The sequence below is a fragment of the Coregonus lavaretus genome (genome assembly GCF_964263955.1).
Source record: "Coregonus lavaretus genome assembly, chromosome: 5".
Lineage (NCBI taxonomy): Eukaryota > Metazoa > Chordata > Actinopteri > Salmoniformes > Salmonidae > Coregonus > Coregonus lavaretus.
In genome coordinates, this window is record NC_139992.1 from 61,909,096 (window position 1) to 62,164,731 (window position 255,636).

Genomic DNA, 255,636 nt, shown 5'->3' on the forward strand with positions numbered 1-255,636 from the left:
CTAAGTATGGTCCCCAATCAGAGACAACAAGCGACAGCTGCCTCTGATTGGGAACCACACCGGCCAACATAGATCTAGACCTACTAGATCCTAATAACATAGAACAAGCACAACAAGGAATATACACACCCTGACTCAACATATAAGCGTCCCCTGAGTCAGGGCGTGACAGTACCCCACCCCCAAAGGTGCGGACTCCGACCGCACAACATAAACATAACAGAGTAGGGGCCGGGTGGGCAGGGCAGGGCGTGACGACCTCTCACTCTTCGCCTCCCTGTTGCGCCCCTGGTCTGGTCTAGACCTCGGCGCGTTGCTTCCCCTCTCCTTCCTCCCACGATATGCCAGGCCCTGTCTGGACCCTGGTGTGGGAGACCCCGAACCTGGAGAGGGGCTGACGTCATGGTCTGGACTGGAGCCGCTGACCGGAGCTGGACTAGGCACCGGTGGAGCGGACTGCTCTGGCTCCGGAGTGGAGCCGCTGACCGGAGCTGGATCAGGCACCGGTGGAGCGGACTGCTCTGGCTCCGAAGTGGAGCCGTTGACCGGAGCTGGATCAGGCACCGGTGGAGCGGACTGCTCTGGCTCCGGAGTGGAACAACTGACCGGTGCCGGACCAGGCACCGGTGGAACGGGCACGGGCCATGCCGGACTGGACAAATGCACCACTGGTCTGGTGCGAGGAGCAGGCACGGGCCAGACCGGACTGGCGACGCGCACCACTGGTTTGGTGCGAGGAGCAGGAACAGGCTGGGCCGGGCTGGCGACGCGCACCACTGGCTTGGTGCGAGGAGCAGGAACAGGCCGGGCCGGGCTGGCGACGCGCACCACTGGCTTGGTGCGAGGAGCAGGTACAGGCCGGGCCGGGCTGGCGACGCGCACCACTGGCTTGGTGCGAGGAGCAGGAATAGGCCGGGCCGGGCTGGTGACGCGCACCACTGGCTTGGTGCGAGGAGCAGGAACAGGCCGGGCCGGGCTGGCGACGCGCACCACTGGCTTGGTGCGAGGAGCCGGAACAGGCCGGGCCGGGCTGGCGACGCGCACCACTGGCTTGGTGCGAGGAGCAGGAACAGGCCGGGCCGGGCTGGCGACGCGCACCACTGGCTTGGTGTGAGGAGCAGGAACAGGCCGGGTCGGGCTGGCGACGCGCACCACTGGCTTGGCTTTATTAACCCCCACTCCCTCTGCTGCCTAACCAGCTCCTCTCGCCGTGCCTCAACACTTTCCTTCTCCCTTTTAACCTCCTGTAGCGCCTCCCTCTGACCGAATAACTCCTGCTCCCTCTGAACCAATAGCCCCCATAACATGGTGGCCTCCTCTCCTAACCTGCAGACTAGCCCTTCCACGGCCTCCTGCTGCCTCGTTATCCACCCCGTGTGCCCCCCAAAAAAATGTTCTTGGGGTTGCCTCTCGGGTCTCCGTCGTCAACACGGTTGGCGCCGTTTCTCCTCTCCCACCTGGGCATCACCCTTCATCGCCTCCCGATAACGGACGGCCTCCTCCTCAGTAATTCTCCCCCAACCGAGGAGGACATCTACTAAAGTTACCTCCAGTTGAATCCTCGGCATTTGCTCCTTCTGGGCACGCTGCTTGGTCCTTGTTTGGTGGGATCTTCTGTCACATTCGTTCATAGACGGGTCACACCAAGGCGCAGCGTGATATGCATACATGTTTATTTGAACCGAATAAACACAACGACAAAACAACAAACTAAATGAAACGTGAAGTCCAAGGTTGAACACACAACATACCTTTCACGGAACAAGATCCCACAACCCACTAGTGCCAATAGGCTGCCTAAGTATGGTCCCCAATCAGAGACAACAAGCGACAGCTGCCTCTGATTGGGAACCACACCGGCCAACATAGATCTAGACCTATTAGATCCTAATAACATAGAACAAACACAACAAGGAATATACACACCCTGACTCAACATATAAGCGTCCCCTGAGTCAGGGCGTGACAATAATATATATATATATATTGTGTGTGAATATTACTAACAGATTAAACTACTTTTGGCCAAGGGATCCGTGGAATGACTTTAAAGTGTGTCATAAAATACAACAAAATGTCATATTATTAATCTACAATTGATGGTCTTAACACAGTTGAAGTCGGAAGTTTACAAACACCTTAGCCAAATACATTTAAACTCAGTTTTTCACAATTCCTGACATTTAATCCTAGTGAAAATTCCCCGTCTTAGGTCAGTTAGGATCACCACTTTATATTAAGAATGTGAAATGTTAGAATAATAGTAGAGAGAATAATTTATTTCAGCTTTTATTTCTTTCATCACATTCCCAGTGGGTCAGAAGTTTACATGCACTCAATTAGTATTTGGTAGCATTGCCTTTAAATTGTTTAACTTGGGTCAAACGTTTTGTGTAGCCTTCCACAAGCTTCCCACAATAAGTTGGGTGAATGTTGGCCCATTCCTCCTGACAGAGCTGGTGTAACTGAGTCAGGTTTGTAGGCCTCCTTGCTCGTACATGCTTTTTCAGTTCTGCCCACAAATGTTCTATAGGATTGAGGTCAGGGCTTTGTGTTGGCCACTCCAATACCTTGACTTTGTTGTCCTTAAGCCATTTTGCCACAACTTTGGAAGTATGCTTGGGGTCATTGTCCATTTGGAAGACCCATTTGCGACCAAGCTTTAACTTCCTGACTGATGTCTTGAGATGTTGCTTCAATATATCCACATCATTTTCCTTCCTCATGATGCCATTTTTTTTGTGAAGTGAACCAGTCCCTCCTGCAGCAAAGCACCCCCACAGCATGATGCTGCCACCCCCGTGCTTCATGGTTGGGATGGTGTTCTTCGGCTTGGAAGCGTCCCCCTTTTTCCTCCAAACATAACGATGGTCATTATGGCCAAACAGTTCTATTTTTGTTTCATCATACCAGAGGACATTTCTCCAAAAAGTATGATCTTTGTCCCCATGTGCAGTTGCAAACCGTGGTCTGGCTTTTTTTATGGTGGTTTTGGAGCAGTGGCTTCTTCCTTGCTGAGCGGCCTTTCAGGTTATGTCGATATAGGACTTGTTTTACTGTGGATATACAGTAGATACTTTTGTACCTGTTTCCTCCAGCATCTTCACAAGGTCCTTTCCTGTTGTTCTGGGATTGATTTGCACTTTTCGCACCAAAGTACGTTCATCTCTAGGAGACAGAACGCATCTCCTTCCTGAGCGGTATGACGGCAGCGTGGTCCCATGGCGTTTATACTTGCGTACTATTGTTTGTACAGATGAACGTGGTACCTTCAGGCGTTTGGAAATTGCTCCCAATGATGAACCAGACTTGTGGAGGTCTACAAATTTTTTTCTGAGGTCTTGGCTGATTTCTTTTGATGTTCCCATGATGTCAAGCAAAGAGGCACTGAGTTTGAAGGTAAGCCTTGATATACATCCACAGGTACACCTCCAATTGACTCAAATGATGTCAGTTAGTCTATCAGAAGCTTCTAAAGCCATGACATCATTTTCTGGAATTTTCCAAGCTGTTTAAAGGCACAGTCAACTTAGTGTAAGTAAACTTCTGACCCACTGGAATTGTGATACAGTGAATTATAAGTGAAATAATCTGTCTGTAAACAATTGTTGGAAAAATTAGTGGTTGAAAAACGAGTAACCGTAACCGTGGAAACTGCCTGTGTAACCGGTGCGAGTGTGAGAAGATGTACTCAGGAACTTTGTGTCAGCGATGGGCCATTTGCGTCGGGTTAATCACTATAATCAACATGAAGAAAAATGCAGTGCATCCCTATTATAAGAATCACATTTGTATCTAAGGATTTGATTTTTTGAACCAATTGATTTACAATACATTGTAAGTCTAGGAATATACCTGTCCGAAGGGTTTTGACCACTGTAACATCAGTGATTCTCAAAAATGTAATGGGCTGTAGGCTACATTTCAATCTATAACGCTGATGTTCAATGGGTTAGGATGGTTAATCTCATTCAAAACCTCTTCATATGTAATGGTCTGTTTCTTCCACTAGATGGCAATATATGACACAATAAAAAAGCTCTCAAGTGAAACAGTACTCTCTCCACTGCTACTTCCTTCACTGTTACAGATGAATTACATGTGTATTCACATCAATACCTATGATGATTATTTGAAAGACATATCATATTGAATACTGATGCGCTTTGAAAGTCTTATTTCCCCATTGAAATAGTATCTCACTCAGTGGTGTAAAGTACTTATGTAAAAATACTTTAATGTACTACTTAAGTAGTTTCTTGGGGTATCTGTACTTTACTATTTATATTTTTGACAAATTTTACTTTTACTTCACTACATTCCCAAAGAAAATAATGTACACACATTTTCCCTGACACCCAAAAGTTCTTGTTATATTTTTTATGCTTAGCAGGACAGGAAAACGGTCCAATTCACACACTTATCAAGAGAACATCCCTGGTCATCCCTACTGATCCCTGGTCATCCCTACTGCCTTTGATCTGGCAGACTCACTAAACACACATGCTTCGTTTGTAAATTATGTCTGAGTGTTGGAGTGTGCCCCTGGCTATCCGTAAAAAAAAAAAAAAAGATATGGTGCCATCTGGCTTGCTTAATATAAGGAATTTGACATTTTTACTTTTGATACTTAAGTATATTTTAGCAATTACATTTACTTTTGATACTTATGTATATTTAAAACCAACTCCTTTGACTTTTACTCAAGTAGTATTCTACTGGGTGACTTTCACTTTTCCTTGAGTCGTTTTCTATTATGGTATCTTTACTTTGACTCAACTATGACAATTGGGTACTTTTTCCACCACTGATCTTACTTTTGTTATCCATTAAAGACTTAGAAAACCTTCAAATCTACACTTCTCGATCCATGTGCCTACACGCACATTTGATGCCAAGCACCATCTCTTCTGCCTTTTGGGAAAATTCTTCTTACTAATGTCTCTACCTCACCACAGTACCTTATAACACAGTACAGATCATTTTAACATATAAGACTCAGCCTTGCCACAAAAATGTTCATGTACAAATCTACAAATATAACTGCAGGTAAATGAGCACGCCGCTTGTAACGCCAAGGTAGTGGGTTCGATCCCCGGGACCACCCATACACAAAAAAAAATAAAAAATAATGCACGCATGACTGTAAGTCGCTTTGGATAAAAGCGTCTGCTAAATGGCATATTATTATTATTACTATTATTATTAATGGCCATGTACTATTATAATCTCCACCCGGCACAGCCAGAAAAGGACTGGCCACCCCTCAGAGCCTGGTTCCTCTCTTGGTTTCTTCCTAGGTTCCTGCCTTTCTAGGGAGTTTTCCCTAGCCACCGTGATTCTACATCTGCATTGCTTGCTGTTTGGGGTTTTAGGCTGGGTTTCTGTATAAGCACTTTGTGACATCTGCTGATGTAAAAAGGGCTTTATAAATACATTTGATTGATTGATTGACTGATTGAGCTATATTTGATTGACATAACCATGTAATGTAGAAAGCAACTAAAGGTAGCCATCATGATTTGTTAAATTGTCAGAGGGAATGTTATCATCAACATGTGTTCATAAAAATGCTTTCAAATGTGCGCAAATGAATCTTTTAATGAGGAAATGTGCCTTCCAGATCACATTCATTTGGTGTTTCATTTAGCCGTGGAGAGGAAATTACATTTTTGCTGAGGGAAAATGGCTCCCTGGAATGGGATTTCATACTGTGGGGATGTTTTTCCAAATGTACCATCTTCACATGGACCTGATCAATGACAGTGATTGAATTATTCAGTCTCCATCTCTCTAACTATCTTTGCTTCTAAGTCCTTTGCTTTCCCTTCTTTCTCTCTCACTTTCTTTCTCTTTGTTCTCTCCTTTGAGGTGGGCAGAGCTGCACTCGATGCGTGTTGTTCTCAAGAGTTTTTATATAACCTTGCTTTTATCTTATCAGTTTTAAAGGTTCAATCTATGGTGCAACTAGCAGATCGGCTTTCCTCAAAATGTCCTGAGATCTAGATAGACGTATAACCTGGCATCAGCGCTTGACTTGGACTGAAATAAGTGCCGGTACTCATTTTGGGTGCCGGTACTGTTTAAATTTAGGTGCAGGAGCTCCACAATTCTTTTGAGCTAATATTCTATAAAAGGAACAGGAGCTCAAGCAGTAGAACATTTGAGATGCCAGTACTCAGCTCCGGTGAGCTCCTGCCCAAGTCAAGCATTGCCTAGCATCCTGTTATAACCGTATCTCTTTGCATCCCTTCGGATGCTCCTATGAGAAACATACTACTCTCTACATGACTTTCATTTTCAAATAATACTGGACAATGCTTGACCTTCTCTCTCTTGCATCTTGAAGGCCAGGTTGTTTCTTTACCTACTCAATGCTGGATGTCCCTACTATCCATTTGAAATTATTTGTGGTGTTTCAATCTTCCAATTTAGCCTTGGATGTGAAGCACAAATGACTCAGGAAGGTTTTGTGGTGAGACGCGGCAATGTCTCATAAGTGAGGACAGAACACACCATTCAACCCCTCAAGGCAAGATTTTGTCTTAACAAATCTCTTTTGCAGAGGCAACTACTCTGAAGGACAATTTAGGAGGGTGAGGGTACAGCAGAGAGTTGGAGAGTTATATTGTCTCACAAGAGTGACTTTATGTAAAGTGCTGGCTGTTAATCACAAAATGTCAGAGATGATGTCAAAAAAGGAGAGAGACATTGAGGTGAGCACTACTTCCCGCGGCTATGGAGGTGTGGACATGTACCTGGTGATCCACAGGAGAGGGTGACCACATCCTGTTAGCTCCAGGTTGCAGGAAGGGGTGGGCAACTCCTGTCCAGTGTCCAGAGACCTTTTCAGTTGAAGACCAAGACTAGTTGATTGTTAAAACCAGGTGTGTTCGTGCTGGGCTGGAACAAAAGCCTGCACACACTGTAGCACTATAATGTAGGAACAGGGTTGCCTACCCTGCCTGCAATTAGTTCTTAGCCAATAACCATGCATAATCCTAGAAGGTCCAATGAACAGAGCATAATCAGTCACCTACAACAAGCAATTCCTTTACATCATGATACCAACACACAGCACATTCACAATATAAAGACAGGAAATTGGCAAATCTCTATCAATCTCCGACCACATCATTTGGCTCTTTTTTTTTACCACTATTACAAAAGAATGACCTTCTCTTTGTTGAACTTGCTGAGCTGTGTCTTACCCCCACAAAAGCCGATAGTGCCTCAGATCTTCAGTTTGACTTTGACAGTGGGCCATCAGTGACAAGGACACAGGACCATTATCCCTGGTTTCCGCAGCGCTCGGACAATTTAGCTATTCAAATAGAGATTAACTGGTAATATACCATTAATCTTTTTTCATAGACACACACACACCCACATGCACCCCCCCCCCCCCCCCCCCCCCCCCCCCCCACACACACACACACACACACACACACACCAGTGCCAGCTTGATGTCTCGGAGTGGCCGGAAGGAATAAAGAGACAGCCTTTCTCCCGAATCAAGAAGGTCAAAATGCAAATATCAGCTCTTTCGAGCCTCTCTCCCTCCACCCCCATCACCCCACCCTCCTCACGGATAGAAAAGACAGGGTTGACGTTTTTAATTATTGTGTCATGATCAAAGAATCCTCGCCAGGACTGAGCTGTGTTGAGCCTGAGCTCTCAAATAAATGATATCTAGGTTATTTCTTCCTTTCTGCCACTTTCCCTTCCCTCCAAGTCAACATGAAGAGTTTATTACAAAACGCTACATATCCATTTTCAGAAATGGTGGTAAATTAGCGAATGGTGTGTTTTTTCACTATCGAATCATGGCATGAGGTTGTTCAATGATAGACATGTACTTGTTTAAAATCTATCACTTGATGGTTTCATTTCAGAGACAAATAATCATGTTTCCTTTGCAAAATGCCATATATCCTCCTCATGCTCAGAGAAATAAGAAGTAGTGTTTTACACAGTCAAATGAAACAAATAACTACATTTTGAATAAAGAACTGTACAAATGATACATTTGTGACATCTATAAATATATACACTACCAGTCAAAAGTTTGGACACACCTACTCATTCAAGGGTTTTTCTTTATTTTTACAATTGTTTACATTGTAGAATAATAGTGAAGACATCAAAACTATGAAATAACACACATGGAATCATGTAGTAAACAAAAAAGTGTTAAACAAACCAAAATATATTTTATATTTGAGATTCTTCAAATAGCCACCCTTTGCCTTGATGACAGCTTTGCACACTCTTGGCATTCTCTCAACCAGCTTGATGAGGTAGTCACCAGGAATACATTACAATTAACAGGTGTGCCTTGTTAAAAGTTAATTTGTGGAATTTCTTTCCATCTTAATGCATTTGAGCCAATCAGTTGGGGGGTGGGGGGGTGGGGGGGTGAGTCAACACGGAAGGTCAGTCAACACGGAACATTTCAAGAACTTTGAAAGTTTCTTTGAGTGCAGTCGCAAAAACCATCAAGCGAATGAGTAGGTGTGTCCAAACTTTTCACTGGTACTGTATATATTTTAAATAATTACAGTAATATAAGATCAAGTCCATATTATGGCAAGAACAGCTCAAATAAGCAAAGACAAACGACAGTCCATCCTTACTCCATCGGGTTCTTGGTCACCTCCCTGACCAAGGCCCTTCTCCCCCGATTGCTAAGTTTGGCCGGGCGGCCAGCTCTAGGAAGAGTCTTGGTGGTTCCAAACTTCTTCCATTTAAGAATGATGGAGGCCACTGTGTTCTTGGGGACCTTCAATGCCCCAGATCTGTGCTTTGACACAATCCTATCTCGGAGCTCTACAGACAATTCCTTCGACCTCATGACTTGGGTGTGTGCCTTTCCGAATCATGTCCAATCAATTGAATTTACCACAGGTGGACTCCAATCAAGTAGTAGAAACATCTCAAGGATGATCAATGGAAACATGATGCACCTGAGCTCAATTTCGAGTCTCATAGCAAAGGGTTTGAATACTTACGTAAATAGGGTATTTCTGTTTTAATTTTTTTATACATTTGCAAAAAGTTCTAAAAACCTGTTTTCGCTTTGTCATTATAGGTATTGTGTGGAAAAAAATATATTTTAGTATAAGGCTGTAACGTAACAAAATGTGGAAAATGTGAAGGGGTCTGAATAGTTTCCGAATGCACCGTATATCACTGCATTCGTAAAAGTCTAACTATTAGGAACCTTTATTGGATCAAATAAGCCCCACGTAGCAAATTAGCAATTAAATGTTTTGTTGACCAAATTCGACACTCTCATTTAGCTCCATACAAAAAAATTCCTCACTTCGCCTCCCGAGTGGTATTGCAGTGCTTGAGGCGTCACTACAGCCCCGGGTTTGATCCCAGGCTGTGTCACAGCCGGCCGTGACCAGGAGACCCATGAGGCGGCGCACAATTGGCACAGCGTCGTCCGGGTTAAGGGAGGTTTTGGCCGGCCGGGATTTCCTTGTCCCATCGCGCTCTAGCGACTCCTTGTGGCGGGTCGGGCGCCTGCAAGCTGACTCAGTCACCAGTTGTACAGTGTTTCCTCCGACACATTGGTGCGGCTGGCTTTTGGGTTAAACAAGCAGTGTGTCAAGAATCAGTGCGGCTTTGCAGGGTCGTGCTTCGGGGGATGCATGGCTCTCGACTTTCGCCTCTCCCGAGTCCGTACGGGAGTTGCAGCGATGGGACAAGACTGTAACTACCAATTGGATATCACAAAATTATGGAGAAGAAGGGGTAAAAAGTACACACAAAAAAGATATGTAAAAAAATAACAATAATAAATAAAGAAATCCTCACTTCGTGCGCTTACTTTCAAAGACATATTTCTGGTTGGAGTAAAACCTCTCACTTCGCCTCTTCTTCTCTGATTATATTGACAAGATATTCGAGTGACTGCTCTAACAATGGAAATACATGTCCTCAACGATGGAAGGCAGGCGAGATCAGGTGTGACCATTCTAGCCAATGTGAGGGCAGATACACGTGTGAACAACATGCACAACTAAGCTGTTTTTCTCAAAGTTGTCGAGATGCCACGTGCATCCACTTATATCAGTAGACTTGTAACTACCTAAACATTACGAAACTTTTATTAGATCAAATAAGCCTCACACTGGGCGAAAAGGGTCAATATCAGGGAATATCTTTATCTATATACAGTATTTCCGGATATCTGACATTTTATTAGATATAAGGAGTAGACATGCTCGATAGGGTGAGTTCATAAAGTAATTGACACTTTTTGCATTTCCGTCTTCTGTAACCTTTTTCAACATCTATCCAACAAATAACATGATATAATATCATCTTGAGGAGTTCAGAAATGTAACGAAGTGTGAATTGAATTGTCATTGGGGTACACTATAATAATGGTGTCCCAGTTTATATAACCAGCTGTCCCAGTTTACCAAACGCAAACTGGTTTTGGCTCAGTGTACACAAATGGGTGTGTAACGCCTCCTGTGAATATGATGTCAACATGTGTCCTCTTTGTGTGATTAGGAAACATCTCAACGATTTCAGAAATGTATCATGTGTTGGGCTAATATGTTGGATAGATGTCGAAAGAGGTTACAGAAGACAGAAATGCAAAAATTGGCCCACTTTTTCTGAATTCACCCTACCTATGTGAGGATGCTGTTCATTGACTATAGCTCAGAGTTCAACACCATAGTGCCCTCCAAGCTCATCACCAAGCTCGGGACCCTGGGACTGAATACCCCCCCCTGCAACTCGATCCTGGACTTCCTGACATGCCGACCCCAGGTGGTAAGAGTAGGCAACAACACCTCCGCCCCGCTGACCCCCAACACTGGGGCCCCCCAGGGGTGTGTGCTTTGCTCCCTCCTGTACTCCTTGTTCACTTACGACTGTGGCCACGCACGACTCCAACTCCATCATCATGTTTGCTGACGACACGACGGTAGGGCTTGGCAGTATAACGTATGTTTACAATATGCTGGTATTGATCCATGGACCAGTTTGAGTTTTTACTTTACCTTCTATAACAGTATTTCAATGTTTGATCTGTTAAATTTGATACGCTACTCCGCCATATGTAGTGTCCATTTTTATTGTTTACTCTGCTTCTTGAGTCATCTCTCTCCTCTCCCTCTCTCCATGCCACTTTCCACACAGACCAAGCCCCGCCCCCTGTCACTCAAGGAGCGCAGTTGTTGTTGCTCAACCAGGAGAAGACTTGCATTCAGTCTGCATGGTCATTGTACTGAGTCAGAGCAAACTTTGCTAGCTAATAGACAGGTTGGTTGTTTAGCAACTAAGCAGAGGTGTGCACAACTATGGGGAAAAACAGACAGGGTTGGCTTAGATGGTTGACAACATGTAAGCTATATTTCATCTCCAATGTTTATTGAAAACATAAATAAATATGTACAGTGAGCTCTTGTCGGTTGGTTAGCTAGCTAACAAATGTTATTTGCCATATTAGCATTGACATGAAATCAGTCAAAACACCTAAAAACAGGACATGGTATCAATAACAAGATGACACAAGATGAAACGAGCACTTACGATTTCCCACATGGCAGTTTCTTGTCATTCTTGCTAGCAATCTGGCCATCCAGAATCACAACAACACGCTGACGTCTGCCCCATGGAAGCACGCACATCGTTTTCGTGACATTGTCAGCTAGCCCATCTATACAGCTTGATACCAGTGATGGTGTAGGCCTAAATCAGCATGTTGATTCTGCATCAGTATCTTTAAAATCAAAGAGGAATAGGCGAAGCATGAATATGTTAGCTACATGAAGTAGCTAAGAGAAAACATTTAATGTAGCCAAAGATTATAGGGTCCTCTAGGAAACACTGACAAACACTTTGGTTCCTACCCTGTCACAATAACTCCTGCCTGTAGGGTGTCCACCCACACTGCCCAGGGTGGGTGAAAATGCACTTTGGTGATGAAATTTCACTTCATTATGTTATAAAATCCAAATATGATTTGTCATGTTCTGAATCGTTCAGTGGGGTCTTTCTCTAACATACCATTAACATTTTATCTAAAAAGTCAGATTTCGTAACCTAATAGGCCTACATCCAATAATAAGCATTGAGCTCTGTTGATAGATCAGTGCGCTTTCTCGCAGCGACTTTTGAGGATTTTACATGTTGTTTGTGGTGGTCGTCTGCAAAGTCGTTTCCGCTGGTCGCAAAAGCCATATTAACATGACAGGAGCAGAATTAAATGTAAAAGGCTTTGAAAATAGAATCTTGCCATATGCTCAGTGCTCTGTTGACATTTCACAGAGATACACTTGTTTTTGTGAGAAATATTTAAAAAAGAACAGGAATTTCACATTAACAGAAAAGCGTATACTAAAATATGTCCAGTAGTATATGCTCAAAATCGGTATATGTCTCAAAATCGATATTTATCTTACCTCTATATTGTTTTATGTCCTCTGGATTCAAGAAGAAAGATGCCACGAGTTCAGCCCTAATTCTCGCACAGCATCCAGCCTAGCTGACGCAATGCTATTTTCCAGATTTTTTACCACTTTTTTTCTCTGACCTCCATTGATTTAGTCGCCCTAATTTTGGCCATCCTACAAGGGTAAAACTAAAATGACCTTTGGACAGATTATGATAGTTTTGACCATTGGTTTTCTTAGAAGAGTATCTAAACAATTCATATATTATTTTGCCCATTGGTCAAAATATGCATTTTTGATTGGACACCATACTCCCTGGCTTTTTCATTCATTGTCATGTCAAACAACACTGCCTACTATGATATTCTAACTATAGAATAATAATATTTACATGATTCCAACAGTTCACCCAAGTGTTTTGATCTAACTCGCAAGTCAAATGGCAATTGCAATATTTGACAAAAAATAAGGCCTTGATTCTTTGCTCATATCATGCAGTGTGGTAATGATCTCAAATGGGTGCAGGAAATGCAAACATTTATGAAAATGCTTGAAGTTTGATTGAAAAGTATAAAACAATCAGACAGGAGAAAGCCCCATTGAAATCACTTATAATTTGTGTTGCCACTCTAGGGTCATGCACTACTCATAAATCAAATGTCTAACTTTTATTATTCAAAAACATCGGCGTCTTAAATTAGAAAAATATTGTCATATGACATGTTGGCCATATCGCCCAGCCCTACACGACGGTGGTCAGCCTGATCATCAACGGTGATGAGTCAGCCTACAAGGAGGAGGTCCGAGACCTAGCAGTTTGGTGCCAGGACAACAACCTCTTCAGGTAACAGGGGCAGGTGCACACCCCCATGCACATCGACGGGGCCGCAGTGGAGAGGGTCAAGAGCTTTAAGTTCCTCGGTGTCCACATCACTGAGGACTTATCATGGTCCTCTCACACCAGCACTGCCTCTCCCTCACGAGTCTGAAACGTTTTGACATGGCCCCTCAGATCCTTAGGAACTTTTACAGCTGCTCCATTGAGAGCATCCTGACTGGTTGTATCACCGTCTGGTATGGCAACTGCACAGCCCTCGACCGGAAGGCCCTACAGAGGGTGGTGCGGACGGCCCAGAGCATCACTAGGGGTGAGCTCCCAGCCATCCAGGAAGTACATGCCAGGCGGTGTCTGAAGACATGGCCTATTCTCCATGCTCCCGTCCGGCAGAAGGTACCGGTGCATCAAGGCTCAGACCAACAGACTCCTAAACAGCTTTAATCTATCCCCTGGCCATAAGACTGTTAAATGGCTATATACTACTGCTCCCCCTCACAACTACTGTACGCTGCTACTAAAATGATTATTGATTAGATGTATTATTACCACTATGCTGCTGTTCATTGATTATTGATTTCCATTACCATTAGTATCTGTCAATTTTATCCTGCTACTGTTCACTATTAGTCCTGTTCACATGTATATATTACCACGAGTATATTACCATAAGTATTTATATATTCCTGCTACCAGTCACTTTTCAGTCCTGTTTACATGTATATCCGCCTATCACGTCTACACTGTGTCACGACTTCCTCCGAAGCTGCCTCCTCTCCTTGTTCGGGCAGGCTTCGGCGTTCATCGTCACCGGCCTTCTAGCCACTGCTGCTTCTTATCTCATCATTACATTTGTTTTGTCTTGTTTAATACACACACCTGGTTCATATCCCCTCATCAGTACCTGTATAAGTGTTCCCTCTGCCCCCTTGTCTTTGTGTGTGATTGTTTATTGTGGAGGTCAGATTAGCTTGGTGGAGCTCCTTGTATTTTGTATCGCCAGGATATTTCACCCTTGTTTTCTCCAGTGCGCCTGATTTCCGCACTAGAGTGTTTGACACATTTCTGCGTACCACTGTGTTTTCGGATATAAAACTTTTATTCTGTGATTTACTCTCCTGCGCCTGACTTCAAAATCACTCACCACACACTGACAATCTTGCACAAGCACATACTCACACTAACCCCCTCAGACTTACACACACCCACCACTTATGCTGCTGCCATATTGTTTACTTGTATTATTATTATTTATACTGCTTCCAGTCACTTTCTCCTAATCCCCCGCCTACATGTGCATATCTACCTGAACCTACTCCAGTATCCCTGCACATTGTACATTTGGTATTGGCACTGACCCTATGCAGTATATAGCGTCCTCTCTTATTTGTTGTGTTTTCTTTATTACATACAGTAATATACACTGCTCAAAAAAATAAAGGGAACACTGAAATAACACATCCTAGATCTGAATGAATGAAATAATCTTATTAAATACTTTTTTCTTTACATAGTTGAATGTGCTGACAACAAAATCACACAAAAATTATTAATTTGGATCTGGATTTGGAGTCACACTCAAAATTAAAGTGGAAAACCATACTACAGGCTGATCCAACTTTTATGTAATGTCCTTAAAACAAGTCAAAATGAGGCTCAGTAGTGTGTGTGGCCTCCACGTGCCTGTATGACCTCCCTACAACGCCTGGGCATGCTCCTGATGAGGTGGCGGATGGTCTCCTGAGGGATCTCCTCCCAGACCTGGACTAAAGCATCCGCCAACTCCTGGACAGTCTGTGGTGCAACGTGGCGTTGGTGGATGGAGCGAGACATGATGTCCCAGATGTGCTCAATTGGATTCAGGTCTGGGGAACGGGCGGGCCAGTCCATAGCATCAATGCCTTCCTCCTGCAGGAACTGCTGACACACTCCAACCACATGAGGTCTAGCATTGTCTTGCATTAGGAGGAACCCAGGGCCAACCGCACCAGCATATGGTCTCACAAGGGGTCTGAGGATCTCATCTCGGTACCTAATGGCAGTCAGGCTACCTCTGGCGAGCACATGGAGGGCTGTGCGGCCCCCCAAAGAAATGCCACCCCACACCATGACTGACCCACCGCCAAACCGGTCATGCTGGAGGATGTTGCAGGCAGCAGAACGTTCTCCACGGCGTCTCCAGACTCTGTCACGTCTGTCACATGTGCTCAGTGTGAACCTGCTTTCATCTGTGAAGGGTGCCAGTGGCGAATTTGCCAATCTTGGTGTTCTCTGGCAAATGCCAAACGTCCTGCACGGTGTTGGGCTGTAAGCACAACCCCCACCTGTGGACGTCGGGCCCTCATACCACCCTCATGGAGTCTGTTTCTGACCGTTTGAGCAGACACATGCACATTTGTGGCCTGCTTGAGGTCATTTTGCAGGGCTCTGGCAGTGCTCCTCCTGCTCCTCCTTGCACAAAGGCGGAGGTAGCGGTCCTGCTGCTGGGTTGTTGCCCTCCTACGGCCTCCTCCACGTCTCCTGATGTACTGGCCTGTCTCCTGGTAGCGCCTCCATGCTCTGGACACTACGCAGACAGACACAGCAAACCTTCTTGCCACAGCTCGCATTGATGTGCCATCCTGGATGAGCTGCACTACCTGAGCCACTTGTGTGGGTTGTAGACTCCGTCTCATGCTACCACTAGAGTGAAAGCACCGCCAGCATTCAAAAGTGACCAAAACATCAGCCAGGAAGCATAGGAACTGAGAAGTGGTCTGTGGTCACCACCTGCAGAACCACTCCTTTATTGGGGGTGTCTTGCTAATTGCCTATAATTTCCACCTGTTGTCTATTCCATTTGCACAACAGCATGTGAAATGTATTGTCAATCAGTGTTGCTTCCTAAGTGGACAGTTTGATTTCACAGTGTGATTGACTTGGAGTTACATTGTGTTGTTTAAGTGTTCCCTATATTTTTTTGAGCAGTGTACTTGGATGGCTCACAACTTCATCTAGCTAAATCAAGACCAGACCGAGGTACTTATTGTTGGAGCCAAAGCACAGAGAGAGAATCTGGCCGCACATTTTAATTCACGGACAATAAAGATAAAACACCAGGTAAAAAACCTAGGTGTAATTTTTGGATTCTGAACTAAATTTCGAATCACACATTAGGAATGTGACCAAAATAGCTTTTTACCACCTGAGGAACATCGCCAAGGTGTGTCCGTTTCTCTCTCAGGCTGATACAGAGAGACTTGTCCATGCTTTTATTACAAGCAGGCTTGACTACTGTTATGCTCTCCTGTCTGGTCTACCCAAGAAAGCCATTGCTCAACTGCAAAACATATATATATACAGTTGAAGCATACACCTTCGCCAAATACATTCAACCTCAGGAGGCTGAAGAAATTTGGCTTGGCACCTAAAACCCTCCCAAACGTTTACAGATGCACAATTGAGAGCATCCTGTCAGGCTGTATCACCGCCTGGTACGGCAACTGCACCACCCGCAACCGCAGGGCTGTCCTGAGGGTGGTGTGGTCTGCCGAACACATTACCGGGGGGCAAACTACCCGCCCTCCAAGACACCTACAGCACCCGATGTCACAGGAAGGCCAAAAAGATCATCAAGGACATCAACCACCCGAGCCACTGCCTGTTCACCCCGCTATCATCCAGAAGGCGAGGTCAGTATAGGTGCATCAAAGCTGGGACCGAGAGAATGAAAAACAGCTTCTATCTCAAGGCCATCAGACTGTTAAATAGCCGTCACTAGCACATTAGAGGCTGCTGCTGCCTATTGAAATCACTGGCCACTTTAAGAAATGGAACACAAGCCACTTTAATAATGTTTACATATCTTGCACTACTCATCTCATATGTATATACTGTATTCTATTCTATAATATTCTACTGTATCTTAGTCCATGCCGCTCTGTCATTGCTTGTCCATACATGTATATATTCTTAAATTCCATTCCTTACTAGATTTGTATGTATTGGGTATATGTTGTGAAATTGTTAGATATTACTTGTTAGATATTACTGCACTGTCGAAGCTAGAAGCACAAGCATTTCGCTACACCCGCAATAACATCTGCTAAACACGTGTATGTGACAAATAAAATTTGATTTGAACTCAGTTTTTCACAATTCCTGACATTTACTCCTAGTAAAAATTCCCTGTCTTAGGTCAGTTAGGATCACCACTTTATTTTAAAACTGTGAAATGTCAGAATAATAGTAGAGAAAATGATTTATTTCAGCTTTTAATTATTTCATCACATTCCCAGTGGGTCAGATGTTTACATACACTCAATTAGTATTTGCTAGCATTGCCTTTAAATTGTTTAACTTGGGTCAAACATTTCGGGTAGCCTTCCACAAGCTTCCCAAAATAAGTTGGGTGATTTTTGGCCCATTCCTCCTGACAGACCTGGTGTAACTGAGTCAGGTTGTAGGCCTCCTTGCTTGCACACACTTTTTCAGTTCTGTCCACAAATGTTCTATAGGATTGAGGTCAGGGTTTTGTGATGGCCACTCCAATACCTTGACTTTGTTGTCCTTAAGCCATTTTGCCACAACTTTGGAAGTATGCTTGGGGTCATTGTCCATTTGGAAGACCCATTTGCGACCAAGCTTTAACTTCCTGACTGATGTCTTGAGATGTTGCTTCAATATATCCACATAATTTTCCTTCCTCATGATGCCATGTATTTTGTGAAGTGCACCAGTCCCTCCTGCAGCAAAGCACCCCCACAGCATGATGCTGCCACCCCTGTGCTTCATGGTTGGGATGATGTTCTTTGGCTTGCAAGTTACCCCCTTTTTCCTCCAAACATAACGATGGTCATTATGGCCAAACAGTTCTATTTTTTTCTATTTCTGTTTCATCAGACCAGAGGACATTTCTCCAAAAAGTATGATCTTTGTCCACATGTGCAGTTGCAAACCGTAGTCTGGCTTTTTTGTGGCGGATTTGGAGTAGTGGCTTCTTCCTTGCTGAGCGGCCTTCAGGTTATGTCGATATAGGACTCGTTTTACTGTGGATATAGATACTTTTGTACCTGTTTCTTCCAGCATCTTCACAAGGTCCTTTGCTGTTGTTCTGGGATTGATTTGCACTTTTCGCACCAAAGTACGTTCATCTCTAGGAGACCTTCCTGAGCGGTATGACGCTACGTGGTCCCATGGTGTTTATACTTGCGTACTATTGTTTGTACAGATGAACGTGGTACCTTCAGGATGAACCAGACTTGTGGAGGTCTACAATTCTTTTTCTGAGGTCTTGGCTGATTTATTTTGATTTTCCCATGATGTCAAGCAAAGAGGCACTGAGTTTGAAGGTAGGCCTTGATATACATCCACAGGTGCACACCTTGCCAAAACTATAGTTTGTTAACAAGAAATGTGTGGAGTGGTTGAAAAACAAGTTTTAATGACTCCAACCTAAGTGAATGTAAACTTCAGACTTCAACTGTATATACAAGGCACACCTGTTAATTGAAATGCATTCCAGGTGACTACCTCATGAAGCTGGTTGAGATAATGCCACGAGTGTGCAAAGCTGTCATCAAGGCAAAGGGTGGCTATTTGAAGAATCTCAAATATAAAATATATTTTGATTTGTTTAACACTGTTTTGGTTACTACATGATTCCATATGTGTTATTTCATAGTTTAGACCAGACAAGTGTGACCAACTTTAATTGTGATGTGGAAGAGGTCTGGTAATGAGTTACGAAAGAGTTATGATATGACCCACAACTACATGATTTGATGTGTAAAATTTACCCTGAGGATTCAAACCTGTGCACCATTGACCTCAGTGAGACGAAGAAGGTAAGTTACAGGCCTATACCGGCCAGTGGGGGAAATGGGGCTGGTACAGGCTTTATATTAGCATACATTTATTTTGGCATATTCACTAACACTGGTATGGCAAAAGCACACTTTTGAGAACAGCCATAATGATGACACTGCTCTGTCATTGTAATGCTCTGTCATTGCATCTATTAAGATACCTAAATATGAGCTCTTGCATAGCATGACATGAATGCACTATAGATATGCTTTGGATATATTTCATCAACCTTTAATATGCGGTTGGGACCTGTTATAACACGTTCATAAAATACTTAATGAATGCATTATTTAACATTTGATCTCATTAAACATTTGATCTCAAATCCAAAATGCTGGAGTATAGAGCCAAATTTAAATTTAAATACATAATGCATAATGCTTCTAATACACCAGACGTATGTCCTTGAACTGATCATTTTTAAATCGCACACAGAAGAAGTTAGGATAGCTTAGTTGCTAATGGCAGCATGCAGTACCCCGGTCGGCCTTCAACTTTAGTTACACATTGAGAAGGGGCAGCACTGAAATAACCTGCAAAGTCACTTCCTGGAGTAGTTCAAACTGCACATGTTATGTCTCCATGAGACGCCATCTTAAAGGCCTTTGCAGACTGTACATTGGATTCAGTCTTTTACGATTATCACGTCACATTGTGCAATGTTACCAAATAAAAATCTTAATATCAACCTGGTCAGATTGTATGATTTGCTTCAGTTCTGTCGTCACATTCTGCGATTGGCTTGTGAGGCTACGTCAGCTGCAGTGGTGTATCTGATATGCGTTTATTTGATCTGCACATGTGCCAGCACCAGCAACGCAATCCTCACTCAATGCTTATGTGCTAGTGAAGTGTGTTTGGAAAAACTGATAGTAGCTATGCATTTTAGAAATTGTTTTCACAAACTTTATATGTCCGAACTCAGAATCGAATAGACTTCGGCAGAACTTCGCCAAAATAACATGGTATAATGTTTATTCTGATTGGCGATTTTGTGCATTTATCAAAATTCCATCAGGTAGCCTGATTTCAGATGTGTCATGTAGTCTAAACAAGATTATTAGGAGAATCGTTCTTCTTGCACAGCATGTAAACATTTAAAATCAAACTAATATATTAATCGGACTATTCACAAGAATAATATTATTGTGTGAATACTCAGTGTCGGCCGTGTTCCTATTGATCAGGTCACCGGGATCGGCTTGTAAGACCAGCTACACTACACGATAAAGGCCAAAAAAATCGGATACTTCCAGAACTTTCGGCAGACCTAGACCCTGTCACACTGAATGAGCCAAGACATCCGACAATTGTTTACAACCTAAGAATTTGCCCACAACGTGGACATTTTGTCTGGGATGGCAAAATTGTGGCATAAGACGGCTAAAATCGAACAGTCTGAAAAGGCCTTAACCGACTTAATTTGGCGTCAATACGCTATTGAGTCTTCACATAGGAATCGTGTCATGTGATCGATAGCTTTGTCCATTAATATATACAGTACAGTCATTGACACCCACACACTCAGGCAAAATGCATGCAGCAAAAGGATACCCAGAGCTAAACCATTACCCTTCTTACACCAATTACTGCTATATTTCCTTCAATCTCTTGCTGATGGAATTATGCAGAAGAAATGGAGGCTCTATGATGTTGAGAATACAATTATACAGTTCAGGAGGGGTTTGGGGACATTAACAACTTTCCAACAAAAAAAAACCCAGCCTTGATGACAAAGAAGTCAACTACAATGTTACCAATCCAAGCATAGGTTTTGGGTCAAGGATTATTGTACCCAAATCACACTCCTAGCCACTGCTCCTTTGAGAGTAAAAAAATTAATCAGCTCCTAGTCCTAAATAATGGAGGACAGGAAGGGTTTCCTTTAGGTTACTCATGTACACTCAGCCTTGGCTCATCACTAGGTATGTTTTGATCACATCCATCCCTAGAGTTATGACCCAAGGGGTCAGCTGAACCAAGGCTCAGTAACAATTTGATAGTTGTGTTTTATATGATCATGAAAATCATATCCCACACAAGTATTGATGCTGATTTTGATCAACAGTGAAGCATATCAATGTTTTTTTTACCCTGTTGATTTTATTACAGGACAACATTGACTTCAAGTTATTTTAGGAGGAATCGAATGCAACTCAGGAACACACCTTTAGCACCTCCACCGTCCACTGCAGGGGCTTCAAGGACGAGCACACACACAGTCAGAGACAGACAGACATACACACCTACTCGTCACAGCGTCACCTTTCGATGGCCTTGCCTTACCTCCAGGGCTATTTGGAGAGAAAACATGAAAGTGGAAGGAAAGCCCATGTCCACTAATCCTGTCTCACCTTGAGACTGACAGACTACAGAGTAACATCCATCAATACTGTCTCTCTTTTCAATGTTCTCTTTGAAAATATAGCTCTTCTGTTTTAGATCTGGTGTGGTTTCTTCTCAGTGTGGGATGGTGGAGAAAGATAAGGGTTAGATGGGAGGCTGCTTGCTGATAAGGAGTCTGTGTGTTTCATGTGCTCAATACTTTCTGCACAACAACAGTATACAACCACACACACATCGTAAAGAATGACACAATCTCTGCGAAAGAAAGTAAACTATGGTATCCTTTATTTTTTTTGTTCATTTGAATATATCTATCAGTTTTTTCTACATACGAGTCCCTTAAAAGTATGTCGTCATGCTTTAGGTGCAGCTTCAGAGTGGGAGCACATGCAAGATGGTGGTCCGGGTAGAGGTTGCACAGTGGACGTGGGGTGAGAGGAGGATGGAGGAGTTCTCTGACCACCCGAGTGGACCACACAGGGACCACTGAACAGTCACCAAATAATCACAACGTGGTCAGGGCGGCCGACCGACTGACCAAACAACCGACTGGGGACTATAGACCACTGGGACCACTAGGTTATAGGGAAGCAGTTCAGTTTCTTGGAAATAGTTTCGACCTGTCCATTTTGGGGGACGGTTTGTGTCATGACATCATTGATTGACATCTTTAGTGCAGTCAAAAAAATAAGGAACATACTATAGAGAAGCAGGCAGTCTTTAAAGAAAGTTGCAGACAGTCAGTTTTTAAAGAGATTACGACAAGGGGGTAAACAGAGGGGGAGGGGAGCCTTTCTTTCTGCTCCCGTTCCTGGTTGGGCCTCATTAAAAGGGGCGTTGGGGGTTATATTGCTTGTGACCTGGATCCAGTTCTCTTGGCTGAGGCCTGCATCGTGGCATGGTTCCCCCTCTGTCGGGCGGGGGGACGGGGACGGACGGACGTACATTTGTATCACAAGGACACAGCAACACAGGACATTTGACTTTTGCTCAACAATGACTAGCAAATCTCTGGCCGTTGCAGTGAAAGAACAGGACTAGCATTTTTTAAGAGTTCTAAATAAAGGACAAAAACAAATCAAATACTTCCCAGCAGTTTCATGGGGGGCAAGAGGGAGGGAGAACAAGAACTAGACAGTGAAGGAAGAAGAGTTACACAGGCATCACATTTTTAACCAGTATTAATCCTATACCCATCATTTCCACAGCAATATAACATCAGAGAGGTTCACAATATTTACACCTTGGTAATCAACAGCTACAGAAATACTGAAAGAGCCCATAAGATTCCATTACAAAGCTGGAATACAACAGAACACAAACCCATCGTTTTTTTCAAATCAAATAAATTGGTAAAATAAAAGTACAAAAACTAAAACATTGTCATATTTTACCCAGCAATTTGTGTGTGCGAAACACAGGTGCCGGAAAAAAAAAATTCCCCCTTTTTTTTGTTGCTCAAAAGAAAATAGTGGGTAAACACAAGGACATAATCTTTGGTGCAGATTCCACAGCAATCTCTAATGTCCTGTTGCAATGACGTTTATCGAGCAGTGTCACGCCCACACACATATACGCACACACCTCACTCTAGACATACACACGACACACACACACTGCTGGGACTCAAACCAAACACCTTCCCCTTCTGTTTTGAACCAAATATATTGGATATAAAAATACACCAAGTAAAGAATATCTCATAATTTCAATTCCTTTGCAGCGCGTCTGTTCACATTGTGGTTTGTCACTGGCCATCAAGTGCAACGCACAACGTTCAATAATAAACAAATGTACAATGCTGATATTAAAGGTATATGACCAGTCTATAAGAGAGAACACACAGGTAATACAGTAGCAAGTTGTCATTACTGACATCCAGAGTTTATCATGTTGTAGAAATAGTTGAAATAGAAAAGATTAGCACACGGCAGACAGTGGAGAAGAGGGCTTGTAGAAGACCCAGGTATATGGACCAATAGGACTTGGAGCGAGCATACACAGATTGGTCATTTGGTAGAGTGGGTGGGTGGTACCAAACTTTGTAAAAACTCTCATGCGTTTCTTTGTGTGCACTTGGAAGTTTACTCACACAATGAGCAATCAGCATTCGTGTTGCCTTTAAAGGCCCAGTGCAGTTTTTCCTGTGTTTTATATCATTTTGTACAACAGCTGATTAAACGAACACTGTAAAAGTGTGAAGAATGTTGATCAGTATTATTTCCTGATAGTTGCTGGTTGAAAATACAATCTACACAGGACCTTCTAATCAGCAGGTTTGCATGGGCGGGAGTTTCGGCTTTCCATGGTGACATCACCATGCTGTAAATTGGCTAATAGACCAATAACAAAGAGAGTTCCAAACCTCTCTGCCAATAACAGCTAGTTTTCCCCTGCCTACTCCCAGACAGTCCTACAAAATTCTTGCTTGAGAAATAGTTTTTTGCTAAAAAGCCATTTTTGCCCATTTGAATGGAAATCTATTACAGTAAGGTATTTAATTGTTACCCAGAAATGATTTGATATTGATATAAAAACAGCTGCATTGGGCCTTTAAAAGGTCTTGAAATGATGACATAAGCTCTTCGAGATGTATGCATTTCCCAGCTCTCTATGAATGACATGACATATGGACTACTTTACACCTTCATAACAACCCCAGATTGACATAAAATGTGTTATGTCACCATACTTGTATTATGTAGCATGACCATGACATATCAAACTGAGGTTGTTGATATAAGCATTTATAAATGCCCAGGGCACGGATGCATAATGTCCATGAGGCTCATGCTTATGAAGGTGTAATGTTCCTGTCATTATTCAGTTGCAGTGCAATCATTCATCTCTCAAACACAAAAAGTCCAAAGTTGCAATACTAACAACGAAGCCCCCCCCCCCCAAAAAAAAAACACATAAAGAGAGAAAAATTATTTGAATCTGCCTGTGCAGAAATAAGATGCTGGCATTCAAAATTCACTCGAGGAGATCCTGGTGGTTCCCTACCAAATCAGCTCTGCAGACCTCGGAGACAGTTCCCATGCAAAGCCATGGCTTGAGTCAATAAGAAAAAACGTGCAGCGCCTCCCCAATCCCCTCAACCCCTCAGGCCAAAGGACTCGAGGGGAATCATCGACAGCCTCCACCAGGGCCCCTGTTCAAGTATGGAATAGGAATGGGAATGGATTCAATGACCAACAATGTCAACAAATGAATAAATAAGCGTAAAATGCCCACAAGAGAATATTTAAAATGAATGATGATTCAATGACTAACCACCATTTTGTATTTGTATTTAGCATCATGTCATATGTGCTTTTAATACAGGGGCAAGAATGTAATAAAATAAGAAATTAAAAGGTAAAATCTCACAATACCTAAAGAAATATACCATGAAGTCATATGGCATTTGGGTTTCCTAGTGTAATTACATTTAACTGAATAACAGAAATGAAATCTGGCAAATCATTGTACATTCTAGTTACAGAAGTACTTATATAGTAACTACATGGTAAATGGACATGTAAAGTCTTGCAAATAAAACAACAATGACTAAAAAGGATTCCAGTTTAAAATGGCAATACTTGATGATTAGATGGGCAGATTGAACATGAGTACCATACATTTGTATTTCCATCAGGACATAAAAGGTATTTGAATTTTAGTTGGTTTAAAAAAGAAAGTTTTATAGACAGATAGACAGAAACAGCAAGTGATGACGTCACAGCGATGAGGAATGAGAGCAGAGTGATTGGGACGGAGGGAGGTGGCCAGAACCACGTGCATTATTTCTCACACACACTCAGACAGACATACACACACACACATGCATGTACGCACACACACGCATGTACGCACACACACAGACGTGAAGTCTCAGTGGCTGGTAGTTTTGAAGAGCCTCTCTCAGGTCTAGAGAGGGGGTTGGGGTGCGGTGGGTTGGGTGAAGAGGTTCCCCCTAATCGCCCGATCAGGAGTTGAGGGAGAACTGGTCCTGCTCGATGGGCTTCTTCACCCAGGCCCCCAGGCCCGACTTGTGGAAGACCTTGATCAGCGTCTGCTTGGCGTTGTGGTACTCTACCGCCGCCTCCTTGGCGTCGTGGTACGAGCTGGGCTTGGACACCTTGATCCTCAGTGTGGAGGACAACTGGGGTGGAGAGGGGAGCAAACAGATTTTGAGGTAAGCAGAAGACTACTTTGAATATAATATTGAGGAGCAACTTGTACAGTGCATAAACGTACAAGCACTTGATCTGTGCTTCAGCTGGTCTTAATGTGCTGTGCTGCCCACACCCTCTGTGATAGTCATAAACACTTATTCAACGCCGTGACAAGGAGAGCCATTGTGGTGAGTGTGTGTTTGTTGAACCATTCCGTACCTTGGAGTGCAGGCGAATAAAGCGGCAGTAGAGGGCGTGCTTGCAGAGACGCGAGGCGCGCCCCATGTCGTCTTTGCCCGTGGTGGCGTTGATGACCTCCAGCGCCTGGTCGCCCACCGCCCAGTTCACGCTGAAGTTGGGCGCCTTGCCCGGCTGCCTCGCCTCCGCGTTGCTGATGCCTGGAATCACAGATAGAACTGTAGAGTGAGCATACAAGTCTGAGCCACTGGGATTCAAATCAGGGACATGACGAGCCTAGACATTAACTCTGAAAGTTACCTCCCCTTTCTAAAAGCAAGCACGCAAGTCTAACCAACAGTGAATCGAACACAGGACCGCAAATGTGACTTATGCTCGCTTTATCCCTCTGAGAGCAAGCCAAGGCATTCGCTCTGAAAGAAAACATGACTCTTCAGGTTTTGGTGAAGGCTTCTCATCGTGGTTAACTCATGCCTTTGCTCCACAAGCGAGGGCCTGAAGGGTCAAAGTCATGTCTTTGTATAGTTTTTGTCCTAGCAGCATCTGTCAGAGATGGTGTTAAAAAAACACCATCAAAACATGATGCTGCAATGTCCACCTAGTGTGTTTGGGATAAAGCCTCTATTACAGTCCATGTGCTCCTCCAAGTGGGGGCCTAGAGAGAAGATAGATTGGAGGCATAAATCCTTCTTTCAGTGGAGGGTGTTAAACGCCTCGGTTCCTTTCTCTTCTGCAGTGCACTGGGCTGCCTGGCTGGGGGATTATGATTTAAAGGGCTAAATGCTGAGCGTCCACAGCGCAAAGCTCCTTCACGGCAAAACTCCCTAAAGCGGAAAAAGTTAATAACCCTCCCATTATCTCTTTACCTGCAGTTTAGGGAGCCATCGGAGGGGACAGAGAGGAGGAGGAAGAGAAGAGAGGGTAAGGTAGGCGAGGAGGAAGTTGAGCGCACCAGTTGGGACAGCTATTGCATTGTGTGAGATCTGGAGGGAGATCAGGGCCATGTTCATTAGGACACACGTTTCAAAGCGCTGCGCAATGGAAAATAAAGGACAACATGCTGTTACTAGGTAACCCTCACCCTGCCTTAGCCCCTACCCTGACAATAGGTGGTTTGTGGGGCGGAAGGGGGAATGCACATTATTTTAGCTGTATGTGCTATAGAACGCATATCAGGTTCCAAATGTCACAAAACAACTTTACAAAGGGATATTTAATGAACTATCACACAGAAAAAGCCTGGAGTCTAATAAACATTTGAGAGTATCTAAACAGATCTGACCTTATAACAAATGGTTGCATGGATTCCACCAATTTGGCACAAAGGGCATCAAGTTATCCAAATTCACACAGGAAGGGTAAGTAAATGTCACCTCAGATGACAAGTTCAGTGTTTCAATGAGACTACGGTAGGAGACCCATCTATGTGATTACCCATGGTCCTGCTGGGTATTTACCGTAGACATTTATACATGATTGGTGTTTACCCTTGTGCCTACTGTGGGTTTGCCCATGGAGTCACAGTGTCCGGTTTCATTGGTGTTCACAGAGAAAGTGTGAGGAAACAGACAGAGGCCAACTAGCCTCCTCCTAGCCACCTAAAGCACAATGTTTAAAGTATTGGAGTGTTTGAATGTGCATGCGGTGGTACTTGAGTTAGTCTAGTGTGTGTTCCTTGGCATGAGAGTCTATGCCCATGTCATGGTCATTAGGCACCAAACGGGTGAAAACGGGGAGGGCTGAAACAGGAAGAGACTATCTCGACTCATTTTAGTTTTCTGTTGCAAATGTTTTAAAACATTTTCAGTTGTGTCCCCCAAATGAACACCGCCCTGAGTGCTAGAGTATTGGGGGGCAAAGAAGTAAAGGAGTCGAGGTTTAAAGGTGAGGGTACTGACCGCTCAGTAGAGGCCTGTTGAGGCTAAACTGTTGGGGCAAGTCCTCAATGTCAGCAATGCGCTGGTACATGGCTCGGGAGAGGTGGTCGGCGTGGTACAGGCTACCCAGGATGATGCTGGAGAAGTAGATGGGCTCTGTGAAGTAGCTCATCAGAGAGCCCTGGATGCCCAGCACGTTCCATCTGCAACAGAGGGACACACACACATAAGTACGTACAAGTGGACACGCACAAAGACACGAAAACGTACTCACACACAAATGCGCATCCACACACACAAACACTCACGCACAAACACATAGGAATGGCTGCTCTGACTCGGAACTATCCAATTCCATTTATTTCACCCTACATTCTATGTTGTTACATTAGCCGTGCCATCTTTCCCATACATTTCCTTCCACACGCTCTATGAAGCATTTATACCAATTGCCTTGGAGAGCGACAACTTCAAAAATGACACACACAGGCAGACCATTACCAGATGGCAGAAACAAGACCCTGACAAACAGCTTTGATAACTGCCACTCCTGTCTCCTCCTGACCCGAGGCTGTGTGTGTGAGAGTGTGTGAAATTAAGCCACCGACTGGAATCGCAGTCAGACATGAGTCTAGGAGACCACTAGTTTTCCAGTAGCCCCCAGCAGAGACGTCTTCCATATGCAACAGGGGGTTGATAGTTGGACTGTATCATTACTGTTGTTCAGTCCATCCTCCCACCCACCTTATTTGATTTATGTGATTTTGCCCATTATGATAGCAGCTAAACTCAGTGGCCATGGAGGCTCTGGGGCGCAAAATCAAAAAACATAGTCAGACAAAACACATACCATTGCTCTTTGCCAAACACATGCATGCACACATGACTGCACATGCATGCACACACACAAAAAAGACACACACCCCACTCCCCCACCAACACACAGAAGCACGCACCACACACACACACCTGCTTGAGTGTTCTAAAGGAGAGTGGTGATCAAGCTCAAGTGATTGGGGCTTTTGAGGGCCTTCACAATCAGTTACTTTATCAAAGAAAAAGCAACTCTGGAGAGTAACACTTCTAATGAGGCCGTTTAACCAGCCAGGAACAGGAGGGAAGGAGCCATCAACTAGACCTCCATCTTGTGCCTTAGCACCGCTGGGCAGGCCATGTAATCCATGGAGAATGGTGTAAAAAACACAGTGAAATTGCAGGGAAAGAAAATGGAGGGCTAGGTCAAACAACGCTAGTGCATTTAGCTAAATAGCCATCGCTGAGTCATTAATCATTCATACAGGAAGAGAAGGCAGGAGGTGCATTTCTTTTCCCTCAACATTTTGTTGCAATGGTTATGTTAGGAGAGGACCTGTTGTGTAGAGAACACATGGAGGGTAGTCTGTTCTGTGCTGTAAAGTAGTCACACTTTCTATGCCTTGGTCTAATCAGGCTATGAGCTAGGTTAGCAGCTAGTGCACCTGTATACTGTAATTTGTTTTCTTTTGACTTTTAGAGTTACATAGTATAATAGCAAGACCATTAATGCTTGCTCAAAAACATTAGGTGTGTGACACTCCTGTTGGCATTGAAATTGGAGGGAGAGTTACGGAGTAGATCGCATCGTACATTAACGGGGAGGGATAGATAGCTTTGCCTTGACTGTGGACAGTGAGCAGGGCCGTGGGCTGACTGCGAAAACACCTGGGTTGGACCCCATCAATTCAGCTGCCCCTGACATTGCCTGAATCAAATAAGACTGGGCCTGAACGAAGTGGGATATACAGGATAACTACTAGAAACTAAGTGCTATCCCCTATAAAACAACTAACTGCTCTAGAAAACCAGGCCACTACGCAACTTTGCAATCCTCTATTAATAATTTGTACAATATGATTTTTTTGCTTATTTATTGGAAGCAATTTCTGCACTGTATCATAGGCCAATCTAAACAAAACTAGCTGAAAACATACCAAATTACTGCAATTACAGAAGTACAGCAAGAACTAGTTTGACCAAACTGCTATTAGTCATGCATTAATCTATTCCTATCAATGATTTATATGTACACTAGATGACTGACAGAGCCACCGTGCCTCCATCTTGGCACTTCCCCACCGTTGTAAAAAAATATTTTGGAAGCTGTAAAAATGCATTTATTAATGTCTACATTTGTTTTTGCCACGTTTATTATATTACAGACACCTTAATGCATACTTTCAAATTATATTATGTGAGCTAAACATAACAATAAAAAATTAAGAAATATATAAAAACATTTTCCTTAAAGTATAATTTTTTCAAAGTACTAATGTTACTGTCTCCACTACAACAATAATGTACTTAAATACATGTAATAATTGAAATACGGTAGAATTCCATTCACTCCTATGGAGGACTGCTTCTTGGTTTGTCTAGAAGAGATACAGCTTTTGACAAAACTGACTTTTCGTAGCAGGTTTAAAAGAACTTATGCAGAAGGTTAGGAGAATTAAAGTATCAGGTAAGGATAATTAGGTTAACATTAGGAAAAGGGTTAGGGTTAGCTAAAATACAAAAATAACAAAAATTTGACAAAAGCTTTATGCCCTCTAGACATGACCCAGCTTCTTCTGGGGAGTGCCAATATGGCCGACCGGTGGCTTCAAAGCCTCTCATTGGCCAATCCATAGCATCAGCAATCCAGGGTTTACAGTTGAAGTCGGAAGTTTACATACTCCTTAGCCAAATATATTTAAACTCAGTTTTTCACAATTCCTGACATTTAATCCAAGTAAAAATGCCCTTTCTTAGGTCAGTTAGGAGCACCACTTTATTTTAAGAATGTGAAATGTCAGAATAATATCAGAGAGAATTATTTATTTCAGCATTTATTTCTTTAATCACATTCCCAGTGGGTCAGAAGTTTACATGCACTCAATTAGTATTTGGTAGCATTGCCTTTAAATTGTTTAACTTGGGTCAAACGTCTCGGGTAGCCTTCCACAAGCTTCCCACAATAAGTTAGGTGAATGTTGGCCCATTCCTCCTGACAGAGCTGGTGTAACTGAGTCAGGTTTGTAGGCCTCCTTGCTCGCACATACTTTTTTAGTTCTGCCCACAAATCTTCTATAGGATTGAGGTCAGGGCTTTGTGATGGCCACTACAATACCTTGACTTTGTTGTCCTTAAGCCATTTTGCCACAACTTTGTTAGTATGCTTGGGGTCATTGTCCATTTGGAAGACCCATTTGCGACCAAGCTTTAACTTCCTGACTGATGTCTTGAGGTGTTGCTTCAATATATCCACATAATTTTCCTTCCTCATGATGCTCTATTTTGTGAAGTGCACCAGTCCCTCCTGCAGCAAAGCACCGCCACAGCATGATGCTGCCACCCCCGTGCTTCACGGTTGGGATGGTGTTCTTCGGCTTGCAAGCAACTCCCTTTTTCCTCCAAACATAACGATGGTCATTATGGCCAAACAGTTCTATTTTTGTTTCATCAGACCAGAGGACATTTCTCCAAAAAGTAAGATCTTTGTCCCCATGTGCAGTTGCAAACCGTAGTCTGGCTTTTTTATGGCGGTTTTGGAGCAGGGGCTTCTTCCTTGCTGAGCGGCCTTTCAGGTTATGTCGATATAGGACTTGTTTTACTGTGGATATAGATACTTTTGTACCTGTTTCCTCCAGCATCTTCACAAGGTCCTTTGCTGTTGTTCTGGGATTGATTTGCACTTTTCGCACCAAAGTACGTTCATCTCTAGGAGACAGAAAGTGTCTCCTTCCTGAGCGGTATGACGGTTGCGTGGTCCCATGGTGTTTATACTTGCGTACTATTGTTTGTACAGATGAACGTGGTCCCTTCAGGCATTTGGAAATTGCTCCCAAGGATGAACCAGACTTGTGGAGGTCTACCATTTTTTTCTGAGGTCTTGGCTGATTTTTTTTGATTTTCCAATGATGTCAAGGAGAGGCACTGAGTTTGAAGGTAGGCCTTGAAATACATCCACAGGTACACCTCCAATTGACTCAAATTATGTCAATTAGCGTATCAGAAGCTTCTAAAGCCATGACATCATTTTCTGGAATTTTCCAAGCTGTTTAAAGGCACAGTGAACTTAGTGTATGTAAACTTCTGACCCATTGGAATTGTGATACAGTGAATTATAAGTGAAATAATCTGTCTGTAAACAATTGTTGGAAAAATTACTTGTGTCATGCACAAAGTAGATGTCCTAACCGACATGCCAAAACTATAGTTTGTTAACAAGACATTTGTGGAGTGGTTGAAAAACGAGTTTTAATGACTCCAACCTAAGTGTATGTAAACTTCCGACTTCAACTGTATATACAGTGGGGGAAAAAAGTATTTAGTCAGCCACCAATTGTGCAAGTTCTCCCACTGAAAAAGATGAGAGAGGCCTGTAATTTTAATCATAGGTACACGTCAACTATGACAGACAAAATGATAAAAAAAATCCAGAAGATCACAATGTAGGATTTTTAATGAATTTATTTGCAAATTATGGTGGAAACTAAGTATTTGGTCAATAACAAAAGTTTCTCAATACTTTGTTGGCAATGACACAGGTCAAACGTTTTCTGTAAGTCTTCACAAGGTTTTCACACACTGTTGCTGGTATTTTGGCCCATTCCTCCATGCAGATCTCCTCTAGAGCAGTGATGTTTTGGGGCTGTCGCTGGGCAACACAGACTTTCAACTCCCTCCAAAGATTTTCTATGGGGTTGAGATCTGGAGACTGGCTAGGCCACTCCAGGACCTTGAAATGCTTCTTACGAAGCCACTCCTTCGTTGCCCGGGCGGTGTGTTTGGGATCATTGTCATGCTGAAAGACCCAGCCACGTTTCATCTTCAATGCCCTTACATTTACATTACATTTTAGTCATTTAGCAGACGCTCTTATCCAGAGCGACTTACAGTTAGTGATTACATATTTTTTTTTAATACTGTCCCCCCCGTGGGAAACGAACCCACAACCCTGGCGTTGCAAACGCCATGCTCTATCAACTGAGCTACATCCCTGCCGGCCATTCCCTCCCCTACCCTGGACAACGCTGGGCCAATTGTGTGCTGCCCATGAGTCTCCCGGTCGCGGCCGGCTGTGACAGAGCCTGGATTCGAACCAGGATCTCTAGTGGCACAGTGAGCACTGCGATGCAGTGCCTTAGACCACTGCGTCACTCAGGAGACATCCCTTGCTGATGGAAGGAGGTTTTCACTCAAAATCTCACGATACATGGCCCCATTCATTCTTTCCTTTACACGGATCAGTGGTCCTGGTCCCTTTGCAGAAAAACAGCCCCAAAGCATGATGTTTCCACCCCCATGCTTCACAGTAGGTATGGTGTTCTTTGGATGCAACTCAGCATTCTTTGTCCTCCAAACACGACGAGTTGAGTTTTTACCAAAAAGTTATATTTTGGTTTCATCTGACCATATGACATTCTCCCAATCCTCTTCTGTATCATCCAAATGCACTCTAGCAAACTTCAGACGGGCCTGGACATGTGCTGGCTTAAGCAGGGGGACACGTCTGGCACTGCAGGATTTGACCCTGGCGGCGTAGTGTGTTACTGATGGTAGGCTTTGTTACTTTGGTCCCAGATCTCTGCAGGTCATTCACTAGTTCCCCCCGTGTTGTTCTGGGATTTTTGCTCACCGTTCTTGTGATCATTTTGACCCCACGGGGTGAAATCTTGCGTGGAGCCCCAGATCGAGGGAGATTATCAGTGGTCTTGTATGTCTTCCATTTCCTAATAATTGCTCCCACAGTTGATTTCTTCAAACCAAGCTGCTTACCTATTGCAGATTCAGTCTTCCCAGCCTGGTGCAGGTCTACAATTTTGTTTCTGGTGTCCTTTGACAGCTCTTTGGTCTTGGCCATAGTGGAGTTTGGAGTGTGACTGTTTGAGGTTGTGGACAGGTGTCTTTTATACTGATAACAAGTTCAAACAGGTGCCATTAATACAGGTAACGAGTGGAGGACAGAGGAGCCTCTTAAAGAAGAAGTTACAGGTCTGTGAGAGCCAGAAATCGTGCTTGTTTGTAGGTGACCAAATACTTATTTTCCACCATAATTTGCAAATAAATTCATTAAAAATCCTACAATGTGATTTTCTGGAGAGAAATAAATCTCAATTTGTCTGTCATAGTTGACGTGTACCTATGATGAAAATTACAGGCCTCTCTCATCTTTTTAAGTGGGAGAACTTGCACAATTGGTGGCTGACTAAATACTTTTTTCCCCCACTGTACATCATTGATTCATATGCATTAAAGAGGCAATGCAGAGTCTGCTATATGGGTGGAAGTGGGCTTATAGATACTCTACATCAATGCATGATGTGTGTGTATGTGCGTGTGTGTGTTCTTGTGTGTGTGTGTAGGTGAAGTTCTGTAGGGGTAGCGGGTAGATGTCACAGCACACTTAAGGAAAACTGTGTGTGTGTGTTTCATAAGTCTTGACACCTCTTTATCTTTCTATTTCCACGCCATCACCACAGCACACATTGGCAGACACCATGGGTGAATCCGCACCCTGCACTAATAGCAACTTAACGGACACCTTAACACAGATACCAGTAGTTTAACTCTGGTTCGTACCAAAATATAGCTGTATCAACCACAACAACAGCTTACTGACTGTAAGGATTGCACTTCCAAGTGCAAATAAGAATTAGAGTCAAATTCATATAAACTCTCTTTAATGTCCAATTCAATTCTTTAATTGAAACACACTGAACCAAACCACTGTTACATGGTGTCTCACAATCTTGCTGGCTTTGGAGGAGGATATGTGGTGAAAGGGATACCAAAAGGGCCACAAGGCCAGGTTACCTTGCGATCTTGTCACTGCAGGACATGGTGAGCAGCCTCTCTCCCTGCAGCACCCCATCCCATGTCTGGATGGTGTTGCTGGTCCTCACAGGGATGGTCCCTTCCCCAGACTCTATCTTGGTCCTCAGCTGGCCCCGCGCCTTCCGGTTGGGGTGTCGGTCTCCTTGGTCTGTGGGAGGGGGACAAGGACAAGACAGATGGATGAATGGATTAACCCTAAACCAGTTTCTGTATTTTCTTTAAAATGTATCACATAAATCAACATTTTCATGGATGCGGTCAATAAGCCATTGATGTTCAGTACCAGCAATATATAAGTAATCCTGGCCGCCTGTACACTCTTAACACAGTAGATTTTATTTTATTTGACCATTTCAAATGCATAAAATATTACACCAGGCAAATATTACACCCAAAATTGTTGAGAATACATACACAAAAAAGTCAAGATACTTGTTTCCATTGTGGTCCTCTAGGGCATGTGACACCAAATCATCTCGACAGTGCAAAGGATACAAAAGACAATAACTTTAAATACAACTTCATCATATTAATCACAGCATTTCTACAAGTTGGAATGTAATTCGAAAGGCTAACAAGCCTAATCAATCCACTGACTAATTGTACAAGGGTATTTCCTTTTTTGTTTTTGTGTATGCTGGGAAACAATGTGACAGAATCATTTATTTGTGACATATAAAGAGGGTGAGTAATCAGAGAGAGAGAAGTAAAGAAAGAGAGAGAGAGAGAGCGAGAGAGAGATGGACAAAGACCCACTAATTAATAGACTTGTTGAAATGTGTTTGTAATGCGCATTTGGACATCCGAAGTGAAATTCTAATTAAATGAAACCAAGCATAAGAGGAAAACATACAGGAATTAATTGAATAAAATAAACAAGCTCCGATATGGAATTCTCAACGAGCATAAGATTAAATTAAAAACGTGTCAGCCAGCTAAGTGAGGGGAATGGAGACTGACCTGACCAGGGGTTGATTGAGTCTGGCTGTCACAGGGGACAAGGTCACTAAAGATGGCATGTCACCAAAACTAATGGGATGGCCCTATATGTACATGTTCACTTAAGCCATTGGCATTATAAGCTTACAGTCATATGGAATCAATGACAATCATTATAAGCCTTGCATTTAAGGGATAGTTCAGCAAATTGCATTTGGTTAAGAACAAGAAGCGTATGGTCGGAAATGCTGTTCCGTTTTTATATGAGGGTGTATCACACATTTATCAATGAGTAAAAGATAATTAGGCTTCACATAAACTTAAGGCAGAACGCATTCACATCCCCATTCACATCTAAAAGCATTGTGCAGGCACTGGATAGCCAGACATATGCTCCTGATGAAGAAGGCTGGAATCATGCCATCATTGTACATTGTGGCACAGAAGGGTCAGCAAGAGGTTTGGTAACATCTACTACTGTCACAGGTAAGGGGGAATTGCCTCGTACCTTCCATGCCGGCCTCATGCGGCGAGAAGATGCGTGCATCTCCGCAGGGCGAGGTGCTGATGTAGAGGTGGAACTGGACGTTATCCTTTAGCCGGTAGCCACGCTTGTCACAGCGCATGAATATGGACTTCTGCTGCTCCTCCTTGTTGTTGCTAGGTGACAGAGGGCGAAAAGGGGAGGACAGTGTAAAGTGTTGGCAGTGGCTCCAAATGTCACAGAAAATAAAAACTAAAAGAATCAGCTGAAGCAAGAACAAAAAAGGAATGCCATGCTGCAATTGAAGCAACATTGTGTAGCAATTGCGGCATATAGCAAAGTAATGCTTTGAGAAAAAGTTGCAACAGTGAACTTGATTTTACGACTAAATACAAATCAAACTTTTACTAGGACTTTGTGTGTTTGTGTTTTAAATGGCCTCTGCCATTTCCTCCGCCCATTAACCTCTCACCTGAGGAAGTGCTCCAGCTGGGCGTAGAGGTACCGGATGAGCGAGCGGCGGGCGATAATCTCTGCGTGGCAGTCGTTGAGTGCCAGGCCGCGGTCGCTCATGTACTCGCCGTTGATGCACTTGGTGCCCGTGGAGACGCAGATCACTTGGGCCTCTTTCACGTCTGTGCCTGCGGGCGGGGAACAGAGAGGTTCAAAATTCACCTTTACATTCACTAAAAGCCATTTGTGTTTATTGTTTATACTTTTCTATCATTATTCCATTTAATTTACATTTTATTGTATTTTTGACATATGTGCATGTGTGTATTCGGGAAATTAAATGTTTATAAATAGTATGAGGAACATTAGGCTTACAAAGCCAATGACAAACAGCAGCATTGTGCACTATCAATCATGGACATGGACCCCTCAAAAGGAAGATTTTGATGTGCACCCTGATTGACAGGTGGTGCTAAGAAGATTAATTTCCTCCCATCTACACACATCAGCCTCCTGTGGACAGTATGGCTGGGGTTTTATGGTCTGTACGAATCAAGTGGTGTACTGTTTGTCAGCAGCAATGCTCCGAGGGCGGAGAACGCCACGTTTTCCCATTAGGCGGAGTAACAAAGCGTACCAGTTGTCATGACGACCCCCGCCAGGACTTTCCGTCGCGCGTGGGGGGAGGTGAAGTTGTCCGTCAGCTCGCTGAACTTGTCCACCACCAGGCGAGAGACGGCGTCAGCGAGAACCTGGGACCGCACACCGCCACACACACAGTAGAGATGAGACACGCAACACAACAAGCACAGGCTTCAGGTAGAGGCTGCCTGTTTGGGATTTGTTTATCCTTCCCAAATCCTTAACCATCAAAGCCCTAACTTAAACCTAAGATCAGCATCTAGGGGCAACTTCATCATATTGCACCACAGGCACACATGCCAGAGTCAGCCATGTGGACTTACTAAGCATAGCTGACATTATAGACCCTCAAGCACTAGTCACCTGTCCGTGTATTCACATACACTATATACACAAAAGTATGTGGACATCCCTTAATTAGTGGATTTGCCTTTGATGATAGGTGTGGAAGAACTTGACTGGTCTGCACAGAGCCCTGACCTAAACCCCATCGAACACCTTTCGGATGAATTGGAACGCCGACTGCGAGCCAGGCCTAATCGCCCAACATCAGTGCCCGACCTCACAAATGCTTGTGGCTGAATGGAAGCAAGTCCCCGCAGCAATGTTCTAACATCTAGTGGAAAGCCTTCCCAGAAGAGTGGAGGCTGTTATAGCAGGAAAGGGAGGACCAACTCCATATTAATGCCCATGATTTTGGAATGAGATGTTCGACGAGCAGGTGCCCACATACTTTTTGTCAAGGAGTGTGTCTACCTAAAGAGAACATAAGTTCAAAAGCATGCAATAAAACTGGGTTGAGACTGAAGTACGCCTAGTTGTTTTTAGCATGCATTTCCCTTCGCCACTGACAAAAACACTACGGTGAAGAATATTAAGAATAGAAATGTGAGTTGTGCTCATTTGAGCCAAATACTTATACAGTCGGCATATATAGAACCGAATCTCAGCAGAAACCTCGAATGGACTTAATACATCTCTTTTCCTTGACAGCGGCCGTTCCTTTTGCTTGCTTTTATCCATTTACTAATACAGAGGAAAATGATTACAGCCAAGGAGAGGCGACGGCTGAATGGGCACAAATTAAAGAGATTGGTCCAAATATTACTTCCCGGGTACTTCAGAGTCACCCAGTTGGAGTGGGATAATTTGACTTCTGGGAATTGGTTGCAGGCAGCACAAAAACGTGTGGACGTCTGTGTTATCTTTTGGGGAACAAAACAGCCAGCCAAAAACAGTGAGGCAATTCCATTCTGGCAATAAAAAAACAGAGTATTCTATCACTCATGTTTCCCTGATTTTCTAATTAGCCCTGTCCATATGGAGCGACCGCTTCAGCTGGGTTGAAGGTATATTTAATAAATATTAACCGACAGAGAATGAATAGACCAATTAGCGGGTGCAGTATCGTTGACATGAGCTGCCGGGTTGAAGGAAGCAGACCGATGACAAGTGGAGGGAGAGTAAAGAAAGAAAGTGGGAAATGTTCCTAGGGGGAAAAGACAATTGAAGCCGTTGACAGTGTACCCCACAAGCTGCTTACCTGTCCAGAAGGCACTATCTCTGCACACACTGGCACGACTTTGACAGTCACTTCTGTGATGAAAAATCCCAAACCAATCCCCATCCTCACCCCCAATTCTTATAAAATTGATCCAGCGCTAGAATATTGACAGTCTTTGGAAAGGGAGAACTTCTTTGAGCACCTTTAAGGCTGGATTTACACTCCACCAAGCATTCCAAGTAGCAAAACTCAGTGTGGAGCCCTCCGTGTGAAAGTCACAAAGCGGTTACGACGCACGGCTAGTGGAGTGCAAATCCAACCTAAGGGAGGGAGTAGAGCAAGATGCAGTCTGCAGTCTACAACACCCCAATAAACCGTTACTGAACCCTAGCCCTAACCATGGACTCAAGCCCTAGACCCAGCTCTCTCTCACAACAATGTGTGTAGCACTGCATCATCATATTACATTTGAAGCAAAATCACATTCGATATCGAAAGTGTTTCTCTATACAAGAGTGTTAAAAACACCATCTTCAGAAATAGTGCTATGGGATTAAGCCTAACTCTGGGAACACCTGACAGTGCTTCAACTTGAATAGGTCTCACATCTAGGTAGGAAAGAGCCTGGATAGTCAATAGTGGTTGTTTCAACACAACTAAAAAAGGAGATGCTAATTAAGATAGAGGCATGCTATTGCCTGGTGTTATCTCAGCTGCCGATTAGGGGAGCCCAATTAGGAGATGTGTAAAGATGTACACACAATCCTTTCAGTACTGAAGCGCTGCACATTTTCATCTCCTGTCTCATCTTCTATTATCCGTCGGCCTGATCATTTCATCTTAATTTTCAATTAATGTCAAATCCAGCGATGATTGGCAGGAGCACTAAACGTTCCAGTAGGGACTTTCATAAAGAAAATACTTCAAGATATGAGGTAGTAAAGGCATGTGACTGATACTGGACTTCTTTAGATTAGCTCAAAGGCATTGTGATTAAAAGGCTTTCAGATGTTGTCATTTGTAATATCTAAAAAGGATATCTAACTGAAATCAACAAGAGAGGGATATTGTTAATTCCAGTAGTGAAAATACCTCTGTGTCCTCAGAGCTTTAAAACTACATAAGCCTATTGAACGTTTTTTTCCAGTTTAAAGTGTGACATAAGAAGTATACTCAAACTCTCAAAATCTCAGCAGATCGCTTTCTTTGACCAAAACATATCCGGATATTCCTAAATGTGTAATGCACTCCCATATAAAAAATCCTAAATCACAACTGTTTGAGAAAGCCTTGCATAAGTATGAACATAAAATAAAAATGTATGCACTCACTAACTGTAAGTCACTCTGGATAAGAGCGTCTGCTAAATGACTAAAATGTTAAAAAAAAGTAAAAATGTGTTTTGGCTTCTGGGGAAGCTCTGTTTTGGACTCTAGGGTGTTAGGTTAGTATTCTGACTCGACATGGTTGAGGGCATAAGTGCAGTGATGCCTTTGTTCAGCACCTGAAAACATTACATGTAGAGTATAAAACACTCTTTCACATAAAAAATTGTTCACCCTGGTTCTTTCACAGTCAGTGACTGCAGATACAATTTTGGTTCTATGTCCTGTTCTAAAAGTGTCTTGACTGGGGGCAGAGTTGGCTTGTTCAGAGGGACTTTGGGCTCTTACCTGGGGTAGGTGGAGCTGCAGTCCCTCTCTGGGGATGGGCTGTCGGGAGGGTGTCTGGTCCAGCTGCATGTTGAAGAGGGCTGAGAGAGCTGCCTGGGCGGCCCGGGCCTTGGCCAGCTTCTTGTTTCGTCCTGAGCCCTCAAACTGCTGCGAGTCCACCGACACCTGCATGACAAAGTTCTTGGCGTGGCTCTCACCGCTCTCAGACACAAAGTCGTACTTGAGGCCCGGCCTCAGCTCGTTGAGGATCATGACAGGATTCTTGCCGCTCGAAGGCGAGGTGAAGGAGGAGGGAGGGGGCAACGGGGCCTGGGCAAGGTTAGCACCTGGCGTGGAGGGCATGGGATACTCTCCCAGCGAGTTTAAGGAGCCGCTGCCATTGGATCCCAGGTAAAAGGAGTCCTCGGGCGGTGCGGGCGTCTCAAACCCGTTGAAGAGCATGTCTGGGAAGTCGGCCTGATCGGATGTGAAGTCCGTGTTGACTGTCAGTGTCCGGCCCATAGCCAGGTGCGCCTCTGAGGCGTTGGGGAACTGGACAAAGGAGCGCAGGGCCTTCTCTGCCGCATTCAGCTTGGCCTTCTTCTTGGTCGGACCTGAGCCCTCGAACAGCTGCCCATTGACCTCAACGGTCATGACAAATACGGGAGCATGGACCGGACCTGTTTGAGACAGCAGCTTATACTGCAGCCCTGGCTTGATTTCATTCAGCTGCATAAGGGCATTCTTTGGTAGAACTGGGCCTGGCGTTTTCTTACGCTTCTTGGCCCGGAACTTGGAGTGCGTGTGGCCATTGTTGCCCTCCTCTAGGGGGCGCTTCCTGCTGCCCCCACCACTTCCGTTGGGGAGCTGCTCGCCTACAGCTGCCCCCTCTTTGGAGGAGACGTTGTCCAGGTTACGGTTTTCCTTAACGTCAGTGCTGCTCGAACCTGCGGTGCCCAGAAAGAGTAACTTACAATGCCTTCGTTGCAGGATCTTGTAAATGCAAAATTTATAGATTCCTATATCACTCTTTGGAACAGAACTGGTGATGTGTGTCATTTTTATTTGTTAGGGAGGCTTAAATGATGATACATTTAGCCCAAAGGATCAAACATACATCTAAAAGGAAAATCCATTTAGAAATTACATTTGAGCAAAATAGCCAAAAGCATGTGTCATAAATATAAATTGTCAAAATGATAGGACTGTACATTCTTGGATTTTCAAGGGAAGTTGGATTCTATAACATGGCAAGGGGGATTTCATCTATACAATACATGCAATTATTACATCAATGGGGAAATCAGTGATGGGGAAATATTGTACAAATCAGGCCAGCATAACAACAAAAATATTGAGTTCCTCCCTCCACATAAGAGAGAACTATTTGCATTTGCTTGCCTTTGTCAGGGAGGTTTTTGTTAATATATGTAAGTTTAGGGAGGGGTCAGGGGGAAAGATGTGGAAGAGTTTACTTTACGGGCAGATGTGATGACCTGTTCTTTACCCCACAAGTATCATTACTCCAATCTGCTTTAATGATAGGTTGCCGCTATATCCTAGAGTGCTGAGCTAGTGTTATAGCTCTCATAATAGTGGAATTGCAGCTCTAGAATATTGTAAGGAACACACATCACCAGGTCCTGTTGGCAAAGTGGATGGAATGTTGGCAAAATTTTCATTTATAACATCCTCCAGCAAAGGCTTGATAGGTTACTCCTTTCGGTACTCAGGGGAGAAAACCGGCAGTGCAAATGAAAGGGTTTAGTGGGAGGATGGAGGGTGCAGGGAAGAGTGTGAGGAGGAGTTTGGGTATCATAAGATGCAGGCAGAAAGGAAAGAAAAAGAGGAAAAAACAGCAAGAAAAAAGGACACATTCCGCAAGACCAACAAAGTCTGACAAGGATGGCAGGGTCCAACCTGAGATTTGGTGCCAGAATCAGAACGGTTTTAGATCCACTCATGTCATCTTTATACAACCTAATTTATATGATATCCGTTACTTGCTTCTTGGTAACAGAGCTCTACTTAAGAAAATAAAACCAAAATATATAAAACTTTGCATTTTCAAACTAGATGAACTACTTAAGAGGCTAAGGGTCTCTGAAATTGTGAGATCAGAGCTCTTCGGAGGCTCTGTTGGGGTTTCCATCGACTTCTAAATAACACAGAATCCTTAGCTTCTGACAGGCGGTGATGTTCGTCAAGTTTCTGCATACTAAAATGGCAAGACAAAACATAGAAATCCTGCTCTCACGTGTTTCCCAATTCTCTTATATAACCAGATTAATATATATCCTCCTTATAATGTGCACTTGTGTGCCACTCAAAATATAACATGTACATGATTTAATTTACTTTGGATGTATTCGCCTCATATGTGCGTTAATGTATATATTAGTGTAACATGGATGTCTTGAAGTGGGGAGTATCATTGGCACATTGAGTACAGAATAATGGACTCTGGGGTAACCATGCACAAGCCAGGCAAGGAGGAGTCTTAACAAGGGTGTGTGAGGGATGGTTGGGGAAATAAGTACAAAGGAGAACGACCAAAGGCATGAATACTGTAAAATGAAGAAGTGGCTTTTGCCATTTTATAAAAAGAAGGGAATCTGATAGGAGCGGGTTGTGAAAATGATTACACAAAATATAGCATGGAGAGGAGACATTCTCATCTATTTTGATGGCTGGATTAATTTAGGAGAATTGTTCAAAGAATTGTTCATAGTGAGATTGGTAGTGCTTAAATGAGTGGTCATGGGATTACATGAAATTGCTGACTTGATGAGTCAATTAATATTTAATTACTTTCATTGCAGTATAGCTACAGAAGACAAATGTCTTGTTGATTTCAGTGGAGTACTTTCATATTCTTTTTAGGCTTATGCCTCTCTCAATGTACAGTATCTTGAATGTCAGTGAGCATATCAGTGGGTATGTTTTTCAAACTGGCATGCAGATGGTATGAATGTGAGCAAAGAGTGAGCATACAAAAATAGATGAATAACTCCTCCTGGTGTTCAAGTAAATTACACATTTCCATTGCTCAGAGCAATATTTGTGTACAGTAGCTATCTTCCCTAAGAGTTGGATTGATATTGAACTTCGTTGCATACCTTCTTATGAGGGGAAAATCTAAATACAGAAACGGGCCGATTGTAATGAAGGATCTATGGTTACATTGTCAGAGGCCTTCAGTGTGAAACCGGTGAGTGACTACAATGGTAACCATCCATTTAATCCTGGGATAGGGCAGGCAGCCATTTTCTTCTGTCTGTTCAGAGTAGTGGGGCTGTAGGGGCAGACACTCATTCATAGGCATGGCTGCTGGAGCTCAGGGCTCAGATTCCTCCCAAAATGTCCAATTCAATTTGAATGTGTGAGGGAGGTTGAGGTTTTTTTAAGGGTGTGCATAGAGCAATATAATTTGAATCTAATGATATTTATTAAAGTTTTTGTGGTGGGAAGATTGAGTTCTGCAGTGAAGTTTCTGTATACAGTGGGGAAAAAAAGTATTTAGTCAGCCACCAATTGTGCAAGTTCTCCCACTTAAAAAGATGAGAGAGGCCTGTAATTTTCATCATAGGTACACGTCAAACATGACAGACAAAATGAGGAAAAAAAATACAGAAAATCACATTGTAGGATTTTTTATGAATTTATTTGCAAATTATGGTGGAAAATAAGTATTTGGTCAATAACAAAAGTTTCTCAATACTTTGTTATATACCCTTTGTTGGCAATGACACAGGTCAAACGTTTTCTGTAAGTCTTCACAAGGTTTTCACACACTGTTGCTGGTATTTTGGCCCATTCCTCCATGCAGATCTCCTCTAGAGCAGTGATGTTTTGGGGCTGTCGCTGGGCAACACAGACTTTCAACTCCCTCCAAAGATGTTCTATGGGGTTGAGATCTGGAGACTGGCTAGGCCACTCCAGGACCTTGAAATGCTTCTTACAAAGCCACTCCTTCGTTGCCCGGGCGGTGTGTTTGGGATCATTGTCATGCTGAAAGACCCAGCCACGTTTCATCTTCAATGCCCTTGCTGATGGAAGGAGGTTTTCACTCAAAATCTCACGATACATGGCCCCATTCATTCTTTCCTTTACACGGATCAGTGGTCCTGGTCCCTTTGCAGAAAAACTGCCCCAAAGCATGATGTTTCCACCCTCATGCTTCACAGTAGGTATGGTGTTCTTTGGATGCAACTCAGCATTCTTTGTCCTCCAAACACGACGAGTTGAGTTTTTACCAAAAAGTTCTATTTTGGTTTCATCTGACCATATGACATTCTCCCAATCCTCTTCTGGATCATCCAAATGCACTATAGCAAACTTCAGACGGGCCTGGACATGCACTGGCTTAAGCACGTCTCGTACTGCAGGATTTGAGTCCCTGGCTGCGTAGTGTGTTACTGATGGTAGGCTTTGTTACTTTGGTCCCAGCTCTCTGCAGGTCATTCACTAGGTCCCCCCGTGTGGTTCTGGGATTTTTGCTCACCGTTCTTGTGATCATTTTGACCCCACGGGTTGAGATCTTGCGTGGAGCCCCAGATCGAGGGAGATTATCAGTGGTCTTGTATGTCTTCCATTTCCTAATAATTGCTCCCACAGTTGATTTCTTCAAACCAAGCTGCTTACCTATTGCAGATTCAGTCTTCCCAGCCTGGTGCAGGTCTACAATTTTGTTTCTGGTGTCCTTTGACAGCTCTTTGGTCTTGGCCATAGTGGAGTTTGGAGTGTGACTGTTTGAGGTTGTGGACAGGTGTCTTTTATACTGAGAACAAGTTCAAACCGGTGCCATTAATACAGGTAACGAGTGGAGGACAGAGGAACCTCTTAAAGAAGAAGTTACAGGTCTGTGAGAGCCAGAAATCTTGCTTGTTTGTACGTGACCAAATACTTATTTTCCACCATAATTTGCAAATAAATTCATAAAAAATCCTACAATGTAATTTTCTGGATTTTCTTTTCTCAATTTGTCTGTCATAGTTGACATGTACATATGATGAAAATTACAGGCCTCTCTCATCTTTTTAAGTGGGAGAACTTGCACAATTGGTGGCTGACTAAATACTTTTTTTCCCCACTGTATGTGCTGTGTGTGTGTCCTTTGTGTGAGTGTGTGTGTGTGTGTGTGTGTGTGTGTGTGTGTGTGCGTGTGTGTGTCTAGGCAGGGGATCAGGTAAGGGAACAAACGGACAGACAATTTGACAAAGAGAGAGACAGACAGACTCACTCATGTTCTCCTCTTCATCCACGTCCATGGTGAAGAGCTTCTGCTGGGCCCGGGGCTGCCGAGCTCCGGCTCCACCTGAGAACAACATGAGAGGAAAGGACGGTCAGTCAAACTCAACCTAGAAGTCTCCACCAAAACTAACACATGGGCCCATGTGCACACACAAACAAATAGAACTAGAATAGAGGGGACTAAATGTCGGGGAAATGTCAGGGTCTCTTCCCTACAGGCAGGGGCTGCTGAAAGTGTATAAACATCTAAATGTTCATATGTATACACACACACCCATACCCGGTGTGGTGAAAGGAAAATGACACAGCCAGGTTAAGCCTACGGTGAGTGTATAAATATTCAGAGGTGGAAACTGAACTGGGCGAGAGAGGAGAGAGAGGGGGCCCGGTGCTGACAGGCCATAATAGTCGGGAGCAGTCTATTGTGACTTTAATATCCATCCGATTAGACCTCATTTCCAGCTGCCTGCCGGGAGATATACAGCTATTGACATGGACAGGCCTTTTAGTCGGGCATGACACACACAGCCATTTATCCTCCAGCAGAAAATGCACTACAGTACACAGACAGTTGTACAGTACAGCAAAGCCAATGGATTTCTAGGTGAGCAGAATTGGGTTCATGCACTTGGTATTTGTGTGAGATGGTTATCTGCAGGTGAATGCAGCTTCTGGCCATCAGTCATCAAGGAAAGACCTGGAATCTATACAGAGATCTTTACTGAGATCATACTGAAATCTTTATGTCATTGATCAATAATATGAAGTAGAACTGGAGGGTGGCCTGTGAGCACTAAATATCTCAAGAGGAACATGATCAACTATTAGCAGCCATTATTTATTACTCTGGGAACATAAAAAAACGAAGAAAAACTATGTTTTCAGAACCTGTAAAAATTCATTGACGTAGCATTTGATATAAGGTTGTTACCAAATGTGCAGATTTATTTTAATATTCTACAAAGAAGTACAAATTCATTCTACTAAATATATTACCAAAATATTACCACAAAGTTTACATCAGTAAAATTCGGAAACAACCTTCAAATTCCAGTCTTAAATGATGTAGCGTTGATCATGTTCGTCATGAACATGGCCCAGATATGAACACCCAAGGGAGTGGGTAGTTTGTCTCTGGCCTAGAAAACAATGCTCTTTGCTAATAATCACATTCTCTTATGGGAATACATTTTTCTGTAACCTAATTTGTTTTCCCCAGTACAACATGTTTTCCCCAGTCCAATATGCTAGTTGTCATTCTTGAGGCAACTTTGTAACCTACGGGAGGAATTCTGTTGCCTATGTGTACCACACATTTATAACAGTTGTCCTTCCATGGAACCACTTGGACTAGAACTTCAACAACTAGAAAATATCATAGAACATTTGATATTATCCATTTAGCCAACTGAGTCAATGAGAATTTCTCTTTTAAAATACGGAGTGGCTGCGTATCTGACTTCTTCGGGATCGTTAGTCCGGCGGACTTCTGCGCTTGTGCGGTTGACGTTCTGCCCATGTGTATATTCTCTACTTTACGTTTAGAGAACAAGCTACTGAGGCGAATGGTGCTTGTTTAATAAAGTTAGATCAAAGCTAAATCAATGTCTGCAAGATCACATAATGATAGTATTACACATTACAGAACCGAATATAATAGCATAGTATAACGTTACTGTAAGACAAAAACACCACCGCATTTTTCTCTCATTTGGCCAAAACTCAACATCGCGCGTAACTAGGCAAAATACACAGGTAGTCTATGCTACAGTTTGTTAACGCCTGCTCTAAAATTCACTCACTGTACATCATTCAAAACAACACTGTAGGATACATTGAAACAACACTGTATAGCAAGAATATCACAATGCATATCCCCATGAAACTGATTGAGATCAAATGGTTGGTCTGCAGATGCTGCATGGATGTTTCACCGGAAAACTTGAAGGATTATCATTCACGATTGAATGAGGTGTGTTTTTGTCCTACAGTTATACTATGCTATTATATTCGGTGATCTTGCAGACATTGATTCAGCTTTGATCTAACTTTATTAAACAAGCACCAATTGCCTGACTAACCAGTTCTCTAAGCGTAAAGTATAAAATATACAAATAGGCAGAATGTCATCAGCACACGCACAGAAGCATGCACAGCAACAGGCCTTTAAAATAACTTCCTAGTAGTCAAGAGGTGAGTGGAACAGGAAACACTCATACAAGCCAGTCTAACAGCACAGCCACTCTGAAACTACAGACAAGAAAAGCTGAGAGACAAGAAAAGTGAAGCAGGAGTGCCGAAATCATGACGAACCCGAGGAGAGAGAGCGAGCTATGATGACGTATGATAGGGAGAAGATTGTGCTGATTCCAGCTTTCTGCCTTGGTCCCATGCACCATTCCTCACAGCCGACACTTTCTTAAGCTAAACTAAATGGCCTAATTAATCTTGGCTTATGGTGGGTGACAGCAAATATGCTAGCACAATTATGCCCCTATTAAAGATTCATATTCCACCCCATAATTGAAAATGAAAAGGGGGGGCGGGTGTGAGAGGAGGTTGGGAAGGGGTTAGTTGGGTGGGGGGGGATAATTTGTCTCAGGTAGCCAAGCCAAACTCCAGCCAGGTGTCCTTCCTTAGTCCAATGATCCCCCTTCCTCCCCGCACCTCCCCACCATGTATTCTATTCCAACCGAAGGCTTGAGCGCTAAATGCCTGTTTGGAGATTACAGGTTGTGAGATTCGCCAATTTAGGCTGGCTCGTGCGCCCGTCGCTTTTGATTTCTTGGCTCATGAAATCGGTAAGCAGCCATGAGATCGGATCCTGTGCAATCTACGGCCAGTGCATCTACAGCGTTCATAAAAACCTGTCTGGAAGAATGGGAGGATGAAATCCAGTTGTGAGTTAGGGCTGTGTGATCACCAAGGCAGAACCAGAAGCTTGTCTGGACAGTGGTCATTTAGACTAACTAACTAATAAGTCGCCTGTAGATGATCTGAGGGAAACGTCTGTTAGGACGTTAGTGGCACCTCTTTATGCCTCAGTAGCCAGCTGAAGGTTGCCAGGTCAGGATACCAGGGTGCTAACTGGTCAGCTCAGCCCTGGATAGAGCCAGTGTTGTGTTTGGCCTCTGTGTTTACCCACAGTCAATTCACAGAGGCTGCATTTACCCAGCTGCTTTTTTCGCTCCACACAGGTCAGTGGCTATAAAAGTCATTGAAATAGAGACGAGCATCCTGACCAGGTCTCAACTCCCATACCAGATTTAAAAAGTGACTGCCTTTAAAAACAAATCCCTTTGAAAACGGCCTATGTGGCATCAATATAAGTCAGAAACAGTTATTCTAGTGTCAAAATTGACTACAAAGTGTAAATAGGATATATTTGGTCATAAAGTCAGTCTTGTCTAAAACTGAGTTTGGAACATCCGTATGTCACAACGGGTAAATGATGGTTGGGTTTTAATTTTATGATGTCCAATTGCCCACTAACAATGGGTGAACAGCTGCGGTGATTGCGCTCTATCCAATAGCATAGACAGTGAGACAGACCTGCCCAGCAGCTCCGACTTTGTTTACATAAGACAACACGTCACACATTTTTTTACTTGAGAAATACTGCAACAAACACCTTAGTTAGATGTAAAATTGTGTGTCTCATTAGGGACAAACATCACTGACCAAATGCAGAATCAGTCAGGAAACACACCTCCAAGACTGAAATCTTGTTTTTCTAATTAGCAACAGAAATACACACATGACAATCGGTGTGTTCAGTGGCTCTTTAAAGAGAGATTCCTTCCAAAGTTCTACAATTCAATGGGATGTTCTTTAGCATTCAAATTAGTGTCAGCGATCATCCTGTCATATCAGTTTTCCACTCTGGCTATGGAAAATAAGGAAGGAGAGTCACTGACACAATAATTGACGACAACTATAACTATTGCCATAACAATTTTGGTAAAGAACAATGTTAACTTCAGTGAAATACCCCTCAGTCTCAATGGTAAAGATGCGCAGCTGACCAAGTAGATAATTATGCAGTCAGGTTCGAGTTCTTGCATTGCACTGTGCTCCTCTCTGTTTTAATCCTCATGCACAAACAATACTCAATCCCACAAGTTGTGAAAGTGGCTGGTTTCAGAAGTATTTCAGAGTGGATGGTTGGGCCAAGGGATGGAGAGAAAAGATGAGAAAGAAGATGAGAAAACTCAAATTCAATCTCGACAGCGTGAGGGACTGAGGGAAATAAGGTGTTTTGATTTGTCTTTCATCCCTGGCTTTCTCTACGGTGGAGTGATAGCACGCCGCTTCCGTGGAGGGAGCCCCGGCCGCCGGAACAGAAGAGAGGGTAAGGGGGGATGGAGAAGAGGATTGGGAGGGAGGGAAGAGAAATAGAAAATGCAATCCTATTCCCGGAAAAAGAGAATGATTATCTCTCCTAAAACAGCGAGCACAGGACTGGCCTGCCGTTGATAGACAGTGGGAGGCAAACAGTCCAGCCAAATGCTGATGGAGGTTGAGTGATGGGGGAATGAGAGGAGGAGTAACTTACAAGGAAGAGAGCATGAAGGCTGAGGTGCATGAAAATAAGTTAATTTCTGTCCGGTAAAACCAACTACCTTCATACCTTAAGGCAACAGGCAAAGAGGTCCAACAAGTCTGCAATTCACATCTACCATCCATAATGGAAAAAGCTCATGTATATATTTCTATGGTCATATTTCCAGGAGCAAAAAAGGTCTGCAACCTGTAACCACAAAGCAGAAAATTCTTTACAGCCTTACAGGAGCATTGGCAGTGGCATGCGTGTAAATGGTCCAATGAAAGGGTGATGTTTTTTGATTGATCCACTGACAAGGTGATGGCTTGTGATTGGTCTACTGACAATTTGATTGTTTGTTATTGGTCCTATGACAGGAAAGCTCAGGTCAGGGGCTCTCTCAGTGAAGCACCACATTGTAATTCACCCTAAATGGCCTGCTCTTTATTTTTGATTGAGCAACGAGGCACATAGCACTTAGCTAACGCCACCTTTTACCCGGATTCCATCACATCTCCCTCTAACTGTAATTTCCTGTAGGCTAAACCAAAACAACCTTTCTGAAGAAAAAACCCCCAGAAGAAACTAGCAGCATTCTGACAAATGTCTCCAAAAAGAAGCCATGCTTCAAGATCCTGCCCTGCCAAGGCTTTCTGTTGGAGGGGAGAGTTCTCTGAGGGCGGCAGGTGGCCTAGCGGTTAAGAGCATTGGGCCAGTAACTGAAAGGTTGCTTGTTCGAATCCCCGAGCCAACCAGGTGAAAAATCTGTTGATGTGCCCTAGAGCAAGGCACTTAACCCTAATTGCTCCTGTAAGTCGCTCTGTATAATAGCATCTGCTAAATTACTAAAATGTAAGTGTAACTTTCATGTTCGCTGCCTTTCAAAGCTGTTCCCAGGTGGCTCCACAGCACAGAAGGAATCCTCTACGACACACAGACAGAATTGCTGGCAGCTCTGTGTCTATCAAACACAGAAACAAATGCACAAATGCAAACAAACATGCACACAAATGAAAATATCTACTGCATACCTGACCAGGCTAACGGAACAGACTATTTCCGGACCATCGACAGACACACCAATACTGCTCCACACAAACGTACCACTACCACATGTGTAAACCACTGGAATACACTAGAGCACTATTCAATCCAAATCTCTATCCGTGAGTTTCCGGAATAAGGAACAACTTTCTTCCCACAATAAATACATCCAAATGTGTATTCTTACAGCAAAATAAAACATCTCAGGATAGAGGATTGGATTTTTAGAGCACCGCTCTAAAAAATGATTTCAGTATACAGTGAAGTGCTAAGAGCAGGAGAAGAGAGGGAGGGGGGTCTGCTTAGAAAATATGGAGGTGGAGAGGATGAGACCGTCTTTTATTGTGTTCTAGACTTTAATATTAGACAGTGGGCTGTACATCACCCGGGTGCTGATGTGGAGGACTTGGTGGATAGATGGGGGGAGAGCTAGAGAGAGACAGCAAGAGAGAGAGAGAGAGCGAGAGAGAGACAGAAAAGAGTATCAATATGAATTTTATATTTGATGGTTTTATGTGAGATTGCCTTTCAGAGGGCCGCTGGAGTAGCGGGTCAGGAGAGAGCAGGTTATAATGGGAGCGAAATATGGTGCAGGTACACACACGCACACACACACTCTCTCTCAAAACACTGTGCTTTCTCTTATTAACACCACACGCTCCCTCTCCCTCTCAGTTTCATAATGTTTTCTCATGTTCTAATTCTAACACACTCACACCCTCTCTCTCCCTCCCTCCTCTTGCCTTCAGGTGTAGCCATAAATCAGCCGAGCACGGGGATATGAAATCCCCCAGCCTGGCAGGCAGGGCCAGTAAATGGCTGCTCGCTACCTCCCCGAGTCCATCAAGGCAAGGACGAGTGACCGACCGCCCAGCACCTGCTGACACGCCGGGGACGATGACAGCCGCCACCCCCCTCCGCTTCCCTCCTGCCCCCTCACCTGTACCCAACCCTCACCTCCCCCTCATAACATCTCCTCACTTTTTATAGACAAGATTTTTCGCCCTCCCCCTTTCAGTCCCTCCCTATCCCCGTCCACCCCCGCACCCATATACTCATTATTTGGCTGTCAGGCCAGCGGACCATTTAAGCGGTGAAATATGAGGATAGGTAGTGCTGAGCTGCTGGCAGAATCCCTTGTAGCTAGCTGGGGGCTGAGCTGAGTGTTGATGCTCCGTCACCCTGGATGCTTCTGCAGCACAACTACAGCTTTCTTCCTGTGCACAGACTAGAGCTTATCCACTGGATTCAAAATATACAGCAGATGGTTCCCTACTGTAAAAAGCTCTCCAAGCTTGACAAAGCAGTGAAATGTTAGGGACATGTAAACAGACAACTTGACAAAGCAGTGAGAGACTAGGGACTGATGGGCCTTGATAGTGTTGCTCTGACACAGCCTTGGGAGGATGGGAAGTACACTTAATCTAGGAGTTAAGGTCCCCTCCCCTGGAGGTCACAGGCCAACAAGAGCCATTGGGAGTCATGATTGAATGAGCCAGCCTGGTAGAGTCAGTGAGGGGGAAAGGGGGAAAAAATGGAGTAAAAAGAGAGAGAGAGAGAATATGAAACAATCTGAGGAAGAGACGGTGAGAAAGAGAATAAAAAATAATATGAGGGCGAGAAAGAGAGAAAGGGGAAATAGAGAAAATGGTGAGAGCAGAGAGAGCAGAAGACAAGGGAGGCTGACAGAGCAAGAGGAAGAAATGAGAGTGAAAATGAGAAGAGAGAGAGAAAAAAGAAATAAAGCAGACTATGATGAATCGCTATAGGAAAGAGGGAATAGGGTAACGGGGTGGTCTGTCACCAACGCTCTCAGAGGGCCTAACACAGACAGATAGGTGCAGTGGTCAGTGCATCCATACCATTTCAATCCGATCCATACCATAACTCTCCAGCTCCTCTCCCCTAAATTATATTTGCGGTTTGAGCCTATCCCTTGCTCCTAATATCACCTTTATGGGTGGGGTATATTTGCTCTCCGCCCCAAATGGCACCATATTCCCTATATAGTGTACTACTTTTGACTAGGAACTTTAGGGCTCTGGTTAAAACTAGCACACTATATAGTGAATATGGTGCCATTTGGGACGTAGCCCTGATGTTTGGATGATAGTTACTACAACAGATGCAGGAGACACACATTGAGGGCTTCTAAAAAATAGTTATCTTTTCATATCATTATGGTTCAACGGTTGAACTGGACATTTAAGGGAATTTCGCAATTGAATTTACATTTTACAATTACACTTCGGGATTGACTGGGAAGGAAATTAATTTCACCCCAATTGTAAGGCTGCGTGCACATCCCAAACTGTCTACTCAGTCCTCACTATGGCACCTGGAGCACGTTAGAGCTGGAGTGGAGAGACCCTACAGTCTGGGTCAAAAGCTTGTTATGAGGAGTACTTGAAATTCAGTGTTCCTTTCTAAAACCACAGATAGAGAGAGACACAGACTGACAGAGAGAGTTAATATCCTAAAATGAACGAACCATTCAAATAAATTAATGAAACTGTTCCACACTTCTAAAATGCATCCTTACAAAAAGGGGCTTAGGTGGTGGGCGTGGCAGGAGTGCGCAGTCGGCCCTTAGGCGTGGCTGAATTTCAGCGAACATTTTAGAGGCATTTCTGCATTTTTAAGCCAATTTCCTGCAATTCGACAAATTTCTTTATGGAGCTGAGAGAAATGTTTGCAGTTTTAAAGCTAATTTCCAGCAATTCTACACATTTTGCCATGCAGTTGAGAGAAAATGTTGCAGTTTTAAAGTTATTTTCCTGCAATTCTATGCATTTTGGCATGGCTAATGCTGTGTTATTTTGCTCAAAATCTATACTCCTGGGAATTTTCAATTCTCCTGGAGAGTCAAGCTTTTATTTTGGTGATTGTCAGTTATCAAAGATTATATTATTTAAAAATATCCATGATCTTTTCTACATACGTTATATCTGTTTTTAGTTGTTTAAGTTTACACTGAAAGCCAGTGTCCCCCACCCCCAGGATAATTTTTATGTAGAAGGACTGTTCTGTAGAAGCTCAATTCTGGTGACTTTTTAAAAGGATATTCTACTCCAAAATGAATGAATATAGAATTATGCTGACTCCATCTAAAATATAATTTCCACCTCCAGAAATTAGCCCAATAACATATTGGTACAATTATTTGTTACAATTATTTTAACATATTGGACCATGCATATAGCCTATGCATGGTCCATATTATCAGGTATGAAATTAGCAATAAGCATTATCACCTGTAGCCCAACTGATTCAGCATAGTGGCTATAAATAAATAGGATGAAGCATGGGGTTGCCTATCTATATTTATGCTATTGAGCTAATCATTAGCTAGATCCCAAATGTGATCTTTTAACTATACTGAACCAAAATATAAACGCAACATGCATCAATTTCAACGATTTTACTGAGTTACAGTTCATATAAGGAAATCAGTCAATTGAAATAAATAAATTAGGCCCTAATCTATGGATTTCACATGACTGGGCAGGGGCGCAGCAATGGGTTGGCCTGGGAGGGCCACCCACTTCGGAGCTAGTTCCAACCACTTCGGAGCCAGGCCCAGCCAAACAGAATGAGTTTTTCCCCCAAAAAGGGCCCAGCGCCACAGCTAAATGACTGCAGCGGAAACACTGTTGAAACAGTTTTTTCATCCCGAAAATGTATTTCCATATTTTATTTTACTGTTTGGACATTTAGGCGGCACTGTTTGGACACTTAGGCGGCCCGCCCAACGATTTAAATGGCAGAAGAAAACCTGTTCTTCAAGTAATCACTGATTTGTATGTGATATTGGATAGGTACAGTGGGGGAAAAAAGTATTTAGTCAGCCACCAATTGTGCAAGTTCTCCCACTTAAAAAGATGAGAGAGGCCTGTAATTTTCATCATAGGTACACGTCAACTATGACAGACAAAATGAGAAAAGAAATCCAGAAAATCACATTGTAGGATTTTTTATGAATTTATTTGCAAATTATGGTGGAAAATAAGTATTTGGTCACCTACAAACAAGCAAGATTTCTGGCTCTCACAGACCTGTAACTTCCTCTTTAAGAGGCTCCTCTGTCCTCCACTCGTTACCTGTATTAATGGCACCTGTTTGAACTTGTTATCAGTCTAAAAGACACCTGTCCACAACCTCAAACAGTCACACTCCAAACTCCACTATGGCCAAGACCAAAGAGCTGTCAAAGGACACCAGAAACAAAATTGTAGACCTGCACCAGGCTGGGAAGACTGAATCTGCAATAGGTAAGCAGCTTGGTTTGAAGAAATCAACTGTGGGAGCAATTATTAGGAAATGGAAGACATACAAGACCACTGATAATCTCCCTCGATCTGGGGCTCCACGCAAGATCTCACCCCGTGGGGTCAAAATGATCACAAGAACGGTGAGCAAAAATCCTAGAACCACACAGGGGGACCTAGTGAATGACCTGCAGAGAGCTGGGACCAAAGTAACAAAGCCTACCATCAGTAACACACTACGCCGCCAGGGACTCAAATCCTGCAGTGCCAGACGTGTCCCCCTGCTTAAGCCAGCACATGTCCAGGCCCATCTGAAGTTTGCTAGAGTGCATTTGGATGATCCAGAAGAGGATTGGGAGAATGTCATATGGTCAGATGAAACCAAAATAGAACGTTTTGGTAAAAACTCAACTCGTCGTGTTTGGAGGACAAAGAATGCTGAGTTGCATCCAAAGAACACCATACCTACTGTGAAGCATGGGGGTGGAAACATCATGCTTTGGGGCTGTTATTCTGCAAAGGGACCAGGACGACTGATTCGTGTAAAGGAAAGAATGAATGGGGCCATGTATCGTGAGATTTTGAGTGAAAACCTCCTTCCATCAGCAAGGGCATTGAAGATGAAACGTGGCTGGGTCTTTCAGCATGACAATGATCCCAAACACACCGCCCGGGCAACGAAGGAGTGGCTTCGTAAGAAGCATTTCAAGATCCTGGAGTGGCCTAGCCAGTCTCCAGATCTCAACCCCATAGAACATCTTTGGAGGGAGTTGAAAGTCTGTGTTGCCCAGCGACAGCCCCAAAACATCACTGCTCTAGAGGAGATCTGCATGGAGGAATGGGCCAAAATACCAGCAACAGTGTGTGAAAACCTTGTGAAGACATACAGAAAACGTTTGACCTGTGTCATTTCCAACAAAGGGTATATAACAAAGTATTGAGAAACTTTTGTTATTGACCAAATACTTATTTTCCACCATAATTTGCAAATAAATTCGTTAAAAATCCTACAATGTGATTTTCTGGATTTTTTTTCCTCATTCTGTCTATCATAGTTGACGTGCACCTATGATGAAAATTACAGGCCTCTCTCATCTTTTTAAGTGGGAGAACTTGCACAATTGGTGGCTGACTAAATACTTTTTCCCCCACTGTATTAGGCAACGGCAATGTTTCTAGATTCTCTATAATTTATTTTCACCAATCAAACCATGGCAGATCTGTGATTACTTTGAGAAGGAAGGGAATTTTAAAACAAGAAGTGAACCAGAAAGGGCTTTTGTAATGTCCGAGCCCATCTTTGCTGTCCAGTTTCTCTCTCGGTCCAGTTTCCTGGTGGCGTTACCCAGGTAATGCACCATAATGGGGTACACATGTGGGGCCACCAGCGGCTTAATGGACTGGGGTCCTCGCGGACAGGGAGGCCTTTCTTTTTGCCTGATTGAAACTGATGGGCCGGGGTATGGGAGGAGAGGAGCGTAGCCGCCTAACATCGCCCCTGCCATGCCCCCTTCACACACACCGTACCTCCACGCAAATCTCTATCTCAGACTCCATTATTTCATTTGGTTTCTTTAATGACCAATAACTGGTTGGAATTAGCTTGCCAACACCAATTTCACTTCAGTATGAGCAGACTTCTCCATGTGTTTAGGAGGCCCTGTTACAAGCTGCAGGTGCCAGCTGGACATTTGGAACTGACTAAGTGTCCCATAGAGACAGAGCAGAAATGAATACCCTTCCTCATTCTCAGTGACGTAAGGATTTAAAAGCGAGGGTGAAAATTCAACACTGTAACTACATTTAGTTTCGCAACATTCTCATATGCAAGACAAGACAATAAGAGATTAACATAATTCAAACACATGATGCTCCCATGCAGAAGTAATAGTTGACGGCACAAAATAACAGTATTGCAAGATACCCCATATGATGCTTAGTAATCTGGCAAAACCAATATGGTTAAAATGTTGTCCGGTACCTCACTCAAGGGGGAGTAATGTAATATCCGTCACTTCCCCACATTGGTGGACTTTGTTTATCCCTAAAAGATTACACACCTGGGCTCTACGACACAGGCCAACAGAGCTAATATAGGCGATTCAATAAAAAAAATACTATTACTCTCCCTCTCTTTCTCCCTCCTCCCTCTCTCTTCAAGGGCGCTGGGTGGTTGCCGCCGTCCCTTTCGCCTTTTCAGAGGAACCTGTAAAATCTGTATGACAGCTATGATTTATGATATACGCACTGTGTGCCTGTGGGGGCAGGTGTGTGTGTGTGGCTAAGGTCTGATAGTTCTCCTTAGTTCTCCACGGACCATAGCCAGAGGTATCAGAGGTCACTGTTCAGTGACCCCAGTCACACACAGGAGAGAGAGAGAGGGTGTGTGTGCGCCTGTGTGCATGTGTGTGCCTAGGAGTGTGAGTTGGGCTGCGTGACATGATGCTAGAATAAAAACACCAGAAACTGGTCACAAAAAAGTTTACAACAAAGATGAACTAAGGCATGCGCTGACAGCTGGTTAGAGGCAACGGGTCAGCTGCTGTGTGCATATGAGAGTGTGCATGAGAGTGTGTATGAATGTGTGTATGGCCTCATTCTCTCACATCGTATTTTGAAGTGCTGCGGGCTGAGCTGCTGGTATCAGCATAGCCCTGCCTCTCTCTCTCCAACTATCTATTTCCATTGCTCTCCCTCTTTGCCTCTCTCCCCCTCTCTCTTCCCATTTTCCTCGCCTCAATGCCCCTGCTGCTCGCAATGTGCACTGTACTTCATATTCAAGGCCGGGTCAGGCACTCCAACAGCCTCACGTGTGTGTGTGTAAATCATGTGGATGGGAATCCTTGCATTTGAGTGTGTACACATGCACTTTCTATTTGTGCAGATGTACATGTGTGTGGAACGGAGAGTGTGTGTGTGAGAGAGGGGGTAGAGAAGTTGAATTTCACACCTCCTGCCTCCGTTATCACCAGGTTATGAGTTAATGTTGACGGACAGTTGGGAGCAGAGAGGGTCTGACTCTGAAAGGTCAGACAGATAAGGCTTGTCTTGACAGTAGAGAGGGAACAGGAGAGAGGGAACAGTAGAGTCTGCAGTACGGTAAGGACAGGTGTGGGAGTGATGGGTGCAGGGTTAGCGAGGGAGGGAGAGGGAGAAAAATGAATCGGAGGGAACAGAGAGAGACAGACAAAGAGTTGAGATGGAACAAGTGAGGGGGAAAGAGAGATGGGAGCAAGGTAGAGAGGGGAGAGGGAGGGAGGAAAGGAAGACAACCAGACAAGTTAAGAGTAGAGTTTCAGCTTCCCCTTGTACTTAAGCGCTGCATATATGAATGAATGCAACACATTAGCCATAGCTTCATTAGCCCTGGCAGCCATACATTGCTTGTAAAATGAGTAATTGTACCATCCACACACATTAGCGACCATGCTAGCTAGGGCTGGGAATTGCCAGGGACCTCAAAATACGTATATTTATTGCGATTCTCGTGATTCTATATGTACAGTTGAAGTCAGAAGTTTACATACACCTTCGCCAAATACATTTAAACTCAGTTTTTCAAAATTCCTGACATTTAAACTTAGTTAGATATTACTTGTTAGATATTACTGCACTGTCGAAGCTAGAAGCACAAGCATTTCGCTACACCCGCAATAACATCTGCTAAACACGTGTATGTGACAAATACAATTTGATTTGATTTGAACTCAGTTTTTCACAATTCCTGACATTTACTCCTAGTAAAAATTCCCTGTCTTAGGTCAGTTAGGAGCACCACTTTATTTTAAGAATGTGAAATGTCAGAATAATCGTAGAGAGAATTATTTATTTAAGCTTTTAATTATTTCATCACATTCCCAGTGGGTCAGATGTTTACATACACTCAATTAGTATTTGCTAGCATTGCCTTTAAATTGTTTAACTTGGGTCAAACATTTCGGGTAGCCTTCCACAAGCTTCCCAAAATAAGTTGGGTGATTTTTGGCCCATTCCTCCTGACAGACCTGGTGTAACTGAGTCAGGTTGTAGGCCTCCTTGCTTGCACACACTTTTTCAGTTCTGTCTACAAATGTTCTATAGGATTGAGGTCAGGGTTTTGTGATGGCCACTCCAATACCTTGACTTTGTTGTCCTTAAGCCATTTTGCCACAACTTTGGAAGTATGCTTGGGGTCATTGTCCATTTGGAAGACCCATTTGCGACCAAGCTTTAACTTCCTGACTGATGTCTTGAGATGTTGCTTCAATATATCCACATAATTTTCCTTCCTCATGATGCCATCTATTTTGTGAAGTGCACCAGTCCCTCCTGCAGCAAAGCACCCCCACAGCATGATGCTGCCACCCCTGTGCTTCATGGTTGGGATGATGTTCTTTGGCTTGCAAGATACCCCATTTTTCCTCCAAACATAACGATGGTCATTATGGCCAAACAGTTCTATTTCTGTTTCATCAGACAAGAGGACATTTCTCCAAAAAGTACGATCTTTGTCCCCATGTGCAGTTGCAAACTGTAGTCTGGCTTTTTTATGGCGGTTTTGGAGCAGTGGCTTCTTCCTTGCTGAGCGGCCTTTCAGGTTATGTCGATATAGGACTCGTTTTACTGTGGATATAGATACTTTTGTACCTGTTTCCTCCAGCATCTTCACAAGGTTCTTTGCTGTTGTTCTGGGATTGATTTGCACTTTTCGCACCAAAATATGTTCATCTCTAGGAGAGAGAACGCGTTTTGCTTCCTGAGCGGTATGACAGCTGCGTGGTCCCATGGTGTTTATACTTGCGTACTATTGTTTGTACAGATGAATGTGGTACTTTCAGGCATTTGGAAATTGCTCCCAAGGATTAACCAGACTTGTGGAGGTCTTGGCTGATTTGTTGGAAAAATTACTTGTGTCATGCACAAAGTAGATGACCTAACCGACTTGCTAAAACTATAGTTTGTTAACAAGAAATTTGTGGAGTGGTTGAAAAACAAGTTTTAATGACTCCAACCTAAGTGTATGTAAACCTCCGACTTCAACTGTATAGCGATTCAATACTGTGATTTTATTGCGATTCCATGGTCCAAACATATTGCTCACCATATGTCTGCTGCAGAGGGACAAGAGAGTGCCATGAGACATAAAAGTGCTGAAAACAAATTGGCTACCTATTTAAAAAGAAGATGGAGAACAATCTATGAAGGAAAAATATGCAGGTACAGCCAACTAGCGCAAAAATAATATTGCGATATTGTTAAAACAATACGATATACAGTCAAAAATAATATCCTGATATGTAACTGTATAGATTTTTTCCCCCATCACTAATGCTAGCCCACGTCCGTGGGAAATGAGGCATACTGTAGGTAGCGGCGTTGAGACCTCAGGGCCGTCCAACCCTCCTCAGAGTCACAGAAACAGCGTCCTCCCTGGCTGAACACACGTTAGCACCGTTCCGCCAAAACGGCTTCCCCCTCAATCACTCGCTGACAGCCATTAGTCGAATGCTAATCGAGACTAATTACACACTGTTCACTCCTAGACGGCGTGACCCAGCTAATTTCTTATTATGACAGAGTGTTTGCATTGTGTGGGTCCCAGCGATGAGATTACGCTAACAAGAGAAGACAGTCGTCGACTTGGTGTCTTAATCAAGTGCTTTGGCGTTCGGTTTTGAGTAATAAATGTAACAACGTCTCTTTTCTGACTGTTGTTGTTGGATGCTGTTTGATGTTGTCTGCCAAGGCTAGAGCAGACTTTTCCTGCGGCAGCCAATTTGTTGCCGCTTTGTGGGGTGAATGTATTGAGGTAGTGGCTGTCATTTGTGATTTCCAGACAGAAAACGGCACACTTTCCTGAATGCTTTTTTAATTCGCTGTCATTGAGAGCAGTGCCTTGGAAATCTGCAACCCTGTTAATCTAAAATGGAAGCCCTTTAAATCTATAATGCGTTTGCGTCCTTCAATTTGAAGACTCTACTCAGATCTTTTAAAAAAATCTTAATACCCTTTCTAAAGCATTGGAGGTCTCTGATAGCTAACCTCTTTATAATTTGCTGTTGGAGTGGGTGAGGTGCTGTATAAGAACTCTTACAGAAAAAGGCTGAATAGTTTCTGACTAACAGAACTGAATGAAACAGCCTGTCCTCCTAAGCAATGGATCCACAGAGTGGAGACACGGCATATCTCCCTCCCACTCCATCTCCAAAAACTCATTTTGGAGATTCTGCAGGCTCTGCACAAAACACTTGGTCCCATTTTCCATATTTCATACACGGACCATTGGAGAGGCACTGCCTTATGAATGTCCTCCTCGCCACAATGTATTGTGGGGGCAATACATTAAAGCTTCCTCTGTTGGAAAATTAGCTGTTGTGTACAGTGTTCCTAGACTCAATTGAAAGTAGCCATGCGACTATGTGGTTTGCAATGGATGATGCCATAGTATATGGTCAATGACATTGGAGCACACCGATTAGCCAAAAATATGAGCAAAAGGCACTGTTGATTGTGAACTTTGAACACTGTTGACTTGTGAACTTTGCTTATGTTTGGGAAATGTGAACGAAGCTCCCAGAAGAGTGCAAACACCCGACTGTTGCCTGAACTCCATTGCTGTAAAACTCTGCTAGGCTAACTGGCTCGGTAGCTGGTCTGACAGAGTTAGCATTAGCCACTAACTGACAGGCTAGCTGGTCTGACAGACAGAAAGACTGGGAACAGCCCGGCCACGCCATCAGTTAGTGTTAGCGTAGCGTAGCTGCTGATCACCAGGGAGGCTAACACAATGGCCTAACACACTCTGTGGACTCATCATGGCTTCCACTCACTGAGGGAATTATTGCCAGCTGTGATGGGGTTAGCAGAATAGCATTACCTAAATGACACCCTTAAGCCTTCTCCTCTCCAGGTTAGTGCAATGTGGCGCTGTCATTTCCGGAGCGATAACGAGGAAGAGATGAGATGGACACCGGCGACGCTGACAGACAAAAGTCTGTCTTAAGTTTTGGTTGTTTACGACTAGCACGGCTAAAACGCAACTTCAGCAGTGGCAGGTTTACTCGGATGAAGGGGCTCGGGTTTGACGATTCGCGGGGGGTGGGAGATATATCAAAGCAAATAGCTGACACATCACTAATACCGCCACTGAGAGGGAGCATCTAAAAAATTACTACTTCCCCGGCCTGTTGGGCTAATCCCTAGAGCAGGGGAGAAACTCAGGGAGGAGAAGCTTAGAGTCCCAGAGGAGCCAAGTCAGTCTACTTCACTTACAGACACAGAGATGTCTCTCACACACACAGAGGTCTAGCTTACGCCCAGAGACAGAGGAGACTGCCTTATTCACAAAGAGAGGGTTCTGTATCACTCACAGAGAGATAGGCCGTCTCACCCACAGAGAGAGAGCTCAGTCTCACACACAAAGACAGCTCTGTCTCATTCACACAGAAATAGGTATTTCTTACTCACAGAGAGATAGGTCTGTCTAATTACAGAGAGGTCTGTCTCACTCACAGCGATAGAAGCCGGTCTAACTCACAGAGACGGGTACGTCTTTCTCACAGAAAAGCCTCTCACTAACAGAGAGAGATGTCTGTCTCACTCAAAGATAAGTAGGTTTCACTCAGAGAGTGTTGGGATTAGTTACTTGAAATGAAAAAAAATCTCGAAATCGCACCGTTTGTTCGACTGTCGGAGGGAGCAAGGTGAGGCGCGCCCGCTCTAACAAAGATAGTAAGTAGCCTAACTCAGGTTTGATCACTAGTTTCTTCTTTAATCTGTGGCACTGCTTTCCTGTGCTAGTCTACAAGTGGTGTGCTATATATGGGCTGCTTAATTAGCCATATACAGTGCATTCAGAAAGTATTCATACCCCTTGACTTATTCCACATTTTGTTGTCTTACAGCCTGAATTCAAAATGGATTAGATTTTTTTTAAATCTCACCCATCTACACACAATACCCCATAATGACAACGTGAAAACATGTTTTTAGGAATTTTAGCAAATTTATTGAAAATGAAATACAGAAATATCTCATTTAGATAAGTATTCACTCTGAGTCAATAATTTGTAGAAGCACCTTTGGCAGCGATTACAGCTGTGAGTCTTTCTGGGTAAGTCTCTAACATGCTGACCACATGTAAATGTACACATACATGTTATTCAATAATTTTATCCAAACTCTTTGCGTGCGTCAACGAGCGTCTGTGTAGCCAGGCTCTAAAATATAATTTGGTTATATTTTTCACGCACTGCAATCCCGCCTCTCCCATCTCCTCATTGGTTTTTAGGAGCATATACCCATGTGGGTGACTGAAAGATGAACTGAGGTCCACACTACCATATAACTTCCGAAGAAGAAGAAGAAGAAGAAGAAGAAGAAGAAGAAGAAGAAGAAGAAGAAGAAGAAGAAGAAGAAGAAGAAGAAGAAGAAGAAGAAGAAGAAGAAGAAGAAGAAGAAGAAGAAGAAGAAGAAGAAGAAGAAGAAGAAGAAGAAGAAGAAGAAGAAGAAGAAGAAGAAGAAGAAGAAGAAGAAGAAGAAGAAGAAGAAGAAGAAGAAGAAGAAGAAATTACTAGAAACTAACTAGGTTTACCCTTTTATCTGTGGATTAATTGTTGGAGTAGAGAACACAAAATTGTGTGACTCAAAATGGGTCAAAATTCTACAAAGATCCAGAAAAAAAGGACTAATGTTTATATCCCAGGACAAATTAGCTAGGAACAGCAAGCTAGCTAGCTAAATGTCCATGAATGTTTCATGTGTTTTGACCTGTCCCCAAAGTAATATAGTTGGTTCAGAGTTTGTTTTGATATTTCAACCTTCGTGTCCTGATCACGTCTGGTGTGGATGGACAAAATCAACATGCACGCGGACGCACGCATGTGCCTGGTCTAGTCAGCATGTAAGAGCTTTGCACACCTGGATTGTGCAACATTAGCCCATTATTATTTTCTGTCATATTGGTGGTTGATCATTGCTAGACAATAATTTTCAGGTCTTGCCATAGATTTTCAAGTAGATTTAAGTCAAAACTGTAACTCTGCAACATTCACTGTCTTCTTGGTAACCAACTCCAGTGTAGATTTGGTCTTGCGTTTTAGGGTATTGTCCTTCTGAAAGGTGAATTCATCTCCCAGTGTCTGGTGGAAAGCAGACTGAACCAGGTTTTCCTCTAGGATTTTGCCTGTGCTTAGCTCCATTCCGTTTATTTCTTTATCCTGAAAAACTCCCCAGTCCTTAACAATTACAATCATACCCATAACATGATGCAGCCACCACTATGCTTGAAAATAGGGAGTGTGGAACTCAGTAATGTGTTGTATTGGATTTGCCCCAAACATAATGCCTTGTATTCAGGACATGAAGTTAATTTCTTTGCCACATTTTTTGCAGTTTTACTTTATTGCCTTATTGCAAACAGGATGCATATTTTGGAATACTTTTATTGTGTACAGGCTTCCTTCTTTTCACTCTGTCAATCTTGTCCCTGACATCCTTGGAGAGCTCTTTGGTCTTGGCCATGGTGGAGAGTTTGGAATCTGATTGATTGATTGCTTCTGTGGACAGGTGTCTTTTATACAGCTAACAAACTGAGATTAGGAGCACTCCCTTTAAGAGTGTGCTCCTAATCTCAGCTCGTTACCTGTATAAAAGACACCTGGGAGCCAGAAATCTTTCTGATTGAGAGGGGGTCAAATACTTATTTCCCTCATTAAAATGCAAATCAATTTATAACATTTTGACATGCGTTTTTCTGGATTTTTTGTTGTTGTTATTTTGTCTCTCACTGTTCAAATAAATCTACCATTAAAATTATAGACTGATCATGTCTTTGTCAGTGGGCAAACGTACAAAATAGGCAGGGGATCAAATACTTTTCCCCCTCACTGTAGGTTAGTATTGTGGAGTAACTACAATGTTGTTGATCCATCCTCAGTTTTCTCCTATCATGGCCATTCAACTCTGTAACTGTTTTAAAGTCACCTTAGGCCTCATGGTGAAATTCATGAGTGGTTTCCTTCCTCTCTGGCAACTGAGTTAGGAAGGACGCCTGTATCTTTGTAGTGACTGGGTGTATTGATACACAATCTAAAGTGTAATTAATAACGTCACCATGCTCAGTGGGATATTCGATGTCTGCTTTTTAAAAATGTGTATTTTTATTTTTACCCATCTACCAATAGGTGCCCTTCTTTGCGAGGCATTGGAAAATCTCCCTGGTCTTTGTGGTTGAATCTGTGTTTGAAATTTACTGCTCAACTGAGGGACCTGACAGATAATTGTATGTGTGGGGTACAGAGATCAGGTCAAATATATAATATAATATTCAAATATCATGATAAACACTATTATTGTACACAGAGTCCATGCAACTTATTATGTGACTTGTTAAGCACATGTTTACTCCTGAACTTATTTAGGCTTGCAATAAGAAAGGGGTTGAATACTTATTGGCTCAATACATTCCAGCTTTTTATTTTTTATGAATTTGTAAAAACATAATTCCACTATGACATTATGAGGTATTGTGTGTAGGCCAGTAACAAAAAATATAAATGTAATCCATTTTAAATTCAGGCTGTAACACAACAAAATTTGGAAATAGTCAGGGGGTGTGAATACTTTCTGAAGGCACTGTATACCGTAAGCCAAACATCTGTACAGATTTCCTATATTTTCATTCAAAATCTTTCTCTCGAGCCACCAGTTCTGGTTATAGACCGTACGTACACAGACCCATAGAGATGTATAGAGGGCACACTTGACACTAGATGGGAAAGCCCTCTATGGGCTTTGCTTTCACAGAAGTGATCAATGGCAAAGATCAGAGGTGCGCCCTCTATACATTTCTATGGACAGCATATGACATTTCTCCAAACAGCCTTTCTCCGCTCGCTCGAGAACTAAATGTGGAAACAAGTCGAGATCAGATCATGGAAACACGCACCCGGTAGAGATATGATTCTGAAAGTAATGCACGCTTTGTTTGACAAAATAACTGTAATAATATTACCCAATTTGAAAAAGTAACGCGTTACTTTACTCCGTTACTCATAAAAGTAATCGGATTACGTAACGGGTTACTTTTGTAACGCGTTATCCCCAACACTGCTAACCGATAAGTCCCTCTCACTCAAAATTCACAGAGAAGTCAGTCTCACTCATAGAGATGTCTGAGAACCAGTTATCACACACTTAACAGCAACAAGCACTGTAAACAATGAAGCCTAAACCTTAAATATCTCTTTCACACAGTCACACTCACAACACTGAGACATTCACAGAGAAGCAAACCACACACACTGCCAAAAGAAAAAGAAAAGCAATACTCCGTCCTACACTGACTTGGGTTCAATTTCTACATCTCGAGCTCAATATTTACAGCATACTCCCTCAGACAGACACTTGTCATTGTTTAATGAACAGGTTGCGTATTTCAACTGCATTACTTCCCTATATTAAATCATTGTAGTGTAACCACTGCTAGACCAAGAGAAACTACTACAGAATCGTTCAAAGTAATTTAAAAGGTAATCGTGCAATACACACTGACAAACGTACACACACGCGCGCATCACACAAACTACAAATAGAAGTTGGATACCTTGGCGCTCGCTGCGTTTCTTGCGCCTCCTCTTGAACCTCCTGCGGATGAGGCAGTAGTAGGAGCCCAGGCTCTGGGGCCCAGTGCTGAACAGGGCCATACTGTCCTGTCCTCCACTGGCTAACACACTCCTCTCCTGTACCGTTCTGTCCTCCACTGGCTACCACACTGCTCTCCTGTCCTGTCCTGGAAACACTCACTACTGGCCCTCAAGATTCTAGCCATGTGGTGGAACACTGACTACCCTCACCCTCCCTCTCTCGGTCTCTCTTTTTTTCTTTCTTGGTTTCTGTCTCCCTCCACCTAGTTGGAGGGGAGCAGATAGCGAGCGTGTGGAGGGAAGTGGATATTCTCAAAGGAGAGGACTGGTGCTGTTTCTCAGAGAGTTGTAGAATATCTCATAGAGTTGGTCCTATATTTCTCTCTCTTTCTTTTCCACGCTCTCTCTCCAGGCAGAAGAGGCAGCTTGCCCCCGCCAGCTCAGTGCTTCTATAGCGTCTCACTGACACGTCACACTGTCCCTCAACCTATCACAGGCTGCCTCTGGCTCATCGCCTGGCCTCTACCTGTTCACACACACACACTCATACATCAGCCAAAACACATGCGCACTAACACACATACTGTATGTGCATAGACACACACACACACACACACACACACACACACACACACACACTAACTAACACACCATATACTAAGCCGAATAGACTTGCATGCACACCAGCATGCACACACATGGACAACATGCATGCTTATAATGTAGGCTACACACACAGTCACACACTCAAATAAACACAGTCACACTACTGTAAACACACTCATAAACTACTGTAACTACAAGTGCTCACATTTCTCAAAACACACACTCATGCTGTAAAACAGCTGAGCCCAAGGTACTTGTTCTGCAATAATAACACACCTTTGAGGTGAAATATCTCATACGTCACGAGATGTGTGTATAATATCTTAATAGGCTCTGGCATAACTAAATAAGACAAGGAACAAAAAAGCTGAAGTATTCAGTGTGAAGTCACAATACTGCAGCACAGTACTCTACCTCCCTCTAGTGGGCATATACCATCACTACTCTGTTATTACTTCACTAAATGCAATCACAACTTTGCTAAATATTAGCAGTGTATAACAGTCGCACAAACAGCACATTTAGACATAGAATACAGGAGGCCTTACTATAATGACCATGTATGACACTGTCCTTGAATATGGTTGTACATGAATAATATTTTACCCTTCTATCTAAAGCCTTACTTTTACCCTTCTGTCTAAGCCAGGGGTGTCAAACTCATTCCATGGAGGGCCTAGAGTCTGCTGGACCTAGACCACCAGTTGAGGGGAGTTCCTTACTAATCAGTGACCTTAATTCATCAATGAAGTACAAGGGAGGAGCAAAAACCCGCAGATACTCGGCCCTCCGTGGAATGAGTTTGACACAAGTGGCCTAAACCATACTAACCAGAATCCACAAAGAAAACCACAAGATGACATGTGCCTTTATCTTGGTGCACACTGTCCCTCAGTGGAAGACATTGGTATTGCAGGTTCACCCTCACAGTGTAGCATGGGACACCAGAGGCTTTATGGTGCAATATAAAGAATATGAGAAAACCCCAGGCAAATAACCAGAGCATCTGCAGGAGAAATGGAAGGGGAGCGAAAGCCAGTTTTCAACAAACTTGCACTCATCTATTTACTGATTTTCCATCAGTAGTCATGAGTAGGGCTCAGATCAATGACCATGTGACCTGACTAATAAAAACTGTTGGCCCTAGATATGACAGAAACACAGCCAGTGAGGGAGGCTGACAGAGTGGAACAGTGGTTATATGGGTGAGAGAGAGAGTGAGAGAGGGGGGGAGAGAGAGGGGGCGAGAGAGAGGGGGAAGAGATAGAAAGAGAGAGGGGGGGGGAGAGATAATTAGTTACACACCTGTTTTCCCTTTGTTGTCCGTTGTGTAGTGCTTGCGCTCTCTGTGGGTCTTCTCCAGTGGCCTGGGAGAGAAAGGAGAGCACAGGTCAGCTTACACCTACAGTAGCATACACTGGTACCTGCTGACAGGCACAACACACATAGGAAAAAAAGGAGGGAAGCACTACTAGGATACAATGGTAGAACTTTGTAAAATGAAGGTGCTCTTTGGTAAAGGGGTTATTGGTCAGTCTTTGTATACATCTTTCATTACATGAAGAGTGCCTTGGTCTTTCGTTTCTTTTTGACAACACACATCCTGTAGGCTCACACACAGGCTCACAGGCTCACACACACACACACACATACAGGTATTTGAGGACGTCTCACAAAACAGATAAATTCATTCCAGGCCCCAGAGCCCATACGTTTCCGTCCCAGTCATCCATCACATATCATCACTTCTTCCACCCATCTTTCCTTCCTTCCTTCCTCCCTCCCCTCGCTCGGTCCCTCCCTCCCCTCGCTCGGTTCCTTTCCTCCCTTCCTCCCTCCCTCCCTCCCTCCCTCCCTTCCTCCCTCCCTCCCTCCCTCCCTCCTGCTCCAGAAGCTATAGGCCAGACAGTAGTTGACAGCCGGCAGGTTGAGGAAGACACACACAACACACCTCGTCACGTAGAGCTTACAGGTTTAGAGAAGCGGGGGAGACAGTAGCATGTGAGAAATCACTTTACCCCAAAGGAAAAGCGGGCAGAAAATAACAACAGTTAAAATCTGTAGTGAAAGTCCACTAGAGTGTATAAAATACGTAAAAATTCTGTGCAGAAAAACAGCTTGGACCAGCCAAAGCCATAAAGCTTTAAACTATCTGATTACGAGAGTGGGGAAAAGAGAGAGAGTATCAGAGGGAGGAGAGGAAGAGAGGAAAGAGAGTAGGGGGGAGGAGAGAGGGAGATCGAGATAGAGGAGAGAAAAAGAGAGATTGATAGAGAAATGAGCAGTGAGTAGGGATGAGGAGGTCCATATCTTTGACCAGAGGGGTCCTTTGAGGACACCACAGCCGTCTCCATCACTGCCCGCTTCAAATTCCCATTGCTGTGGTGGTACTGTGGCTTAGACCAACAGACGTGTTTAGACAGCTCTTCTATAAGACAAGCATGTGCCAGTCGGCGAGAGAGAGAGAGAGAGAGAGAGAGAGAGAGACAGACAGACAGACAGACAGAGAGAGAGAGACAGAGAGAGAGACAGAGAGAGAGAGACAGAGACAGAGACAGAGACAGAGAGACTAGCCGACAGCATTTCCGTCACACTACTGACAGTATATAGGTCAAGTACAACCACAGCTGGCCAAGTCTGACCGCGAACGGTCTTGAGAGCCAAGAGGAGAAGGAAGTGGTCTTGGTTGAGAAACAGTAAGGCATCTCAGACTGAATAAAGCATGAACTTCAGATGGCTCTCCCTGTGGTTGCATAATAATTATACAAAAATACAGCTTCTTTTTACAGGCTAACACTAGTCAAAGGCCAAACAACTGTCGTCACAATTTATATTTCCTAAACTCGTACAGTATATCTGTTTACATACAGTTAACTGAAAAAACATGATTTAAATAAAAATGGCCATTGTGGTAGTGGAACCAATTCCTAAAGTCAGAGTAATTTCCCCAAAACCTTTGAACATGTGTTTGGACCAAATTAAAGGCCACAAATAGGATACAAACAAGACTGCAGTCTAAGTGTGAGTTCCCGGAAATTATAGTACAAACTTTGTGTATGTAGTCGCATGGCCCTGTTTACAAGTGTCAATGTTAGGAGGGCAAAACTCATCTGGAACTTTTAGAGCTTTTAGCCATGCTATGGGGCACTTTTCCCAGTTGGACCAATTGCGTCAGGTCCAGCCAAAGGGAGCGATATTGAGTTGGCCTTCAACATAATTTGTTCCAAATGATGCATGAACTGAAATCTGACCAAGTGGAAGAATAGCTTCATCTTCAATATATGGGCTATGGAAAGGATGGGCAATATCAAGGAACTCACAGTAAGAATCAGAATAATAAATCAATGAACCCATAGCCTAATACACCAGTAGGGCGTAGCAATGGTCTTCATTACCCAAAACTAAGGTTACGTTTAATTAATCATGAGTGATGGATATTTCACTGTACTGTAAATACAGTATTTATTCCCCCTTTATGGTTAAACCTTAGATCTAAACTTGTGTGAATAAAAAAATGTCAGTTTCCAGTTTCATCTGAATAGAGCGTGGGATGAAAATGACGGCCAGTCAGATAGATAGTCTAGGAAGACTATGTCATGCTCCAAATGAGTAGCCTAGCCTACTTAGTGACCAGTCATCCAGCCATACAGCTTCCAGCAGGGTCAGTGTGGTCAGAGAGAGAAAGAGAGAGAGGGAGGGGGAGGGAGAGAGATACTTTACAGAGAGAGAGCATCTGTACAGAGAGAGAGTGCTACAGAGAGAGGTTGAAGGAGAGTGAGAGAGAGAGGTGTGTGAGTCTGGGTCAGGATCATTAGCATCATCATTTAGGACAGGCCACTGAGGCCAGGGAATGGGGCGGCACCACCTCCGTGCCACAGGGCTCAGGTCAGGGCACTCACCCACTGAGGGGGCAGGGGAATAAGAGACGTGGTGGTGGCGGGTACATTATAATTGGGCAAGACCCAAATAAGCCATGCAAAAAGATACTACCAACCCCACACAGAACGAGTGACAGGGAGAGGGGGATAGATGAGAGGGGGAGGCTAGAGACCAAACTTTGAGAATGCTATTGTTTTAGAGTTAGTACATGCAAATGTGTGTTTGAGAAAGAGACAGAGAGACAGAGAGAGAGAGAGAGAGAGAGAGAGAGAGAGAGAGAGAGAGAGAGAGAGAGAGAGAGAGAGAGAGAGAGAGAGAGAGAGAGAGAGAGAGAGAGAGAGAGAGAGAGAGAGAGAGAAAGAGACTGCGTGACTGTGTAAGCAGTAGAGTTTAATCTCCCAGCCCAGTCAGTCCTCACTCAGCAGACAATTAGGCCACAGGCGCCACATCAGAGCAGACATGCATGAGGAGGGTCCTGACAAGGTGGCTGGGCTTTTGCCGGTTCGAAAAAGGTCTAGGAGAACTTGGCCAAGCACTTTACAATAACTATTTTAATACTTTTTTATATTCCTCTGTGTGTTCTCGCCTGTCATCCCTCGCTCACATATAGGTGATAAAGAGCTTTTATCAGTCTGTCTGAGGTGGTTCTCCCTCCTTCCTAACATAGTGCTGAAAAATAGTTAATTTGAAACATTTAATATCCTCGGAGAGGATGAAGAAAATGTGATTGACTGTGTGTGTGTGTGTGTGTGTGTGTGTGTGTGTGTGTGGTTTGGTTTGGTTTTACTATCCTTGTGGGAACAAGAAGACTTGACAAGGATAGTAAAACTAGGAACATTTCGCTGATCCCCACAAGGAAAAAGCCTTTTTTAGGCTTAGGGGTTAGGTTTAGGGTTACAATTAGGGTTAGGGTTAGGTTTAGGAATTAGGATTAGGGTTTTGGGGTTAAAGGTTTAGGGAAAATAGGATTTTGAATGGATAGTAAAATAAACATGTGTGTGTCTGTAAGTAACCCATCTTCTGTGGATGTATGTCCTATTCTGATGTGTAAATGTATACCTGTCCAGAAGGGGGCAGCATTGCCCTTATATTAAGCACACTGGCCTGGAGTCCATGTACCTCTGTAAAGCATATAACTGTGTGTGTGTGCGTGCGTGTGGGTGCCATAATATGCGCGTGAGTGCCTGTGTACTTCCTGCATATTTTTCCATCTTGTCCCTAAACCACTGAAATCTAGTTAAAGTAGACTCACACAGAACCATGGACGCAGAATTGCTCTCTCACTACATCTCCAGCAGCACCGGAACATCGGATATTAAAAGTTATCTGGAGGCTCTTGTCAAATTTCTTCCGTAGCGTTTGCTCCCTGTACCCGCGGGCCATGGGCTAGTGCTCGACGTTAGTGCTGCCCAATGCAGTGTGAATGCAGAGCTTTAAATATTTAACACTGCAGAGAGGTGAGGGGGAACGAGTACACAGTGTCGTTCAGTAGCATTCAGAGAGAGGGAGAAGGAGTTCTCAGTGTAAACACACACACACACACACACACACACACACACACACACACACACACACACACACACACGCAGGTGCCTGGCACGTGCACACCCACACAGGAGCATGCAGGCGCACACATACACACACACCTCATTTGAACTCCTTTAAAATCCTGGGCAAATTCAGCATATAGCAATATCCTCCATCAGCAACTCAGAACTAAAGGCAAAGAGCAGCAGTCCTAATTACCTGTAGACTGGGGTGAGAGCGGGACAATGATTGAATGATGTTTTATTCAAGTCTATATGGGTTATCTAAAATTGTTTATCTGCCAGGGACCATGCACAACAAATACATTGCACCAGATGTAGCTACAAATTTACATCTGCAGTCCCCATCTGTCATTGGCTAGGAAAACAGTGCTATGCTACTATTGTATACAAACGACTGGGTGCGGACTGCAGAGTGATGCCAATGATGTACTGTATATACGTATATACACTGAATTGAATATTCAAGGTTATGAATGTACATGAATATGTATGTCTATGAATGACGGTAGCACGTTGTCCTGTGGTCAGCGCTTACTCCTGTTAATTAGGGATGGGCAAGGTTTTTCGAATATTCAATTATCTGAACGAATGTTAGTATTTGATTACTTGGGAGAGTGTTCCTTTTTTAGGAGAAAAAAATAGGCCTATTATTTTTTAAGGCTTTGTCTAAAATTAAATACAATTATCTATGTGACATTTCTACATAGCCTACAAGGTTAGACCAGTGCACCCCATAAAAAAGACACACGTTTCACAAATGTAGCTTGTTGTTATTGTCGGTCTTTCAAAGCGGTGCAACAGTCAGAGGCTCCATGTGTAGCAAGTGAGGTCGGAGTTTCCTAATTAATGCAAAATGTAATTAAGTTGGCTAAATGAGAAGGAGTAGGCTGTTGTTTCATATGAATGGAGTTGTTGTAGACATTGGACAGGGAGTGCAGCAAAATAGCCTCAATTAGCCTTGCTACTTTAGTTAGCTAGCTATCTTGATGCAGTGAAGACAGGTAACTTGAACAATTACTGAATGCCTATGGCAGCAACAAGTTTGTCTAACTAGCGCGAGTCAGTTTGGCTACTTCCTCTCTCTCCCTCTGTGCCACACACAGACTTTCAGAGCAGAGCGCAGCGCAGCGCAGCGCACCGGCACTCTCTCTCGCGCGAGGAAGTCTCCCCAAAGAAATACATAAATAAAATACATTTAAAACATGTATTTAGACTATACGGATATCTGAAAAAATATGATATTATTTGAATACTAAGAAAGACGACAAGTAGGTGGCCAAATTTGAATACTGTAATAATTTCAAATGCCAATCCCTACTGTTGATAAGGCTCATCCTATATAACTACTGCTGTACAAACCTTTTCTATTCATAGACTGTCCATACTGTCTATACAGACCATTATACACTCACTCGCCAGTTTATTAGGTACACCCATCTAGTACTGGGTCGGACCCCCCTTTACCTCCAGAACAGCCTGAATTCTTTGGGGCGTGGATTCTACAAGTCGTAAACGTTCCACAGGACTGCCGCCGACTGGATGTTTTTTGTTTGTCGCACCATTTTTTGGGAAACCCTAGACACTGTCGTGCGTGAAAAGTCCAGGAGGGCGGACGTTTCTGAGGTACTGGATCAGGCGTGCCTGGCACCGACGATCATACCACACTCAAAATCACAGTTACTGAATGCCTTGATGCCTGTCTGTCTGCTTTATATAGCAAGCCACAGCCACGTCTGTAGGAGCTATCCATTTTCGTGAACGGGTTGGTGTACCTAATCAACTGGCCGGTGGGTATACCTAACATTAGGAACACCTTTCTAATATTGAGTTGCACTCTCCCATTTTGCCCTCAGAACAGCCTCAATTCATCGGGGCATGGACTCTACAAGGTGTCGAAAGCATTCCACAGAGATGTAGGCCCATGTTGACTCCAATGCTTCCCACAGTTGTGTCAAGTTGGCTGGATGTCCTTTGGGTGGTGGACCATTCTTGATACACAAGGGAAACTGTTGAGTGTGAAAAACCCAGAAGCATTGCAGTTCTTGACACAAACCGGTGCGCTTGGCACCTATTACCATACCCCGTTCAAAGGCACTTCAATATTTTGTCTTGCCCATTCACCCACTGAGTGGCACACATACACAATCCATATCTCAATTGTCTCAAGGTTTATTAGGTACATCACCCCGTTCACGAAAATTGATCGCTCTTACAGACAGTGAGTCATGGAACATGACAGCGAGTTCAGTTTACTTGAGTGGCCTGCGCAGTCCCCAGACCTCAACCCAATAGAGCATCTTTGGGATGAGATGGAACGGACTATTTTCAGCATGAATGTACCGCCGTCCAATCTGCAGCAACTGCATGATAATATTTGCGTCAGCATGGGCCAACATCCCTGTGGAACATTTCCAACAACTTATAGAATGCCCCGAAGAATTCAGGCTGTTCTGGAGGCAAAGGGGGCCCGACCCGGGACTAGATGGGTGTACCTAATAAACTAGCCGGTGTATATATTTACATTATATTGCTTGTTCTGATATTTCTTCATTCCTTTCTTTTAATTTCTTTGGATTTGTGTGTATTGTTTTGTATTGTTAGGTATTACTGCACTGTTGGAGCTAGAAACATAAGCATTTTGCTGCACCTGCCATAACATCTGCAGACTTCTTGGTCTGTCCTTGCGTTCAACCCACCCTCCTAGCAGGCCCATATGGGAGCCAGCCCAGTGTTAGGTGGGGTGGCACAGGGAGGAGTCCCCGTCGTTCTGCTCTGCTGCCAGGGCCTTTGAGGCTGTGCCCGCTGCTCCAGGGCAACACAACAGAACAATAGCTGCCTCCGTCTGTCTGCCCTCTGGTGGCACACACACACACACCACAGCACACAGGGCCTGGAGGGCTCTGGCAGACACACCAATAAGGAAAGAAGGGAAGCGGCCCCAAAAACATCAGGAGACACTGGGACTGCAGCCACTGGGGAAGAGGGGTGTCAGAAGGTCGAATCTGGACTAGCAAAGTAGGGAGAGAGTAGGTTGAAGCGCCTTTTTCAATAAATCAGTGATAATAGCACTAGACCAGCTTTGATATAGTGCAGTTAGATTTAGCAAATCCTTTTCAGCACAGGGGAGCCCAGTGCAGAGTAGAAGGAAAGTAGCCCATAGTAGAACTAAGTCAGCACTTCCTCTCTTTAACAATGTTCTCACAAGCTTTGGAATATTCCCTTCCACCTGTGTCGTCATTAGGAGCTCTCCTTGTCCTGTCTTAATGAATGGGGAGCACATAAAGAGATATGATACTGGGATGAAGTGAGACACAAAGAGCAGTACATTGGCCACATTTCTATTAGCGGAGTTCTGAATATTTCACATTGCTGAACGCAGCCCTGGTTACCCAGGCTGTAACCACTTCTGGAGTGTCTAAATGAAAGTCAATGGGAGGGAAAAACACTGGCTGAGGATTGGCGCTGTGCACCTCTGACCCGGCCTAGTATTAGCACCTGGGTTGGGGTCAATGCCATTTCAATTCAGTTGATTGGAGAAGAATTGCAATTAGAATTGGAATTGACCCCCACCAACTATGATTGCCACCCAGCTGGAAAGCTGCACAGCGGGAGACGATTTGTATTTCTCCCCAAAAATCCTCATTATTTGCTTAGGCTCACCTGCTGGGGTGGCAGATGTGTCTGTGTGTGTTTTGGGTGGCGCCCCTTGTCCTCTCCCCTGGCACTGCTGGATCTATCTGGGTCAGGCATCTGGGAAGATGCCAGGGTGAGGCACTGTGGTGGGAAGTTGGGCATCACAGCTGGAGTGCCCACCCCGCCCCAACACAAATACACCCCTGGAGCCACCAGGTGCCACCACCCAGAGCGGGCACACCGGCAGTGCAACCTGTTCTGATCAGGATGGTTATGGTGATTAGGATGATGAGGGCTGTGTGTGTGTGTGTGTGTGTGTGTGTGTGTGTGCACATGCAGTTGTGAATTTGAAAACGTATTATACCATTTTACCTCATATTTGTCAAAACCCCTGTCCCAAACATCAACCACTAAAAATGCATATCAAAATTACTCAGCATCAACTGTCATACAGTATGAGAGAAGAGCAATTTCAACTACCACAACTAGACAGACAGTAGTGGTTACAAAATCATGCCTATTGAGCAATCTGGCCTATTCAGATGTAGGGTGAAGTTTCTCCTAGAAGCCGATCTTTGGTCAGTTGTACATTTTCCCCACTAATGGCTAAGGTTAGGATTGATCCTAGATCTGTACTTAGAGGAAACTTCACCCTGGAGCCCAGCCCCTTCAAACCTCCCAAATATACCCAGGGTAACAATACAAATCCTAGATTTTTCCATGCTGGCTCTATTCAAAAGCTGGAGCTTGTGTTACATCAACTGTGTTTTGAAAGTAGGCCATCGCTGCGTGTTTGTGTCTGTGCGATTGTCAGAAAAAGAGAGTAGAAAGACTCAAATGGGGGCATAGAATTGGTTTACAGCGAGGCAGGTGAAAGTAATCTGTGACTGAAGCCTGACTCAGTCAAGCTTGACGTTTGAGGACTGTCAAATCCTTTCAAATACACATGCGCAGACACACACACACACACACACACACACACACACACACAGTGATGTGAGCAAGACTATTCAGCCAGCAAAAACCTACATCTCCAACAAGAGCCTTCGAGAGCAGTGATCAGAGGCTTTGAAAAGGCATTGGCCATCCAGCACCAGTGATTAAGGAAATGACAAGCTATAAGTGTCTCATTCACAGGACATATGTTACAGTTTGAACAACCTCTGAAGTACCACATCATAAATCCATAAACCGTAGCAATGCGGGTCTAGGCTTAAAGCTTTCCACTCTGCCATGTCTCTCATCTCGCTCTCTCATTATTTTTCTCTCTGTCCGTCTCTCTCTCTCACTCTCTCTCCACCTGCACAATGCCAACCCAAACACAGTGTTTCTGCTTGGCAGGGCAACACACAAGTCTGTGTGTGTGTGATTCTTGAGTGATGGGCGCTGGAGTAAAAATAGTCTTGCGGTGAAATGAAGGAGAGGTTGTGAATCTCAGTCTCCGTCTGTCTCTCTTCCTCTCTCCATAATTCACTTCTTAAGACAGCTCTGCTGTTCACATTCACGCACGCACACACGTGGATGCTTGGACGTTGCGTTGGGTCCATCATCTGGCTCACCTGGCCTAGGGGCTGGACTGCTATGGGCCAGTGAGCAAAGCCATCTGTCTATCTGCACGTGTCTTTGTTTGCATTGTGTTGGGTTGACCTGCCTGTACGCTTGTCTCTCTTTCTGGCTGGCTGTCTGCAGGCCTCCCCGCTTTCCTTCTGTCTCTGTGTGCATTTGTACGTCTGTATGTGTGTGTGTGTGTGTGTGTGTGTGTGTGTGTGTGTGTGTGTGTGTGTGTGTGTGTGTGTGTACAAACACCACCTCTCACTGTTAGCTCACACACACCCCCACCCCTGAGTAAATACATAACTCCCTGCACTCGTCCTGTTAGTTTTCACTTTTTTAATCTCACTCTCTCTTTCCTTCTAAAATATTTAGAACTGTTGTGCTGCAGAGGCAAGAAAAAGGCTTTTCTTTTGTAATATTTGTTTTGTGCTAAGCCTATCAAATGGCTTGGATCTGTTCTGCGAAGCCGGGTGCTATCCTATTCTGCCATCTCACTCCTCTCCCAAAAAAAAGAAACACTTCTATAACAACAATACCAGTTAAATGTACAGTATGATTACCAATGCGCCTCTGCTGAGGAAAATAGGTTTTGCTATAGTACCGTTTTAGTGTTGGCCAGCGCTAGAGGCTATAATGGTCGAAACAACGCACTGTGTTTTGATAGAGAGCCCAGACGAGAGCAGGTGCCACTAATTGGCATGGACACACTGACACTGAATGTTTTGAATGCCATTGTATCTCCACAAATGGTCGTTCAAGGTGACCAGTGGAAGACAGAGAGAGAAAGAGTGTGTGAGAGAGAGAGAGCGAGAGAGAGAGAAAAGAAAGGAAGAAAGGAGAAAAATGAGAGAAAAACAAATTGTAGGAACAAAATAAAATGTATTTATTTTAAGTTTATTCTTCCTTACTCAAATCACCAAGTAGGATGAGGTTACCTCTAAGGACTGCTCTAAGGTCAGTTTTACATTGTCCCCACTAATGGCTATGGTTAGGATTTGGTGAGGGTAAGCTGACACTAAATCTGTGCCTATAAGCAACCTCGACCATCGCCGTGTTTGGACATTAGTATTGTCTAAATGACAGCACCCCCCCTCTCTCTCTCTATATGTCATCTCAGATATAATCTTAGATTAACATGCAAGGCATTACCAATGGATTGGCAGCACGATCAATTTGAGACATTCACTATAATTTATCTTTAAACACATCATCAGTTCGCTTAAGATGGTCTAATCGATCCAAGCAAGTGTGTGGGTTGGGGGGTGGGGTAGCGTTGCAGAGCAGGAGCAGATGTGAAGAGGTAATTTGGAGCCCTTGGAGACACCCTCTGATGTGGCACAAGGCATTGTGGGTAGATTATTTGCCGCTGTCGGTCTGAGTGGCCTTCAATGGCAGCAAGTCTTGCTATCTCTCTCTCTCTCTCGCTCTCAGCCACACACACATACAAAGACGAAACCGTTTCCACTGACACTTGAGCGAACAAAGGACATCTTTCTGACGACTCGCATGAGAAAGGCCAGAAATGACACAAAGTATTGTGTTATGTTCTGGTCTTTTTTCATAACATGAAGTGCTTGTCGTTCTGCCTGAAAACACACGATGGTCACGGCGATAAAGAACCACGCATCGCCACAGCAAAGAACTGCTCAAAATCCACAGCCCTCGCTACCTCACCTTTCAGATCCTTTCAAAGCAAAGCAGGATTTGCACAGTCACCCCTCAGTGGCTTTGAAGCTTACTCCCACACACACACACACACACACTAATTTATACACACACATAAACCATATGGACGCACGGCGTCGGGCACACACACACACACAACAAAAACAGCTAAACACACCCACTCACTTCCAAAACATTCACATCTGACACCGTTTGTGTGATCCCTTGGAAAACAGCAGACATACCAGGGATAAGAAACATACTGTATGCTCTACACTTAAAGCGCTAGTTTGACGCTATATCTACGTTGCTTTAACGTTTTCATGCCTTGAAATCACTAGTGCTCCTGGTAGAAGTTACCACGACAACACAGATCTGATCTAAGATCAGTGTACCATCCACCTTAAGCATTCGCTTGGAACATGCAATTCTGACCTTACTTACATCAGTGAAACATGGAAACTTCGTCCTACTCTGAAATGCTTGGATGGAAACAAAACTGCCGCTGTTGTTGTTTCAAAAACAATTGGCACACATAAAAAGCTAATTAGAATTTAGGGAGTGGAAGGCCCAAGGCCCGCTTAGGGAAAGAGGGGAACTAGCTCACACACACACACACACACACACACACACACACACACACACACACACACACACACACAGAGACAGCTGACCTAAAAGGACTAAAGAGTGTGAAGCCACGTACTGGAGCTTCGCGCTGGGCTGGATTGGATTGTGAAACCCTTGGCAGGTGTCTCTCAGTCACGCGCGTGTATGTGGCAGCACAAAGATCCAAAGATCCCATCATATTATCCTTGTGGAGATCGATCCAGTCTTTCTGACTGACTAGATACATCAACATGAGTAGCCCTGACAGGTGGATTACATTATCCCTGCTCACTTCAACAAGAGCCTATATACTCCCAGTTCATTATCAATACAATCTTATACATAACCATATCGTATTGACAATAGATGGAGTGCCTTTTCCAATACAGTGCACTCCTCTCATACAAGTCAGCAGAGTCCACTGTACTACCTAGTAGTCTTGGGCAGTATACCGTGTATACCGGGGTATTTGGAAATAGCCACCGGATGTTTTTTCAATACCATCAATACCGTTGAAACAATTTTTTTTGACGTTTTTCAATACATTTGAATATTTGCAGCGATGTTTTATGTAAATACCTGCAGTCAACTTGTGCAATACGTTAGAAGATAAAGCATATTGTGTTCTTCATTTCACCAGTCACATTATTTTACATTATGAAGCTTACCGTACTTCCCCAGAACAGTTGAGCCAATCACGTGTTTGTTTGTAAATAGCACAACAGGAGAAAGGGAGAGCAGGTGACTCCAGCTGTGTATTGACAGGGGTCGTGTTTTATATTGAAAGTCAACAGTGTTTTTTTGCTTCAATAGAGTGATCAGGGACGTGCAACTATAGTTTTATTTAACAGAAAATACATTAGTGCAACACATTCGGCAGAAAATTGCTTCATTGTCATCAGGTGACAACAGAAGTGTAACGCTACTTGGCTGGCAGCCACACGAGTAAATGCGCGTACAATGAAAAAGCAAGGTTTTTTGTTGTGGCAAAAAACTATACATGGCCATCATATTTCTAATGTTTATCATAAAAATAATGTAACCAGCTACATTTCCTAATGTTTTGCTTAAAGTCATCTTGCATTTTACCAAACTTCATCGAGAAAAATACCATCTTTTGTCTTTTGATAGAATGCCCATTTGTGAATTCTTATCCGAGTGTGAAACTGAAGCACAACGTTCGTTTGATGCTGAGCAGAAATTACAATAAGAAGCATTTTAGATTTGCGCTTACAAAACACAGCAAGATACAGTATTTCTTATGCGTTTTATATTTTTTCCTGCGTGAAAAACTAAGAATTCTGCATTAGGGCGACCCCTAAGTTTAACTTGCTAGTTATCTAAGTAAGTGGCTGAATTAATAAGATCAAGGGGCATCATAATGTTTAGCTTTCAGCCGTGTTTGAGCAGTCAAAGCCCTTTGGATGAGTTATCTGTACAGCTGCCCCTGCAGCTTGATTTCCTTGCATTTTTTTCCACTCTCCGTTCTGGGCCAGTCTGCTCCTCCCCCATCTTCAAATCAAACCAAATCAAATTTGTCACATGCGCCGAATACAACAGGTGTAGACCTTACAGTGAAATGCTTACTTACAAACCCTTAACCAACAATGCAGTTTTAAGAAAGAATACAAAAAAAAAGGTTTTTTAAAGTAACAAATAATTAAAGAGCAGGGTTTCTGGGATAATGGTGTTGATGTGAGCAATGACCAGCCTTTCAAAGCATTTCATGGCTACAGATGTGAGTGCTACGGGTCGGTAGTCATTTAAGCAGGTTACCTTAGTGTTCTTGGGCACAGGGACTATGGTGGTCTGCTTGAAAGATGTTGGTATTACAGACTCAGACAGGGAGAGGTTGAAAATGTCAGTGAAGACACTTGCCAGCGCATGCTCGGAGTACACGTCCTGGTAATCCGTCTGTTGACCTGTTTAAAGGTCTTACTCACATCGGCTATGGAGAGTGTGATCACACAGTCGTCCGGAACAACTGACTCTCATTCAGGTTTCAGTGTTATTTGCCTCGAAGCGAGCATAGAAGTAATTTAGCCCGTCTGGTACGCTCGTGTCACTGGGCAGCTCGCGGCTGTGCTTCCCTTTGTAGTCTGTAAGTTTGCAAGCCCTGCCACATCCGACGAGTGTCGGAGCCGGTGTAGTACGATTCGATCTTAGTCCTGTATTGACGCTTTGCCTGTTTGATGGTTCGTCGGAGGGCATTGCAGGATTTCTTATAAGCTTCCGGGTTAGAGTCCCGCTGCTTGAAAGCGGCAGCTCTACCCTTTAGCTCAGTGTGGATGTTGCCTGTAATCCATGGCTTCTGGTTGGGGTATGTACGTACAGTCACTGTGGGGACGACGTCATCGATGCACTTATTGATGAAGCCAGTGACTGATGTGGTGTACTCCTCAATGCCATCGGAAGAATCCCGGAACATATTCTAGTCTGTGCTAGCAAAACAGTTCTGTAGCTTAGCATCTGCTTCATCTGACCACTTTTTTATTGACCGAGTCACTGGTAAGCACCTGCTTTAGTTTTTGCTTGTAAGCAGGAATCAGGAGGATATAATTATGGTCAGATTTGCCAAATGGAGGGCGAGGGAGAGATTTGTCATCTCTGTGTGTGGAGTAAAGGTGGTCTAGAGTTGTTTTCCCTCTGGTTGCACATTTAACATGCTGGTAGAAATTAGGTAAAACAGATTTAAGTTTCCCTGCATTAAAGTCCCCGGCCACTAGGAGCACCGCCTCTGGATGAGCGTTTTCCTGTTTGCTTATGGCCGTATACAGTTCATTGAGTGTGGTCTTAGTGCCAGTATCGGTTTGTGGTGGTAAATAGACAGCTACGAAGAATATAGATGAAAACTCTCTTGGTAGATAGTGTGGTCTACAGCTTATCATGAGATACTCTACCTCAGGCGAGCAAAACCTAGAGACTTCCTTAGATATCGTGCACCAGCTGTTGTTTACAAATACACATAGACCGCCACCCCTTGTCTTACCAGAGGCTGCTGTTCTATCCTGCCGATACAGTGTATAACCCGCCAGCTGTATGTCATTCATGTCTTCATTCAGCCATGACTCGGTGAAACATAAGATGACAGTTTTTAATGTCCTGTTGGTAGGATATTCGTGCCTGTAGTTCGTCCACTTTATTATCAAGCAATTGTAAGTTTGCCAATAGTATCGATGGCAAAGGCAGATTAGCCACTCGTCGCCGGCTCCTTACCAAGCACCACGATCTCCTTCCGCGATATCTCCTTTTCTTTCTACTGCGAATGATGGGGATGAGGGCCCTGTCGGATGTCTGGAGCAAATCCCTCTCGTCCGACTAATTAAAGAAAAAATATTCGTCCAGTTCAAGGTGAGTAATCGCTGTGCTGATGTCCAGAAGCCTATTTTTGGTCATAAGAGACGGTAGCAGCAACATTATGTACAAAATAAGTTACAAACAATGCGGAAAAACACAAAATTGCACGGTTGGTTAAGAGTCCATAAAACGGCAGCCATCCCCTCACGCGCAATCTTCTCCTAGCAAAGCAGGCAGGCCCGTTGTCGTAGCGACTCCCAGACTCCACACAGACACAGTGTGTACACAGTACTGTTCTTCCTTCAGACAAGCATGCGTCAAACCTTTGTTCATTTGCACAATGTCTCTTGTTCACATTCGCTTGTAAATGTCCAAACTCAAAAATGACATTCAGTAGCTTCTACCTATATATGTATAACTTTATGAGCTGGATTTCCTGTATTTGCAATTCGTTTATTTTTAGCATATTTAGCTAGCAGCCTCCATGGAAATTTGCTATTATTTGTGCTAATTTTGTTAGCATTCTGGTAATAGACATCCAATGTGCTTTTTTTTTGGCGCCCCCTTGTGTACTAAGCCGGTAATATTGTAAATGTCCGAGAGAAGGACGGTATGAGGATATGAAAATCTGGATACTGTCCAACCCTACTGCCTAGTAGAGCAGAGGCAGGCTAGCAGATGCTAAAGGGCACTATTAGCGTCTCTGAGGCTGTGTGGTGGTCATCAGTGACTTCACCCACCACTGTAAACTATTCCACAATCTTCCTCATACCGCAACAGAGCGAGGGAGGATGCGAGAGACTGCGAGAGAGAGAAGGATATAGAGAACATTTCACAAACAAACAAACAGCTGACTAAGCAGCGGCGACGGAACCAGTGGTAGCTTGTCAGCGGAGGCATTCCTTTGACGTGAACAGAGAATGATGTCATGTTGCCAGGGCTCTTTTTTAACCTAGCGGCTACGGCCCATCCGCTGGGAACAGAGCTTGGGTTAGCGTTAGCGGCTAATGTGCTTAGCGGGAGCTCCAGGCCCTGTGGTGCCTCACCTGGCGCACGCTCTCTCGCTTTAACCTCCACTCTCTCTCTCTCCATGTATCGCCCCTTGAGACTCTACGGCAACAGTGTTGACTCGATGGAGGATGGAGGGAGTGGGGGGGAGCATACACAAATAGAGGAGAGGACTGGCACAGAGGAGAGGGAGAGTGACAGCGAGGGAGAAATTTAGAGCGGGCAAGAGAGGTAAAAAACACTAAAAGCAAGAGAGGGAGAAGGTACACGAAAGACAGGAGGATGTAGAAACAGCAACCAATAGGGAAGGTAGGGCACATGGAGAGATAGAGGGACGTTGAGCAAGAGAGGTAGATGAAAAATGGAGAGAGGAGACATGATATAGAGGGGGGAGAGAGAGACAAATAAAGAGGAGGAAGACGAGAGAGGGGAATTACTGTGACCATAAACACATGAGCGTGTTCGTCTAAGCCGAGTTTGTCTCAGCGGTGTTCCCATCCCTTTACAACATGCTACACTCAAGAAGTAACCAACTATATTCAAGCAGTAACCAATTAAATTGCTTGATTTCTCTCTAAGCCTTCTGCCCCCTCTCTCTCAAGTGGCCTCCTTCTCTTGGCTTCGCCGTCTCCCTATAGCTCTTCCATACTCTCTAGTGCTGACAACATTAATATATGTTTGACTGGGAGGGAAAAAACTCAACGTAAGTGGCAAATAACACACACATACACAGCCTGGCGTCTCTTATTAGCTCTGAGTGGGAATAAAGTGTAGGCGGCATTTTGCAACAGAGAGACTATTCTGGGATGCGTTTGAGGCCCGTAGTAAAAATGGGAATCTGCCAGTAGTGTTAATTAGGACTCACACACTCACACTCAGAAACATGCACACAAGCCCCCACTCACCCACACAAGCCCCAACCCACCCACACAAGCCCCCATCCATTCCCACGCACCCAAACCTACAAATGTGGGCCAACACTACCAGCACGCAACCGACTGTGTCCTACGGCAATAGTTTATTTAAAAATAAAATAATTCACATAAAGTTTTTGTTATTTAGATTCATATAATAATTATATATATATATATATACATACACTGCTCAAAAAAATTAAGGGAACACTTAAACAACACAATGTAACTCCAAGTCAATCACACTTCTGTGAAATCAAACTGTCCACTTAGGAAGCAACACTGATTGACAATAAATTTCACATGCTGTTGTGCAAATGGAATAGACAACAGGTGGAAATTATAGGCAATTAGCAAGACACCTCCAATAAAGGACTGGTTTTGCAGGTGGTGACCACAGACCACTTCTCAGTTCCTATGCTTCCTGGCTGATGTTTTGGTCACTTTTGAATGTTGGCGGTGCTTTCACTCTAGTGGTAGCATGAGACGGAGTCTACAACCCACACAAGTGGCTCAGGTAGTGCAGCTCATCCAGGATGGCACATCAATGCGAGCTGTGGCAAGAAGGTTTGCTGTGTCTGTCAGCGTAGTGTCCAGAGCATGGAGGCGCTACCAGGAGACAGGCCAGTACATCAGGAGACGTGGAGGAGGCCGTAGGAGGGCAACAACCCAGCAGCAGGACTGCTACCTCGCCATTGTGCAAGGAGGAGCAGGAGGAGCACTGCCAGAGCCCTGCAAAATGACCTCCAGCAGGCCACAAATGTGCATGTGTCTGCTCAAACGGTCAGAAACAGACTCTATGAGGGTGGTATGAGGGCCCGACGTCCACAGGTGGGGGTTGTGCTTACAGCCCAACACCGTGCAGGACGTTTGGCATTTGCCAGAGAACACAAAGATTGGCAAATTCGCCACTGGCGCCCTGTGCTCTTCACAGATGAAAGCAGGTTCACACTGAGCACATGTGACAGACGAGACAGAGTCTGGAGACGCCGTGGAGAACGTTCTGCTGCCTGCAACATCCTCCAGCATGACCGGTTTGGCGGTGGGTCAGTCATGGTGTGGGGTGGCATTTCTTTCGGGGGCCGCACAGCCCTCCATGTGCTTGCCAGAGGTAGCCTGACTGCCATTAGGTACCGAGATGAGATCCTCAGACCCCTTGTGAGACCATATGCTGGTGCGGTTGGCCCTGGGTTCTTCCTAATGCAAGACAATGCTAGACCTCATGTGGCTGGAGTGTGTCAGCAGTTCCTGCAAGAGGAAGGCATTGATGCTATGGACTGGCCCGCCCGTTCCCCAGACCTGAATCCAATTGAGCACATCAGGGACATCATGTCTCGCTCCATCCACCAACGCCACGTTGCACCACAGACTGTCCAGGAGTTGGCGGATGCTTTAGTCCAGGTCTGGGAGGAGATCCCTCAGGAGACCATCTGCCACCTCATCAGGAGCATGCCCAGGCGTTGTAGGGAGGTCATACAGGCACGTGGAGGCCACACACACTACTGAGCCTCATTTTGACTTGTTTTAAGGACATTACATCAAAGTTGGATCAGCCTGTAGTGTGGTTTTCCACTTTAATTTTGAGGGTGACTCCAAATCCAGACCTCCATGTGTTGATAAATTTGATTTCCATTGATAATTTTTGTGTGATTTTGTTGTCAGCACATTCAACTATGTAAAGAAAAAAGTATTTAATAAGATTATTTCATTCATTCAGATCTAGGATGTGTTATTTTAGTGTTCCCTTTATTTTTTTGAGCAGTGTATATATATATTTATTAAAACACCCACCCGGCAATCTAAGCATATCTAAAATCTATCGTGAAATAAAAACACAGATAAATAAATACACCTTACATAGTACATCTATTGAACAATACAAACATCCGAAATAGTTACAAATTATAGAGATCCATTCATGGATGTACAGGTCTGCTGGAACCATTGAATCACTGGACCTTTAACTCCGGATTCGTCGCTACCAGCTAGCTACAACAAAACGGACGCTGTGGTCTGGCTAATTATCCTGAGCTAAGCCCATCTCCCGGCTATCTACCTCTCTGTCAACCGGACGGGACCACCTAGTATTGACACGGAGCCCCGCCGATCCTACACGACTGGTCTGCCGACGAAATCGTCTGATGTGGTTACGACGTTAACCACGAAGATTCCATCCATCTGCTAGCCCCGGCCCGCTAGCACACGCTAGCCGTGGCCTCTTACTCACTAGTTTACCACCGGACCTTATGATAACTCAGCTATACAGCTGATATCTGCTGGACTGTTCCTTTTTACGGTACTACATCCTGTTTATGTTTAGCCTCAGCCCAAACATGGTTAGTTTATTGTTGTTTCGGTTATTTCTAATTGTACTATATCACTGCAGACCCCCCAGCCTAGCTAAACTTGACTTAGATAGCTCCTTTGCACCTCCTCCAATACACGCGGAGACCGACTCAATTTATGCCTCTAGAGATACCTCCAGCGATGCTATCTCTTTCATCGTTACCCAACGCTTAGGTTTACCTCCACTTTACTCATATCCTTCCATATCCTTGTCTGTACATAATGCCCTGAATCTTTTCTATAACACCCGGAAATCTGCCCCCTTTATTCTATGTACCCAACGCACTAGAAGACCAGTTCTTAAAGCCTTTAGCCGTATCCTTATTCTAGTCCTGCTCTGTTCCTCTGGTGATGTAGAGGCTAACCCAGGCCCTGCAGCCCTCAGTATCACTCCTACTCCCCAGGCGCTATCATTTGATGACTTCTGTAATCGCAAAAGTCTTGGTTTCTTGCACATAAATATCAGAAGTCTACTTCCTAAGTTTGAGTTATTCACTGCGTTAGCACACTCTGCCAACCCTGATGTTCTAGCAGTGTCTGAATCCTGGCTCAGGAAGGCCACCAAAAATTCGGAAATTTCCATCCCCAACTATAACATTTTCCGTCTAGATAGAACTGCCAAAGGGGGTGGAGTTGCAATCTACTGTAGAGATAGCCTGCAGAGCTCTATCATACTATACAGGTCTGTGCCCAAACAGTTTGAGCTTCTACTTCTAAAAATCCACCTTTCCAGAAATAAGTCTCTCACTGTTGCCGCTTGCTACAGACCCCCCTCAGCCCCCAGCTGTGCCCTGGACACCATATGTGAATTGATTGCCCCCCATTTATCCTCAGAGTTTGTACTGCTTGGTGACCTAAATTGGGATATGCTTAATACCCCAGCCATCCTACAATCCAAGCTAGATGCCCTCAACCTCACGCAAATTATCAACGAACCTACCAGGTACAACCCAAAATCCGTAAACATGGGTACCCTCATAGATATCATCCTGACTAACATACCCTCTAAATACACCTCAGCTGTCTTCAACCAGGATCTCAGCGATCACTGCCTTATTGCCTGCGTCCGTAACGGGTCCGCGGTCAAACGACCACCCCTCATCACTGTCAAACGCTCCCTAAAACACTTTAGCGAGGAGGCCTTCCTAATTGACCTGGCCCAGGTATCCTGGATGGATATAGATCTCATTCCGTCAGTAGAGGATGCCTGGTTGTTCCTTAAAAGTAATTTCCTCTCAATCTTAAATAAACATGCCCCATTCAAAAAATACAGAACTAAGAACCGATATAGCCCCTGGTTCTCCTCAGACTTGACTGCCCTTGACCAGCACAAAAACATCCTGTGGCGTACAGCATTAGCATCAAATAGCCCCCGCGATATGCAACTTTTCAGGGAAGTTAGGAACCAATATACACAAGCAGTCAGGAAAGCAAAGGCTAACTTTTTCAAACAGAAATTTGCATCCTGTAGCACTAACTCCAAAAAGTTTTGGGACACTGTAAAGTCCATGGAGAATAAGAGCACTTCCTCCCAGCTGCCCACTGCACTGAGGCTAGGAAACACTATCACCACCGATAAATCTACAATAATCGAGAATTTCAACAAGCATTTTGCTACAGCTGGCCATGCTTTCCATCTGGCTACCACTAACCCGGCCACCAACTCTGCACCCTCTGCTGCAACTTGCCCATGCCCCCCCCGCTTCTCCTTCACACAAATTCAGACAGCTGATGTTTTGAAAGCGCTGCAAAATCTGGAACCCTACAAATCAGCTGGGCTAGACAATCTGGACCCTTTCTTTCTAAAACTAGCCGCTGAAATTGTCGCTAACCCTATTACTAGTCTGTTTAACCTCTCTTTCATAATGTCTGAGATCCCCAGAGATTGGAAAGCTGCCGCGGTCATCCCCCTCTTCAAAGGGGGTGACACTCTAGATCCAAACTGCTACAGACCTATATCCATCCTGCCCTGCCTTTCGAAAGTATTCGAAAGCCAAGTTAACAAACAGATCATCGACCATTTCGAATACCACCGTACCTTCTCCGCTATGCAATCCGGTTTCCGAGCTGGTCACGGGTGCACTTCAGCCACGCTCAAGGTCCTAAACGATATTATAACCGCGATTGATAATAGACAGTACTGTGCAGCCGTCTTCATCGACATGGCCAAGGCTTTCGACTCTGTCAACCACCGCATTCTTATTGGCAGACTAAATAGCCTTGGTTTCTCAAATGACTGCCTCGCCTGGTTCACCAACTACTTCTCAGATAGAGTTCAGTGTGTCAAATCGGAGGGCCTGTTGTCTGGACCTATGGCAGTCTCTATGGGGGTGCCACAGGGTTCAATTCTTGGGCCGACACTTTTCTCCGTGTATATCAATGATGTCGCTCTTGCTGCTGGTGACTCTCTGATCCACCTCTACGCAGACGACACCATTTTGTATACATCTGGCCCTTCATTGGACACTGTGTTAACAAACCTCCAAACGAGCTTCAATGCCATACAACAATCCTTCAGTAGCCTCCAACTGCTCTTAAACACTAGTAAAACTAAATGCATGCTTTTCAATCGAACGCTGCTGGCACCCGCCCACCCGACTAGAATCACCACTCTCGACGGGTCTGACCTAGAGTATGTGGACAACTACAAATACCTAGGTGTCTGGTTAGACTGTAAACTCTCCTTCCAGACTCACATAAAGAATCTCCAATCCAAAGTTAAATCTAGAATTGGCTTCCTATTTCGCAATAAAGCCTCCTTCACTCATGCTGCCAAACATGCCCTCGTAAAACTGACTATCCTACCGATCCTTGACTTCGGCGATGTAATTTACAAAATAGCCTCCAACACTCTACTCAGCAAATTGGATGTAGTCTATCACAGTGCCATCCGTTTTGTCTCCAAAGCCCCATACACTACCCACCACTGTGACCTGTACGCTCTTGTTGGCTGGTCCTCACTACATGTTCGTCGTCAAACCCACTGGCTCCAGGCCATCTATAAATCACTGCTAGGCAAATCCCCGCCTTATCTTAGCTCATTGGTCACCATAGCAGCACCCACCCGTAGTCTACGCTCCAGCAGGTATATCTCACTGGTCATTCCCAAAGCCAACACCTCCTTTGGCCGCCATTCCTTCCAGTTCTCTGCTGCCAATGACTGGAACGAATTGCAAAAATCTCTGAAGCTGGAGACTCTTATCTCCCTTAATAACTTTAAGCATCAGTTGTCAGAGCACCTTACCGATCACTGCACCTGTACACAGCCCATCCGAAATTAGCCCACCCAACTACCTCATCCCTATATTATTTATTTTGCTCTTTTGCACCCCAGTATCTCTATTTGCACATAATCTCTTGCACATCTAGCATTCCAGTGTTAATACTATTGTAATTATTCTGCACTATAGCCTATTTATTGCCTTACCTCCATAACTTGCTACATTTGCACACACTGTATATATATTTTCTGTTGTATTTTCTGACTTTATGTTTTTTTTTACCCCATATGTAACTCTGTTGTTTTTATTGCACTACTTTGCTTTATCTTGGCCAGGTCGCAGTTGTAAATGAGAACTTGTTCTCAACTGGCTTACCTGGTTAAATAAAGGTTAAATAAAAAAAAAAAAAAAAAAAAAATAAGAATTCAGAGATGTCTACTGCTGCTTTTTTCCAGGTGTCCAGAGTGGACACCCTGGCCCTGTGAATCCTGGCCGTGGACAGTTCCATCGGACAATTTCATTAAATGTAAGCAGCCATTGCTGAGGTGGTATCTACCTTTGTACAATAATTTGTTTAGCAGCTGTGGTTCCTACCAACCCACACTCTCCGTTGGCATTCAATTCAGAGTCATCACAAAACAACATCACTATTGGATCTAATGGCAATATTTGGTCTATAAGTGCAGAGATTATATAATTGACTTTCTCCCAGAATTCAACCACCCCTGGGCATTTCCACAGCACATGCTGAAAAGTACCATGGTACCATGTGGAGCAGAATTCACATAAAGGCGACCAATGTGATGTCTTTTCTGAGGGGTTAGATTCATTAAATAGTGATTGGGTTTTTAGATTATCCAAATATATTTTCTTCCATACCGTCTCCAATTTATTTGTCTGTCAAAAAGTGTAAAATCTTTTCCCCATACAGTGGATAGAGGTAATGGTTTTTGTGTTGCTAGTATTAACTGACTATAGATATCAGAAACAACTCATTTTGAGGGGCGGCTGTCCGTTATAAATTTGACCAATGGGTGTAGCGGTAATTCTGCTTCCTATGGGGTATAGGCACGCATGGATAGAGGAGTTGAAGGTAAAGACAAAATGATGACCCTTGGACATTAAAACACTGGCGGATTTCCTGGAAGCTAAATAGTCCATTCACATTCACATATCTTTGAAAGTATAAATACCCTTCCTAGACCAGGAATCTGATAAAAATGGTTTCTTACCATTCTTTTTTATGCCATATTTGAGAGTATGAATGCCATTTAAGATTAGATCTCGTATGCTTCTCTGTAGCTTTCCACACATTTACTGCGTATGCTACAGTATAATGGCTCCAAACAATCATTACATTTTTTAGGAGTCAATCCAGAAAATAATACATCTTGTATTCTAATTGGAGAAACTACTGACTCTTCTATAGCGTGTCATTAAACAGAAGCCTCTGGGTTTAACCAGGTCTCCAGGAAATTAATTTGGAATGTTAGGTGTTGCATATTTAATCTGTGGTCTCTTTTTTTCCCCTACTGGTCTAAACTTGACTCTATAGTAGGAGGCAGTGGTAACATGGAACTCATAAAATGTATACAAGGGAGGACATTCATTTTAATAATTGAGATTCTAGCATGCAAAGAAGTGGGCATAACGGACCATCTGTTTGTCTTTTTGGACCTTTGGAAAGGTTTCTAAGAAGTTCTTGCTGCAAGAAGTGTAAATAGAGGGGGGTATTGTAATGCTTAAGTAGGTGATTTGTGTCTTCACCGTGGCCATAGTTGATGTGTGTGCTTGGGTGAAGTGATCTGATGATCTGCAGTTGATTTGGCTTCTGTGACATTATGGATCCTTCTAGGGAATGGACGCATGACACAGGACGTTTTAACACCCGCAGCAACCAGACCATGCGGCTAGATTATGGACCAGGAGTACCCACAGGGGCTGCCAGGGACAGATATGCACGCACATAGGCAGAGACACAGACACACCCATATGATCTTAACCCAAATATTCCAGGTGGCATATTATTGTATAGTGTGTACAGTCACTAATCTCTAGTCATTTGATTAATATAAGGTCCATATCCGTTCTACTGAACAAACCCCTGGTGGGTCAAAACTAACTGACCGTTCAGACGGTGCATGTGAGCCAAATATACCCACCAGCGTGTATTAGCCAGTCGAGCTAAATACTCTTGTGCCTAAGTGCCTGTTCAATAAGGGGGGCATCGATGCCAACTAAGACAATTAAGCTCCATCATGACAAGAGCTTTAGGTCGAGCTTACTCCTAGGGAAAAGTACGAAGACGAAATGCAAGGCTGCAAACAGAGAATGACCAAGTAAAACATAGACGTAATTAAGGTGTAACGAACACACACTCCCAAAACCACATGAGAACAATAACATTGCCAAGGTCTGATGTCTGTAATTGCGATTCCTTGAATGCTCGTGTCATGATGAAGTTTGTTCTTGAATGTGTCCTCCCCAGAGTTTTTGACTGCAGGCCCGTACGCCTTTTATCCTGCGGAAACCCGCTGAGATTAAACAAAGGTATTCCGGCGGGAACGCTTTCTGAAATTCCCAACGGGAATAATAATAAGGGATAATTTGCTACCGCCAGCCACTTAACCCTCTTTTGAAGGGGAGAGTGAGATGTCTTCGGGAGGGTAAATAATCTTTGATAATTTGACATGTTTGTTTCCTCCGTTGATCCCTTGGTTGAAGTCAGCGGTTTTGGGGAGTTACGTAAAGCATACAGCCCAATTATCCCAAACCATGTTGGTCTCAAGCCGACTATGTAATAGAACATAATTTGCCTCCTTTGTTTTGTTTTTTTAGGGGTTGAGGGAGAGTGAGAGAAAATGTGTATGTACACGTGTGTGCGCCCGCATGCGTGTGTGGGAGCATACTTGAGAGAAACAGGGAGCGAGCGGGGGACCGACTGACCAACAGATCGAAACACTGCCCGACACAAGATAGCCTAATGTCGTTCTAATCAGAGAGTTTTTCATGTAACACCACATGGTAACTTAAGCCAGTCAACAGAAACATACATATTAGGAGACTGCTACTGTGATGAGAGTGCTGAGTTTAAAAAGTAACACATCGTGTGCTCCTACGATCTTAAGAAACGTCAGATACAACTGACCTATCTATGATGTAATATCTGTCTGTGTTTGATCAAGGGAGTCCTTGGTTTTATTTTGAAACTGTTCCACTAGACATACAGTACAAGTCAAAAGTTTGGACACACCTACTCATTCCAGGGTTTTTCTTTATTTTTACTATTTTCTACATTGTAGAATAATAGTGAAGACATCAAAACTATGTAACAGCACATATGGAATCATGTAGTAACCAAAAAAGTGTTAAACAAATCAAAATATATTATATTATATTATATGTTATATTTGAGATTCTTCAAATAGCCACCCTTTGCCTTGATGACAGCTTTGCACACTTTGCATTCTCTCAACTAGCTTCATAAGGTATTCACCTGAAATGCATTTCAATTAACAGGTGTGCCTTGTTAAAAGTTAATTTGTTGAATTTATTTCCTTCTTAATGAGTTTGAGCCAATCAGTTGTGTTGTGACAAAGTAGGGGTGGTACACAGAAGATAACCCAATTTGGTAAAAGACCCAAGTCCATATTATGGCAAGAACAGCTCAAATAAGCAAAGAGAAACGACAGCCCATCATTACTTTAAGACATTAAGGTCAGTCAATACAGAACATTTCAAGAACTTTGAAAGTTTCTTCAAGTGCAGCTGCAAAAACCATCAAGCGCTATGATGAAACTGGCTCTCATGAGGACCGCCACAGGAAAGGAAGACCCAGAGTTACCTCTGCTACAGAGGATAAGTTCTTTACAGTTAACTGCACCTCAGATTGCAGCCCAAATAAATTCAAGTAACAGACACATCTCAACTGTTCAGAGGAGACTGCGTGAATCAGGCCTTCATGGTCGAAGTGCTGCAAAGAAACCACTATTAAAGGACACTAATAAGAAGAAGAGACTTGCTTGGGCCGAGAAACACGAGCAATGGACATTAGACCGGTGGAAATCTGTCCTTTGGTCTGATGAGTCCAGATTTGAGATTTTTAGTTCCAACCGCCGTGTCTTTGTGAGACGCAGAGTAGGTGAGCGGATGATCTCAGCATGTGTGGTTCCCACCGTGAAGCATGGAGGAGGAGGTGTGATAGTGTGGGGGTGCTTTGCTGGTGACACTGTCTGTGATTTAGTTTGAATTCAAGGCACACTTAACCAGCATGGCTACAACAGCATTCTGCAGCGATACGCCATCCCATCTGGTTTGCGCTTAGTGGGACTATCATTTGTTTTTCAACAGAACAATGACCCAAAACACACCTCCAGGCCGTGTAAGGGCTATTTGACCAAGGAGAGTGATGGAGTGCTGCATCAGATGACCTGCCCTCCACAATCACCCGACCTCAACCCAATTGAGATGGTTTGGGATGAGTTGGACCGCAGACTGAAGGAAAAACAGCCAACAAGTGCTCAGCATACTCCCTCAAGACTGTTGGAAAAGCATTCCTCATGAAGCTGGTTGAGAGAATGCCAAGAGTGTGCAAAGCTGTCATCAACGCAAAGGGTGGCTACTTTGAAGAATCTCAAATATAAAATATATTTTCATTTGTTTAACACTTTTTTGTTTACTACATGACTCCATATGTGTTATTTCATTGTTTTGATGTCTTCCCTATTATTCTACAATGTAGAAAATAGTAAAAATAAAGAAAAACCCTGCAATGAGTAGGTGTGTCCAAACTTTTGACTGGTACTGTATGTCAAATTCTCATGTATTACCTAATCAAGTAGTCTGTGGATATAAAGGAGGGCACTGAGCCTGTATACAATCATTTTAGAATGAGGGGTGCTGTAGTTCTGCTGGTGTTGCTGTGCTGTCTGTCTGGGTTATGGGCTCAGGTAGAGAGTGTGATTGAGAGTCATTGGAATGAAGCTACCGAGACAAGCCACAACGAGGTGACTGGCCAGACCACCATCACCCCTGACATCTAGACTGAGCTGAGGGTGCTGAGAGACAAAGTGAACATCCTGGGTGCTGTTGTGGTAGAAGAGAGAGTGGAGCTGAGTGTCACCAAGACTGAACTGCAGCTCCAGAAGAACAAGCTAGAGGAGCTGGAGAGAAAGAATCCAGGGCAAACAGCTGAACTGTCCATGGATGGCCAGAGTGACTGCCAGTGAGAGGGAGTTGGATGAGCAGAAAAAGGAGGTGACGACTCTTAGAGAGGAGCTGAGCGCCACTAAGACTGAACTGCAGCACCAGAGGAACAAGGTGGAGGAGCTGGAGAGGGTGAATGCAGACAGACCAAAAGGTAGCCTTCTCTGCTAGTTTGACTGGTTCAGGAGCTGTAGGACCATTCAATTCTGAAACTGCTTTATAGACCCAGAAGGTTAGGACTTTCTAGACCCAGGAGGATAGGGCTTTCTAGACCCAGAAGGTTAGGGCTTTATAGACCCAGGAGGTTAGGGCTTTCTAGACCCAGGAGGATAGGGCTTTCTAGACCCAGAAGGTTAGGGCTTTATAGTCCCAGAAGGTTAGGGCTTTCTAGACCCAGGATATTATTCCGCAACCCAATATGAAAACTGAATAAAAAGATAATTGCAAAAAATCTAAGAATAAGGTGGACAAAAAAATAAAACACTTAAGCTTTTAGTCACAAACATGACAGAGTGCAATTTCTTATTTTCATCCACTTGATAACTGTTGATGTTTTCAAATGAATACCACCAATACATCTGCATACATTGTCTTTTTAAGTGTTTAGTAAGTTTGTTTTGTGAGTAGGTGCAGGTATTCGTCTTTTCATCGTCTTGTCATTCATTGCTATAACTGTTGCAGTTGAAATGTTGATATTGCTTTTCTTTTATGTTAATTCAAATCCACCTTGAAAACAAGATGATGCATCTCATTGGGTTTCCATTGTCAATATAACATTCTAACAATACAGTAAACCACATTGTTGTTTTGTACGATGAGCCCACCAGTCCCATACATTGCGGTGCCGCTGGCTATACCTTAATCCTCCCCATTGCCCCCCTTCCACACTTGAGCATCAAATTAATCCAATTTAAGGCTTATAGGGCTTTACCTCAACTGAGGTAGACCATGATATAGTTTCATACCAAATAGCGTCATCCTATAGCTTGTCTCAAACAAGCGTTACTTGTATCAAACTGTACTCGTACAGTGGGACATAGTACAGTATAGTTTAATAGTAGAAAAAAAAGTAAACTAGAAACAATAGGAGTTCATTTTCTACATAGGAGAAAATGAGAGGAGCCCATTTGAGAGTATTGGGATGAGACCCAGTGCACAAAACCCCCTGGACAGAAATACACACGCGCTGTTTAAACATGATCAGTATAGCAGAGTGGGAAACAAATGTGCTTTGCAGTAATCAAACCTCTCAGTTCATATCTGTTGTTACTGAACCGGGTGAGAACCTGTGGAGAAGGTGGGAAGTGTTTGACTGTGTGTGTTAGCCAGGAGAGGATCTGTGTGGAGGTGTGCCCGCGCGTGCATGTACTATCATCTCCTGCGGGAAACAATCTGCCATGATGATGGCTCATATTTTCCCCAAGCAAGATGCTTGCATGTACAGCTCCAACCGATCAATAAAACACAATGCTTTTATATTTAGATGAAAAGAACAGCAAAAAACATGTTACATTGTTTCATTTTGATCCCATCTTTTTTAAAAGTGAAATCCCCTGTTCAAAGCTGCAATCTCTTTGAAGTATGAAGTTGGTACTATAAACAGAGCACGGCATATTGTTAATTCTCACAAACACTTTGACACACACACAGCTTGGTGTGTGACAGCACTGTCTGGCCCCAAATCATTCTGTGGCTGTCTCTCTCCCAGTGCACGGCACACATCAGCCATTGAATTGGCTTCGTCTGAACTCTTTTTCATTCCTTCCATCTCTCTTTTTATGTCTTCTCCTTTTCTTTCCCCCTCACTGTCCCACTGTCTCACTGTCCCACTGTCTCACTGTCTCACTGTCCCACTGTCCCAAACACACATTCTCTCTCCAACTCTCCCCTCTTCCAAATAACACTACCAATATCTCACTCATAACAAAAACACGTGGATGTAATGATAAACTAATAAAGATAGATCAAAACCAGGGGTTAGTAGCTAATCGGCAAAACCCTGTACTACACTATGTACACTGTTGTGCCACTGCCAATATGTGACAGGTTTGGGATCAGTGTGAGACTTTAACACCGGGTAAAGAGAGCTGGCTGTGATGTGTATTGGCCTGACATGCGTTCCACCAGAGACAGATTGCATTGGGCTGTCCCTGCTGAGCTCGGCATTCTGCTGCCCTGGCTAGCCTGGCACTATCTAGCAGTGGCTAGAGGTTAGTGCGTCCTTGCCTGTCCTTTCTGCTAGGGTGCCCTTTGGGAGCTGATGCGCGGGACTGTTGATGTTTTGACTGGACGCGTTGACTATATGTGGAGACGAGAGGGGGTGGTGGGGTTTAGTTTTTTTTGGAGTGGGCTGAAAAGCTCTCTAGGGTCGAGATACCTGGAGTGGGAGAGGACACTTCACGTTCAAAGACACATACTGTTTGTTTATACTGTACATCAGAGCAACTTCCAGTCCGAAAGGGCCAAAAAACACAGTTTTTTGTTTCTACCTCGTAGTTAATTGCACTCACTTGGTGTCCCAGATCTGAATCAGGCCCTGATTAGAAGGAGAGGATGAAAACCAGGGGTGTTCTGGACCTCCAGCACCTGAATTAATTAAACAGCCCTGCTGTACATACATGGATACAGCCACTGTATGTTTGCACGCTATACACATTCGCATGCACACAAATGCACTCACCAGTAGAGTTGGGCGGTATCCAGACTTACATCTCTTCATATGGAACCTTTACCATACCGGGGTATACGGTATTACTGGCAGTGCACACAAGCGGGCGCTATTTCATTCCAAACGTAAAAATAAAACACAAACGCTAACAAAGTACTAGTGAATTCCCATAGCGGACGCTAGCTAAATACGTGCATCAAAACAAATAAGTGCAAGCAAACATAAACGATTTTGCAAAGACAGACAACCAGCTCATAAATGTATACAACTATCTCAAAAGGCTACTCACAGTTTGCTGCATGCACACAAAAAATATTAGACAGCAGTGATCTTGATCAAGACTCCAGAGGGGATTGATTGTCTCTACTCTCAAGAAGCTTGATCTGGCAAGCTAGACACTTAGCTAGCAAGTTAGAAAACCAAATGTATAGCTGGAGCCCTGTGCTGGAGAAAATGTATTGGGCACATCTTAGATAGTTCAACTTGTAGTTATAAGATATTTTAGCTGGCAAACATTAGTAGTGAACTTCAAGTGTAACTTGATCACTTCTCTTGCGCTGCACAACCATGGATCATCATGTTATTTTTTGGGGACGTTATTGAAAATCATACCGTGGGTATTTTGAAATACCCCGGTATACGGTATATACGGTATAGCACCCAGGTCTACTCACCAGCACAGTCAATTTCCTCTGAGAGTAGTGTTTCTTTAAACCACTGATATCCAAGGTCAAAGGGTGTGAGGTAGCTCGATTGCACTTGACGCAATGGAGCAATTGAGTGCAGGACGCACGTCACAAACGGCAGGGAGCCAGGGACGTACAACACACACACCACCGCCGTGGTCAGCTGTGTTCAATAGAGTAATGGTGTGGTGGTGCATAGGCAGTGGAAACTATCACACGGCGCAGAGTGGGGAAAACATGACCCAGCCATTCCACCCTAGGGCAATTTAGGAAGGAAGGGAGACAAGGGATGTTTTGGGAGGTTGTTACCAACTGTCCCAATATACAGCAGGCACAACATGACAGTCAAAACAATGTACATTGTCTGGGAGCTGTGATATGAATACAAAGGTCTGTCTTGCAAAATAGATGTTCTCTCGATGACACCACACTGTGAAAATAAAGGACAAAAGCCCCCGGAAAGAAATAAAAAGTCACACACATACGCTGTTTAAACATGATCAGTATAGCAGAGTGGGAAACACATTTTCTTTGCAGTATTCCAACCTCCCAGTTCATATCTGTTGTTACTGGACCGGGTGAGAACCTGTGGAGAAGGTGGGAAGTGTTTGACTGTGTGTGTTAGCCAGGAGAGGATCTGTGTGGAGGTGTGCCTGTGCGTGCATGTACTATCATCTCCTGTGGGAAACAATCTGCCATGATGATGGCTCATATTTTCCCCAAGCAAGATGCTTGCATGTACAGCTCCAAATGATCAATAAAAACACACAACGCTTTTATATTTAGATGAAAAGAACAGCAAAAAACATGTTACATTGTTTCATTTTGATCCTATCTTAAAATGTAATCATTGCACCATCCACCAGCATCCCAATAGACAGACAGGGCACTGGTAGCTCGATTGCACTTGATGCAATGGAGCAATTGAGTGCAGGGCGCACATCAAACGGTAGAGATACAGGACACACACTGAGAAAACGGAGAAAAAAATAGATGCTTCCAGAGAAGCTAACTCTTGAGCAGAGTGGGGAAAAACTGCCTACCCTAAGCAGTGGGAGAAACAACTATAAAAAGTGGACCTACCGTGAGACAGGGATGAGAGCTGGAAGTTACTTCTCTGGATTTCACTCTGCGTTTACTTCAAGAGAGAGAGGGGGAGGGGAGAGAGATGGAAAGAGAGAGGGGAGGGGAGAAAGGGGAGGGAGAGAGAGAGAGAGAGAGAGAGAGAGAGAGAGAGAGAGAGAGAGAGAGAGAGAAGGGGAGGGGATGGGATGGGAGGGGAGGGGAGGGGAGGGGAGGGAGAGAGAGAGAGAGAGAGAGGAGGGGAGCGAGAGAGAAAGCGAGAGAGAACACAGCCAGTTAGGATGAGCAAGCCTTGTATAACATCATAATGCATTCAGTGCATACATAACACTGCCTCATTGGGATACATGCAAAGAAGTCTATATCCAACAGACCAGGAGAGACTTATAACAGCTAGAAATGCAGCGAATGTGCCATTAAGACTGCATATTGAACTTTAAATTAGATAGACTAATTTTTTTTGTCTATCTAATTTAATTCGTTTAAATGTCACTGGCTTCTCAGATACATAGGTTACGACTCAAATGGCACCCTATTCCCTACATAGTGCATTACTTTTGACCAGAGCCCTATGGTCCCTGGTCCAGTACTGCATTTTACATGGAATAGAGTGTCATTTGAGACACAGCCATACCATAGCAAACAGAAGTGTTTTTCACCAGGCACTGTCAACATGTCAGAATGGGGTCTATTTTTGCATGCAGCACTAATGGAATGGAGTCGTTACACAGCCAAGGAGATTTCTACACCACTGGTGGTGAATGGTGTCGTTTGAAAATGAAGTGTAAACACCCAAACACACATTTATTGTTTTCACTGCATGCACACATACAGTACACGCCCAATATTCACGCACACACACACACACACACACACTGGATCTTGGGACCAGTGTCCTGGTATAAATCTTGGTCTTCGCTCCTGGATATCACCTTAGTCTTTGGTTTACAAACCATAGGCAACCCAATTTGAAGAAGACAATGCTCTCTGATCGGTGGCTGGTCACTCCAAACCCATTGGAATCCACACCCAGTTTTAAATGGTGGAAGCCCTTAATGGCAATGTCTATACCAAAATGAGTCCTCTATGTACTGTATCTCTATGATTGACACTTTTGCCCAAATAAAGATGAGTAAAGTATTTAAACATCTAACATAATTAATTAGATGTATAAGTAATTCAAATCAATCAACAAGTTTCAGATTCATACAATTAACATTGAACATTTTACAGAGAACAATAGTGATGATATTTCTCTAAATTCAATAAAGGTTTTGAAAATCATGTTGACTATTTTGTTAAATTGGTATGCAAATAACATTTCAAAAATTAGTCTCTAATAGAAGGTTAATCAAAATGATTACTGTATTTGGTTCTCCCTTTATTGCAACTTTTTGACTAAGTTTCCGTAGTGACAAAATTAGTTGGGTGTAGGGTTGTTACGGTGACCGTATTACCGCCACTACGGCTGTCACGAGTCATGATGGCAGTCAAATTCCCCGTGACCATTTAGTCATGGTAATTAGGCTTCTCCAAGCTCTGATGCTGCTGATGGTCATTACTAGCCTACCAACTGTCTCTCTCTCCAGTCTCTTCCTCTCTCTCCAGTCTCTTCCTCTCTCTCCAGTCTCTTCTGTCTCCAGTCTCCAGTCTCCAGTCTCTCTCCAGTCTCTCCAGTCTCTCCAGTCTCTCTCTCCAGTCTCTCTCTCCAGTCTCTCTCTCCAGTCTCTCTCTCCAGTCTCTCTCTCCAGTCTCTCTCTCCAGTCTCTGTGTCTCTCACTCTCCAGTCTCTCTCTACAGTCTCTCTCTACAGTCTCGGAATCTCTCTCCGGTCTCTCTCTCCGGTCTCAGTCTCTCTCTCCAGTCTCTCCAGTCTCTCTCTCCAGTCTCTCCAGTCTCTCCAGTCTCTCTCTCCAGTCTCTCTCTCCAGTCTCTCTCTCCAGTCTCTCTCTCCAGCCTCTCCAGTCTCTCTCTCCAGTCTCTCCAGTCTCTCTCTCCAGTCTCTCTCTCCAGTCTCTCTCTCCAGTCTCTCTCTCCAGTCTCTCTCTCTCTCAATATGTCTCTCTCTCTCTGGTCTCTCCAGTCTCTCTCCCCAGTCTCTTCTCTCTCCGGTCTCTCTCTCCGGTCTCTCTCTCTGGTCTCTCTCTCTGGTCTCTCCCTTCAGTCTCTCTGTCTCCAGTCTCTATCCAGTCTCTTTGTCTCTATCCAGTTTCTCTGTCTCTCTCCAGTCTCTCTGTCTCTCTCCAGTCTCTCTGTCTCTCTCCAGTCTCTCTGTCTCTCTCCAGTCTCTCTGTCTCCAGTCTCTGTCTCCAGTCTCTCTGTCTCCAGTCTCCCGTCTCTCCAGTCTCCCGTCTCTCCAGTCTCCCGTCTCTCCAGTCTCCCGTCTCTCCAGTCTCCCTCTCTCTCCAGTATCTCAGTTTCTCTACAGTATCTCAGTCTCTCTCCCTCATCTCTCTCTCCAGTCTCTCTCTCTCTCACTCTCCAGTCTCTCTCTCCAGTCTCTCTGTCTCTCTCTCTACAGTCTATCCCTCCGGTCTCTCTCTCTCCGGTCTCTCCAGTCTCTCTCTCCGGTCTCTCCAGTCTCTCTCTCCGGTCTCTCCGGTCTCTCTCTCCGGTCTCTCCGGTCTCTCTCTCCGGTCTCTCCGGTCTCCCGCCTCTCTCTCCGGTCTCCCGCCTCTCTCTCCGGTCTCCCGCCTCTCTCTCCGGTCTCCCGCCTCTCTCTCCGGTCTCCCGCCTCTCTCTCCGGTCTCCCGCCTCTCTCTCCGGTCTCCCGCCTCTCTCTCCGGTCTCTGCCTCTCTCTCCGGTCTCTGCCTCTCTCTCCGGTCTCTGCCTCTCTCTCCGGTCTCTGCCTCTCTCTCCGGTCTCTGCCTCTCTCTCCGGTCTCTGCCTCTCTCTCCGGTCTCTCTGTCTCTCTCCAGTCTCTCTCTCTGTCTCCAGTCTCTCTCTCTGTCTCCAGTCTCTCTCTCTGTCTCCAGTCTCTCTGTCTCCAGTCTCTCTCTCTGTCTCCAGTCTCTCTGTCTCCAGTCTCTCTGTCTCCAGTCTCTCTGTCTCCAGTCTCCAGTCTCTCCAGTCTCCCTCTCTCTCCAGTATCTCAGTTTCTCTACAGTATCTCAGTCTCTCTCTCCAGTCTCTCTCCCTCATCTCTCTCTCCAGTCTCTCTCTCTCACTCTCCAGTCTCTCTCTCCAGTCTCTCACTCTCCAGTCTCTCTCTCCAGTCTCTCACTCTACAGTCTCTCTCTAAAGTCTCTCTCTACAGTCTCAGTCTCTCTCTCCGGTCTCTCTCTCCAGTCTCTCTGCCTCTCTCTCCAGTCTCCCGCCTCTCTCTCCAGTCTCCCGCCTCTCTCTCCAGTCTCCCGCCTCTCTCTCCAGTCTCCCGCCTCTCTCTCCAGTCTCCCGCCTCTCTCTCCAGTCTCTCTCTCCAGTCTCTCTCTCCAGTCTCTCTGCCTCTCTCTCCAGTCTCTCTGTCTCTCTCTCCAGTCTCTCTGTCTCTCTCTCCAGTCTCTCTGTCTCTCTCTCCAGTCTCTCTGTCTCTCTCTCCAGTCTCTCTGTCTCTCACTCTCCAGTCTCTCTCTCCGGTCTCTGCCTCTCTCTCCGGTCTCTCTGTCTCTCTCCAGTCTCCCGCCTCTATCTCCAGTCTCTCTGTCTCTCACTCTCCGGTCTCTCTCTCCGGTCTCTCTCTCCGGTCTCTCTCTCCGGTCTCTCTCTCCGGTCTCTCTCTCCGGTCTCTCTCTCCGGTCTCTCTCTCCGGTCTCTCTCTCCGGTCTCAGTCTCTCTCTCCAGTCTCTCTCTACAGTCGCTCTCTACAGTCTCAGTCTCTCTCTCCAGTCTCTCTCTACAGTCGCTCTCTACAGTCTCAGTCTCTCTCTCCTGTCTCTCGGTCTCTCTGTCGCTCTCTCCAGTCTCTGCCTCTCTCTCCAGTCTCTGCCTCTCTCTCCAGTCTCTGCCTCTCTCTCCAGTCTCTGCCTCTCTCTCCAGTCTCTGCCTCTCTCTCCAGTCTCTGCCTCTCTCTCCAGTCTCTGCCTCTCTCTACAGTCTCTCTCTACAGTCTCTCTCTACAGTCTCTCTCTACAGTCTCTCTCTACAGTCTCTCTCTACAGTCTCTCTCTACAGTCTCTCTCTACAGTCTCATTCTCTCTCTCCAGTCTCATTCTCTCTCTCCAGTCTCATTCTCTCTCTCCAGTCTCTGTCTCCAGTCTCTGTCTCCAGTCTCTGTCTCCAGTCTCTGTCTCCAGTCTCTGTCTCCAGTCTCTGTCTCCAGTCTCTGTCTCCAGTCTCTCTCTCCAGTCTCTCTCTCCAGTCTCTGTCTCTCTCCAGTCTCTGTCTCTCTCCAGTCTCTGTCTCTCTCTCCAGTCTCTGTCTCTCTCTCCAGTCTCTGTCTCTCTCTCCAGTCTCTGTCTCTCTCTCCAGTCTCTGTCTCTCTCTCCAGTCTCTGTCTCTCTCTCCAGTCTCTGTCTCTCTCTCCAGTCTCTGTCTCTCTCTCCAGTCTCTGTCTCTCTCTCCAGTCTCTGTCTCTCTCTCCAGTCTCTTCCTCTCTCTCCAGTCTCTTCCTCTCTCTCTCCAGTCTCTTCTGTCTCCAGTCTCCTTTCTCTCCAGTCTCCCTCTCTCTACAGTATCTCTACAGTATCTCAGTCTCTCTCTCCAGTCTCTTTCTCTCACTCTCCAGTCTCTCTCTCCAGTCTCTCACTCTCCAGAATCTCTCTACAGTCTCAGTCTCTCACTCCGGTCTCTCTCTCCGGTCTCCATCTCCAGTCTCTCCAGTCTCTCTCTCCAGTCTCTCTCTCCAGTCTCTCTCTCCAGTCTCATTCTCTCTCTACAGTCTCATTCTCTCTCTACAGTCTCATTCTCTCTCTACAGTCTCATTCTCTCTCTACAGTCTCATTCTCTCTCTACAGTCTCATTCTCTCTCTACAGTCTCATTCTCTCTCTACAGTCTCATTCTCTCTCTACAGTCTCATTCTCTCTCTACAGTCTCATTCTCTCTCTACAGTCTCATTCTCTCTCTACAGTCTCATTCTCTCTCTACAGTCTCATTCTCTCTCTACAGTCTCATTCTCTCTCTACAGTCTCGGTCTCTCTCTACAGTCTCGGTCTCTCTCTACAGTCTCGGTCTCTCTCTACTGTCTCGGTCTCTCTCTACAGTCTCGGTCTCTCTCTACTGTCTCCGGTCTCTGTCTCCGGTCTCTGTCTCCGGTCTCTGTCTCCGGTCTCTGTCTCCGGTCTCTGTCTCCGGTCTCTGTCTCCGGTCTCTGTCTCCGGTCTCTGTCTCCGGTCTCTGTCTCCGGTCTCTGTCTCCGGTCTCTGTCTCCGGTCTCTGTCTCCGGTCTCTGTCTCCGGTCTCTGTCTCCGGTCTCTCAAGTCTCTCTGTCTCTCTCTCCAGTCTCTCTGTCGCTCTCTCCAGTTGCTCTCTCCAGTCTCTCTCTCCAGTCTCTCTCTCCAGTCTCTCTCTCCAGTCTCTCTCTCCAGTCTCTCTCTCCAGTCTCTCTCTCCAGTCTCTCTCTCCAGTCTCTCTGTCTCTCTCTCCAGTCTCTCTGTTGCTCTCTCTAGTCTCTCCGTCTCTCTCTCCAGTCTCTCTGTCTCTCTCCAGTCTCTCTCTCCAGTCTCTCCAGTCTCTCTCTCCAGTCTCTCCAGTCTCTCTCTCCAGTCTCTCCAGTCTCTCTCTCCAGTCTCTGTCTCTCTCTCCAGTCTTTCTCTCTTTCTCTCCCTCTCCCTCTCTCTCATCTCCCTCTCTCAGTATCTCTCTCTCCAGTCTCTCAATCTCTCTCTCCAGTCTCTCTCTCCAGTCTCAGTCTCTCTCTCCGGTCTCTCAGTCTCTCTCTCCAGTCTCTCTCTCACTCTTGTCTCTCAATATGTCTCTCTCTCTCTCGTCTCCTCTGTCTCCAGTCTCTTCTCTCTCCGGTCTCTCTCTCAGGTCTCAGTCTCTCTCTCAGGTCTCTCTCCCAGTCTCTCTGTCTCCAGTCTCTCTGTCTCTCTCTCTCTCACTCTCTCTCTCGTCTCTCAATACATCTCTCTCTCAATATGTCTCTCTCTCCAGTCTCTCTCCCCAGTCTATGTGTCTCTCTCTCCAGTCCCCGTCTCTCTCTCCAGTCCCCGTCTCTCTCTCCAGTCCCCGTCTCTCTGTCTCTCTATCCAGTCTCTCTCTCTCTCTCGTCTTTCAATATGTCTCTCTCTCTCTCGTCTCTCAATATGTCTCTCTCTCTCCCCAGTCGCCTCTGTCTCCAGTCTCCTCTGTCTCCAGTCTCCTCTGTCTCCAGTCTCCTCTGTCTCCAGTCTCCTCTGTCTCTCTCTCCAGTCTCTGCCGCTCTCTCCAGTCTCTGCCGCTCTCTCCAGTCTCTGCCTCTCTCTCCAGTCTCTCTCTCCAGTCTCTCTCTCCAGTCTCTCTCTCCAGTCTCTCTCTCGAGTCTCTCTCCAGTCTCTCTCTACAGTCTCTCTCTACAGTCTCTCTCTACAGTCTCAGTCTCTCTCTCCAGTCTCTCTCTACAGTCTCAGTCTCTCTCTCCAGTCTCTCTCTCCGGTCTCTCTCTCCGGTCTCTCAAGGCTCTCTGTCTCTCTCTCCAGTCTCTCTGTCGCTCTCTCCAGTGTCTCTCTCCAGTCTCTCTCTCTCTCTCCAGTCTCTCTGTCGCTCTCTCTCTCCGTCTCTCTCTCCAGTCTCTCTGTCTCTCTCCAGTCTCTGTCTCTCTCTCCGGTCTCTCTCTCCAGTCTCTCCAGTCTCTCTCTCCAGTCTCTCCAGTCTCTCCAGTCTCTCTCTCCAGTCTCTCCAGTCTCTCTCTACAGTCTCAGTCTCTCTCTCCAGTCTCTCTCTCCGGTCTCTCTCTCCGGTCTCTCTCTCTCTCTCTCCAGTCTCTGTCTCTCTCTCCAGTCTCTCTGTCTCTCTCTCCAGTCTGTCTCTCTCTCCGGTCTCTCTCTCCAGTCTCTCCAGTCTCTCCAGTCTCTCCAGTCTCTCTCTCCAGTCTCTCCAGTCTCTCTCTCCAGTCTCTCCAGTCTCTCTCTCCAGTCTCTCTCTCCGGTCTCTCTCTCCGGTCTCTCTCTCCGGTCTCTCAAGTCTCTCTGTCTCTCTCTCCAGTCTCTCTGTCGCTCTCTTCAGTTGCTCTCTCCAGTCTCTCTCTCCAGTCTCTCTCCAGTCTCTCTCTCCAGTCTCTCTCTCCAGTCTCTCTCTCCAGTCTCTCTCTCCAGTCTCTCTCTCCAGTCTCTCTCTCCAGTCTCTCTGTCTCTCTCTCCAGTCTCTCTGTTGCTCTCTCTAGTCTCTCCGTCTCTCTCTCCAGTCTCTCTCTCCAGTCTCTCCAGTCTCTCTCTCCAGTCTCTCCAGTCTCTCTCTAAAGTCTCTCCAGTCTCTCTCTACAGTCTCAGTCCCTCTCTCCGGTCTCTCTCTCCGGTCTCTCAAGTCTCTCTGTCTCTCTCTCCAGTCTCTCTGTCGCTCTCTCCAGTTGCTCTCTCCAGTGTCTCTCTCCAGTCTCTCTCTCCAGTCTCTCTCTCCAGTCTCTCTCTCCAGTCTCTCTCTCTCCAGTCTCTCTGTTGCTCTCTCTAGTCTCTCCGTCTCTCTCTCCAGTCTCTCTGTCTCTCTCTCCAGTCTTTCTCTCTTTCTCTCCCTCTCTCTCTCACTCTCTCGTCTCCCTCTCAGTATCTCTCTCTCCAGTCTCTCAATCTCTCTCTCCAGTCTCTCAATCTCACTCCAGTCTCTCAATCCCTCTCCAGTCTCTCTTGCCAGTCTATCTCTCCAGTCTCTCTCTCTCTCTCTCTCTCTCTCACTCTTGTCTCTCAATATGTCTCTCTCTCTCCCCAGTCTCCTCTGTCTCCAGTCTCTTCTCTCTCCGGTCTCTCTCTCCAGTCTGTCTCCAGTCTCTCTGTCTCCAGTCTCTCTGTCTCCAGTCTCTCTGTCTCCAGTCTCTCTCTCTCCAGTCTCTCTCTCTCCAGTCTCTCTGTCTCTCTCTCCAGTCTTTCTCTCTTTCTCTCCCTCTCTCTCTCACTCTCTCGTCTCCCTCTCAGTATCTCTCTCTCCAGTCTCTCAATCTCTCTCTCCAGTCTCTCAATCTCACTCCAGTCTCTCAATCCCTCTCCAGTCTCTCTTGCCAGTCTATCTCTCCAGTCTCTCTCTCTCTCTCTCTCTCACTCTTGTCTCTCAATATGTCTCTCTCTCTCCCCAGTCTCCTCTGTCTCCAGTCTCTTCTCTCTCCGGTCTCTCTCTCCAGTCTGTCTCCAGTCTCTCTCTCTCCAGTCTGTCTCCAGTCTCTCTCTCTCCAGTCTGTCTCCAGTCTCTCTCTCTCCAGTCTGTCTCCAGTCTCTCTCTCTCCAGTCTGTCTCCAGTCTCTCTGTCTCCAGTCTCTCTGTCTCCAGTCTCTCTGTCTCTCTCCAGTCTCTGTCTCTCTCCAGTCTCTGTCTCTCTCCAGTCTCTGTCTCTCTCCAGTCTCTGTCTCTCTCCAGTCTCTGTCTCTCTCCAGTCTCTGTCTCTCTCTCCAGTCTCTCTCTCTCTCTCTCCAGTCTCTCTCTCTCTCTCTCCAGTCTCTCTCTCTCTCTCTCTCTCCAGTCTCTCTCTCTCTCTCTCCAGTCTCTCTCTCTCTCTCTCCAGTCTCTCTCTCTCTCTCCAGTCTCTCTCTCTCTCCAGTCTCTCTCTCTCTCCAGTCTCTCTCTCTCTCCAGTCTGTCTCTCTCTCCAGTCTATCCAGTCTCTCCAGTCTCTCTCTCCAGTCTCTCTCTCCAGTCTCTCTCTCCAGTCTCTCTCTCTCTCTCCAGTCTCTCTCTCTCTCTCCAGTCTCTCTCTCTCTCTCTCCAGTCTCTCTCTCTCCAGTCTCTCTCTCTCTCTCTCTCTCCAGTCTCTCTCTCTCCAGTCTCTCTCTCTCTCTCTCTCCAGTCTCTTTCTAGTCTCTCTCTCCAGTCTCTCTCTCCAGTCTCTGTCTCCAGTCTCTGTCTCCAGTCTCTGTCTCTCTCTCTCTCTCTCCAGTCTCTCTCTCTCCAGTCTCTCTCGCTCTCTACAGTCTCTCTCTCTCTACAGTCTCTCTCTCTCTCTACAGTCTCTTTCTAGTCTCTCTCTCCAGTCTCTCTCTCCAGTCTGTCTCCAGTCTCTGTCTCTCTCTCTCTCTCTCTCTCTCCAGTCTCTCTCTCTCTCTCCAGTCTCTCTCTCTCTCTACAGTCTCTCTCTCTCTCTCCAGTCTCTTTCTAGTCTCTCTCTCCAGTCTCTCTCTCCAGTCTGTCTCCAGTCTCTGTCTCTCTCTCTCTCTCTCCAGGCTCTCTCTCTCCAGTCTCTCTCTCCAGTCTCTCTCTCCAGTCTCTCTCTCCAGTCTCTCTCTCCAGTCTCTCTCTCCAGTCTCTCTCTACAGTCTCTCTCTACAGTCTCAGTCTCTCTCTACAGTCTCAGTCTCTCTCTACAGTCTCAGTCTCTCTCTCCAGTCTCTCTCTCCGGTCTCTCAAGGCTCTCTGTCTCTCTCTCCAGTCTCTCTGTCGCTCTCTCCAGTGTCTCTCTCCAGTCTCTCTCTCTCTCTCCAGTCTCTCTGTCGCTCTCTCTAGTCTCTCCGTCTCTCTCTCCAGTCTCTCTGTCTCTCTCCAGTCTCTGTCTCTCTCTCCAGTCTCTCCAGTCTCTCCAGTCTCTCTCTCCAGTCTCTCCAGTCTCTCTCTACAGTCTCAGTCTCTCTCTCCAGTCTCTCTCTCCGGTCTCTCTCTCCGGTCTCTCTCTCCGGTCTCTCTCTCCGGTCTCTCTCTCCGGTCTCTCAAGTCTCTCAGTCTCTCTCTCCAGTCTCTCTGTCGCTCTCTTCAGTTGCTCTCTCCAGTCTCTCTCTCCAGTCTCTCTCCAGTCTCTCTCTCCAGTCTCTCTCTCCAGTCTCTCTCTCCAGTCTCTCTCTCCAGTCTCTCTGTCTCTCTCTCCAGTCTCTCTGTTGCTCTCTCTAGTCTCTCCGTCTCTCTCTCCAGTCTCTCTCTCCAGTCTCTCCAGTCTCTCTCTCCAGTCTCTCCAGTCTCTCTCTCCAGTCTCTCCAGTCTCTCTCTACAGTCTCAGTCCCTCTCTCCGGTCTCTCTCTCTGGTCTCTCAAGTCTCTCTGTCTCTCTCTCCAGTCTCTCTGTCGCTCTCTCCAGTTGCTCTCTCCAGTGTCTCTCTCCAGTGTCTCTCTCCAGTGTCTCTCTCCAGTGTCTCTCTCCAGTCTCTCTCTCCAGTCTCTCTCTCCAGTCTCTCTCTCCAGTCTCTCTGTTGCTCTCTCTAGTCTCTCCGTCTCTCTCTCCAGTCTCTCTGTCTCTCTCTCCAGTCTTTCTCTCTTTCTCTCCCTCTCTCTCTCACTCTCTCGTCTCCCTCTCAGTATCTCTCTCTCCAGTCTCTCAATCTCTCTCTCCAGTCTCTCTCTCTCCAGTCTCTCTCTCTCTCTCTCTCTCTCCAGTCTCTCTCTCTCCAGTCTCTCTCTCTCTCTCTCTCCAGTCTCTTTCTAGTCTCTCTCTCCAGTCTCTCTCTCCAGTCTCTGTCTCCAGTCTCTGTCTCCAGTCTCTGTCTCTCTCTCTCTCTCTCCAGTCTCTCTCTCTCCAGTCTCTCTCGCTCTCTACAGTCTCTCTCTCTCTACAGTCTCTCTCTCTCTCTACAGTCTCTTTCTAGTCTCTCTCTCCAGTCTCTCTCTCCAGTCTGTCTCCAGTCTCTGTCTCTCTCTCTCTCTCTCTCTCTCTCTCCAGTCTCTCTCTCTCTCTCCAGTCTCTCTCTCTCTCTACAGTCTCTCTCTCTCTCTCCAGTCTCTTTCTAGTCTCTCTCTCCAGTCTCTCTCTCCAGTCTGTCTCCAGTCTCTGTCTCTCTCTCTCTCTCTCCAGGCTCTCTCTCTCCAGTCTCTCTCTCCAGTCTCTCTCTCCAGTCTCTCTCTCCAGTCTCTCTCTCCAGTCTCTCTCTCCAGTCTCTCTCTCCAGTCTCTCTCTCCAGTCTCTCTCTACAGTCTCTCTCTACAGTCTCTCTCTACAGTCTCTCTCTACAGTCTCAGTCTCTCTCTCCAGTCTCTCTCTACAGTCTCAGTCTCTCTCTCCAGTCTCTCTCTCCGGTCTCTCTCTCCGGTCTCTCAAGGCTCTCTGTCTCTCTCTCCAGTCTCTCTGTCGCTCTCTCCAGTGTCTCTCTCCAGTCTCTCTCTCTCTCTCCAGTCTCTCTGTCGCTCTCTCTAGTCTCTCCGTCTCTCTCTCCAGTCTCTCTGTCTCTCTCCAGTCTCTGTCTCTCTCTCCAGTCTCTCCAGTCTCTCCAGTCTCTCTCTCCAGTCTCTCCAGTCTCTCCAGTCTCTCTCTCCAGTCTCTCCAGTCTCTCTCTACAGTCTCAGTCTCTCTCTCCAGTCTCTCTCTCCGGTCTCTCTCTCCGGTCTCTCTCTCCGGTCTCTCTCTCCGGTCTCTCTCTCCGGTCTCTCAAGTCTCTCAGTCTCTCTCTCCAGTCTCTCTGTCGCTCTCTTCAGTTGCTCTCTCCAGTCTCTCTCTCCAGTCTCTCTCCAGTCTCTCTCTCCAGTCTCTCTCTCCAGTCTCTCTCTCCAGTCTCTCTGTCTCTCTCTCCAGTCTCTCTGTTGCTCTCTCTAGTCTCTCCGTCTCTCTCTCCAGTCTCTCTCTCCAGTCTCTCCAGTCTCTCTCTCCAGTCTCTCCAGTCTCTCTCTCCAGTCTCTCCAGTCTCTCTCTACAGTCTCAGTCCCTCTCTCCGGTCTCTCTCTCTGGTCTCTCAAGTCTATCTGTCTCTCTCTCCAGTCTCTCTGTCGCTCTCTCCAGTTGCTCTCTCCAGTGTCTCTCTCCAGTGTCTCTCTCCAGTGTCTCTCTCCAGTGTCTCTCTCCAGTCTCTCTCTCCAGTCTCTCTCTCCAGTCTCTCTCTCCAGTCTCTCTCTCCAGTCTCTCTCTCCAGTCTCTCTGTTGCTCTCTCTAGTCTCTCCGTCTCTCTCTCCAGTCTCTCTGTCTCTCTCTCCAGTCTTTCTCTCTTTCTCTCCCTCTCTCTCTCACTCTCTCGTCTCCCTCTCAGTATCTCTCTCTCCAGTCTCTCAATCTCTCTCTCCAGTCTCTCAATCTCACTCCAGTCTCTCAATCCCTCTCCAGTCTCTCTTGCCAGTCTATCTCTCCAGTCTCTCTCTCTCTCTCTCTCTCTCTCTCACTCTTGTCTCTCAATATGTCTCTCTCTCTCCCCAGTCTCCTCTGTCTCCAGTCTCTTCTCTCTCCGGTCTCTCTCTCCAGTCTGTCTCCAGTCTCTCTGTCTCCAGTCTCTCTGTCTCCAGTCTCTCTGTCTCCAGTCTCTCTGTCTCCAGTCTCTCTGTCTCCAGTCTCTCTGTCTCCAGTCTCTCTGTCTCCAGTCTCTCTCTCTCCAGTCTCTCTGTCTCTCTCTCCAGTCTTTCTCTCTTTCTCTCCCTCTCTCTCTCACTCTCTCGTCTCCCTCTCAGTATCTCTCTCTCCAGTCTCTCAATCTCTCTCTCCAGTCTCTCAATCTCACTCCAGTCTCTCAATCCCTCTCCAGTCTCTCTTGCCAGTCTATCTCTCCAGTCTCTCTCTCTCTCTCTCACTCTTGTCTCTCAATATGTCTCTCTCTCTCCCCAGTCTCCTCTGTCTCCAGTCTCTTCTCTCTCCGGTCTCTCTCTCCAGTCTGTCTCCAGTCTCTCTCTCTCCAGTCTGTCTCCAGTCTCTCTCTCTCCAGTCTGTCTCCAGTCTCTCTGTCTCTCTCCAGTCTGTCTCCAGTCTCTCTGTCTCTCTCCAGTCTGTCTCCAGTCTCTCTGTCTCTCTCCAGTCTCTGTCTCTCTCCAGTCTCTGTCTCTCTCCAGTCTCTGTCTCTCTCCAGTCTCTGTCTCTCTCCAGTCTCTGTCTCTCTCCAGTCTCTGTCTCTCTCCAGGCTCTGTCTCTCTCTCTCCAATCTCTGTCTCTCTCTCTCCAGTCTCTGTCTCTCTCTCTCCAGTCTCTGTCTCTCTCTCTCCAGTCTCTCTCTCTCTCTCCAGTCTCTCTCTCTCTCTCCAGTCTCTCTCTCTCTCTCCAGTCTCTCTCTCTCTCTCTCCAGTCTCTCTCTCTCTCTCTCCAGTCTCTCTCTCTCTCTCTCTCCAGTCTCTCTCTCTCTCTCTCCAGTCTCTCTCTCTCTCTCTCCAGTCTCTCTCTCTCTCTCCAGTCTCTCTCTCTCTCTCCAGTCTCTCTCTCTCTCCAGTCTCTCCCTCTCTCCAGTCTCTCTCTCTCTCCAGTCTCTCTCTCTCTCCAGTCTGTCTCTCTCTCCAGTCTATCCAGTCTCTCCAGTCTCTCTCTCCAGTCTCTCTCTCCAGTCTCTCTCTCCAGTCTCTCTCTCCAGTCTCTCTCTCCAGTCTCTCTCTCTCCAGTCTCTCTCTCTCCAGTCTCTCTCTCTCTCTCCAGTCTCTCTCTCTCTCTCTCTCTCTCCAGTCTCTCTCTCTCTCTCTCTCCAGTCTCTTTCTAGTCTCTCTCTCCAGTCTCTGTCTCCAGTCTCTGTCTCTCTCTCTCTCTCTCCAGTCTCTCTCTCTCCAGTCTCTCTCTCTCTCTCCAGTCTCTCTCTCTCTCTCCAGTCTCTCTCTCTCTCTACAGTCTCTCTCTCTCTCTACAGTCTCTTTCTAGTCTCTCTCTCCAGTCTCTCTCTCCAGTCTGTCTCCAGTCTCTGTCTCTCTCTCTCTCGTCTCTCTCTCTCCAGTCTCTCTCTCTCTCTCCAGTCTCTCTCTCTCTCTCCAGTCTCTCTCTCTCTCTCCAGTCTCTTTCTAGTCTCTCTCTCCAGTCTCTCTCTCCAGTCTGTCTCCAGTCTCTGTCTCTCTCTCTCTCTCTCCAGGCTCTCTCTCTCCAGTCTCTCTCTCTCTCTCTCCAGTCTCTCTCTCTCTCTACAGTGTCTCTCTCTCTCTACAGTCTCTCTCTCTCTCTACAGTCTCTCTCTCTACAGTCTCTGTCTCTCTCTCCAGTATCTTCTGTCTCTGTCTCTGTCTCTCCAGTATCTTCTGTCTCTGTCTCTCTCTCTCCAGTCTCTCCCTCTCTCCAGTCTCTCTCTCTCTCCAGTCTCTCTCTCTCTCCAGTCTGTCTCTCTCTCCAGTCTATCCAGTCTCTCTCTCCAGTCTCTCTCTCCAGTCTCTCTCTCCAGTCTCTCTCTCCAGTCTCTCTCTCCAGTCTCTCTCTCCAGTCTCTCTCTCTCTCTCCAGTCTCTCTCTCTCTCTCCAGTCTCTCTCTCTCTCTCTCCAGTCTCTCTCTCTCCAGTCTCTCTCTCTCTCTCCAGTCTCTTTCTAGTCTCTCTCTCCAGTCTCTCTCTCCAGTCTCTCTCTCCAGTCTCTGTCTCTCTCTCTCTCTCTCCAGTCTCTCTCTCTCTCTCCAGTCTCTCTCTCTCTCTCTCCAGTCTCTCTCTCTCTCTACAGTCTCTCTCTCCAGTCTCTCTCCAGTCTCTCTCTCCAGTCTCTCTCTCCAGTCTCTCTGTCTCTCTCTCCAGTCTCTCTGTTGCTCTCTCCAGTCTCTCTGTTGCTCTCTCCAGTCTCTCTGTTGCTCTCTCCAGTCTCTCCGTCTCTCTCTCCAGTCTCTCTCTCCAGTCTCTCCAGTCTCTCCAGTCTCTCTCTCCAGTCTCTCCAGTCTCTCCAGTCTCTCTCTCCAGTCTCTCCAGTCTCTCTCTACAGTCTCTCCAGTCTCTCTCTCCAGTCTCTCCAGTCTCTCTCTCCAGTCTCTCCAGTCTCTCTCTACAGTCTCTCCAGTCTCTCTCTACAGTCTCTCCAGTCTCTCTCTCCAGTCTCTCTCTCCAGTCTCTCCAGTCTCTCTCTACAGTCTCAGTCCCTCTCTCCGGTCTCTCTCTCCGGTCTCTCAAGTCTCTCTGTCTCTCTCTCCAGTCTCTCTGTCGCTCTCTCCAGTTGCTCTCTCCAGTCTCTCTCTCTCTCTACAGTCTCTCTCTCTCTCTCCAGTTGCTCTCTCCAGTCTCTCTCTCTCTCTACAGTCTCTCTCTCTCTCTCCAGTCTCTTTCTAGTCTCTCTCTCCAGTCTCTGTCTCCAGTCTCTGTCTCTCTCTCTCTCTCTCCAGTCTCTCTGTCTCTCTACAGTATCTCCTGTCTCTGTCTCTCTCTCTCCAGTATCTCCAGTCTCTGTCTCTCTCTCTCCAGTATCTCCAGTCTCTGTCTCTCTCTCTCCAGTATCTCCAGTCTCTGTCTCTCTCTCTCCAGTATCTCCAGTCTCTGTCTCTCTCTCTCCAGTATCTCCAGTCTCTGTCTCTCTCTCTCCAGTATCTCCAGTCTCTGTCTCTCTCTCTCCAGTATCTCCAGTCTCTGTCTCTCTCTCTCCAGTATCTCCAGTCTCTGTCTCTCTCTCTCCAGTATCTCCAGTCTCTGTCTCTCTCTCTCCAGTATCTCCAGTCTCTGTCTCTCTCTCTCCAGTATCTCCAGTCTCTGTCTCTCTCTCTCCAGTATCTCCAGTCTCTGTCTCTCTCTCTCCAGTATCTCCAGTCTCTGTCTCTCTCTCTCCAGTATCTCCAGTCTCTGTCTCTCTCTCTCCAGTATCTCCAGTCTCTGTCTCTCTCTCTCCAGTATCTCCAGTCTCTGTCTCTCTCTCTCCAGTATCTCCAGTCTCTGTCTCTCTCTCTCCAGTATCTCCAGTCTCTGTCTCTCTCTCTCCAGTATCTCCAGTCTCTGTCTCTCTCTCTCCAGTATCTCCAGTCTCTGTCTCTCTCTCTCCAGTATCTCCAGTCTCTGTCTCTCTCTCTCCAGTATCTCCAGTCTCTGTCTCTCTCTCTCCAGTATCTCCAGTCTCTGTCTCTCTCTCTCCAGTATCTCCAGTCTCTGTCTCTCTCTCTCCAGTATCTCCAGTCTCTGTCTCTCTCTCTCCAGTATCTCCAGTCTCTGTCTCTCTCTCTCCAGTATCTCCAGTCTCTGTCTCTCTCTCTCCAGTATCTCCAGTCTCTGTCTCTCTCTCTCCAGTATCTCCAGTCTCTGTCTCTCTCTCTCCAGTATCTCCAGTCTCTGTCTCTCTCTCTCCAGTATCTCCAGTCTCTGTCTCTCTCTCTCCAGTATCTCCAGTCTCTGTCTCTCTCTCTCTCCAGTATCTCCAGTCTCTGTCTCTCTCTCTCCAGTCTCTCCAGTCTCTGTCTCTCTCTCTCCAGTATCTCCAGTCTCTGTCTCTCTCTCTCCAGTATCTCCAGTCTCTGTCTCTCTCTCTCCAGTATCTCCAGTCTCTGTCTCTCTCTCTCCAGTATCTCCAGTCTCTGTCTCTCTCTCTCCAGTATCTCCAGTCTCTGTCTCTCTCTCTCCAGTATCTCCAGTCTCTGTCTCTCTCTCTCCAGTATCTCCAGTCTCTGTCTCTGTCCAGTATCTCCAGTCTCTCTCCAGTATCTCCAGTCTCTGTCTCTCTCTCCAGTCTCTGTCTCTCTCTCCAGTCTCTGTCTCTCTCTCCAGTCTCTGTCTCTCTCTCCAGTCTCTGTCTCTCTCTCCAGTCTCTGTCTCTCTCTCCAGTCTCTGTCTCTCTCTCCAGTCTCTGTCTCTCTCTCCAGTCTCTGTCTCTCTCCAGTCTCCCGCCCCTCTCTCCAGTCTCCCGCCCCTCTCTCCAGTCTCCCGCCCCTCTCTCCAGTCTCCCGCCCCTCTCTCCAGTCTCCCGCCCCTCTCTCCAGTCTCCCGCCCCTCTCTCCAGTCTCCGCCCCTCTCTCCAGTCTCCGCCCCTCTCTCCAGTCTCCGCCCCTCTCTCCAGTCTCCGCCCCTCTCTCCAGTCTCCGCCCCTCTCTCCAGTCTCCGCCCCTCTCTCCAGTCTCCGCCCCTCTCTCCAGTCTCCGCCCCTCTCTCCAGTCTCCGCCCCTCTCTCCAGTCTCTGCCCCTCTCTCCAGTCTCTGCCCCTCTCTCCAGTCTCTGCCCCTCTCTCCAGTCTCTGCCCCTCTCTCCAGTCTCTGCCCCTCTCTCCAGTCTCTGCCCCTCTCTCCAGTCTCTGCCCCTCTCTCCAGTCTCTGCCCCTCTCTCCAGTCTCTGCCCCTCTCTCCAGTCTCTGCCCCTCTCTCCAGTCTCTGCCCCTCTCTCCAGTCTCTGCCCCTCTCTCCAGTCTCTGCCCCTCTCTCCAGTCTCTGCCCCTCTCTCCAGTCTCTGCCTCTCTCTGGGTTGTATTTACAATGGTGTTTGTTCTTCACTGGTTGCCCTTTTCTTGTGGCAACAGGTCACAAATATTGCTGCTGTGATGGCACACTGGTATTTCACCCAATAGATATGTCAGTTTATCAATGTTTGATTTGTTTTCAAATTCTTGGTGGGTCTGTGTAATCTGATGGAAATATGTGTCTCTAATATGGTCATACATTTGGCAGGAGGTTAGGAAGTGCAGCTCAGTTTCCACCTCATTTTGTGGGCAGTGTGCACATAGCATATCTTCTCTCGAGAGCCAGGTCTGCCTACGGCGGCCTCTCTCAATAGCATGGCTATGCTCACTGACTGTACACAGTCAAAGCTTTCCTTAATTTTGGGTCAGTCACAGTGGTCAGGTATTCTGCCACTGTGTACTCTCTGTTTAGGGCCAAATAGCATTCCAGTTTACTCTGTTTTCTTTGGAAAATTCTTTCCAATGTGTCAAGTAATTATCTTTTGGTTTTCTCATGATTTGATTGGGTCTAATTGTGTTGCTGTTGCTGTCCTGGGGCTCTGTGGGATATGTTGGTGTTTGTGAACAGAGCCCCAGGACCAGCTTGCTTAGGGGCTCTCCTCTAGGTTAATCTCTCTGTAGGTGATGGTTTTGTTATGGAAGGTTTGGGAATCGCTTCCTTTTAGGTGGTTGTAGAATTTAACATATCTTTTCTGGATTTTTATCTTTCTCTCTCCCTCTCTGTGTATCCCCTGCCCTAATTATGGCTTGCCCATTAATCAGCTAAAGCTGTAATTATAACACCTCCAACATGTAATCTGAATGTGAAGAATGATAAAATCATGCTGCACTCCCCTGGTTGGGGAGAGAGGGAGGAGAAGGGAGAGGGGGGTGTTGGGTGTAAAATGAATTGGTATTCATTCTCTGTGGAGCACATTTTGATTACAGACACACAAACAAACAAACGTGCGGCGTGGCAATCTGATTTGATTTAGCACGACAGTGGTGCTGGGGGAAGGTGTGTGTGTGTGTGTGTTAATCTATTTGAAGCAACAGAATTATGAGTTCAGCTCAGGTGAAATGAGGCATACACATGTTGAATCACAATGTCTTTATTGTCCCCTCCCATCTGGGTGTGTCATAAACAGCCTGTACCCTGTGTGTGTCAGGGAGAGAGAGACTGTGATCGAGAGAGTGTTTTGCTAGATCTGTGTTTCAATCTATTCTGAGCAAAATAAAGAGGGGGTCCATATCAATATCTATATCAAAATCTACTACTCATGAAAACTGCTTTGTGGAGATTTCATGAGCAAGACAAAACACAAAACATTCTCCTATTCGATTCACTGGTGCCACCATGGCTAGCTAACCTGTGGAATGAGTGAATGTGTTGAGTGGATTTGACGAGCGAAGAGAAATACAAACAGTCCTCTGGGCGAAACACATAAGACTAAACTCTTGATATTGATATTCGCGTCAGCGGTCTGATAATATACTCCAGCACCAACGTTATTGACGCCTTCTCACAGTGCAGTTTTACAGTAATAAGCAGAGAGCAGAAAGACAAAGGGAGGGGGAAGATAAAAAGTGTGAGGAAAAGAGAGAAAGCTGGGTTAACTGGTCAGCAATTCTGCCATACCTAAGCAACCTAAAAAACAATGGTATCTTTGATGTGTATGACCTTGGTATCTACACTTATCAACATAGGGGCTATGATCAAATCTCTATGAACTACTGCAGGCTACTGAGGAGCTATGGGTTGTGCTCTGCCTGTGACTCGACCACAGGCCCCTGTTTTCAGTGTGTGTATGTGTGCGCGTCAGGCTGAGTCAGCCAGCCTTAGACCACAGTCACAACCAGGGTGGAGAGAGGGAAGAAGAAGAGACTGTAGGAGGTGGAGAAGGTGAGAATGAGGGAGGGGGATGAGGGGATGGAGAGGAGGGTGGAGGTGAGAGACTGTAGGGAAAAAGGACGAGAGAGGGGCATGGGAAGAGGGCGAGAGAGAAAGAGGGGGATGGGGGTGACAAAGTGGTCTGGAGCTGCCAGTCTGTGGGTGCCAGGGGCAGGAGTGGCAGGCTGGCTAGCCGTGTTCTCAGACCCCCTAGCAAGAGGTATGCCATCTCACACAGATCTGGTTAAATAAGATCTATACACGCTGGCACACAGGCATGCACACATACACCTTACACATTTGCCACTATTCACGGACACAGGCAGCATGACAAATACACATAATAATACAGTATACTGTAGGCCTACAGACAAGAGGCGCGTATGTTAACACGCACCGACACACACACACACACACACACACACACACACACACACGTTACTAACACATGGGGTGTTGTGCTAGTCCCAGCTGGGATGTGATCAGCCACAGAGCATTAAACCCGGCAGCCAGCTCCACTCACAGCCACCTGAGCTTCTTCTTGAAAAGCACATTAGTGTGTGTATGTCTGTGTGTGTGCTTCTTCGTGTGCGTGCTTGTTCATTGTGTGTGTGCGTGTGTGTTTGTGCGTGTACATGTCATAATCAGCCTGTCCCCTGCGATGCTTTTCAAGTTTAGTTTAGTTTATTAGGATCCCCATTAGCTACCGCACATGCAGCTGCTACTGTTCCTGGGGTCCATAAGTATAGGGACAAAGTGGAGGAGCAATTCAGCAGGTCGTACATGAGGCATATGTGCCAGGGGCTTTTAACAATCACGAATTACAAAAAGAAAGCCAGCCACGTGCGGACACCAACAAAACCTTACCGGACGAGCTAAACACCTTTTTCTCACGTTTCGAGCATAACAACTTTGAGCTGCCTAGGAGAGCCCCAGAGGACATTGAGGGCTGCGTGCTTATGGTCTCCACGGAGGATGTACAGTTGAAGTCGGAAGTTTACATACACTTAGGTTGGAGTCATTAAAACTCGTTTTTCAAGCACTCCACACATTTCTTGTTAACAAACTATCGTTTTGGCAAGTCGGTTAGGACATCTACTTTGTGCATGACACAAGTAATTTTTCCAACAATTGTTTACAGACAGATTATTTCACTTATAATTCACTGTATCACAATTCCAGTGGGTCAGAAGTTTACATACACTAAGTTGACTGTGCCTTTAAACAGCGTGGAACATTCCAGAAAATGATGTCATGGCTTTAGAAGCTTCTGATAGGCTAATTGACATCATTTGAGTCAATTGGAGGTGTACCTGTGGATGTATTACAAGGCCTACCTTCAAACTCAGTGCCTCTTTGCTTGACATCATGGGAAAATGAAAAGAAATCAGCCAAGACCTCAGAAAAAAAATGGTAGACCTTCACATGTCTGGTTCATCCTTGGGAGCAATTTCCAAACGCCTGAAGGTACAACGTTCATCTGTCCAAACAATAGTACGCAAGTATAAACACCATGGGACCACGCAGCTGTCATACCGCTCAGGAAGGAGACGCGTTCTGTCTCCTAGAGATGAACGTACTTTGGTGCGAAAAGTGCAAATCAATCCCAGAACAACAGCAAAGGACCTTGTGAAGATGCTGGAGGAAACAGGTACAAAAGTATCTATATCCACAGTAAAACGAGTCCTATATCGACATAACCTGAAAGGCCGCTCAGCAAGGAAGAAGCCACTGCTCCAAAACCGCCATAAAAAAGCCAGACTACGATTTGCAACTGCACATGGGGACAAAGATCATACTTTTTGGAGAAATGTCCTCTGGTCTGATGAAACAAAAATAGAACTGTTATGTTTGGAGGAAAAAGGGGGACGCTTGCAAGTCGAAGAACACCATCCCAACCGTGAAGCACTGGGGTGACAGCATCATGCTGTGGGGGTGCTTTGCTGCAGGAGGGACTGGTGCACTTCACAAAATAGATGGCATCATGAGGAAGGAAAATTATGTGCATATATTGAAGCAACATCTCAAGACATCAGTCAGGAAGTTAAAGCTTGGTCGTAAATGGGTCTTCCAAATGGACAATGACCCCAAGCATACTTCCAAAGTTGTGGCAAAATGGCTTAAGGACAACAAAATCAAGGTATTGGAGTGGCCATTACAAAGCCCTGACCTCAATCCTATAGAAAATGTGTGGGCAGAACTGAAAAAGCGTATGCGAGCAAGGGGGCCTACAAAACCTGACTCAGTTACACCAGCTCTGTCAGGAGGAATGGGTCAAAATTCACCAAATTTATTGTGGGAAGCTTGTGGAAGGCTACCCAAAACGTTTGACCCAAGTTAAACAATTTAAAGGCAATGCTACCAAATACTTATTGAGTGTATGTAATCTTCTGACCCACTGGGAATGTGATGAAAGAAATAAAAGCTGAAATAAATCATTCTCTCTTCTATTATTCTGACATTTCACATTCTTAAAATAAAGTGGTGATCCTAACTGACCTAAGACAAGGAATTTTTACTAGGATTAAATGTCAGGAATTGTGAATGTATTTGACTAAGGTGTATGTAAACTTCCGACTTCAACTGTAAGTCTTTCAAGCGTGTTAACCCTCGCAAGGCTGCCGCCCAAACGGTATCCCTAACCGCGCCCTCAGAGCATGTGCAGACCAGCTAGCTGTTGAGTTTTCTGATATCTCTCTAGATCAGGCCGCTATATCCACCTGCTTCAAGATGTCCAATATCATCCCTGTGCCCAAGAAAGGGAAAGTAACTGAACTGAATGACCGACTCACTAACGTCATCATAAAGTGCTTTGAGAGGCTAGTCAAAGACCACATCACATCTTCCCTCCCCGACATACTCAACCCTCTCCAATTCGCCTTCCGCCCTGACAGATTCACAGACGACGCAAATCGCCATTCCACTACACACTTCCCTCACCCACCTTGACAAAAGGAATGCATATGTAAGGATGCTGTTCATTGACTACAGCTTGGCGTTCAATACCATAGTGCCCTCTAAGCTCACAGCCCTGGGACTGAACTCCTCCCTATGCAACTGGGTCCTGGACTTCCTGATGGGCCGTCCCCAGATGGTGAAGTTACATTACCTCATCCACACTGATCTTCAACACGGGGGCCCCACAAGGGTGCGTCCTCAGTCCCCTCATGTACTCCCTGTATACACAGGTTTCCAACACCATCATCAAGTTTGCTGAAGACACAACAGTAGTAGGCCTGATTACCAACAACGGCGAGATGGCCTACATAGAGGAGGTAGGCACTCTGACGGTGTGGTGCCAGGTAAACAACCTCTCCCTCAACGTCTGCAAAATAAAGCAGCTGATTGTGGACTTCAGCATGAACCAAGCTGGGCTGTTTGTTTTGTGTGAACTACGCATGTTCTGTGATTGTCTTTCCCTCCATCACTATTTCAGTTTTTATATGAAAATTCAAGCAGATGGTAAAAAAGGATGGAATTGCATTGGGATTTACTTTTAGCCTGAATTATCTCATGTACAATGGACACCAACTGAAAGGTGTACAACCCGCTATGACTACATTCCCACCACATCCTTATCAATAGACCGCCGTGGAGACGCTCAAAAACCTCAAGTTCCTCAGCGTACACATCTCCAAGGAGCTAAAATGGTCAATACACACAGACACCATGGTGAAGAAGGCACGACAGCGACTCTTCAACCTCAGGATGCTGAAGAAATTTGGCCTGTCCCCGAGGGCCCTAACAGTTTTCTACAGGAGCACCATCAAGAGCATACTGTCGGGCTGTATCACAGCCTGGTACCTCAACTCCACCACCGCTGACCAAAAGGCTCTACAGAGGGTGGTACGCTTAGCCGAACGCACCATTGGGTGCACACTGCCTGCCCCCCAGGACACCTACAAAGGCACGTGTCACAGGAAGGTCAAGAAGATCATCAATGACCTCAGCCACCAGGGCCAAGGCCTGTTCTCCTCGCTTCCATCACTCAGACGCGGACAGTATTGGAGTATCATGGTAAAAACTGTCAGACTGGCCAATAGCTCCTACCCCTAGACCATCAGGCTGCTGAATGGCCACCATTAGGCAGCTAACTGCTCCCCCTGTCCCCCTCCTGTCTCCTGGACTTCCAAAATAAGAGTTATATATTGGAAAGAGACAACAAAAATACTATTTACACACTATTCATATATACAGTGAGCTCCAAAAGTATTGGGACAGTGACAAATGTTTTGTACTCCAGCACTTTGGAAATGAAACAATGACTATGAGGTTAAAGTGCAGACTGTCAGCTTTAATTTGAGGGTATTTTCATTTAATTTCCATATCGGGTGAACCGTTTAGAAATGACAGCACTTTTTGTACATAGTCTCCCCATTTTAGGGGTCCAAAAGTATTGGGACAAATTCACTTATATGTGAATTAAAGTAGTAAAAAATTAAGTATTTGATCCCATATTAATAGCATGCAATGACTACATCAAGCTTGTGACTCTACAGACTTGTGGGATGCATTTGCTGTTTGTTTTGGTTGTGTTTCAGATTATTTTGTCCCCAACAGAAATGAATGGTAAATAATGTATTTTGTCATTTTGGAGTCACTTTTATTGTAAATAAGAATATAATATGTTTCTAAACAGTTTTACATTAATGTGGATGCTACCATGATTATGGATAGTCCTGAATGAAACGTGAATAATGATGCATGAGAAAAGTTAGACACACAAATATACCCCAAATACATGCTAACCTCTCACCATTACAATATCAGGGGAGGATAGAATGTTTGGGGGGTATGATATTTGTGCGTCTGTAAGATTTGTGAATCAAGCCCTGCAATAACAATCTAACAAGCATCTCCGAAGCAAAGACCTAAAAAATTGTATCCAATCATATTTTCCCTTTGAAATGGATCCCCACACTAATTCTCCCCATGCGACTGCAGTTGACCAAGCCAAGTACAAAGCAGAGGCTTAAAGTGTTCGCAAGTCAAACCTTTTTACATAAGTCTGAGTCACTAGACCTTATCCTGCTCTTCCTCTCCACTTAAGAAGAGAACTTGAAAACATATGTAGTGGAAAATGGCTGCATTTGGCTGATACAATGCCTGGCTGGAATAGAGAGAGAGTGTGTGAGTTAGCAAGGTGTGTCTGTGTGTGTGTGTGTGCGCGTGTGTGTGTGTGTGTGTGTGTAAGAAAGAGAGCTGTGAAAGTGAATTTATGCGTCATATTAAAGCATGGACACACACACAAACACTAACACACCTTTCCGCTGTTCAAAACATAAGCAGAGCGAATAGAGCCTAAGGTTAGACGGGTCTCCGTTCTAACGATTCCCCCAGCAGGCTGCCTACAAATTAACAACAATCTTTACCGCTGTCATAAATGAAATATCACCGCCCCGCGCACTGCAAGACATCTTGTGAAGATTAATTCATCAAAAATGTTATCCCATGAAGAATAGCCTCGCATTTTTCTTCTTCTTTGCCATCAGTCAGTGCACACCTGGGGAGAGCACTGACTGGGCCAGTATGCACAGGCATACACATATAGACTGTGGGCGGAAGCATGCACAGAAATAGCTGGACTGTCACTCAATCTTGTAGGACGGTCTCGGTCTGTCTATACGCCTGCTTATACGCCTGTCTCGCTCTCTGTCCTCCTATCTGTCCGTCTGTGTACTATGACTACACGCCACTACAGTACCTCCATCAGCATTTGCCAGTATCCTGTGCACAGTCCCAGCCTGCTGTGCTTGCCTGTGGCGGGACTCATTGACTTACTGTGTTGACTAAACCAGTGTTTTGAAACTGTTTTGCCGATGCTGCAGTAAAGACTCATTACTGCAATGGAGGTGAAGGGGGGCAACGGGGAGACTCAGGGGGAGACGGAGAAAGGACACCACAGGCCCTTTTCCCTGCCAAGATGAACATCAGCAGTGTGACCATCACACACCCTCCCAGGCAATTTCCCTAAAAATCATGAGTCGCCACTAATGGAATTCAGCATGACCGGTGCTGGCCCCGACGTCTGTCTGTATGTATGTGCCTATATCTGCCAGTGCAGATAGTAGAGCGAGAGAGAGAGAATGGAAGAAAGAGGCCACGGCAGAGAGAGAGAGAGCACACAGGTTTCCAGCCAGCAGAGCTCCTGAGGGGGCTGAGGGAGATTTGCCACAGGACAAAACAAAAGAACGACAATCTCTGCCCCTTAACACTGCCAGCTTAACAGCGTCACCTGAACACTACCAGGCACCGCCGCCCGTGCCACATCCACCGCCCCGGGAGCTGCTGAACAGACTGGGCGTTCAGTTAGCACTCCGCTCTCCCAGAGAGAGCGCAGACGTCTCAGGGCCCAAGTTCCTCCTCTCTGGACAGTTCCTCGCTCGCAGCACAATGCTGAGAAAAAAAGGGTATTTTCCAAAGTGGAGAGAGGAGGGTGCCAAATGTCAGCAGGCATCAACGACACCTCGGCCCATAGAAGACGTCTATGCCTTGGAAGGTTAGACAAGGAAATACTAAGCAGAGAACCTACATCATGGAAAAGAACGGGAGGGAAAGGACAATAATTCTCATCTTGATAATAGCTACACTTACAGCCCTAGTCAACCAGCCCTAATCAACCCAACAGGGTTTGGATTTCCACCAGGGGGGAGAAAAATATGAATCCGGGCCCCCTGCTATTTTAGCATTCCAGAAATAGAAACTGTGTAGAGACTGAATTTGTATCCTCAAAAAGATTCTGCAGTTTTTTTAAGCCGAGAGCACTGGATGACGCAGGTTACCGTCATTCAGTATAACGCACACTGGTATTTTATGATAAAGAGCTCATAGTTGCACCGGTCATATGGACATTAGGGCTGACCCCATTTAGTAGACTGGTCGATAGGCTGTTGTCGACCGAGATTTCTTTAGTCAATCAGTTGCAAAAAAAAATGTTTTTATGGTGCACAAGACACCTGTCTGAGTCGCGCCTGTCTCAGTGGACTAATCCATTGCAGAGGCCATTACTGGCCATCACTCTAAGACATGTGCAACTAAATTGTAAATGGTTATATTATGTAAGAATAATAGTGCAACAATATTATTTTATAACAAATGCTATTTTTCCCACGATGGACAGCGGTCGCAGAGGCAGCAGCAGAGTGAGGAGGAGAGGAAACCCCAACTTAATTAGGTCTATAAATCAATAGCCTAACTGTTAAACGTCCCTGGCTTTGTAAATCATCCATATACAGTGAGGGAAAAAAGTATTTGATCCCCTGCTGTTTTTTACGCTTGCCCACTGACAAAGAAATGATCAGTCTATAATTTTAATGGTAGGTTTATTTGAACAGTGAGAGACAGAATAACAACAAATAAATCCAGAAAAACGCATGTCAAAAATGTTATAAATTGATTTGCATTTTAATGAGGGAAATACGTATTTGACCCCCTATCAATCAGAAAGATTTCTGGCTCCCAGGTGTCTTTTATACAGGTAACGAGCTGAGATTAGGAGCACACTCTTAAAGGGAGTGCTCCTAATCTCAGCTTGTTACCTGTATAAAAGACACCTGTCCACAGAAGCAATCAATCAATCAGATTCCAAACTCTCCACCATGGCCAAGACCAATGAGCTCTCCAAGGATGTCAGGGACAAGATTGTAGACCTACATAAGGTCTACAACCTATAAAACCATCGCCAAGCAGCTTGGTGAGAAGGTGAAAACAGATTATTCGCAAATGGAAGAAACACAAAAGAACTGTCAATCTCCCTCGGCCTGGGGCTGCATGCAAGATCTCACCTCGTGGAGTTGCAATGATCATGAGAACGGTGAGGAATCAGCCCAGAACTACACGGGAGGATCTTGTCAATGATCTCAAGGCAGCTGGGACCATAGTCACGAAGAAAACAATTGGTAACACACTACGCCGTGAAGGACTGAAATCCTGCAGCACCTGCAAGGTCCCCCTGCTCAAGAAAGCACAAAAGTATTTAGTCAGCCACCAATTGTGCAAGTTCTCCCACTTAAAAAGATGAGAGAGGCCTGTAATTTTCATCATAGGTACACGTCAACTATGACAGACAAAATGAGAAAAACAAATCCAGAAAATCACATTGTAGGATTTTTTATGAATTTAATTTCAAATTATGGTGGAAAATAAGTATTTGGTCAATAACAAAAGTTTCTCAATACTTTGTTATATACCCTTTGTTGGCAATGACAAAGGTCAAACGTTTTCTGTAAGTCTTCACAAGGTTTTACACACTGTTGCTGATATTTTGGCCCATTCCTCCATGCAGATCTCCTCTAGAGCAGTGATGTTTTGGGGCTGTCGCTGGGCAACACAGACTTTCAACTCCCTCCAAAGATTTTCTATGGGGTTGAGATCTGGAGACTGGCTAGGCCACTCCAGGACCTTGAAATGCTTCTTACGAAGCCACTCCTTCGTTGCCCGAGCGGTGTGTTTGGGATCATTGTCATGCTGAAAGACCCAGCCACGTTTCATCTTCAATGCCCTTGCTGATGGAAGGAGGCTTTCACTCAAAATCTCACGATACATGGCCCCATTCATTCTTTCCTTTACACGGATCAGTCGTCCTGGTCCCATTGCAGAAAAACAGCCCCAAAGCATGATGTTTCCACCCCCATGCTTCACAGTAGGTATGGTGTTCTTTGGATGCAACTCAGCATTCTTTGTCCTCCAAACACGACGAGTTGAGTTTTTACCAAAAAGTTATATATGACATTCTCCCAATCCTCTTCTGGATCATCCAAATGCACTCGAGCAAACTTCAGACGGGCCTGGACATGTACTGGCTTAAGCAGGGGTACACGTCTGGCACTGCAGGATTTGAGTCCCTGGCGGCGTAGTGTGTTACTGATGGTACGCTTTGTTACTTTGGTCCCAGCTCTCTGCAGGTCATTCACTAGGTCCCCCCGTGTGGTTCTGGGATTTTTGCTCACCGTTCTTGTGATCATTTTGACCCCACGGGGTGAGATCTTGCGTGGAGCCCTAGATCGAGGGAGATTATCAGTGGTCTTGTATGTCTTCCATTTCCTAATAATTGCTCCCACAGTTGATTTCTTCAAACCAAGCTGCTTACCTATTGCAGATTCAGTCTTCCCAGCCTGGTGCAGGTCTACAATTTTGTTTCTGGTGTCCTTTGACAGCTCTTTGGTCTTGGCCATAGTGGAGTTTGGAGTGTAACTATTTGAGGTTGTGGACAGGTGTCTTTTATACTGATAACAAGTTCAAACAGGTGCCATTAATACAGGTAACGAGTGGAGGACAGAGGAGCCTCTTAAAGAAGAAGTTACAGGTCTGTGAGAGCCAGAAATCTTGCTTGTTTGTAGGTGACCAAATACTTATTTTCCACCATAATTTGCAAATAAATTCATAAAAAATCCTACAATGTGATTTTCTGGATTTTATTATCTCAATTTGTCTGTCATAGTTGACGTGTACCTATGATGAAAATTACAGGCCTCTCTCATCTTTTTAAGTGGAACTTGCACAATTGGTGGCTGACTAAATACTTTTTTTCCCCACTGTATATGCCCATCTGAAGTTTGCCAATGAACATCTGAATGATTCAGAGGAGAACTGGGTGAAAGTGTTGTGGTCAGATGAGACCAAAATGGAGCTCTTTGGCATCAACTCAACTCGCCGTGTTTGGAGGAGGAGGAATGCTGCCTATGACCCAAGAACACAATCCCCACCGTCAAACATGGAGGTGGAAACATTATGCTTTGGGGGTGTTTTTCTGCTAAGGGGACAGGACAACTTCACCTCATCAAAGGGACGATGGACGGGGCCATGTACCGTCAAATCTTGGGTGAGAACCTCCTTCCCTCAGCCAGGGCATTGAAAATGGGTCGTGGATGGGTATTCCAGCATGACAAGGACCCAAAACACACGGCCAAGGCAACAAAGAAGAAGCACATTAAGGTCCTGGAGTGGCCTAGCCAGTCTCCAGACCTTAATCCCATAGAAAATATGTGGAGGGAGCTGAAGGTTCGAGTTGCCAAACGTCAGCCTCGAAACCTTAATGACTTGGAGAAGATCTGCAAAGAGGAGTGGGACAAAATCCCTCCTGAGATGTGTGCAATCCTGGTGGCCAACTACAAGAAACATCTGACCTCTGTGATTGCCAACAAGGGTTTTGCCACCAAGTACTAAGTCATGTTTTGCAGAGGGGTCAAATATTTATTTCCCTCATTAAAATGCAAATCAATTTATAACATTTTTGACATGCGTATTTCTTATTCGGTCTCTCACTGTTCAAATAAACCTACCATTAAAATTATAAACTGATCATTTCTTTGTCAGTGGGAAAACGTACAAAATCAGCAGGGGATCAAATACTTTTTTCCCCTCACTGTATATCTGCAGAAATAAGACAGATCCTGTTTCTGTTGCCAGTTTGAGTGTTTGTTTAATAGCCTACTGATTCAGTGAGAACCAAGCCTCACGCAACCGCAAAATGTCAGCTAAAGCAATTTCACAAATTCCGTTTTTAATCTTTGCTATGCTGTAATAAAGGCTTTTAAAAAAGTGTTACAACAGACTCTCTGGTATTACTTATAATTTATTTAGTGTTGTTAACACCGTTCCAAACGAGCAGAAAAATTATATTGTAATCTAACAGCACCTTTTTGTCACACAAAATATACACACAGCTCTCGCTCTTATACCCTCCTTTTTCTTGATCTCCTTCTTCTTATTGTTATTATTATGATCATCTTTATAATAAGTAATGTCATTATCATTAGTAGGCTTCTTATAGTAGTAGCCTTGTATAACCACCATCGAGCTGTAGGCCTAAGAGCGCATCCTGTTTAGTCTTAATACCGTAACTTACTTAGGCCTATATTTCAATATATAGGCTACTGTATCAATCAATCATTAATTCGTTCATGTCATCACACAGCATACGAGTCATTCATGCTTTGAAATGCAATCAAGCATTTTAGTTTTAAAATGAAATAACAAAGGGAGCTTTGGATAATTGGCCTATAAAATAAATAACACGCAATTCACGAATGAAGCAACTGTTAAGTTTAGTCTTTGCTGTAATAAAGACTTTATATATTTTTTTTTGTTAGAACAGACTATATGGTACATTTATAATTTATTTAGTGTTGTTTACACTGTTTCAAATGGTCATAATTTTTATTTTAATCTAACAGCACCTGTTTGGCACAAAATACTCATGCAGCGCTTGCTCCTATACCCTCCTTTTTCTTGATCTCCAGTAGTTTCCACAACTAAGTTCTGACTGTCCCTTTCCCTCCTGAGAAACCAGTAAACATCTCCCCATTTTTAGTTTCCTTTTCATGTCCTCCACATCCATTTTGCTGTCACGTGTTACGGTGTTCGGAGTTTGTTATAACCAATTTATTGATGTGATTATGATAGGTCAAGCCCTATTGGTCACGTGCATGGAATGCATACATGTTTCACGTACAGAGAGCAAGGGTTGAGGGAATAGGGGATGTTTTTCCTAAACAAATTAGGTATTTCGGTAACAGAACTTTTCAGACAGAGAAACAAGTAAGAAACTAAATGGCTGTAATTATGTTGCAACTTCAGCCCGGACAGTGCGATAAAGACTTGCTGTGCTGAGGTGCCTGTTCGGTGCAGCAGGCAGGAGAGAGAGACATTGTGCGCAAGTCACACAGGCACTCGCTGTCATTTTTTTTAACAAAGCATGGCCATCGGGCTCCCTCGAGTCATTTGTGTCTTAATTATTTTATCAAACAGTGCGCTTAAAGCATCAGACAAGCTCAGTGCATTTAGTTGATTTTATTCAAACACATATGGTGCATCTATATATGGAAAAATACATGTTTTAAAAATCCGACCAAGATATTTGTTTTGTCGGGGACAGCCCTAATGGACACCATTCATTATTAGTGTCAGGCATCGGTAACGCAACTCCTGTGTTGGCTATAGTGTTACCTTCACTAAGGCAGCCTTAGGAAGCCTTTGGGTAACCTAACACAGGGATATGATATTCATATTGTCTGCCTTTTTACATATTAATGGGTTTAATTGTTGAAGGGGCTGGGTCCTGTTGCCGAGTGAAAGAGAGATGATTGTGGGTCCTCTTGTTGCCAATGTCAAGCCATGTCACTCAAAGGCCTGGACAAAGCCACACCAGCCCAGGTCTTATCCTGAGCAAACCCTAGCAGTTACAGTCACACATTATTTAAAGATAGATATCATCTGCAGATTCTTCAAGTGATCAGCAAGCTTAAAGTCATGTCTCTCAGGCACCAAGCTGGGTCAGGGTCGACTATCTGAGCAGTCAAAGAAATCAAAATCCCAAAATGTCTGAAGTCAAGAAGCCTTCACAGGGCAGCCTTGGAGCAGTCACAGCGAACTTCACCAATGAACAGTCCGACTAGTCTGAATTGTTTGTACAGTATTCAAGAATAGCAGTGTGCTGGAGTTGCTTTTTCATATGATGTCTATAGAGTTTTCCACCATGCACTTGGAGCTACGTAACGTGTGTGAAGTGAACTACACTCTGTTCAATTTACCGTGTCTCTGGGCAGTCAGCGGAGATCTTTGATGAAGCTTCAAGGTCCTACGAACAGGCGTCAGAGCTTATGCCTGCAAGAGAGAATATCAGTATGTGTATTATAATGACATTGTTCTTCCTGTAAAACAGAGATGTCAGCAAAGCTAGATAAAACAATACTGAGCCTTACAGGAAGTGTCTGAATTTCACAAACACCCATGCCAAGTGCAGTAGTATACACTTGCCCAGATGCTCTGACCCCCACTCCAGCAGTGTGAAACGCAAGACCACCAACAACCAAAAGTTCAAGACACACAAGGAGACTGGCAATAGGGGTCAGACAACCCCACTGACCGATTGCAATACATGATCCAATTACAGGAGCCACAAGGAGAAGTACCTGAAACAGGGGAGTGGTTGGAAACCAAGCAGGGACAAGACGGCTCTTTTTGACAAGGGCTACCTTAGCTATGAGTACATTGATACCTGGCATCTGAACCAATCACAATCAAGTTGGGACTTGATCTGAAAGCAACCTGTGTCGTAAGGCAGTGCCAGGGCAGGTGGCGAGATGGGCATAGGAGACGGGCTTCAGCATGCCAACCGGAATGTCAGTCTGTTATTTGGTGCCCGATGATACAGGAGTGAAACCCTCTGTATTTTCAAGTATTGTGGTGGCACTGGGCAGTATCACGTTATGGCTATGCTTTTCACCAGAAGGGACTGTGGAGTTTGTCATGATCAAAATAAATATGAAAGGAACAAAGCCCAGGTAAAAAGTTACAGGAAAACCTGCTTCAATCTTCTGGATACCTAACCCTGGGATAGAGTTTTATTTTTCAGTGGGACAATTACACAAATGGTAATGCCAAAGACACACCAGAATGGCTTTCCAAGAGGTGTTGAGTGTTCCCAACGGGTACAGTCTCAGTCCTGACTTTAAATCTGCTTAAAAATCTGAGACAAGGTTTGAATATTGCTGCCCATCAATGATTCCCAACCAAACTTACTGAGCTTGAGCAATTTTGACAAAAACAATTGATATATGTTGCCCTAAGAGTTGTGCAAAGTTGGTAAGGGGTTGGGGGTACTTTTTCTTTCACTTTGAAAATGTGGAGCAGGTTGTGTAGATCTGGATGAAAAAAATATAATGTAAAATGTGACAACTGTGAAAGAGGTGTGTAGACTTTCACTAGGCACTGTATTTGAGTAGATGGATTCAGCTCAAAGTATGCAATATGTAATGGAAGTGGATGTAACAGTGACACAAAGGGAACGACAGGAACATTACCTCAGTACAGTGTTCATAAAATTCAAATGAATGTAAATACTGCTGCTTGCTAGCGCTCAGTTATGTAGCAACGACGGGGATTTAACTAAATTAAAAATGAATCTACGAGCGAAATTATTCCCATTTAGCAAGAAGTAAAAAAAAAAAAAAAAAAGTGAGCTGTTCAGCCGACCAAACGAGGCTAGAGTGGGATGAGTGGTGCAGTCCATATGACAGCTGCACGGCAGCAGTCTGAGGCAGCCACTCTCCATCCACCACGTCTTATCACGGCCAGTGTGTGTGGAGGAGATGGAGAAGGGCATCAGCATACCAGGCCCTCACCAAGGTGCTCTTCCTCTCCCTGTGCCCCATAATCACAGCAAAGACAGGGGATTTCTACAGGGAGAGGTCGCCTTCCTGCCTTAGCTCAGTTGGTAGAGTATGGCGTTTGCAACGCCAGGGTTGTGGGTTCGTTTCCTACGGGGGGCCAGTATGAAAAAGATATATATATATATGTATGCACTCACTAACTGTAAGTCTCTCTGGATAAGAGCATCTGCTAAATGCCTAAAATGTAAAATGTTATCGGGGGAGTAATGCCAGCACAGCAGAAGATACTCCAGACCTTGACAACTTGATTTGATACCACAGGGATCTTCATCAGGCCATTGTGGTCATAAGATCATGGCGAGCTTGAAAGTTTGTCGATATCCTGTGGTTTGTCATGGGCCATTTTTGAATAATAAGGTTGTGACATTGGCATCCTCGTAAATCGCAACAACCCGACACGACATGGTATGACAGGTATCATGTCATTAATGGAAATGTAATTCAAGACATATTATAAATCACTGCATGGTTATAGTAATCCGTTATGAAGATTTAGGACGGGTTGTTTTATTTATGACATGGTTAGTGCAGCCCTGCCCCGGATGTCTTTGCTTCATAACTCCATTCATAATAACAGAGGGAAAAGAGGAGGGAATGCTATAGAGGTTGGCAAATACATAGGATGACATCATCCTGGCTTAAAAACACATTCTAGAAATAGAGCAGCATATCCTGTCATTCACCGAGACCAGGGAACTAGTGACGCTACAGTTAAATTAAGAAACTCCCCAGACACATCACACATTATCACATCCACACACACAAGCTAGAACATATGCAAGAGAGGGACTGTGAGGTTAAACATTTATAGGTAGGCCCAGTGTATCCCCTAGGATTTCTTTCAGCAGTGGTGGCAATTGTAGTGGGGGGTGCATTGCTACCAGCATTAGTGCAATGACATGCTAGCTGTTCCCATAGACTTCCGGTCATTGAGCCAACGACTATCCATTTAAAAGTGCGTCCCAGAAGAAATATATATTTAAAAGAATATGTACAATTTATTTAACGGTGGCAACAATTTAGCAGCGGTGGGGAAACACTGGGTAGGCCTATACAACATGTATCCAAGCTACTGTAATTGGCCACATTTATCGGAATAAAAATTCATGAAACCAATCATTTTTGATGAATGGCCCAGTTCGACTTGATGCATAATAGCCATTAGAGAAAAGCCTGGCCAAGTCATAATCCATCCATTGGGACAAAGGCAAGAGGAAATTGAGAAATGACTGACACAATGTTCTTATTTTCTGACTCAATGCGGCAGAGAGCAGCTTTGTAATCACTTCATTTTTCACGTCTCTGCCCCTTCTCTGGGAAATGTCGATGGCCGCTCTAGAGCCCAGTGCACAAAAAAGGGCCAGACAAAAGAGAAACAAGGGCTTGGCAGCCAGGCGGAAGCATCCATTACAACGGCTCGAGTTCCAGGTCTGTTTTGTCAAAGGCGGCTGACAAAAGAGCGGGTTCGAGAGGGGAAGGGGTGAGAGGAGCTTGTTGAATAGGGGTCGTCTGTGGGTGATACCTGTGACGGGGTATTCCTGTCTAGTAAAGAGGGGGCTTGTCGAAGGCATAAAGGCATCCAATGAAGATGTTACAGGGAGGGGGGATTAAAGAATGGAGAAACTCTTTAGAATGAGGTGCATTCTGACACCTGAGGTCAACAATGGCAACAACACTTAGTGACAGTGAAGAATCTCCCACAGACTAGAGACGGTTAGCCTGTTCTGTAGCCTGGGCGACAATTCATTTCTGATTGACAAGTTGGTATTTTCTTAACAAGGCAACAATGTAGTGTTGTTAAATACAGAACCAGACCGGTAACCAGGCTAGCTATCTTGTTACACGGGAGCAAAGGCTAAATTCCACCCTGATGCAGTCAGAGGGAGAGACTGCTGCCAACATCTCAACTGACTGACAGGCAATCATGTCCGCCATTAGACCTGCCTAATTCTCACATTAACCATTGTTTTGTATTTAATAGACCAAATTACATATTCTGTTAAATGTTCTTGCAATTTGTAGTCTGACATTTCAGATTTACATATGATCATTTTTCATAAAGTAGTTTAGATGTAGTTTAACTTCTTCCAGTGTGAAGTAATTGGTAGCTTGGTAAACTATATTTTCAGAGTAGCTTCCCCAACACTGCAGCTATGACAGGACACCTTGATTAAAATAAAATATATTTTCAAATCAAATTTTATTTGTCACATGCGCCGAATACAAGTGTAGACTTTACCATGAAATGCTTACTTATGAGCCCTTTCCCAATAATGCATTTAAAAAGTAAGAAAATTAACAACAAAATAAAATAGCAACACAATAAAACAATAATAAAACAACAATAACGACGCTATATACAGGTTATATACAAGGAGTACCGGTACCGAGTCAGCGTACTGGGGTACAAGGTAGTTGGGGGTATTTAGGTTTTTGTTAATGAGCTACAGTAAGTGAATTTACACCGTATTACAGTATTACGGTAACGGAATTACATCATGGGTTCCTGAGCTGTACTACACAGAAATGCATAATTATGAATACGAATGTCATTCTCTTCATGGTGATGTATCCTGAATAGGTACACAAAAGGTAGAAATATGCAATATCATACTTTGCATATATGGGTACTATTCTACACATTGGCTATTACCTACACACTGGCTCTAATGAGCTCCACCCCCAAACAAGACCAAATTTGGTTGGTCTGGACCTGACCAACTCTGAACCAATCATAGAGCGACATGTAATCATCTATGTTTTACAAGTTTCAAAATCACAGTCCAGCACAGTATACTAGATTCCAGCACAGCACATCACAGTAGAGTAGAGTTCAGTACAGTAAAGTATAGTTCAGTACATTATACTGTACTCTAGTGTGCTCTACTGTACTGATCTATACTCTACTTTTCTTTACTGTACTCTACTGGGATTCACTGTACTGTACTTTATTGTGCTGTCCAAACTTGTGAAAGATAGACGTCTATGATTGGTTCAGATTTGGTCCGCCAATAATGGACGTCTATGTTTGGGCCAAATCAAGGCTGAACCGGACCAAAAATCAACGTCTGCGGATGCTGGTTACAGTAAATGGAAAGAGAGGGGACTCATTGGTAGGTGTCAGTAAGAGCCGGGAGAGGTAATATTAACTGGAGAGAGAGAAAAGAGAGGCAGAGAGGCAGAGGGAGGGGTTGTTCAGATTGTTTTCACACTCTCTTTGACCACCAGATGACAGAAAGAGAAAGAAAACAGTAATGCGCTAACCATAACAGTATGCCAGTGGAAGGGACTAGCAGTAGAGAGACAGTAGCATGTGACCCAACTGTGGTTTGTGACTACTATGATTTCTTACTGTAGCCAATTCAATTGCCAATTCAATTCAGTTACCGATTTGGTAACAGAATTACGAGTTTTAATCGCTACATAATTTATAAACAAAAATGTATAGCAGTAAAAACACTAACTAATTGATAGGTCTACCTATACTTGTTAGTTCTGTGAACTTTCATTGTCCCCCCTCCTCATGAGGGAGAGAAATTAGAAAAAAACTTAAAGATATGTGGGTTTTTGGTAACAGAATTACAAGGCACAAGGCAATGTTTCTTAAACTTACAGAAGGAAAATAATTTCTCCAAAACTAAATATACAGTGCCTTCGGAAAGTATTCAGATCCCTTGACTTTTTCCACATTTTGTTATGTTACAGCCTTATTCTAAAATTGATTAAATTATTTTTAGACATTTCTGCTAACAAAAATAATCATTTAAAAAACGTAAATATCACATTTACATAAGTATTCAAACCCTTTCTCAAAGCCATTACTTATGCCTAACTTTTAAGATGGAAAATTGTTAAAAAATTAACTTCACATGTAGTGCTCATGGGTCCTTTAAAGGAAATGACGATAACTAAAGCCTCCAAGTCCATTGTGGGAAGCCAAACGGTGATAGCCGAAGACTGGAAGCAGACAGTTTGGAGTGTAATGTTCAGACACAAATTGCTTCGATTGTAAAGCATTGTGAAATTTGCACATTTCCCAACTGCTTGGTTTGAGAAGTATGCAGTGACAAGGGGTGTTCAAGTGCCAAGTGTAGTTGTTAGTGGAGCGGGAGACTGATCAGAACAGTTTTGACACGAAGATGTAATTAACCCCTTTCCTGCCAAAACTTTAGTCTGCCAAAACTTTAGGCCGGATTCCCGTCGCTGGATTTTCCCTACGACTCAGACAAACCCTATTAAAATTCTCTTACTTTCTTGCGATGATACGGTTAGTGCAAAGTACACCGGAAATGACCACTCAATTTGCTCATCCTCCGGCCATGAAAGAATCCCATATACATTAGCCAAAACCAAAAGATTAATTATCTTCTTGCATGTGGCTTCATCTCCTTGGGCCATGGGCCAGGGGGTACTTTAATAAGCAGACTCTCTATAGCCTTGTCAAGCAGACACAGTTAAGACATCACAGGTCTAATGAGCGTAGAGCCGCAGTGCTGGACTACAGACTGCAGTAACCTGCATATGCTAAAGCCAAGAAGCCAGCACTGCTCCATTGTTCATATGGACAGTATAAAAAAGGCTGTTATAGCCCTGCAAAGCAGCAAAAGTGCTGGAGAGACAACACTAGTAATTAGTTGCTTCAATTGCTGCAAAGAGAACTGGACAGCAACCAACCACAATAATGTAACTGACCAATTTCAAACCCAGTTGGGCAGCACTCTGCACTAAAAGTCAACTGTATATACCGCTAGACTGAAAAGCTAGCGTCAATGTTTATACTACAACTGCAAATAAACTGAATGGGGCATATAAAGGCTGCACACTGTCAATCTCACCCAATGAAAGTGCTCTACTCCCCACATCAAAGAGCTCCTATTGGCTTAGTAGTGGAAATGACTGACAGTGTGTGATAATCCCACCCGCAGGGTTCTAAGGACACCCGTCTCCCATCACTACCATCATTATCTCTCAAACAGACCCAACACAATTCATTATTAATGACTAGCCAGGGCCTACACAAGCTGAGGCTCTCACTCATTCAAAGAGGGCTGGGAAACGGGTGGAAAGGCCAAGGAGGAAAAGGGCGAAGAAGAGCAAGAGCATAGGCATCGCTAGAACAGTGAATGAACACAACACTGGTTATGTCCCAACAAGAAAAAAGTAAATAAAAAGGAAAGTTAAATCGACAAGACAAGCCAGGGTTAGGTTGAATTCCATATTGTATTCAGGAGATTACTATACATTTGAATGCAGGAACATGTAGGATGCAGGAAAATGCAGGAATGTAATTTATAACACAATGAAGATTTTTCAATTAGGCCTATTATATTGGAATTTCAACCTGTATACATTTTGTATTCTAGTGGGAGTCTATTAATGTGGGAGACAATTCTTGTGGGAGGCTTTCTTCAATCATGTTTATCTCTGCCATAGTAGGATTTGCACTGTCAGTAAAATGCGGGTGGATGAGAAATATTCCTAATAGAAAGCTGCTTCAAATCAATAACCTGCTAACTAGCAAGAGACCTGAATTCCCTGAGCCAAGAGAGCTACCTCGAGATCACTTTGAAGAAATATGAATAAAGCTGGCATATTTCTGGGGCTCAAACTGATTGGCTAGATGATGGTGATTGATGGTCTATGATAATCATTTCATGCTTCAGTGGTTGAAGCTTCATGTGATGCTTGATGTTTAATAGAGCGTCGCTGGTGCTAAATCCTCTCTTGTGTAGTCTCCATTTTGGAAGAGAACCGAGTTGCAGCCTCATGGTCCTAAGTGATGGTGATGGAGGCCTCACACCTGCTAAATTACCAGGAGCCAATAACGGAGCAGAAGGAGAGAACAGGAACTTCAATCATAGGACTTCTGAACACAGGACTACATTGCCATTATCTGAGCACATACTGACACTTGGGCCTTTACCATAGGATACAAAGTTGTATTTTTATATTTTATTCAAACTAAGTGTGATTTGTTATCTCAAAAAGTATGGAGCATATTAAACCAGAACACTAGGCCTTGTCAAGACACAGGAGGGGTGCAAAGAAAGGACATCTCATTTGCTTATTTTTGATTGGTGGGAATTATTAAAAACATCCAGGAGGGACAAGCAGATGGAGAGGTAATTAGCTGTGTGTGTGTGTGTGTGTGTGTGTGTGTGTGTGTGTGTGTGTGTGTGTGTGTGTGTGTGTACTGACTACTAATTTCCCTCTAATTTCACCTTCTCTCCTCCCCTTCCCTATTTCTATCTCTATCATACATAACCTTATCTGACACCTCTGTTGATAGGCATGTGCACACTGCCAGCAACCAGGAGCATGAACACAAAAGTCCCAACCCATCCCAGCCACCCCTTTGAGAGTGGGTGGGGGAGGGTTTTCACTGCAACACCAAGCCCAACATAGGCCGGAATACGAGAGGATTGCATATTGTCGATCTGTAACATTAATTTTGCATAACCAGAATTTAATAAAACCTTAATTCATAATGAAGAACAGAGCCTCCGTATGATAACCTCAGAGACCAAAACAGACAACCATTTTTAAGCTAGCAAATGACTGGTGGCAATGCAAAGAGGAGATTCTACCATGTATTTTCTGTGTGTGGAACCCAATAACCTAAAACCCAATACCAAATATACACTGGAATTGCTTACCAAGACGACATTAAATGTTCCTGAGTGGCCTAGTTACAGTTTGGACTTAAATCGGCTTGAAAATCTATGCCAAGACTTGAAAATGGCTGTCTAGCAATGATCAACAACCAACTGGACAGAGCTTGAAGAATTTTAAAAATAATAATGCAAATATTGTACAATCCAGGTGTGCAAAGCTTTTAGAGACATACCCAGAAAGACAGCTGTAATCGTTGCCAAAGGTGATTTTAAGTGTATTGACTCAGGGGGTTGAATACATATCTAATCAAGATATATTAGTGTTTTATTTTTCATAACTGTTTTACAAATGTTCAAATTTTTCTTCCACTTTGACAGAGTATTTTGTGAAGATCGTTGACAAAAAATGTATGTACTGTTCAAACGTATCAACCAAGGGATAATGAGGATGATGATGAATAACTTGAAGATGATGGAGAATAAGTCAAATCGCAATTATAGATGAAATTAGAACAGTCAAGCATAATATTATGATCAAACATAATAGTCACAGTTTACATAAAAATTCTCATATATGAAGATTAGCATTACAGTCAAATCAAAGACGCTGATACTGGTGATATTTTGTATAAAAAAAATCTAAGTGATGATAACGATGAAAGGATAACATGATACTGTTGTGTAATCCTTTAAATCATTCACTTTGATTTGTGATACTGATGACAATAGCCATGATACTGATGATGCAACAGACTGTGTGAGCTGATGACATTCAAACTCGATTTTGAAAATCCACACTTCAGAGAACTGTCATTTTCATTCTCCCACCATCATGTTGTTTCATCTCACTCTTTCTCTCTCTCACGCACATAGATGGAAATCCTTGGCGTGAGGACACCACCATAAATCAACAATAAAGGCCTCTTCCTGGAGAGTTGTGTTTCATGTCATCTTTTGGCAGTGAATCACAAGGCCTAACAAGCCCATGCAGGTGCAACTCAGGCTCAATCCCAATACCCCCCCCCCCCTTAGACCTCCCCCTCTGTTTTGCGCAATCCCACGAGCCCCATCGAGTCAGAGTGGTATTCCAATTTAACTTTGAGCCAGGCGTAGTGCCTTTTCAGCCCTTTAGTTGGCCCTCCAAACGAAGCAAATCGAGATGCAGACTTTCTATCGAGTGGTTCTCAAAAGTTGGAGAGTTGCTTCAGGGAAGATGGCTGACAAAAATAATAAGATGGAAGCAAATGTAAGTAATTATAACTTCATAATGAATCATGCAAAAGTTAAGAGGAATATTTTAGTTAATGTAGAGACAAATGATTATGCATATTTTTTGTCATAGTTAATTTAAGAAAATTAAATACATTTAGCTTGCAATATGGGCGTTTTACATTTGTATGAATTGTAATTTCTGTCGTTTAATGTTTTACGGAATCCTGAGCAAACCAGTCTGTCATCTAGTAAAACCCAATTGATGAAAATAATATAGCTAAAGCATTTACTGCAAATTCTAAGCTTGCCTTGCTGTTCATAAAATATCTAAGTCAATAATTTGTATAATTAGGGGGTGCTTATCTAGTCCTGTTTCACTGTATGAAGTGAGCAATTAGGGTTTATTCCCTTGCTCAAGGGCAGAACGACAGACTTTACCTAGTCGGCTCGGGATTTGATCCAGCAACCTTTTGGTTACTGGCCCAACGCTCCTAACCACCAGGCTACCTGCCGCCCCTGCAACAAAATAACAGTGGAGAGTGGAGAACAAAAGAGAAGATGAGATAACGGTAGAGTAGAACAAGTCAATGAGAGGGTGGCTCAGAAAAAAAAGAGAAGAGAAAGATATGTGATGGAGACATGGGGAAATGGGAAAAGAGGCGAAGGAGAGAGAGATGAGTCGGAACGCAGCGTGCCACTGCAGAGGATATCAGTGCTTGTGTAATGCATTCAACTTGTCCCACCAATCAGAGCCTATTTCCTGCCGGGGACAGAGGCTGCTGCAGCACAGCTCTAGTGGAAGTGGCCAGGGGAGAGAGTCATTGACAACACAAGCAACCCACAGAGAGAGAGGTGGAAAAGAGAGTGGGAGCTAGAGAGAGAGAGAGGTGGAAAAGAGAGTGGGAGCTAGAGAGAGAGAGAGGTGGAAAAGAGAGTGGGAGCTAGAGAGAGAGAGAGGTGGAAAAGAGAGAGAGAGAGAGAGAGAGAGAGAGAGAGAGAGAGAGAGAGAGAGAGAGAGAGAGAGAGAGAGAGAGAGAGAGAGAGAGAGAGAGAGAGAGAGAGAGAGAGAGAGAGAGAGAGAGAGAGAAAGAAATGGAGCGCAAGGAAGAGAAAGAGAGATCAAGAGACAGAGAAATATGACCCTCACAGATGTAACGTCCCAAACTCCCCACACAAACATAAAAACACACACCCCAGGCTGTTCCTTCTGCCTCGTCAGAATAATGTGCTGTGTGTGTTTGTGTTCATGTGTGTGTGCCAGCATAGTAGGGAGCACCAGAGGCAGAGGTTCCCTCTCAAAGTGTGTGTGTCCACCCAGGGAGAGACCATTCCCCAGCAGGGTCAGTGAGAACCAAGCATCATGACATCCACTCACATTCACTGACCTACTATTCGCAGTGTCCCTCTGTCTGTACGTGCGCATTTTGTGTGTGTTTTGGACTCAATGGTTCATAGGTCTGTATAGGGTCCATACAACTCTAAAATGTGCATGCTTGAAGAAATGTTTTAGTGTGGATCCAAAAAAGTAAACATTAGGTGTCAGTCCCTACACCCAAACGAGGGCACTGCGTTCATCCACCTCTGGCCTGCTGGCTCCCCTACCTCTGCGGAAGCATAGTTCCCGCTCAGCCCAGTCAAAACTGTTCGCTGCTCTGGCACCCCAATGGTGGAACAAGCTCCCTCATGACGCCAGGACAGCGGAGTCACTCACCACCTTCCAGAGACATTTGAAACCCCACCTCCTTAAGGAATACCTGGGATAGGATAAAGTAATCCTTCTACCCCCCCCCCCCCCCCCCCCAAAAAAAACAACATAAAAAAAAAGAAACATTGTAAAGTGCTTATCCCACTGGCTATAAGGTGAATGCACCTATTTGTAAGTCGCTCTGGATAAGTAAATGTAATGTAAATGTTGTGTGGGGTCATTATGAGACTATGAGCATATCGCATGCGAGTGTGATTGTGTCCGTTTTAGATAGCGTGACTCTGCATCTTTCTAGGACACCCTTTGTTACTGCTCCACGCACTTGGCTGAGGCAGAACTTGCTTTATAATAGACTTCACTTCATTTTGCTTCTGTTCAAGCCCTCCAACCCAGTTCCACTTGTTTAACTCAGCCAAACCCATCAATCAAGTTGTCCATCAAATAGTCAAGAACTGTTTAAAAAGCCCCATCTGCTCCTTTGGCCAGGAACATTATCTTTTAGACGTCAATACAGCCGCATTGATCGCTATAAAAACGTGGAATTAAATATTGATCTACTACCCCTGTCTCGCAGCATCTTAACAATCCTCAAAATGCCTTTTGGTCACTTGTCTGTCTGGGGTAAACGTGACCGCTCTAATAGACTCTCAGGTGGCTGTGGAGTGGGCAGTCATGGTAGCAGTGCTTTGTGACTAGACACAGACCTCTCACTGTTACCTCATCATATAGTAAATACTAGTTACTTTACCATTTACTAAATAGAATGTGAGGTCTTTGCAAAATCTCCTAGAATAATGTTTGTCAATATAACCTGGTCCTGAAGAGCTAGAACAGGGGGTGCAGGTTTTTGGGGGACACAGAAAAGGCATGAGGCAGAAAAAGAGCAAGCATGAGTGACCAAGAGAGGAGAGGAGATAAAGAGAAGAAAACTTGTACTGGAATACCTTAACATAGATGTATCTGCATATGTGTATGCGTGCACGTGTAGACACAGGGAAATCCTTCTCTCAAAGCGAGTGTAATGCGGTGGCTGACCATTCCTGAGGTGTCTGCATTTTTCCCCCTCCTTCTCCATTTCATGGGCCTCCCTCTTAATCTTCCCCAGGCCGTCTACCTCCTCCCTCACTCATAAAAGAAGGAAGGCAGCTGAGAGGACACACTTAGCCATTCATCCACATCCATTCATTCAGTCGGAGGAGAAAGAAACCCCTGTCCGGTGCTCTCTATCAAAGCCTATCACAGTGCAGTGTGTATTCTTCACTAGTTGATATGCAGCGTTGACGTCAGAATATAAAGGGGCCATTGTACAGTACAATAACCAGGCAGAAATTAGGTAATAGTCCAGCTACACTCCAAGCCATTCGGAAGGTGAATTAAAATTACATTTGAGTAGAGGGGCTCTTCACGTGAATGTTGGAGATTCCGTTTCAATTAATGTATTCAACTGTCAGTGATCAAGCGATGAACTGGGTTTATGTGTCTGTATTTCTGTTCGCATTTCATTAACCCTCAAAACCTTATATGTCGAGTGATTCTCATAACACATTCACTCTCTCATACAAACAAAGGCACTGTATATACTATTTAATAAAAATGGATAAAATCATAAATTGAACTTTGAAAGCAGGGAATTTGCTTTGAATTGACTCCAACCTTGTTGCAATAATAAAACAGAATTGACCCCTACCCTTTTGCAATAATAAAACCGACTTGACCCCCACACTGTTGCAATTTTAAAACCAAGGCTTTGCAAATATCAGAATAACTCAAATAAATTTGAGGAGAAATATTGGCCTATATGGAATATTTCAGATGGGAAAACAGATCAATTTGACACCCACTTGCTACTCTGTTCATTCAAAAAACCTTTCAGGCCATGTTCATTTTTCACAATTTGCAATAAATCAATTTCGATTGATAGTGTGTACGTCACATACTGTACATACAGTAAGCCTGTGTGTGCGCGGGCATGCATACACTTCACTAGCAAACAAATCTTGCATGGAGATTAAAGGGCGGCTCCTCACATCTCTGACCTAGAATGATTAGCAATGGCTTAAGCAGATTTTTTTATCACGTGTGACTGATCAAAACAGTATTGTGTCGAGAGGAAACCAGGTCTCCTTTTAATACAGAGAGAGAGCGAGAGAATGAGACCCAAGCATAGCAACCCCCTCTGACCATGGAGCATAAGAGAGCCAAGGAGCGAGGGAGAAAAAGAATAACAAAAGAGAGAGAGAGAAAGCCAAGCATGGCTACCCCTTGCCAAGTACCTCAACTCTTCCACGGAGTTGAGCGCAGATTCGTTTTTGAAATGAACCTACGACTACTTCAAGTTGTTATGCGTTGATATTTAAATCCTTAAACCCTTACTGTGTACCAGGATTACTGTTAGCAGGTAATTTTCGGCTTTTGGCAGTTATTTTTTTTACGCCTAAAAATTAACTTGACCTGGGCCAATTATACGGGAGAAAAGCAAATCCCATTGCGAAATAATGCATTTTAGCCTCATTGATTGAAATACCAGTCGATGTAGCGCGAGAGTTGCCGATACAGCTCAAACAGCTGTTTGTTGCTGCTGGAGTGAAACATGTGCTTTAATAAGCCCAATCATGGCGCAACAATTCTAAAAGCAATAGCGTGTAAAAAATAAAATATATAATAACAATGGCCACGATTAAAATGAGCAACAATTTATTTTCTCAACTGGTAATTGAAGAGTGCTTCCCATTCACCATTCAAGTGCATGAGCAACTAGGCAGGCTTCAGCGTGTCACACACCACTTTGCAATGAGCTGGAGGCAGTATGCATTTTGAAAACATACAGTACCAGTCAAATGTTTGGACACACCTACTCAAAGGTTTTTCTTTATTTTTACTATTTTCTACATTGTAGAATAATAGTGAAGACATCAAAACTATGAAATAACACATTTGGATCATTTAGTAACCAAAAAAGTGTTAAACAAATCTAAATATATTTTATATTTGAGATTCTTCAAAGTAGCCACCCTTTGCCTTGATGACAGCTTTGAACACTCTTGGCATTCTCACCTGGAATGCTTTTCCAACAGTCTTGAAGGAGTTCCCACATATGCTGAGCACTCGTTGGCTGCTTTTCCTTCACTCTGCGGTCCAACCCATCCCAAACAATTTCAATTGGGTTGAGGTCGGGTGATTCTGGAGGCCAGGTCATTGATGCAGCACTCAATCACTCTCCTTCTTGGTCAAATAGCCCTTTACACAGCCTGGAGGTGTGTTTTGGGTCATTGTCCTGTTGAAAAACAAATGATGGGATGGCATATCGCTGCAGAATGCTGTGGTAGCCATGCTGGTTAAGTGTGCCTTGAATTCTAAATAAATCATAGTGTCACCAGCAAAGCACCCCCACACCTCCTCCTCCTCCATTCTTCACGGTGGGAACCACATATGCGGAGATCATCCGTTCACCTACTCTGCGTTCCACAAAGACACGGCGGTTGGAACCAAAAATCTCAAATTTGGACTCCAGACCAAAGGACAAATTTCCACCGGTGTCATGTCCATTTCTCGTGTTTCTTGGCCCAAGCAAGTCTCTTCTTATTATTGGTGTCCTTTAGTAGTGGTTTCTTTGCAGCAATTCGACCATGAAGGCATGATTCACGCAGTCTCCTCTGAACAGTTGATGTTGAGATTTGTGTTACTTGAACTCTGTGAAGCATTTATTTGGGCTGCAATCTGAGGTGAGTTAACTGTAATGAACGTATCCTCTGCAGCAGAGGTAACTCTGGGTCTTCCTTTCCTGTGGCGGTCCTCATGAGAGCCAGTCTCATCATAGCACTTGATGGTTTTTGCGACTGCACTTGAAGAAACTTTCAAAGTTCTTGACATTTTCTAGATTGACTGACCTTCATGTCGTAAAGTAATGATGCACTGTCATTTCTCTTTGCTTATTTGAGCTGTTCTTGCCATAAAATGGACCAAATAGGGCTATCTTCTGTATACCACCCCTACCTTGTCACAACACAAACGATTAGCTCAAACGCATTAAGGAAGAAATTCCACAAATTAATTTTTTAACAAGGCACACCTGTTAATTGAAATGCATTCCAGGTGACTACCTCATGAAGCTGGTTGAGAGAATGTCAAGAGTGTGCAAAGCTGTCATCAGGGCAAAGGGTGGCTATTTGAAGAGCCTCAAATATAAAATATGTTTTGATTTGTTTAACAAATGTTTTGGTTACTACATGATTCCATAGTTTTGATGTCTTCACATATTATTATTATATTATTATTCTACAATGTATAAAATAGTAAAAATAAAGAAAAACCCTGGAATGAGTAGGTGTGTCCAAACTTTTGACTGGTACTGTATACTTAATTGTTCGAAACCCAAATGTTTTACTACATATTATGAGACAGGTCTTACCTTGCTTCAAAGTAGCTTTTTACTAAAACGTTAATCAAATACAACCACCGACGGTTTCCTTGTTGAGATTCAATTGGCACATGCGCATTGACTTGCTATTTTAGAGCAACAGCAATGAGGAAACAGTCGGTGGTTGTATTTGATTTAATGTTTTATTAAAAAGTATCGATTTCAGAAAACAAAGAAAGGCACGCAACAGAGGACAAACATAAGTACACAGTAAGGGTTTAAGAATTTACACTTTTGAAGTATCGACGCATAGTTACTCGAAGGAGTCGGAAGTTCTTTTAAAATACTCTAGTCTGCGCTCAACTCCGTGGAGGGGTTGAGGTACTTGGCAATGCTACCCCCATCCATCCTTCCATAGAGCATTATAAAAATGCACCACAGCGCTAATGTGTTGTCATCTCCGCCCGGCAACAGTCTTTCTGGAGAAAGGCGTGGTTGGAGGCCATGTTGGTGCGACAAAGGGAGGACGACTCAATCTGAATTAAGATTCAAACGAGGGGGGAGAGCCCAGAGTGTAAACACATAGATCATTAAATCAATTATTATCAATTAGCAAACCCGCGGAGACCCGAAGCCAGCAGCCAACATTCCCAATTTAAAAATGTTCGCCTTAGAGCTATACGTTCAACACTCGCTCATACATACATAACATAAGATAATACCCCCCCCTCCTATGTACAACAATGGGAAAATGTGCTTGGTATTAGAAAAAGTGCCTTGGAGGGCCTCTGGAATACACAGACATCTAGATTTTGCTATCCTTCTCTCCTGGTATGTGGATGTCTATTTGACCTTGAAAAGGATACGCTCAAAAGGCATTCTCATATCAGGCAAAGATACATTTGCTAGATTGTATTAATCGCAGCGTGAGTAGAACTGATATGAAAAACATACATACCCAGGAATGGCACTCGTAATGGACTGAATCTAAAATGTATCTCTATATAACATAAAAGCACAACTGGGTTCACAAGGGACATTCATAATACATGCCAGTGCATCACGGAAACATAATTTCCACAATTTTAGGAATACCAAGGTCGAAATGAGAAATGTGTTGTGGTGTGAAAAAATAGGGCAGGAAGATGTGCCAGTTACTGGCTCTTCTCCCTTGCTACATCCCCGCTGCATTATCCTGGTTCACTGAGCATGACGAGAAGTTGTCTTTCAAGTCCCACATCAGCGAGAGAGAAGGTTCCATCAAAGCTGTGTCTTTTCACAAAAAAAAAATCCATTATGATAGGGGTGGGGGGCACCGCTATCCTGATGGCACTTGGACGGGTGGGTGGAGGGCATCACCCTGGTAGTTGTCGGAGGGGGATGGGTGTTAAGGAGGGGGGGGGGGGTGTATGTGAAGGCGACGGGAGAAGTGAGAGGCGGTTGACAGCTAACACACACAGAACACACACAGTCCTGGCCACACTGTCACACACACAACCCCTTGTCTGTCACAGTGCTGACCACTGTAGCACTGTGCCCTATGGTCGTCAGTACAATATCAGAACAAAAAGAGCATCACCTTTCACATCTCATTGCATGAACTAATGTGAAGCTAGTTCCAGGGTGTATGGGAGATACTAGAACATGCCTCTATAAAAGTCAAGGTTAAAAGGATAAAGGTTGGTGGTGGTGTAACACGTGGTCTATGTCCACACGAGTAAGCGTCAACCCAGAGCAGAAGATTAAACAGAGACAATAACACTTTTCAAGTTACTGTGGGGATGGAAATAAACTTCTCTCCAATCAGAAGTTTGGAGGATGCGGCGGCCCACTAATCCGGCCCATTCAGCAGCATGAGTGTCAAACAGGAAATGTCACACTCGGTGACGATGGGAGACAAATAACTGCTACTGAGCCATCAATCAAAGGTTGATGTATTATTGTGTGTGACAACTCCATCGTCACACACACAATAAGCAGGTACATGCACACACACACACAAACCATGAGTCTCAGCTCATTGGGTCGCTAACTAGCCGCTAAGCCACTTCATCTCTGCCCCAAAGTCATCAAAAGCTAGCAAAACTGTGCTGTGTGTCTTCATTGTCTGTGTTTGACTTGGACTTCCACTAACAACATGAATGGGACAGGAAAGTACCAGGCCTCAGAACAAAAGTAATTACTACATTATCAAACATACAGTACCGTTCAAAAGTTTGGGGTCACTTAGAAATGTCCTTGTTTTCAAAAGAAAAGCAATTTTTTTGTCCATTAAAATAACATCAAATTGATCAGAAATACAGTGTAGACATTGTTAATGTTGTAAATGGCTATTGTAGCTGGAAACGGCTGATTTTTAATGGAATATCTACATAGCCGTACAGAGGCCCATTATCAGCAACCATCAGTCCTGTGTTCCAATGGCACGTTGTGTTTGCTAATCCAAGTTTATCATTTAAAAAGACTAATTGATCATTAGAAAACCCTTTTGCAATTATGTTAGCACAGCTGAAAACAGTTGTGCTGATTAAAGAAGCAATAAAACTGGCCTTCTTGAGACTAGTTGAGTATCTGGAGCATCAGCAATTGTGGGTTCGATTAAAGGCTCAAAATGGCCAGAAACAAAGAACTTTCTTCTGAAACTCATCAGTCTATTCTTGTTCTTAGAAATGAAGGCTATTATATGCGAGAAATTGCCAAGAAACTGAAGATCTCGTACAACGCTGTGTACTACTCCCGTCACAGAACAGCGCAAATTGTCTCTAACCAGAATAGAAAGAGGAGTGGGAGGCCCCGGTGCACAACTGAGCAAAAGGACAAATACATTAGCGTGTCTAGTTTGAGAAACAGACGCCTCACAGGTCCTCAACTGGCAGCTTCATTAAATAGTACCCGCAAAACACCAGTCTCAATTTCAACAGTGAAGAGGCGACTCCGGGATGCTGACTTTCTAGGCAGAGTTGCAAAGAAAAAGCCATTCTCAGACTGGCCAATAAAAATAAAAGATTAAGATGGGCAGTCTGAGATATGGCTGTGAAGAGAGTAGTACACAGCGTCAGTTTCTTGGCAATTTCTCATATAGAATAGCCTTCATTTCTCAGAACAAGAATAGACTGACGAGTTTCAGAAGAAAGTTATTTGTTTCTGGCCATTTTGAGCCTGTAATCGAACCCACAATTGCTGATGCTCCAGATACTCAACTAGTCTCAAGAAGGCCAGTTTTATTGCTTCTTTAAATCAGCACAACAGTTTTCAGCTTAGCTAACATAATTGCAAAAGGGTTTTCTAATGATCAATTAGCCTTTTAAATTTATAAACTTGGATTAGCAAACACAACGTGCCACAGGACTGATGGTTGCTGATAATGGGCCTCTGTACGCCTATGTAGATATTCCATAAAAAAAATCAGCCGTTTCCAGCTAAAATAGCCATTTACAACATTATCAATGTCTACACTGTATTTCTGATCAATTTGATGTTCTTTTAATGGACAAAGAAAATGATTTTCTTTCGAAAACAAGGACATTTCTAAGTGACACCAAACTTTTGAACGGTAGTGTATGTTTACAATATTTGACTTACTGTAGACGAATAGATGTTTTCCGAATTTGTATACCAATTGGACAACAAAACTTAAAGCTACTTTACCATGATGATTAGAGTGATTAAATCGGATGATTAGAATGACTATGATGATTAGAATGACTGATGATTAGAGTGACTACATTATGCATCAAAGAATCATGACGGGAGTTCATATGCTTTATTTGAATTGCCTTGTCAAGCAACAAGCCTTGGACTTCATCGTAATTGTGTGAGGCCATCATTCTGAACATTCAAAAGCCTTGACACACAGTGTCAAAGTGGGACCAGGATGACTAGGTCCACTCGGAGAGCCAAGTTGAGAGATACAGTACATGGTCTGAGGCATTGAAAGGATGTCACCCCTGCATCTCAGGAGTCATCCTCTGTGTGAGGCCTCCTTTCTCTTGACTCCTCAGCCAATGGGGCAATGCAATTAAGCAATGGACAAATAGATGACAAATGTTTGAGATGGAAAAACAGAAGTAATCTTAATTCCGGCACGCCATCTCCAGTCAGCGAGAAACCCTTAAAGGTTGATGACACTCATCACTTTGATGATCCTGGGATTGTGATTCAAAGTGAAACCCCTTTGCACCACATGTCAGAACCGTGTGAAGCGAACTGCAAAAGACGCCAAGCCTGGGTGGCACTGCCAAGCATTGGGGCTCTGACAGTCAGGCGCAATTTAGGGAGTTTCTATTTTAAGTTAGCCAAATATCTAGGAGGGGGGTCACAAAAAATCCACCAAACATGGGATCTTTTTTTGTTTGCCGACAACATAAAAGCACACATAGGCTTTTCTGGCTGATAGTCAGCTTGTTGGACCTCAGCAGTGATGGGGGAAGAAAAAGAAGGAGAATCACAAGTATGGTACCCTTCTTGCATTTGGGCCCCTTTCCACTGGTGTTGCTAAACGCATTCAGCTTCAGATCAGAGGATATCTGCCAAGACACATCAGATTAATTTGACGTCTGCGCTAGAGTTTCCCCCCTTCTCCAAGGGACTTTATCTGACTATCGTCAGAGAGCAGCTCTCTGAAGAAGTCAGGGTTCTCACGCGTAGAAGTCAACCCCAAGAGGAATAAATCTGGACCGTGTGCACACATATGCACACAGAAGACATATTTTCACACAAGCTTGCCACTGGCCAGACATACCAGACAGATTACGACCCATCATCTTCTACATCTCAGTACAGGTTCGCTCTGATCCCTTTGAGACATTTTAGTCACTCCATCACTGATGAGACAAACAAAACATGCAAACGCAGCCTAGCAGTGGCCTGGCAGTCCACAACATCTCCTCAGTGGAGAGGAAACAAAAGCTGATTTAATTAGGGTTTGTACTGGGCAAAAACAACAGCGGAATTTGCATCTTCCACTTTTTCATGTATATGGTTGGTTTGTCATTGCCATACTGGTATCAGGGAAGGATAAGGTTTACGTCGAGGAGACCCTGAGTTAGGAATTGCAATTTGTTAGAGATTGGTTGACTGACAACAAATTGTTGCTACATTTGGGAAAAACTGAATCGATTTTGTTTGGAACAAAACGTAGATTGCTTAGGGCTGACAAGATAAAGGTCAACTGTGCAGGCAAGGAGATTGAATCTAAAACAAGTGCAACTTATCTTGATGTGTCCCTAGATCAATCCCCTTCTGGAGACCTGATTGCTGCTAAAATTATTTCTAAAATGGCGAACAAATTGAAATTGTTCTATCGTAACACTAGATATTTTAACATTAAAGTTAAGAAACTGCTTGTCTAAACCTTGATTCATTGTCATTTTGATTATGCCTGCTCTGCTTGGTATAGTGGGCTTTCAAAAAAGCTGAAAAAGAGAATGCAGGTCATGCAAAATAATGTTATCAGGTATATGCTGAATGTCCCCCCTAGGATCCACATAGGGGTACAGGAGTTCCAGGAGGTGGGCTTGTTGCCTTTGGAGTCCAGAGTGGACCAACTTAAACTTAATCATATGTTTGACATCTTAAATGATCGTGCCCCAGGTTATATGAAAAAACACATTGATATGATCTATAACCAACACAGTTACAATACCAGAGCTATTGTTATGTCTTGTAAAATCCCAAGAGTAAACTGTACTGCGTGGAGCACGTTTCTCTATACAGGCATTTGTCTATGGAATAGCCTCCCCTTGGAGATCAAGCAAAGAAACAGTTGAAATAGCTTTAAAAAGCAGGCAAAGGTTTTCATTTGGACAAGGTTGTCTAAGTAAGAGAAACCACTACACTGCCCCTTGTGCCCCCCTAATGCTGGTCAGGTGTATATATTTGAATGATAGGTATGACGCGCAATGAATAGATTGTTTTTTAAGGTCAAAATATGGTAGATTTTTAAGGTTAGGGAAAAGTGCAGTGAATAGTGCCACTTTTTAGGATGTCAATATAAATGAATGTATTTATGGTTGTTTGTAAATTTGTCTTGCCTTTTAATCATTATATGTGTTATTGTTTTTACCATCGAGGACCACTTTGGAAACAAGCATTTTAATTAATACTTTTAAATGATATCCTCTGGGTCCACATTGTACATGTCTGTTACCCAAAATAAATTCAATCGCTATAACGTTTGTGGGGGGAATCACAAATCACACAAAAAACAACATTATACACAGAAACCGTAGCTAATTAGATTTGAGCTCTCTGTGGTTATAGGGAAAGCAAAACAGAGAGAGTAAAGCAACAGAAACATATAGTCATGGGGTGGAGTAGCTTTATTATACACTGTAAGCTACTCTGGATAACATAATATGCCAAATTGTGTTCAAAATGTAAGTAATACTGTAATGCATATAATGCTGTATTGTAACGTTCAGTTTGTCGGTAGCAATTATGCCATGTAAAAGTACAATGATGCACTTAGTCTTGCATTTAAGGTGACAACACAGCAATGGGAAACATACAATAATATGAAACATGCTAAATTATCAATTATGGTACAAAAAACATAGATCCCTAGCTTTCAGGCTATGTAAAATATTGCTGTTAGGCTATGTGGAAGTACTATGATACTTTTAGAGCTGTGGGGTTTAGGCCATGTAATGCAGTCGGAGGCTGTTGGTGGGCCTGTGCTGTTGCTGCCGCAGGTCGCAGTCGAGAAGAGCAGGGCTCAGCCCACCTAACACGGTCTCATGCTCTCCATCCGGACACTCATTTCCCATGATCAGCGTGGGCATCACAAACAGGTCAGATGCCCTGCATAACTGAACAGAGACCTCCTTTATGAGAATGTATCTCTCTCACACACACACACACACACACACAACCCATTCCAGAGAGGCATATTCACACATACTACAGAGTTCCCGTTTACATTCGCCATGAGGGTTATTCAAACCAAGCTCAATGATCAAACAGGCAACTGGCAGCGCCGTATTCACAACTGCATAATAGTCAAAGTACAGCTGTAGATTGCCATTGATCTGTGAGTAAGCAGATCTGTGGAGTGCGGTGAGCTTGACTGTGTATGGCACATAAAGAAGCCTGCTGCTGGTTTCCGACAGGGAGAGTGCTTCCTCATGAACAGCAGGTGTTGCTGGTCGGATTCGCAGCTCACTGATAAAGTAACCTCTACAAGATGAGGACAGAGATTCGGAAGAGTTCAACATCCAGATTTTAAATATGTGCATACAGCTGGATTTAAATCGCTGCATATGTAATATACTCCCAAAGTATTTTATTTTAATAAACCGCCAAAGTTTCACTCCGCAACTGGGTTTTAGCCAGAACCTCAAGTAGGGTGCAGTGGTCTAAGGCACTGCATCGCAGTGCTAGCTGTGCCACTAGAGATCCTGGTTCGAATCCAGGCTCTGTCGTAGCCGGCCGCGACCGGGAGACCCATGGGGCGGCGCACAATTGGCCCAGTGTCATCCAGGGTAGGGGAGGGAATGGCTGGCAGGGATGTAGCTCAGTTCGTAGAGCATGGTGTTTGCAACGCCAGTGTTGAGGGTTCGTTTCCCACGGGGGGCCAGTATGAAAAATAAAATGAAAAATAATGTATGCACTCACTAACTGTAAGTCGCTCTGGATAAGAGCGTCTGCTAAATGACGTAAATGTAGGGGCAATGTAAAAAAAAATAATAATAAGATCTGTAAGCAGTGCACACTGAAGTGAGCCTGAGAGAGTCACAGCCCGGGACAAAAGGAGAGGATCGGCTTGGTCTCGAGCTCCATTCTCTTAAGCCAGAGAAAACAAGATGAGTCAGGGATTACACCAGCTAAATCACTCCGCCGGAACTACCAACCATAGCCCAGTAAAACAGCTTCTGTGCCCATGCCAATTTGATCATGGAGGGAATGGAACGGCAGAGAATCCTCTCTGTGATTACTACATTCCTTCACTTATTGGAGATTTGTGTGGGGGAGATGAGATTGGGAGTCTTTTTTGAGTAACACTTGAGCAAATACTGTAATTCTAGTCTGCCTGTCAGTGAAAAGATATCCATCACATGCAGTTTGCAATAGTGTGGAAAACTGTAGAAGTGACTCAAGAGGGATTTGGTTGTGAAGTGTGACCCTTCAGTGGGTAACTGTCTGTTTGCCCTCCTCTGCGGGCATGTGAGGGTTCATAGGATTCTGTGGTGCCAGCTGTGCCTATGGTACGCTCGCTTCCAGTCTCTAAGAGTGGCAGTCGTCAAGGCTGATGTACATAGTCAGCAGAAGACGACCCAAACAGTTCTCGGTGTGCACACACAAATACAGACACACTAGGCATTCCTATGACACCAGGGAGAACTTGTTTAACTATGAGCACTTTTGCAGCATGTTTGTCTCCGGAACGCAGCTTGGAACTAACACATCATCCTTTTATTTGCCCACCACAGCGAGCACTGAATTATTACTGCGTAGCGAGTGCCACGGTAAGAAGCCTTGCCTCTCGACACTGCTGCAGAGTAGAGGCAGCAAGTAAGCTGCTGTTCACCCAGACAAAAAGAGATGCAGTCTACCTTTGTGTAAAAAGAGAATGCTTTATCAAAGCAATGGACCTTCTCACCTGCTGGTTGGCTGATCCAGTCCAGGATTGACCTAGTCCACGCCCATGAGAGAGAATCCTCTTTTCACTCGCCGTTCTATACTATGCTTCACTTATTGTTTACTGACGCATGTTGCATGTTTGATTTTGGCATCCTCTCGAAGGACACGAAAATATATGATATGAAAAGACGCTACCTGTTAATCATAAAGTGTGGAGAGCTGTGATAGCGTGGTGTGAGAGGAGAGTGCCATGGTTAGGAGGAGGGATGGAGAGTGGGAGAAAAGGAGAGAGCTAGCACTCGGCTTTAGCACAGCATCAGTACTGCGCATCTGTCATCAAGATCAAAGAAGTTCATATTTTTACCTCGCATGGCCTTTTGTGCTGCCTTCTCCCTGGTAAGGACTTTCTGCAAAAAAGCCAAAATCTCATGCTCTCCCTCCTCCATCATCTCAAAACTCGAGGAGGCTTTTGTTTGGTACGAGATTAAAACAAGGTGTATAGGGCTGAACCTGAAGAGTTAACGTTTCAACGGGTCAACTTCTGTGGATGTGATTTGGATATCTGTACAGTCCCGCAACAATCACAACAATCCTAGTTCAATCAATATGTCGTGTAGACTATTACATAACAATCCCATTTGGAAAAAAGGTACAGTATCCACATTAATCTTTGGGTTGATCCTCTCTTGCAGCAATTAAGAAGCTACTGAGCCTTTGATAGTTTCGCTTTCTGTTCCGCCAAGTCCTCCAGAATACACTTCTCTTCTCCTTAAACAAAGCGCCTTTGTGTTTCCGGCGTGCTCACACATGCCCCTGTCCAATTAAATCACCATCAGCTGGCCCATGTTCCCATATAATTGACAGTCTCTAAACCTTCGGGCCAATGGCGAGAGTGCAATATCACTCAGTCAGTTTCACAGTGAATGGATGCTCTCCAAGCTCAACACAAAACAAAATAAGGTTTTAATAAAAGAGGGTCCTTGGATCAATGTGAAATCTCAAAAAAATGAGTGTTTGCTGATGCATTGGTGTTCTTCCCCTTGGTGTGTTGACCTTCCCTTGACCTCAAACTAAGCCACATGGAGGACACGTGGAGAAAGCACTTCAAGCCTGAGGTAAAGGTCATTCCTCGAAGGACCCATTTTGCATTTACATTTACTGTAAAATGCTGGGCATCAAATACAGAATACAGTGTTTTCCACTAGCGCCGGCTTTCACCTATAAAGCCGATTAGAGTCATTTTCAGCCGGCTACTTTTTCCACTTAAAGGAGAAGTTTACCCAAAATCCAGAAACTCCCAAGTGATTCCATACATTGAAACTAGTTCAATGGAGTTTGCCCTCTCGCCCTCTCCACCTTTCTCTCTCCCTGTATTGCTGTACTGAATCAGCTGCAAACACAGGTCACGTGACTCGTGACTTTGCTAGATGCAGGCCTCGTTCTGCTCCGTTGCCAGTGAATTCATGATTCAGAAATCTGTGAATTGTGGACAATTCGTTGTTTTATTGAAAGCGTATGGCGAATGACACATTTCTGGCAAAAGTACTATTGGTTGAGTCAGGAAATGTGTACTTTTCCACCTAAAACATTTGCGATTATTTTATATCATTATTTTATGTAGCCGACTGTCATAGTAATAATATGCCATTTAGCAGACGCTTTTATCCAATGCGACTTACAGTCATGTGTGCATACATTTTTACGTATGGGTGGTCCCGAGGATCGAACCCACTACCCTGGCGTTACAAGCGCCATGCTCTACCAATTGAGCTACAAAGGACAGTGGACATTGGTAACAACTGCGCATGTGCACCCGCGTGGGGGAGACCCTGCTACGTCCCATATAATTGTGGTAATGATGAGTCGAAATCCACTTAACCTATTGTTTTCTGGTACATTCATTTAGGCCAATTTTCTTTTGCGTGCAAGGTCCAACATGAACTATGGCCCGCTGGCCCGGGGCAAGTAAAAACGTGTCGGGCCAGTGGATCTCATCAATAACTTTTCAGCACATTTTTACATTCCAGTTCAACATTTACCTGCTCTGTCGCAGTCTACCATTGAAAACCATTGAAGACTACACGTGTCAATGTCATGCTATTTGTATTTTAGCAATATGACTGGCTTTTCATTCAAGCACCACCACGCTCCTGCGAGTCACAACTTCTTGAGCACTCGAGTTGATGCCTTCACACAGCACACGCAATCTATCCAGAACAAAAAGAAGCGCCCATCAATCTACTCGCTGAGCTTTTTTATTTTAGGGAAAGTGATTTACAAAAGTAAAACTTCAATTGTGAACATACTAGCAATATGCTGGCTACTGTCAATAGTCTGCAAAAATAAATCTAAAAAAAGACACCTAGCATTCGTCTTGGCTAGCCCAACGTAGCCATGTTGATATATATTTTGTAACGTTTGTCTTAAAGGGGCAGTGTCCTATTTTCAAATCTTGTCAAAATTAAATACTCATAGTAACAAAAATGAATGAAATTAATACAATGCAATTCCAAAGTAAAGAGTAACGACTTGCATTGCTAAATTATATTACACAGCTTTTTAATACATATCATAATAACCAAATGTAGCCTATTGATAGCTGAATATAGAGAGAAAGCATGCCAACCTATAGGCCCTGAATGACCCCAATGCTTTTAAGAACTACACCATGTCCGGGCCAGTAGGAAAAAAACGTAACGTTGGACCCTGGCATGTTTCATATGCAGCCACGGAGTGGTGGCGCATAGGCTATTTACTCCACTTTGATTGACGAACAGCAAGCTTGACTAGTTTATAAAAGGTGTTGAACTGGCTAAACAAAGTCAATCTCATATATCCTTTCCATTCATAAATCCCACAACGTAGTTATTATGTCCATGGTATTGCATCGGGACAAGTAAACTAAAGATCTCTTGTATTGTTGATGTGAAGTCCATCAGGACATGCCAGACAATGACTTTAAAGTGAGTGACTCGTCAGTGGCCTGCCGAATCGTATTGGTAAGACAGACGTTGATTTGGCTCCCTAATTTGCATACTGATAGGCTTTTTGGCGATTATCTGCAGATAAATTATGAAAACATTAAATGAATCCTCCTTACTGCAGGAACAATAGGTAGGCTAGTGGAGAGATAGCCTCACTCTGGTCCAAAATATGATCAAAGAAAACAGATTGAATTGTTTTAAAAGCTACTGATACTGTATTTTCAAAGAAATTGATATAGGTCTGCTGATTTAATCAAAGTGTTGACAATGGAGTTTTTGCTTCTGGAAAACACTGAGAATATGTCAAGTGGAGAAACATTCATCCAGTCACAGTGAGAGCTGTACGTAAATCTCTCTCTCCACTCAGTGCCAATTTAATGTCATTGTGGCCCTTGGCCTTTTCCGAGAACAGGGAGAGGGACAGGGGGGCACACACAGACATCGGATGAGACACACACTCAGCCATCGGGACGAGGTCTGAGTTTACAAGTGTGCGCACTCAGCCATTGTGCATCAGCCACACGACTTTAAAGGACAAAATAATTTCATAAGCAAGGTCATGGAATGAATGCACTAACTAAGTCCCTCTGGATAAGAGTGTCTGCTAAATGACTAAAATGTAAATGGATTGGGAGAGAAAGAATGTAAATAGAACGGGAAAGAAAGACAGATGGGTGGAGGTTAGAAAAAGGCAAAACAATAAAACTAATAAAAAAGACTGACCACAAAAAATAGGGAAAGCAGATAAACAAGAGGTGTGTAGTCCCCCCCCCCCCCCCTCTCCTCGCAGTGTCTTGTTTACGTTTCAATTACTGGCACTGACCTCCAGGACGTGTCCCTCTCTCCCCTGCATCCAGATGTTGTTCAGATAATTAAAGTTGGCCCCTTTTGTCTGCAGAGGTCACTCAGATAACATCTGCGCTGAGTGCAGCAGCAGCAAAAACAGACAGCTCGAGTCTCTGCGGTGGACCCTGGAGTGTGTGCGCGAACAGACAGGCACACAGGCAAACACACAGAAGCACATGCACACACTTTGTAGAGTGCAAAGGAGAGCGAAGATACACCAACACACTCAATCTCACATGTAAACACAAACTTCCCCAACACAGTTAGTGTAAAGAAACTCAGGGTCCATAACATGACTGTTTCTTTCAGACTCATATTCATCAAGATAAGCATTAGTAGTCGTGACCCCGAGAGTGCCCCAGTATGTAGTCTACTACATGAGCAGCCTGATGGCATGCCAGTGACTTCCAACAGGCTAAAAACACCTCCTTCAGGAGGACACAACATCTAGCTTCCTATAAATAAAAGAGCTAGTCTAAGCGGACCATGCTTTGACAGAAGGTCCGCATTCCTAACAATGAACTCACGGCTGAAAGATTGATTACAAGTCAAATCGTCATCAAAATGCTAAATATTAACTACTTCAAGTCCATTGTGGTGGATATATTCACATATTTCAGTCTCTGCATTGTGTGTTGTTGTATTCACTCGATTCTAGTTTAAAATAAGCCTAGGGAGGCAGATTATTTGTATAAAGATACACAGTGTGGGTCTGAAGCTGCATCGTTAGCCTAGCAACGAGCGTAGCTCTCGCTGCGCTGCGACAGTGAATCATAAGAGGAGACATTTGGCTCGCTAATCCCAAACAAACAGCTAACTGTTAACGAAACTGTGGCGCCCAGGCGGTCAAACCCCAGGCAAAGCATGTGGGTTATCCTGCCATTTAAAGGCAATCACAGCCTTCCTCGGCATTCCCTTTACATTGAGGCTTATGGTGTGTGTGAGTGGGAGTGTGTGTGAAGGTGAAGGTGACTACGGAAGCCTCACTGTCTTCACCAACACTCCCCAATGCCCTTTCTGTTCGAGTGTGACACCATCTATCTGGGCCATCAAGTTCAGTCTGATGGGGGAGAGCAGTGTCACCTCACCCCATTAAAAGATAATCACCTCATTAACTTCCTTTTGTCTTATGTGGTTTGTATTCCGATACAAAGCCCTAAAAACATTCACGCGGTACCTTGTCCTTTTCCTTGACAGAGAGATTAGAAGTGAAAGAATGGCTAATACATCTCTGGTCAACTGCCCTCGTCGACATCTGTGACTGACGAGGAGGAACCTGATGGAAGCATGCAGTTTGTGCCTGTTAATGTCCACTGGCAGGTTTTCCTTTTACCCTTTTGCTGTAATTCAGATAGGGTTTCATTTAAATTGTGATAAAACTGCATAATGTTAAAACCGTATTACCAACCGTATTGCACTTAGTATAATGTACTGTAATGTAGAACTACATTATGTTGTGTGAATAGTAGCCTACATGAATGATATGTAATTGTGTTCTTGTGACGATGCCTTCTAAATTATCCTCGCAGGGATTGAATATAGTGGTATTGTACTGTATTGTATTCAACACACATCGCTGGCTAAAACAAATTCAGACACCGTACCTCCCCGCGAAAAAAAAAAAATGTAATGAACTGCATTCCACAGACACATTATTGCCTTGGCTGGGAAACTCAGCTCCTTAATTTAAAAAGGCCCTAATAGAACACCCAGCACATTACAAAGTGAGAGATCAGTGAAAGGTGCTACAAATGAATGTATGTCTCCAGTACTGCAGCATTAAATGTAGGCACAGCTTTCATCGCCACTAGGTCTGTGACAAAGAAGCCATTGTCTAGAGAGTCAAGTTCAGAGGCTCTGGTGGTGAAAATGGAGGGGGGTGAGGGGGGCACTGGTCTGGTCTCCATGGAAGTGGCACCATGAGAGAAAGCTGTCAGTTAGAGGAAAAGGGTGTGAGGATGTATGAGAGACAGGGGAAAGGGGATTAAGGTGACACCATAGGCCTTTGGGTTGATTAAGTCAGCATGGTCCATGTCTAGAGTAAGACCTTCATATAGTGCAGTTCTTTTTGTTTTTATTGTTCTGGGCAAAGGTAGCGTACTATGCAAAATTGTGTGTAATTTGATAACAGATACAGTAAATGTGCCAACATAAAGTTTATTTTAGGGGCTCAATGTCATTTAGTATTATTTCCCTTTCCTCTGATGGGCTCTGATCATTGCCAACAAGGGCAAACAATCAAAGGTGTTTGGAGCCATTTCCATTCCAACTCGGTATTACATAATATTTTACAATAGTCGTTAAATCATGCAGGCAGCCTAACCCGAAGAATTCTATGACACCATGACAGCCAAATAATAACCAGAGTTTTATGCCTTTGAGAGTCTTGGTGCCCTTTACAGCTGAAGAAGAGAATTGGAGGGCAGTGCAGCCCAAGCTAAGGAAGCAACAACAGCATTTGTGAACCAAACTGGGCTGGGAGATTGATGTAACCTAGAAAACAAAGCCTCTTTCTGCAGCACACACACAAACCACAGAGTGTACACAGGAGACCTACGGAAAGAGAGGGAAGGAGGGGGTAAAACACGCTGACAAACCCCCGAAAAAACACTGAAGTCATCTCAGAGGTATAAATAGATGAAACATTTTCAGCCAGGCGGACAAGAGCAATCGGTAGCAAAACAGGAAACGGCTGCTCGTCCACACTGCATTTCTCATTCTTCTGACAAGGTTTATTCTCCCCATTACATTATTACAGGCCATTCAGAAACAGTATCTCCTCATTGTGACATGACCCTAATGATAGCAGAGAGAGAACAGGAGAGAGAGGGAGGGAGAAACAAATAAACTGAAACAAGGACACAGAGAAGGAGAAGGATTGACTATCACAATAAGAGACTGCTGCTTTGTTGTCTTAGTCGTAAAATGAATTTACCTACATTTCATCCATCAAATATGCACAAGTGAACTTCACCAGTATGAACAACTGAGAAAATGTTTATTGATATTATGTGGGCTACTGGTGATTTTAGACAAGGAAAAGCTATGGGATCACTCATCGTTATGAAAGCACGGCTAAAAGGTGCCAGCGTTCCTGACAAGGTGGCCATCAGGTGGAATTCCAACTATTCCAGACACAGCAGTCTTTCTACTTTTATGGAAAGGAGTGGTCTAAGGCACTGCATCACAGTGCTCGAGGCATCACTACAGACCCGGGTTCGATCCCAGGCTGTGTCGCAGCCGTCCGCGACCAGTAGACCCATGAGGCGGCGCACAATTGGCCCAGTGTCGTCCGGGTTAGGGGAGGGTTTGGCTGGCCGGGATGTCCTTGTCCCATCGCGCTCTAGCGACTCCTTGTGGCGAGCCGGGCGCATGCACGCTGACTTCGGTCGCCAGTTGTACGGTGCGGCTGGCTTCCGGGTTAAGCAAGCAGTGTGTCAAGAAGCAGTGCAGCTTGGCAGGGTCGTGTTTCGGAGGACGCATGGCTCTCGACCTTCACCTCTCCCGAGTCCATACGGGAGTTGCAACGATGGGACAAGACTGTAACTACCAATTGGATATCACGAAATTGGGGAGAAAAAAGGGGTAAAAATTATAATAACAATTGTGTTAACTGATGTGGCTCATGCAATGGAATGTATTTTTTGTAATGTCAGTTGAGTTGAATCAACAAATCACAGCACAAATTAATGGTTACACTTCCTGCTTTTACTTCCTGCTTTTCTCCTATGGGTACAGGCGCAATGGCCGTCAGCCCACCCATTATGCCATCATTGACTGGAATAGGGACGCCTGTTCTATTCATTCGATCTCTATGGCAGCACATGCAGTCGGGAACGGAAGGAGGGAGAAAATGTGCGTCCAGTTATTTTTTTTTATTTTGCTATTTGAGCGGTTATTACGTGAACAAGGGTCATTTCGCCGGCCAATTACCATCATCCAAAATTACATGACCGTCACAGCCCTAGTGAGCAATCCCCATAGCAACGTTGAAACTCCCGCCTACATAACCAACCCGCCGCGTACATCCGCCCCTCTTCTTACATTTACATTTTACATTTTAGTCATTTAGCAGACGCTCTTATCCAGAGCGACTTACAGTTAAGTCACATTATTATTATACTTTTTTTTTTTTTTTTCATACCCCCTGTGGGAATCGAACCCACAACGCTGGCGTTGCAAACGCCATGCTCTATCAACTGAGCTACATCCCTGCCGGCCATTCCCTCCCCTACCCTTGACGACGCTGGGCCAATTGCGCGCCGCCCCATGGGTCTCCTGGTCGCGGCCAGCTACGGCTCTTAACACAGGGGACACTCAACAGAATCAGCCATACAGCACCAGAAATACTGTTTTCTTCTTTGTCTAGCTTCTTAAGAACATATTTAAGAACATATTTAGCAGACGCTCTTATCCAGAGCGACTTACAGTTAGTGAGTGCATACATTCTTTTTGTCTTTTTCCATAATGGCCCCCCGTGGGAATCGAACCCACAACCCTGGCGTTGCAAACACCATGCTCTACCAACTGAGCTACATTTCTTCTCTCCCCTCTATATATAGCCATATATCCATCGGCTTTCCACAGAGCCATGCAGTGTGTAGAGGAGGAGGAGGAAGAGTGCCGCCTTTTCATGTGTGACACAGTGAGTCATGACACCCGGCTGTGAGCGCAGGCAGCCACGGGTGTGCAGACACGAGCGGTGTGGGGAGAGAGATCCAGCCCACTCCTGGGCTAGGCTACGCTCAAAGGAGGCTGTCGTGGATTTTTAGCAACTCAACAGAAGGTCTCACTCTCTCTCCCTCCATCTCCTTCTCTCTTCTTACCCTACTCTCGCTTTCCCTCTCGATCCTATCCTGCTGCAGTAAAGAAATGAGTGCGCCATGACTGATGCAAGAACTGCATTAAAAGATGACAGGACCACAGGTTTACGACAGCAACAGCATTAGGCCTAGAAAATGCTGCAAAACATCTTCCTGAATCACAGTACCAAACACATAGCAAATAGACATCGGTGAGGCTCACAGAAGGATAGTGTAGCCCAGTGTTTTCCGTAAGTACATGGAGCAGCCAGACAAATAGAAAAAGTAGCTTTATTTTGGTGGCCTCGGGTACATTCTAATGCCTTGATTCCATCCGAAATACAAAGTTAAATTATTTAATACTTTAACAAGTTTACCTCCAAGATTGGTGAAATGATTTTTTTATTAAAATGACTGAAAATGTATGAATTCAGCGTATTCTTAGTTGTTTTGGATATCGCCTAGGCCTATATGATCAGGACAACTTTCTAGGTAAGAGAACCCTAACCCGTTTTTTTAATATTAAACCAGTCTTCTCTGGAGATTAAAGTCATATTTACAGTTTTACAGCAAGATATGAATTGCCACAATGATATTTGTTCTTCAAATGATGTATTTTATTAGCTGTGGACACTGACTGCCCAGGCTCACCTTCCTGCTCTAAGAAATAGAAATACACTGATGTATTCCTCTATTTCACTGATCAAGTTGGACAAAAGGATATATCAGTTAAATAACTTAAGGAATTTCAACAAGTTTTTGCAACGCTTCGTGAATTACAGTATGTAATTTATTCTAAAAAAAACTTGTTTCGCAAATGACACACACATTTCTTCTTAAAGAATCCTGTAAGAGTCTGCTAACTTCATGAAAATGATGGACATCATGAAAATGATCGGAGAGGTTGAGGGTAGAGGAAGTTCAGGAGTAAAAACAAACAAAATAGAATGATTGTACAATTGACTGTGTCCATAAAATGTATATAGTATGTATAAGCTGGAAGTAGAGGCCTAAGCATTGTTGTTCACTCGTTTACTCCAATTAGGGAAGGTGGGGTTGGAAACTAATAAAGGGAAATATATATTTTTAAAGGATATATGTATGTATGTATGTATGTATGAATGAGAGTGTGTGTGTGTGTGTGTGTGTGTGTGTGTGTGTGTGTGTGTGTGTGTGTGTGTGTGTGTGTGTGTGTGTGTGTGTGTGTGTGTGTATATATATATATTTGCGAGAGAAAAAAAACATATGGGGGATTGGAAGTGATCTACCCCTTAAATTTTTTTTAAATATCAAAAAAAATAAAAAGAGTCTGCTAACTTCCACTAGCTTTATGCTTCATTTTGTTAGGCATTTTCTATCTGCAATAAACCTTCAAGTATGATTGAATAATGAACCAGGTGTTAAACATTGGCTTTGCAACACAAAAGCAGTTGACTACTCTATTGTAAACACTTTAATCAAATCAGTAGGCCTATATCAATATCTTTAATAATACCATAAGTATCATAAGCTTTTAGAACCTTTAATCTGTTTTATTTAATTATCTTTTAATTATGATTTAAAATAACTATTATTAATTATTATTCAATCAAAAGGGGAAAAAAGTGTTTTTGTTGTTTCTATTACAAAGTATGTAATATAATACTTTTAGTAAAAATATTCATCTTTAATTTACAATCTGTAGAAACTATGAGAATACAAAGGTTCGGAAATTTTGTGACACATTACAGCACAGTTGAAAAATATATGGCAATTATAAATCAAAACTGGATGGTTTTCAGAAACATATGGGAGGGGTTGAGGGTAGCTGAAGGGTGGGACTAAAAACAAATAAAAACAAATAAAAAAAGATAACTAATGTAAAATATACCCGGTCCATAATTTGTAAGTAGAAGCCTAAGTATTGTTGTCCATTATTTTACTCCAATTATGGGAGGGGTGGTAGGATTAGGGTAAAATAATGAAAAGGGAAAAAGTATTTGATCCCCTGCTGATTTTGTACGTTTGCCCAATGACAAAGACATGATCAGTCTATAATTTTAATGGTAGGTTTATTTGAACAGTGAGAGACAGAATAACAACAACAAAATCCAGAAAAACGCATGTCAAAAATGTTATGAATTGATTTGCATTTTAATGAGGGAAATAAGTATTTGACCCCTCTGCAAAACATGACATAGCACTTGGTGGCAAAACCCTTGTTGGCAATCACAGAGGTCAGACATTTCTTGTAGTTGGCCACCAGGTTGCACACATCTCAGGGGGATTTTGTTCCACTCCTATTTACAGATCTTTTCCAAGTCATTAAGGTTTCGAGGCTGACGTTTGGCAACTCGAACCTTCAGCTCCCTCCACAGATTTTCTATGGGATTAAGGTCTGGAGACTGGCTAGGCCACTCCAGGACCTTAATGTGCTTCTTCCTGAGCCACTCCTTTGTTGCCTTGGCCGTGTGTTTTGGGTCATTGTCATGCTGGAATACCCATCCACGACCCATTTTCAATGCCCTGGCTGAGGGAAGGAGGTTCTCACCCAAGATTTGACGGTACATGGCCCCGTCCATCATCCTCATCCCTTTAATGCGGTGAAGTTGTCCTGTCCCCTTAGCAGAAAAACACCCCCAAAGCATAATGTTTCCACCTCCATGTTTGACGGTGGGGATGGTGTTCTTGGGGTCATAGGCAGCATTCCTCCTCCTCTAAACACGGCGAGTTGAGTTGATGCCAAAGAGCTCCATTTTGGTCTCATCTGACCACAACACTTTCACCCAGTTCTCCTCTGAATCATTCAGATGTTCATTGGCAAACTTCAGACGGGCATATACAGTGGGGGAAAAAAGTATTTAGTCAGCCACCAATTGTGCAAGTTCTCCCACTTAAAAAGATGAGAGAGGCCTGTAATTTTCATCAAAGGTACACGTCAACTATGACAGACAAATTGAGATAATAAAATCCAGAAAATCACATTGTAGGATTTTTAATGAATTGATTTGCAAATTATGGTGGAAAATAAGTATTTGGTCAATAACAAAAGTTTCTCAATACTTTGTTATATACCCTTTGTTGGCAATGACACAGGTCAAACGTTTTCTGTAAGTCTTCACAAGGTTTTCACACACTGTTGCTGGTATTTTGGCCCATTCCTCCATGCAGATCTCCTCTAGAGCAGTGATGTTTTGGGGCTGTCGCTGGGCAACACGGACTTTCAACTCCCTCCAAATAATTTTCTATGGGGTTGAGATCTGGAGACTGGCTAGGCCACTACAGGACCTTGAAATGCTTCTTATGAAGCCACTCCTTCGTTGCCCGGGCGGTGTGTTTGGGATCATTGTCATGCTGAAAGACCCAGCCACGTTTCATCTTCAATGCCCTTGCTGATGGAAGGAGGTTTTCACTCAAAATCTCATGATACATGGCCCCATTCATTCTTTCCTTTACACGGATCAGTCGTCCTGGTCCCTTTGCAAAAAAACAGCCCGTCTGGCACTGCAGGATTTGAGTCCCTGGCGGCGTAGTGTGTTACTGATGGTAGGCTTTGTTACTTTGGTCCCAGCTCTCTGCAGGTCATTCACTAGGTCCCCCCGTGTGGTTCTGGGATTTTTGCTCACCGTTCTTGTGATCATTTTGACCCCACGGGGTGAGATCTTGCGTGGAGCCCCAGATCGAGGGAGATTATCAGTGGTCTTGTATGTCTTCCATTTCCTAATAATTGCTCCCACAGTTGATTTCTTCAAACCAAGCTGCTTACCTATTGCAGATTCAGTCTTCCCAGCCTGGTGCAGGTCTACAATTTTGTTTCTGGTGTCCTTTGACAGCTCTTTGGTCTTGGCCATAGTGGAGTTTGGAGTGTGACTGAGGTTGTGGACAGGTGTCTTTTATACTGATAACAAGTTCAAACAGGTGCCATTAATACAGGTAACGAGTGGAGGACAGGGGAGCCTCTTAAATAAGAAGATACAGGTCTGTGAGAGCCAGAAATCTTGCTTGTTTGTAGGTGACCAAATACTTATTTTCCACCATAATTTGCAAATAAATTCATAAAAAAATCCTACAATGTGATTTTCTGGAAAAAAATCTCATTTTGTCTGTCATAGTTGACGTGTACCTATGATGAAAATTACAGGCCTCTCTCATCTTTTTAAGTGGGAGAACTTGCACAATTGGTGGCTGACTAAATACTTTTTTTCCCCCACTGTAGGTTAGAGATGGTAACAGTCAGAGTGAAGAAGTTAGTGGCACTGTTAAGAGTGGGCAGAAGACAGTCAGGGAGATAGCAGAGAGGAGAAGACCAGACTGTGTGATTGTGGCTTGGCCTGTTTGTGTACAGATTGGGATAATAACTAAATGACATAGTGCGTGCGAGAATGGACAGACTGGCGGCAGATTACTGCTCTATGCTAGGTTATGTGTTGGAGAGAAAAGGTTGATGTATATGAACTGTATTACACACTGAGTGAGGATGACAGTGGACAGGCAGATTGCTATAGGTTGGACAGCACCGCTCTATATACACTACCGGTCAGAAGTTTTAGAACACCTACTCATTCAAGGGTTTTTCTTTATTTTTACTATTTTCTACATTGTAGAATAATAGTGAAGACATCAAAACCAGGCTCTGTCGTAGCCGGCCGCGACCGGGAGACCCATGGGGCGGCGCACAATTGGCCCAGCTTCGTCCAGGATAGGGGAGGGAATGGCCGGCAGGGATGGCGTTTGCAATGCCAGGGTTGTGGGTTCGATTCCCATGGGGGGTCAGTATGAAAAAAAATAAAGTGTACACTCACTAACTGTAAGTCGCTCTGGATAAGAGCGTCTGCTAAATGACTAAAATGTAAAATGTAAATGTAAAACTATGAAATAACACATTTGGAATCATGTAGTAACCAAAGAAAGTGTTAAACAAATCAAAATATATTTGAGATTCTTCAAATAGCTACCCTTTGCCTTGATGACAGATTTGCACACTCTTGGAATTCTCTCAACCAGTTTCATGAGGTAGTCACCTGGAATGCATTTCAATTAATATGTACTCCCGAGTGGCTCAGTGGTCTAAGGCACTGCATCGCAGTGCTAGCTGTGCCACTAGTGATCCTGGTTCGAATCCAGGCTCTGTCGTAGCCGGCCGCGACCGGGAGACCCATGGTGCGGTGCACAATTGGCCCAGCGTCGTCTAGGGTAGGGGAGGGAATGGCCGGCAGGGGATGTAGCTCAGTTGGTAGAGCATGGCGTTTGCAACGCCAGGGTTGTGGGTTTGATTCCCACGGGGGGTATAAAAAAATAAAAAATATCAAATAATGTATGTAAGTCGCTCTGGATAAGAGCGTCTGCTAAATGACAATTCTTTTTAAAAATAAAATAATAATTAACAGGTGTGCCTTCTTAAAAGTTAATTTGTGGAATTTCTTTCCTTCTTAATGCATTTGAGCCAATCAGTTGTGTTGTGATAAGGTAGGGGGGGGGTATACAGAAGATAGCCCTATTTGGTAAAATACCAAGTCCATATTATGGCAAGAACAGCCCAAATAAGCAAAGAGAAACGACAGTACATAATTACTTTAAGACATGAAGGTCAGTAAATACAGGCCCAAAAACCATCAAGCGCTATGATGAAACTGGCTCTCATGAGGACCGCCACAGGAATGAAAGACCCAGAGTTCATTAGAGTTACCAGCCTCAGAAATTGCAGCCCAAATAAATGCTTCACAGAGTTCAAGTAACAGACACATCTCAACATCAACTGTTCAGAGGGGACTGTGTGAATCAGGCCTTCATGGTCGAATTGCTGCAATGAAACCACTACTAAATTCCATAAGTGTTATTTCACAGTTTTGATGTATTTACTATTATTCTACAATGTAGAAAATAGTAAAAATAAAGAAAAACCCTTGAATGAGTAGGTGTTCTAAAACTTTTGACTGGTAGTGTATGGCTAGGCATCTGATAGTGTACAGCATCTACAGACGGGAGGTTGACCAATTTATATGATAATGGACAGATTGTGTGGAGAGATGAGGACGATGGACAGTAATGCATGCGTTGTTATGCGGCAGTTAATGCTCAGATATAGGATGTGAACTCAATTACATACTGAATGAGGGGGTGGTAGTAGTGTTCCAGATGGGTCGATTGTGTAGAGGTGGGCAGATTGACTGCTCAGTATAATTCACAAAGTGATAGGTTGGGGAAGATGGACTGGGCTGTATTGAATGTAGGCAGATGCCAGGCAGGTTAGAGATGGACTCGTGAAAAGATGGACAGATAGACATTTGGTATATGACGTGCTGGGATGGGGAGATGACCTGTACTACTGAGTGAGATAAACAGTGCAGTACTAAAAGAGGGCACACTGATGTGGGGAACTGATTGTCTAGGCTAAGAATGTGGGAGATGTGTAGTACCAGTATGGTACATTGGGCAGATTGTATAGGGGAGGGATAATAAGATGGACTATGCTGTATAGAATGTGGGTACTATGCAGACGTAATCAGGAAGAGTGCGTAGAGCCGGTGGACTATATATAGTATGGCAGATGGCCCTGCTGTTGCCTCCTACTGAACAATGGCTCCCAGGGAATCAGCCATTGGCCAGTCTCAGAGTGGAGGAAATGGCCAGATGCTCAGTGCAGCCCACAGTGCCTGCATTGGCCAGAACAGCCCGGCCCGGGACAGTGAGAAGAGCAGACGCGGTAGAAGCATGTTGGTATGTGAAGGAGAGAGGGAGACTAAACAGAAGTCTTAGATTATTTGGATGAAAAACAAGAACACTGGCCAGAATGTACGCTATATAGCCAGCGAATCAATAGATCCATATTAAACAGTCAACGCTCTACTAGTGTATTCACATCAATACAGAACAAATCTGATTCACAATTTCAAACCAAGCCATTCTATTTTTAGACATCCACCATGTTCAACGTTTTCAGGATATTTCCCGATGTCTGATCTTGCATCAAAGCAAGGAGACATTTTTGATAATTTAATTTGAAAGAACAGACAAACGGATGGAGAATCAAATCCAACTTAAGTAGAAAGGTTTCACAGAGGTTTTAGCCACAGAGGTTTCTCCATGGTGGAGCATTGTGTGTGGGCAGGCATGGATTCTTTGAAACCGAAAGCCCAGACACATGCAATGGAGCTGTGGAGCATGCGCAGAGCTTATGAAACATGAATAATAATGTTTTCACAGCTTCTCTATGATCCCTGCATTATTCATGGTCCTGGCTTCTCTTCCATCGCAGATAGATGTACCGCCACATCATGACAATCCCTGTGTTAACAGGTTGATATGTACACATGATGATGACGACATCCTTGAGACAAGGCGTGTGAGTGTGTGTGGTTCATCCCGGTATGTTATTTCAGTCTGCTGGCCAGAAAGCGGCGCGGAAGCTGTGCCGACAGAAGTATCGGCCAACTATCAGTAGAAGCTGCTGAGTGGAGGATGGCTCATAATAATGGCTGGAACGGCGCAAATGGAATGGCATCAAACACATGGAAACCATGTGTTTGATGTATTGGATACCATGTATTGATGTATTGGATACCATGTATTGGACTCCGCTCCAGCCATTACCACAAGCCTGTTCTCCCCAATTAAGGTGCCACCAACCTCCTGTGACCCTGATGTGGCTTTCCACACAGCCTCCCTGAAATCCACTGAAAGCGCAGGACAGGGCATAACACGTAGTCGTAGCGAGATCGTGGGGTATATGCTTAGCTCTCCATTAATACTGTCTGTATGTACGTGTGAGAGCTTGTACTAGAATCTCTCTTGAAACAAACGCAAAACCACCAGGGACAAATGGAAAGGTCAGACAGGTAAACGCTGAGTCATATGACCCCGGGATGGAAGTTGTCCTTTGGCACAGATCTAGGATCAGCGAACCATCCCTAAACCCTGAACCTAAACCATTAGAGGGGGAAAGAGCAAAACTGACTTTAGATCTTGGGGCAATTTTATCCTACACCACCGACCAACAGGGTCAAGAACATAGAACATAATAGAGAGGCCTAAGACATAGCCATGACCGTATGAACTCTATAGCCTATATAGCATCATTAATTAAAAGAGGGACCAAAGTGGTGGGGAAGAAAGGGAGAGGGAGAGAACTTGCCTACCATACCCTCTGAGATGGTTCCCTCTTGCGGTTGGTATTGATTGCCTAACCTCCTGGCCCCGAGTCGTGGTGACCCGGGTATCACAGCCATTAACAGCTGACTGCCAAGCCTGCGTCATTAAGCGGTTATGATGGACATCACGGAGTTGGCCCCGAGCCAACAATCTTATGCAAAGCATATTAGCCGTGTGTGTGTGTGTGTGTCTCTCAGGGGGCTTGTTCATGTGGAAGGAGGGGTGAAAAGCAAAAGGGGCATCCACAAGGGCCCTAGCCTGTCGTGGGCAAAGCAAGCTACAGGAGTCACACAAAAAAAAGGCAATAATGAAGCCTCTGTTTAGTCAGTAACCCAAAATGGTAGTGTTGTTACGATACCATAATTTTGACTTTGATACCGATACCAGGTTTAGTATCATGATACTCGATACCAAAACCACAGCAAACAAAAAAAGAAAGAGCATTAGCTAAAGTCACAGAATAACCATTGGGCTTTACTTTTTAAACATTGAACAATATGTTGAACTAAAATAACAAATATTCTATATTTGTCACGAATTCCTCCAAAGCTGCCTCCTCTCCTTGTTCGGGCAGGCATCGGCGTTCGTCGTTACCGGCCTTCTAGCCATTGCCGCTCTTCTCATCATTCCATTTTTCTTTTTTCTTTTTTTTTTTTACACGCACCTGGTTCATATCCCCTCATCAGTCCCTTATAAGTATTCCCTCTGCCCCCCATGTCTTTGTGTGTGATTGTTTCCATGTGGAGGTGTCGATAGCTCGATGGAACATTATGTACTTTATCGCCGGGATATTCACCCGTGTATTTTGTTTTCCCCAGTGTGCTGTTAAGTCGCACTGTAGTTGTTTTACGCATTGCTGCGAACCGCTTTATTGGCCGAATAAACTTCCTGCGCCTGACTCCGTCCAAATAGCCCACTACAGAATCACACACCCAACAGCATGGAGTCAGCAGGAGCGTGGAATATGCCTGGAGTCTTTGAGCGGGTCCGGGAGCATTCCAACATGTTAGCCAGCTTGGGTGAAGCGATGGATCGGGTTCTCCAGGCCGTCCAGAACCTGGAGAGGAAAGGACCCGACCCTGCGGAACCAGCTTAGCGACCGGATCCAGCTACCCACACCCCAGCACCCAGAGGTATTCACCTGTCTCGACCGAGGGAATACGACGGGACAGCGGCCCGCTGCCAGGGTTTACTCCTGCAGCTGGACCTCTATTTCACCACCATCAGCTCTGCTCCATCGGATCAGGAGAAGGTGTCCGCCCTCGTCTCCTGCCTCTTGGGGAAAGCCCTGGAAAGGGCTAACGCGGTCTGGAGTGAAGGAGGAGACGAGTTGGACAACTATGGAGAGTTCGCTCGCCTCTTCTGGGCAGTCTTCGATCATCCCCCCGAAGGAAGAGAGGCGGGCAAGCATCTGGTCCATCTGAGGCAGGGGACGAGGACCGTGCAAGACTTTGCCCTGGAGTTTAGAACTCTAGCGGCTGGGTCCGGGTGGAACGAGCGGGCCCTCATCGACCACTTCTGATGCAGCCTGCCAGGATACCAAGTTGACCTTCAACCAACTGGTGGACATCCTGGAAAGGGCCTGCCCGTTTCAACCCGGATCACATTCCGATGGAGCTGGGTGGTGCAGCAATCCGGGAGAACGGAGGACGACAGATCCAGTGTCACTCTTGTGGCAAGAGAGGACATTCTGCTGCACGATGTCGTCAGAGTTCTTCTGGTTCTGGAGGTGGCAGGCAGGGCACTCTCGCGTCACCCCAGGTAGCGCAAACCCACACTCGTTCAGAGCCCTCTGCTGTGCATTTCACAATCCATGTCAACTTCCCTGATTACACGGTAGTTCCCCAGTGTAAGGCTCTGGTAGATTCAGGCGCAGCTGGGAACTTTATGGACAGATCTTTAGCTCTTAGTCCACGTATTACATTGGTTCCCCTGTCCATTCCATTGCCCATCAAATAACTTGACAGTCGACCATTAGAGTCAGGTTTTGTTAGGGATGTTACAGCACCAGTCACTATGATTACGCAGGAGAACCATAAGGAGCAAATCACCTTTCATATTATTGAGTACCCTGATTTCCCTGTTGTGTTGGGCCTTCCCTGGCTAGCACTACACGACCGGGGGATTGCGCGATAAACCTCTGGTTAGATGTTGTGCCTCCCAGGAATCATGTATATCCCCTGTCGCAGGCTGAAACGGAGGCTATGGAGACAAACATCTCCGAGTCCCTGCGTCAGGGGTTCATACGTCCCTCCACTTCACCCGCCTCCTTGAGTTTATTTTTCGTGAAGAAGAAAGACGGGGAGAGTTAACGAGGTTACGTATAGGTTGCTGCTCCCTCCTGATTACCGTATTAACCCCTCGTTTCACGTATCTCTCCTCAGGCCGGTGGTTGCTGGTCCGCTCCAGGAGTCTGAGGTGCAGGAGGTCCCTCCGCCCCCTCTGGACATCGAGGGGGCCCCGGCGTACTCTGTCCGTTCCATCCTGGATTCGAGGCGTCGGGCGGGAGGCCTTCAGTACCTCGTGGAGTGGGAGGGGTACGGTCCGGAGGAGCGGTGCTGGGTCCCGGTGAAGGATATTCTCGATCCCTCCCTGTTGTGGGATTTCCACCATCGCCATCCAGCTCGCCCTGCTCCGCGTCCTCCTGGCCGTCCCCGAGGCCGGTGTCGGCGTGCGGCTGGAGCTGCGAGTCAAGGGGGGGGGGTTTGGGGGGGTACTGTCACGACTTCCTCCGAAGCTGCCTCCTCCTTGTTCGGGCAGGCTTTGGTGTTCGTCGTCACCGGCCTTCTAGCCACTGCCGCTCCTCTTCTCATCATTCCATTTGTTTTGTCTTGTTTTTGTTTTTTTTACACACACCTGCTTCATATCCCCTCATCAGTCCCTGTATAAGTATTCCCTCTGCACCCCATGTCTTTGTGTGTGAATGTTTCCATGTGGAGGTGTCGATAGCTCGGTGGAGCATTATGTACTTTATCGCTGGGATATTCACCTGTGTGTTTTGTTTTCCCCAGTGCGCCGTTAAGTCGCACTGTAGTTGTTTTACGCATCGCTAAGAACCGCTGTATTGGCCGAATAAACCATTATTCTGTGATTTACACCTTCTGTGATTTACACCTAAATAACAGAAAAATATCTTCAATTTTCCTTACGCAAAACCATATCTGAGCCTCAGAGCATTCAATATCGCCAGTGGAACCCGGTGTGGTCTTCTGCTGCAATAGCCCATCCGTGAAAAGGATCGACGAGTTGTGCATTCCGAGATGCCCTTCTGCACACCACTGTTGTACTGCGCCATTATTTGTGCTTCTACATCTGCATTGATTGCCATTTGGGGTTTTAGGCTGGATTTCTGTATAAGCATTTTGTGACATCTGCTGACGTAAAAAGGGCTTTATAAATACATTTGATTTGATTTGTCTGTTTGTGGCCCACCTGTTAGCTTGCACGATTCTTTCCATTGTCCCCTCTCATCAACAAGCTTTTTTCACCCACAGGACTGCCGCTCACTGGATGTTTTTTGTTTGTCGCACCATTCTCGGTAAACCCTAGACACTGCCGTGCGTGAAAAGCCCAGATACTGGATCCGGTGCGATAATTCGTCCTTATTAATCATATCACGCTCGAAGTCGCTTAGGCCACTCATTTTTCCCATTCTAACGTTCCATCGAACATTAACTGAATGCCTCGATGCCCGTCTGCCTGCTTTATATAGCAAGCCACGGCCACGCGACTCACTGTCTTTAGGATCGATCCATTTCCGTTAACCTAATAAACTGTCCGGTGAGTGTATTTCGCTGTCATAGGGAAGTTATGAGTTCATTCCACATTACTTTTGGGTTGTAATCATATTATAATGCTCACATGAATGTCATGCTGAATATATGTTAATGTCATCTATCCAATTAGCGACAGATTTTTATGTGAATATTCTAGAAAGCGCATAAAGAAAATATGGGCATTTTCCCACCAGTGGTGTGTTTCCACCAAACGGACTGGTTGCGGATAAAAATCAGTGTGTGATGATGTATTGCACACAAAATGTTAGTTTTCATGTAACGAATACAAATCTAAAGTTCAATGTGTTTCCATCGCATTTTTAACTCTACCGATAGTTTTGCCACAAAAACTGTTGCGTTAAATAGCAAATGTGCCTACTCTGGTCTTGTCACATGCGCTCTAGCCATCAGCTCGCAGATACTGTGCGGGTAGGCTAGTCTATATAATGAGATCATTATGGATAAGAGCAAGAATATTGTTACTTGTCAAATGGCAATCAAGCATCGCTCATCATGTCACCAGAATAAGACCCTCGATATTTTTGGGAAAGAGCATCAAGATCACGTGCACTTTCCCCACCCTGTGAAGTTCATCATAACTTATTTAATCTGTAGCCTAATAAACTGCATGGTTTCCCGGAGCGTAGTGGGAGGACCACACACCATATCATCGCGTGATTCCAAGTTTACTTCAATATTTGCTCATAAAGGAGTTTCCATGCCCATTTATCGCATAATACATTTTACCGACACTAAAAGATCCCACCATGTCGAACGAACAAATTATCTGTCAGCATTTTATTTTTATTTTTTTACTTCCTGTTTCCATCACAGTCAGGGTTGCCAGGTCTAGCAAACATTTTGAGTTCAATGAACACTCAAAACCCACCCAAAAGGCCTGAAAACTAGCCCAAAATCAGGTTTTTCACAGCAAGAGAGGAGTTGCCATATTTATTCAATAAACCCCTTTTCCATAACATTATCGAGCCAATTAAGAAGGAATATCATACTAACTTGTAACGACGTTAGAAGCAAAATTAGTTTTACCTCAAAATAATAATTATTGCGAGCTATGACATGACGTAATAAAGGAATTTGAATGTCGCAAGAGAAAATATAATTTCCCCTTATTAAACTCGCCAGATCATTTTCCATAAATGGATGCCGATTTAACTCGTTAGACTGCTATGATTAAGCAATAAGGCTCAAGGGGATATGGTATACGGCCAATATACCACGGCTAAGGGCTGTTCTTAACCATGAAGCAATGCGGAGTGCCTGGTTAAAGCAGTTAGCCGTGGTATATTGGCCATATACCACAAATCCCAGAGGTGCCTTATTGCTATTACAACCTGGTTACAAACGTAATTAGAAAAGTAAAAAATACTTTGTCATACCAGTGGTATATGGTCTCATATAACACGACTTTCAGCCAATCAGCATTCAGGGCTCAAACCAGATTTAGAATTGTAAATAAATCCCTTTTGCGCATAACTACAGATGAATCTGACAGGAGAGTTTGAGTGATTAAAGTTGGACAGAGGATCTCGAAATCTCTGAACAAGAAACACTTGGACGAACTTAAAAAACTAAATGTTAGGCTATATACTGGCAATTGTGCTGTTATTATGTGCCAGATGTTAAGACTACAAACCGTTATACAGCGCCTTCGGAAAGTATTCAGACCCCTTGACTTTTTCCACATTTTGTTGCGTTACAGCCTTATTCTAAAATTGATTAAATAAAAACAAATCCTCAGCAATCTACACACAATACACCATAATGACAAAGCGAAAAACAGGTTGTTACATTTTTTAGCAAATGTATTACAAATAAAAAACAGAAATACATTATTAAGTATTCAGACCCTTTGCTGTGATACTCGAAATTGAACTCAGGTGCATCCTGCTTCCATTGATCATCCTTGAGATGTTTCTACAACTTGATTGGAATTCACCTGTGGTAAATTCAATTGATTGGACACAGCATTGAAGGTCCAAGAACACAGTGGCCTCCATCATTCTTAAATGGAAGAAGTTTGGAACCAACAAGACTCTTCCAAGAGCTGGCCGCCCGGTCAAACTGAGCAATCGGGGGAGAAGGGCCTTGGTCAGGGAGGTGACCAAGAACCCGACAGTCACTCTGACAGAGCTCTAGAGTTCCTCTGTGGAGATGGCAGAACTTTCCAGAAGGACAACCAACTCTGCAGCACTCCACCAATCAGGCCTTTATGGTAGAGTGGCCAGACGGAAGCCCCTCCTCAGTAAAAGGCACATGACAGCCCACTTGGAAACCTGGCACCATTCCTACGGTGAAGCATGGTGGTGGCAGCATCATGCTGTGGAGATGTTCTTCAGTGGCAGGAACTGGGAGACTAGTCAGGATCGAGGGAAAGATGAACAGAGCAAAGTACAGAGAGATCCTTAATGAAAACATGCTCCAGAGCGCCTAGGACCTCAGTCTGGGGCGAAGGTTCACCTTCCAACAGGACAACGACCCTAAGCACAAGCTGCGGGACAAGTCTCTGAATGTCCTTGAGCGGCCCAGCCAGAGCCCGGACTTGAACCCGATCAAACATTTCTGGTGAGACCTGAAAGTAGCTGTGCAGCGACGCTCCCCATCCAACCTGACAGAGCTTGAGAGGATCTGCAGAGAAGAATGGGAGAAACTCCCCAAATACAGGTGTGCCAAGCTTGTAGCGTCATACACAAGAAGAGTCAAGGCTTTAAATCACTGCCAAAGGTGCTTCAACAAAGTACTGAGTAAAGGGTCTGAATACTTATGTAAATGTAATATTTCAGTTTGGAATCTTTTATACATCTGCAAACATTTCTAAAAACCTGCTTTTGCTTTGTCATTATGGGGTATCGTGTGTAGATTGATATATTTTTTAATCCATTTTAGAATAAGGCTGTAACGTAACAAAATGTGGAAAAAGTCAAGGGGTCTGAATACTTTACCGAATGCACTGTAGCTGTAGTGCTCAACACACATTCTGTCTGCATTTTCTCTTTCCTCTCGCTTGCTTCTCAAAAAGTGGTTTGCGCTTTGTCAGCTGCATGCACAAGTGCAAGTAGCCTGGCTAGCTTACTACTTGAGAAGATCGAGACATTCCTAGACAGACACAATACTCTCAATCTGTATATGACGTGAGACACATTTGACAGAAGTACCAAAAGTAACAACAAATACTCAATAGTTTTTCATCTTCTAGTTTCGAAAAAGTACAGATGTTTCGTATACCGTGCAGCACTACAAAGTGGCCTATCTAGCAACATAACACATCCTTCTGTGAAATCCCAGTGCTGGGAGACAACGGTTTTGATTTATTTGACCTAAACAAACGGTCTGTCATTTTCTAATAACAACAATCTAAATCAATTTTTGGCAATTACTATTTATAGTACCTTTCACACAATATGAGCACTTTGGTGAAACTGTAAGCCTATTAAACAGAATCCCACACCACGTTAGTCCATAATCTTTCGATGAGATAGTGATAAAGGCTGATATTAGCCAGCCCCAACAGTCCCTGGCCTGGCTGTGGACTGGAGGGGTCTGGGTGGCAGTGGGACAGAGGGCTCTCAGTGGTGGTGACCCTGTGTGCATGTGCCCATGCACCATGATGTCATGCGAGTAGCTGACGCTAACCGGCTCCGGCGTGTGCGTTAGCCCTTTTCCCTCTTTCGCTGAAGGTCCATCTCCAGTGGATGTTAGAGGTTACGAAACCGCTTGGGAAAAAAATACATGTCAAATTGCCCTCGTTATACTAATGTTCTAATCTCTGGAGGGCTTTCTCTTGTATCTTGCTGAAAAACAATGATGCAACAGTAAGAGTCTCAACAACCAAATGTATTCAGCATGAATAATGGCTACAACCTGCGGCTTCCTGCTCTGCAAAATTTGGTGACGGGGTGATGGGGCGGCACTGATGCGCCCTCCGGGAGCGCAGGATGTCTCAGTCACGCTAGCTAGCCGGGGTCCCGTCGATCCCAGCCTACCCCCAACTGCAACTAGCCCCCCTCCCCCACTGACAACCCCCTCGAAAACATGTTCCTCCCTCCCTGGGTCACACACTGCCACACAATTAGACCACCCCTACACACACACACCACCCCTCAACTACCAGAGACCCACTGAAAGGCCAATCCTTCCAGCCCAGTAAATTCACTCTTCAAACTTATCCACCGCATTTAATTTCCGTTTCAGTCACCCCCATGCGCACCTCACACAGCAGGGCTCGACATTCAGGTAAATTTGCCAGTGGCACACCAGGCCATTGCCAACTGAAAGCTACTGGCCCGAATGAAAATAATACTGGCCCGGGTCAAGATCTGACGGGAAAGCAAATTATTTTATCTTTAATTTGCGGGCTGAGCAAGTAGCCTACACAGGGTTTATACGGACATTGGCAAGTCAAATTCAAGGCCTTTTAATGACTTTTTCAAGCACTTAATTGTAATTTTCAAGGACCTACATTTTATATTTTTATTGTTGTAATAGCCTATAAACAAAAAACGCCCCTCAAAATGTATGCATTACCACTTTAAGAATAATGTTTTTTTTTTTTTTTTTATAGGCCTACCAAATGGCATTATGCATTAACATTATTTTTACATTCTCAAATACTCTACATGACCAAAAGTATGTGGACACCTTCTCGTCGAACATCTCATTCCAAAATCATGGGCATTACTATGGAGTTGGTCCCCCCTTTGCTGCTATAACAGACTCCACTCTTCTGGGAAGGCTTTCCACTAGATGTTGGAACAAGAGCATTAGTGAGGTCGGGCACTGAGGTTATAATATATATAGGTTGGGCGACTAGGCCTAGCTCGCAGTCGGCGTTCCAATTCATCCCACAACTTTCAGACACATACAAACAATAACTACATCTCATCTGAATATTTTAACCTTACAAATAAATAAACATCTTAGTTAGCTACCTCGCCCACCTTAGCCATTTGATACATGGTTCATTGAATGAGGGAATTATTTTATAAAGACATACAAATCATTTGGTTGTAATTTTAATTTTGCAGTGTGGCCAACCATCCTCCAGGAGATTACAGGAGAGCTACTGGGTGTGCAGGCTTTTGCTCCAGCCCTGCTCGAACACACCACATTGTAAAAAAAAAATCAGCCGCTCAACAGGACCTTGATAAGCTGACTCTGGTGTGTTTGAGCAGGGTTGGATAAAAAGCCTGCACACCCAGTTGCTCTCCAGATTGAGGATTGACGGACCACATGACAAGTGACTTGAGCTTTTGGACAGCCCTGTAAACAGTCGACATAACGAACGAACAGCTTCGGGAATCCATTAGTTTTTTTTAATCAATTATATAGCCTAGATTAGCAATCGCATTATTACAGATACATTTGACCAGGAAATATGTTTTCACTGGCACCCTTCCGACCAATTAAAAATGTGTGTCGCACTGCCAAGTCAAACGGTCGAAAATTTGAATGTTTTGATCGAAATGTCGAGTACAGGGTACAGTGTGGAAATAACAAATTAGTGAAGGAAATGCAGAAATTGATAAAAATGCAGATTTTTCCCCCCAGAAAAGTGATTGAACAGAATAAAACAATCAGAAGCGCGAAAGCCACATTGAAACCACTTAGAATGTATTTGTTGCCACCCTAGGGACATGCACCACTCATAGTAGTAAAAGTGATAAAATATTGCTGTCCTATTCACATAGAATAGTTACATGGAACTGGTCTCTCCATATAGGTCAGGGTGAAAATAAATACATTTCAGCCCCACAGGGGTGGAGTGGGGTGGGGTATTTTTTGTCGCTAGAGGACATATGCGAGACAGGAAGGTCATCCATAGCCTAATCACCAGATCGATTGACAGGCCTCCTGTCATTACGGTTCTGGCAAAATGCCTAATGTACAAAAACAAACAAATCAAAGCACCAATCATTATGGATTCAAATCCAACTAGACACCTTAAAATTAGAAAATAGCAAACAGACGAGGTCAAAACATTAAGCCCTAAAAACACCCGATACTCGATGTTGGGTTTTTTCTCTGCCCCCGGGCAAAGCTGGTCTCATAATTACAAATTAGTGTTTTATTTTATTTTACCTTTATTTAACCAGGTAAGCCAGTTGAGAACAAGTTCTCATTTACAACTGCGACCTGGCCAAGATAAAGCAAAGCAGTGCGATAAAAACAACAACACAGAGTTACATATGGAATAAACAAAACGTACAGTCAATAACACAATATAAAATCTATATACAGTGTGTGCAAATGTAGTAAGTTATGGAGGTAAGGCAATAAATAGGCCATATTCCAAAATAATTACAATTTAGTATTAACACTGGAGTGATAGAGATACTGGGGTGCAAATGAGCAAAATAAATAACAATGTAAATAACAATATGGGGATGAGGTAGTTGGGTGGGCTAATTAAAGATGGGCTGTGTACAGGTGCAGTGATCGGTAAGCTGCTCTGACAACTGATGCTTAAAGTTAGTGAGGGAGATAAGTGTCTCCAGCTTCAGAGATTTTTGCAGTTCGTTCCAGTCATTTGCAGCAGAGAAATGGAAGGAATGGCGGCCAAAGGAGGTATTGGCTTTGGGGATGACCAGTGAGATATACCTGCTGGAACGCATACTACGGGTGGGTGTTGCTATGGTGACCAATGAGATAAGATAAGGCAGGGATTTGCCTAGAAGTGATTTATAGATTACCTGGAGCCAGTGGGTTTGGCGACGAATATGTAGTGAGGGCCAGCCAACGAGAGCGTAAAGGTCACAATGGTGGGTAGTATATGGGGCTTTGGTGACAAAACAGATGGCACTGTGATAGACTACATCCAATTTGCTGAGTAGAGTGTTGGAAGCTATTTTGTGTTGCACAGTATACTGAAACTTCAGTACTTTTTCGATACTAGAACATGAAAAACAGTTTGGTCCTTCTGTCAAATGTGTCTGATAGAATAATTTGGTAATGACTAATTATTACACTCCACTTTATGAAATGTGTTAGAATCCTGAGACTATAATCTAATAATGTGTGTAGGACCAGTAAAGATTATGACATTGTGTTACTATTTAGCAATTTGAATAGGAGTTAGACCAGACAACAAAGGACAAGGAGAACTGTCTACAGACAACTGAGAAACAAGATAAAGAGGCCTCCCAATTTAGGGAGGAGAGAAATCGTTAGGCTTGGAAGAGTGCGTGTGTGTATGTGTGTGTGTGTGTATGTGACCTGATGGTCAGGAGAGCAGTTTTCCAGTGGAAAACTACAGCCCGCCTAAAGAGGAGTGGGTTTTTCCTCTGACGTGTGCGTATAAAAATATTGTACGACCATTTTGTTTCAGAGCGCTCTCATGAATAAATATGCTGACTTTGCGGATTGAGGATTGCGTCTTTGTTTACTTATTTAAACTAAGAGATTTACAACCTTTTGGGAATTATTCACAGATTTAAGAAGTAATTGACTTCAACCATTGAGATAACAAAATTCTTGTGACAGTGTCTTACGGATCAAGCCAGCCGATGTCCCCCTTATTATAGCAAGCACCGAGCCTGCTCCACTTACTCATTGTTAGCCTGCACTGAGAGTCTTGGCTGCATCATGTTAGCTCCCAACTCATGCTGCACAGAAGTTAACACACTCTACGGCATGTAGAAACGTTTAACTGTTAATTACTGTTTGCAAAACAATGTCCACACAGGCTAGAACACTTTACAATGCAAGAAGATACAGGTAGCTTCCAGCTTTGTAGGCCAACTTTCCTTGCCAGCTGACAGCTGAAGCTAACATCAATTCACTACCCTACCACTTTGTTTGTGATGTAAACCATAATGAAAATATGCAGATTTCAAAGCTGATTGCCACCAAAAACTTTATTCATTCACTTAGTCTCTCTCTCTCATGCCTCTTCCAAAGATGATCTATTGCCTCAGTGAACTGACAGGCCGCCCCCCTCTTGTCTTGTGAATTACATCATTACTGGTTAAAGAGACAGCTTGTTTTATAAAAATGTGTGCTACTTCTATGCAAATGTTGTTGATCAGTACAATAAAATAAGTCCCAGGTAGCCTCATGAAATCAGACAAAACAAGCTTAATACCTCAATGCATGCACACGCTCCTATTGAGTATGCATTCACCAGTATTGTGAATAGGCCTAGGCTACATCTTGATTTACCTGGTTTATCAATAGAGATTTACCATTCAAATAAAATGATCACCATTATGTTGTTATTTAGTTAGATTGGTAGTCAAATTGATTGTATAATTGATTCATTAATGCATACACGACCGTCTCTGAAAAATGGACGTTAAAAAATCTAATGTAATGATATTGAACTCAAAAGATGCCTAACGATTGAAAAGAGCAGTAGCTGAGTTTATCTGTCTGGATCAAGTGCCATTCTGAGACGTTGGCTAATATGCCTTATTTTTTTGTTGTGGTATCGTTTTGGTATCAAGTATCGTGATGGTATCAAGTATTGTGATACTAAACCTGGTATCGAAGTAGAAATTCTGGTGACAACACGATTACAATATCTAACGATGAGCATGAAGCGGGTCCAATGCGATTATCAGAAAGCTCTGTTGTGATATGCCAGTCAAGGATGGGAGAGTGGAGGGGGTCAAAGGCATTTTGGGGTCCAGGCTTGAACATTTAGGCGACCCAATCCCCCAATCTCTGAAACTCTATGGCAAAACAAAGCTGCCAAAATGTTTTTTGAAAGTCAACATTGACGACGCGTTCATGTGTGAACGTTTTACTTCATCGTGGCTGAACCATGTGGCTGCAGCATCAGTAACGTTGTGCTTGCCATGAGCTTCTCGCTACTGGTGTTGTAGATCTACAAAGAGCCACGTCCTGCCTCAGAGAAGGGTGTGGTAAGAGTAGCATGAGAGAAGACAGTGGGGCTTTCTGTGTGGGGCTTTCTGTGGTCACCAAACCTGTTTGCCTTGTGATGATCAAGGCAACAAAAAAAATTAAACTAGACGCAAATTTTCCCCCAGAGATTGAATGAAAATACAGGGAAAGTGTAAAGGTTTATTGAAAATAATGTGAAAAGGTTTGTCAACAGTCAGTTGGAAATCAGGGTTCTCGTCGCGCTCTGGCTTTCTTGAAAATATTATATGTAGCCTGAGTGTAATGGAATTGAATGAGGACAAGGACTATCAGTGTCCTTTTACGGTTGAAATAAGCATAGCCAGGTCACCATAAGGCTGCTACTTCCCTTTTGCTGTGACACGCTAATAACCGACGCAGAGTGAAAGCTAAATGAAATGGTCCAGCAGAAGTGCCTCGGGCAGCTGAGCAAGGCAATGCACAGCACCGATTTGGCAAGGTATCTATGGCACAGAGCCTATGCCCCTTTACGCATGGAAAACTATACCTGTCAACATAGCAATTATCACCGGGCTGCAGTAAAGTTTCATGTTTTATTAGTTATATGTACAGGATACACATGGTATACACTGTCCAATGAAATGCTTACTTGCAGGTTCCTTCGCCACGATGTAACAACAATAAGAAATAAGAAACAAAGTAAATGGATCAATAGAATATACATTTTAGCATAAGTATAATACAGGAAGGCACAAATTATAGTACAATATTTGTTATTATATGCATTCAGGGGAGGGGGGATGGGGGGCAAGTGTTTAAATTGTGCAGTATAAGCAATAGTAAATACTGGTAGCAGCAGTTGTGATGTGGGTGTAGCATGAATGTGCAATAAAAATAAAAAACATTGGTAAAGAATTCATGAAAAATAAAACACTAATATATGTCACCCGTTTCAAGAAACTTGGTGTATGTCACACGTCACTACTTCACAGGAGAGGCATTTGAACTTTTTTTTTAATCAAAATACATTTTTGGCCAGAAATGCCTTCTGGAACATTTGAACTTTCATGTGCCTTAATAACAAACTTGTATGCCATCAGAAAATACAAATAAAAATTGTTAAATAACGAGCCTAGTTGTTTTAGGCACGGAAAAATACAGGAACCTTCCCGCTAGCCATGAATGGCTGAGATAATGGATCGGCTGGACATGCCGAGAGTTGAGTTTGGATTGGTCTATCGACAAAGCTCAGTGGGAAAACGTTGAGATGGACTACTTTCTGGAGGATGATCGTGCCATGCTGACTCTCTCTGACTCTGAGAATGAATCGGACAATGAGGAAAAAGCTGATTTAGGTAAAAACATTTAAACTGAACCAGACATTGTAGTCTTCTGATGACAATGGTGGGGAAGAAACGGTGTCGTTGTCACGGAAGAAGTTGACCGGTGGAAGCAGAGAGATGATTGCCAAATGCGGAGAGTCCAAAAAGAGAACACAGAAAGAAGGCTGTTGTATAAAACACCTGTCTCCGGATTACATCTTCAAACTAAGGGCAACAATGGCAGAGGGAGAAGCGTTCATCCATGTATATGGGTAAGAGTCTAGCTATATTTTCAGATATTATAGATTTCTAATTTAGTCAGAAAGTCGTTTCAATTGCAAGTTAAAGCGTAATGTTAGCTAGCTACCTAACATTAGCTGGCTGGCTCGCTAACTACCATTATGTGTATGATCTGTGTAGGAGCTCTAGAAAGAGGCCCAAGTTCCCAGGTTGGAATTCTGAGTTGGATGACCGTACAAATCAATTTTTCCCACTCAAGTTTATTTTGATTTTTTGGAGTTCCCAGTTGTTTTGAACGCGCCATTAGAGTTGGGATTATGGTTAATTGTTTAGCTGGCTAGCTAGCTACAGTATCAGTCCAAAGTTGGGACACACCTACTCATTCCAGGGTTTCTTGTTTATTTTTACTATTTTCTACATTGTAGAATAATAGTGAAGAAATCAAAACTATGAAATAACACATATGGAATCATGTAGTAACCAAAAAAAGTAGCCACCCTTTGCCTTGATGACAGCTTTGCACACTCTTGGCATTCTCTCAACCAGCTTCATGAGGTAGTCACCTGGAATGCATTTCAATTAACAGGTGTGCCTTGTTTAAAGTTAATTTGGCTAATTTCTTTCCTTCTTAATGCGTTTGAGCCAATCAGTTGTGCTGTGAAGGTAGGGGTTGCTTGGTAGTTCTAGCTTCTCTAGACTACCTGCAGCTGTAGTTGTTATCAGTAGGCTACAGTTGATCAGACTGAAGCACTGATTAATTGTGCATGAGTTGACAAATCATGAGGCGAATCAGTCTAAACAACAGTACTTTGTCACTGTTTTCAAAACATGTGTCTATTTTTTTATTAACCAAATCAAAAGTGCTAGGGCAAATGCCAGCTCCCCACACGTATGCCGGCGTCCATGCTGTGCTGATCTCTACTATGTGGATAGATTGAAATCGCCACACAATGCTACAAATGAATAAACATGTCCTATATGTATTAAATAGACATTTTCTGATAGTCTCAACATTTTTTAAAATTATTGTGGCGGGAATGGCCGTCCATAACTTCATGCATCCATTAGTCCCAAATACAGTATTTAATTCAACAAGAACACCAAACATTTCTTGAACCAACACAGTAGCCTATATTGTAGGCTATACATTATTCATTTACATCAAATGGTTGACCACAACAATGCCCAACCATGCAATGATTTAACCTAAATAAGTGTCGTGCTGAAAACCCATAAGGCAGGTTGTTCGTGGTCTATAAAAGCCTGGCACACAATTTAGCAATGTTACCTACCACATTTCAATTTGGTGCTTTCGTTTTATTCAAGGGAAACTTGGCTCCATTTTGAATCTTATCAACAACAAAAAAACGTCATGACTGTCTTTTCAAAAGCTATCTATTACATGTCAAAATCTGATCATGGCTTGGTAGCCTACTTAAAATAAGAAATCTATAGATAATGTCATATTTTTCTCACCAAGCGAACTGTCCAACTGACAGCGCTCAACTTATCAACCAGCCATTCTGTCAACTAATCGTGTAGTTCCCCGCCAAAATAACGTTGCAATGTATCCCTTTCATTAAACTGCGGCTCTGCACATGCGGTCTCCTTGTATCTTCACTGTAGTGCACAGTATATTCGCAACTAGCAGACACAACAGCCGAACACAACACGATAACGTCAATTCAATGTACTGAACAAGGTGCATATTTTCATTAAATAGGGTAGACTACATTTGAGGCCGTTCAAGAGCCATGTTTGCACGCTATCTACAAGAAAATATTACATAAACACACCCGGAACCCAAGCATACCATCCGCCACACTGAGAAGACGATAATACTTACAGTAGTATTGCAATTGAAAGGGGAGCTTTCAGTTCCATGAAAGAGGTGCTCGTCCTCCGTTCAATGTAAAAGCAAAGAGCGCCTCTTGTCCTCTGTTTTATGGGTTGCAGAATGAATTGGCTTGAAGGCGCCGCTCATACAGCTGTATGCACACGCCACAATAAAAACAGACTGGCTTGGAAACACTTGCGATGTCGGTCCTCGGGCGCGCGCAATGGGAAGGATAGACAAACAGTACAGGATGAATGCAGAAACACGTAATCGGATCTATCGGTCGTGTCGTGCTGAACTGCGCATGTGCATGCCGTCAAATGAATCGGACACACAGGGCGCGTTCGAGTGATCACTTTTGTCAAGTTGGTGACCATTCACAGCCTTTCAAAGTGTGTTGAATTATGGGGATAGAAATGTTCCGACTTGATTCTACGAGTCGACTGCATGAACTTAACAAAAATAATGTGATCAAAGGTCATTAAGTTTTGATGGCAGTCGACTGCACATTTCTGCAGTTGCTCTTCTGCAACTTCATCCTGCAGCTATAGCCTGCATTGTGGGAGGCTCCATTGTGAAACAATTAGGGTGTTTTTGTTTGACCCACGGGAACATGACAAACAGGAACCAACTTTGCAGGAATTCATGTAGGCCTCTACCCACTGGCCACAGATGTAAATTCAACGTCTATTCCACGTTGGTTCAACGTGATTTCTTTGAAATGACGTGGAAACAACGTTGATTCAACCAGTGTGTGCCCAGTGGGTACAGTGGATATGGTCTAGGAGCTCGAGGACAGATGCAGAGCCTTAGTCTGAAGCCATTAAAAGGTAATTTACCACCTTAACGAGTGCAGTCCTCAGTACTATGATGGGGTCTAAAACCAGACTGGAGCGTTTCGTATACATTATTTGTCTTCAATATGGCAGTGAGTTGCTGCGCAACAGCTTTTTCAATATAGGCCAATAGTTTTAATGTTCCGGTTCAAGGTTTGGCTTTTTCAGGAGAGGCTTTATTACTGCCACTTTTAGTGAGTTTGGTACACATCCGGAGGATGTTTATTATGTTTGGTACACACCTGGAGGATGTTTATTATGTTCAACATTGGATGGCCAAGCACAGGAAGTAGCTCTTTCAGTAGTTTAGCTGGAATAGGGTCCAGTAGGCAGCTGGAAGGTTTAGATGCCATGACTATTTTTGTGAATGTGTCGAGAGATACAGGATTAAAAAACTTGAGTGTCTACATTGATCCTAGGTCCTGGCAGTTCTGTGCAGACTCAGGACAACTGAGTTTTGGAGAAATATGCAGATTCAAAGAGGAGTCTGTAATTTGCTTTCTAATGACCATTATCTTTTCATTTAAGAAGTTCATTAATTCATCACTGCTGAAGTGAAGGCCATCTTCTCTTGGGGAATGCTGCTTTGTAGTTTGCTTTGTATCAAAAATACATTTAGGATTGTTTTCATTCTCCTCAATTAGGTTGGAAAAGTAGGCTGATCGAGCAACAGTGAGGGTTCTTCGATATTGCACGGTACTGTCTTTCCAAGCTAGTCGGAAGAATTCCAGTTTGGTGGAGCACTAGTTCCGTTCCAATTTTCTGGAAACTTGCTTCAAGGCTTGGGTATTTTCTATATGCCACAGAGCTAATTTCTAGTAACAAATTTAAATGTAGATCCTTGGTTAGGTGGTTAACGGATTTTTGTATGCCAAATGTTCTTTGGTAGGTGGAGGGAGTCTGGAAGGGCATCTAGGAATCTTTGGGTTGTCTGAAAATGTATAGCGTGGCTTTTGATGATCCTTGGTTGGGGTCAGAGCAGATTATTTGTTGCAATTGCAAACGTAATAAGAAGGTGGTCCGATAGTCCAGAATTATGAGGAAAAACCTTTAGATCCACAATATTTATTCCACGGGACAAAACTAGATTCAGGATATGACTGTGGAAATGCGTAGGTCCGGAGACAAGTTGGACAAAACCCACTGAGTCGATGATGGCTCCGAAAGCCTTTTGGAGTTGGTCTGTGGACTTTTCCATGTGAATATTGAAGTCACCAAAATTTTAAAATGATCTGCCATAACTACAAGGTCCGATAGGAATTCAGGGAACTCAGTGAGGAACACTGTATACGGCCCAGGAGGCCTGTAAACAGTAGCTATAAAAAATTATTGAGTAGGCTGCATAGATTTCATGACTAGAAGCTCAAAAGACGAAAACACAGTCATTTTTCTTTTGTATATTGAAACTTGCTGTCGTAAATGTTAGCAACACCTCCGCCTTTGTGAGATGCGCGGGGGATATGGTCACTAGTGTAACCAGAAGGAGCGGCCTCATTTAACACAGTAAATTAATCAGGCTTGAGCCATGTTTCAGTCAGGCCAATCACATCAAGGTTATGATCAGTGATTAGTTCATTGAATATGACTGCCTTGGAAGTAAGGGATCTAACATTAAGTTGTCCTTTTTTGAGATGTTGGATATTATCACAAATCTTTTTCAATAATGATAGGAGTGGATGACGTCTTTATTCCAGTGAGTTTGCTAAGGCGAACACCACCATGTTTAGTTTTGCCCAACTAAGATCGAGGCACAGACAGGGTCTCAATGGGGAAAGCTGAGCTGACTACACTGACTGTGCTAGCGGCAGACTCCACTAAGCTGGCAGTCTGGCAAACAGCCTGCTGCCTGGCCTGCACCCTATCTCATTGTGGAGCTAGAGGAGTTAGAGCCCTGTCTATGTTGATAGATCAGATGAGAGCACCCCTCCAGCTTGGATGGGGTCCGTCACTCCACAGCAGGCCAGGCTTGGTCCTGTTTGTGGGGGAGTCCCAGAAAGAGGGCCAGTTAACTACAAATTCTATATTTTGGGAGAGGCAGAAAACAGTTTTCAACCAGCGATTGGGTTGTGCGAGTTTGCTGTAGAGCTCATCACTCCCCCTAACTGGGAGGGGGCCAGAGATGATTACTCGATTCCAACACATCTTTCTAGCTAAGTTACACGCTGAAGTTATGTTGCGCTTGGTGACCTCTGACTATTTCATCCTAACATCATTGGTGCCGACGTGGAAAGCAAAATCCCTATACCATCTACACTCGCCAGTTTTAGCCTCAGCCAACACCATCTTCAGATTAGGCTTTATGTTGGTAGCCCTGCCCCCTGGTAAACAATGTACAGTTGAAGTCGGAAGTTTACATACACTTAAGTTGGAGTCATTAAAACTTGTTTTTCAACCACTCCACAAATTTCTTGTTAACAAACTATAGTTTTGGCAAGTCGGTTAGGACATCTACTTTGTGCATGACACAAGTAATTTTTCCAACAATTTTTTACAGACAGATTATTTCACTTATAATTCACTGTATCACAATTCCAGTGGGTCAGAAGTTTACATACACTAAGTTGACTGTGCCTTTAAACAGCTTGGAAAATTCCAGAAAATGATGTCATGGCTTTAGAAGCTTCTGATAGGCTAATTGACATCATTTGAGTCAATTGGAGGTGTACCTGTGGATGTATTTCAAGGCCTACATTCAAACTCAGTGCCTCTTTGCTTGACATCATGGGAAAATCAAAAGAAATCTGCCAAGACCTCAGAAAAAAATGGTAGACCTCCACAAGTCTGGTTCATCCTTGGGAGCAATTTCCAAACGCCTGAAGGTACCACGTTCATCTGTACAAACAATAGTACGCAAGTATAAACACCATGGGATCAAACAGCCGTCATACCGCTCAGGAAGGAGACGCGTTCTGTCTCCTAGAGATGAATGTACTTTGGTGCGAAAAGTGCAAATCAATCCCAGAACAACAGCAAAGGACCTTGTGAAGATGCTGGAGGAAACGGGTACAAAAGTATTTATATCCACAGTAAAACGAGTCCTATATCGACATTACCTGAAAGGCCGCTTAACAAGGAAGAAGCCACTGCTCCAAAACCGCCATAAAAAAGCCAGACTACGGTTTGCAACTGCACATGGGGACAAAGATTGTACTTTTTGGAGAAGTGTCCTCTGGTCTGATGAAACAAAAATAGAACTGTTTGGCCATGATGACCATCGTTATGTTTGGAGGAAAAAGGTGGTGGCTTGCATGCCGAAGAATACATTACATTTTAGTAATTTAGCAGACGCTCTTATCCAGAGCGACTTACAGTTAGTGAGTGCATACATTTTCATACCATCCCAACCGTGAAGCACAGGGGTGGCAGCATCATGCTGTGGGCGTGCTTTGCTGCAGGAGGGACTGGTGCACTTCACAAAATAGATGGCATCATGAGGAAGGTAAATTATGTGGATATATTGAAGCAACATCTCAAGACATCAGTCAGGAAGTTAAAGCTTGGTCGCAAATGGGTCTTCCAAATTGACAGTGACCCCAAGCATACTTCCAAAGTTGTGGCAAAATGGCTTAAGGACAACAAAGTCAAGGTATTGGAGTGGCCATCACAAAGCCTTGACCTCAATCCTATAGAACATTTGTGGGCAGAACTGAAAAAGTGTGTGCGAGCAAGAAGGCCTACAAACCTGACTCAGTTACACCAGCTCTGTCAGGAGGAGGTCCTGCAGATCTATGTCCAGATAACGGGTCGGAGGTGAAAAAGTTGATTTAAAAAAAGTTGTGTGAGGACAAAGCTAAGTAAACTTGTTAAATGCAGAGTTTGATTAAATAGTTATTCAGAGTAAAAAGCGAAAAAGCCAAGTAGCAACAAATAGTACAGCAGTACGGAGACAACGCGGAAGTGTGTTGCGTTGCGTCCCCAGTTGATGATCATTGAGTAGTAGTAATTATATAAAAATGGCTAAATCCTGTGTAACACCTAGTAACTACATTGTACTCATGCAGATATTACATGTACTCTGTGGTGTACAAATGTGTTTATTTCTCACTTGGATGGCGCTTTCAGAAGCTGACGATTAGATTGTCAGGATGCCCGGTGACATTTACTCCTGATATACTGACCTGTTGCAACCTCTACAACCACTGTGATTATAATTTGACCCTGCTGGTCATCTATGAATGTTTGAACATCTTGGAGAAAAATCTGGCCTTATTGGCCATGTACTGTTATAATCTCCACCCGACACAGCCAGAGGGGGACTGGCCACCCCTCAGAGCCTGGTCCCTCTCTAGGTTTCTTCCTAGGTTTCTGCCTTTCTAGGGAGTCTTTCCCTAGCCACCGTGCTTCTACATCTGCATTGCTTGCTGTTTGGGGTTTTAGGCTGGGTTTCTGTGTAGCACTTTGTTACATCTGCTGATGTAAAAAGGGCTTTATAAATACATTTTATTGATTGATGGGTTACATACTTTGTAGATACACTATAATGACAAGTAAGTACCCCTCAAGATACACTTAATTTTAACCAGCTTAATCCTGTGTAACACCGAGTAACTACATTGTACTTATGCAGATATTACATGTACTCTGTGACCTAACTAATGTATTTATTTTTCAATTGAATGGTGCTTTCAGAAGCTGATGATTAGATTGTCAGGATGGGTAACGTACTTTGCATGTACACTATATTTACAAGTCAGTACACCTCAAGATATACTTAATTTTAGCTAGATAAATATTGTGTAACACCTAGTAATTACTTATGCAGATATTACATGTACTATGTGGTGTACTAGTGTGTTTATTTCCCACTTGGATGGCGCTTTCAGAAGCTGACAATTTGACTGTCAGGATGTGTAACGTGCTTTGTAGGTACATTATAATTACAAGTAAGTACCCCTCAAGATACACTTCATTTTAACTAGCTAAATGCTGTGTAACAACTAGTAATTACATTGTACTTATGTGAATATTACATGTACTCTATGGTTCCAGAAGCTTTAAATTGAGGGCCAGGTTGTCAGGTTGGGGAATGTAATGTATAAGTACACTTCAGTTATAAGTAAGTACCCCGCAAGAAACACTTCATTTTAACTATCGAAATCCTGTGTAACAACTAGTAATTACATTGTACTTAGGCAAACACATTTACTATGCTTTGAAATAGTGTCTTATTCCTCATCTGGGATGACACTCGTCTTAGATCTGTTTTCATAAACTCAACAAAGTTAACCCAGATGTTACGCTTTATTTCGGGGGCAAGGCTAGCAACAACGTTGACTGGTGATATATTTTGAACAGTGCATATTCATGGTTATGTAATTAGAGCCTATTGAGCATAGGCTATAATCTCTCAGACACCCAGCGCATCCACAAAGAATCCCAACCTTTGTCACAGTTGTTAATGAATCAGATGCAGCTGAGAAGAAGCTAAAGTTGGTGAATTTGGTTGAAACCGGCCCATTTGTAACAAGCATGGTAACAAGTATTCGTTGTTACACTTCTGTAATTACAGACTGCAATTACTGCCAGTTACATGTTGTTATTACACTAACTATGAGTTGTTACAGTTAACTACAATACTTGTTACAGTTTAATTACACATGTAGTTACACATTTAATTACACAAGTCATAGATTACAGGGGCGTATTCATTACAGAAAGCATTTACCATTTTCTATAAGCAAACGGAAGCAAACAGAGCAAAACAAGAGTTTCTATTGGACAAATTCAGGTAGGACCCTCCCTGTTTCATTCCGTTTGCTTCCGTTTAAGAAATGTTTTGCAACAGTATCAGCAGAATGAATACACCTCTGGTTAGCTAAGCCTAACTACAGTAATATATATTACTGTTTAAAGTTGAGGGATATAATTCACGCAAAGTAATGAGACTGGGTGTGTATGCCTTCAGGATAATATGGTAAAGTTGGCCTCATGTATAGGCCCTTCGAACAAATAAGATCAAGGCCCTCGAACAAATTCCATCAGATAAACAGTTTTTAATTAAGCCAGCAAACCAAATAATCCATCTCAGCGATTGACAGTATACAGGTATTATTGCATGTTGACTAACCAACCGCCGTGATATTAGATTAAATCTAGTCATGATCAGTTTCATATTTAATTCAGGTACATTTAGTAGAATGGCTTGATACGACATTGTTGGTTGGCTAGCAAGCAAAACTTGACGTTACACATCGTTCACTTTTGGGAAAACTGGTCCAGCCACTTGGTAGCCAGCTATCGTTAGTTCAAATAAAGCAAAATGATGTACTAATATGGGGCCTCCCGAGTAGCGCAGCAGTCTAACGCCTCATGTCTGTCACGATGTTAGAAATGGTGTGGTGTGGAATCAGGCGCAGAAGCAGATGGACAGTCCAACAAGACTTTACTGGAGAGTGCAAAATAAATCAAAAACAGCCAGAGGCCAAAAAGACGCACACAGGCGTCAAAACACGAGCGCACAACACAGGGCGCAAAACTCTCCTCAACCGAGGGGGAAGCTAAACAGCAATGGCGTACCGAAATACGGGTAACGCACAAACACCTGACACAAAACAATTACACACAACACTACACTAACAACAAGGAAACTAAATAGGGTGCTTAATGAGACATAACACAAGACAGGTGTGGCTAACAGACAAAACTAATCAAACAGGAAACATGGAGCGGTGGCAGCTAGTACTCCGGAGACGACGACCGGCGAAACCTGCCCGAACAAGGAGGAGGAGCTGCCTCGGCCGAAACCGTGACAATGTCCACCAGATGCATCAAACTCTTTGCGTTCCGGCTGAAGTCATTTATTTTCAATGATACAGTCCGCAATGCTACGTTGAGGGTGCTGCACTAGGCTGCGGTGCGTTCTGTCTACCGCATGCGTTCAATATCTTCAACTCGTGCGTTGCTTTACCGTGCGGTGGTACAAAAGGAAGTACACACACAGACTCCAACTAACTAGCTTTTAGCGAGTTGAAAAGCGAAGCACATGTGCATCAAGTACAGAAAATGTGGGCTAGACATCAGACAAAACAAAACACATATGCATCTGGTGGACATCTGGCATAACGCACTGCAGTGCTGAGGCGCCACATCAGCCTGGTGGCTATTTGAAGAATCTCAAATATATAATATATTTTCATTTGTTTAACACTTTTTTGGTTACTACATGATTCCATATGTGTTATTTCATAGTTTTGATACCATCACTATTATTCTACAATGTAAAAAATTGTTACAAATAAAGAAAAACCGTTGAATGAGTAGGTGTGTCCAAACTTTTGAATGGTAGTGTATATATACATTTACATTTACATTTTAGTCATTTAGCAGACGCTCTTATCCAGAGCGACTTCCAATTAGTGAGTGCATACATTTTTCATACTGGCCCCCGTGGGAAACGAACCCACAACCCTTGCGTTGCAAGCGCCATGCTCTACCAACTGAGCTACAGGAGGGCCAATAATAATATAATATGCCATTTAGCAGACGCTTTTATCCAAAGCGACTTACAGTCATGCGTGCATACATTTTTAGGTATGGGTGGTCCATATATATATATATATATATATTTATAAAAATATTAATATCATAAACTGGACACCTATGCATGCAATGCCCTGATACATTAAGTACTCAAATCTCTGACAGCTGAATCGTGAGGTGGACAATTATTATTTTAGGAAAGTAGCGTAAAAACCAATACAAAAAATAGGCTATAAAGTTTTACATATGCTACATTTACATTTACGTCATTTAGCAGACGCTCTTATCCAGAGCGACTTACAAATTGGTGCATTCACCTTATAGCCAGTGGGATAACCACTTTACAATACGTTTATTTTTTATTTATTTGGGGTGGGGTAAGGGGGGGGTAGAAGGATTACTTTATCCTATCCCAGGTATTCCTTAAAGAGGTGGGGTTTCAAGTGTCTCCGGAAGGTGGTGAGTGACTCCGCTGTCCTGGCGTCGTGAGGGAGCTTGTTCCACCATTGGAGCCAGAGCAGCGAACAGTTTTGACTGGGCTGAGCGGGAACTGTGCTTCCGCAGAGGTAGGGGGGCCAGCAGGCCAGAGGTGGATGAACGCAATGCCCTCGTTTGGGTGTAGGGACTGATCAGAGCCTGAAGGTACGGAGGTGCCGTTCCCCTCACAGCTCCGTAGGCAATCACCATGGTCTTGTAGCAGATGCGAGCTTCAACTGGAAGCCATTGGAGTGTGCGGAGGTGCGGGGTGATGTGAGAGAACTTGGGAAGGTTGAACACCAGACGGGCTGCGGCATTCTGGATGAGTTGTAGGGGTTTAATGGCACAGGCAGGGAGCCCAGCCAACAGCGAGTTGCAGTAATCCAGACGGGAGATGACAAGTGCCTGGATTAGGACCTGTGCCGCTTCCTGTGTAAGGCAGGGTCATACTCTCCGAATGTTGTAGAGCATGAACCTACAGGATCGGGTCACCGCCTTGATGTTAGCGGAGAACGACAGGGTGTTGTCCAGGGTCACGCCAAGGCTCTTCGCACTCTGGGAGGAGGACACAACGGAGTTGTCAACCGTGATGGCGAGATCATGGAACGGGCAGTCCTTCCCCGGGAGGAAGAGCAGCTCTGTCTTGCCGAGGTTTAGCTTGAGGTGATGATCCGTCATCCACACTGATATGTCTGCCAGACATGCAGAGATGCGATTCGCCACCTGGTTATCAGAAGGGGGAAAGGAGAAGATTAGTTGTGTGTCGTCTGCGTAGCAATGATAGGAGAGGCCATGTGAGGATATGACAGAGCCAAGTGACTTGGTGTATAGCGAGAATAGGAGAGGGCCTAGAACTGAGCCCTGGGGGACACCAGTGGTGAGAGCACGTGGTGCGGAGACAGATTCTCGCCACGCCACTTGGTAGGAGCGACCGGTCAGGTAGGACGCAATCCAAGAGTGAGCCGCGCCGGAGATGCCCAGCTCGGAGAGGGTGGAGAGGAGGATCTGATGGTTCACAGTATCAAAGGCAGCAGACAGTTCTAGAAGGACAAGAGCAGAGGAGAGAGAGTTAGCTTTAGCAGTGCGGAGAGCCTCCGTGACACAGAGAAGAGCAGTCTCAGTTGAATGACCAGTCTTGAAACCTGACTGGTTTGGATCAAGAAGGTCATTCTGAGAGAGATAGCAAGAGAGTTGGCTAAAGACGGCACGCTCAAGAGTTTTGGAGAGAAAAGAAAGAAGGGATACTGGTCTGTAGTTGTTGACATCAGAGGGATCGAGTGTTGGTTTTTTGAGAAGGGGTGCAACTCTCGCTCTCTTGAAGACGGAAGGGACATAGCCAGCGGTCAAGGATGAGTTGATGAGTGAGGTGAGGTAAGGGAGAAGGTCACCGGAGATGGTCTGGAGAAGAGAGGAGGGGATAGGGTCAAGCGGGCAGGTTGTTGGGCGGCCGGCCGTCACAAGTCGCAAGATTTTATCTGGAGAGAGAGGGGAAAAATAAGTAAAAGCATAGGGTAGGGCAGTGTGAGCAGGACCAGCAGTGTCATTTTACTTAACAAACGAGGATCGGATGTCGTCAACCTTCTTTTCAAAATGGTTGACGAAGTCATCCACAGAGAGGGAGGGGGGGGGGGGGGGAGGGGTGGAAGATTCAGCAGGGAGGAGAAGGTGGCAAAGAGCTTCCTAGGGTTAGAGGCAGATGCTTGGAATTTAGAGTGGTAGAAAGTGGCTTTAGCAGCAGAAACAGATGAAGAAAATGTTGAGAGGAGGGAGTGAAAAGATGCCAGGTCCGCAGGGAGTCTAGTTTTCCTCAATTTCCGCTCGGCTGCCCGGAGCCCTGTTCTGTGAGCTCGCAATGAGTCGTCAAGCCACGGAGCAGGAGGATAGGGGACATAGAGAGTCAAAGGATGCAGAAAGGGAGGAGAGGAGGGTTGAGGAGGCAGAATCAGGAGATTGGAGGGAGAAGGATTGAGCAGAGGGAAGAGATAATAGGATGGAAGAGGAGAGAGTAGCGGGAGAGAGAGAGCGAAGGTTGCGACGGCGCATTACCATCTGAGTAGGGGCAGAGTGAGTAGTGTTGGAGGAGAGCAAGAGAGAAAAGGATACAAAGTAGTGGTCGGAGACTTGGAGGGGAGTTGCAGTGAGATTAGTAGAAGAACAGCATCTAGTAAAGATGAGGTCAAGTGTATTGCTTGCCTTGTGAGTAGGGGGGGACAGTGAGAGGGTGAGGTCAAAAGAGGAGAGGAGTGGAAAGAAGGAGGCAGAGAGAAATGAGTAAAAGGTAGACGTAGGGAGGTTGAAGTCACCCAGAACTGTGAGCGGTGAGCCATCCTCAGGAAAGGAACTTATCAAGGCGTCAAGCTCATTGATAAACTCTCCAAGGGAACCTGGAGGGCGATAAATGACAAGGATGTTAAGCTTGAATGGGCTAGTGACTGTGACAGCATGGAATTCAAATGTGGAGATAGACAGATGGGTCAGGGGAAAAAGAGAGAATGTCCACTTGGGAGAGATGAGGATTCCTGTGCCACCACCCCGCTGACCAGATGCTCTCGGGGTATGCGAGAACACATGGTCAGACGAGGAGAGAGCAGTAGGAGTAGCAGTGTTTTCAGTGGTAATCCATGTTTCCGTCAGCGCCAAGAAGTCGAGGGACTGGAGGGTAGCGTAGGCTGAGATGAACTCTGCCTTGTTGGCCGCAGAACGGCAGTTCCAGAGGCTGCCGGAGACCTGGAACTCCACGTGGGTCGTGCGTGCAGGGACCACCAGGTTAGAGTGGAAGCAGCCACGTGGTGTGAGGCATTTGTATAGCCTGTGCGGAGAGGAGAGAACAGGGATAGACAGAGGCATAGTTGACAGGCTACAGAAAATGGCTACAATAATGCAAAGGAGATCGGAATGAAATGAACTAAACATCTGGGAAAGCGAGAGAGCGGGGCCTCCCTCACTTACGTTTCACTGAAACACCCAAATATAACTCTCCCAACTTCCACCTCAGAAACTATAATTGTTGTAAACTACAGCGGTTCAATGTTTTCTAGAAATAGACTAACTTAGTTTATTCAGCTAGCTAACTTGGTACAGTATTCTTCCGTGAAAACCGTCCAGGGCACCTAGTCATATGACGCCACAGCCAGCCAGCATGCCGGCCTCCAACAACACGGTTTAGCACCAATACTCGGCCACAGCAAACCACCAGTGTGTCAACATGCCAAGCAGATAATTTGTGTCCGTGTCTAACGTTGTGGGTTAGTCCCGACAGCTTGAGCGAGTCCGTCGTCAACTTATTCAGCCAGTTTGTTAGCTAGAATAGTTAGCATACTAGCTAGCCATTGCTTTCTGCCAACGAAGAATCCCGTCCTCCCACGGCACGAACACACAGAGAGAGCCAAGCTAACGTTAACTAGTCACCCATGTCCCAAATTCCCTTGAACGACTCTGGCTACCAGTATGTAAAAACAAAACACAAATGTAGGTTATAACTTACCCCTAGCAGCTACTGTTAGCTAGCCAAGTGCAAAGCTAGCCACTGAATCGATTCGGCCAGTTCGCGTCTGTTAGCTAGGTCGTTCCAGCTATTGTTTAGTAGCTATCCAGGTAGCAACAAGCTAGCTACATTTCGAGCACAGCAGCTACTTACTACCTAACGTTAACGCTTCAGACAATGAGGTTAGAAAAACAACTGAATGGTAGGCATTATTGTATGTAAATATTGTAGGAAGCTAGCTGGCGTAATTACAGGTACTCTCAGGCGTGAAACAACTATCCACAGTTGCTAATAGTTACCAGTAGCTACCCGCTAGCTAGTCCAGGTAGTGGGTTAGCTAGCTGCTACACATCAAACCACAAGGAATAGTGTTTTTGTAATTTGTTATAGCTGTTTTTAAGGACACATAAATGTGGCTCATTTGGCCAACATCCCTCGTTTATTGATGGCGCTTGCTGCGCCAGGTCTGATCTGAATGCATATTGATATCCGTGAAATTTCTAAAATGTCTGTGAAATTAAAATCTTCTGTCATGTTCCCTGCCAAACCTTCCTAAAGGAAACTCTGAAATGGCATATTTTTTAAATATATTTAAATAAATGTTTTCTCCCCAATTTCGTGATATCCAATTGCGATCCAATTACGATCTTGTCTTATCGCTGCAACTCCCCAATGGTCTCGGGAGAGGAGAAGGTCGAGTCATGCGTCCTCCAAAACATGACCCGACAAACCGCGCTTCTTAACACCCGCCTGCTTAACCCGGAAGCCAGCTGCACCAATGTGTTGGAGGAAACACCGTTCAACTGACGACCGAAGTCAGCCGGCAGGTGCCCGGCCCACCACAAGGAGTTGCTAGAGCGTGATGAGCTAGAGAGTAAAGGCCCCCCAGCCAAACCCTTCCCTAACCCGGACGACGGTGGGCCAATTGTGCGCCGCTCTATGGGACTCCCGGTCACGGCCGGTTATGGCATATTGTTTTTATGAAGATTTTAGAATATTCGCATGAAAATCTGTCGCCCAATTGGATGAAAACCTAGCTATAGATATCCTAAACTCTGGCAAGTGCGCTAGTCCAGTGTCACTTTGATTTTGCCTGCACATCATGGTTTACCAGCAGTCCCAAACATCTAAAGAATAAGCTACCAGCCAAACAAGCTTGTAAGAATTGTACTTAAACACCCCCCTCATACTCATCTGGAGGTTGAGCATTTTTTAATCTCTATCTCTGTAATGTGTCTCTATGTATGTAATTGTATATGTATCTATGTTACAAAAAAAAAAAGATAACACAGTGTAAATAAGTCCCCAACTTTTTTTGTGCAATCCTGGTCACTTTGAAAAATCATTGTGTATTTATGTCTTTTTTTAACTGACAAATGAAATCAATCAATTAATCAATCCAAACTGCGCAGTGGCCAATTGATGAATGGAAAGAGACATCTGTTACAAAAACACCAAAAAGTTTAATGATATTCTGAGATTGTCAAGCCAAGCCTTCGATACTGGGCAAGCCTACAAGGTAGGGAGGTGTTGAAAACGCAAACCATGATATTGAAGTGCCCGAAGTCGGTATGCTTTGTTTATTGGTTGTGTGGTGCATTGCCACAGAAACCTGTTGGTGGGAAATTCATTGCAAATTGTCACGTCTACTCCCGCTCCTCCCCTCCGGCGTTCGACCTCGCCGGTGTACTAACCACCAGTCCTGGCAACCCATCTTCACACACACCTGGCAACCACCATTACGCACACCTGTGTCTCATCAGTCACACCTGGACCTCATTACTCCCTGATTACTTACCCTTCTTATAGCACTCTTCTGATAGTAGTCGTCAGGTAGAATTGTTTGTGTTTCCATGTCAGACGCGTCTCTTCTTTCGTTCAATGTTTATTAAACTCACTAACTGCACCTGCTTCCTGACTCCCTGCGTCTACGTTACAGAATACCAACTCACCAAATGGAAGCAGCAGTTAAGCAGGACATCTCCCAGATGGTCAGCGAACAGAAACACCTACTTCGCAAACACCACGACCAGCTGGCACAACTGAGGACGGCTATGAAAGAGGTCCTCCGCGTTCTTCAACATCTCGATATTCCCAGAGGGGCGTCACCTCCAACAAGCGGAGGATTCTCCATCACAAGTTGACCCAGCAAGGCAGCACCCCAGCCCATCCAAGAGTCCGCCCAGGTCAGCGATGCTCGTTTGTCCCTCCCGGACAAATATGACTGGTCTCCATCCAAATGCCGTGGCTTCCTACTCCAGTGCTCCCTCTATTTCACTCATCAGATGGGAGCCCCAGGACCGAAAGGTCCAAGGTTGCCATGGTTATTTCCCTGCTGACCGGACGGGCGTTGGATGGGCTACGGCCATCTGGGAGAGAGGAGAGGAGGAGCTGGGTTCCTATGAGGGGTTCATGGCTCTGTTCAGAGGGGTCTTCGACCATCCATCAGAGGGCAGAGAGGGGGTGAGCGCCTACTCCAACTACGGCAGGATGGCCAGACCACGGCGGAGTACGTGCTCACCTTTCGGACAGTAGCAGCATCCAGCGGATGGAATGAGCCTGCGCTCTGCACCCTATTCAGAAGAGGGTTGCGCGAAGAGGTGACAATTTAACCTTGGACTCACTCATCGCGATGGCCGTCCGTCTGGATAACCTTCTTCGGGAGCGTCAGTACCCCCATCGCCTCTCTCCCTCCTTTGTTGACCGTTCTGAATCAGAGCCTGAACCTATGGAGGTAGGGGCCACACACCTCTCACACCTCTCCGCGGAAACAGCTGGGGCTCTGTCCCTATTGTAACCAGGAGGGGCACCCGGGGTCCACTAGAGCAGAGGGACGGCCCCGTGACCTTCCATATCCCAGGGTTGGCGTGAGTATCCCATTTTCATAATTTTCCACCAAACCTTTTATGGTTCCTATTTCACTGGCTGGCTGTCCCTCTAGTGGACTCCGGTGCTGCTGGGAACTTCATCGACCAGGCCCTCGCCTCCTCCCTGCACTTAACCTCATACCCGCTCTCCTCTCCTTTTCCTATCCAAGCTCTGGACACATGACCATTGGGATCTGACACAGTGACGCACCTCACCGTACCACTCACTCTCGCTGCTGGACACCAAGGTATCACCCGCACTATCCAATCCCTTTCTGATAAATACTGGTGGCCCACTTTGGCACAGGACGTAGCCCATTATGTCAATTCATGTTCGGTTTGTGTTCAAACCAAATCCCCCTGCAATGCTCCAGCAGGGAAACTCCTTCCCCTTCCCGTCCCTCAGAGTCCCTGGTCTCATCTGTCCATTAACTTTGTCACTGATCTCCTTCCCCTTCCCGTGACTCAGCATCCCTGGCCTCATCTGTCCATTGACTTTGTCACTGATCTCCCCTCTTCTGATGATTTTACCACCATTTTGGTGATAGTGGACAGATTCTCTAAATCACGCCGTTTCATCCCTCTCTCTGGGCTCCGTACCGCTCTCCAGGTCACTGAGGCACTGTTCCAGCAGGTCTTCCAGCACTATGGCCTTCCGGAGGATATCGTCTCCGACCGTGGCCCCCAATTCACATCACGGGTATGAAAAGCCTTCATGGAGATGCTGGGGGTCACGGTCAGCCTCACTTCCGGGTACCGGCCTCAGTCGAATGGGCAGGTGGAATGGATGAACCAGGAGCTGGGGAGGTTCCTGAGGAGTCACTGCCAGGGGGAGTGGGCCCGATTCCTTCCTTGGGCGGAATTCACCCAGAATTCTTTGCGCTATTCCTCCACAGGGCTGTTACCAGCCAGCCCTAGCCAGACCGAAGCTCCTGCGGTGGGCGAGTGGTTTAGGCTCGCAGAAGAGTTGTGGAACAATGCTCACATGAGGCTCCAGCGCGCCAACCGCCCTCAGAAGGAGCAGGCGGATCGCCACCGCAGTGACGCACCCGCGTTCCATCCTGGTGATCGTGTCTGGCTCTCCACCAGGAACCTCCCGCTCCGCCTGCCCTGTAAGAAGCCGAGTCCCCGGTTTGTGGGGCCATTCAAGGTCCTCCGGAGGGTCAACGAGGTAACATACAGATTACAACTCCCCTCTAACTACCGGACCTCACCCTCTTTTCACGTTTCCCTCCTCAGGCCAGGGGTTCCTGGTCCCCTGGCTGATGCCGTCCCCCACAACACCCCTCCACCTTCCCTGGACATCGAGGGAAGCCCCGCCTATGCCGTCAGATAACTCCTGGACTCCCGACGTCATGGGGGTCGGCTCCAGTACCTGGTGAACTGGGAGGGGTACGGTCCAGAGGAGCTATGTTGGGTTCCAGTGGACAACATTCTGGATCCCAACATCATCCAAGATTTTCACCTTCGCCGTCCGGATCAGCATGGCAGTTTTACCATTGTTTATAAAAGTTTTCAATCCCCATATCACACATTCACACGCTGAAATCATGTGTGTACATTGTATGAATCGCTGCAAAGTTGGTTCCTGTTTCAGTCATCTCCTGTTTCAGTCATCCTAATGATTGGTTGACAATAGAGGCTCCCACAATGCAGACGATGGCTGCAGGATGAAATTGGTGAAGAGCAACTGCAGAAACTTGTATTCGACTGCAGTCCAAACTTCATGACATTTGATCATATGATTTTGGTAAAGTTCATGCAGTCAACAGAAATGTTTTTAGCCCCATAATGCAACACCTTGAAAGGTTTGACAAAAGTTATCCGCTCGAACGTGCCCTCTGGGGATAGATTGTCCAGGCTACAGCTGGGATAAAGACATGCTTATCCCCACTTCTTCAAGAAATAGTTGTGCGCATTGAGGAGGAATGGATACTAATTTGACTGATCTGATTGGACAGACTCTGGAAGTAGGCTGTAAATATATGAGCACCGATTGGGGGACATGTTTTAGTGGTTGAAAAATTGCTATTTTCAAGAGACTCAAAATGACAGATTAATTTATTGTCCCCTGATTTTGAATAACATTGTCAATATTTTGCCTCATAAGTATTTATTAGAATTAATACCTTTTTAGTGCTGGAATTTTTTTTATGGCTAGACATTTTAGATGTATTTTATGTCTTTGGAATTTGTGTGAATGAGTAAATGTGCCAAAAAGCAAGTCATCCATTAGTATTTCATAAAAAATGTTATGCATGCAAGGGTGAATGGCCGGTCTAATTAGCAACTGCCATTGAAATTGTTAAAAGGATTTAAAAACTATTTGAATAAATGCAACAGTTGGACAATGGATGAAGATACTCCAAACGTTTAGAATTTTTATAATCCATCAGATATTGACTTAATTATAGCACATAAAACATTTTACTGGCACAAATAATGAATGTTCAAGGATTTTCAAAGTATGCGGCATCCATTTCACAACGGAGCCTTCAACCGCAACGGGGCACTGCGATACGACTCTGTTGTGGACGGTCCCCATTGAAATGAATGACATCCGAGGCAATGCTACGGAATGCTCAGATGTAATGTGAATGTGGCATCAGTGTTCTTATTGATTCAACGGAAATACAATGTATTCCATTTAGCCCATTTCAGCCATTACCGGGGTGTGTTTAACAGGTCATTACAAACATTAACGGGGAAAAACAGCAGGCACGCAAGAGTATGAAAGAGTTGCAGGATTAAAATGAAAGCAAACAATCCTGCGAGATTTAAGTGACGAGGATTTTGCACCCTTCAGGTGGGCGGGGCATGCACGTTGCTAGTCTAATAGATATCCAGTGAGCAGTGGCGACCTGTCAGCCCACCTGTTTTGAGCCCCACATTTTTTTGGGGGGGCTTGCCTGTTTTGCATGTTATTTTGGCATTAATACACGTCACATATCAGTTTGCAAACAATGTAAAAAATAACATAAAAAAATAAATAGAGATCATTGAGTTAATAAAGCCGCATACAAACATGGTCTCTTTTTTTGTTTTCTTGAGTAAGGCAGCTCCAAAATGAAGGTGTTTCAGCCTAGCTCAGTGCTTTCTGTGGTGGTGGTGGGGCAAGCCAGCAGAGTGTTGCGCTGTGATTGGCTCAGTGTTTTGTCACTCATGGGGACACTATGTCACCGCCAAGTCTAAGTCCTTAGTAAGGGTAGACATCGAAAATTCAAGCCCTTTGGGTCCTGCCATAGAGTTACATTAGAACTGCACTTCCAAGAAGGCTCAAGGTCATTGGCCACAGATAAAATGACATCAAATCACGTTATATGTACAGTAGCTTTGATTGGACTGATTATGTCAACATCTTACTTTCAAAATCTTAGCTAGCAGTCATCATCATGAATCAAGTCGACAATCTACTGCCAAATCCTTTTTAATCCTTGTCATATCAAGAGAAATAATGATGATAAATTATAGATAAAACGTATCGGTGCTCATTGGCCATTGGACATAAATATTACACAACAAGTTGGAAATCGCAAATTCAACAATCAGTGGTTTGGAAGGAATCGGTGACAGTGGCTAACTGCAAGCATTGCAACTGGGAAGTTGGGAATAAACGAGCTCAGACTGGGAAAATACGTTTTGAACGGTCATCCAACTTGGAATTGTAAATCTGGCCTCTTTCTCTGATGACAAAATTTGCCCACGAAGGACCGCCGCCCCACCTTCCTGTTCAAGTGAGCACATCACAACAAGGTGAGTCCAAAAATGTATTATATGCTGCTGCATAAGTTATGTAATATGCCAGGGAGATATGTATACTCTAGCTAAGAAAGTAATACTAAGTGTATGTTGTGTAGTAAGCAGTTAGTAGCCCATGTGCCTCACCCTAATAATTTGGTCTATTTTCACCCCTTAATTTCACCTACTGTTCTGACTCGGTGGTGCACGTGTAGCCTATAACCTGTTTTTGAGAAATGTAATCATCGAATATTGTAAGAGCTTTCATTGTCTGCTTATATGCCCTCTTTATTTATCCTACGGTTCTGACTTGGTGTACAGGGAGAACACTGTAAGAACGGCCCATGTTCTGAATTCTGTCGCAGGAACATTTCAAAAGTGCTGAACAAATAGTTATATTGACTATGTCCGTCCTGGCTCGCTCATTAATTTCTTAATCGAAATTACGGATTGCCTCTTATCCACTTGTCGTCCCCTTATGCCATAGTTTGTACATTTCAATTGTCAGTAGAAACCACATTTGTTTAGTGTTGTGTTGTGTAGTGGCTTTGCTGGCATGCATCCCACATATAATTTTTTTTTGCCCCACCATGATTTACATGCTAAAATCGCCCTGCCAGTGAGAAATAGACAGATGCCAATTTGAATGTTATGCTCTTACAATGGATATCGTGCTTATACTAGCGTATTTTTGGTCTAAGAATATACTAAGCATGTAATACTTTTTTGTTTAAGCATTTACTCCAATCCTCTCCCCATACTGTCTATCTACACAGTATAAATTCAACTAGATTTTATCTAGCTTGGTTGTCAAGACCATATTGAGCAATTCAAAGTACATCATAGTTTCCTGTTGTCTATTTTTGTCTCTTTTATATTCATAATGGAATTTTCAGCAGCTTTTCCATGAGTGCATTGGGTGGTCATTAGTTTTAAGGTAGCAAAGCCTGATAGGAATAACAGATGACTCTCCAGCTTAGACAGTGATGTCACCTGCCAGCAGGGGTGCTTTGGCTACTGTATGGAGAAGTAAACGTCATGACACGTGGCAGCCCACATACATTCTATCTTACTGCTTGTGTGTGTGTGCGTGCGTATGCTTGCATGTGTCCGTAGGCCTGTGTGTGTGGATGTTTGTTAGTATGAGCATGCCATGGACAAATACTCATACAATCCCTTGTTAAATGTCAGTGTAGATATACAGTGGAGAGAACAAGTATTTGATACACTGCCGATTTTGCAGGTTTTCCTACTTACAAAGCATGTAGAGGTCTGTAATTTTGATCATAGGTACACTTCAACTGTGAGAGACGGAATCTAAAACAAAAATCCAGAAAATCACATTGTATGATTTTTAAGTAATTAATTTGCATTTTATTGCATGACATAAGTATTTGATACATCAGAAAAGCAGAACTTAATATTTGGTACAGAAACCTTTGTTTGCAATTACAGAGATCATACGTTTCCTGTAGGTCTTGACCAGGTTTGCACACACTGCAGCAGGGATTTTGGCCCACTCCTCCATACAGACCTTCTCCAGATCCTTCAGGTTTCGGGGCTGTCGCTGGACAATACGGACTTTCAGCTCCCTCTAAAGATTTTCTATTGGGTTCAAGTCTGGAGACTGGCTAGGCCACTCCAGGACCTTGAGATGCTTCTTACGGAGCCACTCCTTACTTGCCCTGGCTGTGTGTTTTGGGTCGTTGTCATGCTGGAAGACCAATCCACGACCCATCTTCAATGCTCTTACTGAGGGAAGGAGGTTGTTGGCCAAGATCTCACGATACATGACCCCATCCATCCTAACCTCAATACGGTGCAGTCGTCCTGTCCCCTTTGCAGAAAAGCATCCCCAAAGAATGATGTTTCCACCTCCATGCTTCACGGTTGGGATGGTGTTCTTGGGGTTGTACTCATCCTTCTTCTTCCTCCAAAAACGGCGAGTGGAGTTTAGACCAAAAAGCTCTATTTTTGTCTCATCAGACCACATGACCTTCTCCCATTCCTCCTCTGGATCATCCAGATGGTCATTGGCAAACTTCAGACGGGCCTGGACATGCGCTGGCTTGAGCAGGGGGACCTTGCGTGCGCTGCAGGATTTTAATCCATGACGGCGTAGTGTGTTACTAATGGTTTTCTTTGAGACTGTGGTCCCAGCTCTCTTCAGGTCATTGACCAGGTCCTGCCATGTAGTTCTGGGCTGATCCCTCACCTTCCTCATGATCATTGATGCCCCACGAGGTGAGATCTTGCATGGAGCCCCAGACCGAGGGTGATTGACCGTCATCTTGAACTTCTTCCATTTTCTAATAATTGCGCCAACAGTTGTTGCCTTCTCACCAAGCTGCTTGCCTATTGTCCTGTAGCCCATCCCAGCCTTGTGCAGGTCTACAATTTTATCCCTGATGTCCTTACACAGCTCTCTGGTCTTGGCCATTGTGGAGAGGTTGGAGTCTGTTTGATTGAGTGTGTGGACAGGTGTCTTTTATACAGGTAACGAGTTCAAACAGGTGCAGTTAATACAGGTAATGAGTGGAGAACAGGAGGGCTTCTTAAAGAAAAACTAATAGGTCTGTGAGAGCCGGAATTCATACTGGTTGGTAGGTGATCAAATACTTATGTCATGCAATACAATTCAAATTAATTACTTAAAAATCAGACAATGTGATTTTCTGGATTTTTGTTTTAGATTCTGTCTCTCACAGTTGAGGTGTACCTATGATAAATATTACAGACCTCTACATGCTTTGTAAGTAGGACAACCTGCAAAATCGGCAGTGTATCAAATACTTGTTCTCCCCACTGTATGTCTCCACATATTGATCCATTGCTATTCCCATGGCTGGATCATTCAGCATTAATCCATAAACCACACATGCCTGGACAGAGTGATAACAGGCACATGGCCCAATGTTGTTGTGTTGCCTCTATCATAGAGCTCTGCAGATCAGTCCATGACAATAAATATAATGGTTACAAATAAAGTTATTCAAATTGAATTTAATACAAAGATCACGGGATCCAGTGTGTGATTAAGCAACAGACTGGAGAATGTTATGAGAGAGTGCAAAATGAACAGTGAAATCGGTGATGAGTGCTAATGTTATAATTTGCTTCCCTGAATGTATGGAAGCTTACATCATCATCCTTAATTCAACAGAAGTGTTTGTGCTCTATGCACTGCTCAGGATTTAAACACAGTTTTTAAAGCCTTATGTATTGCGTAACCTATTAAGCAGTGGAAGTCCTTTAAAGGGCCCACCGAACAGTGGGGATAGAGTAATAGCACTGGACGTCAACAGAGTAGGATTTCCATAAGTTCTGTACTGAAAGCCAGATAGCTTCCTTTTCTCACTTAGCTTTTCCTTCATAACCACTAGTAGGTGAAACAAATGGATAAGTAACCTCCACATTTCAACTATAAAAGGTCTAAAACTTACACTCAACCATAAACCGTGGTTCATGATGATGTTTAGCATGCACTCAAAAGTCTGGTATTAGGATGTCAATTTGTTATATGAATCGTACATTTGGAGATGTATAATCTGTTTGTGTTATAACAAAACAAACAATCCAAAATGAACATTGTTAGTTACATTTTTACTGAGATGGTGATATCAACATCATCTCTCTTGCAAAAGGGATTTTATCTCAATACAACTAAACTGTATAAATAAGATGAGCAAGAAATGATTAAATAACAGTGACAAATATCCATCCTGTCAGCCCTGAGAACCCAACCCTGGTCTCAGGTATGCAGGCGTGGGAACTCATGAGAACGAAGTTGAACCTATGATGTTCCTGACATTCCAACAGCTAGCTTGTTTTTCTAAGTGGTCGAGTTTCGGCCTGCTGAGCCATGCACCTGGCATAAACAGACACACCCTCCCAACTAGTATGTTCTCCCATAAAGACTGAGACTTTAATTGTTCTCCCATAGTGATGTGGGAAGTCTTTAGTTTCCACGTGGTCTCAGGGCAATTCGTATTACTGTACATAAATCTGTGACACTCAATTTAGTATGATATGTTACGTTAGGTTAGCGGTCGTACAATATCATGCGAATTATAGGACGTATAATATCATACATTTTACCCAGTCGTACAATAGCATACGAATTGGATGATGTACCTTATCATAGTATTATACGTCTTTCTCTAAGACCAGATTGCTTGTTGCTGTCATGAGCCTCTCACTCCACCGGGTTACCACCTTAATTTTCTTCCACTCTGCTCACCACTCTCTCTACTCAGCCTAACTAGCTCCACCTGTCCCTGCTCTGCTCTGCTCTAATTACTCTGCCAGCTGCGCTGCATTACCCACTACCTCTCCCAGTATTTAAGGCCCTGTCTTTCAGCTCTCCGGTGTCAGATCGTCTGCAAAGCTCACACCCGGAACCTGTTTGCTCGCGCTTCTGGCTCACCCTGGTTTTGTGACCCCGGACCTGCCTGATTTTTGGATACTCTTCTGCCCCAGGAGATCCAGACCTGCTTCTGCCATAACGACTCCTGACTACTCTTCAATCCCGGTAACTCTGACCAGCCTTCTGCCTTGCTACTACGTATTTTGGATTTCCCTTGAACTGTACTGCTGCCTTGTTTCATTCCGCCCTGTTGTGTCTGTGTCTCCCCCCCCCAGGACTTCTGGACCACCCACCACCGGCTTCATAGGACGCATCGCTGCCACTGGGGGGGGCACAGACCCAGCACATTGGACGGGATCCCTGTTACCCCTGGAGCCTTCATTCACTCCCTACTTCCCTTTTCCCTTAAGTTTTAATAAACTTTCTGGTGTGACGCAATTGTGGTCCTCTGGTCGTCTGTCTGAACCGTGACAGTTGCGCCATAACAACAAAGGAGTATTACGGGGAGAATTTACGGAGAATTTACGTTGCGGGTTAGGGGAACTAAAACAACAAAGGTTAAGATAATTTACGTAGCAGGTTAGGTGAAAGGGGTTTGAATGATAGGGCAAAATTTGGATTTCTGCCTAAATTAATATAATTATTTTACATGAGATGGCCATAAACAATAACTGGTAATGTTGCATAGTTTTAGAAAGGTCTGGAACTCACCTTTCTGGAAGAAATAGTTATAAATTGCTGAGGTAAACTCATTTTTGAGGACACAAGCTCAAGTACATAGTACAAATATTATGAAAATATGGAAAATCATATATGATCTCCTATTCAACAAAAGTGGGTCAATAGGGCTTGAAATGACTGAAATGCTTTCTAAATATATTAACAATCAAATCATAAACGACTTACTATAAGATTGCATCTTTCTTATAACTGTAAAATAAATATGATAATTATTAGTGAAAATACAATATTGGCACTCTTTCATATAACTGACGGCAGAGAATTTCCTCCTAAACGTCCACTGAGTGACGCAGTGACACCATTGAAATCTGTGTAGACTCGTTACAACTTCAGCTTTAAGCACAACGTGATTTCATCCATCTGTGACCAAGAGAAAGTGGTCTTGTTTCAATTATATGAAATTATTTAGAATCTTTTCATGTTGAGATCTCTAAATCCAGCTGAAAATATCACAGCGAAATGAAACCACAATGGTTAGATTCGTAAGACTGGGCCTCCCGAGAGGCGCAGCGGTCTAAGGCACTGCAGTGGTTGAGGTGTCACTACAGATCCGCGTTCGATCCCGGGCTGTGTCGCAGCCGGCCGCGACCAGGAGACCCATGAGGCGACGCACAATTGGCCCAGTGTCGTCCGAGTTAGGGGAGGGTTTGGCCGGCCGGGATGTCCTTGTCCCGTCGCTCTCTAGCGACTCTTTGTGGCGGGCCGGGCGCATGCACGCTAACATGGTCACCAGTTGTACGGTGTTTACTACAACACATTGGTGTGGCTGGCTTCCGGGTTAAGCGAGCAGTGTGTCAAGAAGCAGTGCGGCTTGGCAGGGTCGTGTTTCGGAGGACGCATGGCTCTCGACCTTCACCTCTCCCGAGTCCGTACGAGAGATGCAGCGATGGGACAGGACTGTAACTACCAATTGGATATCACGAAATTGGGGAGAAAAAGGGGTAAAAACAAAAAAAGATTTACTAGACTGTCACCTTTCAGAGGAAGAGTAAATTGATTCCTTGTCTGGATAGACCAGAAAATATAACATGTCACTCCCTATGCAAATGTGGGGTCTGAAACCTGACACTTTGTCAGCTCCGTTGAGAAAGAGGATGCTGAGAGCAGACAGATGGGGCTTCCTGGAACTATGAGGCACGGGACCCTACGGCGTTCACAGAACGCATTGTACTCCAAAATGTCTGTCGGAACTGGTCCAGAACCGCTCAAAATGCCCCATATAGGGGACTTAACATCTAAGAGATGATTAAGTTTACAATAAGGGTTAAGAGAAGGATTAGCTAAATTGTTAGTTTTCCCTGACTCGACTCGAACATGCAACCTTTGGATTGCTAGGTAGTCGCTGATTACGCCCACCTATCCTCCCCGACCAACCTCTCTACTTTCGTTTCTGTCTAAAGTAAGTAGACAATTAGTAGGTATCATACATCTTGGAGGTAGAGGTCTTCACGGGTCCAAAAAGTTGGACCCGTTCCGAAATGGACCTGGGGCTTTCCCACCTAGATCTGATATGTATAAATATATAGAGGGATATATAGAGACCCGTTCCGAACAGACCCGAGGACAACTAGACCCGGTCCTATCCGAACTGAGTGAGGGAAGCAGCTGATCTGGAGCTGATAAAGGGCGAGAGGAGGGAAAGAGAGGTGCCGCTCTAGCAGGCGGGGAAGGGCCTGTACTGCGAGTGAGTGACACAGGGAGCAGGGCGGGAGCAGGGAGGGAGAGACGAGAGACAGCTAACAACCAACAAGCCGACTCGCACTATAGTAGACTAATAGCTGCCATAGCTTTATCCAATATAATGACATAGTACCTGTTTTGTCTGCATCAAACCAGGAGAAGCTAGTTAAGCTAGCTGGGTTAATTGAGACTGCAGTGCAAGCGCTTTCTCATCCTAACAACAACTCCTTTCAGAATATTAAGTAGCAGCCTACCTGTTGGCTCTTGGTCGTTGTAGCCTGTCCTTCTCCTTTAACTTTTAATTCCGTCATTTTAATTCCATCTTCCATTGCTTAGATATCTCCTAACTTTTGCCACACACGGAGGCTCTATGACTGTAGCCTATTGCCGCTTTGATGACTTATGATTGGCCAACAACCCAAGCCACACACAACACTCTCCACCCTCGTGAAAAGCAAGAGCAGCAGCATAGATTATACAATTTCTCTCTCTCTACTGCAGCAGTCGCGTTCGGATCTGTAAGGGTCCTTCCGGACAAGTCAGTTAAAATGACACATACCCGAGACCCATGACAATCATATGAGATCCAACCCAGACCGGTGACATTACTTAGAACTCTGGATCCGGACCCACTCGGTATTCGGGTACAGGTGGATCCGTGAAGACCTCAATTTGGAGGTGCTCAGAAATACGTAAAGGCTGTTAGTTTACAGTCATGCCTCGGAGTAATGAGTGTAACTCGGAAAGCGTTTTCCTAGCCTCTTTTTTTTGTTGTTGCTTTGATCGAGGGATGACTTTCAATAGATTGTAGCGAGTGAGCTGCTCTGCTACGTAGACCCAGATTATGGTAGTCTACGACTGATTTAGCACCAGGTTCCCCACAAACATGCAGTGCGCTTCAGGAGAGGGGTGGCATATCATCCGGCCGCACCCCAACCCCGTCACGAATGGCTCTTCTCACCTGCCAAAAGAGGCAGGCTATCCTGGGCCAACCGAAGATCCGTGGCGCTACAATATCGCTACATTTAGGGGGGATTCTGACTTAGAGGCGTTCAGTCATAATCCCACAGATGGTAGCTTCGCATCATTGGCTCCTCAGCCAAGCACATACACCAAAAGTCTGAACCTGCGGTTCCTTTCATACTGAGTAGGATTACTATTGCAACAACACATCATCAGTAGGGTAAAACTAACCTGTATCACAACGGTCTAATCCTAGTTCACATTCCCTATTAGTTGGTGAACAATCCAACACTTGGTGAATTCTGCTTTACAATGATAGGAAGAGCCTGTCTTTGGATGCTTCACAAAAGACAGAGGGTCAGTTCCAATAGACTTTGTGTGGGCCTTGCTTGACATTATGCTCGTATTACACCATCATAAAGGATCGCGACAGTTTATTTCTACATTTTACATTTTAGTCAGTAAACAGATGCTCTTATCCAGAGTGACTTACAGTACTGCATTCATCTTAAGATAGCTAGGTGAGACAACCACATATCACAATCATAGTAAGTACATTTCTTCTCAATAATCAGCAAAGTCAGTGCTAGTAAGAAAATACAAATATGAGTGTTAGTTCAAGAAAGGCAATTTCTTTATGTAATTTTTATGACAATCAGGTCTACAGTACACTACCGGTCAAAAGTTTTAGAACACCTACTCATTCAAGGGTTTTTCTTAATTTTTACTATTTTCTATATTGTAGAATAATAGTGAAGACATCAAAACTATGAAATAACACATATGGAATCATGTAGTAACCAAAAAAGTGTTAACCAAATCAAAATATATTTTATATTTGAGATTCTTCAAATAGCCACCCTTTGCCTTGATGACAGCTTTGCACACTCTTGGCATTCTCTCAACCAGCTTCACCTGGAATGCTTTTCCAACAGTCTTGAAGGAGTTCCCACATATGCTGAGCACTTGTTGACTGCTTTTCCTTCACCCTGCGGTCCGACTCATCCCAAACCATCTCAATTTGGTTGAGGTCGGGGAATTTTGGAGGCCAGGTCATCTGATGCAGCACTCCATCACTCTCCTTATTGGTGAAATAGCCCTTACACAGCCTGGAGGTGTGTTGGGTCATTGTCCTGTTGAAAAACAAATGATAGTCCCACTAAGCCCAAACCAGATGGGATGGCATATCACTGCAGAATGCTGTGGAAGCCATGCTGGCTAAGTGTGCCTTGAATTCTAAATAAATCACAGACTGTGGCACCAGCAAAGCACCCCCACACCATAACACCTCCTCCTCCATGCTTTACGGTGGGAAATACACATGCGGAGATCACCCGTTCACCCACACCACATCTCACAAAGACACGGCAGTTGGAACCAAAGATCTCCAATTTGGACAGATTTCCACCAGTCTAATGTCCATTGCTCATGTTTCTTGGCCCAAGCAAGTCTCTTCTTATTATTGGTGTCCTTTAGTAGTTGTTTCTTTGCAGCAATTCAAACAAAATCAAAACAAATTTTATTGGCCACATGCGCCGAATACAACAGGTGCAGACATTACAGTGAAATGCTTACTTACAGCCCTTAACCAACAGTGTATTTATTTTTAATAAAAAAGTAAAATAAAACAACAACAAAAAAGTGTTGAGAAAAAAAGAGCAGAAGTAAAATAAAATAACAGTAGGGAGGCTATATATACAGGGGGGTACCGGTGCAGAGTTAATGTGCGGGAGCACCGGCTAGTTGAGGTAGTTGAAGTAATATGTACATGTGGGTAGAGTTAAAGTTACTATGCATAAATAATTAACAGAGTAGCAGCAGCGTAAAAATATGGGGTGGGGGTGCAGTGCAAATAGTCCGGGTAGCCATGATTAGCTGTTAAGGAGTCTTATGGCTTGGGGGTAGAAGCTGTTGAGAATTATTTTGGACCTAGACTTGGCACTCCGGTACCGCTTGCCGTGCGGTAGCAGAGAGAACATTCTACGACTAGGGTGGCTGGTGTCTTTTACAATTTTGAGAGACTTTCTCTGACACCGCCTGGTATAGAGGTCCTGGATGGCAGGAAGCTTGGCCCCAGTGATGTACTGGGCCGTACACACTACCCTCTGTAGTGCCTTGCGGTCGGAGGCCAAGCAGTTGCCATACCAGGCGGTGATGCAACCAGTCAGGATGCTCTCGATGGTGCAGCTGTAGAATATTTTGAGGATCTGAGGACCCATGCCAAATCTTTTCAGTCTCCTGAGGGGGAATAGGCTTTGTCGTGCCCTCTTCACGACTGTCTTGGTGTGTTTGGACCATGATAGTTCGTTGGTGATGTGGACACCAAGGAACTTGAAGCTCTCAACCTGTTCCACTACAGCCCGTCGATGAGAATGGAGGCGTGCTCAGTCCTCTTTTTTTTCCTGTAGTCCACAATCATCTCCTTTGTCTTGGTCACGTTGAGGGAGAGGTTGTTATCCTGGCACCACACGGCCAGGTCTCTGACCTCCTCCCTATAGACTGTCTCATCGTTGTTGGTGATCATGGAAATTTTGACCATGAAGGCCTGATTCATGCAGTCTCCTCTGAACAGTTGATGTTGAGATGTGTCTATTACTTTCACTCTGTGAATCATTTATTTGGGCTGCAATTTCTGAGGCTGGTAACTCTAATGAATTTATCCTCTGCAGCAGAGGTAACTCTGGGTCTTCCATTCCTGTGGCGTTCCTCATGAGAGCCAGTTTCATCATAGCGCTTGATGGTTTTTGCGACTGCACTTGAAGAAACTTTCAAAGTTCTTGAAATGTTCCGTATTGACTGACATTCATGTCTTAAAGTAATGATGGGCTGTCATTTCTCTTTGCTTATTTGAGCTGTTCTTGACATAATATGGACTTGGTCTTTTACGAAAAAGGGCTATCTTCTGTATACCCCCCCTACCTTGTCACAACACAACTGATTGGCTCAAACGCATTAAGAAGGAAATAAATTCCACAAATTAACTTTTAAGAAGGCACACCTGTTAATTGAAATGCATTCCAGGTGACTACCTCATGAAGCTGGTTAAGTGAATGCCAAGAGTGTGCAAAGCTGTCATCAAGGCAAAGGGTGGCTATTTAAAGAATCTCAAATATAAAATATATTTGTTTAACACTTTTTTGGTTACTACATGATTCCATATGTGTTATTTCATAGTTTTGATGTATTCACTATTATTCTACAATGTAGAAAATAGTAAAAATAAAGAAAACCCCTTGAATGAGTAGGTGTTCTAAAACTTTTGATCCTTAGTGTAGGTCTACAGTAGTCTCAACAGCACCCTCTAGGGTAGCATCATGGTGTAGCCAGAGGACAGGTGTTTTCCATCCTCCTCTGGCTACATTAACTTCAATACCTAACCCAGGAGGCTTGTGTTCCTCACACCGTTCAATAGACCTACAAAGTAATTATGACGACTTCCGGAGGATGTCCTTCAACCAGTCAAAGCTTTTGCAGTATGAACTGACATGTTATCCATCCAATCAAAGGATCAGAGAATGAACCTATTGCTGCATGTGTGATTTAGAAGTTTAGTGAGTTGGTGATAGCTAGTTAAGCATTTTTGGGATATTATTCAATTTAAATTAGTTTCTTCAAACTACAGGAGACGGAAGATGTAGATTATATATTGTTTTCTTGGTTTTAGAACTTTATTTTTGTGTCGAGTTAGTGCAATTTATTAAAATTTGCCTTGATAACTTTAGTAGCAAGTCGCTTGCTAGCTACCAAAGTGCAGTTTTCTCTGCCAGAATGGATAGCTAACGCTAACTACAATGTAGTGGATTTTTGGTTGAAGAATCTCTTTCATTGCCCACATCAGATTCAAGCTTCTGGGAAAAAGCTGCATCGATGAAGGTCTGCGTATTCAAACTGTGCAACACAACAAGAAGGTAAGAAGAGACAGGGATGTTCTCAAGCAGTTATGTAACACTACTGCATTTTTGGGCATGTAAGAGTTGGCTTTTAGGGGGCATGGTTAGTTTCCCTAACAAGGGCAAGTACAAGGATCTTGCAGAGGTAATTGCACATTACAATGCTCTATCTTCTCTGGGATGTCGAAATCAATTCAGAATGATTTGATAGCTTCCATTGCATCATCCATTAAAAGTGAGATTAAATGAGTGGTTGACGCAGCACATTTTCTCGATTGGCAAATGGTTGAAACCACAGACATCAGCTGTTGCTTGCAGTTGTCAGTTATCATCAGTTATGTGGATGATAAGGGCATTTGATGATCAGGGCATTCAGGAACATTTCTTGGGCTATTTGTGAGAGTGAGAGAGATGCGTAGTCTGTGTTTGACTTTGTGAATTCTGAGTTTAACTTCATGGAGAAACTTGTTGCCCAAACCTATGATGGCACTGCTGTAATGGAATGTATCTGCTATTTGTATTTACAGCTAAGTCCCCTCCTGTTCCCTGATTAAGAGGTGATGACCACTCCACTCCACTACCAGTGTCAACTCTCTGATATGAACTGAAGCCATGTCTCATGTGCCCTCTCATCCACTGGCGCATTGAATGTTTCCTTTTCAAGCACTGTGAGTAGCCCTATCAATTTTCTCTCATTTCTGTATGTAGAGTCAATCACATACACAAACACAATCACATTATTACACATCAATGTGATTTTAATCCTTGCTTGGACAAACTCATTCTTAGCTCTTTTGTCTAACTGTGTTGTGTTATTGTTGTTTGTCTTCCCAGTCAAATCCTGTCCTCAGTGGAAGAGTTGAGCTCTTCTCCAACACCATCTATCCATGATGAGCCTGTCCTGCACTGAAGTCTCTGAACACCTCAACCTTGTCCTGCACTGAAGTCAAATCTCTGAACACCTCAACTCATGCCTCATACCCTCATTCAATCACTGCTGTCGTCTCCGTGCGTTCCGCACCTACTGTATACTGTGGGTCTCCCATCCTCCTAAATGGTTCAAGTCACCAGCCTCCATTAGTGTTTAGGTAGGCTTATGTATGCATGTTGGTACAGTATGTTGGTGTTGCCTCACACATGAACAGCTTCTGTACTCAGACTTGAGACATAGAAGCTGTCATTTTATTTTTCTGATGGTTTTGTGGTAATGACAGTACTACGGAGAGCATAGTGCTGGTGAGAACATGGTATCGAATCCAGCCAGAGTTGGTAAATGCTACATATTATGCAAAGTATATTTTCATGCATGTACAGTGGGGAGAACAAGTATTTGATACACTGCCGATTTTGCAGGTTTTCCTACTTACAAAGCATGTAGAGGTCTGTAATTTTTATCATAGGTACACTTCAACTGTGAGAGACGGAATCTAAAATCCAGAAAATCACATTGTATGATTTTTAAGTAATTAATTTGCATTTTATGGCATGACATAAGTATTTGATACATCAGAAAAGCAGAACTTAATATTTGGTACAGAAACCTTTGTGTGTAATTACAGAGATCATACGTTTCCTGTAGGTCTTGACCAGGTTTGCACACACTGCAGCAGGGATTTTGGCCCACTCCTCCATACAGACCTTCTCCAGATCCTTCAGGTTTCGGGGCTGTCGCTGGGCAATACGGACTTTCAGCTCCCTCCAAAGATTTTCTATTGGGTTCAGGTCTGGAGACTGGCTAGGCCACTCCAGGACCTTGAGATGCTTCTTACGGAGCCACTCCTTAGTTGCCCTGGCTGTGTGTTTCGGGTCATTGTCATGCTGGAAGACCCAGCCACGACCCATCTTCAATGCTCTTACTGAGGGAAGGAGGTTGTTGGCCAAGATCTCGCGATACATGGCCCCATACATCCTCCCCTCAATACGGTGCAGTCGTCCTGTCCCCTTTGCAGAAAAGCATCCCCAAAGAATGATGTTTCCACCTCCATGCTTCACGGTTGGGATGGTGTTCTTGGGGTTGTACTCATCCTTCTTCTTCCTCCAAACACGGCGAGTGGAGTTTAGACCAAAAAGCTCTATTTTTGTCTCATCAGACCACATGACCTTCTCCCATTCCTCCTCTGGATCATCCAGATGGTCATTGGCAAACTTCAGACGGGCCTGGACATGCGCTGGCTTGAGCAGGGGGACCTTGCGTGCGCTGCAGGATTTTAATCCATGACGGCGTAGTGTGTTACTAATGGTTTTCTTTGAGACTGTGGTCCCAGCTCTCTTCAGGTCATTGACCAGGTCCTGCCGTGTAGTTCTGGGCTGATCCCTCACCTTCCTCATGATCATTGATGCCCCACGAGGTGAGATCTTGCATGGAGCCCCAGACCGAGGGTGATTGACCGTCATCTTGAACTTCTTCCATTTTCTAATAATTGCGCCAACAGTTGTTGCCTTCTCACCAAGCTGCTTGCCTATTGTCCTGTAGCCCATCCCAGCCTTGTGCAGGTCTACAATTTTATCCCTGATGTCCTTACACAGCTCTCTTGGCCATTGTGGAGAGGTTGGAGTCTGTTTGATTGAGTGTGTGAACAGGTGTCTTTTATACAGGTAACGAGTTCAAACAGGTGCAGTTAATACAGGTAATGAGTGGAGAACAGGAGGGCTTCTTAAAGAAAAACTAACAGGTCTGTGAGAGCTGGAATTCTTACTGGTTGGTAGGTGATCAAATACTTATGTCATGCAATAAAATGCAAATTAATTACTTAAAAATCATACAATGTGATTTTCTGGATTTTTGTTTTAGATTCCGTCTCTCACCGTCGAAGTGTACCTATGATAAAAATTACAGACCTCTACATGCTTTGTAAGTAGGAAAACCTGCAAAATCGGCAGTGTATCAAATACTTGTTCTCCCCACTGTATGTGCATATATTATACAATCTTGTATATGTTATATAATACTCAATAAACTGTTAACTTCTGTGGGAGAGTTTGTGGATACACCAGAGTGAAAGCATATGCTATGAAAGCTACTCAAATCATTCCTTTCGACCAAAGTAGGTTTTCTCCCTCCATTGAGTGGTACTAAATGTTTTTTATTGTTGCATTATTGTAGTGGAGGTAGACAGTACAACAAAGGGAGAGAGTTCTCAAAATCTAACAAACAGTTGTGTGAAATCTACAGGTCAAGAGAACACCAGTCTACAACAATGAATTAGTACTTTGGTCACCTTGCTTAGACAATCATGCAGCATCTGGGTGTCTTCTACCCAGATTGGATCACTTAGGGCTTTCATTTAGAGATGACCCCATGGGATTGCCATAGCGACAAGCCTTAGACGGCAATCAATCAACCCCCCCCCCCCCCCCCACCCCACCATGTTATTGTGGCTGAAGACAGATTACTTAATCATGGTCAAATAATGATTATATAAAGCAGATCCTCATCGGTTTCTACTAAAACTGCATGGCTACTACTGTTGTGCACAGAATTGCTCTATATTTTGTGTCAATTCCGGGCACTTAGGGTGCTTGTGTTTGTGATTTCATTCATTTTCCCATGGAATTAAACTTTACCTTTTTCAACTTCCACTTTTTCCTATTTCAAGGCGAGCTAATGCATTACAAAAAAGTCATTCATCACTCTAATGGTATTATAAACTGATAGCCACTACCATCTCATGTACTGTTGTACTTGTGCTTCTTCTCCCCAGTCTTCTCCTCCCAAGTCTCAGTCGATTGGAAACCCCACCAACAACAGTGGCAGCTTGTTCTCAGGAACATTTACATTTTTTACATTTACATTTTAGTCATTTAGCAGACGCTCTTATCCAGAGCGACTTACAGCTAGTGGGTGCATACATTTTTCATACTGGCCCCCCGTGGGAAACGAACCCACAACCCTGGCGTTGCAAGCGCCATGCTCTACCAACTGACCTACAGGGAACATGAATAAAGAAAGGAACTTGAAGCAAATGAGTACAAGTTTAAGAGGAAGGGAGAACAATGAGACTGGTAATTATGCTAATCTAGTTGGCTGAATTAGCACAACAGAACCCAATGCTGTTTCATCCACAGTTCCAGAGGGCCCTGGTCCAAAATGCCCAGCCTCCATCTGTGGCCATATCCACAAAGCGTCTCAAAAAGGTCCTAGGAATCCTGTTAAAACCTGTTTTAAGACTAAAAAACTCCCAGCTCAGAGTAGGTTTTAGGATGATGTTAAGACACTGCTCAGACAAGCTCTGAGCCAGGAGTAGAATCAACTCATAAAAACATATCAGTTGGTAATCACGACAGTTTGAAGTATCGCAAAGGAAAGATAGTGATGACACTCATTGACATTGTTGCAAATGATGAGGATTATACAACGGGTGGGTCTAATCCTGGATGCTGATTGGTTAAAACCGCATTCCAGCCAGTATCTATTCCAGAAGTTACCACCGGCTAAATCTATGATGTTGAAATGCCTATTTACTCTGTTCCAGCTCACTGCGCAATCCACTGTCTCATCAGCTCAGACAAACAATTTACAGTATATACAGTGCCCTCGGAAAGTATTCAGACCCCTTGACTTTTCCACATTTTGTTACGTTACAGCCTTATTCTAAAATTGATTAAATTGTTTTTGTTCCCTCATCAATCTACACACAATACCCCATAATGACAAAGCAAAAACAGTTTTTATAAATGTTTGCTAATTTATAAAAAATATAAAACTGAAATATCACATTTACGTCAGTATTCAGACCCTTTACTCAGTACTTTGTTGAAGCACCTTTGGCAGCGATTACAGCATCGAGTCTTCTTGGGTATGACGCTACAAGCTTGGCACACCTGTATTTGGGGAGTTTCTCCCATTCCTCTCTGTAGATCATCTCAAGCTCTGTCAGGTTGGATGGGGAGCGTTGCTGCACAGCTATTTTCAGGTCTCTCCAGAGATGATCGATAGGGTTCAAGTTCGGGCTCTGGCTGGGCCACTCAAGGACATTCAGAGACTTGTCCCGAAGCCACTCCTGCGTTGTCTTGGCTGTGTGCTTAGGGTTGTTGTCCTGTTGGAAGGTGAACCTTTGCCCCGGACTGAGGTCCTGTGTGCTCTGGAGCAGGTTTTCATCAAGGATCTCTCTGTACTTTGCTCAGTTCATCTTTACCTTGATCCTGACTAGTCTCCCAGTCCCTGCCGCTGAAAAACATCCCCACAGCATGATGCTGCCACCAGCCTGCTATACCGTAGGGATGGTGCCAGGTTTCCTCCAGACGTGACACTTGGCATTCAGGCTAAAGACTTCAATCTTGGTTTCATCAGACCAGGGAATCTTGTTTCTCATGGTCTGAGAGTCTTTAGGTGCCTTTTGGCAAACTACAAGCGGGCTGTCATGTGCCTTTTACTTAGGAGTGGCTTCCGTCTGGCCACTCTACCATAAAGGCCTGATTGGTGGAGTGCTGCTGAGATGGTTGTCCTTCTGGAAGGTTCTCTCATCTCCACAGAGGAACTCTAGAGCTCTGTCAGAGTGACCGTCAGGTCACCTCCCTGATCAAGGCCCTTCTCCCCCAATTGCTCAGTTTGGCCGGGTGGCCAAACATCTTCCATTTAAGAATGATGGAGGCCACTGTGTTCTTGAGGACCTTCAATGCTGCAGAAATGTTTTGGTACCCTTCCCCAGATCTGTGCCTCGACACAATCCTGTCTCGGAGCTCTACGGACAATTCCTTCGACCTCATGGCTTGGTTTTTGCTCTGACATGTACTGTCAACTGTGGGACCTTATATAGACAGGTGTGTGCCTTTCCAAATCATGTCAAATCAATTGAATTTACCACAGGTGGACTCCAATCAAGTTGTAGAAACATCTCAAGGATGATCAATAGAAACAGGATGCACCTGAGCTCAATTTCGAGTCTCATAGCAAAGGGGTTGAATACTTACGTAAATACTTTTTTCTTTTTTTTTCTTTTTCACTTTCTCATTATGGGGTATTGTGTGTAGATAGCTGAGGGAAAAAAATAACGTAACCAATTTTAGAATAAGGTTGTAATGTAACAAAATGTGGAAAAAGTCAAGGTGCCTAAATACTTTCCGAAGGCAGTACTAGATCTACACTGTAAAAAGCAGCATTTGGTTTTCAGCAGCGGAGATTTGTAATAACCTTGCTGTCTGTCTCTCAAACATTTGCAAAATTTTTTCAATATTGAAATTCGATCTCCAGCTGACCTATGGTAATGAACGTGTCGGGAGTCAGGACGAGACAGAAAGGCTGGCAGCTTTTCTCAGCCAGTCAAAATCATGAATCAGCATCATTTTTATGGATATATACAAAGAAATGTCAATAGAAAAACACAAAATGCAGCTAGTTGGCTATTATTCCAGCTTCAGTTTTAAGCAATTGTGTTAGCTGTGTAGTTGGCTATCTCTTCTGAACAGTGGCCTCGCGAAAGAGCAAATGTTCTATGCCAGGCGAAACCGCACATATTTCACTCATTGTTATGGATGTATCCCAAACAAATCACGAGAAAACAGCTTAAACAAATGCAAATGCAGCTACCTTGCTGTTATTCTGACTTTGTTAGCAGTTTAACAACTCTAAATCGCTTTGGCACAGTAGGCTTCAAGTCACTTGCCGATAATGTTGCATATAACATTGCATACAACGTTTGAAAGATCCTTTTCATCGAACACAATCAAAGTTAACATAAGCTCTAGATGCCATCAATTGCCCAATTTATAGGCATGCCCAATTGAGGCATCTTTTCTAACAACGTGATATTGCGCTCCAAAGGTATAACTTGAAATAACATGATGTAGGTAATTAATTAATCGAAAGAAAAACGTGTTTATTTATAAGCCTAGATATTAAACATACGCTATATATACACAAATGTATGTGGACACCCCTTCAAATTAGTGGATTCGGCTATTTCAGCCACACCCGTTGCAAACAGATGTATACAATCGAGCACACAGCCATGCAATCTCCAAAGACAAACATTGGCAGTAGAATGGCCTTACTGAAGAGCTCAGTGACTTTCAACGTGGCACCGTCATAGGATGCCACCTTTCCAACAAGTCAGTTCGTCAAATTTCTGCCCTGCTAGAGCGGCCCTGGTCAACTGTAAGTGCTGTTATGTGAAGAGGAAACGTCTAGGAGCAACAACGGCTCAGCAGTGAAGTGGTAGGCCACACAAGCTCACAGAACAGGACCACCGAGTGCTGAAGCACGTAGCGTGTAAAAATCATCTGTTCTCAGCTGGAACACTCACTACCGAGTTCCAAACTGCCTCTGGAAGCACAAGAACTGTTCGTAGGGAGCTTCATGAATGGGTTTCCATTGCCGTGCAGCCGCACACAAGCCTAAGATCACCATGCGCAATGCCAAGCGTCGGTCTGAGTTGTGTAAAGCTCACCGCCATTGGACTCTGGAACAGTGGAAACGCGTTCTCTGGAGTGATGAATAACGCTTCACCATCTGGCAGTCCGATGGACGATTCTGGGTTTGGCGGATGCCAGGAGAACGCTACCTGCCCAAATGCATAGCGCCAACTATAAAGTTTGGTGGAGGAGGAATAATGGTCTGGGGCTGTTTTTCATGGTTCGGGCTAGGCCCTTTAGTTCCAGTGAAGGGAAATCTTAACGCTACATTATACAATTACATTCTAGATGATTCTGTGCTTCCAACTTTGTGGCAACAGTTTGGAGAAGGCCCTTTCCTGTTTCAGTATGACAATGCCCCCGTGCACAAAGCGAGGTCTATACAGAAATAGTTTGTCGAGATCGGTTTGGAAGAACTTGACTGGCCTGCACAGACCCCTGACCTCAACCCCAATTAACACCTTTGGGATGAATTGGAACGCAGACTGTGAGCCAGGCCTAATCGCCCAACATCAGTGCCGACCTCACTGTTCCAACATCTAGTGGAAAGCCTTCCCAGAAGAGTGGAGGCTGTTATAGCAACAAAGGGGGGACCAACTCCATATTAATGCCTATGATTTTGGAATGAGATGTTTGACGAGCAGGTGTCCACATCCTTTTGGTCATGTAGTGTATCGTGAAATAGGCCTCATGTGAAATCATTGCCAAAAGCGCACCACCCGAACAGCTGACGCATTGGGAATTAGAGCCCTTGTGATGTCTATCTCTGGCAAACGGTTTGTCAGCCATACTGCCAAAATAAAGTCTAAAAGAGACGGGAGGCGAGGAGAGGTGTGGGACGTCATTGTGGGCCAGTGGGGGGGACCAAGGCCTGTATCCACAAAGCGTCTCAGAGTAGAACATTTGTCGTAAGTGCTGAGAATAGAGACATTTTACTCCTAATCTTATGGGGAAAAAATAAAAGCTATGGATGATGCGTCTTTAGTCATTAGAGTCCCACCTAGTCTACAGATATTTAAGACACCTCATGAGCTGTCCTAACCATTTAGAGTTACCAGCAGGTGTCTTGATAATAGATAAGGCAGTGAGTCAGTTGTTGCATGTAGGTCTAGATTATTTATGGTTGACCATATAGAAATATCAACATTATTTTAACAACTCCAAAGCAATTGCATGTGGCGCAGGAACCACTGACTCACTGTCTTTTCTTTTATCAAGACACCTGCTGGTAACTCTAACTGGTTCATCCATAGCTTTTATTTTTTCCCCATAAGATTAGGAGTAAAATGTCTCTATTCTTAGCACTTACGACAAATGTTCTACTCTGAGACGCTTTGTGGATACAGGCCCTGGTCTCCCCCACTGGCCCACAATGACGTCCCACACCTCTCCTCGCCTCCCCTCTCTTTTAGACATTATATTGGCAATATGGCTGACAAACCACTCTGGCGTTTGCCAGAGATAGACATCACAAGGGCTCTAATTCCCCATGCGTCAGCTGTTCGGGTGGTGAGCTTTTGTTGAAGAGGGACCATTTATGAAGTGGCAAAAGCTTCATTTTAGTCACATATTCTCTCAGGGCAAGATAACTTTGAGAAATGGTTTAGATCCTCTTTGAGAAGCCCTTTCCAAAATGTCTTGCACTGATTGTGAGCTCCATTTGAGACATCCCTGAGAAGTGGAGCTGAGGAGGGAATTTATTTTAAAACCAGGTCAATCATGTTATCTGGTGTTATGCTGCTGTTGATCTTAGTCCTGAATCGTGAGTGACTATGCCTCATCACCCCACGCCTAGGGAGATGGTGGATTAGTCCCTACACCCCACATAAGCACTCACATACACACACACACATGCACATATGCACACACAATAAGCTTATTGAGGCCCAAGAGTGGCTTGCCATTGGCAAAGTCAGTGGCCCACAATTTTGCTCATTTGAGCAAGGCACTTAACCCTAATTTGCTCCAGGTGTGCTGTACTACTATGGCTGACCCTGTAAAACAACACATTTCACAGCACCTATCCGGTGTATGTGACAATAAAACATCTTATTATTATTTATTATTTACAGTGGGCCCATGACTATAGTGGTGTGCTGCCTAATATGCACCAGAGAATAAGTACTTGCTAGCTGACACACACACACACACACACACACACACACACACACACACACACTCACACTCACACTCACACTCACACTCACACACACAGACCCACTGCACAATACCTACTCCAGCCTGGCCAAGACTGAGGTCGTCTTAGGCAGGGGAATCTGTTTCCCAATAAATGAATTCAGACACACGCACGCACACACTCGAACACACACACACACAAACAAAGGAGGTTATTTGGATACTCCATATGAGAGACCAAATAAGAATGGAGACTGGCGTGTTTGCTAGTTGCGTGGCCTTTCACCATTTTAGTTAGTTCCCATGCCCCAAGCCATGGTAAGGCTCCAGTCTTTTCCCCTTGGTTGGGTGGATGTTCCTGGGTACAGCTGGGGATTTCTAGACAAGCTCTCTCTATGGGCCCTTGGGGTTAACGTGTCATTCAGAGTGGATTCTCTGGTTCTCCCGTGTGCAGAAAGGATCCCCACTTCACCGCCTACTCTAAATTATTCAAATGTTTACCATGATGTCGCAATGCGGTTTAGTGTTTGTTTTGCCTTCTGAAGTAGCCCTTTGGAGTCCAGCTATTATAAAAATCTTGGAAATCCTTGCAGAGGGTATTTCAGGGCACACCAGGGACTTGTGTCATCTTCATTTTAATGAAGAAGTGAGAAGCAATCAGGCAGAGGTGGTTTCACCTCACGTTCCATTTGGTGTAGCTAGCTGAAGAGGGCTATGTCGTGGGTATTCATTTTGTATCACAGATTAGACCCAAGATCAGCGAATTGTGTATGCGTGCATGTCTGTTTAATGGTGGAGGTTTGTATCTGGCATGGATGTGCCCGGGTTCCTCAGTCACAGACTCTTCCAGACAACCCCCCCTTCCTGCCCTCCGACCAACACACGCACATATTCCTCCCATCCCTCAACTCTCCATTAAACCGAAATTCTCTCTCTCGCACACAAGTGCACACAAGTGCACACACACACACACACAGGCGTAGGAGCCGGAGGGGACATGTCCCCCCTAATGTTAAAAGCAGGTAAAATGGTCCCCCCCCCCCACACACCCCTAATAAAAATGGTATTAATACAATTCTGCAATACTTTTATTTTGAAAAACTAGTCACCAGATTAATTGAGGGACTTTTATTTTGAAAAGGCCTTCACTGCTGGAACTTGAGTCACTTCTCTGCCCCCACTGACTGCTTCGTTTTGACTCTCAGTTGTTTATACCAGTGTGGCAGTGTGGGAGTGAGAGAAAAAGCACTGTGCAGAACCATCATCATTACTCACAGCACCGGGTAAAGTAATTGCTGTTGAAAAAAAGTAAATTAAAGTAAAAAGTGTATGAATGTGAATAAACGAATGTGAGCAACTGTAAGTTTCTCCTGGCTAGTAGCTAGTTAGCTTTACATTTACAGTTTACACATTTTTTGTTGTGTCAGGTTTTATCTAATTAGCTAATGCTGGGTAGTTCTGTCAGTGTGAAAAACTGATAATGAATGTTTTAAAGCCAAGAACACTACTAGCTACAGAATTACTTGCATAATCCCTGTGCAAAGGACTGTAAGTAAGGTTCTTGGCAACTGCCCTCACACCACCCCTGGCAAACTATCTGGCAAATGTGAGTGCTTTCAGCTCTTTAATTTCATCACAGGGATTATGGGTCATGAAGGTCTGTTCCATGTGTTAAGACATTGTTTGGTGCTATCATGATCATGGTAGGAGAGTGACAGCCATGAACAGACTGGCAGAGTGGGAGAGAGAGAGAGGCCACAAACCAACAGGTAAGATAGTGAGAAGGGCCGCTCCAAGCTCATAGAGTTCATAGACTGATGATTTGTCAGTGTGAGTCAATCTGAATTATCATATATGATCTCTGATAAAATTATATGTTCTTAAGTCTAGAGGGTGTACTGTACTGCATGTGTTAACTTCATGCAGGAGAGAGGCAGCCATGATTATATTTTATTTTTGATAATTGTGTAGTGGATTGATTAATTTCAGTTTTTTTTATTAAAACAATTTTTAGCTGTGTATGTTGCTGGTTATTATTACAGTATAATAACTGTATTATAAGTAGAAAATATTCCGTTATGTTTAAAACCATACAGTATGTAAAGCAGCAGTAATAACAACCTGACATAGAGGAAGTGAGAAAAATGCTAGGAAATTATTCATACAGTAGCAGAGAAAGAGTACAAAATGGAATATATCCAAATTAACAGTCACACTGGTATTCAGTACAGTATGAATGGCCATGGTCCTAAGACTAAAGTTACGATATGTCCATATCCTTTTCTCAATAATCACTAGAAATGAGCATTTAAAACCAGTATGTCAGCAACAACAAAAATCCCCCAATGTCAGAGTCGCTCCAACGCCCTTGCACACACACACACACACACACACACACACACACACACACACACACACACACACACACACACACACACACACAGCCACCTTAACCACGTTGCGTGTCAGTCAATAACACCCACATGCACGCCTTCGCATGCACGCACGCACACACACACAAACACATACACACACAGACACACAAACATGCACACAGTCAATAAGACCAGCTCTGGTCTTCTCTGTCAAGGTTGGAGGAGAAGTTCTCTCTTCAGTGGGAGCCCAGACCTTCCAACACAGCCTTCTCTATCAAGGCCTAACCTGGTTTCTGGACAAGGGTATATCTTTCGACTGTGACTCAGCACCCTTAAGCAGGTCAGTGCTGCATCTTTATCCTCTCCACTAGGGGATGAAGCAGCATACATCAGGGCCAGGATTCAATCAGATCCACAGTAATCTGCGTTAGCCAACAAACGCATAGCTTTTCATTGCTTTTGTTTAGGTGGTGTAACTTCGTTAGAGCTGTGAAATGTGGCTACTCTTGTTATCATTACCCTGAAACCACACCCATCCTTATATCTAGGCTATTTAGAAATAATGCCACAAAAAAAAAAAAAAATCATAGGGGTTTATATCAGCTTAAAATAACTGCCCAGTGTTTCCAGATTTCCATGAAATATGACCTATACATAATGACAATATAAGTGAAATAGTTTTCCTTCCAAATTGTATTTGGAATGTTAAAAAGCAGTTTTTCTGTGTTGGAATGGTGTGGGCGTACCCCAACAACAGAATGGTGTGGGCGTATACTGGTCATTCATAATGTAGCTCCTCCAGTGACAGGCATGAGGCAAGAGGTCTTGATTCAAATACAGGGCTTTAATGCTGGTCAACCCGTGAGAACTGGTTTAAAGAAAGAAAAAATACATTAACAAAATAATGCCATATGCATGTCTCACACATCTGGCGTTATAATCAAGCTCATACAGCTAGCCACTTTATGTATATTTTACACCAAAACTGACGCACGTAAACACAAACACCCTCATAGCAAAATAAGTAGTCAACAAACCTCATTGCTGCTTATCACACGGAGGTACTAAACATCCTTTTAAATGTCCTTTATCTTCTTCTGTATACTTTCTTTGTAAGTATGCACTTAAACACGATAACAGTGGAAAAATAATTCGCTTTTTCGCGGTAAAGTTTTCTCGGTGCGTCGCTAAAGGCGCTCGGGTGACAACACTCGGGCGGAACCAATAATTAGTTCCGTCTTGCTGTAAACGTACAATACAGAAGAAATTAAATAATAAAAAGTGCAAATACATGAAATAAACTGGCGACAGAGGCAGTTACACTCCCACCAAATCACAAGTGATTTCTTAAAACTTGGAGACAAACCTACTGCATGAATAAATAAAATGAAACTCTGTCCTAATAAACAACTAATAAACTGTGTGTGAGTGTATGATAGAACCATCAGTCTGCTTCTAGCAATGTAACTGTTTTCTGAATGGGTCTCTCCAGGTAAACAGGTTTGGCTGTACGCTTTCCTCTTCCATCCAGGGAGGAGTCACTGATGAGTAACTTGAGTCTCCTCACTCTTTCATCACTTCCAGGATAGACCTCGATGACTCTTGCTAGCTTCCATTGGTTTCGTGGTGTGGCAGCATCTTGTAACAGAACAATGTCACCGACCTTTGCATTTCTGCGATCTTTTGGTCCACTTCTGTCTGTGTTGGAGATTCAGGAGATACTCCTTTTTCCATCGTACCCAAAAGTTGTTGGTTAAGAGTTGAACTCTGCGCCATCTTTTGCGGAGGTAGAGATCCTCCTTGACAAACTTTCCAGGAGGAGGGAGAATGATTGTGGATTTCATGGTCAAGATGTGGTTTGGTGTCAAGGGCTCTGGACTGGTAGAATCGTTCAGATGATCAGTGGTTAGAGGTCTGCTATTCACAACCGCCATAACCTCATATAGAAATGTTCGTAGGGAAGAGGAGTCAAGTTGCCTGGACGACTGTTCTAGAATGGACGCCAGGACACTTCTGATAGTGCGGATTTGTCTTTCCCAGACTCCACCCATATGACTTGAGGCAGGGGTGTTCATGATGAACTCGCAGCCCAAATCTTTGAGCTCTTCTTGATCCATCTCTTTCAGTGCTTCAATGAACTCACGCCTTGCTCCGACAAAGTTTGTCCCTTGATCACACCTTATCTGCCTTACTGATCCACGAATGGCGATGAATGAACGCAGAGCATTGATAAAGGCATCTGAGGTCAAGTCATCAAGTGCTTCAATGTGAACTCCTCTTGAACACAACGGACATAGTTTGTGCAACTGGTTGGCTTTGTCTTTGACCTTTGTCTCCTTATGATGTCTAAGGCGTTGAATTTCTTGAGAGAGAGTTGCTTCTTGGACCATCTTGATTATGGTCAGCTCCGCCTCTTTCCTTTCCTCCAAGTTCGAGGCCTCACAGGACTTTGGCTTGAGACCTTTGATTTCCTTAGCACGGCGCTTGAGTCTGGCAACAGCCTTCACCATTCTTGCCCAGTCTGAGAACTTGTGTAGACGATCTAAAATTGTTTTTGCTTCTTCTGCCTGAGTGTCATGAACCTGAGCTTTCTTGACCTCTGGGTCACTGCTCTCGATCTCTCCCACCATGACAACTCCAGTTGGTAGCTCTTTTTGCCAAAGAAGGTCTGGACCTGTGAACCAGTTAGAAGCTGTGAGTTGTTCTGCTGTGACACCCCTTGAGGCGTGGTCAGCTGGGTCATCTTCTGAAGCCCTTTCTACAAAATCAGATTCCAACACCTTGATGACGTCTGTTGGAAGGACTACTTCTTTGATCTGTGTTCTACAGACATAGTGCACTTCGTTTGGGAGATTTGGAAGAACTGATGTCACTTGCTTCACAATGACTTGATGGCTTATTCCAAAGGCATCTCCAAAGTCAAGACATGGGTTGCCATAGCCGACTACACTCCAACCCAAGTCTGTTCTCTGAGCAAAGGGCTCATTTTCTTCTCCAGCAACCACTTGTCTTGGTACAAGAGCTTGAGGACAGTTGTAGCCAATTAGTAGGCCGATGTCACAGCTCTGCAGAGGAGCAATTTCATCTGCAATGTGCTCAAGATGAGACCATGCCTTGGCAGTCTCTGGTGTGGGAATATGATCTCTGTTTGCAGGGATGAATTCTCTTGAGTAAGTTCCTGGCAGGTAGATTATCTTATCGGAGTAGAATCCTCTTATTTGTAGATCAGTCAGCCTTCTGCTAGGCACCACTGTATTTCTTGAAGCCATTGTGGAGAGCTTTAACTGGACTGGTTCATTTTTAGTGTGAAGCACCTTTGCTGTCTCTTCAAGGATGAAGGTCGTGTCACTCTGTGTATCGAGAAGAGCGTACACAAGAACTTCATGATTTGGCTTACTTGTAGTGGACAACCACACAGGAATGACTGAGGATGTATGGGTGCCTTTAACATTCTGGATAACTCTGTTAGATGTTACCTCGCGTAGTGGTTTTGTCACCCTTTCTTGTGAACGATCTGTCGTTCCTTCTCTTGACTTGTCACTCTCCATTTCTCCATCAGTCCTTGTTGACATTCCTCTTTCTTTGCTGCGATTATCGTGTAGGCAGGTTGGATGTCCTTTCTCACAAGTATCACAGATCCTTCTATTTTCACACTCCTTTGAGCGATGGCCAGGCTTCAGACAGCCAAAGCACAACTTCATCCCTTGAACAAACTTGACTCGCTCAGAGATGGTTTTATTCATAAATTTCCAACACTTGTGTAGACTGTGACCTGACTTCTCACAAAAAACACAGCTTGTGGAGGAAGCTTTTTCATCTGAGTTAGTTGCTAGTACCTTTGCTCCGAGAGCTCTGTTCTTTAAAACATTGATCTGCTCACCTTCAGCAGGTTTCAGAGCATGGAGAGATGTTATTGGGTTATTTGCAATCTTAGCTTCACGTGTGAGAAACTTTACAAACTGCTGGAAGCTTGGGAATGTGTGACTTTCTTCCTCCACTTCTATGACCTTTCTGTTCCATCTCGAGGTCAGCCAGTCTGGAAGCTTTGCAAGTAACTTCTGGTTCTCATTGCAGTCATTAAGTACTTCGAGGCCTCTGATCTGAGTCATAGCAGCCTCACAGCTCCGAAGAAAATCAGCAAACTCTTGAAGTTCGATACTGCCTTCGGAGCTTATCTTGGGCCATGCCTCCAGCTTATCTCTGAATGCTTTGGCTATGAGGAATGGATTTCCATATCTTTCCTCGAGAATCCTCCATGCTGCGTGATAGGCTGACTCTGAACCAAGCAGGAAGTAGCTCTCTATAGCCTTTTTAGCAGGTCCACCCACATACTTTCGCAAGTAATATATCTTTTCTTCGGCTGGAATGTTTTTCCGATCAATGAGTGTCTGAAAAGAAACCTTCCAGTCATTGAATCTGAGTGGGTCGCCATTGAATATTGTTGGTTCAGGTATAGGAAGACGACCTGCACTGATGGACTCTGCAAGTGCTCTAACAAGAGCTGCTGTGCTGTCATCCTGCTTTGAATGTGCCCGGTCTTGTGGTGAAGAATGGTGCTGCAACAGATTATTTTCATGTTTAACTTCTTCCTTTTCCTTCATACAGACACTTTGATGGAGTAGACTGCTTATTTCTTTATCTGAGCACTCACTCTGATCATACACTCGCTGACGTGCCTTAGCAGCCTTTAACTTTTTAACTATCTCTAGTCGCTCCAGTTGTCTCCGCTTTGCATCTAGCACCTTTTGTCTCTCTGCAGCTTCAGCTTCAAGCCTTTCCAATTCCTCAATGCAACACTCTTGTTCTAGTAGTACTTCTAGAGTAGCTTCATTGGCAGCAACTTCAGCAGCGGCATCTTGTCTGCTAACAGAAATCCGACTTGAATGTCTGGAGCTGCTTTGAGCATGAGAGGACTTAGTGCATTGGGATTTGATACTTATCTTGTCTGAGGCTACAGACTTGAATATAGACGATGTCGCCCTGTTGCCTCGTTGTTCATCTCCTCCACCGTTATCTTCTGTCTCCAAACGATATTTTGCAGTTTGGATGATCTTCCTGGTTACTGCATCACAGTTGTCAATTCTGCGACGTGTGTCATGGTCAGGGTTGTCTATGCGCCTTAACTCATCATAAGCAATGTTCAGATTCTCTGAGGCAGCACTTATTTTGCTTATGTGTTCATGTAGCAGGTTGTTTGAGCATTGTCCACTCAAAGCTTGCTTGGTGTCTTTAGCAATAGCCTTCCACTCCTCATAGCTCACAGTGAAACGGTGAGCAAATCTTCTTATTTGCTCATTGTACAGTTCTTGGCCCTTTTCTGTTAACTTTCGGTCTCTTTGGCTTCTTCGTGGTGCTTGTGAGGAAGTGTGGTCATTAGCTCTTGTGCCTTTAGTAGCCTGTGGTTGCATGTCTATGCACTGCTGCTCTATACTTTCACCTACATTAACCTGCTTTCTCCCAGAGGTAAGACTAGGCTCTGACATTGTTACTTGGTATACTTAAATTTGGGTTAAATCTAATTTGGCCTGTAGCTAAGTGATTCAGCTCCCATTAGCTATTCACATTTATACTATTTTTACCACTAATATTATTTTTTAGAACATATTCACATCTACTTCACACAAATCAATATCACGTTGTTCTATGAAATGCAAAATTCAGTCTCTTGGTTGTAGCTTAGTTAACACTTAAACATACACACAACTATACCGTATGAATATGAAGGCAAAAATGTGTCAGTCTCTTGTGGGAAATAGTTTAAGCTTCTTTGCATCAGCTGGATTCATGGTAAGACGCCTGGATTCTTCTGTGGATGCTGCGGCTGTGTAAATGTCAGGAGCAGATGCACACTCTTGGATGTAGAGATGTCCCTTCTTGTCCATGGATCACGGCTCTTTGGTACTGTCTTCCTCGTCTACTCATGCAGAGCAGTTGAGTTCTCACTGTAGCTCCTCCAGTGACAGGCATGAGGCAAGAGGTCTTGATTCAAATACAGGGCTTTAATGCTGGTCAACCCGTGAGAACTGGTTTAAAGAAAGAAAAAATACATTAACAAAATAATGCCATATGCATGTCTCACACATCTGGCGTTATAATCAAGCTCATACAGCTAGCCACTTTATGTATATTTTACACCAAAACTGACGCACGTAAACACAAACACCCTCATAGCAAAATAAGTAGTCAACAAACCTCATTGCTGCTTATCACACGGAGGTACTAAACATCCTTTTAAATGTCCTTTATCTTCTTCTGTATACTTTCTTTGTAAGTATGCACTTAAACACGATAACAGTGGAAAAATAATTCGCTTTTTCGCGGTAAAGTTTTCTCGGTGCGTCGCTAAAGGCGCTCGGGTGACAACACTCGGGCGGAACCAATAATTAGTTCCGTCTTGCTGTAAACGTACAATACAGAAGAAATTAAATAATAAAAAGTGCAAATACATGAAATAAACTGGCGACAGAGGCAGTTACACATAATATTCATTCAAGTAGACAGCTGATTGGCCAGCTCATCCTCCTCAAGATGACACCATGTTCTATGAGAAAATAGCAAGTCTTTTTTTTTACGGTTTGTTTGAGATAAAAGTTTGAGGTGGGGTTTTTGACATGTTTTTTCTCCAATTGTCACGGATACGGCCGAGGCTGCCCCTCCTCCTCGTTCGGGCAGGCTTCGGCGGTCGTTGTCACCGGAGTACTAGCTGCAACCGATCGATGTTTCTGCGTCTCACTAGTTCTTTCTTTATTGTTCACACCTGTTACTCATTAGGCTTATTAGTTTCCCTATATTACCTCTGTTTTCCCTCCTGGGTGTGTGCGTGATTGTTCTTTGTTACGTCGTCTGTTGAGCTGTTGTTTTGCTCTTCCCTGCGTGGAGGGTTTGCTATGGTTTACTTGGATTCTAGTAAAACCATTTATCTCTCAGTTCTGTGTCCTGCGCCTGATTCCGTTTCCCCACTGCACCCAGACGCTGACAGAATCACGCACCCGTTATGGAGTCAGCAGGCACGCCCGATCCCAGCGCTTCGGTGGAGGAACGCATCCACCAGCACGCGACCATGCTGCAGAGACTAGGTTCGGCTCTGGATCAAGTGATCAACACCATGGATCGATGGGAAAGAGTCGGGTTTTCTACACCTCCTCCTTCGCCGTTTTCTCTTCCATCAAGATCCTCAAACCCTGGGTCCAGTGGTATTTGGCTCTCGCTCCCGAGGGAATACGATGGGACAGCTGCCGGGTGTAAGGGTTTCCTGCTCCAGGTGGAACTTTACCTGGCCACCATCCAGCCGGCTACCTCGGGATACGAGAGCGTGTCCGCCCTCATCTCCTGTCTATCTCTGGGATAGGGATACATTCGGCCCTCCACTTCCCCTGCCTCCTCAAGTTTATTTTTTGTGAAGAAAAAGGATGGAGGTTTACCCCCGTGCATTGACTATCGAGGTCTAAATCAGATAACCGTAAAATACAGCTATCCTCTACCTCTCATTGCTAGTATGACGGAGTCATTGCACGGGGCACGCTTCTTCACAAAATTGGACCTCAGGAGCGCGTACAATCTGATCCGTATCCGGGAGGGGGACGAGTGGAAGACGGCATTTAGTACCACCTCTGGTCACTATGAGTACCTCGTCATGCCGTACGGGTTGATGAATGCTCCCTCAGTCTTTCAATCCTTTGTCGATGAGATTTTCAGGGACCTGCACGGAAAGGGTGTAGTGGTGTATATAGATGATATTCTCATATACTCCGCTACACGCGACGAGCATGTGTCCCTGCTGCACAAGGTGCTTGGTAGACTGTTGGAGCATGACCTGTACGTTAAGGCTGAGAAATGTCTGTTCTTCAGACAGTCCGTCTCCTTCTTAGGATACCGCTTGTCCGAGTCAGGGGTCGAGATGGAGTGTGACCGCATTTCAGCCGTGCGTAATTGGCCGACTCCTACCACGGTAAAGGAGGTGCAGCGATTTTTGGGTTTTGCCAACTACTACCGGAGATTTATCCAGGGCTTTGGCCAGGTAGCAGCTCCCATAACCTCTTTGCTAAAGGGCGGATCGGTGCACCTGCAGTGGTCAGCGGAGGCGAACAGGGCTTTTGGTCAGCTGAAGGTGCTGTTCACCCCGGCTCCCGTGCTGGCTCATCAGGATCCTTCCTTGCAATTCATAGTCGAGGTGGACGCGTCCGACCCGGGGATAGGAGCTGTACTGTCTCAGCGCTCGGGTACGCCTCCTAAACTCCGCCCCTGTGCTTTCTTCTCGAAGAAGCTCAGCCCGGCGGAGCAAAACTATGACGTGGGGGATCGGTTACAACCTCTCCCCGTTCCACAGCGGCCGTGGTCACACCTATCGGTGGACTTTGTTACGGATCTTCCTCCGTCACAGGGTAACACCACGATCCTGGTCGTTGGGGATCGGTTTTCTAAGTCCTGCCGTCTCATTCCTTTGCCTGGTCTCCCTACTGCCCTACAGACCGCAGAGGCCCTGTTTACACACGTCTTCCGGCACTACGGGGTACCTGAGGATATAGTGTCTGATCGGGGTCCCCAGTTCACATCGAGGGTCTCGGTCAGCCTGACCTCAGGTTTTCACCCCGAGAGTAATGGACAGGTGGAAAGAGTAAACCAGGATGTGGGTAGGTTTCTGAGGTCGTATTGCCAGGACCGGCAGGGGGATTGGTCAGTTTATATCCCCTGGGCAGAGATGGCACAAAATTCCCTCCGCCACTCCTCCACTGACCTGTCTCCTTTTCAGTGTGTACTTGGTTACCAGCCGGTCCTGGCACCGTGGCATCAGATCCAGATCGAGGCTCCTGCGGTGGATGAATGGTTTCGGCGCTCGGAAGAGACATGGAACGCTGCCCATGTACGCCTGCAAAGGGCGATTAGGAGACAGAAGGCGAGTGCCGACCGCCACCGCAGTGAGGCTCCGGTTTATGCACCGGGGGACCGGGTCTGGCTCTCGACCCGAAACCTGCCCCTTCGCCTGCCCTGCCGGAAGCTGGGTCGCCGGTTTGTGGGGCCCTTTAAAGTCCTGAGGAGGTTGAACAAGGTTTGTTATAGGTTACAGCTCCCCCCTGATTACCGTATTAACCCCTCGTTCCATGTGTCTCTCCTCAGGCCGGTGGTAGCTGGTCCGCTCCAGGAGTCCGAGGTGCGGGAGGTTCCTCCGCCCCCATTGGACATTGAGGGGGCACCGGCGTACTCGGTCCGTTCCATCATGGATTTGAGGCGTCGGGTTGGAGGCCTGCAGTATCTCGTGGAGTGGGAGGGGTACGGTCCGGAGGAACGGAGCTGGGTTCCCAGGAGGGACATCCTCGATCCCTCCTTGTTAAGGGAGTTCCATCGTAGTCATCCGACTCGCCCTGCTCCGCGTCCTCCTGGCCATCCCCGAGGCCGGTGTCGATGCACGGCTGGAGCCGCGCGTGGGGGGGGGGGGGGGGGGGGGTACTGTCACGGATACGGACGAGGCTGCCCCTCCTCCTCGTTCGGGCAGGCTTCGGCGGTCGTCGTCACCGGAGTACTAGCTGCCACCGATCGATGTTTCTGTGTCTCACTAGTTCTGTCTTTATTGTTCACACCTGTTACTCATTAGGCTTATTAGTTTCCCTATATTACCTCTGTTTTCCCTCCTGGGTGTGTGCGTGATTGTTCTTTGTTACGTCGTCTGTTGAGCTGTTGTTTTGCTCTTCCCTGCGTGGAGGGTTTGCTATGGTTTACTTGGATTCTAGTAAAGCCATTTATCTCTCAGTTCTGTGTCCTGCGCCTGATTCCGTTTCCCCACTGCACCAATTTATGCTTTGGCCACAAATACAAGTATAGGACGAGTCAACAACATTATTTTGATATGAGTTAACAGAATATTAACTTTTAAAAGTGTGATTTTCACTGGGCAGTTACTGTTCGAACTTGTAACGTGGCTGCATGGGATTTCTACTAATGCGACTCGCTGCATCTAATGGCAATGTCCGTGCTATATCACAAGGAGCCACTTGTGGAAAAGACAGCTCTAACACAATTACACCTCAGACACTGCCTAAACAAAAGCAATGAAAAGCTATATGTTTGTCTGCTAATGCAGGTTTTCGCTGATCTGATTGAATCCTGGCCTTGCCTGGTCCCAGATCTGTTTGTGCTGTATAGCCAACTCCTATGGCTATTGTTATTGTTTGGCATGACAATGACCATAGTAGATCCCTATATAGCACAAACAGATTTGGGACCAGGCTATCGATCAGTCCTGGAGTAAACCTCTGCTAGTATTCATTATCACATATTTAGATGTAATTACAGAGGGAAGAGAGGAAGGGGAGGATAGTATAATTATAAGTACTTGATTTGTTACAATTCATATTGTATCATTTATATGACTGGGACAAAGTGCAGTAACCCAATTAACATCTCTAGATTAACCTCAATGTAGAAGTGTGGGAGTTAGCCATTTTGGACAGTAGTGGAAATGGAAAAACAAGGCAGCATCAGTCGTGAGATAGTCCACCTTAACAAAATGTCAGGGCCTAATACAGGGTACAGCTGATAGAGACCATAGAAAGAGAATTACTGGAACTGGCCAACAATCACGGAACATTGACTTGACTAGGGTTGTGCGTTATAGTAATGTCATTTCTATGGTAGAGACTGCTGGTCAAATGGGTTTTTCTCAAGGGTATCTGCTAAAGAGAAAGCCAGAGCAGAGCTTTCAGGGACGGGGTTTCATAACTGTAACTGGACAGCTTTTTTTACCATCACCCCCAGGGGTTCTAGTAGTCCATCAATGATGCAGGAGGGCAACCATCTCCCAGAAAAGCCTGCAGTGCTTTAGTGGACATGGTCACCTTGCACTCTATGTGTGTGTTTGTTTGTGTGTGTGTGTGTGTGTGTGTGTGTGTGTGTGTGTGTGTGTGTGTGTGTGTGTGTGACTGAGAGAGTACTGTATACAGTATGTGTGGATAAGTATGTGCATTTGTGTGTGTATGTGTGTGTACAGTGAGGGAAAAAAGTATTTGATCCCCTGCTGATTTTGTACGTTTGCCCACTGACAAAGAAATTATCAGTCTATAATTTTAATGGTAGGTTTATTTGAACAGTGAGAGACAGAATCAAGAAAAACGCATGTCAAAAATGTTATAAATTGATTTGCATTTTAATGAGGGAAATACGTTTTTGACCCCCTCTCAATCAGAAAGATTTCTGGCTCCCAGGTGTCTTTTATACAGGTAACGAGCTGAGATTAGGAGCACACTCTTAAAGGGACAGCTCCTAATCTCAGCTTGTTAATTATATAAAAGACACCTGTCCACAGAAGCAATCAATCAATCAGATTCCAAACTCTCCACCATGGCCAAGACCAAAGAGCTCTCCGAGGATGTCAGGGACAAGATTGTAGACCTATACAAGGCTGGAATGGACTACAAGACCATCGCCAAGCAGCTTGGTGAGAAGGTGACAACAGTTGGTGCGATTATTCGCAAATGGAAGAAACACAAAAGGACTGTCAATCTCCCTCGGCCTGGGGCTCCATGCAAGATCTCACCTCATCGAGTTGCAATGATCATGAGAACGGTGAGGAATCAGCCCAGAACTACACGGGAGGATCTTGTCAATGATCTCAAGGCAGCTGGGACCATAGTCACCAAGAAAACAATTGGTAACACACTACGCCGTGAAGGACTGAAATCCTGCAGCGCCCGCAAGGTCCCCCTGCTCAAGAAAGCACATATACATGCCCGTCTGAAGTTTGCCAATGAACATCTGAATGATTCAGAGGAGAACTGGGTGAAAGTGTTGTGGTCAGATGAGACCAAAATGGAGCTCAACTCGCCGTGTTTGGAGGAGGAGGAATGCTGCCTATGACCCCAAGAACACCACCCCCACCATCAAACATGGAGGTGGAAACATTATGCTTTGGGGGTGTTTTTCTGCTAAGGGGACAGGACAACTTCACCGCATCAAAGGGACGATGGACGGGCCCATGTACCGTCAAATCTTGGGTGAGAACCTCCTTCCCTCAGCCAGGGCATTGAGAACGGTCGTGGATGTGTATTCCAGCATGACAATGACCCAAAACACACGGCTAAGGCAACAAATGAGTGGCTCAAGAAGAAGCACAGTGGGACAAAATCCCTCCTGAGAAAAGTGCAAACCTGGTGGCCAACTACAAGAAACGTCTGACCTCTGTGATTGCCAACAAGGGTTTTGCCACCAAGTACTAAGTCATGTTTTGCAGAGGGGTCAAATACTTATTTCCCTCAATAAATGCAAATCAATTTATAACATTTTTGACATGCGTTTTTCTTGATTTTTTTGTTGTTATCCTGTCTCTCACTGTTCAAATAAACCTGCCATTAAAATGATAGACTGATAATTTCTTTGTCAGTGGGCAAACGTACAAAATCAGCAAGGGATCAAATACTTTTTTCCCTCACTGTATGTGTGTGTGTGTGCGTGCATGCGTGCGTGCGTGTGTGTTTGTGTGTGTGTGTGTGTGCGTGTGTAGCCATGAACATATCGAGCAGTGCAGGATTCAACGTGTTGTTATGGACGAAGGCTGGTGCTGGGGTCTCATACATGATAAATGAGGTGCAGTGGTAAAAAATAGTGACTTTACGAGAGTGCTAAAAGGTATAGGGCAGCTCGTAAAAAAGCTTAGGGGAAGATTAAACATGGCTGTATACTCGACTTTACGACCATTCTTCCCCTACAACAAGCATGGCCAATTACAGTACACATAAAGTATGAAATAAAATCTCATTTGTGAGCATCTACATTGGACATACAGTGAGGGAAAAAAGTATTTGATCCCCTGCTGATTTTGTACGTTTGCCCACTGACAAAGAAATGATCAGTCTATAATTTTAATGGTAGGTTTATTTGAACAGTGAGAGACAGAATAACAACAAAAAAATCCAGAAAAACGAATGTCAAAAATGTTATAAATTGATTTGCATTTTAATGAGGAAAATAAGTATTTAACCCCTCTGCAAAACATGACTTAGTACTTGGTGGCAAAACCCTTGTTGGCAATCACAGAGGTCAGACGTTTCTTGTAGTTGGCCACCAGGTTTGCACACATCTCAGGAGGGATTTTGTCCCACTCCTCTTTGCAGATCTTCTCCAAGTCATTAAGGTTTCGAGCCTGACGTTTGGCAACTCGAACCTTCAGCTCCCTCCACAGATTTCCTATGGGATTATGGTCTGGAGACTGGCTAGGCCACTCCAGGACCTTAATGTGCTTCTTCTTGAGCCACTCCTTTGTTGCCTTGGCTGTGTGTTTTGGGTCATTGTCATGCTGGAATACCCATCCACGACCCATTTTCAATGCCCTGGCTGAGGGAAGGAGGTTCTCACCCAAGATTTGACGGTACATGGCCCCGTCCATTGTCCCTTTGATGCGGTGAAGTTGTCCTGTCCCCTTAGCAGAAAAACACCCCCAAAGCATAATGTTTCCACCTCCATGTTTGACGGTGGGGATGGTGTTCTTGGGGTCATAGGCAGCATTCCTCCTCCTCCAAACACGGCGAGTTGAGATGATGCCAAAGAGCTCCATTTTGGTCTCATCTGACCACAACACTTTCACCCAGTTCTCCTCTGAATCATTCAGATGTTCATTGGCAAACTTCAGACGGGCATGTATATGTGCTTTCTTGAGCAGGGGGAACTTGCGGGCGCTGCAGGATTTCAGTCCTTCACGGCGTAGTGTGTTACCAATTGTTTTCTTGGTGACTATGGTCCCATCGGCCTTGAGATCATTGACAAGATCCTCCCGTGTAGTTCTGGGTTGATTCCTCACCATTTTCATGATCATTGCAACTCCACGAGGTGAGATCTTGCATGGAGCCCCAGGCCGAGGGAGATTGACAGTTATTTTGTGTTTCTTCCATTTGCGAATAATCGCACCAACTGTTGTCACCTTCTCACCAAGCTGCTTGGCGATGGTCTTGTAGCCCATTCCAGCCTTGTGTAGGTCTACAATCTTGTCCCTGACATCCTTGGAGAGCTCTTTGGTCTTGGCCATGGTGGAGAGTTTGGAATCTGATTGATTGATTGCTTCTGTGGACAGGTGTCTTTTATACAGGTAACAAGCTGAGATTAGGAGCACTCCCTTTAAGAGTGTGCTCCTAATCTCAGCTCGTTACCTGTATAAAAGACACCTGGGAGCCAGAATTCTTTCTAATTGAGAGGTGGTCAAATACTTATTTCTCTCATTAAAATGCAAATCAATTTATAACATTTTTGACATGCGTTTTTCTGGATATTTTTGTTGTTATTCTGTCTCTCACTGTTCAAATAAACCTACCATTAAAATTATAGACTGATAATTTCTTTGTCAGTGGGCAAACATACAAAATCAGCAGGGGATCAAATACTTTTTTCCCTCACTGTATTAATAAATAAGTGAATACTTTGTGATTCCAGGATATCTATAGACTATAGTGGGAGGGGCTATAGGAGGACGGGCTCATTGTAATGGGTGGAATGGACTAGTACCAAACACATCAAGCACATGGAAACAACGTGTTTGACTCCCATAGCTCCTCCCACCAGCCTCCTCTGGTCTATAGTCTATTATACTATAGTCTATAGTCTCCATGACAACTGTTTTGTAAGTCATGTTCATACTATACGGAGCAGGCTACTATCTGCCCGATATAATAATTATAATTATAATAATAATACATTATATAGTGCTTTTCAAGGGCCCAAAGTCGCTTTACAATTATATATATATATATTTTTTTTATCTATATGCTTGTGCTTCAAAATATTATTGTTTTACGCCACCAAGGTGTATGGTCCCCTCTTTTGTCTGCAGAACAAATTACAGTTTTTCTGAATTGCTAAAACACTAAACCCCATTCTCTGAACCAAATGCTCAGTGGCCTAAACCCATTTGTCGAATCAATCACTCTTTTTGCAAAACACATTCTCACTCACTAAAATACATTTCGCACTGTGATGCACTTGTGTTACAAAATGGTAAACACAGGCGGCAAAAGTTAAACTCAACTACAACACAGTTGTCATCGTTTACACACAACGACTCCAAATTGTTCACACTTGTTTCTAATGATGTGATCAAACCAATTGTACAGAATATAAGCCAGTTCAGAGTGCACAGGTGGCACAGGTGCATTGAATGTTGATACCAACAATGGATGGAAACAATCTGAGAGGCAGAGGAGGAAGAGTACGTGTAAGAGGTGGTGGACGAGGAGGAAGAGTACGAGGACGAGGAAGAGCAACACCAAGAACAGTAATTTCAGAAGAAATTCGAGCAACTGTGATAGACCATGTTGTTGTTAATGGAATGACAATGAGGGAAGCAGGACAAAGAGTACAACCCAATTTGAGCAGATTCTCTGTGGCCACCATAATCAGGACATTCAGAGAAGAGAACAGGTAATTGTTTCTTTTTATTTTGGTCATTGAAAGTTTACTGTATACATTTGATTCAGTACATCACTTTGTCAATAGAAAGGGGACTGGGGAAAAAAAGAATAATTGTCTTACCATACAATATTTTACGTATAGAAGTAATGTCCATTACTATTTTTACTGTATGTATACATTTGTAAGTGCATTTTCCCTTTTTGTGGAATTGCAAGGCCTGCTATGTTCTCCCAACAGCAAGAGGCTCTCATTGTTGATATGGTCCTTCAAAACAATGCCATCTGACTGCGTGAAATACAGCAAAGAGTTGTTGAACACAATGTAAACTTTGAAGGAATCAACAGTGTCAGCCTTTCTACCATTGACCGTGTCCTCCAGTGCAACAGGGTACGCATGAAGCAAGTGTACAGAGTACCCTTTGAGCGCAACTCAGAAAGGGTCAAAGATCTACGATTTCAGTATGTGCAAGTAAGTGTACACTCAGACACTTTCAGCGCTGATGCTTACAGTACAATGCTATGCTACTAGCCTACTGTTACTGTAAACTGCACTATATTGTAGTGTATGTAAATCAGGAGTGCATACAAATGCACTATTGCAGAAGTCTGTCTTTCTGTATCACTTACTAAACTACTTATTTATCTATTTTTATATATAGAGAGTGTTTGAATTGGATTCCATGGAAAGGCCCCAAGAATACATTTTTGTAGATGAAGCAGGGTTCAATCTGGCGAAGAGGAGAAGGAGAGGCAGGAACATATTTGGCCAACGTACCATTATGGAAGTCCCTGGCCAGCGTGGTGGCAATGTCACCCTTTGTGCAGCGATAAGTAATCGTGGGGTTCTCCACCGTCATGCAACCCTGGGGCCATATAACACTGAACATCTTCTTACATTTCTGGGTGGTCTTCGGGATGTTTTGTTTGAGCGTGAGCAGCAGGATCATCAGCAGGCAGTGCATCCTGTCTATGTCGTGGTTTGGGACAATGTCAGCTTTCACCGTGGTGTCCGGATACGCGAGTGGTTCAACATCAACCAGCGATTCATAAATGTTTCCCTTCCACCATACAGCCCTTTCCTCAACCCAATATAATCGTTTTTCTCTGCGTGGCAGTGGAAGGTCTATGACCGAAACCCATTTACCAGGGAAAATCTCTTACAGGCAATGGAATTGGCCTGTGGTGACATAGGTGTGGAGTGTTGTCAAGGCTGGATCCGGCATACCAGAAGGGTTTTCCCCCATTGCCTGGCAAGGGACAACATTGCCTGTGATGTGGAACCAGCACAAAGACGTGATGCTGAGGCAGAATGAATCTCTCATTGACTTTGATTTCGCAGTTGCACAACATTTTTGTGCTTTTCATTTAGAGTTTTCTTTGTTCTTTGTGCTTTTGCATTTGGACTTCTGTATTTTTAAGTGCTGAATATACAGACATTCAATACTGTATTACTTGCAGTACTTACAGTATACAATATATTCACTGTACTAAGTTGTGATTACTATACTTTTTGTTTTAATTGCATAATGCGTTTACTATATACAAAAAAAATAATCTGTAACTACATGCCCTGGATGCTGTGTTCTCCATTTTTTGATGTAGTGTCTAATCAAATCAAATCAAATCAAATCAAATTTTATTGGTCACATGCGCCGAATACAACAGGTGCAGACATTGCAGTGAAATGCTTACTTACAGCCCTTAACCAACAGTGCATTTATTTTAACCAAAAAAAGTAAGAATAAAACAACAACAAAAAAAGTGTTGAGAAAAAAAGAGCAGAAGTAAAATAAAGTGACAGTAGGGAGGCTATATATACAGGGGGGTACCGTTGCAGAGTCAATGTGCGGGGGCACCGGCTAGTTGAGGTAGTTGAGGTAATATGTACATGTGGGTAGAGTTAAAGTGACTATGCATAAATACTTAACAGAGTAGCAGCAGCGTAAAAAGGATGGGGTGTGGGGGCAGTGCAAATAGTCCGGGTAGCCATGATTAGCTGTTCAGGAGTCTTATGGCTTGGGGGTAGAAGCTGTTGAGAAGTCTTTTGGACCTAGACTTGGCACTCCGGTACCGCTTGCCGTGCGGTAGCAGAGAGAACAGTCTATGACTAGGGTGGCTGGAGTCTTTGACAATTTTGAGGGCCTTCCTCTGACACCGCCTGGTATAGAGGTCCTGGATGGCAGGGAGCTTTGCCCCAGTGATGTACTGGGCCGTACGCACTACCCTCTGTAGTGCCTTGCGGTCAGAGGCCAAGCAGTTGCCATACCAGGCGGTGATGCAACCAGTCAGGATGCTCTCGATGGTGCAGCTGTAGAATTTTTTGAGGATCTGAGGACCCATGCCAAATCTTTTTAGTCTCCTGAGGGGGAATAGGCTTTGTCGTGCCCTCTTCACGACTGTCTTGGTGTGTTTGGACCATGATAGTTCGTTGGTGATGTGGACACCAAGGAACTTGAAGCTCTCAACCTGTTCCACTACAGCCCCGTCGATGAGAATGGGGGCGTGCTCAGTCCTCTTTTTTTTCCTGTAGTCCACAATCATCTCCTTTGTCTTGGTCACGTTGAGGGAGAGGTTGTTGTCCTGGCACCACACGGCCAGATCTCTGACCTCCTCCCTATAGGCTGTCTCATCGTTGTCGGTGATCAGGCCTACCACTGTTGTGTCGTCGGCAAACTTAATGATAGTGTTGGAGTCGTGCCTGGCCATGCAGTCATGGGTGAACAGAGAGTACAGGAGGGGACTGAGCACGCACCCCTGGGACGCTCTGTAGTGTTTATATATTGACTGGCTGTGTGTATGATCTGAAAGCACTGTTTGATTTTGAGCACAGATTAAATGGTTTTGAGGCGATTGTTTGATTTTGCCAGAAGAGTCAGGGGTTTTGTGAATGTAGTTTGAAGATTTGGTTTTGTGTTTAAAGTTTTGAGAAAATGGGTGAAGGTTTCAAGAAATATGTCTTAGCAATCGAGAAAAACTGTAATATGTAAAGGTAATTTCCAATTGAGCCGACATATGCAGCGTTTACCGTGAATGTAGTCTTCGCAAACACGTAAACATTGCCTTTAAATTGCAATTGAGCTATAACGCGGATTGTCTGCGATACTTCTGCAATACTTCTGCGATGTAGATCGAATCCTGGCCATAATGTGGGAATGTCAGAGTTTAAACCTTTTAAACGTTGAGCAAGATAGAGAGAGAGAGAGAGACACCATTGATTTGACACAACTTTTGGTGTGTTGCACTCTCTGAAGTCTCCAACCCTTAATGGGCAAAGTAGTCTTTTCTTTCTTTTTACATACAGGATTCTCTCATTCTTTTTGTGAGCATATGCTCTAGTCTTTCTTGAAATTCTCTTTGACTGAAGCAGATTTCACACAAGTGCTTCATTCAGACAGATGAGAAAAGACAAGTCCCTCACTGCTAAGTACAGAACAGAGCTATGTTGTTAGTGACACAGCATTGAATAGGGCACTGTGACATCACATTTGCCAAATATTGCAATCTGTAAAATGATGGGAGTATATTTGTCAGATGCTAATTAAATCAGGGGGAACATGTTCATAAGTGAAGCTTATCTGGTCAATCTTATTTAACCATCTTGTACATGAGAATATGAAATATGAATATCCATTTCCCCATAAAAAGTTTGAACTCTCCCTGGATAGACTCCTCTCATCACCAATGATGTAGTGGTAAAAAATAGGTGGTTAAACATCGATCGCCGTTCATTTCATGGTGAGTAAATTAACGTTCAGTATACTTTCAATGCATTTCTCTGCAAAAAGTGGGTAAACACATACGGAAAATAAAAAAGGTGTGTAAACAGCGTTTACGTGAGTTTACCCTCCACTACACCATTGCTCACTACACATCCCTTTATGTGCATTTGCATATAGATAGATAGATAGATAGATAGATAGATAGATAGATAGATAGATAGATAGATAGATAGATAGATGGCTAGCTAGATAGATAGATATTGTCAGGGATACAATGAAATGTTTTCTGTTTTACACAGCCATGAACTTCGTGACATTAGGCCAGGAGTTTGGAGATGCTGGTTGAGGTGCATTCCTATAGAGTGCTTCCAAGAACTGGGCCAGAGGCTTTAACCCCAAAGTAGGAGGCTGAGTTACTGAGTTAGATGACTTTGTGAACTCCATCCACACTATGACACTGTTCTATCAAGCCTTAATCCTCGTCGTAGATATATCACAGTGAACGAATCAATAGACACAGCCCTCCCCGAAAAATCAGCACTATCGCTGCACTATTGATCCCCACTCTCTCTCTCTCTCTCTCTTTCCACATTTAATTTAGTCAGGGCTCACGGCTCACTGGACAATCTCAGTCACAGTCTGGATTCCACATTGTCCCCGGTGACACAAATACGTCAGAGAAGACAAAGCTACTTAAGTCAGACAGAAGGTAAAAAGAGGCAAGAACCGCACTTGCGTGAGAATTGAAGTTCCAGAGTGAATGGATTCACAAGCATTTTCCATCACCATTACATTTGGCAATAATTATTATAACACTCAAATCGAATCATTTGAAATATATTTTTTGTGTGACAGGATATTTCCAGTATTAAAAGGTATTAAAGGTTCCTTATGAAATACATTTTTGTCAGGAGGGAAAGTAGCAAAATATTTACAGTCGATATCTCTAGCAGTAGCTTTTATTTTAAGGCAGTAGATGCGTCCCAGTTCTTAGAAAGTTTCATAAAGCTGTCATTGGAAGTCTCTCTGCACTGGGAAGAGGAAAGACTGATGTATTCACATATCCGCTACGGTGGCCAAGTCCTCTGTTGACTAGGTCATAAACTATCCTTGGCGTTCATAAAAGAGGCCTGCACTGCAATTACTATAGTGCCACACCTGTCACTCGGATAATCTACACACACACATTTCCTATTATGAACGTTCAAACACACACGCATGCACACCCACACATGTACACACATACACACCACACACACACACACAGAGTTTTGTATTGCTATCCTTGTGGGGACAAAATACTATTTTCCCTGACCCCTAACCCTAAATCTAACCCTAACTTTAACCCTTAACCTAACCATAACCCTAACCCTAAAGCTAACCTTAACCCCAAACCCTAACCCTAAAACTATACTTAACACTAACTCCTAACCCTAACCCTAAACCTAACCGTAACCCCTAACCTTAACCCTAACCTTAATTCTAACCCTAACCCTAATTGTAACCCTAACCCTAAACCTAACCCCTTAGCCTAAAATATATATTTTTCCTTGTGGGGACTGGCAAAATGTCCCCACTTATCCACATTTTCCTTGTTTTACTATCCTTGTGAGGACTTCTGGTACCCACAAGGATAGTTAAACAAAAACACACACACACACACACAATTGCAAAAGCCAGACACATTGTAGGGGAGAGTGGGGTAAGTTGAGCCATTTTTTACATTCAGCATCACTAGGGAAATATAGCATTATTTCTAACAAAGATATCTACATATATTTCAGGATGTTGTGTATCCTTGGAAATAATCAGAATTCATGTAAACATAACAGTTTTGAAAACATAGCTTGTCCCAAAAAAAGTGGACTCTTGGCACAACTTACTCCATGTATGGGGTGTTGAGTATAGGGAGGGGGTAAGTGGGTGATGGTGCTGGTAGGTCAAAGTTTAATTCATGGAATGGGGGTGTGGTATATTGTATATCTTAAATGTATGCCTACATTTAGATGTACACTACATATACAAAGTATGTGGACACCCCTTCAAATTAGTGGATTAGGCTATTTCAGCCACATCCGTTGCTGACAAGTGTATAAAATCGAGTACACAGCCATGTAATATCCATAGACAAACGTTGGCAGTAGAATGGCCGTAGTGAAGAGCTCAGTGACTTTCAATGTGGCACCGTCATAGGATACCACCTTTTCAACAAGTCAGTTCATCAAATATCTGGCCTGCTAGAGCTGCCCCGGTTAACTGTTAGTGCTGTTATTGTGAAGTGGAAACGTCTAGGAGCAACAATGGCTCAACCGTGAAATGGTAGGCCATACAAGCTCACAGAATCGGACCGCTGAGTGATGAAGCGCATAGCACGTAAAAATCACCTGTCTTCGGCTGCAACACTCACTACTGAGTTCCAAACTGCCTCTGGAAGCAACGTTAGCAAAATAACTGTTCATCGGAAGCTTCATGAAAGGGGTTTCCATGGCCGAGCAACCGCACACAAGCCTAAGATCACAATGCGCAATGCCAAGTGTCGGCTGGAGTGGTGTAAAGCTCGCCGCCATTGGACTCTGGTGCAGTGAAACGTGTTCTCTGGAGTGATGAATCACGCTTCAGCACATGGCAGTCCGACGGATGAATTTGGGTTTGGCGGATGCCAGGAGAACGCTACCTGCCCCAATGCATAGTGCCAACTGTAAAGTTTGGTGGAGGAGGAATAATGGTCTGGGGCTGTTTTTCATGGTTCGGGCTAGGCCCCTTAGTTCCAGTGAAGGAAAATCTTAACGCTACAGTCTACAATGACATTCTAGATGATTTTGTGCTTCCAACTTTGTGGCAACAGTTTGGGGAAGCCACTTTCCTGTTTCAGCATGCCCCCGTGCACAAAGCAAGGTCCATACAGAAATGGTTTGTTGAGACCATTGTGGAAGAGCTTGACTGCCCTGCACAGTGCCCTGGCCTCAACCCCATTGAACACATTTAGGATTAATTGGAGCGCCGACTGCAAGCCAGGCCTAATCGGCCAACATCAGTGCCCAACGTCAATAATGCTCTTGTGGCTGAATGGAAGCAAGTCCCCGTAGCAATGTTACAACATCTAGTGGAAAGCCTTCCCATAAGAGGGGAGTGAGTCTGTTATAGCAACAAATGGGGCACCAACTCCATATTAATGCCCATGATTTTGGAATGAGATGTAGGTCTCTCTGTTCAATATCTTATCCTTCCATTTCTTGACCAGTTGTCTGGAACAGGGATGTTGTTTCGATGTGTGAATTTGTAGGCAAGTTCTCTGCACCTCCCGAGTGGTGCAGTGGTCCAAGGCACTGCATCGCAGTGCTAGCTGTGCCACTAGAGATCCTGGTTAGAATCCAGGCTCTGTCGTAGCCAGCCGCGACCGGGAGACCCATGGGGCGGCGCACAATTGGCCCAGCGTCGTCCAGGGTAGGGGAGGGAATGGCCGGCAGCGATGTAGCTCAGTTGGTAGAGCATGGCATTTGCAACGCCAGGGTTGTGGATTAGATTCCCGTGGGGGGCCAGTATGAAAAATAATGTATGCACTCACTAACTGTAAGTTGCTCTGGATAAGAGCGTCTGCTAAATGACTAAAATGTAAAATTTGAGGCTACTATGCTCATGAAACTGGTCCGCGAGATTCTTGAAATGCTTAGCAAGCTCAGGCTCTATGTCGTCAGATACGACTTTGTGTGCCTCTGCTACTCTATCACAGCCTCTCTTTCTCACAGGTACATGTTAGTTTTCTTATTTTTTTCAGTATACCTCTTCAGTGTCATTCAGTCAATTTTTTTATCCCTTGCTGCTGCTCGAATGGACTTCCCTTCTCTCACTTCCTTGGCTGCTCTCTCAAGAACCTCAAGGGGCTTGTTTTAAGTTTGTATACACGGGGCATAATGATGTCTGCTTGAGTTCATATGCATCACATTGCAAAGATACTATGCAAATATATGCATAAAACTGACAAAATGTAATCATCATTTGTTTGAGGGGGTACGGTGGCCATTGGCTCAACTTACCCCATGGCCATTGGCCCAACTTACCCCAAGGCAATTATTCTGACTATATTAGCCCACAGAGCTACAAGGATGCATTTTCATGCTAAATTTAGGACCTCATATTTTAGGACCGCAACTGATGTATAAACAATCTTAAAACTATCTACTTTGGTTTAGGTACAATCACCATGAAACCTATAACACAATACATTCATTTGACTTTGTAAAAATCAGTTTATTGAACCTATCTTGCTTATCACTTTTTCCATGTGGTGTCTTCCTTCACAGACTCCATGAAATGATGACCTCTTCCTAAATATTTAGTCACATGATTAATTGTGTGTATGGTTTCCTAGAAACAAGGGGTGGCTCAACTAACCCTTGGCTCAACTTACCCCACTCTACCCTTCAGACATAGAATGTATGTTCCCAGTGCCTACTGCAATCCAAGGTTAACCTCAGGAATGAGAACAATCTCTGAATTAATCTGCTATGTTGGGGTGCGGGTAACCCAGGCATCTGCTGTGATTGACTAAATCACATACGGTGCCTTCCCCCTCCCATTGATTACAGCTAAGGTTACAGCAACTGGGCTCGCAGGCAAAGGGTTTTCTAGTACTATGTCAATGGAGGAGTCTGAACCATGCTAGGGCCATTGCTAGCCCAGCGGGATAATTAGCCCAGCGCAACACTGCTTAGCATGCTTCTTTGACATCATAGCATACAAAAACTGGGAGGTAATAATAACCGCAGAGGCCTTTGTCAGCTCCAGTGTAAATTGGACCTGGTGACTCCTAAGTTCCCCCAACAGCTGCTCCCACTCCCTTCCAAGAGGCCAAAACAGTTCACAATAAACAATGAAGGAGAAAAGCTCTCGAGCCTGTCCCTGTGTTTTTGTGTTGTATCCCGGGAGACAGACGTAAACCAGACTACCAGAGTAGGTGTGTCTCATATCAGAGAAGTACTAGACCCTACATTAACTTTTTCTGGATGTTTTTCGAACCCTAGGAACTGA

At 44.2% G+C, this 255,636-nt stretch overlaps 1 protein-coding gene across 2 annotated transcripts; it reads right to left on the reverse strand.

Annotated features, from left to right (window-relative positions):
• Nucleotides 1-24,720: 24,720 nt before the first annotated feature.
• On the reverse strand, nt 24,721-189,310 carry adarb1b (adenosine deaminase RNA specific B1b). Of its 2 annotated transcripts, XM_084162081.1 has the most exons (13): nt 189,134-189,310; nt 132,244-132,316; nt 100,874-100,928; nt 68,861-68,922; nt 45,460-45,534; nt 40,239-41,164; nt 37,057-37,171; nt 36,439-36,607; nt 35,991-36,142; nt 34,523-34,685; nt 27,707-27,888; nt 25,830-26,008; nt 24,721-25,597 (listed from the first exon to the last, which is right to left on the reverse strand). In XM_084162081.1, exons 5-13 carry the CDS (start codon nt 45,485-45,487, stop codon nt 25,421-25,423), a joined length of 2,091 nt encoding a protein of 696 aa, XP_084018207.1. In that variant the 5' UTR covers nt 45,488-45,534; nt 68,861-68,922; nt 100,874-100,928; nt 132,244-132,316; nt 189,134-189,310; the 3' UTR covers nt 24,721-25,420. The 2 variants fall into 2 exon arrangements, with proteins under 2 accessions (XP_084018207.1, XP_084018208.1); XM_084162082.1 differs by lacking the exons at nt 132,244-132,316; nt 189,134-189,310 and having other exon boundaries at nt 24,748-25,597; nt 34,523-34,691; nt 100,874-100,893.
• Between the last annotated feature and the right edge of the window lie 66,326 nt (nt 189,311-255,636).

What these genes read in the sequence shown, in the direction of transcription:
- adarb1b (XM_084162082.1), bottom strand. Translation starts at nt 45,487, where the DNA reads ATGGACGTGGATGAAGAGGAGAACATGA. An exon ending in GGATGAAGAGGAGAACATGA is followed by an intron (nt 41,165 to 45,459) that starts GTGAGTCTGTCT and finishes TGGGCACCGCAG; the next exon opens with GTTCGAGCAGCACTGACGTT. An exon ending in GGGGGTCGTCATGACAACTG is followed by an intron (nt 36,608 to 37,056) that starts GTACGCTTTGTT and finishes CCCCGCCCGCAG; the next exon opens with GCACAGACGTGAAAGAGGCC.